This window comes from Crinia signifera, chromosome 4 (assembly GCF_055691185.1).
Source record: "Crinia signifera chromosome 4, ASM5569118v1, whole genome shotgun sequence".
Taxonomy (NCBI): domain Eukaryota; kingdom Metazoa; phylum Chordata; class Amphibia; order Anura; family Myobatrachidae; genus Crinia; species Crinia signifera.
This window is the reverse complement of record NC_139220.1, coordinates 41,499,314-41,772,658: the sequence shown is the minus strand read 5'-3', so window position 1 is coordinate 41,772,658 and position 273,345 is coordinate 41,499,314. Positions and strand designations below refer to the sequence as shown.

The 273,345-nt window shown below is 45.6% G+C and overlaps 1 protein-coding gene across 7 annotated transcripts; it reads left to right on the top strand.

The window, feature by feature from the left end:
* Positions 1 to 72,956: 72,956 nt before the first annotated feature.
* Positions 72,957 to 267,293, top strand: PRMT8 (protein arginine methyltransferase 8). 7 transcript variants are annotated; one of them, XM_083181634.1, is made up of 11 exons: positions 73,666 to 73,738; positions 93,146 to 93,196; positions 150,594 to 150,779; positions 171,377 to 171,532; positions 175,185 to 175,248; positions 202,280 to 202,422; positions 206,150 to 206,237; positions 206,669 to 206,784; positions 212,943 to 213,093; positions 258,199 to 258,320; positions 266,606 to 267,293. In XM_083181634.1, exons 1-11 carry the CDS (start codon positions 73,670 to 73,672, stop codon positions 266,687 to 266,689), a joined length of 1,230 nt encoding a protein of 409 aa, XP_083037760.1. In that variant the 5' UTR covers positions 73,666 to 73,669; the 3' UTR covers positions 266,690 to 267,293. The 7 variants fall into 7 exon arrangements, with proteins under 7 accessions (XP_083037761.1, XP_083037760.1, XP_083037762.1 ...); XM_083181640.1 differs by lacking the exon at positions 73,666 to 73,738 and adding an exon at positions 75,236 to 75,270; XM_083181635.1 differs by lacking the exon at positions 93,146 to 93,196 and having other exon boundaries at positions 72,957 to 73,738.
* Positions 267,294 to 273,345: the final 6,052 nt, after the last annotated feature.

Sequence of the window (273,345 nt, the reverse complement as noted above, 5' to 3'; positions counted from 1 at the left end):
GGTTTCTATAAAACCCAGCTTTCATTTGAGTGATCTTTTGTTACATTTATGGATGTACTAATTCATGTTGAATATGTATGGGTCTAATGTTGTACCTTTTGTCAATTGTGTATGATTTTGAAACTTAACCATAATTTAATTAGGGGGCGAAGTCCTTCCGTGGCTTCTTTGGTCCGACGTTGAGACGTCCATCTTCCACCCGTGCTCCAGCCGGCATTCCTCCTGATCCTGTGTTAGTGGTGCGGTGTCTCAGTCTGAGGTCTTCCGACTACAGCTGAGCGGTGGTGATTCCCCTGCATAGCAGTCCGGGCTGTGGCGGTGATTTGATCTGATTTGATCTATTGTTAACCGCTGTGTACGTGAGCTTTATTATATCAGTAAATATTCGTTATACATTGCTCATTTGGTGGGTCTTCTCTATTTTCTTTACAAATAAATATATATATATATATATATATACACACACACACACACACACACACACACACACACACACACACACACACACACACATATGGATAGTGGTAGATGCCTCATTTAGTTCAGTAATACCACTCAGGTACATGCAAGGGAGGGATTAATACTGAGTAAGTAAAAAAAAGACATAGTTTCCCCCAGCTCACTGAATGGTATAAGTAACAATCTTGAACACTACATGATATTAGAATTCAGAGATATTGGTTACATATACCTGCGCAGGTGTATGATATGCCCCCAAGCCACATCAAGGCTTAGGAATACAAATAGAAAGAAATAGAAGAAATAGTGTTAGTGAGAAAAATAAAAAAAGTGTTAATAGAATGTATAGGTGTGCCGCACTAGAGCCACCCAGCCCAACCAGTCCAGGGGCACCGCACCCCACACCACCATCACCCTAAATTAGGTTTACGATTAACCAGCAAGAAGCCACATGACAATGGCTCCTTACTTGATATATCCAAACTAAGAGCTACCTACCTTGGAGCAACCCCGGACTACTCCATGTTGCATATCAGGACCTGCATCTCCGCCTAATGCAGGCACCTTTCTGCCTATAACAACATGCATATGTATAGTGGTAGATTCTTATTTATTTTAGTAATTTTACTTAGGTGCATGAGGGAGGGGTTAATACCGAGTAAGTAAAAAAAAAATACATCTAGGTGCAAGGTGCAACACCCCAAAAAACTAGCATAAACCCAAGGCGGCACACCAGTGAAAAACTATAGTGTTAATAAATATTAGTGATAAGAAGCCGAAGCCGCTCTGGGCTTTTTATCTTATGCTAGTTTTTTGGGGTGCTGCACCCTGCACCTAGATATAGCGCTAGGGACCCCCAATATACAAAGAGGCCTTGACGTGGCTTGGGGGCATAGCATACACCTGCGCAGGTATATGTTACCAATATCTCTGAATTCTATTATCATGTAGTGTTCAAGACTGATTATTAATACCATTCCGTGAGCTGGGGGAATCAATGTCATTTTTTATCATGTAAATGGTTCTGGTTCTGAAAATATGGGGGACCCCTAGTCATTTTGTCCCCTGTATTTTGGTGAACCAGGACCGTCCCCTTAAGCGTAGTGTTGGTTTTAGAAATCCAGGAAACCCCACCTTTTTCTAAAACCAGGACCGACTCTTTGAGCTGGTTCTAGCCATGAGGGGGGAACCCCATGCTGTTGTTTTTTTCAATTATTTATATTTTTATACTAAGAAGCCTGCAAGGATCTCACTGACCCATGAAGGCTTCCCTCAAATACGACCCAAAAACATGATCTACAGTATTTGAAATTCGTATTTACTATTGATTCATATTCGTATTCTACAGTACAAATTATTAATACATTTGTGGGTCCCATTGAAAAGAATAGGCTTTAATGGCCGTATTCTATCGATGGTGTATTCATTCCTATTTTTAAGAAATTCTTAAAAATATGAATGATAAAATTACAAATCGTATGCATTTGTAAGTTCATAAACTTGGCGATGTGTGATATATTTACTTATTTCACATCGAATGGGTATGAATATGACCATTCGTACCCATTCGATCTTGGTCAATTTCCCCCACAGTTTTTAGAAAAAAGTGCAGATGGGAAAATTAGACTTTATAATATACTGCACACTTAGTAAAACATTTCAGTTTATTTGAAAACACATAACAAAACAACCAACACAATAATCTGTCAGTCACATAAAATTAATTTACTTAGAAAATTCTTTTTTTAATTTGCTTCTTTTCACAAATGTATAAAAAGCCATTTGATTGCCAGAAAGTCACACAGATTCCTATTCATGCATACAGAATAGCTGCACCTCAAATTGTGACTGTAAAACATGATGGCTTTTTGTTAGACTGCAATAAGCACAGACCAGAAGATCATAGACAGGTAAGCTATGTAAGGGCCAATCAGTCTCCTTGTAACCAGTCAGCTGTGCAGAATAAGAGTTACATTTTTTTAGATGTTGTAGCAAACGGGGGTTCTATTGTAGCAAACGGGGTTTTGGGAGGTCAATCGCACAGGACAGCAGTGTGTATTTTTTATTTATATATTTGGAGATAAGGCCCCCGCGTTGGATATAGTAATGGGTATTTACATGGGGTCCATGGAGGTGTGCTACCACAGGACAAGATTCATGAGCAAGAGTAAGAAGATGAAAAAAGGTTTGTCCCTGTAGTGGTGCACCAAATAATAATTTCAAGACTTAAATATACCTTTTAATGGTTTAATTATTAAAAAAAAAACTGCGAGATATGACAGACTACATAAAACATGAAACAAGGACACGTGAAAAATAGTGCAAGTTAAAAACTTGGGCGCATGCGGCGTCCCTTAGCACTTTCTTCCTGATAGGCTTTATTAATAATTGTTCATGCATCTCTTTCCTAAGTATCGGCTATGTAGCCTGTATATCACTCGGGGGACGTGTTATATACAATTGTATAAATAAATCTTGTCGATTGATACCCTCCTGTCTGTGTGCAGGGTCTCATTTTTGTCAGTTACTAGTCAAATTCTATGCGCAAATCCCAGTTCCCACTGATGTCTCAGGTCACTGTTAGGTATTAATCCAGAAAATGAAAGCATGAATAAACATTTATCCAATATGAGATTGTGTCAGTTTGTGTTTTTGTCACACTTGGCAAATGTATCTGCAGATAATGAAACATATGTTGCAAAGTACTGCAGTCTCTATTGCAATATTGGTTAAGTGGCAATGCTAATAATATTCACTGTGTAGCGTATTGGTCCTACTATTGGCCCAACACAGTGATTTGCGGGTGAATTGTACTCAGGGCAGCAGGCAGATATCGCCTGGTGTGTGCTGCTCAGCCTATTGGTGGCTTATAGTATCCGCTAAATTTACTGCAGTATATGTTGCAAAGCATAGATTGCTAATTAATGTATAGATTATCTGGTGGACACAATTTCACCCGGAGGGGGTAGGTACGGCAATACAATGGGGCACGTGGGTGTGACCCAGTCCGTGTCAGGTAGTCGGGTTAGCTATGCAGGTTACAATTCCCGTGTATCCGTACGTGGGGATATGCAGGGTGACCTTAATCAACTCCGGTCACCGTGCCTAATGCTAGAAATAGCGGTATTGACAAAGAGACATACGCACAATATTTAACAAAACATTAGTCCTTAAAAGGACTAGAAACCAGACAATCAGACAAGGGTATAGGAAGGCTGAGGGAGCGACCGCATGGCTGTGGAGGCCGATCCCGGGATCGGGTTCGGCGGGATCCCAGGATTTGGCCCCCAAAATGCCGGGATTTCAATCCCAAGATTGGAGTTGCCAATCCCGAGATTTCGAGATTTCAGAACTCAGTCACAGAGGCAAAATCTTTGGCTTTTGAATAACTGATTTAAACTTGCAGGGGGAGGACAGGTGCCCCCTTGGGAGCAGGAGCCCGGCGGCAGATGACTCCATTGCCTCCCAGAGTTCTGCCTCTGGGTGCAGCTGCTATGGGGCCCAACTTACTGTATAAGTACTATGTTTTACATACATTTGGTCATGATCAACTGCTAAATTGGGGGCCCTTAAAAACGTTTGCTATGGGGCCTACGAATATCTAGTTACGTCCCTGCTGATAGGCCTTAGTAAAAACGTGCCTGTTCTCCTCCCCACCTGCTGTAGGTGAGATTAAAGTATGTGTGTATGTGTTACATATACAGTACGTGTGCGTATGTTTGTATGTATATATGTATGTATGTATGTATGTATGTTTAAAGTATATGTTTAAATGTATGTATTGTCAGATATACTTGTGTGTATATATATATATACTGTGTCTATTAGATAGTAGATTGTGTTTATCAATTAAAATGCAAAGAGACGGAACAGAAGAGAAATCTAAATCAAATCAATATTTGGCCTTCAACACAGCATACTGTACATTTCCTTATGTACATTTGAGTCAGGGATTTTTTAGGATTTTAATCAGGTGTACTATTGACCAGTGATACCAAACAGGTGATCATCATTTTAATATGTAGGTTGAAACACAGTAATTAAGTGAAAAAGAAACAGATGTGTAGCAGGCTTAAAACTGGGCAAGGAATAGACAGACTTTATTTCAAAATGTAGGTTGTGGAAGCAGAGACGCCGAGAGGGGGGGGGAGCGGGTACTAATTGCCCGGGCTTGCTGGAGGGGCCCGGCGGGGGCCCTGGTGCGACCCTTCCCCTTAACTATGTATGAAAACATAGGAACTAGGGTGCAGGAAATATTTGGCTGTAACAGAAGGCAGTTTGTTTGCCGAAGTGCTGGAGAGTGGTACAATAATGAGTTTTTAACTCATTATTGTACCACTCTCCATTTCAGAAAAATGAGTTTTATTGTGTTTCCGATGCTTAGAAATATAGAGGAAGTACTTACATCATGCAATACCATCAGGGAGGCATCTGATTGGCTGCAGATTTTATCTGCAGTGGGAAAATGACCCTAAACATGCAGCCAACGTCATTAAGGACTATCTTCAGCACAAAGAAGAACAAGGAGTCCTGGAAGTGATGATATGGTCTCCTCAGAGCTCTGATCTCCACAATATTGAGTCTGTCTGGGATTACATGAAGGGACAGAAGGATTTAAGTAGGCCTGCATCCACAAAAGAACTGTGGTTAGTTCTCCAAGATGTCTGGGACAACCTACCTGCCGAGTTCCTTCACAAACTGTTTGCAAGTCTATCTAGAAGCAGTCATTTGGTGCCCCCCCCCCCCCCCCGCGCGCTGGGACAACACAGCAAATGACTGCCTTGCCCCTGGCACCAGAGGCTGATCGACCTTATTGGCGCGACCCCCCACACCAATATACGTATGTACAGCGGGGTCCGGGGACGGGCAGCGACGGCTTTCACTTGTAGCGCTATTTGGGAGGCTGAGCGACCTTATTGGCGCGACCCCCCACGCCCACATACCTATGTGCAGCGGGGTCCGGGGACTGGCAGTGACGGCTTTCACTTGTAGCGCTATTTGCCTGGCATTGGGAAGTGAGACTTGCCGGACGCTGATTGGCTGAGAGAATTCAGTCGTTTCAAAATCTGCTTCCCGCCGCCCCGGCAAATGGCATAAGTTACAAGCAGTTCCAGCTGCCGCTGCCCATCTCCGGACCCGCTGCCCAGCTCTTGCCCCTGCTCTGACAGTGCCCCCCCCATCCAGCGCCCCCTAGCCCCCCCTAGTTACGGCCCTGCTAGAAGAAATGATGCTGCTTTTAAGGCAAAGGGCGGTCACACCAAATATTGATTTGATTTACATTTCTTGTCTGTTCATTCACTTTGATAAAAAATATACTATTAGCACTTCTAATTTTGAAATCATTCTTTCTTTGCAGCATTTTTTCAATACCTGCTAAAAGTTTTGCACAGTACTGTATGTATATATGCAGTGGCGGATCCAACAAAATATGACAGGGGGAACACATGATAGGAGAAGGGGGAAGGTCAGTGGTAGCAGCAGGCATGCACAAAAGGGGTGTGGTCTCGCAGGACACCCCATGAACAGGACATTCTCCCTCCCTACTCCTTGAATGTCCACAGCCACACCGCACACTCAGGCACGGCAACAGGGGGTCAAAGGGGACATCCGCCTAGGCCCCTGCTCAGGCGTCGGCCCCCATCAATTGGTCGCCCCCTCCCTCCGCCACTCAGATGCCTGGCCCAGTTGGTGCTCAGAGGTCTGACCGACAGTAAAGTAGCCCCAGAATGCCGCTGTTCGGCCGATCGTTGGGGGTACAATGAAGGGGTACTCTGCACTTTCACTTAGGGGCATAGGCGAATCTAGGGGGAGCCCCGTGTCTCTAGCCCCCTGGGAACCGGAGATACGGACAGGCAAAGCTGGAACGTTTTCCCTATAGGATAACATGGGACCCGCTAATTCCGACCCCCACCCAGTTCAACGGGTGCCAGTTCCCCCTTCGGCATCATTGAAGCTCGAGGTTGATCTCAGTCGAACCCAAATCGCTGGACCTTCAATCTGATACCAGGCTGGATCCATATGGGTTAATTGGTTCCTGGGATATTGAGGTTAAACCGTCTTTTTTTTTTATTTCTTAAATGTAATTTCATGACTGTTTATGCTCTTTGAGGGCAGATTTCTCTGTAACCAAACAGCCTATTTTCACGGACCAAAATCATTCGAAGCCAACTCAAAAGTTCTTCAATATGATACTGGTCTCGTGTAAATGGGTCGATTTCTTCCGAAGATATAGCTGGTTGGTTAAAGGGGGGTAGGGAGAAGGGAGTGGCTGTCTCTCCCCCTCACACCAGAAAATGCAGGGACTAGGCTGGTGTATAAGGGGTCAGCCTGGGAATGTCCCTGCATGATCCTGGGACCATATTCCTGGGTAAATCCCTGCATTTTCTGTTGTGAAAGGGGTATTATTTCAAACAGCCATGACCTGCAGTGCTCTGAATACAGCCGGTCAGACCCCTGCTCTCTGCCCAGCTGTCAATGACTATCACCCCTGCAGCTTCCGCTCCAATTCTTCTCCCCGCTTTCACCTCAGCCGCCCCCCCCCCCTTTTAATCATGTGGTGCCGGTGCCCAGCGTGCTCTCCCGACGTCACGCACAACAACAGAGTGCACAATATTTTAAATGTCCACTCGGCTAGAGTGGACACCAGGAGGGAAGTGGGAGCGTGCTCTGCGCTGCATCATGTGTAAGGGACATTATGTGTGCAGAATCATGTGTAATGGATACTATGGTCCGCGGCATCATGTGTAATGGGTACTATGGTGTGTGGCATAATGTGTAATGGGTACTATGGTGTGCGGCATCATGTGTAATGGGTACTATGGTGCCATCAAGCAAGCACCCCCTAGCAATGAGCACGTAGGTAATCGGCACTTATGTGGCAAATATGTAATGGGCATTACGGTTTGTTATATAGTATGTAATGGGCATCATGATGTGTGGCACAATGTGTAATGGGCATTATGGTGTGTGGCCTTATGTGTAATTGGCATTACGGCATGTGGCTTTATGTGTAATGGGTATTACGGAGTTTGCTAAAATGTGTAATGGGCATTACTGTGTATGGTCTAAAGTGTAATACCACACCCCTTTTTGTGATGCCACGCCTCCTTCCCATAAGGCCACGCCCCATTTTGCCACGTGGCTACACCGTGCAAAGGTCTCCCTGCTATTGTGTCTAGATCTGGGACCACCCATTACCATACTTCTAGATTCGCCTATGCTTAGGGGTTGAGGCCACCTTCACTGGGGCAGGCATTACAGGGAACATCTTGCTGCCACAACTCCCTCCCTACTCCACACCACCACTACCACCCTCCCTCGCCACTCTGTACCATTACTAACACCCCCCCCCCCCCCTCTGCTCCACACCAACTGTAATATATAAAACGTGCAGGGCAGCCTGTGAATATGTATTCTCTCTTTATAAACAGATGGGCACCCTAGCCAATCCCAGGTGGTCTCTGATAGCAGCTCACACGCTGGCCACAAGAGGGGAATATAAGCATTCGTTTTAAAACAAATTTTCAACAATCTGCTATTTTTTTTGTTAGTGCAATGATTTAATGTACACTGGACAATCCACTTAACAAATATAAGGGAGTTACAGTGCCAATAACTCATTTCTCTTATGGCCTCACTCTCAGATCTCCCCCTGCCAACACTTAGTACTCTGTGATAAATCAATAGATGGAAAAGCAAATGCTGACAGGAAGAACCTAAAGATGTTGTGAAACTATCTGCAAGCTGTTTTATAATTCTCCACTAGAGGCTTCACCAGCACCATTTACAGCAAATGCTTCTCTCTGGTTCCGAGGTGTGTGTACAGCTGCGCTCTTGCTTGCAGTGTACATAAGACACTGGTTTAGCCACTACCGGCATCTCACATCCACTTCTCATGTACATAAGCAGCAACATCAACACACACATTGCCCAACCCTATGCTGTCTCAACTGAGCGGCACTATGAAGAATCTAGCAGGGCCATCAAGAGTGGCCATGGGTACGGAGTGGGGCACGGCCAAATCTGGTTTCACAGTAGAACTACAAGTCTCAGCAGGCCAATTAGTGCCAGGCATGCTAGGACTTGTGGTTCTCCAAGTCCCAACATGCGGGGGAGGCTTGCTCGGCCTTGTAGTTTTACTGTTAAACCCAATTTAATTGTTTGATTTTTTTGCCCAGGGGCATCAGAGACAGCCTCGGGCTTCAGCCTAGGATGAGGGTGCCCTGTAGGGACGAATCCCTTTATTGTGGGGTCCTCAATACCCCAGGGACCCGGGCATGCCATTTTTTGAAATTATTTAAATTCGCAACCAAATTCGCCAGTACAAATGTTAGTAAATGAGCAGACCACCATAAAACTCATTGCCATATACCGCCAAGTTCTATTGATGGTGTACCCCTTCGTACACCCAAACTCGTCTAAAGTTGTCATTCGTAAAAACGGCAAATCAGCCTAGTTCGGCGGATAGCAAATCAGTCGATCGACTTTTCCCGGCCATATTTAAGTTAGAATAGGACCGATATGATCTTAGTACATTTTCCCCATAGTGTTTGTTTACATCTTGAAATAGGCCAATGTCCATATTAACTGATAGATGTTTAATATGGCACCTCTGGGCCCCATAGCAACCTTCGAGCAAGGGCCTGGCTATCTGTGTAATTAGTGCCTGACAAGGCCAGGGAATAGCCTGCAATGGTGGAAAGGTCAGAGGTAAACTGACTGGGGATAACAAAACTGATTAGGTTATCAGAAGCAGAAAAATAATGTAGATTTCTGAGTAAAAATACATTTTTCTGGGAACGAGCAAAGGGTTAAGGACTCATTGCTGTTCTGCTGTTTAAGCCCAAAATTGAAAAGAGCAGTGATTTTAATTGCAAAATACCCCAAGGCTAAATCTGAATTGAACACAATGGCCTTTATTCATATGTGTTTGGAGGTGGTATCGCTGTGCTTACACAGAAGCAGACGCAATAGCACTAATATGATAATGCAGCAGGGGGCGCCACACCTCCTACTGCATTACTGATCCAAGCTGCGCTCTAGTATGCAGCATTGGAACACCTCCACCACTATCGGTACCCATGGGGTCTCGCACTCCGGCCACCGCATTTCCTACGCAGAGGCCAGGAAATTTCCATCGCCTGACGGAGATCTTGGCCATTTCCCTCCCGAACAACTTTTTAGAATCTTAATTCTGTAACTACCCCCTCCCTGCCCCAAAAGGCCCTAGCACGTACACAAAGGGTTGAGCCCTGCTCACAGGGCTGCGAATTCACAGCACTGCCTATTATCGAAGGACCGCGCATGCATTCGTAGGCGGCACCCCACCGTTTCCTCGGAGGTGGCTAACTGATCACAGAATTGATACCAAATGGTAAGATGTGGAATTGGGTGCAGATATTGTATGAAGTAAGGTGTATCAAAAGCAGCTGCTTGGGAGAGGGGTTATAGTCAAACCCCTACAAAGAGGTGCAAATATAAGAACAGAAATAAAGCAGCACTACAATGGATATGAACAATCAAATATTAAATAAACTTATAGTGGGATTGTCCGTATGATTAGAATAACATTTTATTTAAAAATATATAATTAAAGTAGTTATAACAATTGTAGCAATAAATCCCTGTGTGGGCATTATGAAATCCAGTTACTTTAGGAGCAAGCACCTTAATAGGGCATATTAGTTTCTCAGTCAGAATTGTGTTGGATCCTCATATGTAGTATCATATACAATTGATAGCAGGTACTTGCGTTGTTGGAAAGGTCTCACCACTGTGGGGAATATTTGGGTCTCTTCTGGGCTTGGGTCCAATTGTCCTCACTAGGTTGTAGTTCAATGCTGAATTTGTAGTGCCGCTGGAGGAAGTTCGATGGACGTTGTGGAATTTCCCAAGAAAATGTCCTCCTATTATTGTGGTGGAAGCAGAGCGCTGGGTGCCAATCAGGATGAAGTGAGGATTCCGAGAGAAAGTGATGGCTTGGTGGTGGCTCCTAGAAACTCTGACTTGTTTCGCTGATTAACTTCAGGTTTTTCAAGGTGATAGAGCTGGTCTATTGGTGCGGGTTTAAATACCCTTTCATAATTGTAATAAAAAACACGTGTGTCAGGCAATCCCACTAGTAAATATTATTATTATTTAGAAAAAATATTTACTAGTGGGATTGCCTGACACAAGTGTTTTTAAATACCAATCTCCTCTGCTTCCAGGTAGCTTCCACTCCAGCTGTCTCCATTCAACATCTACTCCTGTCTATACTACAGTGATTACCTGGTCCTCCACTGGCTCACCATCGGTTCACCATCAGCTGATCATCAGTTCACTATTGTTGTGTGCAACCTCTACAATTCATCTACGGCTTTTGCTCATCTACCCGGTACCACTAAGCTTCTACCAGACACCTCTCAGAAAGTCATCTTCAATACAACCACCATCGGTGACCCGACATTGACTGACTGTCATCATTGGTGTACTTTCCTCCTGTGCCTGTCTTACTGTATTCCGGTGAGCTACTACTACTACTACTTTTCTTCCGTCATTGCTGTCTCCGGCACACTACAGTATCTATGGTTTACATCATATCATACCATTGAACATTCATTCGTCCATCACTGTTGTCTTCAATATTCTATTGATGGTTCACATCTTATCATCCAAGTGAACATTCTTTCTTCAGCACCACATTTCTTCAGCATCTATTCTTCAGTTCCACAGGTTCAGCATCGATAGTTCTTCCAACATCGATACCACTGTTCTTCAGCATCGTTCTCAATTCTCAGTTACAAAGTCTTCACAGTATTCTTCAGCTTCTTTTTCTAAGTCTCAGTTTACAGGTCTTCCAGTGTTCCTCGTCATCATAGTCCTACCTTAGTCTGCAAGTCCTCAGTCTACCCTGTGCTGTCTTTCATTCATAGTTGTCATCCTTCACTATCTGGTCAGTCCGGTCACTGTCCTTGTTCATAATCCTCTGCTATTGCACTAGAGAGTTCAATCGTATACTTTTCATGTTATATTTGCAATCATTATTATTGAACTGTATTGTGAGAATCTTTCATTAAATCTTCAAAACCTATTCAGCTCTCCTCAGTCTTCATCCAGAATTCTCCAATTACTCTAACGTGAAAAGGCATTACATACGCCCAACAATCTACCACCACAATCCCATCAACATCTCAGCTCCTCCTCTCCTGCAAGTTCCACAAAACCCACCAAGCATGACAGGTGGCTATTCCACCATCGGAGCATTGTCCTCCTACCCTAGAAGCACGTATCAGAAAGCCGCAGGTGCAGCTAATCAGCCCAACCCTGATCACATCAGTTAGAAAACCTGGACTGGATTTAATTTTCCTGCTGCTGCTGTTCTAAAACCTGGTCTGGATATTCCACATTATACTCATGTAGAAACATGCTGTATCTGCCACACTACATTGAACTATTTTAGGAATAAGATTAGGTGTTCTCATTGCTAATTTATATATTCTCCTTTATATGTATATACATACATACATACATACATACATACATACATACATACAGACATATTATACTAGCATATGCCAGATCCCCTTAATCTCCGCCTCCCTACCACTCTGGCCAGCCATGCCCTCACTATGTTGTTATCTGCCCCTCCTCCAGCAATTTAATGCTATATATATATATATATATATATATATATATATATATATATATATAGCAGGGGCTGGAGAAGAACCATCACTCAGGACTGACTTTGGCTGCTGATGTCTGTTACGTGCTTCGCTGCCATATGTCAGGAGGCTGCATCGGACACACAGCCAACAATGTAGGCAGAAGAATACAAAGGCACTCAGAGACTTAGTACTGTAGGTGAAGAAAACTTGGACCAATTTAATCCATAAGGTGCAAAAGGCCTGTCTACGTTTCGGGGGTCAAGCCCCCATCGTCAGGACAATAAGGCTGGTAATGTTACAAAGCATAAGGTGCAAGTGCAGACATATATAGAGAGTGAGACAATACAGTGCAGACTTACCCCCTCTCCGGCAACACCCCGCACGTGAACCTCCAGGCTGGTCTTCCGGTGTCAGGCGCCCTGTGATGATGTCACCACGTCAGGCTACGTCCCTCCTCAGGCGCAGCAGCACAGCCTCCGGCCGGCCGGTCACGTGGGAGTGCTGAAAAAGGGCATACAGAGTGTTGGCAAACACATACAGAAATCAAAACATAGTGCTTCCTTCCATCCCTCTTCTACAGATAAAACTTGGTTCTGTTTGGATCCCAGGACCCTATCCAGGTTGGAAGCAGCGGTCAACTAAATCAGTGATCTAGTGCTATTTGAAAAAGAGGGACAACTCTGTCCGGTGAACTGCTTTTATATGAGTACCTATTATTGGACTTTTTAAAGAACCCAGGCAGTTAAGCTAGCGCACCTCCAAAATCTCTTTGCAAATATATATATATATATATATATATATATATATATATATCTGTTAGAAATTGAAGAATATATATATATACTGAATATAATCTTTCTTTTTATGTTTTTTATTTTTCCGTAAAATTGTATTAATAAAAAAATTCCGGGATACCTGACTCATGATGCTGACATGTATTTAATTAATATTTATTTCTGTCTTGGCGCATCTGTCATATTGCATGCGTTCCTCATCCAGTCTTTGGCTTTGGCAACAGATAGTATTATTTTAGGCATTCCTCAATAAATTCAGTTAATTCCATTTCATTTGAGAAACGTAAATCCACATTTCATAAGCAATTGGCTTTTTTGTGCAACAGGCTTCTCTTGCAAATGAAATATTTGATAATTAATTGGAGACTCAAGTAAACTGTGACAGGTTTTAAGAATCACTCATAGCTAAAAACAGTTTATCTGTAAAATTACTCTTAATTCCCCAAAGTATTTATTAGTTAGTTATTTTATGCAAAGAAAAAATATATATCATAACGTGATCAATTGACACCCCCCCCCCCCCCCAAAAAAAAAAAAGAGAATGGCACCTAAGATACAGCAGCAGGCAGTTAGTGGCCATAAGGAAAGTTCTAGAGCGGGGGTCCTCAGACTATTTTGCTCTGGGACCCCATCAGACAATAAAAATAATGACAGCGCCCCAGCAAGTTACTGCAGAAGGTCATCACATCACATGTGTAGTCAGCAGACAGCACATACATGGCAGCATTGTGGAGGCACAGAGTGATGGGAGGAGTCTGATATACCATAACCCATCACATCACAGGTGTAGTCAGCAGATGGCACGTACATGGCAGCATTGTGGAGGCACAGAATGATGGGAGGAGTCTGATATACCATAACCCATCACATCACGTGTGTAGTCAGCAGACAGCACATACATGGCAGCATTGTGGAGGCACAGAGTGATGGGAGGAGTCTGATATACCATAACCCATCACATCACAGGTGTAGTCAGCAGATGGCACGTACATGGCAGCATTGTGGAGGCACAGAGTGATGGGAGGAGTCTGATATACCATAACCCATCACATCACAGGTGTAGTCAGCAGATGGCACATACATGGCAGCATTGTGGAGGCACAAAGTGATTGGAGGAGTCTAAAATAACAGACAGTTCAACAGATTTTTCAGACTCCTTAAATCATTGACTGAGATTAGAAAAGTCATCAGCCTGATGGTCAGCAACATGGAGTCACGACCCCATGCTGAGATTTTCGGGACCCACTTTGGGGTCAGGACCCACAGTTTGAGAACCGCTGTACTAGAGGATTTTAAAGGTGTCAAATGGAGGATTTGTGCACTTTTTATTGACTGTTTGAGGGCAGTATTCAATCCCGGCCGCTATTTCCAACAGGGGAAATAGCGTCCCTCGTCTATTCAATGCTGCCGTGTCCGACAGCATTGGAGGCAGATTTTGACAAAACAGATCCAACTTCAAAACATGTTGGATCTGTTTTATCGGAAACGGACCTGGATTGTATACCATTGTATATGGCATACAATGAGATGAGATGAGATGAGATGAGATACGATTTTAAATTGTATAAGCACACTAATGGTTGCTTTTAATGTTAATTGGCCCCATATAAGATTTTTAATTGTATAAGCACCCTAATGGGTGCTTACAATGTTAAATGCACCCCCACGCCACCCCCACTATCAACGCCAACCAGAAGCGTGGCGAGCGCAGCGGTACGTGTCCTCTGACCTTTTCATACCCCCACTATCCATGTCAGGGTGGAGCTGATCTTATATAGTGTGGCGAGCGCAGCGAGCCACCAAGCCCGAAGCGTGGCGAGCGCAGCCGTAATACATGTAAAGTAAAATGCGGCTGCTCGCTTCGGGCTCGGTGGCTCGCTGCGCTCACCACACTATATAAAATCAACTCCATGCCGACATGGATAGTGGGGGTATGAAAAGGTCGTAGGATGCGTACCGCCGCCCCTCGCGGGCTCGCTGCGCTCGCCACGCTTCGGGTTGGCGTTGATAGTGGGGGTGGCGTGGGGGGTGCATTTAACATTGTTAGCTCCCATTAGGGTGCTTATACAATTAAAAATCTTATAGGGGGGCCAATTAACATTGAAAGCATCTCATCTCATCTCATCGTATGCCATTGTATGCCATATACAATGGTATACAATTTTACATTGTATAAGATGCCATAAGATGGAAATCGTGGGCGCCGTGCTAATACACAAGTACCCAAACAGGTGTGTAGAACATTCACCTGAACACCTGAAAACTGTATTTTGCCGATTTTTAACCGTTTTAAAACTGTGCGGTCTGAAAGGTGCAGGACCACTTAACCGTTTTACAAAAGCCGATTTTGTAAAACGGTTAAAATGGAGGGTCCTACCTGTTTCAGACCCGGTATTTTTGCATCAAAATCGGGTCTGAAATGGTATTTAGGACCCAGCCAATGAGCTGGGTCCTAAATTCAGCGCAGTGAATATTTAATGAGCGCTCATTAAATATTCATAGCACTGGACACCCCCGCCGCCCCCCCTCTGCCTGTGCACGCGCGCAGGTTAATTTCCCCGACCCCCCCCCCCGCAATGTGTTTAAGAAACACACACTGAAGACTGCACTGGCTTTGACCCTGTATTTGGAAAGTTTCCAAAAACGGGTCTGCCAGTGTAAAAAAAAACGGCACTTAAACGGTAATATACCGTTTAAGAGATGCGGTGTGAAAGGGGTTTTACATACCTGTAATGGAAAATGATGCAATTTAAACCGCTCCAAGGGCATAAATATTCATTGGGAAGGTGGCATCAGAGAGTCTGCACTGTGGGGGTTATTCAGACCTGAGCATATCTACAGCCTGGTCATTTATCAAATGACAGCACCTGCAAATGGATCTTAGCGCACATGCACAAGGCCTTCACTTAAATAAAATCCAGTGCCTTTTCTAATCACTGGCCGTACGCAATTTGATTAACAGGAAGTCAGCATTTGTGTTTTTAGAGAACCCAGAAAAATGCAGGTGTCCCCAAGAGTATGTGGGAGTTGATTCAGTGTTCATAGGTGAATCTAAGGGGTGGTCCGAGGGTGCACCGAACCACCCACTAGATATACTGCCGACAGAGTTGTGAGAGTGGCTCTGGCACTCTGACGCTGGAAGAGTCGATGTGTGCACTGTGCGGCATGCGCCACAGACAGACTCCTGTCACCCGCCCGCTACGCGACATCCACCCTGACCGCCCACCCTCCGTCGTCTGCCACCCACCACCCGCCTCCTGTTGTCCTCCGCTGTCCCGTTGTCCACTGCCCGTGGCTCACAGTTATAAGCTTGAGCCGTGCTACCTATCTCCCTCCCCCGCAATCCAACCTGTCACTGGCTAGAGGAGCCGGGATGCAGTGCTACAGTAGATGCACTCCAAAAGGTAAAAGGGTGCGTTCAGCCACCCTGATGAACTATAATGCATATAATGATTGCTGTCTAGATAACTGATTGGGGGTGGGTGCGGGGGTGCCTAATATAAGAGTGGAGAAATGTTTACTTGTAATCTAAGGGCATGGCAACGAGCATCCCCCCCCCCGTGGCAGCGAATATGTAATACCTCTTTGGCAATGAGCATGAATCCCCCTTGGCATGAGCATGAATCTCCCTTGGCCCCGATCATGAAGCCCCTGGCATTGAGCATGTCGGTGTGTGGCACAATGTGTAATGGGCATCACGATGTGAGGTACAATGTGTAATGGACATCATGGTGTGTGGCACAATGTGTAATGGCATCATGGTATGTGCACAATGTGTAATGGGCATCACGGTGTGAGGTACAATGTGTAATGGGCATCATGGTGTGTGGCACAATGTGTAATGGGCATCACGGTGTGAGGTACAATGTGTAATGGACATCACGGTGTGAGGTACAATGTGTAATGGCATCATGGTATGTGCACAATGTGTAATGGGCACCACGGTGTGAGGTACAATGTGTAATGGGCATGGATCCGATACGATTTCCCGGCGGTCGGGATCCCGGCGGTCGGAATCCCGACACTGGAATCCCGACCGCCGAAATCCCGACAAGGGGGGGACATGGATCGCCCCCCCTTGCGGGCTCGCTGCGCTCGCCACGCAGCGGGCCCGGTGCCTCGCTACGCTCGGCACGCTATTTTATTCTCCCTCTATGGGTGTCGTGGACACCCACGGAGGGAGAAAGTTTCGGGATTTCGGCGGTCGGGATTCCAGTGTCGGGATTCCGACCGCCGGGATCCCGACCGCCGGCAAATTAACCGCATCCCATGGGCATCACGGTGTGAGGTACAATCTGTAATGGCATCATGGTATGTGCACAATGTGTAATGGGCACCACGGTGTGAGGTACAATGTGTAATGGGCATCACGGTGTGAGGTACAATCTGTAATGGACATTACGGTGTGAGGTACAATGTGTAATGGACATCACGGTGTGTCGCCTTATTTGCAATGGGCTTTATGGTGCGTGACATATCAGCATTACAGCTTGCAGAATAATGTGTAATGGACATTATGGAGTGCAATATAATGTGCAACGGCCATTACGGCATTTGCTATACATCACCCTGAAAAAGGGAAGGTAGACCTGTAGATGTGTCAAATATTTGTGCAGTGCTATAAATGTAGACGTATCTGTCCCAATTCCAGTCTCTGCTGCTAAGTGAAATCTTGTAGTGTCAGCTTTGCAGGTGACACTAATTAAACTTCTGCCATTCACCATCTGTCCACATGGAACGTCCAGGAATCTGTTTAAGATGTCCAGGTGTGGAAGATAAATACAGTTTTAAAGTCAACAAATATAATTGCTGGCAGTAATGAATGAATGACTGCAGATCCAATTAAAAACCTGCATAATTACACTAATTAGCCATTTGTTATATGTATTACTCATTAAACTCCCACTAGTTACTTTGAATAAATACAGTCATGTTGATAAAGTTCAAGCCCAAATCTATATTTTCAGATGCTAGTACATGTGCACAATATCGCTTTTTTTTTTAATCCATTTTGAATGGTTTTAAGCAATGATTGTCAAGTTTATAACTTTTTTTTTAAACAGAAATCTGAATCTGAACCAAAACACTTGGGGGTGGTTTTGCAAAATACAAGGATCCAAAACCAAAACATGGGAGCAGCGAAGATCTCTACTTCTCCTGTGTGCTGTCAGTTCGGCAGCACATAGCACGTTCTGTATACATCCTACCACAATTTACCATTACTCCTATTTGCAGTCAACTCCACACACAGGGCAGTAGAGAGCCTGGCTGGGCCCAGGTATTTATCTGGGGGCGTGGTCTAAACAGGGAGGCGTGACCACACACTCTTACGACCCCCATCCACTAGCCAGATTTGACCTGTTTTCTTTAGATTCAGATGGATCTGACAGACTGTCAATGCCTAATTTTCCCCAGCATATAATTTCCATAATTAGGATTTTAACCATGCCCATAACATTAATATAGTCTGAGATTATATTACTTTATCTCATAAGCCAGGAAAATATTGCATATCAAGTTACACATTTTAGCCCATATGCCATGTTTAGTCTTAAAATGATTGGAATCATTTTAGCTATCAGATGACAGTTATTAGAATTCCATATCTTGTTGCACTCACATCTTTTACAAGTTATAAGTTTACACTATAGTTTTCAAAGATACAGTAACAAGGGGCGTGTCTGCAGGCTATTGATAGAATGTGATGAATGGTCCCTGGAAAGACAAAAGGACCCACCTGAGCCATTCACAGGATACCGTAAACAAAGGGGTGTGCCAGTGATGAATGGAGCCCACCAAAGTGAGTTTTCTTGGGAAGTAAATGATACAGCTATTTTTACTTGCTTTTGGAACCTGGCCCAGATAAGATGCAGTGCAACAGTCCTGGAGAAGATGGATAAGATTGGACACATGGCTTTGAGTAATGTATACTTGTAGGACTGATCGAATTGTGTACTAGGACCCACGGTGATGAAACATGGATTATGTTAGAAAGTTTAGGAGCAGTTAACTTCCAATCTTTGTTATCTTCGGTTATTAACATGTGCTTAGGCCCAGAGTATATTTACATACAGTTACACAAAGAAAGCTTGTGTCGGTGTTTGAGATTGACCTGTGTGAATAACGTTTAGCTAGGATCATTGAGATAAGGCATTTTAATAATATATCATACATAGATATATGTGGTTCAGCAGGATCTTGGTGTGATGTATTGACCCTGGACATATGGAGGTTTATTGTGTTGGAAGTGTGGTGTTTTGATCTGTTAGGAGAGGATAGGTTTGGCTTGTTAGATTGAGATACTATCCTGTATCATACCAGAGGGTTAGGCAGAATGAGGCCTGGAATCAATTGTAAACATGTGCTCAGGCTCTGGCCTACAGTATAACCTTTGTGTAGGTAGACGGTTAACATTGATATTTAAACTAGCCCATGTGTGTCCTAGTGTGGTTGTAGAAGAGTTTTATAGTATATTGTATGGACTCTTTGTATTCAAGTGTGTGTGTTTGCTACAAAGGGACGCATGTATTTGAAAGCCTGTGTTAGGCTGTGCGTGAGTACGAATGGATTCCAGCATTTGTGGTTAATTCAAGTGTGTGTCTATGTCCCAGAATGGATTTGCTCTGAACTGTTTCTACCTAAGTGTGTGAATGCTTTGTGTAATATCCAGTGAGAATATCTAGATAAACTGGCGGATAAAACCTATATGAATGTAATAAGTGTCGTTTGCATGTGCTCGGATGGCGAGTGTAATGCCATGTGATGTGATTATGGTATAGCTAGGCCTTGGATTGTATAGTGCCATTTGGGTCCACTATTTAGCGAGTATATGGTTGCTAAATAATAGTTAATTATGTATGCTGCAGGTTTAGTGTGTTTGCTGAATGTGCAAGTTATATTCCGGATTGTGAGTGTTGTTTGATGCAGGGTGGTGTTCATCATTGTCTACCATAAAATGGTGGAATGCCATGCGGCATCTTGAGGCCCAGTGTTTTGTGTTACCTTTGTGGTACATAAGGCTTAGGATAAGATGGCCGACGCCATGCTGGATACCAGAACATGTGATCCGGCCAAGATGGCCGACAATCAGGTTCTATCATGCTACTGTAAAGCCACTCCTCCCGCACTGTATTCACATACACATATATAATACTGAGGTTAACAGTATTTAAGGATGCTGGTGTAATAATCGTATTAATTATAATATCTGTATTATTATATTGTACAATCAGTACTACAGTTTCATCTGCTTACATTCATAAATAATATTCATTGATTATAATTCTGGACATTCGCTTATTGATTGCGTGCGACATGAATAAATTAGATAGACTTTGCATATATAAATAAATGGATTTCCATAAGACCAATACGGATAAAAAAAAGGCTAATTCTGAGCTTCCTCAGATCAGATGTGAGGCTGAGTCTCAGATCCATCTGACAAAAAAAATCTTTGATGCTGTACCAAAGACCCATCTGATCTGAAGCCTTCAGGGGTCCAACGCAGGTTTGGTCAGATGTATTTGAAGTGAATAGAGTGAAAAATGAGCCCAGGATCAGATATCTGGGAGAGTTCAAGGGAAATCTGAAGAGATTTGTAGCTCCAGAGATTTCTGCGTAGTGGATGTGGGGCTTTAATAATTACAGAAAGAATCACACTTTAAGTGCCTCCCTGGCCACACTGCAGCCTAGCACATGGCAGCATGTCCTGGGTTGAGGAGGAAAGCTGCTGCAGCTCCTGCTTCCAGGTAATGGGGGAGGACCAGGACCCCTCTTGGCCCCTCCATCAGACCTGGGCCTGGGGAAATTAGTACCCCCCTTGGCACCCCTGCCCACAATCCATGGATGCCTAGCTACTCCGTAATGATGTTCATGTAGAGCTGGAACGTTCACATGTTAAATAAGTCCAACATTTGTCATTAGTACATCTAGACAGTGTTATTTATAATTGTGTATGCATTTACAATGTAAAATACCATCAAATACAGGCACACACACAAAAAAACAGAATACAAGTTAATTTAGAAATACAAAAATCTGTTGTCTTCTCTTTATAAATCAATTTCAACTGCTAGATAGTTTAGCAATAACTGTAAACCCTCCTACTTGGCGCCTAACCCTAACGTCCCCCGCTCACAACCTATCTCTAAGTCTCCCCACTACTGCCTAAACCTCCCACCCCCCCCCCCCCTTTCCCGGGTGCACGCTACAGAAGAAGAGCTCGTATGAGCTTAAAACTCGTTAAGTGTGGCTAATGACTGACTCCCAGTTCTGGCTTATCTGTGTGTGTGTGGACCCATTAGAGTGACATCAACCTCCATCTGGACAACTGTTACATCCAGATGTTTGAGGGATACCATCACGATTGCTGCTTGCCACTGGCTATCAGTTTATGCTTTTTATCATCATTATTGTAAGCGCATTATTGATTAAACCTTTTATTATATCAGAGATGCTGCACTATTATTGTTTTGTTATTCTTATGGTCTATACCCGTTCCCTCTGTAGGGAGAAGTAGACCATTTATTTTTCAGATCCAGTGTCTGATCCCCAGCAACAAAGAGAACTGTTATTTAAACAGGTCATGTTATATGTACTATGTCTGCACTGCAAGGTGTCTTATGGTGTTTAAAGAGACTTAAAGGGAAAGCGCCTATTTTTTGCTGCACAATTCTATTTTTATTCCAATGTTCTTATTGTAGTGGTGACATTAACACTACCTGTGTACATTTGGCTGTATGTCCTGGTAGCGCTATTTTCGGGAATAATTATTTTTCTATGGTACTGTACATACAGTTCTCTGCCAACTCTTGAAATGTTTAAGAAAAAACTCTTCTTATTCCCTATGGATTGGCTAGAGGCATCTCTCCAGAATGTGTCCCGTACCATAAAGTTCTTTGCCACATAGGAGAGGTTCATAGAGTTTCTACCTACATCCACTAACGAGGCTGTTGGGGTTATTCAATCTATGCCGATATTTCCTGACAGGGGGAAATATTGGCACTCGCTTATTCCAGGGCCGGATTAACAATGGGCCTGATGGAGCTACAGCTCCAGGCCCACTCTCCAAATAGGCCCATTTTGTAGCTGAGGGCCAGGGCTTTCCAACGAGCCTGGCCCTGCGTTGCTAGCCCCCCGGGAACAAGAGATACCACCAGGCAAAGCTGGAACGTTTTCCCCATAGGACAACATGGGCCCCGCTAATTCCGACCGCCACCCGATTCCAACGGCTGCCAGTTCCTCCACCGGCATCACAGAAGCTCGAGGTTGATCTCAGTCTAACCCATATAGCTGCGCCTTTAATCTAATACCAGGCTGGTCCATATGGGTTCATTGGTTCTAGAGATATTGCGGGTAAACCAATTTTTTTTTTGCATTTCTGAAATGTAATTTCATGGCAGTTCATGTTGTTTGAGGAGAGATTTCTCTGGAACCAAACGGCCCAGTTTCACGGGACCAAAATCATTCGAAGCCTACACGTAAATGGGTCAGTTGGTTCTGAAGATATAGCTGGTTGTTTAAAGGGGGGCAGTTTTCTCTCCCCTTCACACTAGAAAATGCAGGGATTAGGCTGGTGTAAAAGGGGCCATACCGGGAATGTACCTGCATGATCCTCGGACCATATTCCCAGGTAAGTCCCTGCATTTTCTGGTGTGAAAGGGGTATTATTTCAAATAGCCAGGACATGCAGTGCTCTGAATACAGTCAGGTAGCCCCCTGCTCTCTGCCCGGCTGTCAATGGCTGTCATTTCTGCCCGGCAGCGGCTGTCCCCCAGTTACCGCGAGCATCTATTCCCCTTGGCAATGAGCTTGTAATCCCACATAGCAACAAGCATGGAACCCCTGGCAATGTGCATGAAACCCCTGGCAATGAACATGGAGGTAAGCAATACTTAGGGCGGGATGTATTAATATACATCGCCGCCCTTCGCCGGCTGTCCGCCGCGATGCCAGCGCATATGTACTAACATATGCGGCTGGCATCGCGGTGCAGTAACGGAGACCCCCCGCGATACCTGTACTGTGGTCTGCGGGGGGTCTCCGTCACCTCCCAGCCGGCTCCTGATACCTACACGCCAGGGACAGCTAAGCAGGTTCCCCCCTGCAGCCGGAAGGACGTCCGTCTGCGTTGATAGGGGGAGGAAGGGCTTACCTTCCGGGGTCCAGGAGGACCTGCAAGTAGGTAAGCCCAAGGGAGGGGGAGAGGGGGGGTCGGCGAGGTGGCGCGGTTGCGGCGACGCAGCGAAAAGAAGCCCATAGGCTTCTATAGGGTATCGCCACCCAAGGGTGGCGATACCCTGCCCTGCGATAACGATGTGGCCGGGTAATAGTACATAGAAAAATGCGGTAAAACGGGGGTTTTACCGCATTTTCCCTTTAGTACATCCCGCCCTTACTGTAGCATAATTTTTGATAGGCATTATGGTGTTTGGCATAATATGTATTGGAGATTATGGTGTGAGGCTTGTCATGTAATGGGCATTATGGTGTACATTTTTAATGCGCGCCTTTGGCGCGCAATGCCCCTATTTATGAAGCATATTGTGCATTACTGCTCAATCTGTTTAGTATAGTGCAGGCATGTCCAAACGATGTCCCTCAAGCTCTTGTGAAACTACAAGTCTCATCATGCATTGCCACAGTTTTGCTATTAAGGATTGCTAAAACTATGTCAAGGCATGCTGGGACACGTAGTTTCACAACAGCTGGAGGGCCACTGTTTGAACATGCCTCGTATAGTGTGTATTTTGGCTTGATCCATGTGGCAAAATGTGAATTTTGCCTTAATCTGTGTGGCATAATGTGAATTTTGGCTCAATCGGTGTGAATTTTGGCTCATTCCATGTGGCATAATGTGTAAGAGGCAAGTTCAGTATAAGGGGGTTACGATTGTGTTGCATGATTTTTATAAGGTGTGGTAAACTTAGGTGACCATATAAAAGGTGCTGAAATGTTGTCTACCAAGTTTTGGCTTTCAGTATTTTTTTTATGACTGGAATGCCGCCTCACCCCTCAAGTATCTTAGGACATCGGCATCCTGCGGGTGCACCTTTAGAGGGCACCCGCCAATATATCTCCCTGCATTTTTCTTATGCCAGCCCCCTGCCTTTACCAGGCATATATAATTAGTTGAAAGTATTTACACAAATACAGACACACCCGTGAGCAGACCACCCAACCAGAACATGTGTCACGCCCCCCACATTATTAGGTGCTGGCCACCACCCCTATTATTGCGCATAATAGGCCCTTGATCATTTTCAGCTCCAGGCCCATTTAGACCTTAATCTGGCTCTGGCTTATTCAATGCTTAATGACAGCATTGAAGGGTTTCAGATTCGACTTTTTTAAAGACGGATCTGTTTTGTCGGAAATGGCTGTGGATTGACGAATTCATGGCTGTTTTTCGTCAATCCGTGACTGTTTTCGCCGATCCACTGACTTTACTACACTTGGCACACAGTTTGGACATGCCTGGTCTAGGGAAGTACACTCCCACAAGGCACTGGCCACACCCACAAAGCCCCCCTCCTCTTCTTACAAAAAAAATACAGTTAATATGGCTTAAGAGGTGTTCCCCCAATAGCCAAGTGACTCTGCCCTGGCACCAGCACTCATGGGCAACAAGAAGGTGTACAAATCATTGAAGAGTGACATGGAGAGAGATAAAGGGAAATAAGTTCTATGCCTTTGTGAGTGATAAAAAAGAAAAATATAAACTAGGAACCAATCAGCCCATGACTGTCATATAAAAACACAGCCTGTGACATGACCATTAGGAGCTGATTGGCTGTTAGTTTATGCCTCTCTACTTTATCTCTCTCCAACTACATTTCTTCCTTAAACTTTGTTGGGTTGCACATCACGTCTTATGATGTTTATGTTGTTTTTCAACTTTGATCGATAGCAAAATAGGATTTTTAAAATTGTATCAACTTACAGTAGTTCAACACTTTATGTCAGTTTGAAACATTCTCAAAATGCATTTGATAGATTTCCATTAGAACTTTGTGTATACTTTTTGCTTTTGGGAGTCAATGAAACAGCAGAGCATTCAGAAATACCAATATTGTCAGGGAACTCTACAGTATTAATTACAGTTATGCAAAACAATAAGAGGTTTTAACGGTAAAAGGCTTTGAGCAGTCAGTAATCTCTGCTGGCACGGCCGTATCGTCCTCAGATGAACCCAACACAATTCAGCTCCATTCAAGTGTTCCATCGCTTTCAGTTACGGTATGATAACAAATTGCTCCCTTTCTCACCTTTTTATTCAAAAAATGAAAGTGGCAATCACTCTGAATCTAGAAAGAGCTAGATAAATAAAAACTACAGTCTGCATCGGCTGCAGCCAATAGAAGCTGCATTGGGCTGCACAAAGGCAAACTGTGTGTCATGGCACCCTGGGGTACCTTGGGACACTTGCAAGGGGGCCTTGTATTGGCGGTCCGAGACCAGCTAAAATTATGTTTTGTCAATGGGCCTAATTCAGACTTGAACGCAGGACAAATGTGTTCTCAAAATGGGCAAAACCATGTGCACTGCAGGTGGGGCAGATGTAACATGTGCAGAGTTAGATTTGGGTGGAGTGTGTTCAAACCGAAATCTAAATTGCAGTGTAAAATTTAAAAAAAAGCCAGTATTCACCCTGCACAGACACAAAAAAAAACTCCTTGAAAACTAACTCTCTCTGCACATGATACATCTGCCCCACCTGCAGTGCAGCATAGTTTTGCCCATTTTGAGAAAAAATTGTCCTGTGATCAGGTCTGAATTAGGCCCAAAGTAATAGTAAATGAAAACAGTGCTGGTGGCTGCTAGTCATAAAATATGTGGACAGCCATAAGCAAATCTTGCCCCTAACCATGTAATAGTTAGTTAGGGTTAATTTTGTTGGGAGCCAATTAGCCTACCAGTATATTTTTGGATTGTGTGAGGAAACCGGAATACCCGGAGGAAACCCACGCAAGCACGGGGAGAATATACAAACTCCGCACAGTTAAAGCCATGGTGGGAATCTAACCCATAACCTCAGCACTGTGAGACAGTAATGCTAACCATTACACCATCCATACTGCCCAAATATATATTGTTTTAGTTAATATTTAAATATACAGTATATAATAGATACAGTTTATAATAAAAAAAAATTGTTTCTAACAAAATGCATGCTAGTCATTGCTCACATATAACTAGAGACAGAAGCTTTCTTTTAAATGGAATCTACTGATGTTCCCAATGTCCTGCTTTGTATATCGCATTCCAGCAGACCTTAGACATCACCAAGAGGAGCACTAAGCAGAACAGAAATCCTTTATGTGTGTGTCAAGTGATATTCTTAACTCTGCCATTAAAATAGATGGACTAAAACAGGTCTTCCTCTGCCTCCAGGCTCCGTTCTTTATAAGGGAAGAGAGAAAAAAGATTGTTTGACCACGTTTCATTATCTCTACAGCCAAATGCAACAATGTTTGAAAGCGGTTTATTCCTTTATTTATTCAAGATTTCTGTAAGAAAAAGATTACTTGCGTTATAGTAAACGGATGGAGAGTTCAGATAATAAATTCCAAATTGGATTGGAATATGAGTGATGCTAATAGAAAAAAAATGCAAATGTCAATTTTACAGACAACACAGCTTTCCCCTTCAATAAAAGATGATTTATTTATTACCAGTTACTTATATAGTGCACACAATGGCCTTTATTCTGGTTCACTCGCAGAGGCAAATTCCTTCTCAAATGTACAAAACCATGGGGGTTATTTTAGTTCATTCTTTCTGACAAATTCCTTCTTAGATGGACAAAGCCATGTCGACTGCAGGGGGCAGATGTAAAATGTGCAGAGAGAATTAGATTTGGGTGAGTTATTTTGTTTCTGTGCAGGGTAAATAATGGCTGCTTTATTTTTACACTGCAATTTAGATCTCATTTTGAAGTAACACCCCGCCCAACTCTAATGGGCCCTACACACATGCCGATGTGTGCAGGGCTACCTAGCTATGCTAGGTTGGGCTGTGCTGCGCCGCTATCGCCTAGCACACAGAGCTGACAGCCCACACACAGACCGAGCTGTCAGCTCTGTGTGCTAAGCGAGCAGACAGCACCAGTGTTCTCCGGTGGGAGAACACTGCCGATGCCGAGATTGATGGACACTGTCCATCAATCTCGGCCAGCGATAAAGACGCGCGGGGACGCGCACGGCTGCCGATACAGCCCCCACACATACACCGATGTGAGGGCATTTGCTAAGCGACTTTGCCAAACTAAGCAAAATCGCTTAGAAAATGGCTTAATATCGGCATGTGTGTAGGCCGTATTACTCTCTCTGCACATGTTACACCTGCCCCACCTGCGGTGCACATGGTTTTGAATTTACTTTCTTTTCAGACTGCAGGCTGCAGAAATCATTTAATGGTCGGCGAACCATCAAAGGATTTCTCCCCCACCCAACCGCATGCGAGGGGATGTGTTCTCACGCACATGCCTTTGCATGCTAGCGAGGGAATGTGAGAGACGCGGAGCGCTGAGCTACTCCCTAGGCAGCAAACAGTTATGAATCAGGCCTTTCATTTTTGTAAAATGAGTACAATGTCATCTGGTTTTTATACCATGGTTGCGGCACATTAACTTTATTACCATAAATGGGTGTGGTTTAGATGCATTTGAAGAACAAGATGTGGCTCTCCCTATCATCATCATCATCATCATCTTCTCACAACGTGAATGAGGGTTTGAGTACTGGCAAGTCATGTTACCCCAAACTGGTGCATATGTGACTTTTCACTGGTGACAGTTAACATAACCGTGCCCACAAGATGCCCTTACAGTACTTTGGTCACATCAGCCGGCTCCCTCCAATTCCCACCCTAGCCCTCTTGGCATAGGGAGTGCAAATTGCCCAGGAAACACGTGCATGGTACAAAGAAGGGTGTATGCACCTATTAAAAAGACATAACTTGCATTTACGTCTAACTTTCATCTCATTAACCTTATATCTTTGCAGAATGCACTTTTTTGGGCAGATCACCTCCACAGCAACTTGTTCAGGTCTCAACTTTTACAAATCTACTGTTATGTTCAAACCTATGTTACAATTTTCCCAGATCAGTATGGAGGAGGTACTGTACTCCCTCTACAGAAAAGAAAGGGAGAAAAGCAACCAGATCCTGTAATTTTATAGAATGTATTAGATAGCTGGTTTACTATGGGAAACTTCCTCACTTGTCCTCCGAAGATGGGTTGATACATCATCTTTAAATATTATATATTATTTCACCAGATTCATTACAAAATAGGCTCAACAGAAGAAGAGGGAATGTCGATCGGACATTTTCTTGTAGTATTTAAAACTCTGAAAAGTCTTTGACTTTTATCCACCCAACAAACATGAGGTCACTAAGGTATTTTGGGTACTTGTGAGTTATCTGGGCGCCCGATTTCTAAATCGGGTCGGATCGGGCACATCGCATCGCATCGCATGCGACCATCGGATGCGATGCGATGCGATGCGATGACCCGATTTTTCCATTGGAATCAATGTTAAAATGGACTGAGTCCATTTTAACATGGAATTCAATGGGAAAAAGGGGTCCTTTTCCTTTCCCCACTATCCAAGTGGGCATGGAGTTGGATATAAACCTGTGGCGAGCGTAGCGAGCCACCGAGCCCGAAGCGTGGCGAGCGTAGCGAGCCCCGCGAGGGCACACAGAATACCGTCCCCTCGCGGGGCTCGCTTCGCTCGCCACGCTTCGGGCTCGGTGGCTCGCTACGCTCGCCACAGGTTTATATCCAACTCCATGCCCACTTGGATAGTAGGGGTATTAAAAGGACCCCTTTTTCCCATTGAATTCCATGTTAAAATGGACTCAGTCCATTTTAACATTGATTCCTATGGAAAAATCGGGTCATCGCATCCGATGGTCGCATGCGATGCGATGCGATATCGCATCGCATCTGATTGTATGCCTTAACTTAAGGCATACAATCAAAAAATCGGGCGCCCAGATAACTCATAAGTACCGTATTTTGTTGTCGAAACATCTATAATGAATGGTTTAGGTTGTATGTTCTTTTAGGTCTCCACTACAAAAGGCCAAGGTCCATATGTCCGGAGCCACTTAGTAGCAACCTCACTTCAGCATCAAGACCCTGATCACGAGATTCCGATCAGCTGTCATTGGAGGGTTCAGTGACAAGGCAGGAACACCAGGTTACTTCCAGGCCTACACATGTATATATTGTAGAATCAATGTAGAAGGCTGAAGCTGTTAGACACATACAGAACCAAAGCATTAGAAAAAAAGAAAGGCTTACAATATTTAATATCAGAGCGCTGTTGCACAATGACCAACAGGTTCTTCGGTAGATGTCGGTTAGACACCAGTCATAAAGTAGACATAAAGAATGTTGATTTCAGTCTTCACCACGGGTGCCGGACGCGGTCCCGACAGTCGAGATCCCGACAGTCATTTACCCGATGTCGGGGTTCCGACTGTCAAAACGCAGACAGACAGGTGCCCGATGGCCACCTGCTATTTTCCCTTGTCGGGGTCCACGACCCCCATAGAGGGAGAATAGAATAGGTGACAAGCGTAGCGAGCTACCGTGCCCGCAGCGTGGCGAGCGCAACGTGTCCACAAGGGGCTTTGTTGCGCTCACCATGCTGTCTGAATCCGGGCAGTCGGGATCCCGACGTCGGGCTAATGACTGTCGGAATCCCTACTGTCGGAACCCTTTACCACACCCTTCACCACCTACCATGTCTTCAGAATGCTATCATACCTCTTTCCTATTTTATTTCTATCTGGACACAAGATTGATTACAAACTGTTTTCTGAAAATCAAATATTTAATTTGGAACCTCAGCTGGTTGTCATTCATTCATTATCAGAAGTGCTTTCCGACAAGGATTTTGTATAGTGTAAGTGACAGACCTAATGGAATTTGAATATTTTTATATTTTTTGAATCATTTTTAGCATGGTAAAAATAAAGTACCATGCAATGTAATCAGGCAATGTTATAGTTCACGTCATGAAATAATTAAAGGTTTCTTTATTCTGATTCTGTATCCAATGACAAGCATTTCACCTAAAGTAAATTGAGCAAAATAACTAGGTTGTATGGTTTGAAAAAAATGCATCGAAAATCAGAAATTGCCAATGGCTATGTTCTAAAATGTATTTTATATCTTGAAAAAAAAAATGGCAATACTCAAATCCCAAACTAACGTCTTTTACTGAGTATATTACACCATATTGGCGACACGCAACAGCAATGTACAATGGTGTTGGGTTCAGTGCTTAAATTACTGTTTTTTCATGGGCACTAACATGTACGTAGACTTTTGTTCCTTCCATTTACAGATGGGGCAGGACTCATCCTTGCAGGGGATGGCGATGGCGACGCAAGCCGCCATCCCCCACCAGCTGCCATCTGTATAGCGAGAAGCCTATTGTGCATGCGTCCCGCTTCCAGCGCTTCCCCAGGGTCACCGCCGGCTTGTCAGGAATGTCACCCGGGGTCCCCGCCGCCTGCCCGCACCACCCCCTAACCCTGTCCGTCTCCCTGAAGCATAGACGGACAGGGTTCCCGTCGCCCCGCCGACGGAGATTGAGAAGCGCGTGCGCGTGAGACGCGCGCGCGTCTAAGTCAGATGGCGAGCCGGGCTGCTAGCGGTTTGCCAGCGGTGACGTTCTGGCGATTCGCCAGCAAATAAGAGCCCGGCCCCATCTGTATACTTAAAAAGTTCCATTGTAATATTCTACAATTATATGACTATATAGTGTACAGTTTTTGTCATTTATAATTACTATAAGCTTTACATACATAGGCTCCATAAGTCGTGGACCAATGGCCTCAGATTGCACCAAAGAGGTGTCTTAGATGTGTGAGCGCTTGAAAAATCATTTGATGGTAGCAACCATCAAATGATATGCAAATCATCCATTCGCATGCCTGCGGGTAATAGCGATATGCGAAGCGGGGCCGGAGGCTGTGTGGGTGGCTGTGCGGGTGACGGGTGGCGGCTGGTGGATTTGCAAGGCTGTGAAATTTGCAGCCTTGCGAGTCAATCAGAATAAGGACCAGTGTCTCTCATTTACCAAATCAAACTTATTATCTTCCATCAACCCAGAAACATACTCGTCCAACAACCCAGAAGCATACTCATAGGTTCATTGGCTTCTAACAAAAACCCACAGGGGCCCAGAGGAAGTCCTGGTGGGTCCCACTGCTTGATGCCCCCACCCCTCCCTCTAATGTCAGGTTCCAAACAGTACACTCAAATGAAACATTGTTACTCTATTAGATGGTCAGTTACATGGTCTTTAATGGGCTGCCCAAGACTCTATGGGATCTGGTTTTATTTTGAGGTAACTGACTGCGCATTTTAATCACCACTGCATCCCCCAGTGGATCCTTTAAGCCCCAGTCTGACACTGGTGATAGAGAATATAGAGAATAGATTGTAAGCTTCGCTGGAGCAGGCATGTAACTAATCAAATAATATAGAAATTTGGTCAGACCCCTGTAGTTCATCATTGTGTTTTGGTTTTGGCAAAACCCCCCTGAAGTGTTTTGGTTTGGACTTGGTTTCTTTCAAATCGATAAGTGTGATTTAAAAGAAGTTGATAAAAACTGCATGTAATCCAAAAACCATTTAAAATTGAGTTACGAACTGACAACAGACCTGAACCGGGACTCGGTTTCACTATGGAACCCAAAGTAATTCCAAACCAGTACTCAATTAGACTCAGAACCCCTGCGTTCGGGTCTGTTCATATTTCAGGAAAACAGAATTGCACATTTCAAAACTAATATGGTATCCGGTCAGATGGTGACGTTAAACATGATGACATCCTCAAAGTGCTGACAACATCTGAAATTTCACCATGTGAAATGTCCACAGTCTGGGGAGGGCAAACGTTAGGCTTAGGCAGATTTGGGATTTGGGGCAATGGAGAGATTTTAGGGTAGAGGTTATGCTAAGGGATAGAGGATAGAATACTTTCCAGGACAGCGCTGCTGTGATGTCATAGCGGTAACTGCTCCGCACAAGACACAGTTCCACTGTGTTGACATCAAGTCAAGCTGATGACCATCGGCATTATAATTGTCGACCAATCAGACTACAAACCAATATTGGGGTCGATTTTGTTTAATTCGTAATTAACCGAAATCGGCCCCTGCCCCGGTGGTCTGAGTTTGCGCATGCACATGCGAAATTGTGCAATCCCAACTGCGGATGTACTCTGCGAGAGAGGGAGGGGGTAGGGGCGGTGACGACAATGGGACATGGAAATGCCCAGCATTTCATGGGCACCCCCATGATAATGCTGCGCGTCCCCATGCAAATGTGGGCGGGATGAACTGTGCTGGGGGGTGGGCAGCTGACGTTGCATGACGTCAGCCGCTCACCCTGTCTTCATCCCGGCTCCCGCAACTATAAGTCAGTCTCCACTGACTTATATTTGCTAGCCCAGGAGAAATCCTTCAATGGTCGTCGATCATCGAATGATATCTCCTGCTGCGGGCACATGCGAGGGGGTGTGTATTCATAGCACATCTCCTCACATGATTGTAAGGGGATACGACGGTGGGGGAGCGATTTTTCACCGGGAAGGGTACTCTGGGTCAACCAGAATCAGGCCTATGATATGTAAGCACTGCTGTATAGACATAATTGTTGATAAACGAACTCAACTAAAATCAGGCGCAACCCAAATGAATAAGTCATGAATCAGAAGTCTAGTTAAATATTTTTTTTTTATTAATATATCTAAAGCGTATTGTTTTTTTTTTAATTTTAATGTGAATTGTAATGTGATTTATATTGATTTAAACTAGAATCAATGTTTCACTTCAGTGCGCTCTCTTAATTTATTGTTTTTTTGAATGTTAATCAATGAACCTAAGATGGGGGCACCAGGAGCCTTCTCATAGAAACATAGAATTTGACGGCAGATAAGAACCGCTTGGCCCATCTAGTCTGCCCCTTTTTTTAAACATGTTACCTCAAACCATATTTGATCCTTATTTTTTTGTAAGGATATCAATATGCTTATCCCAAGCATGTTTAAATTGTACTACTGTATTTGCCTCTACCACCTCTGTTGGGAGGCTATTCCACTTATCTACTACTCTTTCTGTGAAAAAATTCTTCCTCGCATTTCCCCTGAATCTTCCTCCCTCTAGTTTCAGTGCATGTCCTCGTGTTCTGTTGCTCTTCTTCCTGTGAAGAATGTCTCCCACCTGTACCTTGTTAAAGCCCTTGATATATTTGAAAGTTTCTATCATGTCCCCCCTTTCCCTTCTCTGCTCTAAAGTATACATATTAAGATCTTTTAGTCTTTCCTGGTACGTTTTGTGATGTAGGCCATGCACCATTTTAGTTGCTCTTCTTTGTACAGTCTCTAATGTATTTATATCCTTCTGGAGATATGGCCTCCAGAACTGAACACAATACTCTAGGTGAGGTCGTACCAATGACCTATACAGTGGCATTCTCTGGTCATATGTTTGGCATATGGCGCATAACAGGCTTGCCTACCCTCCCGGGAAAATCGGGTCCACCTCCCGGCCCCCCAGGAAGGTAGGCAAGTCTCCTGCTTGCTGGCCAGAGCCCCCGCAACCCCCCCCCCCCCACCCCCACCACCACCATCACCGCTGGTTCAATTACCGCAAATCGCGGGTCCACTGAGAGGGGGTGGAGCAAAAATTATGCAGTAGTGTCATTTCGCGTCATTTAACTGGGGCCAAGTGATGTCAACTTTGTCCCCGTCCCCCCTGACGTGTTGCCTATCCGGGCTTCTCAAAGTAGGCAAGTATGGTGCATAGATAACAGATTGGGTGCAGGAATTATACAGGCCTGCCTCACTTGTGTCTCCCGCGTCCGCAGCATTTCCGGTAGCAATGTAACGTTATATAGGTTACACTGGCTGATTCAGGGGGGGGCACCCGGGCACGTGCAACCCCTGTCATTTCAGATGGGGTTTTTTTCTGCTGCCCGCTCCCCCACTGTGCCTGCACCCCCGCTGTGCCCGCTATCCCGCTCCCCCGCTGTGCCCGCTCCCCCGCTGTGCCCAGCCGGGAGAGAGATGTGCTACTGTATAAAATTCACTTCTCCTGCTGGACCGCTAGCCAATGGGCGCTTGCGGTCCAGCAGCCAATCAACTGGCGGCTGCTGGACCGCGAGCGCCTATTGGCTAGCGGACCAGTGGGAGATATGAATTTTACATAGGATAGGAGCACATTTCTCTCCCGGCCGGGCACACTGTGGAACGGGGGAGCGGGCACAGCGGGGGAGCGGGCGAGCGGGGAGACGCGGGCGAGCGGAGCGGGGCGAGGGGGGATGGCTGGCTGGCTGTCGGCACAGGCGGGGGGGTGCACACACAACCCTCCCACCCTACTGCACCCACCCTGCTGCAAGCACCCTCCCACCCTGCTGCACCCAAGCAGATTCAGTCAAGCATGAAGCCCCTTGGCATCGAGCATGAAGCCCCTTGGCATCGAGCATGAAGGTAAGTGGCACTTATGTGTCAAATGTGTAATGGGCAATATGGTGTGATATATAGTATGTAATGGGCATTATGGTGTGATATATAGTATGTAATGGGCATTACGGTGTGTTATATAGTATGTCATGTGCATTACGGTGTGTTGTATAGTATGTAATGGGCATTACGGTGTGTTATATAGTATGTGACGGGCATTACGGTGTGTTATATAGTATGTAATGGGCATTACGGTGTGTTATATAGTATGTCATGGGCATTGTGGAGTGTTATATAGTATGTAATGGGCATTACGGTGTGTTATATAGTATGTCATGTGCATTACGGTGTGTTGTATAGTATGTGACGGGCATTACGGTGTGTTATATAGTATGTAATGGGCATTACGGTATGTTATATAGTATGTCATGGGCATTATGGTGTGTTATATAGTATGTAATGGGCATTACGGTGTGTTATATAGTATGTAATGGGCATTACGGTGTGTTATATAGTATGCCATGGGCATTGTGGAGTGTTATATAGTATGTAATGGGCATTGCGGTGTGTTATATAGTATGTAATGGGCATTACGGTGTGTTATATAGTATGTCATGGGCATTACGGTGTGTTATATAGTATGTTATGGGGATTACGGTGTTATATAGTATGTCATGGGCATTGCGGTGTGTTATATAGTATGTAACGGACATCATGTGTGGGCTTATGTGTAATTGGAATTACAAAGTTCACTAAAATGTGCAATGGGCATTACGGTGTGTGGTATAATGTTGGTCCATGCCCACTTTTAACTGAGCAGGAGCCTCACCTACTACAAATTGAGAGGGAGGGGGGGCGTGAAACTTGCCCTTGCTCCGGGCACCGTGGCATCTAGCTACACCACTGCCGCCGCCTCATAGGAGACAGACACTAGAGGGAAGGGGGGCGTCAAATTGAGAGGGAGGGGGGCGTGAAACTTGCCCTTGCTCCGGGCACCGTGGCATCTAGCTACACCACTGCCGCCGCCTCATAGGAGACAGACACTAGACGTACTGCTATACCTCTAGTGTTTGTCAGAACAGAAGAGTGCGGCCAGCGCTACCCGGAAGTGTGGATTTGGGTAGCGCTGGCGCGCTATTTAAATGGAACCCTTCACAAGCATGCACCCTGGCTCCCCCCTGTCAAAAAAAATATATCAATCCCATGGCATGGCAACAAGAATAAAACCCCTGGCAAGAAGCATGTAACCCCTGGCAACAAGTGATATTCCTCTGACAATTAGTATGTAGGTAAGCAGCAATTAAATGGTATAATATGTAATAGGCATTATTATGTTTAATGGGCATTTTGGTATTGGCATTATGTTTAATGGGCATCACAACGTATGGCATTGTGTTTTATGGGCATTACTTTGTTGGCATTATGTGTAATGGCCATTACAGTGTGTGACATTATATTTAATTGATATTACGGTGTGTGACATTATGTGTAATGGGCATTACTGTGTACATTTTTGGCTCGCCGACGGCGCGCAATGTCCCTATTTATACATCATTATCTATACTATGGCTTAATCCATGTGGCGTTATCTGAATTTTGGCTTAATCCATGTGGCATTTTGGAAATTTTGTCTCATTCTTTTTGGCCTCATGTGTAAGCGGCAAGTATAATAGGGTCCACTATTTTGTTGCATAATGTGTAAAAGTGGTATATGGTGTGGTACACTACACTCAAGGACACGCCCCCTTTGGAATGACCACGCCCCTTTAAAAGAAAAAAAACCACTGCATCCTTCTCTTTTCACTCCACAGTGGGCCTATGGACTTAAAATGTCAGGGCCTATTTCTAATCCCATTCCTTCCCTCTCTCTCTGCTCTCCTCCTCTCTATCTCGCTTCACTCTCTGAGAATGCACACTGGCACTACTAACACCGCTCACTCCCATCCCCCCTGTCATGGTGCCCCCCCTGTCATTTTCTCCTGGATCCGCCCCTGATAGGTTATACAATATATAACCTATGTTGTAGTAACAGGCAGTGCCAGAATTGAGGGCACGGTGCTCCTGAAATAGCTGTGTGATTTGTAGATATGTGAGCTGCTGGCAGTCCTTACATCCCAGATTTCCTATTTTCCCTTTAATCTATGTATGTGCGTGCGAACAGTCTCCATGTTTCAGGTTAACGTTGCAGATCTGTATTTTGCCGTTTGAGAGATCTGGGCTTTCTGTAACACATGCTGGAGATGAGAAATGAAGCCTCTATATTAAGCTGTATCATGTTGTACTGCCAAGCATATGTGCCAAGATTAAGTCAAACAAATCTGTCCATTAGCTAGAATCAGCCAGCGCTGAAAACCTTCTGCAAGAATATCTTTCTTTTATTTACCTACCCCAGACGTGTTGTGACATTTCCAGGTTATGTTAATGCGCAGCTGTAGGATTTCTTGCCCGGTGCAGCTAGTTGCGCAGATGTGCGCAGATCTTTTTCCAGCTTTTCAATGATCTCATGCAAAATAAAGTACAGTATGTGAAAGGGCGACAGCGGATCAGGATTTTTGCCAACATTTAAGCTGTTTTTAGAACTAAACCCTCAGCTTTATATATTACCATTTTTTTGTATCAGTTTGGCATTAGGAGAATCTGCGTGGATCTCTCAGTAAAAAGCACCCAAGGTGCGTACACATGGGGGCGATTTTGTACAATATTGCGGGAAATATGGTCGCTAAGCGACCATATTGTCCACGATGGGAGTGTGCACCGGCGATATATCGCCGGGTGCGCGCTCCCGTTTTTACCCCTGTAGTGATCGCTGGTCGCAGGAACATGCTCCTGCGACCAGCTGATTACCACTGCCAGGCTCCCCCGGCAGTTTCTTTTTCATCAGCGACCATCTCTGGTCGCTGATGAAAAGGAGAAACTGAGCAATATATCTCCCCCGTGTGTACGGGGCTTAAGGGGGGTTATTTGCAGTACTTGGAAATATCAGCCAGCAATTCAATCCCAGCTGGGACTCATGGTGAAGATTCGACTATTTGAAAAGAGGAATCTGCATTGGCAGAAACAGACGATAAATACGTGAATTAGCGCCATTTACGTGTTTCTGGGAAAAAAGAAGAACATTAAATAGATCAAATGCGAATTCAATCTATTCTACGTGAAAACGGCAGATCGGAAATATCTGCCAGGATTGAATAGGCCACTATGATGCTATACGGTACTGTATAAAAATGGTCTTAGGTGTAAAAAAATATATCATAAAGGGGGAGATTCTCTAAGAATCTCCGCCCCCCTTCGCCGCCCATCGCATATTTAATTATCGCATATGCTGTAACATATGCGATAATTAAGGCAAAGGACAGCTCTTGCGTTAAGAGCTGTCCTTTGCGGTGAGAGTCGCCGGGTCCCAGCAGGTCCCGGCGGCTCCCCCCTCCCTCCTACACCCGGCGCTGCTGCTGCTGCGCTGGGCTCTCCTCCTCCCTGCACCCGAAAGAGGATCAGTGCAGGTAGGAGGTCACAGGTCCGGGCAGCACTGCGCTGTGCTGCCCGGACACAGGTGAGGGGGCGATGCGGGGCGGCGCAGGGGCGGCACGGGGCGGAGGAGGGTTGCGATAGAAGCCCATTGGCTTCTATGGGGCATCGCCAGATTTTTCTGGCGATGCCCCCCGCCGCGGTAACCCGGCGGGGGATGCTTACAGCATCCGAAAATGCGGTAAAAACCCTGATAACGGGGTTTTTACCGCATTTTTAGCTTAGAGAATCTCCCCCTAAGTCCATTCAATTTAGTTTATCATTATTCTTCTACATTACAGTATATTAACAGGCACAATTAAAGACCCGATTAAGGTGGTGGGAACTGAAATATATTGCAAAAATGTATCATCACTTGCCACCTCATAAGGGGAAGATGTACTTTATGGTACAGGTGTTAGTTATTTAGCTTGCCGTCCTGGTCTCCCAAGTACAGGGGGGGGGGAGAATTGTTGGCGTTCCCCTGTATTCAAGAAACCAGCACCGGGCACTTGGACCACCGGGCTCAGTCACTGGGACTAAGCAGGGTTGAGCTTTGCTGTGATTGGATGTATAAGTTTGCAAGTAGAGAAAGAAAGCTCTTTTTTGGGGCACTCTTATTGGTTTGTGGTGGATGTGGTCATGGACGTATGTATGATAGTTTCAATTTATATTAAGACATAGCTTTTATTAATATTGCATATAAAACAAATTACACAAGTATGGTATACGCGGAATTGTTTTTCACACAAACACAAAAAACAGAGATGGGCAGGAGATGGGTAACCGGCCCCCACGGTGTAGTTGGCTCTACAGGTTCCCCTCTATTGTCATCTACTGCCCTGTTCTCCAATTGACTGGATTGTGCTGAGACCCAAAAAAGACAATTGTTAAAGAGAGATATTTAGGTATAAGGTGCTATATATATTCAAGTTAATTTTTTTTTTTTTTAACACAATCAGTCCGGCACCCACAGCTCAGGGACCCTGTCCAGGGCTTTATCCCTAGACAGAGAAAGCCTGGAGTGGGACCCCTTTATTGAGAGGCCCTTTGTTGGGGGGGTTCCCACTTCCCCAGGGACCCTGTCCAGGGCTTACCAGTGACAGTGTTTTCCCCCTCTATTTGGGAAACCAAAGAGCCCGGAGCTGGCTATGCTCGCGGGTGGGGGGGGGGACCCCACACCATTTTTCTTTTCTACAATTTTTTTGACAGAACCATGCACAGATCTCACTGAGCTGTGCGTGGTTCTGTCAATCACGCCTGCCAGAAGCATGCGCATGCGTTCCTTCTTCATGTTATGTATCGCATGCGACCCTGTTCTCCGCCACCGGAAAGGGGTCCGAATTGGAAGTTGGAGGTGCAGCACGTCCAACCTCTGACTAACCCAATGCATACAAGACCGGGAATCGGGTCAGAGCGGCTGTGAAAACACATCCCGTTTTCACCCAATTTCTTGGCCTGATCCATTGTAAACAGCCCAAATCGGACAAGTTTATGGGGGGCTTTAAGTCCGTAGTATCTGACTTCAAGTCTGAGTCATAGATATTTAAACCAAAGGTGCAAATCATGGATATTGCTTTGTACCACTGTGTTATCGTACTACCTACAGAAGTCTCTTCTTGGGAAAGATCTTTATCTATCAAACGTACAGTATTGCTGTCCTTTAGCTTCACAACCTGAATAATAATTCCTAAACTATGAGCTTTTACCAAAAAATCTGGGAATGACTTTAATTGGTGTAGACAAATCCAGATGACAAGGCAGAAAACAAATACTTATGCGAGCAGCAGATTTTAGTCTTTTTCTTAAGACAATTTTTTTTTGATCGACCGAAAATGATGTCAAGTTCCCCAAAAAAGTATTTTAAAATTCAGTAGTGAAATGTTTCTGCAAGAAACTATACATAGAAGGACTTGGTTGTGATGTTCCTGCTCTGGTAGAAAAAAAATTATATATATACCGTATATATATATTTTAGTCTGCCCTGAAGACAGTAATATGTTAGAAGAAAATGGTCATTGACAGTATTCCAAAATGATAATGAAGCATTGAAGTCCTACCTCAGTGGCGTAACTACTGTAAGGCAGCCCCAGCAGTCGCTTGGGGGAGCAAGCCACAGTTGGGTCTGTGTGGGCGCATACACGCTGTTACTGTCAAAATGAACAATAAAGTTAATACCAAATATCACTCTGATCAACCAATGACAGGACATGATTGCTTGAATTGTGCCATTGCTAAGATGGCGGCCTATGGGAGAGCAGCCCCATTCTCGCCAGCGGAGCTGAGGACACTGGTCTCCGTTATGGAGACCAGGCTGGGGCGGGCGGGCCCATTTATCACAAACCGCCAGAAGAGGAATGCCTATGCGGTGGCCCGCCGGCGCATATACGCCCGCACACAGGTGCGGCGGACCATCGCTCAGCTGGAGCGGCGGTGGTCAGACCTGAGGCATCGGCAGCCAGATTTGCTCCAGCAAATCAGGGGCAGTATTGCTAGATGTGAGTGTTTATACATTAAATGTCCATTTGTACCTGATTGCTTACATGACATTATTTAAGCCAATAAGGTCACCAGCCTGATCATGAGTTAAACATGGCATACAGTATATGTGTGCTACTTCCTGTTTGACACCCTGTAATGGTCATAAAATATGTTATTGTGGAGGATTAATGTTTGTGATGCTTGCAATGGGCCAAATGTCACAGCATACCTGCCATGTTACAGGCTGTGTTTTGTAAAGGGCACTAAGGAGCTGTTTGCCTGTACAATTATCTGTACTTATAACCTTTGCATTTATAGCTTGATAAGGCTTAATACAAATGACCCCTAATTGGCACTTTTTTGTTTTTTTCCCAAACACAGCACGGGATCGAGCAAGACAGGCCCGGGAGGAGGCAGAGGTGGCCCAGGAGGAGCTTTCAGAATGAAGGGCCGAGGAGGAGCTTCCTGAGGAAGGGATGGCGGAGGAGGTGGCAGAGGAAGTTGAGGAGGAGGGGTGGGCTGTGGAGGCGCTGCCAACAGAGGAGGAGGTGCCACAAGAGGAGGCCCCTGAGGAAGAGGAGGAGTTTGAGGCCTGTGAGGTCGTCCAGGCCGCCGAAATTGGTATGTATACATAAGGATTCATTTTTCCTTTTGTCATCTACTATTTGCTATGTAGCACTGGTGATTCAATTGTGTTTTTCAATACTATAAAGTGATAAAACAAACTGGGTAGCAACAGACACACTTAGGGGTTAGATAGGGTGGGCAAACCATCCCTTTCATCCAGGACACATATTAATAATACAGGTTGTGGGGATGGCTTTCAGGTCGATTTTAAGTGTCAATGAACCCGTGTAGTTAATCTGTATCCTGGAAGAAAGGGATGAAGTGCTCATGTAAGGGTTACATGTCCCTGCTGCAAGCGTACAATCTGTAGCCTCATATAGGTGAGTAGAGTTTACAGGTGATTAATTTGACAAAACTAGATTCAGTATGGCATAAATGGAGTATGGACAGGCGTGGCTTAGACTGGAGTAACAAGTGGTCAGTGCCCCTGGGGCCTCCTCTAGCTAACCACCCCCTGCGGTCTGCATGTATGTTTGGCACCATAATTGTGTGTTGGTTTTGTCTTAGTAATGATTTTGTGCATGGGAGTGGGTTAGTGCTGCAGCTTCACCTAACTGGCATTATGACAATGATTTATGGAGCAGACCATCAGCAGGCAAGCCATGCTTGATTGCACAAATGTACTGAGCATTCCTGAGAGTTGACTAACTCCCCTGCCACGCTCCATCATATAACAGACACTGAACTTTGTTTGCAGAATTGGGATTGGGTCAGCGCGTGACATGCTTCTCAGAGCTTAGTCATGGGTGGGTTTGGATTCAGAAGGAGCACTATGACTGTGAGGTGTTCTACAGAGTAAAGGGTAGAGGGGAAAAAACAGGCTTTCCATGTAGTATGTATGCATGTATGTATAGATGTATGTGTCATATATATCTCCTATATATTTGGCTACATCTGTCACTCAAAGTGGGTGTCTGTGTCTATAACGCTCTGTTCCTGGACTTTCCTCTTAATGTGTGATTGCCTTCATCTGTGCTGAACACCTTTCTGAGAAATTAACCTGTTTAAAACAGGTGATGGCAATCATACATTAAGGGGAAGTCTAGAAACAGAGCACTGTGTCCCTCCTGGAGAGGGTCATGTTGGGAGGTATGTGACAGAGAACCAGCCCAGTGAGCCCACAGAAAGTGCCAGACACCCACTGCCTTCCCATGTTGCCCAGCACTGCTACTCCACAGCCACCAGGTGAGCGCCCCCCTCCCGCGATTTGCGGCAAAACCTCCCCCCCCCCGCGCCCCCCCCCCCTCCCGCGATTCGCGGCAAAAACACCCGCGACCCCTTCTACCGCGATTCGCAGCAAAAACACCCCCGCGACCCCCCCTCCCGCGATTCGCTGCAAAAAGAACCCCCCCACGACCCCTCCCGCAATTCGCGGCATAACCACCACCCCGCGACCCCCCCCTCCCGCGAATCGCGGCAAACCCTCCCCCGCGACCTCCCTCCCGCGATTCGCGGCAAAAAGAACCCCCCCGCGACCCCCCCTTGCACGATTGGCGGCACCCCCCCTGCGACCCCCCTCCCGCGATTCGCGGCACACCCCCCCCCCCCGCAATTCGCAGCAGCCCCAGGATTAAATGGCACATGCAAAACACTGACATGGCTATGGTCGACAATGAAAAAGGTTGACATGAGTTTTTGAAGATTTATTTTTAATTTTTTTAATTTTTTCATATTCATTGTCATATGTCGACATGGACACCAATGAAGTGGCACACTTATGTCAACATTTACATGTGTTGACCTTTCTGTGTTGATTTTTTCTTGTGGCGATTCGCGTCACCCCCCCCGCAACCCCCCCTCCCGCGATTCGCGGCACCCCCCGTGACCCCTCACCTCCCGCAATTCGCGGCAACCCCCCACCGGAACCCCTGTGAACCCAGCCCTCCCGCGATTCGCGGCACCCACCCCCGCGACCCCCCCTCCCGCAATTCGTGGCACCCCCCCGTGATTCGCAGCAGCTCCAGAATTAAATTGCACATGGAAAACACTGACATGGCTATGGTCGACAATGAAAAAGGTTGACATGAGTTTTTGAAGTTTTTTTGTCATTTTTTGAATATTTTCATATTCATTCTCATGTGTCGACATGGACACCAATGAAGTGCCACACTTATGTCAACATTTACATGTGTTGACCTTTCTGTGTTGATTTTTTTCTTGTGGCGATTCGCGTCACACCCCCCGCAACCCCCCCTCCGGCGACCCCCCCCCTCCCGCAATTCGCGGCAACCCCCCACCGGAACCCCCATGAACCCCGCTCTCCTGCGATTCGCGGCACCCACCCCCCGCAACCCCCCCCTCCCGCAAATCGCGGCACCCCCCGCGATTCGCGGCAGCCCCAGGATTAAATGGCACATGCAAAACACTGGCACGGCTATGGTCGACAATGAAAAAGGTTGACATGAGTTTTTGAAGATTTATTTCATTTTTTGAATGTTTTCATATTCATTCTCATGTGTCAACATGGACACCAATGAAGTGCCACACTTATGTCAACATTTACATGTGTTGACCTTTCTGTGTTGATTTTTTTCTTGTGGCGATTCGCGTCACACCCCCCGCAACCCCCCCTCCGGCGATTCGCGGCACCCCCCCGCGACCCCCCCCTCCCGCAATTCGCGGCAACCCCCCACCGGAACCCCCATGAACCCCGCTCTCCCGCGATTCGCGGCACCCACCCCCCGCAACCCCCCCCCTCCCGCAAATCGCGGCACCCCCCGCGATTCGCGGCAGCCCCAGGATTAAATGGCACATGCAAAACACTGGCACGGCTATGGTCGACAATGAAAAAGGTTGACATGAGTTTTTGAAGATTTATTTCATTTTTTTAATGTTTTCATATTCATTGTCATGTGTCAACATGGACACCAATGAAGTGGCACACTTATGTCAACATTTACATGTGTTGACATTTCTGTGTTGATTTTTTCTTGTGGCGATTCGCGTCACACCCCCCCGCAACCCCCCCTCCCGCGATTCGCGGCACCCCCCGTGACCCCCCACCTCCCGCAATTCGCGGCAACCCCCCACCGGAACCCCTGTGAACCCCGCCCTCCCGCGATTCGCGGCACCCAACCCCGCGACCCCCCCCTTCCGCAATTCGCGGCACCCCCCGTGATTCGCGGCAGCTCCAGAATTAAATTGCACATGGAAAACACTGACATGGCTATGGTCGACAATGAAAAAGGTTGACATGAGTTTTTTCATTTTTTTTCATTTTTTGAATATTTTCATATTCATTCTCATGTGTCGACATGGACACCAATGAAGTGCCACACTTATGTCAACATTTTTATGTGTTGACCTTTCTGTGTTGATTTTTTCTTGTGGCGATTTGCGTCACCCCCCCCCACCCCCCCCCCCCACAACCCCCACTCCCGTGATTCACGGCACACACACACCTCCCCCGCGATTCTCGGCACCCCGCCCCGTGACCCCCCCTCCCGTGATTCCCGGCACACCCCCGCGACCCCCCCTCCCATGATTCGCCGCAACCCCCGCCCCGTAACCCCCCCTCCCGCGATTCGCGGCACCCACCCACGCGACCCCCCCTCCCGCAATTCGCGGCACCCCCCCCGCGATTCGCGGCAGCTCCAGAATTAAATTGCACATGGAAAACACTGACATGGCTATGGTCGACAATGAAAAAGATTGACATGAGTTTTTGAATTTTTTTTTTCCATTTTTTGAATGTTTTCATATTCATTCTCATGTGTTGACATGGACACCAATGAAGTGCCACACTTATGTCAACATTTACATGTGTTGACCTTTCTGTGTTGATTTTTTCTTGTGGCGATTCGCGTCACATCCCCCCACCCCCCCGCAACCCCCACTCCCGCGATTCACGGCACACACACACCCCCCCGCGATTCTCGGCACCCCACCCCGTGACCCCCCCTCCCGTGATTCATGGCACACCCCCCGCGACCCCCCCTACCATAATTTGCCGTAACCCCCCTCCCGCAATTTGCGGCAACCCACCCCGCGACCCCCCTCCCGCGATTCTCTGCAATCCCTCCCCTCCTGCGATTCGCAGCATCCACCCCCCCACAACCCCCCCTCCTGCAATTCGCGGCACCCCCCGCGACCCCCCCTCCTGCAATTCGCGGCACCCTCCGCGACCCCCCCTCCCGCGATTCGCGGACACCTAAGTTGCAATACAGGGCATCTTTCATACAATTCTATCCATATTTCTCATATACAAACGTTCACAAATTAAGGGGGCGCAGCCTCTTACGACGGTGTGAAGAGCGCCCGTAGGGCGCGATGAATCACCTAGTAGTTATATATGTGTCTATATACAGATATATATATATATATATATATATATATACACACACCTGTCACGGTGCATGTTTAAAATTTAGGTATGACTATGTTAAATGTATGCATGAATATCATTATTCTCCGTGGGGCCCTCTTACGTATAAGAGGCCACTTGCGGCAGGTGCTGGTGGAATTAGACCAGCTCGTGGAGGGGGATCTTTAATTTTTTGGGTTGTTTCCGTTCACAACAATTGTTGCATTGTAAATAAATTGTTTATTACAGTTCGAAATTGTCTGTGTGTTTATTTAAAATGGGAAAGTATATGTGTAACTTGTTTAAAATCTTTTAAATAAGCAAAATGTACATACTGTAGATAGATGTATGTTAGGTTCACATGCTGTAAGGGTTAATGTGTGTAATGAATGTAGTAGGAATGTGGTTCAGTATAGATTAGGATTTAATTGATTCAAATAGATAACAATCCCTTTTTAATGAAGTTGCCTAATTGCCTAAGTGGGTCATGTGATCGCTGTGTGTACTCAGTAAAAAAGTGTTGTATTTTGCGAAAATACTCCGCATCGGTGCGTACGGCCAGCTTCCCGTCCGTTCTTACGCGGTAAGACCGTGCTTACGCTGCAAGACCGTGCAGAATCTGTACGTGTCCACTGCACACGCAAGGTTTGTATGTCGTCCGTACACACGCCCTGTTCTAAAAGAGTGTGTCCGTCCGAATGCGGAGGACCCGTGGGAGTTTGTACGGACGATGTCCGCACGCCACCGCACAGCGTGGCGTGCGGACCGCACCGTAGGAAATCGGGAAAGTACGCACCGATCAGAATAAGGGCCTATGTATTTTTTTTTCTCACTATCACTATTTCTTTCATATTTTAATTACATTTCCTTGCTTGTCCCACACATTGATCTGCTGCGCGGATTCCAGCACAGAGTAGCGACCTGGTACTGCATGGCACAGGGCCTTATTCTGATTCACTCTTAGAGGCAAAGTCCTTCTCAAATGGACAAACTCATGTGCACTGCAGGTGGGGCAGATGTAACATGTGCTTAGAGAATTAGATTTGGTTGAGTTATTTTGTTTCTGTGCAGGGTAAATACTGGCTGCTTTGTTTCTACACTACAATATAGATCTCACTTTAAAGACAAACCCCACCCAAATCTAATACTCTCTGCACATGTTATATCTGCCCCACCTGCAGTGCACATGGTTTTTTCCATTTGGGAAGGAATTTTCCTCTAAGAGTGAACTAGAATAAGGCCCACAGTGCTGCCGGCTGCCTCTACTGTACTGTGCACTAACTTCTTGTGGTATATTATATACACACACAATAGTTCCAGTAGGCATGGAGTGTCATGCTTGGTCTTGTAGTGTCCCCAATGCAGTTATAGGAGAACTCTGGCTGCTCACATACTGTATGAATGGGGGATAGATGTCGCCCTGGTTTCTATGAGTTCTTAAAATAAAATCATATGAGATTTATATACCCTTCCTAGTATACATGACGAGTATTAGGGGGTTACCAGAACACATGAACTTGGGGGTAAGTTAGTACAGTTCTGTGTGGCTGACGTGGTTTATTTACTACCACTGCTAATCCTATATCCAAATAACCTATATAGATTCTGTCATTTTGGGACCATCCATTGACTCTTTATGGCTGTGTGTATATGAGTGACAGGGAGTACTCCAATTGCTTGGTGTGATGCTGTCTTTTTCAGGGTTACGGTGACCTATAGATGTGTCCACCTTTTGCTACAACTGCACTAGGGAACCCCATGTGGCTGCCGCAGATATTACACATCTTTACATATGACGTAAATGCGTCTTAGTTGCAGCGCTGATGCAATAACAGTACATTGCTATGGGGCGAGGACGACTGGGGCTGGCATTACATGTAGTTCTTATACCCGCAGCTGTGTCATGATGTCGTGAACGTATGATTATGTTCCGTCTGCAGCTTTGTATGCCTTTATACCAATTCCTCTGTGATGTAAGTAGTAATCTAGTGTCCGTGCTCACCCAGTGAGTCTTTGTATTCAGCTATGATGCGAAAAGGAAGCAGAACTTTGGGAAAAGTATATACATCGGCGGATCATCTGCTGTGCCAGCTTCTACCGAACGAGAACACATCGGTATATAACAAGTTGTGTATATCGCAGAGATGCGAAACTTGTGTCCTTCAAGCTTAGTGGAACGAGACTGTTTAGCATGAAAATCAGGGCCCGTAGCTCAACCTCAACTAAACACCACCATTGCGGTGCAGTTTTTAAGGATGTCCATGTTTAAGCACAGGTGACTTAATTGTATTTAATTCGATTTGGCGAACCATCTGGACTCAAGCATGGATATCCTTAAAACCTGTTCTGCAATGACAGCATTTGGGGGCCTCAGAACTAGAGGATCACACACTTTACAAAGCCCTAAGGCTTCAAAGAATAACAACTACATCTCATTGGATAAATACTCATCTTCGAGACTGAGGAGATTCATCAAAGCTTGTAGAGCGGGATAAAGTACCAACCAATCCGCTCCTTTCATTTTTCAAACCCAGTCTGTAAACAGAAACTGATTGGTTGGTACTTTATCTCTACAGACAATATATAAAGGAACTATTATAAAATTTGTGTTAATTTCAGGCGGTGCAGCCAGATATACTAGGAAGATAGGTAAGAATATAAGAATCTGTTTATGGCGCATGTCTCTTAGCAAGGTAGTTAAAATATAAGTTTTAATAGTCACTTATAAAATAATGTCTTGTTACAGTAGCTAAATATATTTAAAATAGAAAGAGTGTTTAAGGAAATAAATGTGTTTTATAATAAAGGCTGTGTGTCACTGCCCCCGTGTGTGTTGTTTGTATTTCCTTTAATATCACGGATAATTGGGTGTGATGATTAGCACAAAATCATTTTGAACCTTAGAATCCACGGATATCCCTTTTACACTGCGGCAAAACTTATGTTTTTCCCTCCTGGATCTGCCCTCTGGGAGAGGGCAGTGTAAATGGGTAGGTCAGGTCATTAGACCCGGCTCCCGTTTACAGCAATGGGGGATGCCCAACCTCCGGACTGCAGCGTCGTGCGGTCAGGATGGAGGTTGGGCAGTCTCCGCTGCTGTCTGCAGAGTAAAGCAGACCGCAGCAGAGGAGGTGAATGGACGCCTGTGTGCAGCATCCAATCACCTCACAGATGGGGAATTGGGGGATGCACAGGGGTTGGGGGCAGCCCAGCAGCTTACCTTGGTGCTGGTGTTGCCCCCAGCACGGTGGTCCTGGTGCTTGGAGATTATGTAATCTTCAAGCGCCGCCGCCGCCCCCGCACCACAGTGTAAAAGGTGCAAATCCCGGATCCGACCTGGTTTGAATACGTGTTCCAAATGCTGGGTCGGATCCGGGATTTGGGTGTAAAAGGGGGTATCATTTGTTAACATGAAAATGTAATGTGACCTGGGAAATGACCCTCCAATTACTTACTAATAGAATTAAAGGAATAATTCCAAATCCCACATAGCACACTGGAATTATTCATTTATTAATATTAGTATTTATTTGTTCCAGGGCACAAATTACAAGTATGGGTACACCACAGCAAGGAAGGGGGGGGGGGGGATGCCATCCATACTGGGGGGGGGGGATGCCATCCATACAGGTCTGTATATTGTTTGGACACACATTCTAAATTGCAGGACCAATGAGCAGAGAAATCTTATCAAAGATCTGCCTGGAGGTCTGATTACTGTAACCACAGGAGCCGATTGGGCTGTGAGGGTGTTTAATCTGTTCCCTGTGCTAGCTGCGAAGCTGTCTTCGTATAATTGATACACTTGACTCCAAGCTTCACAGAGGATGAACTGGGTAATAAAACCGCCCATGGACAGGTCAATAGGAAACCCTGTTACATTACTACACAACTAAGCCCAGCAATGGAAGAGGGGAGATGAGTTGACTTGAGATGTAAGTTGGTGGTTTCACAGAAAGCTAGGAGAGTTGAGTGACAGTCTGTGTTGGGAGTTGTGGACTTAAACTACCGTTCAAAAGTTTGGGGGTCATTTAGAAATTTCTGTTTTTTTTTTTAATGAAGATAACATTAATTTAATCAGAAATACACTCTATACATTGTTAATGTGGTAAATGACTATACTAGTTGCAAACGTCTGGTTTTTAAAGAAATATCTACATAGGTGTATAAAGGCCCATTTCCAGCAACCATCACTCCAGTGTTCTAATGGTACATTGGGGAAATTTACTAAAGGAAATCTGTAAAAAAATAGCTGTATTTGTATCCAGAAATACACTTATTTTTTACATTTACTATCCCGAAAATACGGCAATTCGTAGTCGTATTGATGTGCTAGCAATACGAATAAGAATTGCCGTATTTTCGGGATAGTAAATGTCAAAAATAAGTGTATACAAATACACCTATTTTTTACAAATTTCCTTTAGTAAATTTCCCCCATTGTGTTTGCTAATCGCATTACAAGATTAATGGATGATTAGAAACCCCTTGTGTTAATTATGTTGGCACAGCTGAAAATGGGCTTGCTTATTAGAGAGCTATAAAACTGGCCTTCCTTTGAGCTAGTTGAGTTTCTGGATCATCACATTTGTGGGTTCGATGGCCAGAAAATAAGAGAAATTCCATGTGAAACTCTACAGTCTATTCTTGTTCTTCGTAATGATGGATATTCCGTTCGAGAAATTGCCAAGAAACTGAACATTTCCTAAAATGGTCTGTACTGCTTCCTACAGAGAACAGCACAAACCGCTTCTAACCAGAAAGAGAAGTGGGAGGCCCTGATGCACAACTGAGCAAGAGTACAAGTACATTAGAGTCTTTTGTTTGAGAAATAGATGCCTCGCAAAACGCCAGTGTCAACGTCTACAGCAAACTACTCTGCACAGCAGCTGTGATCTCCAGCTCCCCATGGGACACTGCGACCTGCAGGAGGGACAGTCTCCAAATAGCACGACTGTCCCGCTATATTCAGGACAGTTAGGTGGTCTGTTATGGGGTAGATTTATTAAGCCTAGTGAAGTGATAAAGTGGCTGGTACTATATCACCAACCAATCATCTCCTAACTGTCCAATCTGCAAACAATTTTCTTTGCTGCAGGAGGAGATAGCTAAACTGCATGATGAGCTACGTAGAATGTCTGTCCTTGGGACCACCACTGGCTCAGAGAGCCCCCAGAAGACATTCTGCATGGACTGCTGTGGGCTCTGAAAGACAGAGACTTACAGAGGGCCTCAGACACATCCCCCAAGTGGTCACACTGCAAAACTCATATGCTGCTCTTGCAGGGCTGGAATGTATGACCAATATAGGCAATAAAGAACAGGAAGATATGGGAACTTCTACTAACTGTAGGACCAGGAAAATTTCACCTCCAAAAACGGACTGCACTTCTTTTGGGAGATTTCATTATTAGAGGAGTAAATCTGGAAAATTCTACTAGAGTAGAGAAACAAGTATGGTGCTTACCTGGAGCCACAGTTCCAAGAGATAAAGAACACATGCTAAGAATTGTAAAGGCAGCAAGAAAAGATGGGGAGGGGGATGTCATCGCCAACCTAGGCACAAATGACCTGGTTAATGCTGAGGTCATGGCCGTAAAAGATGAATTTAGGAAGTTAGGAACTGCTCTAAAACAGGTGGCAACCACTGTAACTTTTTCAGAAGTATTGCCAGTACACCCAGGGGAAGATAGAACTCTGAGAATCAGAAACTTCAATGTTTGGCTAAGGAATTGGTGCAATGATGAGAGATTTGGATATTTAGGTCAAAGTCAAGCTACCTGGCAAGACAGAGCCTTATATAAAAATGATGGCTGCATCCATCTTCAAGGGAAGTGTATAGGCAGCGCTACTAGTGTCGGAAACCGGTGTGGGCATATGTACAGGTAGCACTACTAGTGTAGGGAACTGGTGTGGGCATATGTACAGGTAGCACTACTAGTGTCGGGAACTGGTGTGGGCATATGTACAGGTAGCACTACTAGTGTCGGGAACTGGTGCGGGCATATATATACGCAGTGCTACTACTGTTGGTAACTGGTGAGGGTTTATGTATAGGCTGTATGGGTGGGCATATGTACAGATGTAGCCTGGCTCATCTTTGCAGGGGCTGGCGATTCTATCGCCCCCCCCCCCCGTGGCAACGGAGCTTGCATCCCCCATCCCCGCCCCGCCCCCCCCCCCCCCCGAATTGGGCAGTGTCTCCCTGAAGCGGAGCCTGGCAGTGAGACGCTGCCCAGCCGCCGTAATACTGGGATGCGTGTGCGATGTACATGCGTCCCTATCGCTAGCGCTCACCAGTGAAAGGGATCTGGCGGGTGCCGGCAATAGATGAGCAGCGCTACATCTGTATAGGCAGCGCTACTAGCGTCGGCAACTGGTGTGGGCATATATATATAGGCATCGCTACTGTCAGCATCTGGTGTGGTCATATTTATAGGCAGCGCTTTCTTGCTTGATGCCATGGGTTTACATGCTCATTGCCAGGAGTTTCATGCTCCTTGCCCTGTGCTGAGGGTGGGGTACATGTTCGTTACTCATGGCTGCAGGCCCACAGCGTGTCAGTACTCCCAGAATCTGCCTTTCTGGGTAGTGGTGGGCATCCTGACAGACGCTAGAGGTGCAGGAGGACCTTTAGTGTCAGTTTCCTTTAAGGTAGTGGCCATTTTTTGAGTGGTGCAAGATCTCTGAGCCTCCACTCCCCCACCCGCTTATCCTGGCTCCTGTATTTATTTTTATTTGAACAGCAGGTGCGGGATGCAGTGGGAGATACTGTAGGTAGCAGAGTTGAATGCCTCTTTGGATTGCTCCTCCCGCCGTGCTTATACAGCTTACTGAGTTCCACCAGCTCTGCACACAGGCAGCTACTGATGCAGACACTGACACAGACTATCGCTGACACACAGACAGCCGCTGATACACAGTCAATGACACAAGGACAGACAGATGCTAAAAAGCTGATACACGCTAACACACAGACAGATGTTGACACACAGATATTGACACAAGGACAGAAGGACGTTTATAGTATAAGCATCTCAAGTACTCAGTACTTCCCAATCTCACCTCCCATGCACCTCAAAGCTGAGCTCATTATCACAACTCCCCTTTTGCCCCGCACCTGACTGCCTTGAATTAAGGTTTAATCTCCCCCAACTCCAATGCACACCTCACAGCCCTGCATCCACGTTAGCCCCCCCCCCCCCCACACCCCGCTTATCTGGGTAGATGTGCCCCTGTGCAGAGCCCCCTATACACGGCAGCCGAGAGAGTACAGGAGCAGGTGACACTGAACACAGAGGAGGAGAGCACCAGCCGCACTCCCAGCCCTCTGCTTTCCACAGCCAGAGGCAGATCAGGTTCCGGCGGGCATACACTGCTCCCGTGACATTTGCTGGCACGAGGAATAGCCAGCAGAGGAAAGCTCTGCAAAGCTTTCCGGGTTCTGCTAGCGCTGTTCTCTGATCTGTCGAGATGCTAGGCTCTGGCGCTCTTCTCTGTGGTATGGTCTGGTTGCCCTACACCTTACCATGTGCTGCTCCAAACAACGGCATCTCTCTCAGGATTTGCTGAGGGGGGGGGGGAAGGGTGTTGCAATCGTGCAGGGGGTGCTGGTCATTAGGAGGTGCCTGTGCACCCCCAGTGCACACACCTCTGCTTGTTCTGTGCACAGCATATTACAATGTAAACCAAATAAGAAGGCTTTAATTAACGGTAACGCATTATGGGAAATAAGATATTACATTCTATAGCTTTCATATTGTATTAAGGCTTCTTATACTGTATATGATCTAACATTTATGAAAATTGCTGAAATTTTACCACTCAAAATCAAGAAAAGTCTGATGAGTTTATTAAACATTTTACTGATATAAAAAGCAATGTGTGGCCTTGTGGAGGTTAGCGAGCCGCCTATCCATCCAGTCACTGAATTGCATCAGGATGCCTATCACTGCAATAAAGGATTCCTATTATAGGTGCGTTTTCTTATATGTGATGCAAACCTGAACGGTGTTCTGTTATGTTTATGGTCAATCACAAACTGCGTTCTAACCAGTGCTGGTAAAATAGATGCTCCAATCAGCACGTTCCACTAACATCACATAGTATTAAGGTGCCCATACACTAGTAAGATTTATCTTCAGATCTGACTGGTTGGAACAAAATCATGGTTATGGATGAGTGACAGTTTGTCAGTTTTACAGCATTTCCAAGCACATGGTCAACTGTCATTTGCTCTCAGCCATAACCATGTTTTTGTTCCAACCAGCCAGATCTGAAGATAAATCTTCATGTGTATGGCCACCTTAAGGCATACTGTAAGGGGGGCAGGGGCCCCAGCCCAGCCCAGTGCCACTCAGCAGGCTATTATTGTGATGTCACAATCAGGAGGCTATTGTGATGTCACAATGGCACACTGCCCTATATACAGGCTGGCTAGTCAGTGGCTAGTCATTTGTGGTGATATTCTGAACCACAGCGCTACTCTCTGAGTATTTCGTGACTATATAGTTGCATTACAACTGGTAAGTCTATCTTACCCTTATATTAAACACACAAAGAACTTACCCATCGGGTCACCCTCCGGGGAATTTACCCAAAAGATGGAGAATGATCTTCAGCTGCTTAAGATCTTCTATTCCCCAATGCTAAGGGAAAGTTTGCCTGAGATCATTGACAAGATGGCATCTGAGAAACTGATCTCCACCATCGATCAGCTAAGTGACGCCCTGTGTTACAAGGACCTGTCCAGTTATGAGACACACATAATCTTGGACTTTTTCTGCCAGATTTTGGAAACAAGGAAGGACACAGCCCAGCTGTTTACAGAACATACAGTGCCCATCGTCCTAAGCACCATGCTGGAGGCTGACCAGACAGGCAGAGATGACACTTGGATTACAGCAAGTAAGGTCCTCTACCGTTTAGCCAATAATTACACGCTGATTACCATCTGGGAAGTGCAGACCTGTATACAGAAGTCCTCATGCTTCCCTCCAATTTCAGCACTTACCACACTGGCCGCTATACTATCATATACAAGCGTGCCGCTCGGATTCCTGGGTTATATGTTGCCGAAGATATCTACGTTCATGGAATCTGCAACTGATCTCCGCACCCAGAGAATTTTGGCTATAATAATTCACAATGCTGCACTGACCATGGAGTGTATTGCTGTGTTAGAACCAGGAGTAAAGGAACAATTCACCAGAGCCTGTGTCCTACTGAACACCTGGGAAACACAAAGCAGGAATATTCCTGATTATCAGGATATAATACTGGCCGCCATAGTCCAATTAGAGTCTATGCTGAAGGACCCATGCAGTACATCTATGGGTACAGAGAAAGGAGGACCACCACTTCTTCCTTATGGACCAGGCAAAATCCGTCCACCAGCTCTTACTGATGCACAATGCCAGTCTGCTGATGACTATGTTAAAAGGCTTGTGCAGACCGGGCACTGGAAGGACATGTTAGATCATCTTATGCCTTTGTGGAAATCTAACAGCATCCACAATAAAATGACCATCGCCATTATTTGTGCAGCCCTCCTGGCCTGTCCAGATTGTGTCACTGGACATGTTTATGATGTGGTCATTAAGAAGATGCTAAACAAGTTGGATGATATCGACACCAACATTTGCTTGAAAGTACTGGAAGGCATCACAAATTCCACCAGAGGATCGCCAGACCAAGCGCGCAGATACAGAGATATATTCATAACAGCTATTCTGCAAAAAATCAAATTGGGGAACATGAAACTGCTCCCCATGCTGCTAAACACATTACTGGCAGTAGTACGGCTGAGTCATCATAAGACACGGAAGACATATGACGAAGTCCTCCCCCACATCATAAGACTTATGGACTTTCGCCACCGTGACATCAAGCTGTATTCAACTATACTGTTTGGGGAGATAGTTGACAGATACAGTGTGTTCCCATGGAGTCCCATCAAGAGGCTGATTACAGAACAGCTCCCCTCACTAATGATCCAACTTCAGAGCCAGGACACGGACGTTGTGTCTGCTGCAGTGGTTTGTATCAATCAATGCCTTCCTCACCTGGGCTGCAAGACCATGAGGCTGGAAGAGGGCAGCAACTGGCAGGACTCCAGATACATACAGGCGATTTATCGTAAGCTGGCGAAGAAACATCTTCTTAAGCCAATGCTGCTACATGCAGTAAAACATCTGGTCAGATCTTTGGATGTTTGGCCCACAGTCAGGCATATTATTGCTATGAAGGATTATATATCCTATGAGGAGCTTACCCCAACAAACTGCAGAGACTTGTGGCGCGGACTACAGAGAGCACATCTCACAAATGACCATGATAGACCAGAGGCCGTCAGAAGGATATCACAGGATCTTGGACAGAAGTGGAAGTTTCTATCAACAGTGACAGGAAGAACAGGTCATTATGTGGGTCACTGGTAGCCAGATGACCCAGAAACACCACCTGATAGCCCCAACAACCAAGCCCCACCCTTCATATATATATATATACATATATATATATATATTAGAGACTGCAGGTTCTGATTTACTCTGATCTACTCTGATTTCAAAGCAGGATCTTATTGGCTATCTCAAATCACATGACAGTTGTTGATAGTTGATAGCCATTAAGATCCTGCTTTGAGATCAGAGTAAATCAGAGTAAATCAGAACCTGCACATCTCTAATATATATATATATATATATATATATATATAATGTATGATCTCCTTGGAAGGGCACCTTGCATAATGTAATCTGAGGGCACTATTAATAAATATCCTGTGTTATTTGCAATCATCAGTTTTCCAGACCTTTTTATTCACTGCATTCGCGACTTTGTTATTCATCTGCATTTACCTAGATACAGTACATGTATAAATGTCCATATTAGGGAGGTTAGGGAAACACCTGAAGTGGTAGGTGGGCTCGTATATTTGCCCCCAAAAAATTTTAAAACCCTGTTCACACTAGACAACAGGCTTTACCGCCAATATCAAATTATATTGTGCCTAAACAATATCATCAGTGACGTCACCCGGCACCTGCTGCTAGCATGGCTCGTTTATGATATAGTCAACATCGACCATGCAGCACAAACAGAGGGAAAGGGAAGAAGGGGTTCTTAACGATGTGCGGGACCCTGCATCGTTAACGATATAGAGCATACACACTAAGCGGTTTTTTAAAAGATTTTGCTACAAAAGGCCAAAATTGTGCGACGACTCGGAGGTAACAGGGTCCCCGTCTGCAAGCGGCAGCAGAGGGACGCTCAGACTGTGTTCACTACCAGAAAAAAAAGAAGGTACACTGCGCTAGTTATTGATAGGTGTCGCTTGTGGGAAAGAGTGGGAAGGAGTTTGCTGGCTATTAAGCACAAAGTTCAAAACACTGGAGGCTGGTCTCTATCCTTGTGCATGTAGCGGTAGGTAGGTAGGTATGGCTGGGTGGCAAGTTCCCTCCTGTTCACCAACGCGTTTCGCCGGTATCGCAGCTTTATCAAGGTGCAAACAACATTGGAACTGAAGGGTTTATATACCTATATATATATGTTAATTGGCATCCTAAGTGGCACCTGTGTTAGTACACAATTAAGTCAAATTGTTTAAAAAATGACATATAAGTTATATTAATCGCATGAGCAGGAGAAAGAGACACAATAAATCATAATTGTCAATAAAAACGAGTATTGGAAACCGCATAAAAATCAAGTTTTGTTTAATTAAGGGACCGGAAGTGACGTTCTGGGATTCAGAAAGGTGTCTAATTCCTATATATGGTCTATTTTTGTGACCTCCTGTACCTACTGTAAGTGTTCCCCCAACTGGAAAGAGACTCTGACATTAACTACAGGCAGCACCTTAACTAACATCAAAGGTATACTGCCTGTCTGCAGAACATTGCTCCAGAGTGTGAGAACTATAACCACTGTCTACTCTATGCAGTATAAATTGGGATCATTAGTGGATAAAGCTTACTGACATTAAACATATATCTCTACTGCCCCATTTAACTCTGCTGCAGAACAGTACTTTGTCTGCAGAACATTGCTCCTGAGCATGATAACTGTAACCACTATCTATGCAGTATACATTGGGATCATCAGTGGAAAATACATACTGGCAATAACCTCTATCTTTACTGCCCCATTTAACTCTGCTGCAGACTAGCACTGTATAAAATAGCACACAGGCAGCTACACTACTCAACAGCGCTGCAGAACATTGCACCTACCAAATTGCACATAGGCGGCAATCTATACTGATAAAAATAGTTCTCACTCAGATTGTCTGCAGAGCGCAGCATCTACAGCAGTGTTTTTCAACCACTGTGTCGTGGCACACTAGTGTGCCTTGAGCTGTTCTCAAGTGTGCCTCCAGATCTAGAGATGCCCAAACCAGTTTACAGCCACCACCAGTTCAAGTGTTATTTACTAGTCTCTTCTTTTCATTTAAAGGCCCAATGTATTTTATTTGTGTTACCTGTGGGGACCAGTGTGATTGCTTTTTTATATGGGGGACAATAGCAGGGGCGTAACTATAGCACCGCAGCCCCCGCCACCGCGGGGGGGCGCTGTGCATGTGGGGGCGCCAGGGGCTGCGGTGCTATAGTTACCCCCCAATCCCCCACAGACTTACGTATCTCGCTGGTCCCGGCGGCTCCGTTCTTCTGATGAGGACCACCAAAAAATGGCCGCCCCCATATAGCACACTGTTCTCTGAAACTGTCTGCTGTATGGGGGCGGCCATTTTGTGGTGGTCCTCAGCAGAAGAACGGAGCCGCCGGGACCAGCGCAGCGTGATAGGTAAGACGGAGGGGGTTAGCATAGGCGACGGGGAGGCCGGGGGGGGGGGGTGCTTGACGGGGCGGCGGCGGGGAGTGGGTATGGGCGCCCCCCCCCCCTAAACGGCGGGGGGGGCGCCCAAAACGTAGCTACGCCACTGGACAATAGGTTTGGTTTTTTCCTGTGGGAGCCAATGTGTTTTGCCCTGTGGGGATCTCATGGTGTGCCTTGGCAATTTTAAAATCTTATTTAGTGTGCCGCAAGGTAAAAAGGTTGAAAATCACTGATCTACAGGTTACAGCTGTAACAACTGTACTTGCAAAAATTGAGTTAGATTGTCAAGGTATAGAGGACATGTATTCAGTCTATTTAGACTAAGATAATTAATTGGTAAATTGTTAAATCGATGGTATACTACTTCATAATATAGGGCTCTCCATTACGGATAGACCCCTAAACAGTGTATCATATAACTTATAAGTGCCCAATATGCGTATTATCACCCGCTGATAGCCGCTATATTTGCCTATAAGTGAGTATACAGTCAAAATTAATCAGTCAGGGGTACATGGCCCCATCGGCAGTGTAACGTGCATTCTGTTTTGGAGCACAATCCATATATAACATCATACCTCACTGGGCTGCCCAATACCTTCAGAACTTGGAAGCCAAGCAGTGAAGGGCCAGGATAGTATCCAGCAGTGGTGTGTGGTGGGGTGAGACAGGTGAGGCACAGCCTTTCCTGTCATACTAACGTATATGCTGGAGTTTTAAGTATATAAGTATGGCAAAAATACAAAGAATATATATATAAAAAATCTTATTTTTCTTATTCTAATAATTTTTATAGTCAAAACTCTGGAGTAAAAATTCTATGGCAGGTGAGGCAGTGCCTCACCTAGCTGCCTGTTCTGCACATCTCTTATTAAACCTCAGTGAATCTCCGGCAGTATATACTTCTGCACTTGTGTATAATGCCAGCATGTACCCCAGGGCTCATAAATTGGGTGCAAATATGGCTCTGATACTTGCCAGAGACAGGGAGCGCTTAGGCACCTGAATCATAGAAACATAGAATTTGACGGCAGATAAGAACCACCTGGCCCATCTAATCTGCCCCTTTTTTAAACATGCTACCCCAAACCATATTTGATCCTTATTTTTTTGTAAGGATATCAATATGCCTATCCCAAGCATGTTTACAGTGATCTACTGTATGTGCCTCTACCACCTCTGATGGGAGGCTATTCCACTTATCCACTACCCTTTATGTGAAGTAATTCTTCCTCACATTTCCCCTGAATCGTCCTCCCTCTAGTGTCAGTGTATGTCCTCGTGTTCTGTTGCTCCTCTTCCTGTGAAGAATGTCTCCCACCTGTACCTTGTTAAAACCCTTGATATATTTGAAAGTTTCTATCATGTCCCCCCTTTTCCTTCTCTGCTCCAAAGTATACATATTAAGATATTTTAGTCTTTCCTGGTACGTTTTGTGATGTAGGCCATGCACCATTTTAGTTGCCCTTCTTTGTACAGTCTCTAATGTATTTATATCCTTCTGGAGATATGGCCTCCAGAACTGAATACAGTAGTCTAGGTGAGGTCGTACAAATGACCTATACAGTGGCATTATTACTTCTTTCTTTCTACTGCTGATACCTCTCCCTATGCAACCAAGCATCTGACTTGCCTTCTTCATTGCTTTGTTACATTGCCTACCTGCCTTTAAGTCACAATTCAATTGCCCATACCTCATAGAATAATCTATAGACAGGGATTAAAGTGAGGGGGAACAGGGTGGAACTGAGTTCCACCACCTCTAATGGTGAGGTGGAACATTTTAGCCTCCACATTGGCCCTGCTCAATAATTCTCACAGAAAAGCATTCTAGTTTGCAGGGGGATGCCAAAAACTCTACCACTGGCCCTGTATCTGCCTAATGGGGAATAAGTTCCCCCACCTCTGCATGACCACGTTATGCCCTGTCTATAGATATTCTTGTTTTGGTAGGTCAGTGATCTGAGTCCTGCCCTTTGTAACACATTGGAGGTGTAGACAAGTCCTGTAGGCGACGAAGCTTTTACACTGTCACCTGAGAGCCGAAGTTGCACTTTCTGTAACCTCTTGATATAGAAAATCTGTCATGTTGGTGTATTTACACTACTGTGGTTACTGTTTTTCTTTTTCTTTTTGCTTGTTTTTTATGCTAAAATGTAAAAGGAACAAATGACCTTTAGATAAATTCAAATCAAATGTCATATAAGAGGCTTACAGCAGTTTATGATCCAGCTGTTGAGTACGGATCTTCCCAGTTATCTCATATTAGTTAATATTTATAGTGATAAACTATGAGTATTTCTGTGGACATTGAGCACATTAGCCCTCTTATTACCTCCAGGTGAGAGAAAAACCCTTTACCCCACTGGTTCCCAATCTGGCTGTGGTACCCTGGTACAATGGACCAAATCAACATTTGTCTGATCAAAGTGAATGGCAAATCAGTGCTGATGGATACTCATCATAAACGACAAACAGAAGCACAACCTTGTCCACCATATATATAACTGAAGCTAAAAATTACAAACTATCTCAATTTATAGTAATTAAAGAATTTCTCAGTAAATAACTTTTGGCCCTAGAGGGGCCATCAAAAATTGCTGATACTTTAGGACAGTGGTGTCAAACTCATGGGCCTCCAGCTGTTGTGGAACTACACGTCCCAGCATGCCCTTCCACAGTTTTCGCAATCCATTAAATAAAATCTGTGACAGGGCATGCTGGGACGTGTAGTTCCACAACAGCTGGAGGGCCATGAGTTTGACACCACTGCTTTAGGGTGCCATGATTCACAAAAATTGGGGAACCACTGCTTTACCCTAAACCCCCACATATGATCTGGACCTTGTCTCAATCAAGCTTCTAATATGGGTCCCGATTCAGACCCGATAACTCAGCTGCGAATGCGCAGCGGCCAGCATGCGCAGTTCATCGATAATCAGCTACTGTGTGAATTTGCCATCAGGTTTGAATCGGCCCCATGGAGTATGGACATAATTGGCCCAGTTTTTTGACCAATAGGTCAATGTTCTTTGCAGACAGGCATTTTTCCCAAATCACTGAAGGAAGAAATAATGGTTAGACCACTTCTTAAAAAACCTAATTAGACCCCATTTGCATGAACAACTACAGACCTGAGAAAGAAAGGGGGGTTTCAGAGGGCTCTAGAATAACACAACAATTTACATAAAAGAATTGTATTTAATACAAAAGGATTAAGAATGAAATTTCACATGAATCACCCTATACCGGGTGTAACAAATAAACACAAACACAAGTGTTACAACAATATGCCACTTCTGGTGGGTAGATGAATTACTCAAAAGATGTTCACAAATGTATGCACAACTCTGGTGGGTTGATGGTGGAAAGCCCAACGCGTTTCGTCATTCTTCATCAGGAGCAACAGAGCAACCGATTCAGCTATGTCATTCCAAATCAAAAATATATATCCAAATAGAGTTTCTCATAGATAACCAGATAGGCAAACTCTAACAGAAGCAAAAGAGCTTGATTTTCTCCAGAAACAAAAGGTGATAGGCTCAGTGGTATGAGACCCACACAATAATGAAGTCCAGAGGGAGTGTGCACAGCTAGAGTCCACCTCTGAACTACAGACCTGTATAAAACTTTTTTTTTTTTAGAAAAGATTATTGAAAAAGTATTGCAGCTCAACTAAAAACCTAAAAACCCATGATATTTATGATCCATTCAGGAGAAGACTCACCATGCTGAATCATCTTCTAATAGTGAAAGACAGAGGTGACTGTTCAATCTTAATCCTTCTGGATTTCTCTGCAGCAGTTGACACCATGGACTAGTAAATTTGTTTAGCACGGCACCCGCCCATTTTTTAAACTACTACAGATGCAGCCCTTCTCCCCCTTGCTGCCAGCACACTAGATTTCAGTATCTGGCGGCTGCTGGTGGAGGACACGTGCCCCGTCCTCCGGCTGGCAATGAAGCGGTGTGGCGGATGATGGGATGGGAGCCACTCAGATGAGAGTGGCTTCATCTGTAAATGCAAACTGCCCCTCAACAGAACTGAGCAGCCCGGGAATCAATTGCTGTAGGTAGGTGCCCCCCCCCCCTGAGTAATGACTTTTGCAGTATTCCAAGGTGGACAGGAGAGGAATAGAGGTCCCCAGCTGAAGCAGCAGGAGCTGGGTGCTGTCTGGGAATGAGACAGGCAGCTCCTGTCCGCTGATTGCACAGACAGAGGGACTGTGGGGCGAAGGTGAGGGAGCTACGGGCACTGGCACAGGCAGCAGCGCTGTGCACCTACACTTGGGCAACGAGCACTTAACACCTTGTGCACAAGCACGTAAACTCCCCCTGGGCAACAAGCATGCAATACCCCTAGGCAACGAGCATGTAATCCCCCTAGGCAGCGAGCATGTAATCCCCCTAGGCAGCGAGCATTTATCCCCTTGGACAACAAGCATTTTACCCCCTGGGCAAAGAGCATTTAAACCCCCTCTCCCAGGCAACGAACATGTAAACCCCTGGCAATAAAAGCAACAGAACTTTGTTTCAAAAGAGTTAGGAAAATCACAAGGAAAATTAAGCCAGTGAGGTTTGCAAAAGAAGTAGCAAGTATAGAGAAAGCAAAAAAGTGGGCTTTTAGGAAATAAATGCAGACGCAGGATAATGAAGGTATGCAACAGGGTAGATAGACCAGGAGGGGTAAAACAAATGATTGATGGTCTAGGTAGATTAGAGGAATGGTCAAGAGCATGGTAACTACAGTTTAATGTCAAAAAATGAAAATCATGCACTTGGGTCTCAAAAATCCAAAGACTAAATATAGTATAAATGGCACTATAATGGAAATTACTGTACTGATGGATCTAAGTGTCACTATTTCAGGTGACTTAAAGGCAGGTAGGCAATGTAGCAAAGCAATGAAGAAGGCAAGTCACAGGCTGATTTCACTCGCCTCGCTTCAGGCAGGGTGGTTCCCCGCACTCACCACATGTTACTATTCCCAATCATAGACAATGTGGATTGTAAATCAGGCAAATGTTGGGAAATCAAGTAAAAAAAATATTTTAGGCCAATGTCATGGCGATCTTTTGTACCTGTCAACATTTTTGTGCTTGTCTACTGAATGCTGACTGGAGGGTCCATGGCAGGGCTGCAGATGGCTATTCTGTGCTTAGGAAAAGCCACCTACTGGGTGTGTCGGCGGGCTCAGGGCCACCTGTGGCGGGCTCAGGACTACTGCTCCTCTGCGGCAGCAGTAGGAGACAGGAGAGAATCGGTCAACATCAGCATTATGACTGGCGCGGTATCTCCTGCCACTACGCCAGTTAAAGTGAGAGGGTAAGGGCCATGAGGGGGGGGGGGGGGGGGTGGTTGGTGCAGCCGGCATGTGAACTAGAGGGGGTGGATGTGTGGAAGAGGAAGGGCTGAGCTGTACTAATAGTATATGGCAAAGGGACTATTCCTTTGCAGTGTGCTGTGCCGCCCTCCAGTGGCAAATGTCTAAAGCTGCCTAATGGTAGCTCTGGCCCTGCTCGCCGAAGGCCTTCGCTCCCAGGTACTACCTGCAGGGGGAGCAAATTCAGACCTAAGTGATCAAGTCCGAATCGCCCCCTAACTTAATTAACATAATAACGGGATCATAAAATGGTAAATAAATAATAATGTAGTTTTGCCATTTCCACCTCTGACATCTAATATCTCCACTTGTTTCAAAATAAGTATTTTCTTCTTTTAGTTCTACAGTATAAATGCCATTGCTCGTCAACTCTGGAAAATTAACATCTAGGGGTAAATTTACTAAGATGGGAGTTCTGTTAAAGATGTGTTATGTGCTGCAATCGTGACACTTATAAGAGATAAAGGGTGACAGTTACGGCCATGTTTTTGAAAAGTGACAGTTACGGTAAAGAGCTGACTGGCTAGATCACCATAACATACATAACGGCTGATACCAAGAATATCGCTCATTGTGCAATCTGCCCCAAAGTTCTAACACCAATCAAAGTGGATAATGAACCAGTGAAGAAGCTGCTAATTTCTCAAATACATACTATGAAATGGTAAATGTTACCGCAAAGCTTCAGCATACTGTAGGTCCAAGGGCAGTATTCAATGAAAAAGTTCTCCGTGCATGGAGAGCGTTTTATTTCGCTCTCCATGCACTCTCCGTGTTCCGGAGGGCTCGCTGCCACTCCTGCTCCCTCTATTCAATGTGGATAAGACTCGCCGCCACTCGCGGCGAGTCTTAACCCCTGCAGGGAGCAGGGAGCTTTCAGGGAGCCGGAAGCAGCCAGAGAGATTAAAGTCTCCCTGGCTGCTCCAGAGGACTGTGGAGGGGAGGGGGGCTCTCCAGGACCCAGGCTGCACCCCCCTATAGCCAGCGGGGGACCCAGTATTCACTGCACCGTTCGTGCATAGTTACGTTCGGGTGTAGTGAATATATGAATATCTAATGAGCGGCTCGAGCGCTCGGGCCCCCTGCTGGCTGCACTGTGTAAAAAAAAAAAAAATGTAAAAAAATATTTTTTTTTAAAATTAAATATATATTCATGTGCTATAAGCACATGAATAAACATAACATGCCCCTTCACAGGAAAAAAAACCTGATTTTTTGACACCAAAATTTTTTAAAAAAACCTTTACGTTCAAAAGTTCACATTCCAGCTCTCCATCAAAAGATGGAGAATTGCTACACGGAGAGAGACGGAGAAAATCACTTAAAAAGACGGAGAATATTTCACATTGAATAGGGTTGCTCGCTTTTGGAGAGCAAAATGCTCCGTCCAAGGCGAACAAAGCACAAATTCTCCACAAAACACGGAGAACTTTTCTCATTGAATACTGCCCCAAGTCTCCTCTTTTTCTGCTTGATATGTAAACTCCCTATTCTCTCTCCGAGTCTTTATACATCTCTTACAAAGTGATTTTGAGCTGAGGGGTTAGGGTATGGGGGGGCTTCATGTGACAGCTGTGACCAGGGAGAGGAGGACGGGGAGAATAAAGCCTCCCTGTATGGTCCGGGCATGTAGCAAAAACCGGACCACACGGGGATGCTGTAATCTCCCCCCCCATTTACCTGGTGACAGTTATTACAGGCATCCCCCCCGGACAAGACAACCCCCAGATGGAACACCCCCCCGGATCCGACACTACAAGCTCCGGAATGCAGAGTTTGATGTCCAGTCTGGCGGTCCTGGGTCTTGCCGGCTCCAGTTTTTACAGGGTATGGGTTAAAACCGGACCCAGACAAGACTCTGGACCACCAGACCGGACATCACAATCTGCAGTCAGGAGCTTATAGTGTCCGGCTCTGGGTGTGTCCTGTCCAGGGGGCTTCACGGGACAGCTGTCACCAGGGAGAGGAGGAGGGGGAGACTAAAGCCTCCCTGTATTGGCCGTGCTGGTAGCAAAAACCGGAATGGTCCGGACCATACGGGGAGGTTGTAATGTCCCCTCCTCCTCTCCCTGGTGACAGCTGTCACAGGCATCCCCCCGGACAAGTCACCCCGGACATACCCCCCGGACAACACACTACAAGCTCCGGACTGCAGATTTTGATATCCGGTCCGGCGGTCCTGGGTCTAGCCGGCTCCGGTTTTTACATACTCCCATGGGGTTATTATGCATTTCAGAGAACTTAATTGAGATACAGCAGTTCCCCTTTCACCTAGCATTCTCTCTTATGTCAGGAGGGGTTTTGGGTACCCAGAACCCTTTACCCCCAAAATTTAATTTACATTTTTTAAGATGTTTAAAATGTTATATAGAAATACTTTGAGCATGTTTTGTCAAATAATGAACAAGGATAAACTTCATATGAGAGTCGGTACAGAAGTAGAAGCAGCATGTGATTAAATCGTCCATAAAGAACTGTAATCTAGGACACCGATGTAAATGAGCTTCCTGCATGAGGGACAGCGATAACGTTGGGATCTCTTCTGATTTCTGCTGCTGCCATGACTCTGACCTTGTCTTTTTACAAAGTAGCTTATTCCATCCAAACCGTATGAGCACATTCCAATCAGCTGCCAGTAATCACTGCCTCCTGCAGCCTTACCCTAAATGTACCCAAGTCAGGGGAACTATTTATGTGGCAGCTGCTACCAAGTGAAGCACTGACAGGTAACAAGGCAACATGTCAAATAAAGTACAGCTAAAGTTATGATAAAGAACTTCCCTAACACATCCCCTCGCATGTAACCAAACGGGAGATAAATCATTGGATGCTTGCACACCATCGAATGAATTCTCTTCCTTTCAGCAATAAAAGTCAGTCTAAACCAGGCATGTCCAACGTTGGCCCTCAAGAAGTTTTGAAACTACACATCCCAGCATGCTTTGCAATAGTTTTAGCATTCTGACCTTCTTGTCTGCTGTACAGCTATGGTATAAGCACACCGTGTCTGCTGTATATAGCTATGGTATAAGCACACCTTGTCTGCTGTATATAGCTATGGTATAAGCACACCTTGTCTGCTGTGGAGCTGATATAAGCACACCTTGTCTGCTGTACGGCTATGGTATAAGCACACCTTGTCTGCTGTACAGCTATGGTATAAGCACACCGTGTCTGCTGTATATAGCTATGGTATAAGCACACCTTGTCTGCTGTATATAGCTATGGTATAAGCACACCTTGTCTGCTGTGGAGCTGATATAAGCACACCTTGTCTGCTGTATAGCTATGGTATAAGCACACCGTGTCTGCTGTACGGCTATGGTATAAGCACACCTTGTCTGCTGTACAGCTATGGTATAAGCACACCGTGTCTGCTGTATATAGCTATGGTATAAGCACACCTTGTCTGCTGTATATAGCTATGGTATAAGCACACCTTGTCTGCTGTGGAGCTGATATAAGCACACCTTGTCTGCTGTATAGCTATGGTATAAGCACACCGTGTCTGCTGTACGGCTATGGTATAAGCACACTTTGTCTGCTGTACGGCTATGGTATAAGCACACCTTGTCTGCTGTATATAGCTATGGTATAAGCACACCGTGTCTGCTGTACAGCTATGGTATAAGCACACCGTGTCTGCTGTACAGCTATGGTATAAGCACACCGTGTCTGCTGTATATAGCTATGGTATAAGCACACCTTGTCTGCTGTACGGCTATGGTATAAGCACACCTTGTCTGCTGTACAGCTATGGTATAAGCACACCTTGTCTGCTGTATATAGCTATGGTATAAGCACACCTTGTCTGCTGTACGGCTATGGTATAAGCACACCGTGTCTGCTGTACGGCTATGGTATAAGCACACCTTGTCTGCTGTACAGCTATGGTATAAGCACACCGTGTCTGCTGTATATAGCTATGGTATAAGCACACCTTGTCTGCTGTATATAGCTATGGTATAAGCACACCTTGTCTGCTGTGGAGCTGATATAAGCACACCTTGTCTGCTGTATAGCTATGGTATAAGCACACCGTGTCTGCTGTACGGCTATGGTATAAGCACACTTTGTCTGCTGTACGGCTATGGTATAAGCACACCTTGTCTGCTGTATATAGCTATGGTATAAGCACACCGTGTCTGCTGTACAGCTATGGTATAAGCACACCGTGTCTGCTGTACGGCTATGGTATAAGCACACCTTGTCTGCTGTATATAGCTATGGTATAAGCACACCGTGTCTGCTGTATAGCTATGGCATAAGCACACCTTGTCTGCTGTACGGCTATGGTATAAGCTCACCTTGTCTGCTGTATATCTATGGTATAAGCACACCTTGTCTGCTGTACGGCCAGGGGCGGATCCAGGATAAAATGACAGGGGGGGGCACCATGATAAAAGAGGGTTTAGGTGGGCGGTGTTAGTGGTGCCAGTGTACATGCTAAGAGAGCGGCAGAGAGAGGGTGGGATTAAAAATAGGCCCTGGCATTTAAAGTACGTAGGCCCACCATGGTGACAAAAGTGAAGGATGTAGTTGTATGCGCGCCGAAGGCGCGCTCCGGAAAATGGGGTGTGGCCATTCAACAGGGGGCATGTCCTTGAGTGTAGTGTGCAACACCATATACAACTTCTATACATTATGCAACAAAATACTTGCCCCTTACACATGATGCCAAATGGAATGAGCCAAAATTTACATAATGCCACATGGATTGTGTCAAAATTCACATAATGCCACACGGATTGAGACAAAATTTACATAATAACACACGGATTGAGCCAAAATTGACATAATAACACACGGATTGAGACAAAATTCACATAATAACACACGGATTGAGACAAAATTCACATAATGCCACACGGATTGAGCCAAAATTTACATAATAACACACGGATTGAGCCAAAATTTACATAATAACACACGGATTGAGCCAAAATTCACATAATGCCACACGGATTGAGCCAGAATTCACATAATGCCACACAGATTAAGCCAAAATTTACAATACGTTTCATAAACAGGGACATTGTCCACCAAAGGCGCGCATTAAACATTTACACCATAATGTCCATTACACGTTAAGTTACACGCCATTATGTCCATTATGTATTATGCCAAACACCATAATGCCTATTAAAAATTATGCTACATAAGTGCTGCTTCACTACATGCTCATTGCCAAGGGTTCCATGCTCATTGCCAGAGGTTCCATGCTCGTTGCCATGTGGGATTTCATGCTCATTGCCAAGGGGAATACATGCTCACGGTAAATGGGGGACAGCCGCCAGGCAGAAGAGATAGCCACTGACAGTGGCAGAGCCTGGCTGTATTCAGAGCGCTGCAGGTCCCGGCTATTTGAAATAATACCCCTTTCACACCAGAAAATGCATTCCCAGGTTGGCCCCTTTTACACCAGCCTAGTCCCTGCTTTTACTGGTGTGAGGGGTAGAGAAAACCACCCCTCCCCCCCCCCCCCCTTTAACCAGTTATTTTATTTAACCGGCTATATCTTCGGAACCAACTGATCCATTTACATGAGACAAGTATCATATTGAAGAACTTTTGAGTGGGCTTTGAATGATTTTGGTCCAGTGAAACTGGAACGTTTGGTTCCAGAGTAATCTGCCCTCAAAGAACATGAACAGCCATGAAATTACATTTCAAAAATAAAAAAATTAGTTTACACGGAATATCTCTGGAACCGATTGACCGATATGGACCAGCCTGGTATCATATTGAAGGCCCAGCGATTTGGAATTGAATGAGATCAACCACAAGCTTCTGTGATGCCAGGGGGGAACTTGCAGCCGTCGGAACCGGGTGGGGGTCGGAATTGACGGGTCCCATATTATCCTATGGGGAAAAAAGTTACAGCTTTGCCAGGCAATATCTCTGGTTCCCGGGGGGCTAGAGACACAGGGCTGGGCTCGTTGGAAAGCCCTGGTCCTCAGCTACAAAATGAAATGACAGGGGGGCACGTGCCCGGGTGCCCCCCCCCCCCCAGAAGCCGCCACTGTGTACGGCTATGGTATAAGCACACCTTGTCTGCTGTATAGCTATGGTATAAGCACACCTTGTCTGCTGTACGGCTATGGTATAAGCACACCTTGTCTGCTGTACGGCTATGGTATAAGCACACATTGTCTGCTGTACAGCTATGGTATAAGCACACCTTGTCTGCTGTACAGCTATGGCATAAGCACACCTTGTCTGCTGTGGAGCTGATATAAGCACACCTTGTCTGCTGTGGAGCTGATATAAGCACACCTTGTCTGCTGTACAGCTATGGTATAAGCACACCTTGTCTGCTGTACGGCTATGGTATAAGCACACCTTGTCTGCTGTACGGCTATGGTATAAGCACACATTGTCTGCTGTACAGCTATGGCATAAGCTCACCTTGTCTGCTGTACGGCTATGGCATAAGCACACCTTGTCTGCTGTACGGCTATGGTATAAGCACACCTTGTCTGCTGTACGGCTATGGTATAAGCACACCTTGTCTGCTGTACGGCTATGGTATAAGCACACCTTGTCTGCTGTACGGCTATGGTATAAGCACACCTTGTCTGCTGTATATAGTTATGGTATAAGCACACTTTGTCTGCTGTACAGCTATGGTATAAGCACACCTTGTCTGCTGTACAGTTATGGTATAAGCACACCTTGTCTGCTGTACAGCTATGGTATAAGCACACCTTATCTGCTGTATAGCTATGGTATAAGCACACTTTGTCTTCTGTATAGCTATGGTATAAGCACACCTTGTCTTCTGTATAGCTATGGTATAAGCACACCTTGTCTGCTGTGGAGCTGATATATGACAGGGGGGCACGTGCCCGGGTACGGCTATGGTATAAGCACACCTTGTCTGCTGTACAGCTATGGCATAAGCTCACCTTGTCTGCTGTACGGCTATGGCATAAGCACACCTTGTCTGCTCTACGGCTATGGTATAAGCACACCTTGTCTGCTGTACGGCTATGGTATAAGCACACCTTGTCTGCTGTACGGCTATGGTATAAGCACACCTTGTCTGCTGTACGGCTATGGTATAAGCACACCTTGTCTGCTGTATATAGTTATGGTATAAGCACACTTTGTCTGCTGTACAGCTATGGTATAAGCACACCTTGTCTGCTGTACAGTTATGGTATAAGCACACCTTGTCTGCTGTACAGCTATGGTATAAGCACACCTTATCTGCTGTATAGCTATGGTATAAGCACACTTTGTCTTCTGTATAGCTATGGTATAAGCACACCTTGTCTTCTGTATAGCTATGGTATAAGCACACCTTGTCTGCTGTGGAGCTGATATAAGCACACCTTGTCTGCTGTGAAGCTATGGTATAAGCACACCTTGTCTGCTATACAGCTATGGCATAAGCTCACCTTGTCTGCTGTACGGCTATGGCATAAGCACACCTTGGCTGCTGTACGGCTATGGTATAAGCACACCTTGTCTGCTGTACGGCTAAGGTATAAGCACACCTTGTCTGCTGTACGGCTATGGTATAAGCACACCTTGTCTGCTGTACGGCTATGGTATAAGCACACCTTGTCTGCTGTATGGCTATGGTATAAGCACACCTTGTCTGCTGTGGAGCTGATATAAGCACACCTTGTCTGCTGTGGAGCTATGATATAAGCACACCTTGTCTGCTGTACAGCTATGGTATAAGCACACCTTATCTGCTGTATAGCTATGGTATAAGCACACCTTGTCTTCTGTATAGCTATGGTATAAGCACACCTTGTCTTCTGTATAGCTATGGTATAAGCACACCTTGTCTGCTGTGGAGCTGATATAAGCACACCTTGTCTGCTGTGAAGCTATGGTATAAGCAAACCTTGTCTGCTATACAGCTATGGTATAAGCACACCTTGTCTGCTGTACAGCTTTGGCATAAGCACACCTTGTCTGCTGTACAGCTATGGCATAAGCTCACCTTGTCTGCTGTACGGCTATGGCATAAGCACACCTTGGCTGCTGTACGGCTATGGTATAAGCACACCTTGTCTGCTGTACGGCTAAGGTATAAGCACACCTTGTCTGCTGTACGGCTATGGTATAAGCACACCTTGTCTGCTGTACGGCTATTGTATAAGCACACCTTGTCTGCTGTATGGCTATGGTATAAGCACACCTTGTCTGCTGTGGAACTGATATAAGCACACCTTGTCTGCTTGAAGCTATGGTATAAGCACACCTTGTCTACTGTGGAGCTGATATAAGCACACCTTGTCTGCTGTGGAGCTATGATATAAGCACATCTTGTCTGCTGTGGAGCTGATACAAGCACACCTTGTCTGCTGTATAGCTATGGTATAAGCACACCTTGTCTGCTGTATAGCTATGGTATAAGCACACCTTGTCTGCTGTGGAGCTGATATAAGCACATCTGGTCTGCTGTGGAGCTGATACAAGCACACCTTGTTTGCTGTATAGCTATGATATAAGCACACCTTGTCTGCTGTATAGCTATGGTATAAGCACACCTTGTCTGCTGTGGAGCTGATATAAGCACACCTTGTCTGCTGTATAGCTATGGTATAAGCACACCTTGTCTGCTTGAAGCTATGGTATAAGCACACCTTTTCTGCTATTGAGCGGATATAAGCACACATTGTCTGCTGTGGAGCTGATATAAGCACACCTTGTCTGCTTGAAGCTATAGTATAAGCACATCTTGTCTGCTGTGGAGCTGATACAAGCACACCTTGTCTGCTGTATAGCTATGGTATAAGCACACCTTGTCTGCTGCGGAGCTGATATAAGCACACCTTGTGTGCTGTATAGCTATGGTATAAGCACACCTTTTCTGCTATTGAGCGGATATAAGCACACATTGTCTGCTGTGGAGCTGATATAAGCACACCTTGTCTGCTGTGGAGCTGATATATGCACACCTTGTCTGCTTGAAGCTATAGTATAAGCACATCTTGTCTGCTGTGGAGCTGATACAAGCACACCTTGTCTGCTGTATAGCTACAGTATGGTATAAGCACACGTTTTCTGCTGTGGAGCTGATATAAGCACACCTTGTCTACTGTGGAGCTGATATAAGCACACCTTGTCTGCCTTGAAGCTATGGTATAAGCACACCTTGTCTGCTGTGGAGCTGATACAAGCACACCTTGTCTGCTGTATAGCTATGGTATAAGTACAACTTGTCTGCTGTGGAGCTGATATAAGCACACCTTGTCTGCTGTGGAGCTATGATATAAGCACACCTTGTCTGCTGTATAGCTATGATATAAGCACACCGTGTCTGCTGTGGAGCTGTGATATAAGCACACCTTGTCTGCTGTGGTAAGGAATCCCATACAGCCTGAAAACATTAAGTGCTACAGGGATCCTTTCTCCAATCAGAATGAGGCAAACTGAAAGAGTTAATGGGCTGACCCAGTGGAAAAAAAAAACCTCTCTGTAATCTGCACAGCTTCATCTAGCTCACAAAATGAAAGTAGAGATTATTAATAAAAGTTCAGAGGGACCCATCCTTCAGAGACAACAGAAATAACCAGCAGCCCAGGAGGGTGAGAGAGAAGAGTATAAAAACCTTTGCTGCTAGAGGATTTCATTTGATTTCCCCTGCTCTGCACACAGGACGGTGGAGGTAATATCCAGCATGATACAATAAGCTGCATTTGGTTTCATACCAAGTTTTCCCAGAAGAAATAAAAAAAAAAAAAGGAGTTGAGACTGTTGCAAGTCCTTCATTGCTACAGTTCTGCCTTTCCCAAGTCACAAGTGGGCAACTTACACTGTGCCATCAAGTGCCAGGAGACCATGCCACTGTGTGGGGAAGCTCTGTAGGCATCTATGGAACCGGGGTCATGAGATCTGGAGTATTTTTCCTGCCTTTTATCTGCCAGCTGGGTCTCTGAATAGTTAAAACAAAAGTGTCTATTAACTTTAATGTGGCTGGAGCTGGCCGTGGTCCTGAACAGGAAGGGACGAGACTTCGGAGCAAGCAAGAAGATACCTTGTATTTATTTATTTATTTATTTATTTATTCATTTATTTATTTACATATTTTTGTTTATTTATTTGAATATAATTTTTTTTTTTTTTTTGTCTGCTAAATTTGGAAATATACTGAAAGTACATTCTCACTGGCTCTTATGGGAATTAAGCACTCCTCCCGCTGCCTGCTTCTGAGGCGGAAGATGGCTGAGTCTGACACTGTAGAGGTACCAGAATCTGTTTTAATTTTTTTTGGGAGGGGGTAAGAAGGGGGGAGTGATGGGTGACACGCAGCAGAGGGGTTCCAGGAGATGGGAACTTTGTGTGTGTGAGATCACAGCGTGTTGTGGAATGCTGCAAATATACATGCTCAGGAGATACCAGTTCTAATGGCTGAGTCACTGCAGCATGCTTGCATCACATCCCTGCAAGATATATAAGGGGTATTTACTGCTGCTGACCCCCAGTGTATGGTGCGGGCTGGCAGGCTGGCTGCAGGGACACATACGATGGGGATTTGTATTGCACAGGAATTGGCATGTTGCATAGACGTGATGTGGTTGCAATGATGGGATCCTGGCTGCCTGACCTATATTTCATGTTCATAGGATTTGCTATAGAATAATCAGATGTATGGGTAATGTCAGAGACAGTATAAACTGACAGCAGAACAAAGCATGATATGCCTAAATAGAATCGTCTTTACATATGCACAGCGTGGTCCACATCAATGTCTGATCCCATTCCCTGTCTGATCTGCGCAGCATGGGGATGGATGTAAACTTGGCATTCCATAGGCAGCTACTGTGACACCGGAACATTGTGCCCTTGAAAGAGGGGAGCATGCAGAACACTGTGTGAGAGAGATGGATGTGTCCAGATAAGAGGGGGCTGAAGTATAAGTGAGAGGCTGCTAATTGAGGTTTAATGTTCTCAATACCGGCTGGGGCTGTTTTCTGAGATGGTGTGATGCATTCAGTTACTGGGGCTGTGCATTCAGGTGCGATGGGTTCAGTTACTGTGGCTGCACATTCAGGTGCGATGGGTTCAGTTAATGGGGCTGCACAGTCAGGTGTGATGGGTTCAGTTACTGAGGCTGTACATTCAGGTCAGTGGCGTAACTAACGCTAGGCAGCCCAAGCGGTCGCGGGGGGGAGCCGGCACCATTGGGGCGCAGGGTCACAGCTGATAAAGGTTGGAGTCCTGTGTGCGAGTGAGCTGCTGCTGCTGCAGCAGCCAATAAGATTCAGAGGCGGACTGGGCCGGGGGGCAGGGTGCCATGTGCTCCCCGGGCCGCTGCAGTTATGCAGCACTGGGGCCACCTTAGTATACTGTGCGAGACGGAGTGTGTGCGTGCGGGATTAGATTCACTTACAACCACCAGGGCAGGCTCAGCCTGCAGTGCACGGAGGAAGTTGGAGGCTGGCCAGAGCAGGAAAAACAGCGGCACATGGGATTTGTAGTTTAACTGTTACTGCTCAGTCTGTGAGCAGTCAAAGATTAACTACAAATCCCATGATGCCAATGTTCCTGTTAAAGATGGCCACCGCGGAGCTGTAGATAGCACATGGGCTGCCCTGCCTGTCACAAGAGCTGGATGGAGGTTAGCTGCCCCGCCCCCTCCCCACTCCCAGTGCTCTATCAGCTGTAGGGGAGGGAGATCGAGCAGGTGGGCGGAGCTACACGGCAGCGTGCACAAATTGTGAGGACTGAGGAGGCAGCTGCAATAAACACACTGGGCCCACCCAGTAATAGTGTGGTGACTGATTTACAATATATAATATATACATGTGTACTGTGTGTGTCTGCCTGTACATAGATAAGTGTGTGACTATATGTGTATTTGTGTAACTGTACATATGTATGTTTGTACTATATGTGTATGTGTGTAACTGTACATATGTATGTTTATATGTGGTGTACTATATGTGTATGTGTGTAACTGTACATATGTATGTTTATATGTGTTGTACTATATGTGTATGTGTGTAACTGTACATATGTATGTTTATATGTGGTGTATGTGTGTAACTGTACATATGTATGTTTATATGTGTTGTACTATATTTGTATGTGTGTAACTGTACATATGTATGTTTATATGTGGTGTATGTGTGTAACTGTACATATGTATGTTTATATGTGTTGTACTATATTTGTATGTGTGTAACTGTACATATGTATGTTTATATATGTGTAATGGAATAACTATAGTAGGTTCTATGGGGCCCTCCCATGCACTCATTTATAGGTAGAATTTTTTGTGTGTGTGTGTGTGTGTGTGTAAATATTATTATTTTACTTATATATGTATATATGTGTATATATGATAATTTCTGTATTCTGTGTATTGTACATCTGAATGTAAGATTGGTAGATTGTCTTTATTTGTAGGTCTAGGTTGGACATAGTGGCTATATTGGTTGCAGTGGTGGCATGTTCTGCGCATGTGTCCCTAAGATTTCTATGTGGAGTCGTAGTGCAGACTCAGGCGTGATGATTTGTTGGGGCTATCTGGGCAGTTGCAGGGATTTGGCTTGTCAGACACAGGTAAAATTTTGCTATGGGCCCCAATAGGTCTAGTTACACCCCTGTTTCAGGGTCAGGCTAGTACACGGGGCTGACAACTGCATCCAGCATCAGGAGAAAGGGCTCTCTGAGAGGGCAGGGCTTATCGGGATGCACGGTGGGGGGTTGCGCTTCCCAGCTGTGTTGATCAGTGTTTCTCTGACTGTTAGGTGCAGACAGCAGCCTTCCTGCAGACTTTGGGCCAGATTCTTGAAGCTTCAAAAGTGATAAAATAGAGAGTGAAACAGCCAGCCAATCAGCTCCTGCCTGACATTTGTGTGTGGCATGGCAGGTAGGAGCTGATTGGCTGGCTGTTTATCACTCTCCATTTTATCACTTTTGAAGCTTAGAGAATCTGGCCCCCAGTCATGAATTTTGCCGACATGCTGGGCAGGACGGTTCAATTGTGTGGCACAACAGGTTGACAAAAATTAGTTATATTTCACCTAAAGAGATTTGCCTTTATCACCAGTAATTTTGTCAAAATGCACACAATTTGTAGTTACACCGTCACATGCACTGACATGCATGTGAATATTAAGCCCCCTACACACTAACAAACTCCCCACCAACACTGATGCCTTTTTTTACTAAAAATGGAGGGGGGGGGGGGGCGCCACAATTTTTTTGGCAGGGGGGAGCAAAATTTCTAGTTACGCCACTGATTCAGGTGTGATGCCTGTAGTTACTGGGGCTGTACGTGCAGGAGTGATGCTTTCAGTTACTGTGGCTGCACATTCAGGTGCGATGGGTTCAGTTAATGGGGCTGCACAGTCAGGTGTGATGGGTTCAGTTACTGAGGCTGTACATTCAGGTGTGATGCCTGTAGTTACTGGGGCTGTACGTGCAGGAGTGATGCTTTCAGTTACTGAGGCTGTACATTCAGGTGTGAATAGTTCAGTTACTGGGGCTGTACATTCAGGTGCGATGGGTTCAGTTACTGGGGCTGCACAGTCAGGTGTGATGGGTTCAGTTACTGGGGCTGCACAGTCAGGTGTGATGGGTTCAGTTACTGAGGCTGTTTTTTCAGGTGTGATGCATTCAGTTACTGGGGCTGTACATTCAGGTGTGATGCATTCAGTTACTGGGGCTGTACATTCAGGTGTGATGCATTCAGTTACTGGGGATGGACATTCAGATGTGATGCCTTTAGTTACTGGGGCTGTATGTGCAGGAGTGATGCATTCAGTTACTGGGGCTGTACATTCAGGTGTGATGGGTTCAGTTACTGGGGCTGTACATTCAGTTGTAATGCATTCAGTTACCGGGGCTGTACATTCAGGGGTGATGCCTTTAGTTACTGGGGATGTACGTGCAGGAGTGATGCATTCAGTTACTGGGGTTGTACATTCAGGTGTGATGCATTCAGTTACCGGGGCTGTACATTCAGGTGTGATGCCTTTAGTTACTCGGGCTGTACATGCAGGAGTGATGCATTCAGTTACTGGGGTTGTACATTCAGGTGTGATCAGGGCCGGCTCTACCATTAGGCAGCTTTAGGCAGCTGCCTAGGGCGCCAGGATATGGGGGGGCACCACTAAGTTTGCCTATCAAAAAATTAAGAATGTCTATGAGGATCCTTGTTGTACTTAATGCAGGTGGCCGCTGTGGAACTTCTAAGACCTCACCCCCATACTGTACCTTGCCTTGAGGCATACTTTCCTACTTGCTGCCATCTCCTCATTGTACTCTGTTGTGAGTGGCAAAGGGGAGGGTGAGTGTGGGGGGCCTCCAGGGAAAACAGGGGACTTGCACACCTCACCAGGGGGCTGGGAGGACCTCACAATTTTTTAGCCTCCCTGCCATTCTGGGATGTTAGGCAGGTATGCATTAAGGCAGGCATGTCCAAACTGTGGCCCTCCAGATGTTGTGGAACTACACATCCCAGCATGCCTTGCCATAGTTTTAGCATTCCCTGATAGCAAAACTGTGGCAAGGCATGATGGAACTTGCAGTTTCACAACAGCTGGAGGGCCATAGTTTGGACATGCCTGCATTAAGGGGTTGGAAAGTGGGTATTGGTGGCAATATGGGGGGGGGGGTTGTTTGAAGTTTTGCCTAGGGTGCCGAGAAGCGTTACACCGGCACTGGGTGTGATGAATTTAGTTACTGGGGCTGTACATTCATCAGGTGTGATGCCTTTAGTTACTGGGGCTGTACATTCATGGGTGATAAATTCAGTTACTGGGGCTGTACATTCAGGTGTGATGCATTCAATTACTGAGGCTGTACATTCAGAAGTGATGCATTTAGTTACTGGGGCTGCGCAGTCAGATGTGATGGGTTCCAGTTACAGGGGTTGTACATTCAGGTGTGATAAATTCAGTTACTGGGGCTGTACATTCAGGTGTGATGCCTTTAGTTACTGGGGCTACACATTCAGGTGTGATGGGATCAGTTACTGGGGTTGTACATTCAGGTGTGATAAATTCAGTTACTGGGGCTGTACATTCAGGTGTGATGCCTTTAGTTACTGGGGCTACACATTCAGGTGTGATGGGTTCAGTTACTGGGGTTGTACATTCAGGTGTGATAAATTCAGTTACTGGGGTTGAACATTCAGGTGTGATAAATTCAATTACTGGGGCTGTACATGTGTGATGCATTAAGTTACTGGGACTGTACATTCAGATGTAATGCATTTAGTTACTGAGGCTGTACATTCAGGTGTAATGCATTGTTACTGGGGATGTGCATTCAGGTGTGATGCATTCAGTTACTGAGGCTGTACATTCAGGTGTGATGCATTCAGTTACTGGGGCTGCACAGTCAGGTGTGATGTATTCAGTTACTGAGGCTGTACATTCAGGTGCGATGCATTCAGTTACTGGGGCTTTACATTCAGATGCGATGCGTTTAGTTACTGTGGCTGCACATTCAGGTGTGATGGTTCAGTTACTGGGGTTGTACATTCAGGTGAGATGCGTTCAGTTACTGGGGCTGTACATTCAGGTGTGATGGGTTTCGTTTACTGGGGCTGTACGTTCAGGTGTAATGCATTTAGTTACTGGGGTTAGTGTAGTTACTGGGGTCACATTCAGGTGTGATGTATTCAGTTACTGAGGCTGTAAATTTAGGTGTGATGGGTTTCGTTTACTGGGGTTGTACATTCAGGCATGATGAATTCAGTTACTGGGGCTGTATGTTCAGGTGTGATGCATTCAGTTACTGGTGATGTACATAGGTGTGATGCATTCAGTTACTGAGGATATACATTCAGATGTGAACCCTTCAGTTAGTGGGGCTTCACATTCAGGTGTGATGCATTTAGCGCTGGGGCTGTACATTCAGGTGTGAAGCATTTAGCGATGGGTCGGTACATTCTGGTGTGATGCATTTAGTGATGAGGCTGTACATTCATGTGTGATGTATTCAGTTACTGAGGCTGTAAATTCAGGTGGGATGGGTTTCGTTTACTGGGGTTGTACATTCAGGCATGATGAATTCAGTTACTGGGGCTGTATGTTCAGGTGTGATGCATTCAGTTACTGATAAAGTACATAGGTGTGATGCATTCAGTTACTGAGGATATACATTCAGGTATAATGAATTCAGTTACTGGGGCTTCACATTCAGGTGTGATGCATTTAGCGATGGGACTGTACATTCAGGTGTGATGTATTCAGTTACTGGGGCTGTACAGTCAGGTGTGATGCATTTAGTGATGGGTGTGTACATTCAGGTGTGATGCATTTAGTTATGGGCATATGCATTCATTTACTGGGGCGGTACATTCAGGTTTGATGCATTCAGTTACTGGGGCTGTACATTCAGGTGTGATGCATTTAGTGATGGGTGTGTACATTCAGGTGTGATGCATTTAGTTATGAGCATATGCATTCATTTTACGGGCACTTTACTTTCTAATGCTACTATATGTCCTGGCTGCAGTTATTTGATGTGGTGCATGTTCACGTGGAGTGCATGCAGATACTGGATGTGGTGCATGTTCAGGAGGAGTGCATGAAGTTACTGGATGTGGTGCATGTTCAGGTGGAGTGCATGAATTTACCAGAGGGGGTGCATGTTCAGGTTGAGTGCATGCAGATACTGGATGTGGTACATGTTCGGGAGGAGTGCATGCCGGTACTGGAGGTGGTGCATGCAGATACTGGATGTGGTGCATGTTCAGGTGGAGTGCATGAAGTTACGGAATGTGGTGCATGTTCAGGTGGAGTGCATGAATTTACCAGAGGGGGTGCATGTTCAGGTTAAGTGCATGCAGTTACTGGAAGTGGTGCATGTTCACGTGGAGTGCATGCATATACTGGATGTATTACATGTTCAGGAGGAGTGCATGCAGATACTGGAGGTGCATGTTCAGGTGGAGGGCAGGCAATTACCAGAGGGGGTGCATGTTCAGGTGGAGTGCATGCAGTTACCAGGGGGGTTGCATGTCCCGGTGGATTGCATGCAGTTACCAAAAGGGTTGCATGTTCAGGTGGAGTGCATGAAGTTACCAGATAGGGTTGCATGTTCAGGTGGAGTGCATGCAGTTACCAGAGGTGGTGAATGTTCAGGAGGAGTGCATGCCATTAGTGGATGTGGTGCATGTTCAGGAGGAGTACATGCAGATACTAGATGTGGTACATGTTCAGGTGGAGTGCATGCATTTACTGGGTATCGTGCAAGTTCATAGAAACATAGAAACATAGAATTTGACGGCAGATAAGAACCACTTGGCCCATCTAGTCTGCCCCTTTTTTTAAACATGTTACCTCAAACCATATTTGATCTTTATTTTTTTGTAAGGATATCAATATGCCTATCCCAAGCATGTTTAAATTGTACTACTGTATTTGCGTCTACCACCTCTGATGGGAGGCTATTCCACTTATCTACTACTCTTTCTGTGAAGTAATTCTTCCTCACATTTCCCCTGAATCTTCCTCCCTCTAGTTTCAGTGCATGTCCTCGTGTTCTGTTGCTCCTCTTCCTGTGAAGAATGTCTCCCACCTGTACCTTGTTAAAACCCTTGATATATTTGAACGTTTCTATCATGTCCCCCCTTTCCCTTCTCTGCTCTAAAGTATACATATTAAGATATTTTAGTCTTTCCTGGTTTGTTTTGTGATGTAGGGCCATGCACCATTTTAGTTGCCCTTCTTTGTACAGTCTCTAATGTATTTATATCCTTCTGGAGATATGGCCTCCAGAACTGAACACAATACTCTAGATGAGGTCGTACCAATGACCTATACAGTGGCATTATTACTTCTTTCTTTCTTTCTACTGCTGATACCTCTCCCTATGCAACCAAGCATCTGACTTGCCTTCTTCATTGCTTTGTTACATTGCCTACCTGCTTTTAAGTCCCCTGAAATAGTGACACCTAGATCCCTCTCCTCCTCAGTAGTTTCCATTATAGTGCCATTTATACTATATTGAGTCTTTGGATTTCTGAGACCCAAGTGCATGATTTTGCATTTTTGGGCATTAAACTGTAGTTGCCATTCTCTTGACCACTTCTCTAATCTACCTAGATCCTCAATCATTTGTTTTACCCCTCCTGGTGTGTCTACCAGGTGGAGTGCATGCAGTTACCAGAGGGTTTGCATGTTCGGGTAGAGTGCATGCAGTTACCAGAGGGGGAGGTCCCGGAGCGCAGGCTTCTTCAACTCAGGATGCCGACGGCCAATTAAAATGCAGTACCAGCTGGTGAGCCAATCAGAGCTCGCGTACTGGCAGCCACTCTGATTGGCTGCCGGTACACGAGCTCTGAGTGGCTCAAAAGCCAGTGCAGCATTTTAATTGGCTGCCGGCATCCTGAGTTGAATAAGCCTGCACTCTGGAACCTCCGGCCTGCAGCTCAGCACAGCAGAGGCAATCGGGGGAATGAGGTGGGCAAAATGAGCTGCCAGGGCCCTTTCAGAGGCCAGGGCCCAGGACAGCTGTACTCACAGCACCCCCCCTAGTGGCGGCCCTGGAGGTGGGGTATGTACAGTGTGAGTCTCTGCAGAGTCAGGTGGAGTGCGGTCAATTTTTGGAGTGAGTGCATCCACACCAGTATCCGAACGTGGAGAGCATTTGGATTTTTGTGGGGATGCGTATTCAGGTGCAGGGAAGTAAGATGCATTCAGATCATGAAGCCAGCAGAGTGGCTCATGTGATTATTATATGTAGCATTGCTGTGGTGTGCGGAACCACCTCTGCAGCGCGAGGAGAGCCAAGCTAATGTAATAGCATGCTGCAGCACAGTGCTGTATAATAGATGAGAGGAGACGAGCCTCTGCTGTTGCCAGTGCAAGTCCGCATTGTGGAGCCATGAGCTCTCCGTGGTGCTGAAGAGCACAGAGCTGCAGGACAGCAGCCAGGTCTAGCTCCCTCCTGTACAATGCAGGTTGTGTCACTGTAAATCATGACTGTGGCTGTGCTATTGCCTACTCTCCACATTGATTACCACTCTCCAGCAAACTTTCATTCAGTCTTCTTTTTTCCCCTTTAAAATACAGCAATAATGCATGTGCGAAACGAATTGTTTAGTTTGCATGAGATAAGCCATTTACAGTATTTGTTATTTATATAGCGCATACATATTCCGCAGCGCTTTATAGAGTATAGTTGAACATTCACATCAGTCCCTGCCCCAGTGGAGCTTACACTCTATATTCCCTACCACATGTACATGCACACACATACAGACATTCTCGGTTAATATTTTGGGGAGCCAATTAACCTGTTAGTATAGTTTTGGATTGTGGGAGGAAACCGGAGTATCCGGAGGAAACCCACGCAAGTACAGGGAGAACATACAAACTCCGCACAGTTAGGGCCATGGTGGGAATCGAACCCATGACCTCAGCGCTGTGAGGCAGTAATGCTAACCATTACACCAGCCGTACTGCCCTAGATAAATATATACATATATATATAGATATATTATTAATCTTTTATTTATGTAGCATACGCATATCTGCTAGCACTTTTGAGAACATACAAACTCCACAATCATCAAGCAGACGTTGAACTTATGACCCTTTTATGGAGAGACAGCAATGCTAACCACTTTGCCAGCTGGGCTGCACAGGGTTACCCTGAAATTGTAATTTCTCTTACTTTAATGGCAGACTTTCAAATTGTATTTTTCATGGGCCAACTCCAAAGTTGTCTTATAGCGACATAACATGCCTAAGGTTTGTACGCAATTAAATGTCACAAACTAATTTATAGACATTTAGCTGTAAAGAGCTACATTGCATAAATCACTTGTCTGTGCACAAATTCCATGTCTGAAGGGAAAGAAGGGTGACAGAAGATTGAATTATTAATGCTCATGTGTTTTATCCCCACTGCAAATACACTTCCATTACTTCAGCACGAAGAAGCCCTGGATATAGCTAGAATTTGATTGGTTGCTTCAGGACAATGCATTAGCTATTAGCACTGTCCATAATGGATTTCATGGTTTAAGACACAAAAAGGGATATTATGTGGTGCATTAAAATAAAAGAGGTTGCACTTTTTTCCCCAATATACTTACGGCCTGGTTCAGACTTGTTCGCTAGGCTGCGTATGTTCGTAGGTAAACGTCGCACTACGCCCAGCCGGACAGCCACGCCCTGAACTATTCCCGGACGAATTCGGGGCAGTCGTTGAGGTCATGTGATGTCAGCCGCCTGCGTTCACAGGGGAGCGTCCAGCGTTTTCATGGGCTCGCCCATAAAACTCTGGGCGTTCCCCTTCTCGAGCCCCCTGACTTCCATCACCATGGGAACGCCTCGGCCAGTGTGATACTCATCGAAGGCGTTCCCATGGGGGGTTAGCACATGCGCATATTCGCACATGCGCAGACCCCCACCATCAAAATGGGCACCCTAACGAACAGTCTGAATCAGACTCTTAGTTCTACACTATGGGCCCGATTCAGACCTGATCGATGGGCTGCGAATCTTCGGACCAGAGTCACAACTGCGAATACATTCACAGCCGTGCGCACAGTGTAGACTTACTGACGATGGGTAGATTGAGGCGGCTGATGAATTCCCCACGGCAGGGCCCGCCTGGTTTTTTAGGTGCCACATTCAGGAAGGCTGAAGTGCCGCCTACAAATGCCCCCAGGCTGTCAATCAACTTGCAAACATTGCTGGCTTCATTCCCAATGGGACCCCGTGCATCTGCACAGCGTACCATGCACAGGCTTGGTCATTGGATAATAAGCAGGGCTGCAAATGTGAAGTAAAGGAGGGAGTTCAGGGGAAATCAGATGCTTTTTAGCACCCGCGATGTACAACTGATGGTCCGAATCCAATTGATCTTATGTGCTGCACAGAAGATCTTTAGGATTTGATCTGATGCACACGAGAACATACATTGAATCCGATCTGATGTCAAACACGTTTTGGGCCAATTTTAACTGATATATCGACCTGATCTGTTGGAATTGGGTGAAATCGGCCCAAATCACCTTAACTTTTTTGCACAACATTTGGTGGTTTATCCTGAAATCTGATCCAATCATTTTTATGCCCGAAATTTAAAAACGCAATGCTTCTACTAGACATATTTTGTCTAGTAAAATTATTGCCCTTTTATTTTATTTTTTTAAATATTTTTTTTATTATTAATTTGCAGAATTAAATACATTCTTGCAGATGTCTCATATATAATGTGGTAACTAAAAGTATTTCCCATCATAAGGGAAGGCTGGCTGCATTTATGAAATGGTCAAGAACCACACATCCATTAATTTCCTTTATAACAGGAGTAAGGCAAATAGGGTGATGATGACAAAGCACAAATTGCTAAAATATGAGATTTGATGGATAACTTTAAGGAAGAGACACTAAAGACTAGTGCACAGGTTCTCAAAGTCAGTCCCCAGGACCCCACACGGTGCATGTTTTGCAGGTATCTTCAAAGAATCAAGTGAAATAATTAGCTCCACCTGGGAATCTTTTAAAATGTGTCAATGCCGGGTGACCTGGAAAATTAGAATGGCATGGGGTCCTGAGGACCACTGGACTAGAGTCTAACAGAGCATGGCAAAAAGGGGGTTATTCTAATTCACTCTTTCTGACAAAATCCTTCTTAGATGGACAAAACCATGTGCACTGCAGGGGGGGCAGATGTAACTTGTGCAGAGAGAGTTAGATTTGGGTGGGGTTTTACTTCAAAGTGAGATCTATATTGCAGTTTAAAAATAAAGCAGCCATTATTTTCCCTGCACAGAAACAAAATAACTCACCCAAATCTAATTCTCTCTGCACATTTTACATCTGCCCCCCTGCAGTGCACATGGTTTTGTCCATCTAAGAAGAATTTTGTCAGAAAGTGTGAACTAGAATAAGGCCCTAAGTACCAGAGACATGAGTTACATCTGGAGAACTCTTTCAGGCATACTGTATATGGGAAGAGGTAATGAAGAGAGAATCTGATGGAATGGAGAAGGTGGAGTCTGATATTTCATACCCTAGCTTTCCCAAGTAGTGCTCCGCTCTCCGATAGTTGCGAGTGTCAAAAGCCAGGGATATTTGATGTGAATGTGTTTGCCGATGACAGCGGAGAGTGTTTGCTGCGCCTGTGTTAGCGAAATATAAGTTACCAATTTTAGAGGGCTTTGGAGCGCATTCTTTAGTTTAGATTGCGATTAAATATTAACAACCTCCTCCTGGGAGGACCAGGAGCCTGGGGACATAACAAAGGGCAGCGCTGGAACGGCAAAGGGCATTATTGCTAGCAGCAGACACAGAGTCAAACGGTCAACGCAAGCAAAAGTTTGACGTAAAAAAGTCAACATGTGGAACAGTCGACATGCGGTCTTCATGTTTGTTGGTGTCTAGGTCGACATTGACACTCTTTAAGTGCACGGCGTCCCCTTGAATAGCTCGCTGTGCTCGCCATGCTTTGGGTGAAGATCCTCCCTTTGTATGAACAAGTCAGTTTAAAAAAAAAATAGAAACTCATGTTCAACATCGACCACTATTGGTCGACGGTGACCGCATACCAATTAAAATGAATAAACAGTGTATACGCCTGTTGAATATTTACTTTAGTAAATTGCGCCACCTTACTGTGAATTTTTTAAATAGAAAATTTGATTTAACAAATCGCTGTGGCATCATTTGAATAATCTGTGGTTACAATGTTGTTGCATTTGGAGCTGTAGAACACGTACCAGAACCCTCTGAAGTGGGCAGCTTATTTTTCGCTAAGACTGTACATATTATTTATCTAGCACCTTTTAGAAGATAATAAGTAGAATCTGGTTGGTTGCCCATAGCAACAACCCATATTTAACAGAATTCCCATCTTAGTAAATAAACCCCTTGTCACCGTGATTGGCCCAGGTGAAGAAATATAATTTGGGCCCACCCTCCGGCTCTCCAGCCCAAGTTTGCAATATGTCACACAGCTGTTGGTGGCAGCTGTGGGCCCCTTAGTCTTTAGGGGCCTCAGTGCAATGCAACTGCTGAGCCAATGGTAGATCTGCCTCTGCGTTGACGTCTGAAGGAAAAACGGCAATTATTGTTTATATACAGTATTAGTGAGCACGCTTGAAGCAAATCCTTCGAAAGCCAGTCTGCTACCTAGTGATTGCCTCTGTGTTTGTGCATGTGTGAGAAAGAATGAGATGTAGATTCCTTGCTGCCAACAGATGGCAGTGTTTCAGAGATGCACAGATACTAGACATATATATAGATGATATATATAGTATGTGTGTGTACAGTACGTCTGTGTGTGTTTGATGCTTCTTTAGATAAATATGTTGGTAGTATATGTATATATGTGTGTGTGTGTGTGTGTGTGCGTGTGTGTGTGTTTGATGCTTTCTTTAGATAAATATGGTGGTAGTATATGTATATATGTGTGTGTGTGTGTATATATACAGTATGTGTGTGTTTGATGCTTTCTTTAGATAAATATGTTGGTAGTATATGTATATGTGTGTGCGTCTGTGTGTGTGTGTTTGATGCTTTGTTTAGATTAATATGTTGGTAGTATATGTATATGTGTGTGCGTCTGTGTGTATGTGTTTGATGCTTTCTTTAGATAAATATGTTGGTAGTATATGTATATGTGTGTGCTTCTGTGTGTGTGTGTGTGTTTGATGCTTTCTTTAGATTAATATGTTGGTAGTATATGTATATGTGTGTGCATCTGTGTGTGTGTGTTTGATGCTTTCTTTAGATAAATATGTTGGTAGTTTATGTATAGCATACCTCCCAACAGTCGCGATTACCGCGGGAATGTCCCGCGGCGAGGGGGGGGGGGGGCTGTTGGGAGTCCCCCCTGTCGTCTGCTGAGCAGCAGTGAATAAACGCTGTGCGCACGCACAGCTTCTATTCCCACAGCCAGGGGGCTGGGGGCATGGCTAGAGGCTCATAGAGCCTCTGGGTCATGCCCCCATAGCGTCAAAAGGGGGGCGTGGCCTCAAGGATGAGACGTGAGTATAGGCCACGCCCTCTTTAATTAGGCCACGCTTCCAAAATCGGCACGCAACCCTCTGTCCCTCCTCCCTCTCCCTAGAAATTGGGAGGTATGATACAGTATGTGTGTCTGTGTGCCTGTGTGTTTGATGCTTTCTTTATATAAATATGTTGTAGTATATGTATGTGTGTGTGTGTGTGTGTGTGTGTGTTTGATGCTTTCTTTAGATAAATATGTTGGTAGTATATGTATATGTGTGTGTGTCTGTGCCTGTGTGTGTGTGTGTGTGTGTGTGTGTGTGTGTGTTTGATGCTTTCTTTAGATAAATATGTTGGTAGTATATGTATATGTGTGTGCATCTTTAGATAAATATGTTGGTAGTAGTATATGTATATGTGTGTGTGTGTCTGTGCCTGTGTGTGTGTGTGTGTGTGTGTATGTGTGTGTGTGTGTTTGATGCTTTCTTTAGATAAATATCTTGGTAGTATATGTATATGTGTGTGCGTCTGTGTTTGATGCTTTCTTTAGATAAATATCTTGGTAGTATATGTATATGTGTGTGTGTCTGTGCCTGTGTGTGTGTGTGTGTGTTTGATGCTTTCTTTAGATAAATATGTTGGTAGTATATGTATATGTGTGTGCGTCTGTGTTTGATGCTTTCTTTAGATAAATATCTTGGTAGTATATGTATATGTGTGTGCATCTGTGCGTGTATGTTTGACGCTTTCTTTAGATAAATATGTTGTATAGATACACATATAAAAGCAATATACTGGAAACCATTAGTGCTGCTAATGTTATTTAGTCGGTGATGATTCTGCTGGTTATGGGAAGTACTGACGTGTAAGTACATTACAACACCCTACAGACATTACATTTTGCCTCCAGTACCCCTTGGGTATTACAGAATTGTAGGGAAAATTTCTAACTGTTTCTTAATATCCCAGTGGACAGGGTAATAAATGTAACACGGGAGGAGAAGAGTCTGTTTTGGATGTATGTAGCATCAATATGGATTTTTTTCCCAATCTTTGCTAAGTGTCCTTTAGTAATATGGTGATGTCACTAGATATATAATATTTAGGTTGTGTGGTTATATGACATTTCAGGGATCATTAAATTTTTTCATAAAATGAAGCCAAGAGCAGCCATGACGCATTCTATTGCAAATATTCAGTCATTTGATTCATTACCATAGAGAATGGTCATTTTGCGGCGTTGTCAATTGTTTGGATCATTACATTTTAATGTGTGAATTAATTAATACAGTTTCACTTTGCATTGCTCATCGTGCATTATTGTTTTGGACTTCTGAACCATGGTCAAGCCAGAAACACCAGCGTATACTGAAGTTTGGTATGGTGATCATAGGAACAGGCATTCTCTGCACCATCCCCAATGTAGTATAATGAGAAATGATGAATGATATGGTTGGCTGGAATGCTTGCTGGAATTGCTGTCAGATATATATATATACACTATTCTTGCCTACATTCTGGGATACATACAGATGACATGTGGTCAGGATGCTGGCAGTCAGAATAACGATGCCAGCTCCCGATGGAGGGAATCCCGAAAGTGGTCAGGTGAGTATACTTACCCTACCTTCTAGCAGCCTTACCCTAACCCTTACCTCCTTGCAGCTTGATCCTCCCCACTAACCCTACACCCCACTGCCTAAACCTACCCCCTCCCCCTCCCCCTCCCTGCACCCTAAGCCCTTATTTCAATGTGCCTTATAGACCAACCCCCCTACCTCCTGCCTAACCTTAACATACCTCTCCCCACAGCCTAACCCTAAGTCCTCCCAGCTTGGGGACCATTTCATGCATTCAGCACCGGTCTTCTGAAGTGAATTGTGATGTCGGTATACTAAATGCTGGCATTCTAACCACCGGGATACTAACCTCATCCCGTCTGAGTGACTCCTGACCTATTAATGCCTTACCCACCGTTTCTGATTCTACAAACATTTCCAGTAATGTGGGTGATATGGGAACATAAAGATGCAATTTGTAAATAGCCCCCCCCCCCCCCCATGGCCGGCGCCACCACTAGGCAGCCTTAGGCATTTGCCTAGGGCACCGGCCACTGGAGGGCGGAAGTTGGAGCAGCTGTCCCCCCTCCACCCCTGTCGCCACCGCATCGCCCATCGCCGCCCCCTGTGGAGTGACTCACCAGGCTGGGGTGAGTCTGCAAGCAGAGCATCCCCCCATGTAGCAGCCGCCCGACACCCCCCCTCCCCCGGCTACTGTGTAGCACACAGTAGCCGGGTCTGATGCATGCCCGGCAACCCCCCCCCCTCCATGTAGCAGCCGCCCAGCACCCCCCCCCCTCCTCTGTGGACCGGGGGCCTTGCACCGGCCCTGCCCCCCCCCTACAGCATGATGTCACCTATCGCCATGGCGCCCTCTACAACCCCCCCTTCAAAATTTCTTGGAGGAGAGACCAAAAAAAAGCATGTGGCATACTAAATTAGTATGTACACAAAGGTTTAGCAGCGCTCTTGTTAATGATGAGTGAATACCACTTAAAATTAATATATTTTAATGATTTTGAAATATTTAGAATGCATCTGAGTGCAAAATGACTAAAATATACATATAAAAATTGTACAATGACATAAAAACATACAACAATAAAAGGAGTTGTACCAATAAATTGGCTTTGTAGCCAGATCTCACGTGGGGAGAAGAGTCCAAATGGGGGTGCCAATGTGTCCTGCACTGTCCACACTGTAATAGTCCCAAAGATAAATGGAGTCCAAATTGTGCGGCAATGAATATTCCTGTGTGCCAATCGAGGGAGTGGCTGTTTGTTATGAGCCTGACCGGCAACCTCATGGTCAATTGTATCCAATAAACAGGGAAATTAGCCGATGACTTCCAAATGATGGGGACCTGGTGGTCAGAGTAGTAAGCAGGTGTGGATTCGGATATCTCCCCAGATCTGTAACAGCACAGTACCACCGACGCGTTTCGCTGGTCTACGCCAGCTTTATCAACTTTGTTCTTTTTGGCATACTAAATTATACTGAGAAATATACAATAGCTTATGGAGAATATTCTTTACAATCATGAAATTGGAATTACTACTACAGTATGTACGAAATCTGTTCCACAAGTAATTGTGTGGTGTTGCCTAACAAACCAATCAGGATCAAGCTTTCATTGTTCTGCTCAGGTTCAGTCCTTTTTCATAACTGGCCCCACATTACTGTATTTTTTCTTAGGATATACAATATGTAATAATAATCATCAATAGCAAATGCATTGAAATAATGACAGCAGAATATCCTCACTTACCTTGTTAGTGTGATGATTTGGGGTAATTAGCTCAGTAGACGGTTCTATTGGTCCAGTGACTTGGTGCCAAATCAAGATCCAAATACTGTTTTTATGGGGAATTTGTGAAATAATGAAGCTTTACTGGCAGCTCGCAATACAAATGAACAAAACCTACAGTAGCGCCCATTCACGGCACTGACTCACTTCATTGCCCCTCACTGACCTTACGAAGCTAGCGGCTACGAATGTCTGTATTCTTAGCCATTCAATGAGCCAGAGGCACTAAGCTTCAAAAGTGATCAAATGGAGAGTGATAAACAGCCAGCCAATCAGCACCTTCCTGCCATGTCACAGACTTTGTTTGAAAAATGTCAACCAGGAGCTGATTGGTTGGTTGCTTAACACTCTTCATTTTATCATTTTTGAAGCCTAGTGCATCTAGCACAATGTCAGTTACCGGCCGTAACAAATTTACTATGCCAAAAATACGTACCTTGGATGTGTTTTACAAGTTGTATATTCTTTCGTATTTTGTTTTACGTACTTACAGTATTTCACAGTTCACTTGAATGGTGAATACAAATTTACTATCAGGCCATATACTTAATACGGCCGGTAATTCAGCAGAAAATACACCTGGAAAATACAGTACTCCTCATTTTCCAGACATATTGGGCTGCAGCCGGCACGGATTAGTTAGATACATGCAGGGTTTTCTGTGTAAAAATAGAAGAAAGAAAGAATGTAAAAAACAGCATACAGTCCGTCCGTCCGTCCGACAGTTACCGGCCCCGGGCTCATTGAGCGGTCCTGGTTGCAGCAATACAGGTGGAAAAAAACAGCTGTGATCCCCCTGTATTTCTATAACCAGCACCAGGCTCATGGCCCAGTCCTGGTTCCCAAAATACAGGGGACAAAACGAGTAGGGTCCCCTCGTATATTGGCAACCAGCGCCAGGCTCAAGCAGCCAGCGGGCTAATGCCACAGCAGGGGGACACTTTTTATACAAGGTCCCCCAGTCAAAGCATCAACTTGTGGCTGATCAGCCCTGGCCAGGACCCTGGGGGAGTGTGGTCGAAGGGAGTGTGGCCAAAGGGTAGATACGGGCCTGTCCCGGATCACTCACTAAAACTATCTACCACTTCCACTAATAGTAGGGTTGTAGCTAGTTCCCCTGTACTGAATGTAGTTTGGACCATTTGACCAATGGAATAACATGTGGCCATAGTACAGTAGCAGTAAGGATGGTGGAACAACAATTTCTTTATCAACGCCACCATCTATTCCTTCTAGTAATGGGACCGAAGCATGTTGAGCGACGCAAGCCCGCCAGGGTACACTGTGTTTCCTGTAGCCTAATTTCAGTCTCCGCCTACCCTGCCGGGTAACATGGTATGTCCCATTTACTGAAGAGGAGATAGATCCAACCCTAATAGTAGCTGCAGACATTTACACTGCCAGGTTCAATTCCAGCAATTTTACAGCACATGTAAAATCAGTGATCTAATGCTATCTGAAGATGGCGTTCATTCCCACAGTGTCATTCCTACGTCCCGATACATGTGTATGTGGACGACGTGGCACATTGATTGTTTAATGGGAGGCAACAATGATTAGTTAAATATACTGTACAAGAAACTATTGATGAATGGCCTATGGACCTGAGGTAGATAAATGCCTTTATTCACATGTATGCAGTGGTATAAGATGCCACTGTCACTATTTCTATACCTGGGGGTAAATGTTCACGGGTCCAAGATGCTGGACATGCATCACATATTTTTAAAGTGGCAATCATTTACAAAATCAGCTTGTGGCTTATATAATAAGAGCTTTCTCACCCAAAGTCCCACACGTCTGGCAACTTGGACCCTATTACATATACTTCTTGGTGTGCTACTAGTAATCATCAGGCCACACTTGCCCAAACTCTCTACTACAGTAAATGCAACAAACCAGTACTCATATAGGTGTATTTTCTGATTGGCAAAGCCCTCAGTTGTGATGACACACCCCCAAGGAACTTTGCGTAGGTAAGAGCATCCCATAATAGCCCAGTTTCTCTTCTTTGGTTACACAATGACCCAATCTACGTCATCGGGTCCCACGGAACCCCTTGTCAATGGGCAGTTGTGGGAGGATGATACCATTGCAGGGGATTTGTCCACCTCTCTGTGGGCCGGGAGGCAGACCAGATCTTCGGGACCCTTCCGGCCATTCTGGGAGCGTAAGCAAGTATGATCAAGCATCATTCCCGGAGGATCTATAGTGGAGGCTCCACAATAGCGCTCACCACTTCTAACATTTATTCCATAATCCATAATAGATAGACAAATGCACAATAAATATATTATTTTGCTACGATAGCCCTATTATTAGTTGTTCAGTTTCACAATGACCTTTCATTTCCAGATTTCCTGCGGCAAAATACAGACAGTAATGGAAAACCTGATTCATTTGCTAGTGAGTATAATGAACCACACTAAGTTTACTGCATGCAAACAATATTTTTGAGGGGATTTTTCAAATTCTTCCGTTTAAATCTGCATTCCATATTGGCAATTTTCCTAGTTGGCTTGTTTGTTGCTGCCATTGCTTATGCAAAGCGATACAGAATATCAAGCATGAAAGCAATGGCACTTGAGTTGAAAATTGGTTTTAATAATGACATTTTCTTTAGCTGTAACCAGCATCATACTGTAAAAAGGCAATTACCTCACGGTCTGGGATGATTGGTTTTTAATTTTCTATCGTAATGATTTAAAACTGAGCATTGATAATTGATTGTTAGTGTACTGCGTATAGGATTTATGTAATAGTGTAAAGTGCTTGTCGTATCAACGAAAGCTAACATCAGTCTGTGGTAACAGTAGTTGTTTTGAATAAATACCTCACAATATATATTATGATTTAGTCATGCATTTGATTGGCTCAGTAGGGGGAGTCCGTTTCATTCATTAAAAAGCTACTGTACAGCAGACCTGGACGACCTGCTGCTCTCCAGCTGTTGTGAAACTAGACATCCCAGCATGCCTTGCCACAGTCATAGCATTCCCTAATAGAAAAAATGTGGCAAGGCATGCTGGGACTTGTAGTTTGACAAAAATTATAGGTTGGCCAGGCCTGAGTTACAGTAACCAATTATAATGTACTTATCATTTTATTAATAACAGCTTTGTGGCCTGGCTAAGAATTGTTTTTCACTAATATGTTAAGGCCCCCATACATTATGCGTTTTGGGCACAATTTCACCCGACTCCTGGCTGAAAAATCATGAGAAATCGGGCCGCGCCACAATTTATAAAGTTAACTCCACGCCCATGTGGATACTGGGGGTATAACATGGATAGTGGGGATATGAATTTGTTAAAAAAAGAGAGCCAGTGGGCGCCTTCTGTACACTAAAATTATTTTAATCAGCAATACACATACATATAACACAATTCACAAAGAACACGTAACAAACAGGGCCGGCGCCACCACTAGGCAGCTCTAGGCACCTGGAGGGCGGCAGTTCGCCCCTCACCCCCAGCGAACTGTGTAAAAAAATTGCTGCCCCGGCATCCCTGCAGTGCTGGGGCGGTCAGGGGTGTCCGTGCCGTAGGAGTACCTGCGGCGCCATCATGTGTATAAAGCTGGCTGCGGCCGGTGGAGTCCCTGTAGTGAATAGCAAATAACTAGCGCTATGCGCGCGGCGGCGTGGAAAGCGCTAGTTATTTGCTATTCACTACAGGGACCCCGCCGGCCGCAGCCAGCTTTATACACATGACGGCGCCGCAGGTAACCCTACGGCACGGACACCCCTGACCGCCCCAGCACTGCAGGGACACCGGGGCAGCAATTTTTTTACACAGGTACCACCCCCCCCTCCCTCCCCCCGGCACCGGGGTGCCCCCACCCCGACTCGCCTGGGGCGCTCCGGTGCCTTGCACCGGCCCTGATAACAAATAACTTTGCATGCATGCAAAAGAGTAAAAAATATATATGGATGTACTTCAATGCAATTGCAGAAAAGATTTAAAAAATAATAAAAATAAAAAGTCTGCAGCAGATATTTATCAGGTCCTGATTGGATGGTGTGGTTGCCAATTTTATAGAAATGAGACATACACCTGTACTCAATTAGCTAACCGGTATAAGACCAGCCCCCAGCATGGAACTCCTCATTCCTGAATTGAAGAAGCCGTCTGAGCGCGGCGAAACGCGTTTTCGTGAGGAGTAACTTTTGGACACTGCAGCCAAGGACCTGAGGGACACAATAGTGTCATCTGACGATAAATAATCACCGGTCCCCGGTCACGCTACCCCGCGAGGATCTGATCCCTGAGACAGGCACCTTCAGCTACTGCGGCGCACTCCATTACAGCCGGCCGCACACACGGAAGACGGTGCGGTAACGCCAACACATAACAGCTGGGGGTAAGCCCACCACAGTGGGAAGGTGAAACCATAAGGGGGACAGTCCACTCGCATCTACGAGTGTCGGGTCTGCCGGAGCTACAACTGCCCAGTATTGAACACCGCAGAGCAATGACGTGTTCACCCTGCGGGAGACACTGCCATAATTTACAGCACAGACGCCACCAATTATTATCGGGCGTCCAACAGAGAGTGACAAGCAAGTGATCTACTTGCCCCGGCTTGGAATTTGCTCACTTCTACAAATCTCTTTCTAATATTCCCTTGGAAAGATTTGGACCTTTGGTGGGACTATAAATATTGGCAACCACACCATCCAATCAGGACCTGGTAAATATCTGCTGCAGACTTTTTATTTTTATTTTTATTATTTTTTAAATCTTTTCTGCAATTGCATTGAAGTAAAACTTTTATAGTACATCCATATATATTTTTTACTCTTTTGCATGCATGCAAAGTTATTTGCTATGTGTTCTTTGTGAATTGTGTTATATGTATGTGTATTGCTGATTAAAATATTTTTAGTGTACAGAAGGCGCCCACTGGCTCTCTTTTTTGTAAAGTTTCTCTGTTGAGGGCGGCATCCCTATACCAGAGGGCAGCATTCTGTACAACACACAGCACACGTGCCCCTAGCGCTCAAAATAACCCCATTCGATATGAATTTGTTAGACTGTGTGTGTAATTGAGTTTATACTTACCCTCCTCCGGGCCGGTCACCGCGTCCATCATCCACGATCCCCGCTGATGTTCACTCCCCGGTGCCATCGTTCATACCCCCTCCTCCGGCAGTCACTCCCGGCGTCCCCCTCCTCCGGCACTCAGTCCCCGGCGCCAGCAATGTATGCAATTAGCGTAGTGCCGCTGGGGAGCAGGGAAAGCATATAATGCTCCACCAGCGGCAGTACGCTGAATTACGTACATTGCTGGCGCCTTAGCACAGGAAGTATCTCCCCCCGCCGTGTGCTGGTGTCCGCCGGGTGCTGCCGGTATCTCCCCCCTCCGCCCACACTCCACTCAAGCCCCGTCGCCCGCCCTTCAGTGCCCCGCGCTGCCGGTATCTCCCCCCTCCGCCCACACACTGCTCAAGCCCCCCCGCCCTCCCTTCAGTGCCCTGCTGCCCGCCCTTCAGCGCGCAGAGTAAGTATAAAGCCACATATTAGCAGGGCGTTCGGCTAGGCTACACGGTACAACGCCTAAGGTACGTTGTCAGCGTAGTGTAGCCGGGTGCCCTGCTAATACACAAGTGCCCAGTCCAACTCTGCGCCCACTTGGATCGTTAATTAACAGCAAGTCAGTTTCAAAGAAATAATCATAAAAAACGCATGTCAACATTTTCATCATGTCGGCATAATGAATGTCCGCATTTTTTAATGTGTCGCTATTTTGACTGTCTGCCAATCAACGGTTGACTTTTGATTGTCGGTATTTTGACTTTTCGGGGAACTGACTGCATCCCGTACACATATATTCCGACAGGATTGTCAATGAGTTGGCCTGGAGGAGAATCCGTTCTAGCTTCCGATTTATGCCGATACAAACGAAGGATATTTAATAAATACCTTCACAATTTAGGAATCTGATCAGTGTGGGGCCATGAAATTACTGTACATTCAGCAGACAAGCAGTTTTTAGATCTCCAAATAATGGGCATGATTCAGACCTGTTTTCTAGACCGCGTGTAATCGCAGCCTTGCGAACAGGTAAACGCCTCTGGATGAAAGGACGTACACCCTGGCACGTAAATCCCCTCTCTATAGGATGTGTACAGGAACACATCCCCTCACATGCGGCGGAATTGACCATCCAATGATTTCTGCAGCCTGTGCTCTGAAAAATAAAGTCCATACCTACTTCTCAGATGGCCGCTATCCACCGAATTGGGGACGGGCGCTGATGTCATGTGACGTCAACTGCCCGCCTGGAGCAGGCATTGCCACGCCTGCATTCTCATGGGAACACCCAGCGTTTTTATGGGGATGCCCATAAATGTTGCCCGATTCCTTGCTCCCCCCCCCCCCTGCCCGCCCCTGGAGTGAACGGTCCGGCGAGTATGAAACTCACCAAAGTCATTCACTCCCGGGGTTTGCGCATGCACAAACCCCGAACATCGGGGATGGGGACGAATTCGGCCCATAACTAAACGGTCTGAATCGGCCCCAATGTTGGTTTCGTATAACGGTTATTGGGAAAATACCAGTGTATGAAAGACAAAAATTTTGACATAGTGTTTGCGTTCATCTGGGAGGAGCTTTGTGGTCACCAAGTTATAGTGGTGTATAATCAGGGTAATCCTATACAGGAACTGAAAAGACCATTGCTGTCAGAGGGGCAAAAGATGGTTGTGCGTAAATGAATCAGTTCAGTAATATATCATTATGAGAGGGGGCAGTAATAGAAAAGATAAGACCTTGATCATTTCCTTGCAGCCAAACCCACAAAGTGGTGCACAGTATGACCTTTAAGTCAGTTAGGAAATGACCAGTCTCTGATTGTAGTTACTTTCCCTGGACTCATTTGTAGGCCCTCAGGGGAGATGCTATGATAAAGGAATGGAATGGTGGTAACCTTGAATGCACACTTCCCATTTTATTGTACAGATGATGTTCCTGGAGGTGACCAAGTACCATCTGTGTGTGTTGACAATGTACTGATTAGCTCTGGAAATAGATCAATATATTATCTAGGTAAACAACAACACAATGGTGCTGAAGGTCAAGAAAAATGTATTGGACAAAGTACAGTAAAGTTGCTGGAGATCAGAAACCATCGCGGGATTCTCAGGAGACCTGTCTGAGGTCTCCGGTCTCACCTTTAGCTCTGTTTAGGTGGCACTGTGTGGGAAATTTACTAAGATTGGAGTTTTATTTCACCAATAAGAATCTACTTTTTATTTATATAGAACCTTCTAGAAGATAGTATCTGATTGGTTCCCCACAGCAACATCCCATATGAGAACTTCCATCTTAGTAAATAACCCCCCTGTTGATTATTGTAATAACTGATTTTATGTTGTGGGTTAAGGACAGAAGAGGTGTTGGGAAGATATAGTACTACATGTTGAGTATCTGATATCCAAAATGCTTGGGATTTTGAAATACCGGGAAGGAAAGGAACATGGGTCACTGAAGATGCTGTGGGAGGTCCAACAGGTGCTGGGGGTGCGTCAGTCAATGGATGTCTTTGAAGGTCCTATCGGTGTCATGGGATGTCTGACAGGTACGATGGGTGGGGTTCTGCAGGTGCTGTGGATGGGTGGGGTGTCTGACAGGTGGGTCGAGCAGGGTGAAGGATATGAAGACAGAGTTCCAAGATGGGTCTGCAAATCAGAATGGCTGCGACACCGCAGCCATCGATACTAAATGACATCATGATGTCAGGTAACATCATGACATCACAGCTACCCATAATATTCAGTTTTTCTAAATATTACAGTTTTACAGTAAGTGATGTGTTGGTTGGTTGGTGGCTTTTCATAGGGGACGGGAAGGGGTCATGATGCAGGGAAAGAGTCTGTGGGTGTCGACGTGGCCGCACATTGACCCCTTATGCACTGTACCAAGCCAAGCTTACCATTGTATGACAAGGGGCATGGTTATGATAACACAATTCAGCACAAATCACATCAGCCAGACGGACCGCCCACTTTACTCAGTAAGTAAATGGCTGTGTCATCTCTGGGAGATTTGCCCCTTTCCCGGGGGTCTGGGAGCACCACCCAATTTTCACCCTTCTCAGCCATTCTGGGAGAGTAGGCAAGTAGGACATGGACATTTTTAAGTATTATTTTATCAGCAGTCATACAGCACAGATAAGCATCAGAGCAGCAGAACCAATGGGATAGATGTCATTGCAGGTAGTGGGCAGGAGATGATGGTATAAGTTAGGGAAGAAGAAGCACATGAGGGCAGAGAGCCCTGCTCGTGAGGCGTTGTGGTCTAAAGGGGAGGAAAGAAGGGGTAAAGAAAGTAAGCCAGTGGGTTAGCCTGGGAGCTGCAACTGCAACTGCTAGTAGAGGGCTCCAAATTCATATTACGTTGTATTCATTACAGTTTAAATACATTTCCGTTTCAATTCTAAGTGAATGTGTGATGTCTGTGTAAGATCGGTATGAATTATTTATATGAATATATTGTGCTACCTGGCAGAATTAGTCAGATATTCATCACTTCTCTTTTCTGGATGTTGGCGCTAATAAAACTGTAAGGCTAAGCATATAGAATATAACATTCTGGTGTCCAATGAGGAGCATTGTACCCATGGAGCAACTGAGCATCTGTGCTTAATGCAGTTACTGTAAGCACAAATCGCTCAGCACGCTGCACCAGTGAGTGTTACAGTATCTGGAGAAAGAGCTACAGTAGACATACTGAATGCAGTATATATCTAGTCAGGCAGGGCCGAAACTAGGTTTTTCGGCGCCCGGGTCGGAAGTCATTTCGACGCCCCCCCCCCACAAAAACAAAAAAAAAATCACTGCCTTGGGGTCAGGCAGCGGGGGTCCGGGGACTGGAGAAGGTTAACTCCGGCTTAGGGAAGCCAATCCCGGGGCATTTTTTCAATCCCTGGATTCGGGATTGAAAAATGCTCAATCCCGGGATTCCCGGGATCCCGGGATTGGCTTTCCTAATAAAAATACACCCTGGCTGCCCCACATTTACTTACGTTTCAGGGGTTTGTGGGTGGGACGACGGGTCGTCCATGCTGCTGGCTGGGTGCGGGCTGGCGTGCTGGCTGGGTGGGCGAGCTGACGCGCTGGCTTCGCAGTTGGCGTGGTGGGCTTGCTGGATGTGCGGGCTTGCTGGCTGGGCGGGCAGGTGGGCTTGCTGGCTTCTTGCTGGCTGGGTGGGCGGGCTTGCTGGCTGGCTGGGCTGGCTGGGCGGGCGGCACGGCATCACACTGCCGGGCGCAACCTCTGCCTACGCAGCGTGACCCCTGATCTCCGTCACGCTGCGCAGTGCTGCCGGGAGAAGTTGGGCCGCGTCATTAGACTGCGCGCATACGCGGTCTAATCCCGAAATCCCGGGATTGGAAACACCAATCCTGGGATTGAAATCCCGGCGTTTTGGAGGCCAAATCCCGGGATCCCGCCGATCCAGGGATTGGCCACCCTACTCCGGCTCCTAGCGCTGCCGGACGGTGGGCGGGAGGCAGATTTTGAAAAGACTTGCCGGACGCTGATTGGCTGAATTCAACCAATCAGCGTCCGGCAAGTCTTTTCAAAACCTGCCTCCCGCCCACCGTCCGGCAGCGCTAGGAGCCGGAGTTAACCCACCAGTCCCAGGGACCCCGCTAGAACCTGGCGTTAACCCACCAGTCCCCGGACCCCCGCTGCTCATCCCAGCGACCACGCTGCCGGGACACCAAACTAGCGCCCCCACCCTCCAGCGCCCGGTGCGCGTGACCCCCTAGCCCCCCCTAGTTACGGCCCTGAGTCAGGTGATAGTGATGTGCAGGACCGTGCATCACCGTCGCCGGACGGCATACACACGGAGCGAGCCATGCTTAATTTGTAAACATTCACTTAGCAATGGGTCTTTAATCGCCTGTGTGTTTGCCCCATTAGTTTGTGCATTTCAGCCTCCATGTTTTCTAGGCATTTATATTAGGTCAAATTAGATCAAATTCGACAGTGTGATTTTAAGAACCTTTAAATAGAGTGTTTCCAGTGTCACTGGGGCCATAATAAACATGTTTGTCAGCATTGTCTGAAACAATGTAGAGCAAAGTGACAGGGAATGTAGGGGGCTGGATGAGGGAGTAGGTACTAATTGCCCTCCCACCATGTAGGCTCTGTGTTTGTTTCAGGGTTGCCTACCTGACCCTCTCCATGAGGGAGAAAATTCTCTGTTGCTGGCCTTCCCTGGTTATGTATGATTGCCATCACCTGTGGGGAGCTGGGTAATTGATAAGAAAGGTGTTTCACCACAGGTGATGGCAATCGTACAGTACCAGGGAAGTCCAGGAACAGAGCATTTTCTCTCTCATGGAGAGGGTCAGGTAGGCTACCATGAAACAAACACAGAGGGCGCAGTAGGCTACCATGAAACACCCGGGATGCTCCGTCTACCCCTTCCCCCTCATGCATGTAAGACTATCACATTCAGCACCAAGGGAATGCGACCCCCCTAAGCCCCACCCCCACCCTTTTAGTTGTGGGATAGATAGATAGATAGATAGATAGATAGATAGATAGATAGATAGATAGATAGATAGATAGATAGATAGATTCCTTACACATCTTTATTTTACTGTGGACAAATTCCTGTAAGTTACAGGTGCTTCAAATATGTCTCATGCAGTTTAATTATTTGTCATGCAATGTAGTTTGGGCAATTGGATTTAAAGAGAGATGTAATGATTTGTGTCAGCCCGTTTTCTGGAAGAGGCAGGTCTATTAAGCACAACAGACAAGGTATCTACTTCCTATTTTCTCCTCTGAAGGTCTTTGATGAATTTCCTTCTTGAGAGACAAAGTAAATTCTTTGAGATTGCCAGTGAGTTATAGCCTGGAACCTCACGCAGTAGTCACTGTAAAGAAAACAAATCATCCCCACTTCCACTAGTAATTAAAAATACATCAACAGCAAACCTGGCAAAGAATGTAACATGTACTGTACTGTATACGTATGCATTATATGGAACTCCGTATCGCTACATACCTCCCAACATGACCCATGCCAGGAGGGACAAGCTACTCTGCTGCTGGATTTTCCTCTTAATGTATGATTGCCATCACCTGTTTTTGAACAGTTTACCTAATGAGAAAGGTGCTTCTCCACTGGTGATGGGTAATCAAAACTAAGAGGGAAGTGCAGGAGCAGAGCAATGTGTCTCTCCTGGAGAGGGTCATGTTGGAAGGTATGTCGCTAGATGTCCATTACACCTATGAATAAATACGGATGAACGGTGGATGAGACGCTTGTGGTCATAATACAGATGCTGGGATCCCATTAGAGGGACAAAACAGGGGTGCAGTAAATATACTTACTTACCCTGCCACCTTTCCCCACCTTTCCCTTTCTGCTATGGAGATGGACCAACACAAAATGTCCGCCCCCATACAGCAGACAGTTTCAGAGAACTGTCTGCTATATGGGGCGGACATTTTATTGTGGTCCGTCTCACTAGCAGAAGAATGACCACCACTGAAGACAGGTACAGGTAAGGCTGCGGGCGGCGGATTGGCGGGCGATGGGCGGGCGGAGGATGGACGGACGGGAAGGGGCTAACTATAGCACCACAGCCCCCCCGGCGCCCCCACATGCACAGCGCCCCCCCCCCCGCGCAACCGCGGGGGCTGCGGTGCTATAGTTACGCCTCTGCCCCAACCCTAACCCTCTCTTCTCACAACCTAAAGCCTCATACAGATGGAGCCCTCCCCAGCCAGCCTTCTCTGGATAGCCATGGTGTAACTGGGTTGATTTTCCCATGTAATTGATTGCCGCTTTAACAAAATATTTAACTTTCTGATTATCACACCCTATTACATTTGGCCTCACATCTTCAACAGATCTTCCATCCTAGTAAATTTAGAAACATAGAATGTGACGGCAGATAAGAACCACTTGGCCCATCTAGTCTGCCCCTATTTTTAAACATGTTACCTCAAACCATATGTGATCCTTATTTTTTTGTAAGGATATCAATATGCCTATCCCAAGCATGTTTAAATTGCTCTACTCTCTTAGCCTCTACCACCTCTGATGGGAGGCTATTCCACTTATCCTCTACTCTTTCTGTGAAGTAATTCTTCCTCACATTTCCCCTGAATATTCCTCACTCTAGTCTAGAGATGTGCGGGCTCGGATTTCCCAGATCCGAGCCCGCATGAACGTCAGTAATCCGACCCCGGATCCGAGCAGCGTTCGGAGCTTCCCGTCTGACTCGGATCTGGGCGCGCGGGCAAAACGTCATTGCCCGGCACAGGATTCTCGCGAGATCCGGACCGCTAGATAAAGAGCGAGCATCCGGCGCCATTTTTCACTTGTGATTTGAGCTGGTTAGAAAGAGTTGGATGGTCTGTGTGCGGAGCTTAGTTAGTTAGGTTAGGTTAGGAGCTGTGTTTTTTTTTTGCTGCTGGCACGACTGCCAGTGCCTACTAGTGCCACTGTCTGCTCTCTGGTGGCGTGTGTCTGCAGTGCCAGGGGCTGGCTGCCAGCCCATCAGCAGTAGTACCTCTACCTGGCCACTTCAATCATACATGTATATGTATGACTGCAGTGTGCACTCTGTTGTAAAACTTATTTAACCACTTGTATACCAGTCTGCTTGTGCATCTGCTGTATAATTAATAATACCCCTGCTTGTGTATTTTGCAGCCTTATCAGACATGTGTATATGGCTGCAGTGTGCAGCACTGTTGTTAAAATTATTAGCCACTTGTGTATACCAGTCTGCTTGGGCTTCTGCTGCATAATAAATAATACCCCCCTGCTGGTGTATTTTTTACAGCCTTAAGTTATATCAGACATGTGTATATGACTGCAGTGTGCAGCACTGTTAAACTTATATTAACCACTTGTATACTAGTCTGCTTGTGCATCTGCTGTAATAATTAATAATACCCCCCTGCTGGTTTATTTTTTACAGCCTTACATAACTAGTACATATTTTCTGCTGGTGCATCTACTGTACTACTGAGTCTGACATAATAAATAAATAGTGTACTCAACTGGTGCATCTACTAAATAAAATAATATCTCTGCTGGTGCATATTAATTATACTGCCATATATATAATATCTCTTTGGTGGTGCATAATTAGTATATTATTTTTCTGGTGGTGCCTAATTATTTGACCACTGTATATCTTTCTCAGGGTTGCCGACCCTCCCGGAATTCCCGGGAGTCTCCCGAAAATCTGGTCCTCCTCCCGGCCCCCCGGAAGGGTGGACAATCCTCCCGGAATCTGGGGGACCCCCCTGAGCCCCCTGAATCGCGGCATTTAAATGCCGCAATCCGCGGGTCTCAGAGGAGGGGGCGGGGCTAAAATGGCACAATCGCGTCATTTTAGCCCCGCCCCCTCCATAGAGATCAGTCATTTTTCCTGTTTCCCGTAATGGGGGCGGGGCTTAATGACGTCACAGTCAAGCCCCGCCCCCCCGATCGGGTAAGGAAAGTCTCCTCTCCGGGCTTCTCCCGGAGAGGAGCATTTATAAGTCAGCAACCCTGATCTTTCTGGTGGTGCATAATTAATTGACTACCGTATATAATTTTTCTGGTGGTGCCTAATTAATTGATTACCGTATATTATTTTTCTGGTGGGGCCTAATTAATTGATTACCGTATATTATTTTTCTGGTGGGGCCTAATTAATTATCTACCGTATATCTTTCTGGTGGTGCATAATTAATTGACTACGGTATATTATTTTTCTGGTGGTGCCTAATTAATTTACTGTCATATATACTTGCACTCCAGTAGTGCTGTCCTGTGGTGTAATATATTGCATAACTCCACAAAAATAATGTAGATCCAAAATATGGAGAATCAATTAGGGAAAGAAGAAGGGTCGCTTCCTCCTACTTCTGAATCTGCTGCAACTGCAAGTATTAATGATGACATAGATGATGATATGCCATCAACATCATCTGCCAATACAGATACCAGTGTCAAAGTACGGGGCACATAAAATCCAAAAAGCAAAGTTGATTAAAACAAGAAGGACCCAAAAAAATCAATTCAAATCATTGGAGGAGAAACGTAAAATCGGCAATGTGCCATTTACGACACAGAGTGGCAAGGAGTGGTTTAGGCCCTGGCCTGTATTCATGACTGGTGGTTCAACTACATATGACCATGCAAGCCCTCCTACTCCCCCCCTTTAGAGATTTCAGCTATCATCAAAAACACAGCAAACATCTCTGCCTACCAGTGGCGTTAAGAAAAATTTTGCTCCCCCCCCGTCGGGACTATTCCGCCGCCCCCCCCGACAATTTAGCCGCTGCCCCCCGTTAAAAGACCCCCCTGGGGAGCTGGCAGGGGGGTCCGTGCGGCGCGGAGGTACCTGTATTCAGGGAGAGCCTGAAGGTCCCTGCGCCTCCGGCGCTGAGTATGATGTTGCCGGGGTCCCTGCAGTGAAGTGGAAATAACGCGCTATCTCCGGCGGAGATAGCGCGTTATTTTCACTTCACTGCAGGGACCCCGGCAGCGGCAACATCATACTCAGCGGCACAGGGACCTCCAGGCTCCCTGAATACAGGTACCTCTGCGCCGCACGGACCCCCCTGCCAGCTCCCCGCTGCACCCACAAGCAGTGGGGAGCTGGCAGAGAAAAAATAGCGCCCGCAGACCCCCGGCGCCTCCCCGCCACCGCGGGGGCTGCGGCCTTATAGTTACGCCAGTGCTGCCTACTAAAGAAGACATGTTATCACAAACCGCTAAGGAGAGTCCAAGGGTGTTGGTGGTTCGCTGTACGAAAAGAGGTGGCTCCTTCCACCATTTACAGCACTCCCTCTGTAAATGCTGGAAGAATCACCCACAGTGCAGTTCCTGATTTAGATCATGAAGGTGTCAATGTTGTAGACCGAGAGGGGGATATTGATGTAGCTGGGGCTGAGGAGGAAGTTGACGAGGAGGATGCTGAGGTGGTTTGCTTAAATGAGGCACCAGGGGGGGAAACAGTTGTTGTCCATGGGATGAAAAAGCAATCGTCATGCCTGGGCAGAGGACCAATAAATCCACCTCTACGGTCTGGAATTTTTTTATCCGAATCCGGACAACAAATGTATTGCCATATGTAAATGTAAAGCTCCAATAAGCAGGGGTAAGGATCTTGCCCACCTATAGACATCCTCCCTTATAAGTCACCTGAAGACCCTTCCTAAATCAGTGTTACGTTCAGGAACTGCGGCTAGCAGTCCAGGGACACCAAGCGCCTAAAAAGCACAACACCAACGCCCTCCTCGTCAAATTCCTCCTTGATCCGGATCGGGGGGAGTCCTGCAGGCCATGTCACCAGCATGACTGAGTCCCCTTCTATCCGAGATTCCTCCGGAGGATCCTGCAGCGCTACGCCTACTACTGCCGCTGCTGCTGGGAGTCGGTCATCATCCCAGAGGGGAAGTCGTAAGACCGCTACGTCTTTCACTAAGCAATTGACCGTGAGGTGTGAGGTGTTCAGAATAGACTGAAAATGAGTGGAAATGAATGTTATTGATGTTAATAATAACGTAGGAGCAAAAATACACAATAATTCTGCGATTTTATCAGTTTCAGGGGGAGATTCTCTATCACAGAAATGCGGTAAAAACCCCGTTATCAGGGTTTTTAACGCATTTCTGTATGCTGTACTGTCCCTCTGCAGAGACAGCGCTGCGGAGGGAATCGCCAGCAAAAGCTGGCGATTCCCTGCAGAAGCCTATGGGCTTCTTACCGCAGCGCTGTTTGAGGGATCCGTCACGGATCCCTCCCAGCGTGCCCTGCGGCCGGCGCCGGGGTCTGCGCATGCGCAGATGGACTCCCGGGTCACAGACCCGGAAGTCCAGTGCTGGCGCCGCATCGCAAGGGACAGCTCTTATCGCAAGAGCTGTCCCTTGCGTTAATAACAGCATATGTTACAGCATATGCCGTTATTAACCCCTTCCCGCCGCAGCCTGTTTTTGCCTTCCTGACAGAGCCCTTTTTTTCAAATCTGACAGGTATCACTTAAGTGGGGAAAACTTTTTTTTGCTTTTACTTATCCCAGTGATTTTGAGATTGTTTTCTCGTGACACATTGTACTTCAAGTTAGTGGTAAATTTTGGTCGATACAGTCTGTGTTTTTTTGTGAAAAATACCAAAATGTCGTAAAAAAATGGAAAATTTAGCAATTTTCAAAATGTTAAATTTTCTGCTTGTGAGACAAATAATCATACCACTCAAAATAGTTAATAACTAACATAGACCATATGTCTACTTTATGTTTCCATCATTATTTCAGCCTCCTTTTAATTTTTTTGGACACTAGGAGGCTTAAAATATGAATAGCAAATTCTCAAATTTTCAAGAAAATTTCAAACACTGATTTTTTTAGGGACCAGTTCAGTTCTGATGTGACTTTGAGGGACTTGTATGTGAGACACCCCCATAAATGATGCCATTTCAAAAACTGCACCCCTCACAGTATTCAAAACAGCATTTTGGAAGTTTGTTAACCCTTTAGGTGTTTCACAGGAATTAAAACAAAGTGTAGGTGAAATTTCAAAATTTCATTTTTTTTGCAGATTTGCAATTTTAATAAATTTTTCTAAGGAACACAGTAGATTTTACTAGAGAAATGTGACTAAAAATTGATTCCCCCAATTCTTTTGTTTTCATAAATATCCTATATGTGGCCCTAGTGTGCACGTTGACCAAACCATAGGCTTCATAATAGAAGGAGCACCTACTTGATTTTGGAGCCTCCTTTTTATGAGATTATTTTTTAGGCACCATGTAGGTTTCTAGGCACCATAAGATGCTAAAAGTTAGGAACCCCCCCACAAGTGACCCCATTTTGCAAACTACACCCATCAGGGAATTCATCTAGGGGTATAATGTACATTTCAAACCCCCAGGGGTTTCACCAATTGTGGTACAACTGGGCAGTGAAAATGAAAAATTAATTTTTTTACACAAAAATGCAGTTCTGGCTCCAAATTTTTCATTTTCACAAGGAATGAAGGAGACAAAGCACCCCAAAATCTGTGCCCCAATTTCTCCCGAGTACGGCAATGCCTCACATGTGACCAAAAAATACCATTTGGGTGCATGGCAGGACTCAGAAGGGAAGGAGTGATTTTTGGATTTTGCAGCTCAGATTCTGGTGGAATGTTGGTGGGTGCTATGTCGCATTAGCAAGACCCCCGAAGCACCAATACAGTGGAACCCCCCCACAAGTGACCCCATTTTGCAAACTACACCCCTCAGGGAATTCAACTAGGGGTATAGTGTACATTTCAAACCCCCAGGGGTTTCACCAATTTTGATACAACTGGGCTGTGCAAATGAAAAATTACATTTTTTACACAAAAATGCAGTTCTGGCTCAAAATTTTTCATTTTCACAAGGTATGAAGGAGAAAAAGCACCCCAAAATCTGTGCCCCAATTTCTCCCGAGTACGGCAATGCCTCATGTGTGACCAAAAAATGGCAGGACTCAGAAGGGAAGGAGTGATATTTGGGGTTTGCAGCACAGATTCTGGTGGAATGTTGGTGGGTGCTATGTCGCATTAGCAAGACCCCCGAAGCACCAATACAGTGGAACCCCCCCACAAGTGACCCCATTTTGCAAACTACACCCCTCAGGGAATTCAACTAGGGGTATAGTGTACATTTCAAACCCCCAGGGGTTTCACCAATTTTGATACAACTGGGCTGTGCAAATGAAAAATGCACAGCCCAAAATCTGTGCCCCAATTTCTCCCGAGTACGGCAATGCCTCATGTGTGACCAAAAAATGGCAGGACTCAGAAGGGAAGGAGTGATATTTGAGGTTTGCAGCACAGATTCTGGTGGAATGTTGGTGGGTGCTATGTCGCATTAGCAAGACCCCCGAAGCACCAATACAGTGGAACCCCCCCACAAGTGACCCCATTTTGCAAACTACACCCCTCAGGGAATTCAACTAGGGGTATAGTGTACATTTCAAACCCCCAGGGGTTTCACCAATTTTGATACAACTGGGCTGTGCAAATGAAAAATTACATTTTTTACACAAAAATGCAGTTCTGGCTCAAAATTTTTCATTTTCACAAGGTATGAAGGAGAAAAAGCACCCCAAAATCTGTGCCCCAATTTCTCCCGAGTACGGCAATGCCTCATGTGTGACCAAAAAATGGCAGGACTCAGAAGGGAAGGAGTGATATTTGGGGTTTGCAGCACAGATTCTGGTGGAATGTTGGTGGGTGCTATGTCGCATTAGCAAGACCCCCGAAGCACCAATACAGTGGAACCCCCCCACAAGTGACCCCATTTTGCAAACTACACCCCTCAGGGAATTCAACTAGGGGTATAGTGTACATTTCAAACCCCCAGGGGTTTCACCAATTTTGATACAACTGGGCTGTGCAAATGAAAAATTACATTTTTTACACAAATGCAGTTCTGGCTCAAAATTTTTCATTTTCACAAGGTATGAAGGAGAAAAAGCACCCCAAAATATGTGACCAAAAAATACCAGTTGGGTGCATGGCAGGACTCAGAAGGGAAGGAGTGATTTTTGGATTTTGCAGCTCAGATTCTGGTGGAATGAATGGTGGGTGCACCCCCAAAAAGTTGCTGATCAGTTAATTTATACTGATCAGCACAAAAGGGGGGGCAGCAGGGGGGGCAGCAGTCAGTTGCACAGGCAGCACAACCTTTGGTGCAACTGACAGGTATATATATATAAAAAAAAAACCAACCCTGCACCCCCAAAAAGTTGCTGATCAGCACAGATATACTGATCAGCACAAAAGGGGGGGCAGCAGACACAAAATATAGCACTCTCTGTCACTATCTCTCACTATCTCTCACTATCTCTCACTATCTCTCACTATCTCTCACTATCTCTCACTATCTGTCACTCTATGACACTGCAGCAGCAGCACACAGGAAGTGACAAGATCCAGGAAGCATCCAGCTGCTGGCAGCACGCTACCAGCGGTGATCAGGTAAGTATCAGGCAAGGATCAGGTATGTATATCATGACAGATTGGTCGGTGACCGCTCTGCACGCAATTCCAGACCGGAATTGCGTCTGCAGCGCAGTCACCGTTAGTTTAAATCACGCGCCATGGCTGTGATTGGTCCGTCGGTCCGACGGACCAATCACAGCCTTGGGGGCAGGTGGGGTGAGGTGTGGTCATCACCGGTGACCCCCTCACGCCCCCTCACACCCGGCGGTGATTGATCCCTGTGTTACCGAGCGTCAGATTCGCGTCTGATTCGCCGGTAACACAGGAAAACGCTGCGATTGGTTGTTCACATTGAACAGCCAATCGCAGCGATCGCCGACGGGGGGGAGGCATCGCCGCCCCCCCTGGGCATGCTGGGACATGTCTGCTGTCAGGGACAGCAGACATCGTCCCTCTGTCACCGCGTCCCTAGACGCGGTGACAGTTTAAAGTCATGACGTATATATACGTCATGTGTCGGGAAGTACATCCCGGCCATGACGTATATATACGTCAAATGTCGGGAAGGGGTTAATAATGCGATGTCCGGCGAAGGGGGGTGGCGAATTTTACAACATCCCGCCCTTTAAGCTTTAAAAAAAAAAAAATCAGAACCCAAAACCCAAAACGTTTAGGGGTTGTTTTGCAAAACCCATTAGAACCCAAAACCTGACGGTAATCAGAACCCAAAACGTGAAAAGTGTCCATTGCACAGTCCTACTCTAGTCACAGTGCATGTCCTTGTGTTCTGTCCCTCCTCTTCCTGTGAAGAATGTCTCCCACCTGTACCTTGTTAAAACCCTTGATATATTGTAAAGTTTCTATCATGTCCCCCCTTTCCTTTCCCTTCTCTGCTCTAAACTATACATACTGTATTAAGATCTTTTAGTCTTTCCTGGTACGTTTTGTGATGTAGGCCATGCACCATTTTAGTTGCCCTTCTTTGTACAGTCTCTAATGTATTTATTTCCTTCTTTTACCCCAATGGGGGGAATTTACTAAGATGTGTATTTTACTTCACATGTGATGTTGCTATGGGCAACCAATCTGAATCTACTTCTTATTTATTTAGCACCCTCTAGAGCATGGGTCTTCAAACTGTGGCCCTCCAGATGTTGTGGAACTACATGTCCCAGCATGCCCTGACAATTTGGGCATGCTCTTATAGGAAAAAATGTGGCAATGCATGTTGAAACATGTAGTTTCACAACATCTGGAGGGCCACAGTTTGAAGACCCATGCTCTAGAGCAGGCATGTCTAAACTATGGCCCTCCAGATGTTGTAAAACTACAAGTCCCATCATGCCTTGCCACAGTTTGTTATTAGGGAATGCTAAAATGATTGCAAGGCATGCTGGGATGTGTAGTTTCACAACAGCTGGAGGGCCGCAGTTTGGACATGCCTGCTCTAGAGGATAGTAGACAGGATCTGATTGGTTGCCCATAGCAAAATAAAATTAAAATAATGGGTACTTGTGTAGTTTCACGGCGCCAGTATGGCGCCGTGCGTCTGAGTCCCCTTGCGGGGCTCGCTTTGCTCGCCCACGCTGCGGGCTCGGTGGCTCGCCACGCTCGCCACGCTATTTAAAATCAACTCCATGCCAACATGGATAGTGGGGGTTATGAACTATCCATGTTGGCATGGAGTTAAATTACTTTTTTTAACATAGTTTGTGGCGAGCGTAGAACCCGGAAGTAGCACGGCGCCATGCCTGCGCCGTGAAACTACACAAGTACCAAATAATGCAGCCCCCTCTGTAGCAGTCCCAGTCCCTTCTATGCATAAATCACCCCCCTCGGCCCCCCCCCCCCCCCCCCCACACTGGATTCCCTCCCCTCCTAAGCAGACAGCACGGACACATCCGTGCTGTCTGAAATCACAAGCCTGGGTACTTGTGTATTATCTGGCGCCTAGCCGCCTAGCGGCCAATCAGGAGAGGTCTCTCCTGATTGGCCGCTAGGCGGCTAGGCACCTCCTGATTGGCCAGAATTCATTCTGAGCCCAGATGGCGAAGAGAGAGGATCTCTCCGGCTCTGAAAGCCGGGGAGCGTCGCGGAAGATGCCGGCAGCTGCTGACGACTTCCAGGATGTCGACAGATGAAGAAAGAAGACCATCCATGGTGGACCTGGTGAGTAGGATTTCCTTCCACAGGTCCAACATGGATTATCCTCGGACAGGACGCCGACCCCGGAGCCGCCGACACAGGAGCCGCCGACACGGAGCCGCCGACCCCCGAGCCGCCGACACCAGAGCCAGCGACCTACCTACGGGAACAAGATAGGTAAGTATGGGAATGGGGTATGGGGGAGTTTGGAGGACCTCTGCACAAGTTACACCCGTATGTTACAGAATCTGTTAACTATAACGTTTGTAATGTAGTATACAATTATGTAAATTCCACAATAAACAAGAAAGTGTTATTATATAGTAAAGTGAATCACTCTTGTGGAGGTGCACCCCTGAGAGCAAAAAAGTACAGTATAGGGGAAAAGAGAAAAAGTACTCTCCTTTGTTTTGGGGGCACGCTTATCAGAAAGAAATCTTTATCAGAAAGAAATCTTTATGTATTGGTTATTAGCTTTAAAATATAACTTTTAATCAACAATTTTAAAAGGCTTATTGGACAGACACACAAGTACAAACTACATAAAACATAAATAAGTGGAAAAAAACACTATTTGGACTCAGTTGAGTCCCTCCAGCGTTGTGTCGCTGGTAGTGTTCCACCACTGTGGGTAGATAATTTACCACTAGTGTGGATCAAAGTAATACACTGAATTTTAAGAAAAAACGCTGGTAGCGAAATGGGTTAGTTTCAATGAGTGGGTTTCATCCAACAAATTGTATGGTATGTATCCGTTATGTTATCAAATTGCAACAATAAACCATAACAATTAGCTCAGTCGGCAATAATTTGTGATAACAGACACAGAGCTCTAATTCTTAGCGGTAAAAACAGGTAACGCAGTGATAGCCACAGCAAGAGAGTAATTTTTGCTTCAGGTCTAGCAGGGATATAGAACTCCACGGTGGTACACACAGAACAACACGAATCCAACAATAATGCTGTGTCAACCGACTAGTAGTTAGCCCTAAGTCAACACCGTAGGCATAATGTGTACTCAAACCGTTTGTATGGAGTTATGCTAGAGAGGTATAGAGAAATAGCATCTGCTGTCTCTTCCCCACTAAACAGGTGCCCTGTTGACACTGTCAGTGCAGGGTCCTGCCGTTATTTAGATGGGTGGAGATGACAGTGCTAATTGAAAGATGAAAGGGAGTGCTATGTCAGCGTGACAGCAAGTCGACTTATGCCTGATGGGCTAGTAGGCTGCTGCTTCCCAGTGTCAAACCATTGGTGGGAAGTGAGCGGTACTCACCATAGGCTGCGTAGGAAATATATAGTGGAGTATCTCTTTCCACTTATATGAGGGTATAAGGTGCCCTGTTGACTTATAGTCAGAGCAGGGTCCTGCCGAATCCCCCTTTCGTGTCAAAATAACTCCTAGCAGAAATGTGTGCAAGAGATAGGAGATAAAGGGAGAGAAGCAAAGAAAAAACGTCTGGGTCTGTTTTAATAGCTATCAGATCCCATTGCTAGCAAGCATTGGTGGGAGTGATTTAAATACTATGTCTCAGACGTTTTTGAATAAGTATCATAAAATAGCAGATATCCCCATTATGGCTACACAGGAGGCCAAGAGTGCTAGGTCACCTGCTGGCATCAATCACTATTCTGTGCTCAACATAGGTGATGGGACGTTGCTGCGAGTAAGAGGTGAGCTAGTAATCCCACACGATAAGAGAGGGCGCAGTGTGGCTAACACTGCTTACCTGCCGCCGGGTAGCTTCTGTGTTGTCCGTGTGGATGTCTCCCGACCGGCGCTGAGTAGCGGCGTCAGGTCTTGCCGGCGCCGGATGTAATCTGTCAGAAAAAAGAGCAGACAGCTGTTTCGCTCCGTGAGCGAGCTTCGTCAGTGCTGTAGGTAAGTATCAGTATGTTTGTGATGTGTGTATTAAACTTTTATTTTAAAAGTGTGTCAGTGTGTTTTATTTCACTATTTTTTTTACTGTGGCACTACAAGTGCCAGCGGGCCCTTTAATGCCCAGCAGGCTGGGACTTGTGGTTCTCCAAGTCCCAGCTTGCTGGGGAGGCTTGCTGGCACTTGTAGTGCCACAGTCAAAAACAATAGTTTGTTCTTTTTTTTACACCTCTATCAGCTCGATGCCCACCGCCCAGGGGCATCGAGGACAGCACCAGGCTTCAGCCTGGTCAGGTAAGTCCTGGAGGGGGGGGACCCCTTTATTGGGGGGGTCCCCACTCCCCCAGGGCCCCTGGCCAGGCTGACTGGTCGGTAGGGTTAATGCTTTGGCCGGGGGGACTTGCATAAAAAGTCTCCCCCCGGCTGTGGCATTACCCTGCTGGCTGGTTTTGCCTGGGGCTGGTTCTTAAAATACGGGGGACCCCTACTCATTTTGTCCCCCGTATTTTGGGAACCAGCCCCAGAGCAGGAGCCTGGGGCTGGTTGTTAAAAATCAGGGAACCCCTATTTGTCGGGTTCCCTGATTTTTAATTACCGGCTCCAGGCTCTGTCAGCCTGGTGCTGGTTTCGGCTGTGGGGGGGACCCCACGCCGTTTTTTTTTTTTATTTATTTATTTATTTAATTTTTTTTTACACCATGCAGCCTGCACGGATCTGACTGATCCGTGCAGACTGCTACAAATAATTCGTATTAGCGGCCGTATATACGGCTGCTAATACGAATTGTTACACCATCGGAGGGTTACAAAGCAGTCGTATATGACTGCTTTGTAAATCCCCCTCCGGAACACGACTTTGCATACGACTCAAACAGTCGTATGCAGTCGTAGGGAAAATACTAATACGAAAAACTAGGTTTTTCATATTAGTAAATTTCCCCCAGTGTGTCTAAGGAGCTCTAGCTGGTGCAATGTGTATAAGTGTGATGTAATGTGAATCATGTGAATTGGTACTATTATGTAGCCATGCCCCTTCCACACGAAGCCATGCCCTAAATTTTTGACACGCGTCTGTATCGTGCACTGTCCTTATTTTTAGTGTGTATGTGGGGGAGCCGGCACCAATTCCATTTCTGGCACAGGGCACTTTATGTATAATAGATTTCTTTTTTAAAAACTTGCGCTGTTTCTTTGTAAAGTATAGTATGCAACCTTACCTTAGAAGGAATTTGCCTCTGAGAGTGAACTAGATTAAGGCCCCTTGGTCCTTATTCTGGTTGGTGCGGTAATATCCGCGTGCGTTCGTGCCGCCGATGTTTTGTGTCTGCGCATGTGCAGAGGCGTCTCTGCGCATGTGCGAGCGGGGCGTACGACCAAATCCCGCATGAAATGTGAACACTCCGAACAGGGGGTGGAGAGGGGCGTGAAGGGCTATTTGGGCTCATTACCATATGCATACGCCCCGCGTTACATGGGCGTTCCCATGCAAACGCTGGGCGTACGTATGGTAATGCGGCCGTGACGCACATGTAGGGGGCGGACATATGACATCGCCGGATGTCAGCTGCCCGCCCAGATCCCTGCTTTTGCACGGAAAAATGTCCGTGTGGTCTGAAGTTGCGGGAGCTGGTGGACCACTCGGTCCTGCATTCGATGGTCTGTGACCATCGAATGATGGGGGAGGTTCCCTGAGATGGAGGAGGCGTATTCCATGAAAAATAAACGTGCGGTCCGTTCGGCCAGCTTCTTAACGCGTACGGACGGAGTTGGCGATCCGTATGGAAGGCGGGGTTTCGCACGCACGGTCCTGGCCGCATATTCGGATCCGGCCGCACCGATCAGAATAAGGGCCCTAGTCACACCTGCAACTCAGTATGCCGGCCAATTTGTTACTAATGGACTGCGGGTGCAACTAAAATTAATGAGTGTGCCAGCTGGCACGCGCCTCATGGTATTCCTGGCAACAGAAACCTGCTTCTGTAACTTGAATTCCCTTTTTATAATGATCTTCACTATTTAAGGTGACTGGATGTCTCAAAGTAATTACTTGTATGTTAATATACTTCTTGAGATAAAAGTAACTTTACAGTGAGCAACCATCTTAAAAATCATCATATCTACATAATCTTAAAAATCATCATAATATCTACATAACAGATAGAGATAATTAAGAGCAATTAATAACCAAAGCAATAACCTATAATATAGTACAGTCATAACATCCTATGTTGGAGTATAAATATGAGCAGTAAGTACTTACATAAAACGCTTTGTTACTGTAATTCACGTAATCCTTTTAATTGTAGCATACAATCTAATTCCCCATAGGGGTGTATTTATGCCCTTTTAATGCTTACATCATTTCTTCCCTTTCTATTATTACCAAAATTCAGAATTTTTCTAAATAATGGTCCATTGTATATAATACATTATCATAACATGTGCTGCTCCCCAACTACTATCAACAACCTTCATTAATAAACTATAAATTCCGATTTGGCGCCACTTATAAAGCTAAACGGTATGCGGAAAATGAACTCACTTCCGCCTTACTTTCCATTCACTTTAGCATGCCTTCAATATTCCGGATGTCTCTTGGCAATGGATGCTATTCCTGTGTTCCATTCGATATACACAGTGGCGTAACAGAAAATTTTGCTCCACCCCGCCGGGACAATATCGGCGCCCCCCCCCCCCCCCCCATTAAAAGACAAGACCCCCCGGGGGGCTGGCAGGGGTCTCGAGGAGTGCCTGGAGGTCCCTGCGGCGCTGATTATGAGTTGCCGGGGTCCCTGCAGCGAAGTGGAAATACTGCGCTACCGCCGTGCGGCGGCGCGGGAAGCACTTCTGACTCTGAAAACACTGGGCGCATGCTGATTGGCTGAATCTCAGCCAATCACTGTGCGGCCGCGGCCAGTATTTTCTGGGCGCATGCTGATTGGCTGAATCTCAGCCAATCAGTGTGCGGCCGTGGCCAGTGTTTTCAAAGTTAGAAGCGCTTCCCGCGCCGCCGCACGGCGGTAGCGCAGTATTTCCACTTCACTGCAGGGACCCCGGCAACTCATAATCAGCGCCGCAGGGACCTCCAGGCTCTCCCGAGTCCCTGACCACAGGTACCCCCGCGCCGCACGGACCCCCCTGCCAGCTCCCCACTGCACCCACATGCAGTGGGGAGCTGGCGAAGAAACAACAGCGCCCGCAGACCCCCGGCGCCTCCCCGCCACCGCGGGGGCTGCGGCCCTTTAGTTACGCCACTGGATATACAGTAATGTACGTTCCATCTGCTGGATATTGCTCTGCAATAAACACAGATCTAGAAACCAACTTCCGGTCTGCGTTCCATTTACTACAATATGCATTTCATCTACTGGATACTATTCGGCAATGGATTAGATGTGAACTAACCTTCTGCGTCGCATTCCATACGTTAGTCTTATGTATGCCAACAGGCTTCATTTTGTATAGAGGCAATAGTCAAATATTCTGCCAATAAACATACTGGGGGGAATTTACTAAGATGGGAGTTCTACTTCACATGGGATGTTGCTATGGGCAACCAACCAGAATCTACTTCTTATTTATTTGCTACCTTCTAGAACAGGGCTGGGGAACACAGACCCTCCAGATGTTGATGAACTACACATCCCAGCATGCCTTGCATCAGTTTCAGCATGGCCACATAGCAAAACTAATGCAAAGCATCCTGGGATGTTTAGTTCATTAACATCTGGAGGGCCGGTGTTGCCCAGCTCTGTTCTAGAAGATGATAGATAGTATCTTATAGGTTGCCTATAGCAACATCCCATGTGAAATAGAACTCGGATCTTAGTCAATTTTCCCCCCTGTCCTGTAACTATCTAGAATTCTGTACTTAATTGTTTGTATGACCTCCAGCATTAACAATAAATGAATATAACCAAATGTAATTCATTATGAAAAGATACAATGTCAGTTCATCCCATTCAGATACAAGGTTTTTAAATGAAAAATGAATCATATTTGGTTACGTAAATTTCTCTATTATTTAGAACATTATTTGGTACTTGTTTCCTAGCACGGCCACACCGATTTACATCGGGGTGGTCGTGTCGGAAAAATCGGGTCGATCGCATCGCATGCGATTTTGTCGCATGCGATGTGATCGACGCGACCGACCCGATTTTTTGATTGAATGAAATGTAAATCGGGTCCCTGGGACCCGATTTTACATTGGATTCAATGTAAAATATTCCCAACCCCCCCAAATTTAACGGCGTAAACCCCACCCCACGATAGACGCCAACCCGAAGCGTGGCGAGCGCAGCGAGCCCGCGAGGGGCGGCGGTGCGCGTCCTCCGACCTTTTCATTCAAGTTATACGCGTCCCCTCGCGGGGCTCGCTGCGCTCGCCACGCTTCGGGCTCGGTGGCTCGCTGCGCTCGCCACACTATTCTATTCTCAACTCCATGCCGACGTGGATAGCAGGGGAATGAAAAGGTCGGAGGACGCGCACCGCCGCCCCTCGCGGGCTCGCTGCGCTCGCCACGCTTCGGGTTGCCGTCTATCGTGGGGTGACGACGGGGACATCTATAATGTGAAATGGGTCATATTGGCCCATTTCACATTTTTCACATTTTCTCACGATTTCAATGTTAAAAAATATTTTAACATTGAAGCCTATGGAAAAATCGGGGGCATCGCGTCGGGACCAATGTTAATGGTCCCGACCGACGCGATGCCCCCGATATTTTACCTTTCCCGACACGATTTCAATGTTAAAATATTTTTTAACATTGAAGCCTATGGAAAAATCGGGGGCATCGCGTCGGTCGCGTCGGGACCAATGTTAATGGTCCCGACCGAGTCGATGCCCAAGATATTGTGTCTTAGCCGGCCAAATGGACCTGATTTCAAAGGAAATCGGGTCCATCGTGTGGATCGTGTACCTTAACTTAAAGGTACACGATCCATAAGATTGTGGCCGTGCTAGGAAACAAGTACCCATTATTTTTTAGAGCAACTCACATGTAATATTCTCCAAATTGTTGCTTAGATATTCAAAGAGAATTTCATTCACAATTGCAATAGATTAAATTACTAAAATAGAAAACAGTTAGAACAGGCCATCATACAACCCCCAGGTAACACCGTTGATATTTTTATACAATTATCATATATAGGAAAAACAGTGCAATAATCCAGTTCCTACAGAACTCAGGAATAGGGTTAATATAAACAAATACGGTAGTTAGACTTTCAGCCTTCAATGTCACAGCGAAGTAGTGTTTTCTACATTGCTTCAGTGCCTTGAGGATACAATAGTTTTCAGGAGGTGACAGTTTAGGTGAGATCTGAGCCTAAATTTAGCCAGACTTCAGCCAGTGATAAGGAATAGACTAAAGAGTTCCTCAGTGACATCGTTCCCTACTGACGAGTACCCTGTGACTTTCAGTCTAATACCGCTGTCTGTTGTATTGATTTTGGGAACTGTGAGTAGTATTAAAATAAGGAAAACAAATCTTTTTTAGCCAGAAATATAAAGATTTGTATATTTGTGTTTACTGTTTAAATGCATATTGTGTCAGATTTTGACAGTATTTTTTTAATAAGTCCCCAGTTTTGTAGTGTTACAAGGTTAAAATGTACTGTAATGCTCTATGTATGCAGCCGTCCTCATTTCTGAGGATTTGTGCTGCAGTATTTTTGTAAAATAATTTATATTATCAATTTCTCTTTCTGACCTGATGATTTGGGGCCTTATTCAGACGTGCTTGGGCTGCTTGAGTTCGGAACCCAACGAGCAGGTTAACACCGCCCCTCCGGCCATCCGTGCCCCTGTGCAGGCTGTGAATGGATGTGTACGGGTGCACATCTGTTCACTAGCACCCACACAGAGGAAAAATAATTTGATGGTTATTTCCCATTGAATGATCTTTCCTCCTCTCCCTGGTGCTCACAGCCGCCGCGTGATCCAGGAGCCACGCAGCAGTTGCACAGATTTAAGCGCGTTCGGGGAGGGTGCTGATGGTGTCATGTCCTCAGCTGCAGGCAAAGGAACGCCTGCATTCGGCCAGGCACTCTATTCTCTGGGCACCCCCATCGGTCTCACATGAAGCTTCGAGGGGTCCACACAGCATTTCCCCCCCGCCTGTCAGTCAGGCTACAAGTCAAGGGAGGTATTTGCCTAAGGCGATCACAGCCGAGGCCTGCACTTACAGACAATGCGCATGTGCAGTAGCACCACCATCAGATAGGGGCCAAATTTGGACCTATGCATGCAAGTCTGAATTGCCAGTGTTAATCTGCAGGGGGCTGCCCAGCACAGGTCAATGCCACCACACTCGCCAGGCAAAAATTAGCATGCACGTTGCTGAAGTACCAGCGCTTTGCTAGAGAGTAAAGTGCTCACACATGACCATCAGCTAAGCTAGGCACAGAAATTATACACAAAGTATATCGGGCGCATGAAAATGTCTTTGTATATCCAAATAAACGATTAATTAATAATAATTATTTATAATTAATAGTAAAAAAAATATAATTAATAACCACAGCTCCAATAAACTTTTGTGCTGCTCCCACGGGAATTTAAAAAATTCAACATGAAACAAAAAAGTAATTTAAGAGAGTGCACTGAGTTGATCCAACAGATACTTAATAAAATAAATTTGACATAAAAAAACATTCACATAAATACCAATTAATAATGATAAAAAAACAACAATTGATGTGTCCAACATCCAGAATCCTTTACCCTATCCAATTCGTAGACTTTTTGTTAAGCTCTGACCCACCGTATTTATTATCACAGTCTCCTTTATGGTGGGGAGCCTTTTAAATATAAATGAGTGTCCAAAATTCTACATATGTATAGAGCAATACCCAAAAAAGAAGAAAAAAAATTGAGACATGCTCCTTAGCAGCAATATATGTGATAGTGAACTCTTGCACTTTTAAGCATCCCAATTGACAGGGACCCTCTCCTTTGAGTATAGATTCCGCTTTAAGGGTAAGATGACATTGGTGAGGTGTGATGTAATGCGGGGACAGTAGCTAGGCACAGGCCAGCCACGCTGCATGTGATGTCAGGCAGCCACTGCGGCAATCCCCCTGGAGCGGCACGGACACGCCTGCATTTTCCATGCCACTTCCAGAAAATGCAGCATCCCGCTTCTGCAATGCCGTAACCTTACCCCCCATCGGAAATTAAACTTGATCACCAATTGCTGTGGAGAGATGTCTCTCTAGAAGTATTGGGACAGGGTTCCCTTCAATCTCCTGCCCTGTGATCCAGAAAGGTCTGGCTGCGCCCCTTATTACTCAGTATCCTGTTCAATTCATTATAATCATTTACTAACTCTCCTAAGTTACAGTATTCCTATCTTCAATGCAGAGGCTCTTTAAAAGAGGAGGAGGCCCGTGTGTAGCCTCCTCCGCTTGGGCCCCCTCCTCTCTCCTGGCCCCCACAACACCGATCTAGTGCACAGCGCAGTAGAGTCTGAGCTCTAGAGGGCTCAGACTCTACTGCGCATTTGCAGAACTCCGTAAAAATGGCGCCGCAGCCATTTATTCATCAATTACGGCAGCAATGCTTCCATTATCATGGGACTCCAGAGGGGGCAAGTATTAAACAATGGGCACTTATGCACTGTGCAAATTACACCCATTATAAGTACAGTATGCCACTGCTTCGATGAAAGTTAAGTGACTTGGGTCATAATTGCCTACTTTCCAGAATGTTCGGGACCCTCAAATTGCAGGCATATCCCTTTGCCTCCTAAGAGAGTAGACCAGACACCCGGATTTGTCCACTTCCATGGCACTATTTATTGCTTGACACTGACCACCCAGGATTTCCAGGAGTACTAGAGGTGTGTCCACAAGTAGGTAATCCAGATAGCAATAGCATAGAGTATTATAGTGTTATGATACTGCTGTCCAGCTGGGGCAAGAAGGGTTGTGGTAAAGTTTACGGTTTCAATGTTTAACACTGAGTGTCAACACTGATATCATTTTAATCATGTTGATGTGTTGAATATCGACTGAAGATGTCAACATTCCTACTGTTAACATTCTCAAACACTTGATATTCAGAAAGTGTCGATAATGTGACTGCATCCTGCAGGAAGACTGCACTGGCAGTAAGGTTGGTTTATCTATATTGCAAGCACAAATGTCAGTAAAACTACTGCAAGCCTGTCACTTATATCTGTAATTCGGTTGACATTGTGCTACTGTAGGTCACTCTGACATCAGTTCAATCATGTCAGCAAAAGACATTTTCTAACTGTATATTTTTTATCATATGTTAAAACACAAATTGCACACTTGTAATGTAATGCTCTTGACATTTTCAGGATTTTACTCTATTTGCAATTGATAGGTAATCATTTTTCAGGGGATGTAGTAAGCATGTACTTTCATTTTCCAATTATTCTTTTTTTAGGTTTCCTTATAGCAGATTGGTTCAGGACATCAGTCTTTTCTGTGTGAATGTCATTTACAATATGCACACTTCTTCTTTGCATCATCTGAAAAATAAAAGCGTGCCTTCAAATATACTGTAGAGACAGAATGAAATAATGTGGTGCATTAGTCAGACGTTAGACCAACCCTATGTGGGGGCCCTCCAGTCACTCCCTAGATTGTGGTACCCAGGGTGATCCACACCCACCTTTACCTTTTGCCACTGCTTTACCTTTTTAATTTCACAAATGCTTTTTTTTATTTAGGACCCCATTTTCTCTCTGTGAAGTCCCACAAGAAAAAAGAACGTACTTAAATTTACATCTGCCATTTTGTGCGATTACAAATTTCTTAACTAAGATGAGCTGTTCCTGTTTATTAGGGGGTAAAAATTACCCTATGGCTTGTAAAATACAAATAATACATTTTTGCCTAACACAAGATAATGGGATTGTGGGAGGCAACAGGAATTTAATTTATATTCAAATATATTCAATTAAATTCATATATTGCTGTTTCAGGGCACAGCAATGGGCACCAGACTCTTCCCAAGTTACGTGGCATTTCACAGCTATAGACTTAATGTCTTTCTTTTTAATTTGGAAGTGAGAACTAGTATAGAGTAACTTACTTACTTACTAAAGTTTTTACATCCATTAAAAAGTTTTACTATTAGTTTATCAGTTGCGTAGCTAGAAACCTTGCACCAAAACATACTAAAACTAAAACATTACATACTAACATTAAGTCAGTAAAAGTGAAATTTTACACATTTCACCAAACCGGACTGTATACTACTGTATATGGTAATTTGAAAAGAATAAAAGGTAATTGTTCAGATCATGTCAGTTTTATAAAGCAAGCTTAAATACCAGTATGTAAAGAGCCTTCCAAGAAAGAGGTTAACCTTCAAATCTAATTAGCAATAGAAAATATATTTTTGTAATTTATTTTGACATTTATTAAAAGATTGGGTACAAAAACATTATCACAAAGTTCACGAAAAACATGAACACAAATATATTTTATTCATTGTGCATGAAACTCGGTTTTAAAACATAAAACAAAGTTTCAGTCACTAAATTTGAATGCCGAGCAATCATTTTCTTGCACACATTTAGTGCCAGTTACATATCATTTCCACAGTAGTCCCAATTACAGATGTCTCCAGTAGGTTTTTTAGCAAAAAAAAACAAACTACATTTTGGAAACTATGGTTTTCAGAATAGTTTTCAGAACGGATATTTGGATAAGGGATAGTCAACCTGTATTTTACGTGTACTTTTATTTTAGCAATATGAATTCAAACCTTTTACATTAGATAATAGCTTTTAAGTAACGAATACTGTATCTTCATCTTTAACAGCAATTATGTGATCTAGTTACCTGGTATGTCTGTGGTCTACAGTATGTAGGACACACTACAAATCAATCATGCTGAATTTTTAAAAGACCTTGGTGGAAATTTACTAAGATGGGAGATCTTTTTCAGATGGGATATTGCTATAGGCAACCAACCAGATCCTATCTGTTATCTTCTAGATCAGGGGTGTCAAACACAAGGCCTGCGGGCCAAATCCGGCCCGCCAGACCTCTTCATGTGGCCAACGCAGCCGCCACCAGCCTTCTACTTTTATTCTCGATTTTTTTTTTTAAACAAGAAAGCCGCCTCTTCAGCGCATGCGCGGCAGCCTACAAGCCAGAGAACATCTGCCCTCTAGCGCAGTGCCGCCGGTCGTCAACCCCTCCTCCGCTCCCACCTGCTGTATAGGAGCCAGAGAGAGGAAAGAGCCGGTCCGTCGTGGTCAATGGTGCTGCTGCTGCTGCGCGCTCCAGGTCACTTACTGCTGAGTGTGCACTGCACAGTGACCGGGAGCACGCTGCCCCCCACTCCTGGATAGATAGTGCTAGGAGCGCTACTCACAGGAGGGAGGGGGAAATGCGCCTGTGTGAGAGCGCAGCTGTGTCCTTGGTGGTGGAGCAGCTCAGACTGGAGTGGACGCATCAGAGCGGGTAAGTGTCAAACTCTCTGCCTATGTGTGTGTGTGCACTGGCACATTGCAGCCCATCATTAATTGCTGTTTCCCATGATAATAAGCAGGACATATGCCCTAAGACTGAGTGTTGCCCCCCTGTGCAGGCAGCGTGTGCCCTAATGCACTGCAGTTCACAGCAATAGCAGGAGGGAAATGCTACTGCTGAGTATACAATAATTGAATGCAGTGACAATAATTTATGATAATAAAGAGTGGACACATAGTCCTACAGATACAACCGGCCCTTTGAGGGTGACCAAACTGCTGATGCGGCCCCCGATGAATTTGAGTTTGACACCCCTGTTCTATATGGTGCCACATAAATAAGAAGTAGATTATGATTGGTCGCCCATAGCAACATCCCATCTGAAATAGAACCCCCATTTTAGTAAATTTACCCCCTTGAGGTGACAACATAAATCGGAAGTTAAACCATAATAATTAAAACATTTGATCACTTATTATTTCAATGTTTCTGCACGAGACTCATCTTTGAAATTCAGAACGTTTTACTTCATCAAACTTAATAAGAGCATTGATTAACTTTTAACCAGTTTTGATTAGTGGCTTATTGTACTTAAAAACTGGAAATGTGTGTCCGCATACCGCCCACAAATTACCATGTCTCCTGTACAAAACCGTTCTTTGAGAAAATGTTTCATTAACTGCTTTTCCTACTTTGCCCGGTAGTGGAAATTGAGTTTTTACTAATCTGATTACAGTTTTTAGGTTTAATGAGCTGGTTAACAGTCTTTACTACTCGAGTGGAGCTATTGCTGTTGGCTACAGATTAGAGCATCATTACTAGGATGGATTAGCATTAAACTTGGATTAAATTAATTCAATGATCAGTTCTCAGCCAAAACAAATCCATATTAATTTAAGAAAACTTGTACAGTATCTTCAGTTTAGTTGATTTGCATAGTAAATTAAAAATGTGTTTTGGGCTCTCCTTCAACATTATAATCACCAAAGTAATTAACCCTGATTATTATTGAAATCACAAAGCAGCCATAACATTATAAAAAAACAACCCAGAAATTACATTTAAAAATAAATCTACATCTGGACTTTAATATATGGGAACATGTTTGTACAGTATTACTGATCTAAAGGAATGACCTAATATAAAATAATCACTCAGCACATTATCTATCAATCCCTGTGTTCAGTAGCACAGAGTGAGTGGGAGGGTATTCTTTACCCAGGCCTGTTGGCTATGCCCCTAGTCCATCCTGAGTTCTGCCCCCTGTCTTATTGCATACCTTGGTTGTTCCCAATATTTCTTGAATCACAGCGCCCTAGGGTATCAGCATTTGTTTCACAGCACCCATAAAATAAAACCTATATGTCACCCTTCCGGTCAGTTATGTGGTGATGTACAGAGTTGTGCTTCTCATTGTCCTGGACCACCAACCTGAAGCACCCATGCAAGTGCCTCGTGGAATCCCAGGGTCAGGGCCAGCGCCAACACTAGGCAGCCTTAGGCATTTGCCTAGGGCGCCGGCCGCTGGAGGGCGGCAGTTTGGAGCTTGGCTGCGCCGCATCACCCAGCAAGCTGCCCCATCCATGGGGAGCGTTGCGTCGCTGCGACCCGCACCACCCACCAAGCTCCCCCCCCTGGAAAGTCACAGCGCCGGACACCCCCCCTCTCCTCCCATCCCTGGGCAGAGTTGCGGCGGGCAGCGCCGCATTGCATGGCAAGCCTCCCCTGGAACGTCACAGCGCCTCTCCCCTCCCTGGAGAGAGTCGTGGCGGTGCACAGCAAGCCCCCCACGAAGGTCACGGCGCCATGCGCCGCATCACTGAACCCGGCAGCGTGGCCCCCCTGGAGCGGGTAAGTGTTTGAGCACCGGGACGCAAACCCCCCTCCCCGCCTGGGGCGCTCCGGTGCCTAGCACCGGCCCTGCCCAGGGTGCCTAAGCACACATTTTGGTAAAACCCTTAGTTTCCTCACCCTGCTTTTTTACTCCGCCCACTATCATTGGGGGTGTCGCTAATGCGAGGTCTACTGGTAACTGGTCCAGCTCTTCATCTGCTGTGATGTGCTTATTGGACTGCCCTGATGTAATGCTGAGGACCTCCTCAGCAGTGCATGAGCACAGACCCCCCCCCCCCCCCCAATACAGTTCACTTCCTTGACACTAGCATCTCAACTACTGTCAAAAGACTGGTACCAGATTTCCAACAATAATGAGGATGACCGAACAGGAATCTGGAAGCTAGAAGACTTTGTGCCAGGCCAGAGGGGAGGGGGGGGGGGCGTAGGTTTAGGCAGTAGTGTGGGGCTTAGGCAGCCTCCTGTTGGGATTCCCCCCATCTTGGTGCCAGCATTGGTATTCTGACCACAGACATACCTGTGTACAGTATGTATGTATGTATGTTATGCATGTGTATGCTACTGTATGTGTCTAGGTATGTATACTACTCCCTGAAGAGAAGATAGGCAGAGAATCCTTTCCCCGCCGCAGTGCTGATGGGGACGGGAGAGCCCGTAAGACCCTGTTGGATGGAGCACCTGACCGCCAGCTCAGGGGATCTGACAATTCCTCAGGCTGGCCGGGAGGTGCTCCATGTGTATGTGTATTATTTGTATTATCTATTAAATGTGGCACCACGTATTGCTAGTATAATCAAAGTGTCACCAATTATTGATATATTTTTAAGGGGGCACAGATTAATTATATTTCAATAAAAGTATGCATGGATTAATGGTAATCTAATAAAAGGGCACAGATAATTGATATTATAATGTAGGATGACCACACCCCTCCAATTGATCACCACACCTACCCAAGGCTGGGCCCCTGCCATTGCATTTCCCTGTGGGCCCCTGATGCCCTAGTCCAACACCTGTCTCATTGGGTGACCCCGGAGCAGCTCTGGGCAACCCAGTCATCTAAAAATATAGACGTCTTCTCGTGAAAGGAATTCCTGAGCTCTTGCAAAGACCAGCTACTGTTGGCAGAGTGGGTATTCAAAATACTACACACAGCTGGGCGCAGGCAGCCTTTGGTACTTATCAGGGGAACTATGGGAGCTTTATATTGTCCCTTCAGTTAGATGCCATCTTCCCCAGTGCCGTATATTGTCCCTTCAGTTAGATGCCATCTTCCCCAGTGCCGTAACAAAGTGGTACAGAGCTGGGCTCGGTGACACCACTGCCATCTAGGGGGTGGGTCCAGAAAGTAGAGCACTACATGCAACATCCGTGATCCAGTTACCCCCATCCCTACACCCTGTGCCTGCATCAAGGTACCATCATCCCTACACTCTGTCATTTGATCCAGAGACCTGCATAGATCCATTGCAGCCAGTCTAGTAATCTCCTAGACTGCCTATGCCACATGCATCCTTTACTATCCTAACATAACTGTGTGACCGCACACTACCCTGTGTTACACACCCTGACTTTATTGCCCTCTGTATTTTATGGTGGTCATTGGAGTTCTCTATATATTATGACATTTATTGCAAAGTTCTTTCTATTGTTTGGAGGTCACTTGGATGCATAGTGACTTATATTCACTTGGATGCATGGTGATTTTTATGGTGATGCTGAATATTCTAATTTGGTCTCTGTAACTATGTATTTTATGTGTCAATAACTACAATGCTCTCTGTTATTCATAGTGGTCACTGTGATGTTCTCTGTATCATATGGTGGTCCATGATGGCTCTGTGTTATATGTTGGTCACAAACTTTTTCTTGTTATAGCTCCACTATTAAGTGGCTGACAGTAGGCACTAACTATGACCTTCATGGCACACCCATGGCACAGGCTGGAACCCTCTGTAGACCCCACCCACACCAGACTAGTCACACCCCCATATCACTTGTCTCCCTACCACAAAGCTTGTAATACCTTCTGCTGAGGACAACATAGTTCCTTCATAGTTCCAGGCCCATGTGGATTTATCAAAAAAGTTTTTGTAGTTCGGCACTGAACTCCTTTCTTTATGACAATCTTATAGGTTATAGGTTTAGGGAACGTGTTGCTCATATATCATGATATAACTGTTGAATAAAATAGAAGAAGGGAATGCAAACTTCTGGTGCACTCAGGAAACCTATTGAAAGCTTGGCTCTGCTAATTCTTATTTTGGTACTTGTTTCCTAGAATGGCGCCCAGATTTTCTACGTACTCTAATGTAGGCAAATCACATCTCATCTATAGCGGCATGCGATGCGATGCGATTTTTTAATGTAGTTTTTTCAAAGCTCTGTGTACCCCACTGTATCTCATCTCATGCGATCGCATGCGATTTTATAGGGTGTGCGGTACCATTACATTAGGTATACAATAATATGATTGTATAGATCCTAAAAAGAGTTTTTCTGCACCCCTCCACTATCCACGCCACCCCGAAGCATGGCGAGCACAGCGAGCCCCACGTGGGGTGGTGGAACGCGTCCTTTGACGTTTTCATTCCCCCACTATCCACAAGTTGATTGTACATAGTGTGGCAAGTGCAGCAAGCCACCGAGCCCAAAGCGTGGATTACTTTACATGTATTCCACGTCCGCTCGCCACGCTATACAAAATCAACTCCACGGCGACGTGTATAGTGGGGGTATGAAAAAGTCGGAGGACGCATTCCACCGCTGCTCACCACGCTTCTGGGTGGCGTGGATAGTGGGGGGGGGGGGGTGCGTAAAAACTATTTTTAGGACCTATACAATCATATTATTGTATACCTAATGTAATGGCATCACATACCCTATAAAATCACATGCGATTGCATGCGATTTTGCGGGAGGTGCGATGGGATGCCCTGGGGCACACAGAACAATGAATAAATTACATGCGATTTCCCTACACAGAATAGCCCACTAAGCAAATAGCTTAGTGGGTGCCGTTCTAGGAAATAAGTACCCTTATTTTTTGTGACTTCAAATATAACTTTTATTTGAATTCCCATAATATCTTTATTTTTATTTTTTTATCTATATATTTTGTAGACTTTCATCTGGTGTTGTCTACAGCATGATTTTCCCCAGTAAATCTATGCTGTTTGGGATCCTGTTGTTTGATTTAAGATATTCCTCAACTCTTTTCTTTTTCTAGTATTTATTTATTTATTTACAGTTTCTTATATAGCGCAGCAGATTCCGTTGCGCTTTACAATAGTAGACAGTGATAAGACAAACTGGGTAACAACAGACAGACTTGGAGGTAGGAGGGCCCTGCTGCAAGCTTACAATCTATAGGGATATAGGGGGGAAACATAAGGACAGGCACCAGTAATAGCATAGCAGTTACAAGTCCAGAAGGGAAGCTATATAATACATAAGTGCCTCGGAGGGTTATGCATGTAGAACTTAAATATGATAGGCTTGCCTGAAGAGGTGAGTTTTCAGGGAACGCTTGAAAGTTTGGAGACTGGTGGAGAGTCTTAATGTGCGTGGAAGGGCATTCCATAGGATGGGAGCAGCCCGATAAAAGTCCTGTAATAATGAATGGGAGCTAATGATCCGTGCAGAAGAGAGACGCAGATCTTGTGTAGAGCGTAGTGGTCGAGATGGGAGATATTTTGTGATAAGTGCAGAGATATATGCTGGTGCAGTATGGTTAATAGCTTTATAAGCAAGTAGAAGTGTTTTATATTGAATACGGTAATATACAGGCAACCAATGGAGGGACTGGCAGAGCGGATCAGCAGACGATGAGCATCTTGCAAGGAAGATCAGCCTAGCAGCAGCATTTAAAATTGATTGCAGTGGTGAGAGTCTGTTCTTGGGAAGACCAGTTAGGAGACTATTGCAATAATCAATGCAGGATATAATGAGTGCATGGATAAGAGATTTGGTAGTGTCTTGTGTGAGATAGGGTCGTATTTTGGATATGTTTTTTAGATGCATGTAACATGATTTGGAGACAGATTGAATGTGGGGAAGAAAGGACAGTTCAGAGTCGAGGATGACCCCTAAGCAACGAGCTTGTGGGGTAGGGTAGATTATCGAGTTGTCAACAGCGATGGAGATGTCAGGATGGTAACTGTTCTTAGTTGGCGGGAATATAAGTAATTCCGTTTTGGAAATATTGAGTTTGAGTTGGCGACAAGACATTCAAGATGAGATGGCAGAGAGACAATCAGAAACTCGACCCAAAACCACTGGTGACAACTCTGGGGTTGATAGATAGATTTGAGTATCATCAGCATACAAGTGATACTGAAATTCCAAAGAGCTGATTAGTTTGCCAAGAGAGAAGGTATAGATTGAGAAGAGCAGAGGACCTAAGACTGAACCTTGCGGAACTCCGACTGACAGAGGTAATGAAGAGGAAGTAGAGTTAGAGAAGCGAACACTGAAAGAGCGATCAGATAGGTAAGATGTGAACCAGGAAAGGGCTGTATCATTAAGACCTAGGGAGTGTAGTGTTTGTAAGAGAAGAGAGTGATCGATGGTGTCAAATGCAGCAGAAAGATCAAGAAGAATAAGTAGTGAGTAATGGCCTTTAGACTTAGCCGTTACCAGATCATTCACCACTTTAGTCAGTGCTGTCTCAGTGGAGTGTTGAGAGCGAAAACCAGACTGAAGTGGGTCTAATAGGGTGTTAGAGTTAAGAAAGTTTGTGAGGCGAGAGTAGACAAGTCTCTCCAGTAGCTTGGAGAGGCATGGGAGCTGAGATATAGGACGATAGTTAGAGAGAGAGTTAGGGTCAGAATTCTGTTTTTTTTAGAATAGGAGTTATCACTGCATGTTTGAGCAGAGAAGGAAAAGTACCAGTAGTAAGAGAGAGATTGCAGATTTTAGTTAAGGTTGGAATAATCACAGGAGATAGATTTTTAATGACTTGCGCAGGTATAGGATCGAGAGGAGAGGTAGTAGAGTAAGAGGATAAGAAGAGTGCGGATACTTCCTTTTCATTTGTGGGCTCAAATGAAGAGAAAGTGCCAGAGGGTTCAGGTGGGAAAGAAAGAGGGTTAGAGGTTGTGGAAGAGCATACCATTTCATCTCGGATGTTATCAATCTTGTCCTTAAAGTAGGAGGCAAGTTCTTGTGCACTGATGGTAGCCGGTGGGGGAGGAGGGGGAGGGTACAGAAGAGACTTAAAGGTGTTAAAAAGTCGCTTAGGGTTGGTGGCATGAGTAGAGATGAGAGATTGGTAGTATGTTTGTTTGGCAGTGTCCAAAGCATACCTGTAGGAGTAGTAGCTAGTTTTATATGCGAGGAAATCAGTCGTACTACGAGATTTGCGCCATTGGCGTTCTACTTTACGTGACTGATTTTGTAGTTGTCTTGTTGTTTTGGTGTGCCACGGTTGGCATCTAAGCCTACGTGGGGTGTAATGGGTAGCTGGAGCCACGTCATCAAGGGCTGTTTCAAGAGTCTGGTAGAGGTGGGAAACAGCAGAGTCAGGAGAGGTAAATGTAGAAATTAGTGAGAGCTGTTATTTCTGCGGGTTAGAGTAGGCTTGCATGATTTCAGTGTCAGTGAGCTTGGGGTAATGGAAGAGAGTGAGAGGGTAATGAGATTGTGATCAGAGAGAGGGAAGGGAGTGTTAGTAAAATCAGAGACTGAGCACAGCCTGGTGAAAACAAGGTCAAGGCAGTGGCCTTCCTCATGAGTAGAGGAGTCAGACCACTGGGAGAGGCCGAGAGAGGAGGTTAGAGAGAGGAGTTTGGAAGCATGCAAAGATGGTGGACTGTCAATAGCAATATTGAAGTCACCCAGGATGACAGTGGAGATTTTAGAGGATAAGAAATGGGGGAGCCAGGCAGTGAAATCTTCTAGAAATTGAGTTTTGGGAAGCCCAGGTGGGCGATAGATAGCAGCAACACGCAGAGAGAAAGGGGAAAACACCCTAATAGAGTGAACTTCAAATGATGTAAATGTGAGTGAAGGAGCAGATGGTAGAACTGAGTATGTGAAGTCTTGTGACAGTAATATACCAACCCCACCTCCTTTACAGTTACCAGGCCTGGGGGTGTGAGTGAAGTGGAAACCACCATGTGACAGTGCTGCAGGCGAGGCCGTGTCTGATTGTGTGAGCCAGGTTTCTGTATCTGCCAGCAGGTTGAATTTGTGAGAGATAAAGAGGTCATGGATGGATGTTAATTTATTGCAAACAGAGCGTGCATTCAATAGGGCACATTTAAGTTGTTTGGAGTGTGGTGGGAGGCATGTGATATTTATGAGGTTAGCCAAATTTCTAGGCATACAACCAGTAAACTGGGTTTGGTGATATGTCACCAGCTAATAAGATTAGAAAGGAGAGATAGATAAAGGTGGATGTTTGTGTTTTTTTTATATTGGTGGTGGGATGTGGATGTGAAAGTACAAGTAGAGAAGTAAGTAAAGAGCTCATGAGTGTTTAGAAGAGGGGAGAGAATAATAGAAGAGGCAATGTGCACAGAGTGGTGAGTGTCAGGGAGATTATAGGATGAGTGAAGTTTGGTGAAAATTCCATGTAATGAAATGAGAAGTAGCAGTTTGGTGAGCATGATGTAATAATGTATATTGTATTTACCTTGCTTGATGTTGTTCAATGTTTTTCAACTGTTTTTTTTAACTGTTCTTTAAAAGTAATATCACTTTGTAATTTCTCACTTAGTAGATTTCTAACTTAGAGAACTGCCCAGGCAAAGGACTGCCTTATAAGTGAAGATATATACCAAGTCTGATTAGAAGAGGCTACAGCTGAGGGCACATGACCAGCTAATCAAAGGACATCAATTAGCTTGTTTTAAATAAACACTAGCCAAAAATATATACCCCAATAAATTAGGCCTCACTGACAACAGCTTCAAACAGGTTATGCAAAGGCTAGAAACATCCTTAACAATACAACACTGGTTCTGCAATTGCCATAATTCAGATTAGCAGTTAAAAGTGATTTCAGGAGACAAATGAAAAGTCACATACATGGAATAATTACTGCAAGACCTCAATAGGAGTATATGCAGAGCGCTGGTACTTGTAGTGCGGACAATTCCATTACTTTCCATACTACTTTTGTAAGGCTTACTGGTCTGAAGTTACTTGCTTCTTGATTGCTTCCACTTTTGTGCAGTGGTACTAAAGTCACGGTTTTCCATTCCTCTAGAATTGAATTTGTAGCTAGTTACTGGTTGAATAATTCTGTTGGTATTGCTAACAGCACATCTTTGCGCTCTTACAGTATCCTTGGATGTTTTCCATCTGGTTCCATGGATTTATCCACTTTCAGTTTTGAGAGTTCTATTTGGACCTTATGCTCTGTAAATTTACTTTCCTCTATCTTATTTTTATGAATGTTCTTCCAACTTAACTGTTGCACCTTCTATAGAGAATATGAAGAAAGATAATTGTTTAGATCAGGGGTTGGGAACCTTTTTTCTACCAAGGGCCATTTGGATATTTATAAAATCCTTCGGGGGCCATATAAAAATTATCAACTTAAAAACTACATTATACACACGTGCAGCAGCATATATATGCGGGCATTATACACAAAGGTAGCGGCATATACATGTGGGCATTATACACACAGGCAGTGGCATATACATACGGGCATTATACACACAGGCACGTTCTATACATGTGGGCATTAAACACGTGGGCAGTGGCATATATATGCGGGCATTATACACACTGGCAGCAGCATATACATGCGGGCATTATACACACAGGCAGCGTTCTATACATGTGGGCATAAAAAGTGACAGTGTGGAGGAAGGGGGGGGTGTCACCCCCAAACAGGTTTATGTGATTATGTCTGATTATGCAGTGCTGGGGAAGGGAGGTCGTCATGTGTGAGGCTGCCGGTCACTGGGTGGTTGGGTGAGAGGAGCGGCGCAAGAGGCAGCCAGGGACAGCAGGGAAAGGAGGTGGCCCTTAACGCCGTCCACCATTTACCTTCTTAACAGACATTAGCTCTAGCGGTGATGGCGGCTGCTGGACTCCTCTCGCAATGCTCCTGCCCATGCAGAGCATGTCGGGTGCATCACAACACTTGCGAGAGCTTCCTAGTTCCTACCGCCCACAGTAATTGGCGGGCGCCTCACGCGTCACCTCCACAGCCCGCAGTGATTGGCGGGCACTGGGCGCGTCACCTCCACAGCCCGCAGTGATTGGCGGGCACCCGGCGCGTCACCTCCACAGATCTTCCCCTTATCTCGCTGGGCGGGTGGGCCAGCGCATCACCTCACATGTAATGCAGGCAGGTAGGCGGACGGGCAGGCGGGCCGGGCAAACTGGCTGTGGGGGCAGTATCCGTCCCGTGGGCCGGAGGTTCCCCGCCCCTGGTTTAGATGGTCTGTTATTACCTTGTTTCCCTCAACCAAACTTTCAAGGGTTTATTTACTAAGTTGGGAGTTCTATTGAAGATGGGATGTTGCTATGGGCAACCAATCAGAATCTACTTATTTATTTAGCACCTTCTTGAAGATAATAGAATCTGATCGGTTGCCCATCTGATCCTATGTTCAATAGAAGTCCCATCTTAGTAAATAAACCCCTCACTCTCTGTCTTAAGTCATACCATTCCCATACTATTCCTCCAATTGTGAGTTTTTTGTTTTTTTTTGCTTACACTTAAAAAAGTTTTTCCCTTTTTATATATTGATTGGGCCATTTTCGCCTACATTTCATTGCTTGCCTAATAACCTTCTTATCTTCTTTCCATCTGGCAAGATACTCCTCTTTTTCTTTATTATTTTGAGTTTTCTTATCTATCCTAAAGGCCATCTTTTTTCCTTTTTCCACTAGTCGATACCTCTTTTGTAAACCACACTGGCTTCCTTTTGCTGGTGATTTTCCAAACCCTTTAGATACAAAAGGACTGTTGCTTTTAGTATTGGAAGTTTTGTTTTTTTCCCACTTCTTCTTCAATTCTCTCAAGGTCCTCCAATCAGCCAATAAACCGTTTAGACATTTAAATCAGCATTTCTAAAATCCTACAGCTTTAGGGGTGTATTCAATGATTTTTGCGTTCTGTGACGGCTCGCAGTGCTGCCTGCTCGCTGTCATAGCTCGCAGGGTCAGTATTCAAATTGACTCCCTCCACATGCCGTTTCCCCCTCACTAGGTTTTTGTGGTAACGGGGAAACGGCCTGTGCGACCGTTAAAACAGTGAGGCTTGCGCCTAAATGCAGCGGGCTCCTGGCGTTAGCCACAAGCCTCACTGTTTGGTGGAATCCTCACCGTCCTCTGACAGCGAGGATTTCCCTGGAACGTAGAATAGGGTTAGACGGCAAGGATCACTTGTTTTGGGCGATCCCTGATGTTTAACCCACTTGCCGGCCGCATGTGTGGCATGAATTAGGCCTGGCCTGGTCTTATGTTTGATAAATCAGCCTCAATTTAATTTTTTCTTTGGAGATATTTATTTTAAAGTTTCTTTAAAAAAAAAGAAGGAGGGGTGAATGCAGTGGTAGAGGCCAGCAGAGCCGCCGATAGGGGGGTGCCAGGGGTACAGCTGTCCCAGGCCCCGGCCTCTGGAGGGGCCCGGGCAGCTGCCCACAGTGGCACGGCACACACCTCCCCCCCCCCCCCCCCGCACCCACACAATGCATCCCCCACCCGGCGCCAGCGGTCAGGCACGCACAATACACAGTGCAGCCTGCAGAGCACCGAGCCTAGGATACAGAGGGGCTCGGCGCTCTGCAGGCTGCACTGTGTCCCGAGTCCCGATAAGGAGGAGGGAGAAGATGCTGCGCTGCCGCTGCTTGAGCCTGGGTCGCCGCCACCGCTGGTAGTAATAGTAATTGGGGGGGTAGGGGGAGGCGGGGTGCCGGCGCATGCGAGGGGGGGGGTTGCTGCCCAGGCCCCAACATTACTTGTGGTGGCCCTGGAGGCCAGTCTCAGAGGGTTGGCTACCTGATTTAGAGTGGTCTGTGCCCCTTGATATATATATATATATGTTGTATGTAGTGCATGAATGGTAATGTACAAGATTAATAATGACAATGCACTGTAGATAATAGACACTGGTTGTGGGCTCCAAGCAGTGGGGCTCACCGGGAGTTACCCCTGTAGGTCAATCCAGTCCTGACTCCTGGGGCAAGATGTACTCAGCTTCAAAAAGATAAAATGAAGAGTGATAAACAAACAGCCAATCGGCTTTTTTCTCCCATTTTTCCAGTCACAGCCTGTAGCATGGCAGCTGATTGGCTGGTAGTTTATCACTCTTCATATACACATACACACACACACGCAATACCAATTACATCTTAAACTTTAAAAACATACATGAGTTTGCATGAGAGAGAAGTACAGGTTGCAATTTGTGTTATACAAATTCTAGAACTATGTTAAAATACTGCTGCAGCATAAATATAAATGTTAGCTAGGAATTAGAGTAGGTGCAGATTTTGAATACAGCTAAAGAGCTTTTATTGCTTGTACAGTATCACATTCCAGCATATAGAGGCTCAAACTAGCCGAGCATACACGGTAAAACACACACTATTAAATACAGCTAATCCCTTGAGCTGCTGACTGTAACATCCAGATGTATGCGAATTAATCCATAACAACCATCAAGGGCCATCATTAATCTCATTGCTAACCTGTGTGATGTGTTCTATTACAGACCATTAGTTTTGGTAAACATTTACTTGTGACAATATTATCTAGAGGTCCAAGAAACTCATTTTAGATTCGGTCTTCCTGACCTACATGAGTATTTTAAACAGTATCCCATTTCCAGCTGAAAAACGTAAGCATTCGTCGTACTTAATCCACCCCCATAGTGACAGGGGGATGCGGTCATTTGGTCTACAGCATGATGGTCAGCAGTCATTAGGTCGACATGGGAAAAAGTCGACATGGTTCTAGGTCGAAAGGTCATTAGTTCGACAGTGTCTAGGTCGACAGTCAAAAGGTCGACATGTGGTATTTCATGCCCTACCAACCACTAGGGCGTGGTGGGAGAATGAAATAATGTGCTGAGCGTAGCGAGGCACCGCGCCCGAAGCATCGCGAGTGCAGCGAAAACCCCCATGTTGACTTTTTGACTGTCGACCTAGGCACTGTCGAACTAATGACCTGTCGAACTAATGACCTTTCAACCTAGAACCATGTTGACCATTTCCTATGTTGACCTAGACCCATGTCGACCTTTTCCCATGTCGACCTAATGACTGTCGACCATCCTGCTGTAGACCAAATGATCCCAACCCGTGACAAGTGGGATTGGAGGAGAAATTTTCCAGGAGGGATAAAACTCAGGGAACTCCTTAATTTCAGCCAGTCAACACAAGAGCAACTGATGGTATTTTTATAAGAAAGAAATTATGAAGCTGCTGAATAATCTATGTTATACCCAGGGTCAGCATGACATTATTATGGGCCCCCAGGCAAAGCAGTGCAGTGGGGCATGCCCCCCCCCAGCCGAAGGTATTCGCTCCCGGCAGTGGCTTAACTATAGAGGGTGCAGGGGATACAGCTGCTATGGGGCCCGGGGGCTTGGGTTGGGGGCAAGGCCCAGCAGACCTACCCCTGCACCCTCTTAAAGTTTTTTTATAAAGTATGCCCCCTGGCAGAGGTTGTGGTACTCTCCTCCCTTTTCCTACAGTATTTCAGCGAGAGACTCCCGCCCGTCCCCCCATCACCAGTGTGCCAGGTTCGGTGCTGCTGATCATGAAACCCAGCTTGAGGAACTGGCCTTGGTGGCACCCCCCCTCCGGTGGTCATCGTGAAGCCCCGGACGGTGCTCAGGAAATGGTTATGGTGGCTCCTGTTTGTCACGCTGGTTCCACCAGGGGAAGGGACTTGGCGGCTCCCCCAGCAGTGGGCACTGATCGTAAGACCCTGGTGCGGAGCTTTGCAGCCCCCCATACCCTGGCACTGATTGTAAAATACTAGCACGGAGCTTGGGCGGCTCCCCTGGCACAGGCCAAAGTCACAGCAGGCTCCAGCAGTCTGATCCATGTCCCTGGACCCCACCCCAGTGCATCTGACCAACCATCCCCAGCCCAGCGCCTCCATCTAACCAACCATCCCCGATCCCCAATTCAGTGCCCCTCATCAAACCAACCATCCCCTGTCCCCATCCCAGTGTTCCCACCATCCCAGTGCCTGTCACCCTGCCCCCTTCCCTCCCCAATCTTAGGTCTCTGCATATTCTACAGTCCCCACTTGCCCCTTCAAAAATTCCAGGGTTATGGTAGTACTGTATGTATCATTAGCAGGATGAGGCACATTAAAGGCTTTTAAAAACGATTTACCTGTTCAGTAACTGATTTGGATCACCCTTAGGAAATTGTGGCGGATAAGTCCACTGTAAACTACAAAAAAAGTAGCGGACATTTTTGTGTCCACCATTGTCATGTTGACTGGCTAACCCTATCAAGCTTTTGTGCCCATCAACCTTAACCACTGTGGACATTTTCATCATATTTCATATTTATAATGTGTGTCAAACGTATAGTGTCCATCTATTGATTGTCTAGGTAGACAGTGTAGATCTTCTCTACATCATTTAAAACCCCTCTGCACACTGCACAACACCCCTCTGAGTCTGCACAAACCCCTCTAGTCTGCACTGCACAACACCCCTCTGAGTCTGCACTGCACAACACCACTCTGCACTGCACCCCTCTGCACAACACCCCTCTGCACACCAATGACTGATGTGACAAGTGATTGATGATTCAAGTTCAAGCTCACCCCAGGCTCCTGCATGCAGCACAACTACTAGACCCGCCGGCCACGGGGAGAGCTGTGCGCAGCTGGAAGCGTGAGTGTGAAATGGTGCCGCATTCTCAGGACACCGAGCTTTTAAAGAGTCAGCATCTCGCGAGAATCCGACACCAGATTCCCACGTTCGGCCGCACTTGGGTTTCCGAACAAAGCCGGAAACTCGCAAGCGCCGCTCGCGGGCCGGCGATGATCGGAGCGGTTCGGATTCCATGGAATCCGAGCCGCTTATCTCTAATAATGATGAAACTATTACCCATATCCTGTACACTTTGCTATGACATACCCCCTTTCCACAGAGTCAACCTTGCTACACCCTACCGAGAGGGCAGCCAGTTATACCCCTTTCACACTTCCTCTTTGGCACTGGGTATTGTCAGGTTATCCCGGGTCACACTTCGGTGTGAAAGGGTCATCCAAAAATAACCTGGTTTCAGTTACTCAGGGCCTGCTCCATGAACGGGTAACCCAGGCTTCATGTAGTTGAGTCTGCTGGGCTGCCCCCCAGCATGTGGCGCCACTAGGTACATGCCTCACATGCATAGGGCTCTGTTTCATATACACACATCGATGATAATGCGCACAGACATACATTTACTCTGCTTTCAAAAGTCTCCTAGGCATAGTTAATCAAGTACCAGTCGATGGATCTCCACATACAATGTGCACTAATTAATAAGAGCACCCAGACAGGCTAACCCATTTTCCAATGATGAATTGCAAGTGCTGGCTACTCAAAATAGAGGGTAAATAAGGGTTCTATAATTGGAAAGAAGAAAGAGAAACAGTCTACATCAGGGGTTCCCAATCTTTTTTGAATCACGGCACCCTAGAGTATCAGATTTTTTTCACAGCACCCCTATGCCAAAACAAAATTAATTTAATTGGGTTTATATACGATTCCTAGGGTCAGTTATGTGGTAAAGGGCAGGATTTGCTTCTGTTTGTACACATTCTATGATTGGCAGCCACCAGCACTGGTTTTGCTCATAAATAATTAACCATTAATAATTTGAGTTGGTCCTGGACCACCAACCCAGGGCACCCCTGCATGTGTCCCGAGGCAGGGAGCCACGGCACACAGTTTGGGAAACACTGGTCTACATATTCATTTCAATCCCCCCCCCCCTTCAAAAAAAATGATTTTTTTTAAAATCACCCACAATGCCCATTCTCCCACCTGTCAGCCCTACAGAGTTCAGTTACTGATTCGCTTGCAGGGCCTGCGAGTGGATGTTACACAGTAACATCCATTCGCAGCCTTGGGGATCCTCCCACATCATTCGATAATTGGCGACACATATAAAAGTGACTCTCAATTGACTCTCACATATATGCGTAGATACTGTATATATAAGTGACCTGAGAGTCACTGTTATATGCATGCGCCTTCGCCATCATTCGAAGGTCGCCAACCATCGAACGATGTTGGAGGATCCCCCAAGGCTGCAAATGGATGTTATGTGTGAGGAAGTGGGCGGGCAGCTGACATCAGGTCCCAGATCGCTCCCCCCCCCCCCCCCAGCACCCGCGTCATCGGCACTTTAGCATGAGAACGCCCAGTTCTCATGAATATGCAAATGGACCACCCCATGCCCCTCTCCGCACATGCGCAGAAATTACCCTGCGCATACGCAACAATCGATGCCCTTGCGAAGATTCTGGTCCATGCGAACGGACCAGAATGAGGGCCTATGTGTAAATGGCACTACTGGGAGCATTGTGTAAGGGACACTACTAGAGTCGTTGTGTAATGTCAGACACACAGAAAGAAAAGCCGGGGCATGCACAGAGGAAAAACATGGAGGTCTCCTTTATTACAGGATTTTTTTATTTAGTATAACGGCATATAACATCTGCCTACTACAATAATGGCTGGGGTGAGGCAAGTATGATTCCATGATGCTGTTACAATCTATATACTGTATACTATCTGTGCATCTCCCGACTTCCGCTGAACTTGCATAAACACAACATTCCTATTTGATTATTTCCTTTTGTGTCTGAATAGTTAATGTCCCAAGAGGAAGGAACGTGCCATTAAATTAAAATTCCTTCTATCTATTCAATACATAGCGGTGGATGTGAAAAATTAAATCAAATGCAAAGCAAATGAGGGATGTCATGTTTTTAATGATGTTCATACTATGAAAAGCAATAAAGAAAGTGTTTGAGGGAACCTGTTTATCGATGTTAATTATATTTTCTTTGATATCTGCTGAGATACTGAAATGGAAGAAATGCGGGAAAAATCTAATAAAGATTTCTAGATGTATAACCGCTCCGGGCATAACAAGAGCAATAGACAATTGCTGGTCACACCCCTGCTTCTTAAAGGTTGTGGGGAGGGGGGTGCTGGTCCTACCATGGGTGTTATTAACAGTTTGTTATATAGTGCAGCAAATTCTGTAGCGCTTTGCAAATTGGAAACAGCGATAAAATAAAACTGGTTAATTACAGACAGTCATAGAGGCAGGAAGCCCGTGCTCCCAAGCTTACAATCTATAAGGCTATTTATTTGCATGTACTGAATGGGGTAGAACTTACTTCCACCAACGCACAGGGTACTGTGGTAGCAGATGTACTGTATGAAGCAGTGATGAGGGAGGATAAGTGAGCCAGAGAAGTGGCACATGGCAACCAATCAGCACTAAAGTAGTATCTATAATTTGCATAATATAAAATTATACAGAGCAGGTGATTGGTTGCCATGGGCCACTTCTCCTCTGGCTCACTTCTCCTCCCTTATCACTGCTTCATACATCTACCCCTCTGTCCTTATACAAAGTGAAACTGCATCGGCATCGCACAGACATGCATGGGAAAACTTTACATGTACTTCCTCTATAACAGCATGGTAGAGACTAGTTCCCATGCAGTATAGCTTACAGGAAGTGACGTTCAGTGAGGGCGGAAGTTGTTAGATGCCCTCACAACGTTTTTAAATTTATGTGTAATTCATGTAGGTGTCGTTTATTTTGTTTTATTTTTGCAGCATTGGACCCTCGCGGGCTCGCTACGCTCGCACGCTTCGGGCACGGTGGCTCGCTTCGCTCGCCACAGATTTATATTCCCCCTCCAGGTATACGTGGACCCAGGGCATGATGGGAAAATTACCTAAACTGCATGGGATCTAGACACTACCATAACAGCATTCCTCCCAACTTTGAAATAGGGGTGTGTGGCCTAATGCTAATGGTCGTGGCCTATGAGTGCAGCACTTCCCATGAGGCCACGCCCTTTTTTGCCACTGTTGGGACATACGAGCTGCTGGCCATTTCCCCTGTCCCTTTCTCCAAGTGAATAGACACTGTAAGGGACACCCAACTGCCCCCCCCCCCCCCACACACACACACACACACAAACACACTGCTGCCTGATTTTGTACTTGCAGTTGCCCTTGTAAGGCTTTGAGGTCGGACGCAGGCGACTCCATTGCTTCTGAGAAATTCCTCTAAATATAAACCGGAGTAAACTTTTGCCTCTGGTCTTGAGTTCATTGAAGGCTGTGTGGATCATTAGATTGAAAGTACAATGTCGACAGTCAACAGGTAAAAAGTTGACACAACAAAAACGTCAACATGGTCAAAAGGTCAACACAAGAAAAGGGTAAACAGGAAAAAGGTTGACACAGGGAAAGGACAAAATGCGTTTATCATGTTTTTTCGGTGTCTATGTCAGCAGACGTGGACATGCACACCGTATGTCGCTGCGCTCGCCATGTTTTAGGCAAGGGGCCTCACTGCACTCTGCACACTTTTATATTCATCTCCACCTATGTCCACTGGGATGGTAAAAAAAAGAATAAAGTGGGTTTAACAAAAAAATCATGAAAAAATTATGTCGACATTCTCCCATGTCGACCTTTTCCTTTTCTTTGGCCAGTGAGACCTAATGCATGTTAACCCTTTTCACGTGTCAACCTATTATTGTCGACTAATAGGGGTCAACCTTGTGATGCATACCCATTGAAGGTCACTGTAAAGCCCCGTACACACGGGGGGAGATATATTGCTCAGTTTCTTCTTTTCATTTAGCTGATGAAAAAAAAACTGCCGGTGGGAGCCCGGCAGTGGTAATCAGCTGGTCGCAGGAGCATGTTCCTGCGACCAGCGATCACTACAGGGGTAAAAACGGGAGCGCGCACCCGGCGATATATCGCCGGTGCACACTCCCATCGTGGGCAATATGGTCGCTTAGCGACCATATTGCCCGCGATATTACACATAATCGCCCCCGTGTGTACGCACCTTTAGTTTCTCCAAATGCTTGTGAAATACATGAGAGTGGCTACTGTGTAATGTAATGAGGAGGAGGAGGGCAGGATTGTGGTGCTTTCTGCAGTATGGGATTTTTAGAATTTGGTTTCCTAAATTGGGACAGATAACATTGTTTTCATTAACGACTTTACCAGTAAATTGCATTCCCTTGTAGATTGTAACCCGTGGGCTGCAATTAGATTTATCACTTCATTTGCAAACTACAGGGAAAGGGAGCAATATTGCTGATGTCTAATGTTGCTGAAGTCTAATAATTTGACTTGGGATAGGTCATGTGTCTACTTTGTATTATATATTAAATAAATCCCCCTTATGCCCTCCAATGCCCCTCATTAAGACTCTCCAGTAAACAAATCTCTGTGTGACCTATCCCATTATCAGTGCGCAAAGGCTGCAGCAGTAATAAACTCTTCTGTCTAACCAAAAATGCCTCTTCATAAAAAAAGTATTACTATAGCTAATCAAACATAACTAGAAATACATTAGGGTACGGGAATCTCATGTAGGCTGTGACATTAAGTGAACACGGCTGGAACATTCTAATCTGGGCCTGGGTATATTTATTTACTAAAGTGGGAGTTTTTACAAGTGGAGTTGTTGCCGATAGCAACCAATCAGATTTCACCAGGGGCGGATTGGGATGTAAAACCAGCCCGGGAAATTTATTGAAGCAGCCCTGGGGGCGTGGTCTGCTGAGGGGGTGGAGTCTGTCAAGAGGGGGCGGATCCCTACTAATAGAATCTGATTCAGAGTTGCATGCAATTGTGGTCTTTCTTGTATTTTTTGATGCAGTTGCGTATGCGACTTTATGCTAATGCTGCTACGCTGCCACCATTGGCTGCATTATTGAAACTTTCACCAGCCCTATCCTTGGTGCAGATGAGCCATCTCAGTATAGCCTCCAATGCGAGCAAATCAGCTTCTCTGTATGCCACCACTATCAGCAACTTGCCCATATCACTCCGATAACACGCCCATGCTGTGAATAGCTGACCCCCTATAACCCCAAGGAAAGCATAACACAGTTATAATAGACTTGTTGGTGTCACAACGGCTCACACATATATATAATCTACGGACTGCGGCACTGCGGTCTGATTGAAGTGTTCAAATGAAGACTCAAATCATGGTGCATCAAAACCATGATTTGGTTCTTTCAGACTGGAGACAAGACCAATTGGAGACTTCAATCAGACTGGAATGCCGCAGTTCGTGGAATATATATATATATATATATATATATATATATATATATATATATATATACAGAAGTACCAACACACTCGCCATTCCTAGGAATGGGGTGCAAATCCCAGAGTGGGGTGCGGTGGCCTGTGACCACACACTCTAGTAAATACAAACACAGGGGGACCAGCACTCACTACAACAAACTAACTCACCTTAACATTCAAATAATCAATAAATAAATAATGGGGTTTTAGTTCATGAATATATATATATATATATATATATATATATATATATTCTGTGTATATCAGTACACAGAAAGTCAATGGTAGACTGCGTGCCCTGCCAAGGGACAAATAGCCAACGTGGTAACCAAACGATCCAGAGACCCCAGGATACAGACCGGCACTGCAGCAATTTTCAAATAATCATTTATTCAGCTCAACGTTTCGGGGGTTGAGCCCCGTTTTCAAGAGCAACACATACGCAACACAGAGCGTATGTGTTGCTCTTGAAAACGGGGCTCAACACCCGAAACGTTGAGCTGAATAAATGATTATTTGAAAATTGCTGCAGTGCCGGTCTGTATCCTGGGGTCTCTGGATCGTTTGGTTACCACGTTGGATATATATATATATATATATATATATATATATATATATATACATGCTCATTACGTAACCTCCCCATACATTTATATTAGAGCAAAGCTTTAACCTGGTCATATGTTTGGCTCTAAAAAAAAATAGTATAGATAGATAGATAGATAGATAGATAGATAGATATGTGTGTGTGTGTAAGATAAGAACAGTTGCCGACAGTAGTGGCGCTGCGTAATGCCCGCACCAATTGCCGACAGTAATAGCACTGTGTAACGCCTGCACCATTTGCCAACAGTAGTAGCGCTGCATAAGGCCCACACCAGTTGCTGACAGTAGTAGCGCTGCTTAATACCCTCATCGGTTGCTGGCAGTACTAGCCCTGGGTAACACCCGCACCAGTTGCCGACAGTAGTGGCGCTGTGTAATGCCCGCACCAGTTGCTGACAGTAGTGACACAGCATAATGCCCTCACCAGTTGCTGACAGTTGTGACACAGCATAATGCCCTCACCAGTTGCTGACAGTTGTGACACAGCATAATGCCCTCACCAGTTGCCGACAGTAGTGACGCCGCATAATTCCCACACCAGTTGCCGACAGTAGTGACGCCGCATAATTCCCACACCAGTTGCCGACAATAGCTACGCCGCATAATGCCCACACCAGTTGCCGACAGTAGTGACGCCGCATAATGCCCTCACCAGTTGCTGACAGTAGTGACGCCACATAATGCCCTCACCAGTTGCCGACAGTAGTGACGCCGCATAATTCCCACAGCAGTTGCCGACAGTAGTGACGCCGCATAATGCCCACACCAGTTGCCGACAGTAGTGACACCGCATAATACCCACAGCAGTTGCCGACAGTAGTGACACCGCATAATTCCCACACCAGTTGTCGACAGTAGTGGCACCGCATAATTCCCACACCAGTTGTCGACAGTAGTGGCACCGCATAATTCCCACACCAGTTGCTGACAGTAGTGACACCGCATAATGCCTACACGAGTTGCCGACAGTAGTGACAACGCATAATGCCCTCACCAGTTGCCGACAGTAGTGACGCTGCATAATTCCCACACCAATTGCCGACAGTAGTGACGCCACATAATTCCCACACCAGTTGGATAGATAGATAGATAGATAGATAGATAGATAGATAGATAGATAGATAGATAGATAGATAGATAGATAGATAGATATGTGTGTGTGTAAGACAAGAACAGTTGCCGACAGTAGTGGCGCTGCGTAATGCCCGCACCAATTGCCGACAGTAATAGCACTGTGTAACGCCTGCACCATTTGCCAACAGTAGTAGCGCTGCATAAGGCCCACACCAGTTGCTGACAGTAGTAGCGCTGCTTAATACCCTCATCGGTTGCTGGCAGTACTAGCCCTGGGTAACACTCGCACCAGTTGCCGACAGTAGTGGCGCTGTGTAATGCCCGCACCAGTTGCTGACAGTAGTGACACAGCATAATGCCCTCACCAGTTGCTGACAGTTGTGACACAGCATAATGCCCTCACCAGTTGCCGACAGTAGTGACGCCGCATAATTCCCACAGCAGTTGCCGACAGTAGCTACGCCGCATAATGCCCACACCAGTTGCCGACAGTAGTGACGCCGCATAATACCCACAGCAGTTGCCGACAGTAGTGACACCGCATAATGCCCACACCAGTTGCCGACAGTAGTGACATCGCATAATGCCCACACGAGTTGCCGACAGTAGTGACACCGCATAATTCCCACACCAGTTGCCGACAGTAGTGACACCGCATAATGCCCACACCAGTTGCCGACAGTAGTGACATCGCATAATGCCCACACGAGTTGCCGACAGTAGTGACACCGCATAATTCCCACACCAGTTGCCGACAGTAGTGACGCCGCATAATGCCCACACGAGTTGCCGACAGTAGTGACATCGCATAATGCCCACGCGAGTTGTCGACAGTAGTGACACTGCATAATGCCCACACGAGTTGCCGACAGTAGTGACACCGCATAATGCCCACACGAGTTGCCGACAGTAGTGACACTGCATAACGCCCACACGAGTTGCCGACAGTAGTGACACTGCATAATGCCCGACATGACTAGTGCTGCATAATGCCAGCACCAACATTTTATTTACCTTAAAAACTGTCTGGCAGTGGATCAATTCTTTCAAATGCTTTCATTGCCTGTGCTCCCCGTGTAGCTCCGCCCCCTTCAACTCGTGTAGCTCCGCCCCCTTCAACTCGTGTAACTCCGCCCCTTTAGATCGGCTGACATCAAAGGGGGTTGGGACGGAGCCAGGAGGGAGCTCAGCTCTGCCTGAGTACAGCAGCGGGGATGGACAGCAGGGAGGGCGCATCTCATGGCAGGCGCCTCCCTGCACGCAGGTACACAGTGGTGCACATGCACAGTGACAGAACCGCGGGAGGGCTGGTGCGCATGTGCGGCCGCACGCAGCTGCTCCCGCGGCCATCTGCACTCTGCAGTAAGAGAGCTGTTGCTGGCTGCGGCCATATTTGTTTTGGGAAAACTGCTGCGGCCGCGGCCGCTAGCTGCAAAGATGACGGCCGTGCGGTCCGCGGCCCAGCCAGGGTAGTGAGCAGCCTCTTTATGTCTATTTTGGGCCGGCCCACCGGGAAAATGCCCGGTTTCCCGGCAGGCCAATCCGCCCCTGGATTTCACACCTTCTAGAAGATAATAACTGGAATCGAATTGGTTGATATGGGCAACATCTTCACTTCTAAATAAAAATGCACTTTAAAAAAAATACCCACAGATGTCAATAAATGAGGAAACAACAGATACTGTATATGGGAAATTCAATTGGCAGTTAAAAGTTTAAATGGGTTGAAGAGCATAGTTGAATACATTTCTGACCTGATTCAGACCTATTCGATAGGCTGCATATGTTTGCAGCCTAGCGCACAGGTAAACGCCGCCTGGCCGAACGCTTCCCACCACCGCCACGCAAATCACCTCTAACATGCGTCGAGTGGTTCTCTTAGTCTACTGATACTTTCGATTCATGTTCCATTGAACTCTTTCAGTTCAGTCTACCGTTTCCTCCTTTATACAAAGACCTCAGATATCCTTTGCCTCCACCCTTCACTCTCTGCCTCTCCCACACTGCTTCTCCCTTTCATCCACTGTAGTCACTCTGCCTCTCCCTGTCACCCTCTCTCCATCACCTTCTACCTATACCTTTCACCCAGCCCCCATCACTCTCTGCCTCTCCCTGTTGCCCTCTTCTGATTACCCACTGCCTCTCCATCACCCCCTACTTGTGACCATTTATCTCTCCCCTTCACCCACTGCTCATCCTTGTCATCCTCTACCTCCCTTATTTCACACACTATCCTGTGAGTCCACTCCCTTTGTAGTGAGGCTATACCACTTTAGCACACGCAAATGTACTTGAATCAACTAACCCCCCCCCTTCAACTATCATTGTATCTCCCCCCACCCCTATAATTTTCTTCAGGATCTGCACATACACTGACCAATGTGGTCAACATAGAACATATGGTATCATATGGGTATGTACAACTGGTATATATTTTCCGGTGAGTAGCCAAATACATGTATGCCCTGAATAAACTTCCAATTTAATTTGTTATTACAGTTAAATGCACTAAATAAAATAATTGATGTTAAATAGACAAGCCTTGCCTTTAATCAATTCAGCATAATGGGTTGGGTTGCGGATCCCCAAGCTGATATTGGCAGTGATCAGAACAACCCCAACATCCTGACTTCCATGATCCCAACAGTTCTAGGTAAGTATGCTAACCTTCTCCCCTCCGCGGTATTCCCTCTGCCGGTATGCTGAGAACCAGGATGCCAACTACATCCCTAGGTAATGACAGTTGTCAATTCAGTGGGGGGAAGTTTGCAAACAGAGCATTTTGTAGCAGACTGCTCTTATGTTTGATGATCTGAAATGACAGATCTTTAAGGGGTGTTGTGAGTCTTTTTGCCTTAAGCCATCAGCCGGCAACTGGTTATTTCAGCGCTGGACGTGTATTGCTTTTCTGCAAAACATCTGAAAGCAGCTGAGAAACCACATCAGGACTGACACAGGCTATTTTTAGAATGCTTGGAGTGTGACTCGCATTTATATGCACTGCAGAGCAAACACCTGCTATATTCTTTATAACACTTTCAGGAATTACCCTATTTTATCCAGTGCTGACACATGTTTTTTTTTTATATCCCAGCATTTGGAAAAGATTTATTTACTTTTTTGGGATTTGGTTGTTGCTAGATTTTAAACCAGATTTTTTTTTCCCAGCAATTTTTATAGCGAGCTCTACTAAACTCGATGATACAATTCCCCTTGCAATTTCTATTTTTAGCACAAGCTTTCTGTCTTTCTTCTCTTTCATCTTCTCTCTTTTCCATGTCAGCTTGTCATTGTAATTATTTTCCTGTTGAATTAAGGAGCTCACTGAACATACTGGAAAATTTCACGATTTAAAGGGAAAATGTCATCAAATCAACTGCAATAGAAAGTGATAAGTGGATAAATATCAGGGGAGGGTAAACGTGGGAGGACACCTATTCAAACATCAAACATTCCTCATCGTATATTACCGTACCTCAAATGAATCCGTTTTTATGCCCAATATAGATAATGATCTACAATATTATATGTTGTAATAGAGTGCACTATTCATTACTTCTAAATGTAAAAATATTTGTACGTTATCTGTATACAGGGGCCGATTCTGGTTCACTGGCACAGAGTGGTGCTGTCCGAGGCAGTGTGGCGGCGGAATCGGGTAGCGCCCATGGGAATGGTCAGCGGTTTCTGGAATATTTTGGTTTTTGGAATACACAGATAAGGGAGACCCAACCTGGACTTTACTCTAGAATTTCCCAAACTCCATCATTCCAGTACAGGTTTTAAGGCTATCCATGCTGGAGCATACTGTAGGTATCTTAATGAGTACCTTTAATTTAACAATCCGGACTCAAGCAAGGATAGCCTTGAAACCTGGACGGTATTTAGCAGCATTTGGGAAACTCTTCTTTACTCTTTTACAAACTTGCAGTAGAGACTCAGATTAACCCCTTGAGTGGTAGGTTTTGCTGGGGCAGGATAAACCTACCATGGCAGGTTTGTCCTGCCCCAGCAAAACCCACCACAATTGGAAGCCCCCCTCACTCACCTCTGCTCTGGCGTTAGTACACCGGAGCTTCCCTGCCGCTGCTGTCCCCGCTGCCTTAGCCGCCGGCCTGTCACATTCAGCAGTGACGTCGGTGGCAGGCTGGGGATGTTCGCGGTGGCTCAGGAGGCCTCGGGTGCCTGAGCGCTCCCAAGTTCCCCCGAGCCACCCCAAACATCTCCGAGCCTGCCGCCTACATCATTGCTACTAAAAGTATGGTGGCAGGCGGCTGGGGAGCGAGGTTAGAAGAGCTCCGGTGTGCGATTGCTGGAGCACAGGTGATGGGAGGGTTGGGGGAGTGACTGGGGGGGTGGCTCTAGAGGTGCTGCGCCAGTGGTGCACACCTGGACACCACTGATGCGCACCTATTTCTGGGACAGCCTGCTCAAGGGGTTAACATTGATACATGTATTGTACCTTCCCATTGTGCATTATCTTTTTTAACGTTCAAATAGTTTGAATGAGTCTTATGATTACCTATATTTACATTGTAGGTTTGCGGTGGTCCCTCTCAGCCGGTTCAGCCAGTGGTAATTCCGAAACCCATTCAACATGTCATACATACCCCTATTCAACCAAGTTGCCCAGGAAGGGGTAAAATGGCAAAACTCCTAAACCCAGAGGAGATGACGTCAAGAGACTATTACTTTGATTCCTATGCTCATTTTGGAATCCATGAGGTAAGAAGAATAATATGTTTAAATTGACTATGCTATGGGCCAGTTGTATGCTCAGATGTGCCAATGCAATTCTTAATGTCTGGTAACCTGCTATACTGTAGCCAGGCCATAAGTATATACATAAACAAATAAAAATATATGTGTGTGTGTGTGTAAAATGCGCACTGCAGACACCTTGACTTCTCAGTAATGTGTCACGATGGTCCACAAGCGACTTCTTTGCTGATATGTTGTCATTCTGTTCCTTGGGCCAATATCAAATCTTACTCGCCTTTATACAGCGATATTGGATCTTTTTGTAAACTCTTTTTGTAAACGCTGATGAGTGCTCCCACATAAGCTACAGGTTGTTAGTGAAACCATCACTCCCCCCATTTATCCAATGCACCAATTACCTCAGGTGGACATTTTTCATTGGTACCACCGCGAAGACTAGAAAGTATTATATAATTCGGGACCTACTGGTACGTTGTTCCAGGTACCTTCCTTCGGCGGCCCCAATCCATCAGCCGTATTCATTAGAGAGGATTCACTGGATTGATTGGGTACAGCTCCAGACTTCTCCAGCGGTGGTACCTTTTGATAAAGAACACTTACCAGTATGAACCCATTTTCAAACCCATTCCCCATTGCTGAGAGTCATATTCCATCCCTGAAAGTGTGGAAGCTAGATACTTTATTTTAACTCTGTGTCTGTTTATTTATTTTTTATATAATTTCTTGATGTCAGTAATACAGATGGAGAACCTGTTAGCCAGCCTTCAGAATCGCCAGATTCCCTGTGCTGGCAAGAGCTGGTGGACAGAAGCTCCACAAGCTCGTTCATCCCCATCAGCGTGGCGGTGGGGAGCACATTCCCTGCCCGTCTACACTTCAGGGAGACGGGCAGGGCGAGTGGGTGGTGCAGGGGAGGATGGGGAGCAGCGGGGAGCCAGCGGCGGGAGGTTCCGACAGAACGGGGTGCACAAGCATCTTGTGTGCACGCGCCCCCTTCTGGCGGCTGGCGGCAGGTAGCGGCGGCTGCCAAATGGTGATTGAATCGCCAGGAACAGCTCCAATGTGAGCTGCTCCATCTGTATATTGCCTTTAACATAACATTTACTTGATTTTTTTGTTGTTTTTATTATTATCAAGCGCTGCTACTGTTTTTCTTCTCTAGCAATTGTTGTGTCCGCTAACTACCCTCTCGTTTCTAGCAGCTGCTTTTACTTGATAATCAGCTCTGTTCCAGGCGCCTGAGTTCAACCTAGGTATTTGTATTTCAAAGAGTAGCTACTTTCCTTTCTGTTTTACTGAATCTGGCCTAGAGTCTGTTATTTAACAAATTAGCTGAAGCCTGAGCAGGATATGTGCCAAAGCATTTCCTCATGAGACATCATTAGTATTAGCGGTGCGAGCTGTACGGTTGATAAGCAATCTTAGAGGGAAAATAATGTAATCTAGTAACTGGTTTTCATAAAGACAAAGTTTTTTACTTCTAAGCCTTCAAAAAAAAAGTAGCCCTGTTCTTTCCAGAGCTACATTATCTATAGTCATGATCAAGATCCTTGGGAAAAGTTACAGGTGAGGAGTAATAGTCCAGATCATGGGCAAAAGAAACCTTCAGTGAAGCAGAAGGGCAGGAGAACTGCATGTCTGACGATATCAACTGACGCCTTTTAGTGACAGGTCTATAATCTCTTACACCTGAGGAATAGATGGAGAGCAGATCACTGCTATTAAGAGTGCAGTCTGTTTACACTGCAACACTCGAACCGGCAATATTGCTGGTTTGATGGCGTCATCAGGGGGTGTGGCGAAGCATCGGCGCATCATTGGGGGTGGGGGAGGAGGCAGCGCTTAGAGCTGGCGCTGCTCCAAGTGCTGCCTCCTCCATAGTGTGAATGGGAAATGGGTTGCATCGTCCCGTTTAATCCGATCACACCCCACAGCAACACGGCGACAAACAGGTAAGAACCCTTCTTTTTTACCAATTCATATTGCTGTGCTACTACCTGTTTGCGGGACCCGGTAACCCCTTTCGCATCGCACTAATTACTAGGTCGAACCGGCAAGAAAGGCTTGTACCCGGTAATTAGGTGCGACGTGAAAGGGGTATAAGCAATATGTTGTTGTTATATCCATATTTCTGTGTCAAGACACCAAATACATGGTTGTTTATCTCACTTTATCACTTTTTGAAGCTTGATACATCTGGCCATTGGAGTCTGTTGGGTGTTGTAGCATGAAGACGTAAACTGTGTGTGCTATCTACTGAGAGACAGAAAATAAAGGGGTGGGTGTATCAATCAGTGGAGAACTTGCCTATAGCGTCTATCTATCATTTTATAGAATGCACTTAAAAAATACTACCTCAAATCCGAATGGTTGCTATGAGTAACTTCTCCACTGGTCGGCTTTTCCAATCTTTTCGCTGTTGGAAACATCAACCCCAAAGCTTTAAAAGGAAGATGGACAAAGTCTGTCTCCTACCTGTATGTATCGTATTCATCAGGATAGTGCCTGGGGGGGTCTAGGGGGCCGCGAAAACCGGGCTCTGGATAAGGATCCAATTTAATGAACCTGGAAAATACAAAGTATTCTGTAATAACAAAACATATACAACAAAGTTTATCTGCATGAGAAAAGTTTACAGCTTTACTATCAGAGGTAATTACTAACCTCTACTAGACAATAGCTGCCCCTTGCCACTACCATATAATTTTAATAACTGTTCTTGGCACATTTAAAAAATAAAATCTTAGGGAAAAGTCTATTTTGCTTTTTGGGGGGAGGGCACCAAATTACTGCCTTGACACGGGCCCCAGAAATCCTAGTTTCGGCCCTGTATTCATGCAACAAGAATCTGCCCATATATCTCCCAGCTAGCAACAGATCTGGTTAAACTGCTGAACTATGGTGGTTTAGGAGTGTAGAACTTCTGATTTAAAAGCTTGGTACACATATATGATAATATATGCACCTAGTGATATCGCCTGCTGGAGGATCTGGCAAGGGTGGGTACAGAAATATTTTGCTAATGACCCATTAGATCGTACATCATTGACAATATCGTGCATGTCGTCTACTATATTGTCTAGTGTGTACGCACCTTAAGTTTGAACTGAGGTCCCAACCGTGAGTCCTAAAAGATATTTGCCAAACAAAGATTGTGGTAGTAATCTCAGGTGGGTATTCAACCTGAGCTTCTGACTGTCGGAACAGTCGGAATGCCGGCCATTTTCACTGGCTTTCGAATGTAATTTGACTGTTGGTATTCAAAGTACTGACAGTCGAGTGTTGGAAAGTCCTGAAATTGGTGAAAAAAGACAGCCGAGAATTGTCAGAAAACGACCGTGAATTTGACAATTCACAGCCATTTCCGACAAAACAGGTCCAATGCTGTCGGTAACTGGAGCATTAAGGTCGTTAACGGCAGCATTGAATAAATATTGCACAGATTGAATAACCCCCTCACTGTTTACACATTTCTTTGTACCCTTCCTGCAATTACATCACAGCAAAATGGATCACTTCACATTAGGGTTGCCGACTTTTTAAATCTCCTCTCCGGGAGAAGCCCTGAGAGGAGACTTTCAGCAGGAGTTCGGGGGGCTTGAACGTGATGTCATTAAGCCCCACCCCCATGCTGGATTTGCCGATCTCCGCAGAGGGGGCGGGGCTAAAATGATGCAATTATGACCATTTAGCCCCCTCATCGGAGATCAACAGATCAGGTTATTGAAACGTGTGTCGGGGGGGGGGGGAGCGGGGTTTGCCCACTTTTCCGGGGAGCGATTTTCGGAACCCTCCCAGCCATTCCGGGAGGGTAGGCAAGTCCGCTTCACATATTCAGAGAATGAACTGATCAAAGGTTACTTTAGAAAATGGAAAGCAAGCTAGAGCAATCTTACACAGAGACACTACTGCCACTATCATATATTCTGAAATACAAGGATTGAAAACTATTAACATAAATATATATTATCATGTGTAAAACATTTTTAACCTGTAGCCTACATTGTAAAGCGCTGTACAATACATGATAAAGATAACAGCAATCTCTTATATATTTAGCCAGATCTGTCACTCATCCCCTGTGTGTATAATGCTGGGCGGGGTTACAAGAGTGAGTGACAGCGTTATGCACACAAAGTTTCTGCCTAGGGATAGACCAGCGTTATACACACCCCCGCCCCCCCCCCCCCCATGCCGGGTGGTCCCACACAACACGAACAACACACCACACACACACACCCCCCCCCTGCGAGGGTCTGCCCGCACCCCCCCAACCCCCACCACACGAGTGGGTCTGCCCGCAACCCCCCCGCGGTGGGTCTACCCCCCCCATGAGTAGCAAGGCTGCATGCACCCCCCCCCCCCAGCAGCGGGTCTGCCTGCTTCCCCCACAAACAAGCTGGTCTGCCCGCCCCTGCTGAATCAGCGGGTCGGAGCGTACCACCACCCCCCATCCTCTGGAGCAACGGGACCGCCCGCCACCGGAGCGGTGGTACTGCCCGTACCCCCCCCCCCCCCCAGATCAGCGGGTATGCCTGCACAACCCCCCCCTGGATAAGCGGGTCTGCATGCACCCCCCACCAGAACAGCAGGTCTGCCAACACCTGCCAACGCTGCCCTGGAGGAGGGAATGGGGGCGGGCAGCGGGTCTGTACGCACCCCCACCCCCCCCTCACTGGAGCCGCATGTATGCCCGCCCCCACCCGGAGCGGCGGGACTGCCCCCCCTGTCCCCCTCAAGCAGCGGGTCTGCACCCACACTCCACCCTCGCTGGAGCGGAGGGTCTGCCGACACCGCTGATCCAGCAGGTGGGGGTGCGGGCATACCCGCTGCTCCGGGGAGTTGCAGGCAGACCCGCTACTCCAGTAAGGGGGGTGCGTGCGTAGCCCCTTACGACGGTGTGAAGGGCGCGATTAATCACCTAGTGTAGTAGTTTTGGGCTATAGTCAATGCGGGAAATTGACTAAGATGGGATTTTTATTGCAATGTGATGTTGCTATGGGCAACCAATCAAATACTATCTATCATCTTCTAGAAGGTGCTAAATAAATAAGTGGATTCTGATTGGTTGCCCATGTGAAATAGAACTCCAGTCTTAGTAAGTTTCCCCAATTTCTTCTATATAACTGACACTTTGCAGCTGTCCATCGCTGCCCCCTCCCCAACCCCAAATAGCAGAAGACTCAACATCACTGACAGACTGCTGCCAATCTACGGTACATATAGGGTGAGATTTAATAGGATGAGAGATTTAGAAAGTGAGAGATTTGGTAAGAAATCTCCAGTTTTTTTAAAGCGGCAATCATTTACACTGCAAAACCAGTTTGATTTTGAAGTGTACAGTAAGTGATTGCCGTTTTAAAAAAACTGGAGATTTCTCACCAAATCTCTCACTTTCTGAAACTCTCATCCTATTAAATCTCACCCCTGATGTCCAAGATGTGCAGTTCAGGCAAAGTACCAAACATCAGAAGCTTGAGGAATGCACTGCAGATCCGAATTAGGCCTACAGTGTCCTAAGTACTGTACTTAGAATTAGTATTTGTATTGCAAGAAAATTGGTATAAAGTCACAGACTAAGAGTAATGATGAGTGCTGAAGGTCACTTGTATCGGACCTTGGTCTTTAGACTTTTTTCCAGATTAGCAAATGGATTTATGAACATGCATGAAATGCTCCCCATAGCCTGGGTGGTATGCGGTAAACATCCTAATGGTCAGGATGCTGGCCTTCAATATACCAAAGCTGGCATCCCAAAAAAGACAAAAGATAGTGTAGAGCGCCAAAGGGATTGAGTTTCCCTAAAATTAATTGGATCTGAATAAAAATTGGATCAATTGGGTATCACAAAATAAAAATACATTTATTCAAGTAGAACATATTCAATGTAAATACACATAATTAAAAATTAAGTATTGCACTTGTAAGAAATATGATTTACTGAAGAAAAAAGCGCTCGTGTATATTGGTTATAATAATGAACGTAATAAAAATGGAAATAGGGGATTGTATAGAATAATAATGTGCTTAACCGCTGAAAAGGAAAAGGTTAGTAAAATGTTTACAGCCCTGATAGGGCTTTTTTGTGGGGAACGAAGGTTGCGGGTCCCGGCTGAGGCTGAAGGTTGAGCACTATAAGTGAAGATCCCCGGCAGGCTACTAACTGTCCCTAGCTTACCTAGATCTTCTGGCTTCAGGCTTCACGCTTTTCTTCCTCGCCGTGTGTCTTCCGGACCTCCGCGATTACCGGAAGTTCGGGTGCACTGACTTCCGGAATCGGCGGTGTGCGGACTTCAGTGTTCCCCGGCTCCAACGCGTTTCGAGAGACTAGCTCTCTTTGTCAAGAATGCCTGGTGCTGGTGGGCACTTGGTTTTTATTCGTTCTTCTGCACTTTTTTATTTTCACAACTTTATTTAAAAACGGAAATGGACAGACTTTTCAGCGGCAAGCACATGTTCATGATATTATATAGAAAAAAGATGAGGAAATGTGAATATATTCTCTAATAAAAGGGGGGAAGTTTTTAGAGAAAAGCAGCCAATTCAAAATCGATATTCAACCCTTTAGGTTGTAGGGTGTTCAATTCATATATCCATTTTGTTTCTTTTTGTTTAAGGATTTTGACATGGTCCCCTCCTCTCCAATTGATGTTGATTTGTTCTATTGCGTTGATTTTAAGTTCTTCCGGATTTTTTCCATGTTTCTCAGAAAAATGTTTAGATACGCTGTGTGTTTGAAGTCCTTTCTTTATTTTGTAAATATGCTCGGCAGTTCTTTTTTTGAGTTCTCTTTTTGTTTGGCCCACATATTGTAATCCACAGGAGCATTCCAGGAGATATATAATGTTTTTTGAATTGCAGCTTATATGTTGTTTTTGTTTGTATTGTTTTGATGTTTGGTTTGAGGTGAATGAAGTTGTTAGTTTTGTCGATGTTTGTTTAGTGGTTCTGCAGCTTATGCAATTCAAGCACGGAAAGAAGCCCTTTGATTCTTCCTGTCTTGGTTCTTTGATAGGAATAAAACTTGCTGTTAATTCTTGTTTTAGATTTCTGGCCCTTCTGTAAATAATTCTTGGTCTTTCGGGGATGAGTGGTTTTATTTCATTATCCAGTTGAATGATGTGCCAATGTTTATTGATTATTTGTTCAATTGCTTTATGGTTGGAGTTGTATTGGGTAATGAAAGATACTGGTGCCTCAGAGTTTAAGTTGTAAGAAATATGGCATATAGTAAACCACTTGTCAGAGAATAAAGTTGTTGGATACTTAAGTGAGTCCCGCTTGTTCCAGGTTCTGCTACCTTCTCAATGGAATTGGATAGTCCCCAAGGTGGAGGGGGACAGGAGGGGCAAGGTGGAGGGAATCCAAAATGGCTTGTACTGGTGGTGGTCAGTTAATCCTGCTGGAGGCCTTGATCTCTGTTTCCACTGGTGGGCAAGATGTATAATACCTCACTGCTCGGAAGAGAGGCTCCAGATATTAAGCAGGTGTTGAGTCCCAAATTTGTACATCCAAGTTGAGAATATTTAGCACAATGCTGGATCCATGGGAAGAGAAGTTGGTAGCTGGTTCAAGGGGTGATGGTGGGTATCCAAAGTGATAATTCACAAAGTGCAGACTAGGGCTACCTGAGGTAGCCCTTGTCTGCACTTTGTGAATTATCACCCCTTGAACCAGCTACCAACTTCTCTTTGGGACTCAACACCTGCTTAATATCTAGAGCCTCTCTTCCGAGCAGTGAGGTATTATACATCTTGCCCACCAGTGGAAACAGAGAACTGACCACCACCAGTACAAGCCATTTTGGATTCCCTCCACCTTGCCCCTCCTGTCCCCCTCCACCTTGGGGACTATCCAATTCCATTGAGAAGGTAGCAGAACCTGGAACAAGCGGGACTCACTTAAGTATCCAACAACTTTATTCTCTGACAAGTGGTTTACTATATGCCATATTTCTTACAAGTGCAATACTTAATTTTTAATTATGTGTATTTACATTGAATATGTTCTACTTGAATAAATGTATTTTTATTTTGTGATACCCAATTGATCCAATTTTTATTCAGATCCAATTAATTTTAGGTAAACTCAATCCCTTTGGCGCTCTACACTATCTTTTGTCTTTTTTGTGTATCCACCTTCAGGGGACTGAACCCCCCCTACGTGTGAGCCGCCATACAACACACCCCATCTCTTTAGCGCCTTTTATCACCTGGTGGTGATTCAATTTTTTCAAAGCTGGCATCCCAACTGCCCTAAGAACACAGACGCCGGTACCTCGACAAGACCAGGATGACAATGACAATGACGGAATACAACAGCTAGCATCCCAATGTGGGTCTAGTTAGCATGCGGCTGGGGATGGGGGGTGGTTAAGTGTAGGCGGTAGCGGGGAAACTTAGGGTTAGGCTGCAGGGAGAGAAAGTTAGTTTTCAGTTTAGGCACCGAGAAGAGGGGGTTAAGGTTAGGCTACAGGATGGGGGAGGGGTTTAAGCGGTGGGGAGGAGGGGTTAGGGGGTTAGTTGGGTTAGGCAATAGCAGGTAGGGTTAGGGTAAGGCTGTGGGGGGAGGGTTAGTGCTGAGCTGCTAGAAGGGAGGGTCTATCCATCCAGATGCCGGCATCGTTCGTCTGACCACCGACATGTTGATCGCCGGTCAACCATTTTCAACCGTATTTATCCCAACTGGCTACTTGTGCATTGTACTTTTGTGAATTAGTGATGTGAATAAAAAGCATAATTTGTGAAAAAATATCTGGTGGGAACCCATGGTGTGATATAAGTCACAACGTTAGTGATAACCTAGCTGGGGCTATTTGTAGAAATGTATGTGGACCCATCTGTACCATTGCCAAACTTGTATATAACTATTTCTTAAACACACAGGCGCGTGTGCCCACACACACACACACTACTATTGTAGTATTAGAATATAATCATTTGTTCATTGTAACCCTCATACAGGGCAGGTGAGAAATAATAAATCATTGTCAAGTTTTGATTATCACATACCTTGAAATCTCATTCGACCCCCAGTATGATCTGCAAAATCCATACAGTTCCTGGAGTCAGGAGGGAAATAATAACTTGTGCTAAACTACGCTTCAGGCACAGTATATGGGAACAGCTGCTGTGGCGGAGTAGGATCTCTGCAATAATCAATGATGATGCTAAAACCAACGTTGCAATACAAGAACTACAGAGGCAGGAGGAATCAATGAAAGCTACAGTATCACAGTGATATTGATTTATTAGGCAGATAAAGGATGCTTTCTACTTTAAGGGTCTCAAACAGTGATTGTGTCATTTCTACCATAATGGAGTTTTTTTCCTTAGAGTTTGACCAATGTGGCCCATACCTCTGGTTATTAGGCCACACCCTCTGAAAAGTACCTCGGCCCATTCAGGCTCTCTATTGCACTGCCTACTGTATAAAGGCTCCCTGCGGTTGTAAAAAGTCTAGAAACATAGATGGATCTAGACACCCTGTTGGACGTTGCAGTGAAATCCTGCTCAACAATTATAAAACAGAAGAACAATCAGATCATTTGATGGAACAGTAAAAAAAAAAAATGTGCACGTTAGATACTTGTGAGCCATATGTAATATGTAATAGGGTGTGAGAATCAGAAAGTGGCAGCTTTTGGGAGAGTTTTCCCACTTTTTTAACCCTTAGGGCCAGATGTATTAAGCTTCAAAAAGTGATAAACTTCCGGCGCCGCTCACAGCAACTGATCTGGGTGCAATATTTACCTTAACTTCAATTAATTGACTTGGCTGTATTTGTATTTATTTATACTAAAAGAACAGTTGCTGTGAGCGACGCTGGCATTTTTAGCGGATATTTTGAAGACCGCTCATAGCAATGATGGCACTCAACGGGTTAAAGCGGCAATCATTTACACTGAAAAACTAGGTTAATCTTGCCACGAAATTGATTGCCACTTTAAATGAATGGGAAAACTCTCCCAAAATCTCTTACTTTCTGATTCTCACACCCTATTATCTTGATGGCTAACCTTGACACTCCAGCTGTTGCTGGACTACAAATCCCAGATTTAGCATGACCAAATAGAAAAACTAAAGCAGAGCATGCTGGGATGTTAGTTCAACAACAGCTGGAGTGTCAAGGTTAGTTATCAAGGCCGTATTACATTTGGCTCTGTGGGCCTTAAGCCGTGTACACGCGGCAGCGATGTTTGCTGAAATCGCTGGCAATATGGTCGCTGGCGACCATATTGCCAGTGATGGGAGTGTGCCCCGGCGATAAATCGTCAGGTGCGCGCTCCCGTTTTCAGCCCCGCTCTTATCGCTGGTCACCGGAGCTTGCTCCGACGACCCGCTGATTACCTCTGCGGCACCGCCGGCAGAGGTTCCCTTTCATCAGCGACCATCTCTGGTCGCTGATGAAAAGGAGACACTGAGCAATATATTGCTCAGCAATATATTGCTAGCAATATATTGCTGAGCAATATATCTCCCCCATGTGTACGCACTTATATTCAGATCTGAGCTCAGTACAAATTTGTTTGGAAAATGGGCAAAACCATGTGCACTGCAGGTGGGGCAGATGTAACATGTGCAGAGAGAGTTAGATTTGTGTGAGTTATTTTGTTTCTGTGCAGGGTAAATACTGGCTGCATTATTTTTACACTGCAATTTAGATTTCATTTTCCGCACACCCCACCCAAATAACTCTGTAAACAACTACTGTCCTTTCAGGATTCATTTCTGAACCAAAAATAAATATATAAAAAGTAATAGTAAAATAAATACAAATAAGTGCCAGTAGATAAGGAATGCAGGAAAGATAAAGTGCACAGATGAATTTGGAAGAAAAAAAAATCCTTTTGATCCTTGACAGACTCTTAATATACAAACTTTCTCCATTTACCCAATGCATCTGGAAAGATGGATTCCTATTTTTCTTAACTGAAACTATAAAATAGGTAAAATGTGTATACCTGTGTCAACGTTGCCAACTTTCTGGCTTCCGGGAGAGAGCAGCCAGCTCAGTAAGGCAGGGGGGCGGGGCCATTGCTGGGAGCAAAAAGGGACGGTGGAGCCACGGCCGGGCTGATCTGTTTGGGGGTGTGGCTAGAGTGATCGCGTCATTTTAGCCCCCCGCTGTGCAATGCTGGTATTGTATGCATTGCACAGCAGGGGCGGGGCTATATTTCACCCACAGACCCCCCTTCCCCCCACTGAGGGGCGGTTTGCTGGAGACGGAGGGATATGCAGGAGGGTTGGCCCTCTTTCTGGGGGGCTGGGAGGGGGACCCAATTTGTGGGACCCTCCCAACCATTCAGGGAGGGTAGGCAACCCTGATGTATATAAAAACATTGGAGCATAGTATAATTAAAACATGATTCTACAGTATAACATGATTGTTGTGCCTTTAATATTATGTTGCTTACATATTGGCTTCCAATCAACAAAACATACATACCCCCTGCTTTGTCATTTAAAACAATACACAAATTGTGAAACAAAGGGGTTTATTTACTAAGATGGGAGTACTATTTCAGATAGGATGTTGCTATGGGCAACCAAACAGTATCTACGTCTTATTTAGCAACTTTAGAAAGATAATAGATAGAATCTGATTGGTTGCAACCTCCCATCTGAAATAGAACTCCCATCCTAGTAAATTTACCCCAAAGATTCTAAATACTGTAAGTAAAGGAAATGGAAACACTCAATTAAGGAATTCTTGAAACTGGGTGCGTAGTAAACAGGTGCTGTAGCCTGTAACCATAGCAACCTGCCACCTGCACTTAGGGGTGCTGCAGGGACTGCAGTCCAAGGGCCCAGGCACTACTAGGGATGGCCATCAGTGTGGTCACCATCAATGGTTAACATTGTTGTCGATAGCAGATGGGATGGCTTCATCCATCAATGGTCATTTCGGTACTTGTGTAGTTTCAAGGCGCCAGTATGGCACCGTGCGTCTGAGTCCCCTTGCGGGCTCGGTGGCTCGCTACGCTCGCCACGCTATTTAAAATCAACTCCATGCCAACATGGATAGTGGAGGTATGAACTATCCATGTTGGCATGGAGTTAAGTTACTTTTTTTAACATAGTTTGTGGCGAGCGTAGAACCCGGAAGTAGCACGGCGCCATGCAGGCGCCGTGAAACTACACAAGTACCGTCATTTCATTTCTTTGACTATCTGGCCCATGGGCTAATCAGAACCTGGGGGCGGGACTTCATGGGTGTTTGGGGCAGAGCTATGCTCCATGTACAGGCACCTTGGTAAAAAGAAAAGAAAACTATTTCATTATGCTGTGCTATCGATGTACTGTAGGTAAACTATCTGGTTCTCCAGCATCAAAAGTATTCTATATCGACTATAAACCATGAATGATTATGAAACACTACTATCTCTGTGTGTGAGGGCACCCGCTCACCTGATTGCTACTACACCCATGTAACAACACTCATGTAATAAAATTAGCGGGGATCCCGCACCAACTACTCAATCTACACCAGTTTCACCGCTTGATGTTCCATTCCCATATCTCTCAACCTTTGAAATCTGCCAATCATGCGTGCTGAAGGTGCGCGCCTGAAATTTGGGGGGTCTGGGGGCGTGGCTTACAACTCACGTGAACACCGCTGTTTTTGCCACTGTGGGGGCATAGCCAGCGCACATGTGACTTCGAGCTGCGTCGCAGAAAATTTGAACAAAAAAGGTTAATGTACCAATTTATGCCCCACCCCTACCGTAGCACCATCCACACCCAAATATCCACCCCCAGGAAGCCCTGTCTATTTTATCAGTCCCGGGCCCCACAATTTTTCCACTCAGTGACAGCCAGTAGTCAGCAGCAGTAGTGGCGGAGGCCGGCCCAGGGCAGAGAGTCCTAATGCATTATGCGTAAGTGGCAACTAGTGTGGGCTTTATGTGTGTATGCAGCACTACAGGGGGCATTATGTGTGTATGCAGCACTACAGGGGGCATTATGTGTGTATGCCGCACTACAGGAGGCATTATGTGTGTAAGCGGCACTACAGGGGGCATTATGTGTGTATCCAGCACAACAGGGGGCATTATGTGTGTATGCAGCACTACAGGGGGCATTTGTGTGTAAGCGGCACTACAGGGGCATTTTATGTAAGCGGCACTAGTGTGGGCATTATGTGCCTAAGTGGCACTAAAAGGTGCATTTTGTGTGTTGGCATTACTACAGGGGCATGATGTGTATTAGTGGCACTAGTGGGTGTGTTGTGTGTCCCGGGCAGCCCAAGGGCGATTTGCGGGTAACTTCTGCGAGGGGAGAAAGCCCAGTGTATGCCCAGCTTTAGAACTGCAGGCAATGTGTTTCTGATTAATAGGCACAATATTAAAAAAATATTTTAGTTGCTCCTTTTCCTGTACTATAATTTCAGCAATGTAAATTAAATCACTTATGCCTCAAATAAATTATGTAATACCTTTGTTGAATTAAACTACTCTTAAAATGATATCTAGACTACCATATTATATGCAAATAACTGTATTGTAGCCTATCATGAGAACAATTTCTTACTTAATGTTGCTGAAATTGTGTATGAACTATTAAATGGAATACATTAGGATATTGTGATCAAAGTTATTAAAATGGATTTTACTCATTCAAGTCAACGAGTGAATAATTTGAAAGGACTCATGAGGGATACTTTCTCGGTTCTAATGCTAGTGAATTGAATTTCAGACTCATCTCAGTTATCAAAATCTATATACAACTGATTGTGTTGGACCCATAGGCATAACTACTGTATAGTGGGTGCAAGGGCTGCCATTGCATGGGGCCCAGCGGCGTAGGGGGCCCTGACCCAGGTTATAAAGTTGCATACCAATTTCCCAGATTTACCTACTAAGCAATTGGGTCGGATCCATTGCCCAGTCTGAATTCTACGACATTACATTTTCACTAAGAGGTTTGTTTAGCGGATGCTATGGTGGCAAATGTGCATTGTAATGTGGCATAATATGAACTGGGGGCGCGGTTTGGCAATGCAAGTGGACACTTAGGTCCTGACGAGTCTCAAGGGGTCGGCCCATGGGGATCTAGGGAGGATATTTGTACCTGCCAATGGCTTGTTAGACATAATCATCATCATCAGTGTATAACTGCTGCAATTTGTCCAGCTTTGCATAGGCACATCATCTGTAAACGTTGAGATGTGAATGAATTTGTGGAGATGTGAATGAAGTACAGAGGCATCGTCTATACTTGCTTATGCTTGGTTCTGGAACATGTGGAGTGTGAAAACATGTAAGATACACCCCGCAAACAGGATTACTATTGCTACTGTGCTATTTATGACCTCTCAATATTTTCATTTTTTAGTCTAATAAAAACCAATATAACCCCAATCTGGATTCATGAAGGGGCAACTGAACTGGGGAACAGAGGGTCCGATGAATATATCTGCAGTGGCCAGCATTCAGGTAGACGCCTGCCGTGCTAGTTAATGTGTACGGCTACGGAGGACTTTGCACCCGTTGCAGTAGTTCATTGCAGCTGGGCGTTGCGCACACGCATTGTGGCCCATATACATGCACAGTTCATCGATGATCGCCTTTGTGAAAATTTGCAGCTGTTCGATCAGGTACGAATTGGGCCCCAAGTCTGGCATGTCCTCAGGATACTGTAGGGCCCAAACCAAATATTGGTGCCCGATGGTGACACCCTCTTGACCTTGCACCCCTGGAGCAATATCCCTCTGACACCCTTTACTTGCAGCACTTTCTGGACTCTTTAAGGCTCCTTGGACCTCTCTATGCATTCCAACCCTTCTGTAGGGCACAATAGTGCCATAGATGGGATGCAGTTAATATCCCGGCGGTCGGGATCCCGGCGTTCAGAATCCCGACGCCGGAATCCCGACCGCCGAAATACCGACATATTCTCCCTCCGTGGGTGTCCACGACACCCCTGGAGGGAGAATAAATTAGTGTGCCGAGCGTAGCGAGGCACCGGGCCCGCTGCGTGGCGAGCGCAGCGAGCCCGCAAGGGGGGGGCGATCCACGTCCCCCCCTTGTCGGCATTTCGGCTGTCGGGATTCCGGCGTCGGGATTCTGAACGCCGGGATCCCGACCGCCGGGATTCAGTACTGAATCCGCCATAGATTACCCATCTGCATTCAGCAAAGTTCTGTCTCTTTAAGTTGAGACCCATTTGCATCACTGCATAGCCAGTGCCGTCTTTCCCATTGGGCTTAATGGGCAAGTTGCCCAGGGGCCCAAGGATTCTAGGGGCCCACCCCAATGGTGAAAATGGCACTGTCCCAGGGAGCGGAGGCGGATGGGAGCTTGCGGCACTATTTGCCAGGCGGCAAGGTAAGAAGCGCTGGTAAATTTTAAAACATATTGAAAATTCTCTGCCAATCAGCTTCTGGCCCGTCTTTTCAATATGTTTTCAAATTCAGCAGTGCTTCCCGTCTCGACGCCCGGGAAAATATAGTAGCTCTACATGCTCCCAGCCACCGCTGCCCGGATCCCTGCTGCTGCACACAGGTGTGTGGGGGGCTCAGTGAATTTTTTGCCCATGGGCTCGTGCTGATGTTAAGACGCCCCTGCATATAGCTGGTACTGGCGCCTAGGCTGTACTGCAGTACACCAATAAAGCAATTTGCTCTATCTGTACTAATAAACAAAAAAAGCCATTGTTGGTGTGTGATTAACATGACCATGCCCTATTTGAATGTATCTGCTCAATTAAAGCGATAAAGCTGCTAGCTGCAAATGGGTTTACGTGCCAATGTACAGAATGTTTCTGCAAGCCCGACTAATATAGATAATGTCCATCTAATTACTTACGCCAAAAGACCTGTGCGGCTATATTCATTACCCACTGCAGCGGCGTTTCCTTTATGAAGCTTTTTAATCAGAAGAATTGCATTTCCCTCACTTGAATATATTTTCCAGATACTGCTTAAATACCCATTTGATTAAGTCTTTTATTTATATGGAAAAATCAATTTGCTTCCTTCTCAGAAGAAGTGTGCCCAGAAATGATGGGCCCACACTGCAGGCCTGACGCTCCACTTGGCAACCTCTCAGCTTGCAATCATATTTAGTCCAACAGGACCGCAGATATACCGTAGTACTTTGCTGATTAGCCTCAGAATTTGTCATTTTAATAGCAGTTTATGATGGGAGTTTCTTTGCAATGCAGCACTGAGAGTAATGAAAAATATTTAGAACCTTTCTGACCATTACGATGTAAAAGGCCACACATTTTTTAACTTAAATCTTTAAAGTGCTCATCAATCAGGGCGTAGACAGACCAATGGGAGCCCTGTAGCATTATTTGTCAATTCCCCTGCAAAGTACTACTCTGCAGGGTGGGTGCTGACCCTCTGAGCCTTGTAGGCAGGGCCAGCCAATTGGGGGGGTGCTGTGGGTACAGCTGTCCTGGGCTGCGTGGAAGGGCTCGGGCAGCTCATTTTGCCCACCGCAACCCCCCTGACTGCCTCCGCTGCGCTCAATGCGCTGAACAAAGCAGGTCCCGGAGCGCAGGCTTATTCAACCCAGGATGCCAGTGGCCAATTAAAATGCTACACCGGCTTTTGAGCCAACAAGAGCTCGCGGACCGGCAGCCAATCAGAGCGGCTGCCGGTACGCAAACTCTGATTGGCTCACCAGCCGTTGCTGCATTTTAATTGCCCACCGGCATCCTGAGTTGAACAAGCCTGCGTACCGGGCTGCAGCTCAGCGGAAAAGGAGATGGGGGAGCAGGAGCCAGGTTACGGTAAGTCAAGTGAGGAGGGGGTGGAGCCCGGACTGGAAATGAGTCCTGGTGCCCCAAAATTCCTGATGGCAGCCCTGCTTGTAGGTGGCTTTTAATTTCGTAGAAGGCACATCTGCTGTCCTAGCTGGTTCTTTCTTTCCTAATTCTTTCTGACTAATACTGGAAGGAGACATGACTATGATCCGGAGATGCCCCAGCAGCCTAATCATGGACAGCATCAGTGGGGGCAGACAGAGAGCTGCCCAGGATAGCACATATTCTGCTCTACAGTAGCACAATGCTAACAAATGAAAAGCCAATCACAGGGCTCAGGAGATAAACGCCCACCTGCTGGCTGCATAACTGGGTGCAGGTTGATGGCCAGGCGGCCCTGTAGAAGCCGCAACCCCTTGTGCTACTATAGCTCAGCCCCAGGAGGCACTCTCAAAATTTCACAATCAGTCTATGGCTGCAAGGGTCCACTTTCCTCCATACAGATAGAGCCGCTCTCGTTAGTGCAGCTCCTGGCGCGATTACCGCCTTGCCTCCCCAGGTCCACCGTCCGCCAAGAATGGGGTGTGCACACACGAGACGCTCACGTGCCCCATTCTCAACAATGGGCCACGCGAGCATGTGAGACAAAGGGTCCTTGTCTGGTTTTGGTATTAACTATCAATACTTCCGCCATAGAGGGAGGGAGAGAGCCATACTCAGCGAACTAAATAGTAACAACAGTTTTGGAGCAAAAAATTCTATATGAGTCTTCTACAGTTCAACTGGGAGGAAGTCCACACCGGGGGCTTTAGCCTTAGGAAAAGCCTTCATAGCAAATTCAAACTCTTCTATCGTAAAAAGGACGTGTAAGAATTGTCTCGATTGGGCGTTTAAACTAGGAAAATGTTATTCAGATAAGTGGTCAGCTCTACAGTGGAGTTATTAACTCGGGATCTATAAACAGATTTCCATTACAGACATGTCAGTGAAGATTGACCTTGTTCTCCAATATTAATTAATTTTCTGGGTTTTGTTTTATTACTATAAGCAGTGGTATCCTATTAGCCCAGATAAAACATCGGGAGGGGAAAACTTATTTTGTTTTGCTGTTTTTGCTGATATGCTTTTATCAGATTATCCTATTAGCCCGATAAAAAACACAAGTTCTGCCGAAAACTCACACTCAGTGAAACGTGTGTTTTCGGCAGCCGCAGCCTAATTTTTGCTGGAAAACTGGGCAGGTTCGCGGCTAATTAGATAGTCCAGGCTAAATAAATAGTCCTCTGCAAGCCTATTACCCTTGATCAGTGTGTCAGGTATCAGCAGAGGGCGCTTACCTCTGTAGATGCTCCGGAGGTCACATCAGGCTTGTGCTTGCAACCAGCAGGGTAGGTGATGGTGCTGTCCATCAGTATTCTCTGTCCGTTCCTGCTTGCAGGGGTCCTCCCTCAGCAGGTGCTACTACTGGGCGCCACCATGTTTATTGGGGTCATCTGAGTGCCTGCAGGCCAATAGTATGAACTTCCTTCTTCCATGCTGCAGGAACAAAATCAGCAAGAAGCCCTACAGTAGGTGTTTAGGGGAAAGCTCAAAATTACCAATTTGCGAGGGCAACCTTATTCACAGTTAATCTGTTTGAGTGTTCTCTGAGCTCCTCATAGTGGTTCAGCAGTCTTTGTTCAGTGGTTCACTTTGGGTTTCTTCCTCTACGTTATCACCACAGCAATTCTAGTCCATTCTGCCTGGTCCTTCTCTGGTCCTGTCTCCACCATCAGCACAATCCAGTGCAGACCATCTGGTCATTCTGCAGTCCTGTCTTCACTATCAGCTATGTTACTTCATGGAGTCCAGGCCAGCCTGCCTGGTTAATCCTGGGTTCTGTCTTCATCTTTCTAAGCCAGTTTGGCTGCCACTGGTTTGGTATCCAATGTCTCAGCCAGTCTAGCGTCTCTAGATCAGTATCCAGTGTCTCAGCTCATCTGTCAGTCACTGAATTAGTACCCAGTTCTTCTATCCAATCCAGTACTCTCCTGTTCCAGTTGATTAAGGTTCCTAATTACAAGGGGGTATTCAGTGACCCAAGCGGAGAACTGCAACCTGCTCACCAGTCACAGTGTAGTCCAAATTCCCTTGCGGGGATTCCTAGCGAAGACCGCTGGTGAGTTTAGACTCCCTTTCTTCATCTTGGGTCTTCATCAACTACCGGATACTCCTTCCCATTGCACCCTCAGTAGATAAGGAGGCAGTGCATTAAGCCAGACACCTTCTAAACTTAAGACACGGTCCAGGTCCGGGTTCACGTAACTCACTGGTCGTGACACAGTGATTGCAGGTAATAGGATGCCGCCCTAAGGCTCAAAAATATATTTCAAAATGTATTTATTAAAGCGGAAGTTTGGAAATCCAGAAATAATGGCATGTGTAGAAGATGTTAATTCTCTGGTCTATGGCTGGTGAACCGTAAGTAAAGTAAAGCAAAGGAAGAAGGTCTGGATTTTTTGCTAACATTAAGTTACAGATGTAGCGCCTCTCAGCCAATGCTGAGAATTGCCAGATTCCTAGCGCTGGCTTATGCTGGTGGAGAGGCGCTGCATCTGACAGGGACGTGCGAGCGTCTCACACGCACGCGCGTCCGCTTCACTCAGCGATGAGGAGCGGAAACCCTGCCCATCCCCCCTTTAGGAGGATGGCCTGGGTTTCTGCAGGGTGTGGGCAGTTACGGGAGGGCGGCGGAGGGCTCCGTCAGAACAGGGCGCGCAAGCGTCTTGTGCACGCACGCCCCCTTCTGGCGGATGGCAAGCGGAGGCAGATGGAGATGGGATCGCCAGCAGCAGCTCTGATGAGAGCTGCTCCATCTGTAGTTTGTGAGGTTAAATGGCTTTTGCTAGATAACCAGAAGCAATCTTTACATTTTACACCAAGGAGTGTTCTTTTCATTTAAAAAGTTAAAGAATATGCAATATAGAAAAATATATATCATACACTCAAATGGACAATTGTGAAAAAAGTGTTAATACAAGGAAATTAATTATTTTATTTAAAATAAAATTTATATTTATTAAGACAGACTCCCAAATTGCCCTATAGACAGGGCTATTTTTCAGTAGGCTCCAGCAGGAACTGAGGCCCTTATTCTAGTTCACTCTTTCTGACAAAATATTTCTTAGATGGACAAAACCGTGTGCACTGCAGGTGAGGCAGGTGTAAAACCCCACCCAAATCTAATTATCTCTGCACAAGTAACACCTGCCTCACCTGCAGTGCACATGGTTTTGTCCATCTAAGAAATATTTTGTCAGAAAGAGTGAACTAGAATAAGGGCCTCAGTTCCTGCTGGAGCCTACTGAAAAATAGCCCTGCCTATAGAGCATGTCCGAGCTGCCTCTTTATTTACATATCTACGCTCATTTTTTGGAAAATGCCTTATACATCCCGCCCCTCCTTTGTGATGCTGTTAAACCAATCTACAGAAAATGCAATCTATTCACCAAAACAAAGAGGACACTGTGGGGTTTATTTACTAAGATAGTAGTTCTGTTGAAGAGGGAATGTTGCCTATCAGTACCGAGACATTGGGTAAAAAGTGGCCAAATCACATGATATATTATCCGATGGGCGTTCCCATACGAATCGGTTCATGGGACAGATATGCTGCATCATGGGTGCTTTTTTGATTTCCAATGAATTCTCCCAATTTAATTTGAATTCCACCAACAGTATTCATGTAACATGCTCAATGGCAGATGGGAGCACCGATAATTGTATGTTAGTTTGTTCCAATATGGTATTGTTTCCCCATTTTACATCATGCATGGATATTACTATTATTAATGTTTTTCTATCCAACGTTGTGATCTTATATTTCTTTGTTCTTTGTGTTTGTAGGAGATGTTAAAAGATGAAGTTCGCACACTTACCTACAGAAACTCCATGTATCACAATAAACACGTGTTTAAGGACAAAGTAGTCTTGGATATTGGCAGTGGTACCGGAATACTCTCTATGTTTGCAGCAAAGGCCGGTGCTAAAAAAGTATATGGGGTAAGTAATGGCATCATTTCCCATGCAATGCACTGTCCAAGAGAACATGAACTGCAAGCACAACTGCACAACAAAGGCAATGTAACACAGGGTGTAGGCAGTAGGGATGGCCATTGACCATCGATAATTTAAAATCATCAATGGTCAATGTGGAAAACTTTTGCAATCGATAGGGGAAAACCAGGTTTGCCTCCATCAATGTTTTGCATTTGCTTTTTTACAAAGTGTCGGGACACAGAGCATAGCTCCACCCCCCAACACCCGCGAAGCCCCGTCCCCTTGTTTTGATTGTCCCACAGGCCAATCAGTAAAATACAATGGATGACCATTGATAGGTAAAAAGATTTACAGTCATCCATTGGATAGTTTAACACCATCAATGGCCAGTTGCACTATTGCCTGTGGCTATGGGCAACATCCCATCTTCAATAGCACTCCCATCTTTGGCCTATACACACTTGACAATTTTCAGCTGAAAATATCCCAGTGTGTTTGGCCCAGCGGTGGCTGAGTAGCGATGATGCGCGCTCCTGCATCATTGCTAGTGAGATGGGCCGTCGGCTGGTTTTACCAGCACATCTAGCGATGATGGACATCATCGCTAGGTGTGTATGGCCGTCGGGCTGAAAGATTTTCAGCAAAGTCCTTCACCTCCTGAAAATCTCTTGCGCTTTGGGGAAAATAGCTCAGTGTGTACGCACTACTTTGGTGAAAGATTTATCTACAAGAGATTATGGCAAAGTCTGAAAATCTACTAGTGTGTATGGGCCTAACAGATACCAAGCTGCCAATATGATGCAAACGGTTCAAATGGGCAAGCACAGTATGTCAGTTATGTTTTCATTCTTAAAAATGGTCATGTGCCTGTGGGCAAATTTAATATTCTTCACAGAGCGCTGGAAGGTCCCCACCAAAATGTAACATACAGTAAATATATAATTTGCCCTTAAAAAAAAAAAAGTAATTTACAGTCTGTAATACGTACGAATAGCAATTTTCAGTAACAAATTTACTCCAGTCCTCAAAGGGTGAACAGGAGAAACCATGAGCTACATTGTTGCAATTCACTATACCTGTGGGACTAGAAAATCTATTCCAGCATTGAATTGCTCCTGTGTTCTCTCTGCAAGCTGTTTATTTCCTTTCCTATTATGAGAAAGACGTTTCTGCCAATTTCATTGCTTGTTACACTTTAAATCGCACTGTACCTTTCTGTGCTGACAGGACAGGAATTAATAGTCTTATTACTAGAATACAATTACTAATATTATTCTGGAAGATTTCAGGATAATTACGTATTATATGTACCACGGCTCCTACACTGTAACTGTGCTTTTTTCCTTTGGATTATAAAAGCATTTGTTAAGAGAAACAACTAATGTACGATGCATTATGCACAAGAAGTACTGTGACCATTGAACCCCTGCAGTTCCATATTTTCATCATCCACGTACGTGACCTCGTAATTCATATCTTCCGTCACTGATTGTGCATTTTATATAGCTACCACCTGCTGATCAGGGACTGTGTTATTTAAACATCTTCCAACCATTGTGTAGAATGTTATGGATGGGTGCTTAGGTGCCGATTTATGTTTTTGTTGGTGGGTGCTCAAGCCAAAAATATAGGGGAGTGGCTTCATGGGGAAGGGGCGTGGCCACAAATTAATGCCACTTTATACTACGCAGCATACTGTAGTTGTCTCCAATGTTCAAATTACGGCAGTAGAGTTCCCCTTTTTACACATTACAGCAGCAGAGTCCCCCTTTTTACAGCACGATGTAACGATACACACCATGAAATGCATTGAAAGTAATCAAGGCCACCTAAATAATTTAGTGTTAATGCTCACATGACTATACTGTACATCACAGACCAATTGCACAATCCTACACCAGCACGGCTGTGAGACACTGCTGATATAGTGAATGCATATATATAGATATATCTCCCGCCGCACTCTGCCCTGTGCGAGGTCAGCTGTTTCTCCCCGTCTCTCACTGACACACTCTCTCCCTCCCCCATGTCTCTCACTGACACTTTCTCTGCCCCCATGTCTGTTGCTTACACACTCTCCCCCATGTCCCTCACTGACACTCTCTCTCTCTTCATCCATGGCTCTCACTGACACTCTCTCTCTTCCCCCATGGCTCTTGCTTATACTCTCCCCCCCCCCTCCCCCATGTCTCTCGCTGATACTCTCTCTCTCCCCCAATGGCTTTTGCTGACACTCTCTCTCCCCCCACGGCTGTCGCTGACACCATCTACCCCATGTCTCTCACTGACATTCTCTCCCCCCATGTCTCTCACTGACACTCTCTCCCATGTCTCTCGTTGATACTCTCTCTTTCTCCCCCCATGTCTCTTGCTGACACTCACTCCTATTTGCCCCCTCCCTTTCTCTCTTGCTCTTCTCTGTCTCTTTCTCTCTCATTCTCTCTCCCGCTTTTGCCATAAAGCACTCTCCCCCTTTCTCTTTCGCCAACACCCTTTGTCTCTTACTTTATCACTCAATGACACCGCACCCTTTTTCGTGGTCACACCCCTATTTGAGTGGCAACACCCCCTTTTCTGGAGTACAGCCCTCGATATTGGGCCTGATTGAGACCTTTTTGCTAGGCTGCATATACTCACTGCCTAGCAAACAGGTAAGCGCTGCCTGCCCCCCCCCCCCCCCCCCCCCAAGTGTGAAACTCACGCCGTTCCCTCCTGGGGTTTGCACATGTGCATAAACGGGACATATGCAAACCCTAAACATCAGGGAAGGAGCCAAATTCTGTCTACTACGAGCTGGTCTGAATCAAACTTTCAATACATTTTGCAAAATCGGGCGTCCAAGTTCATGAAAAGATGGATGTTTTTTGCTCAAAATAAAAAAAGCGGCCAGTGAAAAGTTGGATCCAGATGTTTTGTCCATATAGGGTCAACCCAGTGACCAATACCCAGCTTAGTACACCTGCCCCTGTATTTGTAAATTCTAATTTTGCAGAATTGAGCATCTATAAATAAAATTGAGACAGTGACAGACGTTGTGTCATACTGCTTGTTGTTATGGTAGAACTGGGAACACCTTATGGCCAAATTCCACCTGTAGAGTTTAACGGTGAAATGCAGAATGTGGCGACCAACCAAACATCAGCGTTTATACAACAAACAAAAGCGGATACGTGATTAGTTCTTATGGGTTATATTGGGGGTTATTTTGGTTCACTCTTTCTGAAATTTTCCTTCTTAGATGGACAAAACCATGTGCACTGCAGGTGGGGCAGATGTTACTTGTGCCGAGAGAATTAGATTTGGGTGGGGTTTTACTTCAAAGTAAGATCTATAGTGCAGTGTAAAAATAAAGCAGCCAGTAATTACCCTGCACAGAAATAAAATAACTCACCCAAATCGAATTCCCTATATACATGTTACATCTGCCCCCCTGCAGTGCACATGGTTTTGTCCATCTAAGAAGGATTTTGTCAGAAAGAGTGAACTAGAATAAGGCCCATATTGTATGTGTTCTTTTTGCAGTATTTCTTTAATGAATCCGTTTTCTGTCTATGTGACATTTCTAGAGCATTACATATAATTTCTGCCTATCAATTTGTTTTGTATCTTTCAAAAACCTATAGCATGACTTTTTTGTTTGTCTACTTTTGATTAGATTGAATGTTCCAGTGTTTCCGATTATTCTGAAAAAATTATCAAGGCCAACCACTTGGATAACAGTAAGTTATATGTGGGAGATTTTTTTTTTTTTGTTACTGATTTTGCGACAGTTAAACCTTAAAAATTAATTATTATTAGTATGATATTTTCTTCCCTTCAATACAGTTTGTCCTGGAATTGTTTTCTATACTCATTAACAGTGAAATTCATATTATTCTGAACATAAGACACAGTTTTCACTATCTGACAAAAGGGGGCATTCAATCTGGAATTGCGACTTGCAGGACATCCCGACATTCAGAATCCTGGGCTGTTTTCGTTTGACCCAACAGTACAGTAATTCCACAGTCAGACTTCAATGTTCTGACTGACGAGTGTCGTAAAGTCCGTGGATCGGCGGAAACGAACATGGATTGACGAAGAACTTCTATGAATTTGACAATCCGTGGCCGTTTCCGCCATGGATTGTCAAACTTTAAAAAAGTCAGATCTGACAGCTTTCATTGCTGTTGTTAATGGCAGTATTGAAGAGGGGAGAGTCGATATTTATCCTGTCGGGATCGGCATAGATTGAATACACCCCATAGTCAAAGGCCCCTATACAACAGTCCGAGGTATTGCATGCAGTCTTGCATGCGATACCTCTGCAATTCCTGCCAGGCTCCACGACAGCTAGATCGCCACCGATACATCATATTCGGTAGTTTTGTGGTAGTGTATGGCATTGGTCACCTTGAGATTTGTGACTCAGTATTTATTAATTGTTGTTATATACAAAGATCAAGATTAGAACTATGTTCAATGAACATATAATCATAGAAGTGTATTGTGTCATGGTCATCCAAAACTCTACTGCTTGTGCTCATAAAATGCTTACATCCTTGGCCGGGGCTCGCCAGACCCTCCCCGCTGGCTAGCGCCGGCGGCAGGGGCTACACTGAACTGGGACACGCGTGCATCTCACACGCACGCGCCTCCCAGTCTCTCGGCGGGGATGCTGCGTGTCCCTGCCCGTCTCCGCTTCAGGGAGACAGGCAGGGTTAGGGGGGGCGGCGAGGGCGACTGGCAGCGATGGCGGGGGAGGCAACAGGGACCGGAGGCAGGCTCCGTTGCCCAGGGGGCGCGCGAGCGTCTCGTGCGCGCCCCCTGGCGGGGGCTGGCGTGATGGCGGGGCTGGCGTTAGAAACGCCAGCCCTGCAAAGATGACACAAGCCCCATCTGTATATGCAGGCTGGCACATATGGGCTACGGAGCCCTTGCTGTAAGACCATTGCACGTAAGCATGTTATGAGCACAAGCAGTAGAGTCTTGGCTGTTTCATTCTAACCTGACCCAACGCACTGTAGTCAGGATCCCGGCGATCACCATCCCAATGGTCACAATCCTGACATTGGAATCTCAACGGTCAAAATCCTGACAGTGCGTATTAGATTAAGTTGTGAGGTTAGGCAGCGGGAGGGGATGGTTATGGTTAGGGTTTTGGTTAGGCTGCAGGAGGGGGGTGTTAGGGTTAGAGCCAAGGGCAGAAGAAAATGAGTGGAGCGGTTAGCGGCGAATTACATTTTTGCATGCCCTCAGAAAAGGGGTGTGACCTCACTAAAAGGGCGTGGCGTCACCAGATAGTCCATTCTTGTGAGCTACACCTCTAGTAGGTGCCCCTTTCACGTTATGTCAGACAATAGTACACCACACAGTAGTAGTGCCCTTTCCATATTATGCCCACACAGTTGTTGTGCACTTTACACATTATGCCACATAGCAGTATTAATGCTCTTGCTTACTACTAGTTTACACTTTCAAAATCTATAAATGCAATTGACAAAAAAGACGAGTACACTGGTGTGTTAGGAATGTTATACTATACTGCAAAGCTCCAATGGGGGAGGGACTAATATAAGTAACATATATTCTTTGAACAGCATTGTATACATTGGTGTCAAATTGGGTTTTTCTGAATCTGCCATGTGTTGCTGGCGGGTACCGATTTTAATTGGTCAAGAAGACACTGACTTCTGGTGCCGATTGGCTGTGGTGAGTGGGCACACAGCCAGATAGCATGTCCAATGGATACTTTTTCAAAATGGAGTCCCTCATCTGTAGCACGGAAAATGTGCTATAGAACGTATTTTGTGGTCGCTGAGTTCTTTCAACTCTTACTCCTAACTAAGATGCTCACTCGCAAAGGCAAATTCCTTCTCAAATGGACAAAACCATGTGCACTGCAGGAGCAGTGGTGTAGCTAGGTGCCACGGTGACCGGAGCAAGGGCATGTTTCGCGCCCCCCTGATTTGTAGTAGGCTCTTGGGGGGGGGGTGCGGACTAACATTATACCACGCACCACGCACCATAATGCCCATTGCACAATTTTGCCAACTTTGTAGTACCCATTACACATAAAGCCACATGCCGTAATGCCAATTACACATAAGGCCACACATGATGCCCAATACATACTACAGTATATAACAAACTGTGATGCCCATTACACATTTGACACATAAATGCCACTTACCTACATGCTCATTGCTAGGAACTTGCTCGATGCCAAGGGGGATGGAAATAGCTTGTTGCCAAGGGGGACTGAAATAGCTCGTTGCCAAAGGGGACTGAAATTTGCTTGTTGCCAAAAGGGACTGAAATTTGCTCATTGCCAAGGCAGCAGCAGTCAGCCTCCTCCTCCGACAAGCTACAGGCAGCCAGCGCTGGGGACGGAGACTAGTGATGACGCTGCTGCAGGGAGGAGGGAGTGTTGCAGGGGAGTGTCCTCCTGATTTCTGCTGCCCGGCCGACTCGTCATCACGACTGACCTGAGCAGCAGCTTCAGTCAGGGAGGACATGGGGGAGACCGTGACATCATTGGTTTGCGGGCGGCAGCAGCCGGGCGGTTGGGTGAGCAGCAGGCGCCGGGCAGGGCAGGTGCAGCACACAGACGCAGGCTGAGGGCGGCTGGGCTGACTAAGCGAGTCCCGACTCCCGGCCCAGGGTTCATTGTAATTCTCTCTGCTCAAGTTACGTTTGCCCCACATGCAGTTCCCTGCATTAGAGAAGGAATTTGCCTTTGTGAGTGAACCAGAATAAGGGCCAAAGAGTGTAGGGGACCCCTGTGCGGCAGGCTTGCCTACACTCCCGGAATTGCCGGGAGGCTCCCGAGAATCAGGTCCCCCTCCCGGCTCCCCAGGAGGGTGGGCAATCCTCCCGCATTGGCCAGGCAGCCCACCCACCCCCCTTCCATGCTACACAAAAGGCTGTTTTTCGCGGATCCGCAGCGAGAGGCGAGTCTAAACATCATTTTAGCCCTTCCCAATTTGCAGACCCGCAAATTGCGTTGTTTGACGGCCATGGGGATGTCGACCTTGTCATGTGTCTACCTTCTTCAGGTCAACCTTTTGACAATGTTGACCTTTTTTTCATGACACCATTATGACACTGTCGACCTTTTGACCCTATTGCATGTCAACGTTTTGGGATAGACCTATTGACTGTCCATCTAGGCACTGTAAGTCTATTAACCGGAACCAATTTGCACCTACTCTAATTAATTTACTAACCACCAAATACGCAGCTGCGCTGCTTCCTTTTTTGCAGACTGGGAACTAATAGCCCACTTACAGTAAGTCACATCACTGCAGATTCCAGACCTTGTATCCACATCTGAGAAATCTACAGATCCACCTGAAATCAGTGCAGTTGAAAAATCATTTCCATGTCCAAACTTCTACAGCCCTTTTATTTAAACCTATTTTCTATTTCATAGATCTTCATTGTGCCTATGTTGTCGCTGCTTGATTTATCTATGTTAGGTAGTATGTTACTTTCTGTAATAGGTGGTAAGGTCCCTTGTGTGATAGGTGATGAAGGCATCTCTTCCATAAAATTGCCAATGAGCTTTCAGAGTCTCCATAAATTCACAAAAAGCTGTCTACTGTTAGAGTATATACAGGGTACATGAACAATACAAGGGATGTATACAAGAGTATAATCAGAACTTTAAGGGCCTCATAAGAACATATTGAAGGAACCCCTGTGCCAATGCTTTTGAGTGGCACCTCTCTGTAGCAGTAAGAAATGTTATGCCACATACTGTAATAGTGTCCTAGCTCATTTCTGAACCAAAGTTCCCAAATATAGAAACATAGAATTTGATGGCAGATAAGAACCACTTGGCCCATCTAGTCTGCCCCTTTTTTAAACATGTTACCTTAAACCATATTTGATCCTTATTTATTTGTAAGGATATCAAGCATGTTTAAATTGCTTTACTGTATTTGCCTCTACCACCTCTGATGGGAGGCTACTCCACTTATCCACTACCCTTTCTGGGAAGTTATTTCCCCTGAATCATCCTCCCTCTAGTTTCTGTGCATGTCCTCATGTTCTGTTGCTCCTCTTCCTGTAAGAATGTCTCCCACCTGTACCTTGTTAAAACCCTTGATATATTTGAACGTTTCTATCATGTCCCCCCTTTCCCTCCTCTGCTCTAAAGTATACATATACAGTATAAGATCTTTTAGTCTTTTCTGGTACGTTTTGTGATGTAGGCCATGCACCATTTTAGTTGCCCTTCCTTCTGGAGATATGGCCTCCAGAACTGAACACAGTACTCTAGATGAGGTTGTACCAACGACCTATACAGTGGCATTATTACTTTCTTTCTACTGCTGATACCTCTCCCTATGCAACCATGCATCTGACTTGCCTTGCATAGGGAGAGGTATCAGTAATTAGCTAATATTATGCCCTGTAATAGTGCCGTAGCTAATATTTTGCCACTTAGTAGTGCCCTAGCTAACATTATTTCATGTAGTAGTGTCCTAGCTAACATTATCCCCAATAGTAGTAGCCTAGCTGATAATTTCACATAGTAGTGCCCTAGCTAACATTATCCCCCTTAGTAGTAGTCTAGCTAACATTATCCCCCATAGTAGTATCCAAGCTGACATTATCCCCCGTAGTAGCCTAGCTAACATTATCCCCCATAGTAGTATCCAAGCTGACATTATCCCCCGTAGTAGCCTAGCTAACATTATCCCCCATAGTAGTATCCAAGCTGACATTATCCCCCATAGTAGCCTAGCTAACATTATTCCCCATAGTAGTAGCCTAGCTGATAATATGTAGCAGTGCCCTAGCTAATATTACACCACATAGTAGTGCCCTAGCTAATATTATTCCCAATAGTAGTGCCATATATGCTGCAAAGTAGTGTCCTAGCTAATATTATGCCACATAGTAGTACAGGTTGAGTATCCCTTATCCAAAATGCTCGGAAACATGAGATTATTCCGTATTTTGGAATATTTTTATATATATTTTTTTATATTTCAATGATGTATTTTGAAGTATCTTGCAATTATGATGTATAAACACATCAGGCACATGAAATACACACACATATTTTATTTGTTCAAAAAACAAGGTTTCAAAACATGAAACAAAGTTTGTGTCCTATCTCAGGTACTGAATGTGAATGCGAAGCCATCATTTTCTTGCACATATATAGTGCCAGTTACAGATCATGGCCCCTGTAGTGCTGTTACAGATGTCCCCAGTAAAAAAAAAATTTGCACTTTCTGGAATGTATGGTTTTCGGAATAACTCGGATAACGGATATTCGGATAAGGGATACTCAACCTGTATCCTAGCTTATTTTATGAACCATCATACTGTAGTTCCCTAGTTTACATGATGTCACCTTGGACCTAATTCTTGTTGGGTCGGTAATCAGCAAAAATCGCTGCTTACCAAGTGCTGAGACGCTGCCCACCACCTTGCTGAATTCAGCCCCATCCTGTTGGTCCTGAATCACCCAATGGTACCACTAGTTCACATTATGACATGTAGTTTCCCTAAATTCATATTATAAAGTGCCCAGTATATATATTATGCCAGATTACATAGTGCCCTCGTTCATATTATGTCATACTACAGTATAGTGCCTACATTCCATATGCCACTTTACAGTTCCCCAGTTCTTATTATGTAACATTATACTGCCCTCCACATTACACTGAGATCAGATGATACATTGTAATGTCCTCCAGTTCGAGATGTGGTCAACATCTGAGCCGTCATGATGGCAGAAGTCAGAATGCTGGTGTCCTGATAGCCAGAACACCGGCGATGGAAGCCGGACATGAATGGTGATGCCGACGCTAAAATCCCAACTTCTGGCATCCTGATCGTAAGTATGCAGTTTAGGGTTAAGCTGGAAAGGGTGTGTATGTTAGGTTAGGCACTAGCGGGGCTTAGAATGCAGGGCAGAGGGAAAGTTAGGGTTAGGTGCTTAGAAGGGAGGGTTAAGCTTAGGCTGTGGGGTACAAAGGTTATGATTAGGCACTAACAGGAAGGGTGAGGGTTAGGCTGTGTGGAGGAGGGGTAGGTTGTAGGAAGGGAGAGTTGGAGGGGGCAGGTGGAAGGTAAACAATCACCGGAGGTAAAGGTTACCAGTGGAGTACCCCGGGATCTGTACTTTGGACCTGTTCTTTTTTAATATTTTTATCTGTGACATTGTAAATGACATTGAAGGGAAATTATGACTTTTTGCAGATGTCACAAAGGTATGCAACAGGGTAGACACACCAGGAGGGGTAAAACAAATGATTGATGGCCTAGATAGTCTAGAGGAATGGTCAGGAGCAGAGAAGGGAAAGGTTGGACATGATAGAAACTAGAAATAAAAGTCAGTCACAAACTCCTCCCATAATGATCATGTCTGAATCGGCGCCTATATGCCTTGCTTTTGTACATATGTACACAGTAAAAAAAAATATATCTAAAAAAAAAACAATATTGTCTACATTTCTTAGCATGTTAAATATGAATATTTTTACCTCTTGAAAAAACTCCTTTTGACATTTGGCAGGTAAATCTGTTTGTAAGCATTTATTTATATGATAGATTTAATTGTATCTGCTTAATCTGTGTGGTTCCCCCTTTCACTGTTTCATCAGTGCTTTACCTTATTTATCGTAGAATGAGTACTCTATAAAATACAGATCACATATATTAATGTCTCCGAGAGGTTAACAGCAAACCTCGCCCATAATTGCTGCAGAGAAATTAGTAGCTGCAAATTGAATCAAGGGATTTACCATAGCTGTACCTGCCTTCATTTAGCATTATACAAACACTGTACCTATCCATCAAAGTGACTGCTGGGTCTGTTTACACCGTCATAGTTCCAGCATCCACACCCTATTCTATCATATCTCATCCATCACAATTAACCAGTGACCTTGTGCTGTTATTGAATAAGGATCCCAAAAATAAGTGTAGTACAGATAAATCTTTTTGCTGCCTGGTCCGAGCTAACTGTACAATTATAACCTACGTCTTCCAACTATCGAGCATCTAATGCTGCAATCACTGTTGTGTGCTAGATACTGTACTGTACTTCTCTGTTTGATCACCTGTCAGCTCTACAGATGTGCTCTCTTATTTCCTTGGTAAGGACAGTGCAACATAGCCATAGACTTAAATGGGAAAAAGGAAAAGGGTTTAACCTCTCTTATAGCAGCCGCTTAGATAAGGGAGTGGTCAATCCCTTCATATGATATAGGAAAAAGAAGGTTTTTAAGCGGCGCTAACAGTGGAAGACAGCCAGATAGTTGAAAAAATGTATCAATTTAATACACAATAAAACAGTATGGGCAAGGTGTTGGGGATGGACCAAGGATTGGGGGCACCAATGTTATATGAACCTGTACTGATCCAGTGTGAAGAGTCCTGATGGAATGCAGTCCAGTAATTTTCTGGGGTGTTGCGGGAGGGATCGGTCCTGACAGATGTTTTGATAGAGGACCAATCTTAAACCTCAACCAGTGATGCGGTCAGTCGTCCCGATGATGGTCTGTGGCATCCAAACAGGGTGAAGATGAAGAGAACCAGCTGGTTTATTGAAGACCAGATGAATAAGCAGGTGAAGGTCCAATTCAGCAACCAAGGTCCAAGGGGGTAGGGGGGGGCACCAACGCGTTTCGCTGGGTCTAAATGCCAGCTTTATCAAGCTTGATATCGCATCACTGGTTGAGGTTTAAGATTGGATCAGTGCAGGTTCACGCATGCACCCACCTTGCTGTGATGTATTTGTATTATAATCCCGGTAGAGTATACTGGTTACGTTTTATGTAGTGAAGTTATAGTACAGGAAAAAATCTAGAATTAACTTGATAATACAGATACAGACTTTGGGCCTAATTCATGCTGACTCATGGCCAAGTGCTGGGCGTCCCCATGTGAATGCAGGCGGGTCAAAGCCTGGACGGGGCGGGTGGCTGATGTCAGCGCCAGTCCGACTACTCCCCTATCCAGTCCGACTCCCCCCTTGCCAGTCCTGACCCCTCCCCAGTCCTGACCCACAACTTCCATAACAGTTGCAATTAACTGGCGCCGTGGGGATACTTCTCCCCGGGGGCCTTTAATGGCTGCTGGTGATGGGAGGCTGGCAGCTGCGGGTTGTCGGGAGCTCATGTGCTGCCTGCCTGACACCCGACCACTGACACTCGCCACGCGGGGCTGGCCACTCCGTGCCACAGGGAACTCGTGTGCTGCGCAGGGCCATGACAGGACACTACCACACACACACAGACCACAGCAGACTGCTCCTCCAGGCTCCGGCTGTACCTGCACACCTCGTCCAGCCCCTGCTCCAGAAACATCAATGCCGCACACTCCCCCCTGCGTCACGGTCCTGGTGCGACCACAGCAACGTTCTCTCTCTGCTGCTGCTGATGGGCCCGCCTCCCCCCACCCATGTCCGGGCACAGTGCTGCTGCTGCTCTCCTCCTACCGCTGCCGCCCGCTGTCTAGGTCACAGGTATCACCCCATGGGGCGATTGCCCCATTCGGCCCCTCTCTATCTGCGGCTGGTTTAAACTGACTTTTATTTGCGATGGCCAAAAAAAAAAATTTGATGGTCACCAACCATCGAATGATTTTTTGCCTGTACGCTCGCATCCATGAGAATGGATGTGTGTTCTCGGACGGCGGCCGTTCGTTCACCTGGCAGGTGCCATCAACCCGTTCACACAGCAAATGAACGCAGCTTAGCGAGCCAATTCAAATTAGGCCCTTTGTACCAACTGAAAAAATGTCTGCCAAAAACTAGACTTAACCTGTCTGGGAGTGGGAAGATACCGTAGGGATTTATACACTCAATCTAATCATAAGTTTGCACACAAGTTACACTTTTAGTCGAAGCACACCCATGTCTTGCATATCACCAGGGCTTAAAGTGGACCAGGAGAGGTGGTGGAACTCATTTACCCTTGAGTACCAGGAGGCGCGGACCACAGGTGGAGGAAAAACATCAAGCCATCAGATCCTTAGGAGGGGCAGGTAGCTCCAGCTCAGTAGTGCCACTAGTGCCACGTGCATCATCTATTGATGTGGGTGGTGGAGCATTTTTATCTTTTGTAATTTCAGTGCAGAGCTGTGGGGCAGGTGGAACTAGTTCCACCTACAATTACAGGTGGTGGAACTCAGTTCCACCCCGTTCCCCCTCAATTTAACCACTGCATATCACTCACATACATATAACTTAATTGAATTTAGGACATTCAGAGTAATAGGATGGGTGTGGTATAGGGTTCAGACAGTCGGGATCCCGACAGTCATTAGCCCGACGTCGGGATCCCGACTGCCCGGACTCAGACAGCATGGTGAGCGCAACAAAGCCCCTTGAGGGCTCGCTATACTCGCCACCTATCCTATTCTCCCTCTATGCGGGTCGTGGACCCCCACGAGGGAAAATAGCGGGTGGCTGTCGGGCACCTGTCTGTCTGCGTTTTGACTGTCGGGATCCCGACGTCGGGTAAATGACTGTCGGGATCCCGACTGTCGGGACCGCGTCCGGCACCCAATAGGATACCAAAACCCAAAGGTTGACAAATATACACATTCATGTTAGATAAGTACTTGAACACCAGAATCCAAAGGGTTAACCCAGCTTTCACCAGCAAGCAGATGACTAATAAGGACAAGTATTCACAGGGTTAGCGCAGTCAAGCGACATTCTCTTTCTACAAGGCTTTTGTCGTTAAAGTTCCGAGGACAAAATGTGTTACATTTTCGATTAAATAAAACAATTTATAGGGCACTGAGCTTAATAATATGAAACATAGTAATATAATGCTATACACAAGTGATGTAAATATAATCAGGAAATAAAAGCGATGAAGATTACGGAAATGTTGTTCATATCAAGTCTAGGATACTGCAAAATATCGGCTGTTCTTCAAGTGGAGCTGTGTTCCCAAAGCTGACAATTTTTTCTTAGCACGCAAGGGTTATTTTGAACATCTCTTGGGGGGACATGAAAATGTTTAATCTAATATACGGAGAAAAATTGTGAGACGTGAGTCACAACTTTCATACCTTTCCTCCAATTCCTCACAGACACATGGATCCTCATTCAATGAACAGGTTACTCCTAATCAGAATCAGAAAGTGAGAGATTTAGGGGGTATTCAATCTGTGCTGAAATATTGGCACTCACCTATTCAATACTGCTGTTAATGACAGCATTGGAGGGTGTCGGATCCAACCTTTTTTTTTTAAGAAACGGCCACGGATTGTCAAATTCACGTCCATTTTTTGAGTCCGTGGCCGTTTTCGCCGATCCATGGGCTTTCTGACACTCGACAGGCAGAACATTTAATTCCGGCTATCAAGTTACTGTTGGACGAACCAAAACAGTCTGGATGTTGCGACAGTTGGAATTTACATACTCCCCCTTTGGGAGAGTTCTCCCAATTTTTTGAAAGCAGCAATCATTTACACTGAAAAACCAGGTTGATTTTGCCGTGTAATTTATTGCCGCTTTAAAAAATAAATCGCTACCTCTCTGATTCTCACACCCTATTGCATTACAGCTTACCAATTACTTGTAACAACGCCCTGGCTAATGGACGCCCCCCCCCCCCCCCCCCCCCCCCCTTCTGTCCTGGAGACACATCCCCTTGCATCATCCGATGGTCACTGATCATCGAACGATTTTCCCTACCTTTGCAAATATATGTCAGTGGAGACTGACTTATATTTGCGGGCAGCGGGACAAAGACAGGGCGGGCGGCTGATCAATTGCCGGCACACCTCATCCCGCCTGCAATACCATGGGACCCCCATGAAATGCTGGGCAGTCCCATTGCATATCGCCGTGGCTGTTTGCAATCGCTATTTGTGCCTGTGCAGACAACCAGGCACAAACCCGACCATCGGGACAGGGGCCAATTTTGGTTCACTGCGAATGATCAGAATCGACCCCAAAATCTGGCATTTTTATGACATAATAAGCCCCATTCCAGAACATTTGTAATGAATGTATCTTCAATACATAGCAGTTATACTGTATATGTAATTTAGCATACGTTATGCAATTTCCGTCCATTAATGAGAATTGGCATACGTACTGTATATCACAACACATGCATTATGGAGAAATGCGTGTAGCAGTTTATAGTTTTCTTGTTGAGTGTCAAGGGCGTAACTACCATAGGTGCAAGGGGTGCAGCTGCTATGGGGCCCAGAGCTGAAGGGGGCCCATCTTCACTGTTCAAGTAATGTTTTACATACATTTATCACCATCAGTTGCTAAATAGGGGGCCCTTAAAAACTTTTGCTATGGGGCCTACGAATGTCTAGGTACGCCTCTGTTGAGTGTCCAATTGTCTCTTCGCACCATGTGATTTCTACTAATCCACACCTCCTTGTTAATTGGCAGGATTGACACATGTTGATTTCCATTCTCTTGTCTGCATAAATATTACATTTATCTATTTATCCCAGTGATAAAATTGATTTGAAATTCAGTTTTTTTGTCTGGTCTTTGACACACATTAATTAAACTAATTATTTGACCGATTGTCCCATGTGAAATTAGTAATTCATTTCCTCCACCCAGGGATTTCTGGTCACATTCCAAATCAACTGATATGAGGAATCTCTTCTTTTTTGTTTTTTTATAGACCTATTTAAGTATTAATTCTATAATTGGGCATTTTTATTATGACAGTAACAATGTATTAAGCCTGGTAAAGAGATAAAGTAGAAGGTGATAACGCACCAGCCAATCAACTTCCAGCTGTCAAATTTCAAACATAGCTGATTGGCTGGTGCGTTATCACCTTCTACTCTATCTCCACTTTATCTCTTCACCAGGCTTAATACATCTGCCCCACTGCTTCTTAACAATTAATGGTATTATACATGCTCTTTGTTTACTTCCCAAATTTTAAAACATCTGTAGTTAGACTATAAAGATGGTGCCCGGCCTACTACAAATTTATCTGGCTTGCAGTCAGTTCAACCCTTGGCATCCATTTATATACAGTAGTTCTCTGCACTGCATACTGCCACAAATATGCCCTGTACCGCTATCGGAACCACATTCGGAACAGTACAATACATAGGTCAGACTGGTTGCCCATTCTTTAACGGTGCATCTTTTCTGTCTTGTGGATTTATATAGTATAATGTCTATACTATTACTCTCATATAGACTGTAGTAGGCATTAAAACATACAGAGCCTGATGCAGAGATGTTGTAGCTACAGTAGTTTATTCCAGCTGATTTTCTGGCTACTCCCCCAGGAGGCAGCCAGGTCAGCTCAATGGCTGCTACCTTCGGGAGCAAACAGCCTTGTTCCTCAGGGGAGGGCTTGGAGGACCCGGTCTGGGGGCATGGCAACATCACATCATCGTAACCTCATCCCCTCAATTTGCAATTCTCAAATTACCGACATTGTTAAGCAGGGGACGGGGCAACAATCAGTCCCCGCTATTCAGTTACTATACTACCTGCATTGTAAAGAAAGGGCAGGGCTTTAATATTGGGATTCAAGGCGAATCTCATCATCGGCCTCAACAGCCGCTCACTGTGATTCAGTGCGAATCACGTCATCAGCCCTTAACATCCGCCAACTTTCTCGGTCGGTTGTGGGAGGGGAGGGAGAGATGGCTCCAGGAAACTTGCTTTCCTTTTCAGGGGATGGTAGTCTCTCGGCCAATATGGGAAAGTACGAGCTAAATGAGTGAATTTATAGGAATGCTATTTGCTGGCATCTGAGACACCAACAGGTATTCAATGGGTATAATCATGGGCGGCAGCAAATCCTGTGTAGGATTCGCTGCACTTTTGTGCAATTCTCCCTTCGGGGAGATTCGCCCGGAATCCATCCCTCCGCCCTATTCAACACCTCAGGGGCTCTCTGCCCCTGGCAGCGAATTTTAATCCCCCCCGGCGAATGCCGCCGGGGAGCTGGGGGATGGCTGCAGGCAGGGAGATAGAAGCCTGCGCTGGACACTGTGGGGGTGAAGGAGGGCTGCCGGGAACACAGGGAGAGCCCCCCAGAGCTGGCAAGGGGCTGTGTTAGGGAGCCGCTACACTCACTGGTCCCGATCGTGCATATGTAATGATCGGGACTAGTGTGCAGTGAATAAATGAATATTAATGAGCGGCTCCCGCCCCCTGCTGGCGAATGTGTAAAAAAAAATTTGTTTAAAAAAATAAAATAATAATTAAAAATATATTCATGTGCTGCAAGCACATGAATAAAAATAGCATGCCCCTTCACAGAAAAAAAAAATCTGATTTTTTGACACCAAAAAAAAACAAAAACGCTTTATTTTAAAAGATCACATTCCAGTTCACATAAAAAAGATGACGAATGTAAAATGGAGAATCATGGCGAAAATCAATGGAGAAAGCAGTTCTCCATTTGAGCATTGAATACACTCTCGGCGAACCCCATTGAAAACCCCATTGAAATACACCAGTTAATTGCAGCGAGCATGAAACGGAGAACTGGCCGGCATTCACTATTCGCTTTCGGCGAACAGTGAACATTGAATAGGGTGAATCAGATTTTCAGTAAAAAAAATTCACAGCAAGGAGTGAAAACAGCCCGATTCGCCGAAAAAACTGTGAATAGGGAGCATTGAATACTGGCCACCATGTTGTTTGGAAATAAAATATGTTTTGTGCATCCGTGAACTTATTGCACACCCCTCGTACTTCTGTAGGAGCTTTTGGCTTCATTTTTGGTTCAACCCACGACATGGCTCCCCTAACTGTGTGGACTTTATGCAACATGCCTTTTCCAACCAATCAAATTTTAGTCCTAACAAAATGTTTTGTCTTGAAATGACAACATTTATTATACAATGAGAGTGATTTGCAGGGATTAAAGTGTTGATGTTTTATTTACAAAGGCTGAAACAAATTTCTTAAAATCCTCTTTGAATTGTTCATCCTGTCATCTTCCAGCAACACATCACTGATGAATGTAACTGCCGGAGCCGGGAACAATCACATCCCGTGGAGGCCGGGAAACAATACGCCATGCTGATAACTCCCGCCATCATTACGTTCAGGGAAATGAAACATGAATTGTCTATTTTTTTTTAAATAATACATGTTACTGTGAGAGATCTGGAACATAAACATTATTTTCAGGTTATGCAACTCCGGATACATGTTCCTATTTCATGCCTGCTGTTTATTTCATTTGGTTTTCACTTTTTTTTGTTCCACATGACACATTTACTTATTTCAAGACATCTGCTAAATTCCGTATGCAACACATAGGCCCTTATTCAGATCTGAGCACAGTATAAAGTTTGTTCTCGAAATGGGCAAAACCACGTGCACTGCAGGTGGGGCAGATGTAACATGTATAGAGAGAGTTAGATTTGTTTGAGTTATTTTGTTTCTGTGCAGGGTAAATACTGTTTTCATTATTTTTACACTGCCATTTAGATTTCAGTTTCAACACACCCCACCCAAATCTAACTCTCTCTGCACATGTTGCATCTGCCCCACCTGCAGTGCACATGGTTTTGCCCATTTTGAGAACAAATTTGTACTGCAATCAGATCTGAATAAGGGCCATTATCTCAGCAGTGTTACTGTATGTAAGATCAGCATGATAACCGGATGTCACTGCCTGATATTTGCTATAGATTTGATGATCTTGCTACAGTACAAGCCTCCATAGGCGAATCTAGAAATATGGTATTGGGTGGTCCCAGATCTAGACATAAAAGCAGGGGGACCTTTGCGCGGCGTAGCCGCGCGTCAAAAATGGGGCGTGGCCTCATGGGAAGGAGGCGTGGTATCACAAAAGGGATGTGGTATTACACTTTAGACCATACACCGTAATGCCCATTACATATTTGCCACATAAGTGCTGCTTACCTTCGTGCTCATTGCTAGGGGGTTCTTGCTTGATGGCACCATAGTACCCATTACACATAATGCCGCACACCATAGTACCCATTACACATGATGCCGCACACCATAGTACCCATTACACATGATGCCGCACACCATAGTACCCATTACACATGATGCCGCTCACCATTGTACCCATTACACATGATGCTGCACACATAATGCCCCTTACACATGATGCTGCACACATAATGTCCCTTACACATGATGCTGCACACATAATGCCCCTTACACATGATGCTGCACACCATAATGCCCCTTACACATTAAGCCACACCTTATGCGTAATGCCCCCACATACTGCCACTTGTAGCGTCCCTTAAGCAATGCCCCCAAAAGTGCCACTTACTGTAAATTTTTATATGAGCCTTCACTGCTGCTGCAGGGAGAGATGGAGAGCGGTGCAGCTGCTTCTATGGGGAGAGGTGCAGAGCGCAGCGCAGAGCACGCTCCCACTCCCCTCCTGGTGTCCCCTCTAGCCGAGTGGACATTTGAAATATTGTGCGCGCTGTTGTTGTGCGTGACGTCGGGGGAGCACGCCGGGCGCCGGCACCACATGATTAAAGGGGGGAAGGGCAGAGGTGAAAGCGGGGAGAAGAATTGAAACGGAAGCTGCAGGGGTGACAGTCATTGACAGCTGGGCAGAGAGCAGGGGGCTGACCGGCTGTATTCAGAGCACTGCAGGTCACGGCTGTTTGAAATAATACCCCTTTCACAACAGAAAATGCAGGGATTTACCCAGGAATATGGTCCCAGGATCATGCAGGGACATTTCCAGGCTGATCCCTTATACACCAGCCTAGTCCCTGCATTTTCTGGTGTGAGGGGGAGAGACAACCACTCCCCTCTCCCTACCCCCCTTTAACCAACCAGCTATATCTCCGGAACCAACTGACCCATTTACATGAGACCAGTATCATATTGAAGAACTTTTGAGTTGGCTTTGAATGATTTTGGTCCCGTGAAACTGGGCTGTTTGGTTCCAGAGAAATCTGCCCTCAAAGAACATAAAGAGTCATAAAATTACATTTAAGAAATGGAAAAAAAAACGGTTTAACCTCAATATCTCTGGAACCAATTAACCCACATGGATCCAGTCTGGTATCAGATTGAAGGCCCAGCGATTTGGGTTCGACTGAGATCAACCTCGAGATTCAGTGATGCCGAAGGTGGAACTGGGTGGGGGTCGGAATTAGTGGGTCCCATGTTATCCTATAGGGAAAACGTTCCAGCTTTGCCTGTCAGTATCTCCGGTTCCCAGGGGGATAGAGACACAGGGCTGGGTTCGTTGGAAAGCCCCATCCCTCAGCTACAAAATGGGCTAATGGGTGGTCCTGTGCACCCCCGGACCACCCCTTAGATTCGCCTATGCAAGCCTCATGGGGCCAAATTAAATAATCAGAATTTGCTTCTAAGTTGTCTGTCTCTTGGGTCTGGTGTGTGGATCTTTATAGCTTTACGGGGAGTTGCCTGCTAAACAGTCCACATAGACTCCACACAAGGCCGTAGTGGGAACCGAACCCAAGGTTTTAGTGATGTGAAGAACCAGTAACGCTTCCATTACACCATCAAAGTGAAATGTAAATTAATGAATGGTTCCCACTGTTATATATTCAAGACAGGTGTTTGTGCATCAGCAATAGCACTCAATCGCGTGACCATTACACCAACTGGCACTGCAATAACATTATGATTATATTCAAATATTTTACTATGGAATTGGTCCCCAATGTACAGCTATGACAGCTTCCAATCTTCGTGGAAGGCTTTCCACAAGATTTTGGAGTGTTTCTGTGGGAATTTGTGCCCATTTTTTTCTGTAGAGCATTTATGAGGTCAGGCACTGATGTTGGACAAGCAGAGCTGGCTCGCAATCTCCGAACCAGTTCATCCCAAAGATGCTCGATGAGGTTGAGGTCAGGGCTCTGTGTGGGCCAGTCATGTTCTTCCACACCAAACTCATCAAACTATGTCTTCATAGTCCTTGCTTTGTGCACTGGGGCACAGTCATGTTGGAGTAGAAAAGGTTCTTCCCCAAACCATTGCCATAAAGTTGGAGGCATAGCATTGTTCAATATGTGTTGGTATGCTGAAGCATTAAGATTGAACTTCACTGGAGATAAAGGCCAAGTCCAAACCCTGAAAAACAGCCCCATATTATTATCCCTTCGCTATCAAACTTCATAGTTGGCATAATGCAGTCATCCAGGTAATATTCTCCTGGACTCACCCATCTGACTGACAAACAGAACACTCCCTTTGTCACTCCACAACTCCACACTCTACACTCCACAATTCAAGTCATTGATCAAGCATTTCCCCAGGGGTGTGTATCAGCTCACATACAATGTCTAGGTCAACATGGCCAAGGTCAAAATTGACAAAAGATCGACACAAGCATAGGGGCCACATGTAGGGTTACCACCTCATCCCTTTAATTCCGGACACATATTAATTACACAGGTTCTGTGGCTGGCTGGCTGACTTCAAGACTCCATTTAATTTAGTTTTAAACTGCCACAGAACCTGTGTAATTAATATGTGTCCGGAATTAAAGGGATGAGGTGGTAACCTAGCCACATGAGGTTTTCACTTTTATTGGTGTCAATGTCGACACCTGGGAACGTGGACCCCCAATCAGTACACCATGCCCCCACGAATGGCTTACTTCGTTAGCCATGCTTGGGGCCAGCTGCCTCGCTCCACCTCCGCTGTGCCCGGCACACTTTACCATTCCCAGTCGGAGTCCACATGCAGAGCCGGCCTTAGGCATAGGCAAACTAGGCAATTGCCTATGGCATTTGGAATGCCTAGGGGCATTAGCAGCTTCTGCTGTTTAAAATGATATGCAGCATGCCTATATTCTGTGTGTGAGTGAGGCTGTATCTGCATATGAAATAGTGTATTCATGGAAATCACTGTAACATAGCATTCTGTATGCAGGTACAGCCACAGTCGCACACAGACTATATTCATGCCACATATCATTTTAATCATCGGAAGCTCCTTGTGTGTGCTGGTCATAACAATGCAAATAAGACGAATTTTCTGCAAAAAAGGCACCAAACGTTAGCAGAACTGGCCAGGAGCTGCATGGCCTATTGAGGCAAGATGTATGAGGAAACATCTGTATCCAAGCAGAGGCAGAGGTCACAGTGTTAGCGGCTGTGCGAGTGCTGTCTGCGGGTGGGTTGGTTGTGCAATAGTGTTCGGCATATGTGTAAGGGGCATTATGTGTGTCATGTGTATAAGGGCATTAATTATGTGCAACATATGTGTAATGGGCATTATGTGTGTCATGTGTATAAGGGCATTAATAATTTGCAACGTATGTGTAAGGGGCATTATGTGTGTCATTATGTGTATTAAGGGCATTAATAAAGGTTGGCATAATGTGTAAGGGAGTTGGGTGGGAGGAGCCTGCACGAAAAATTGGAAATGATGAGTTTAGAAAGATAGGAAGATTGGGAAAAGGACTGACTATAATTAAAGATGAATTATTTTATCTAACATCACCTACCAGCCTATGCACAGGGCTGTGGCTTTAAGAAATGTGATGGTCAGTGGTGCACCCCCGAGTAGGAATACGTTTAATTATAAACAAAAAGAAAACAGAAACTCGGGTGGGGTGCACTCTTATCCCCAATCTAAATTGCTCAGCTGCTCGAAAAAAGTTTTTTTACATATTTTTCTATGCCAAGTGAAAAAAGTTTTTAATTTTATATGTTTATATTATGTGCTTTGAAGTCATATAATGCAAAAAAATCAAATCAAAAGGACTCCAAAAGGAGTTGTTAATATTATAAATCTGTATCAGATCAATGAATATATCAATACTATTTTATGCTGCACAACAATTTAATAAAGTGATTTTTTTGATGTTTTTTGTTTTGTATATACAATACTGGTAGTATGGCCTCTTATTTGCGAATTGTCTGTAGACAATTGTAAGGGGGCTGGTATCAAGAATTGGTGCAATAAAATCCCATGTGTGTATCTCTACATGTAATGCACATATACACCAACACTATGTAAAGCTGACCTTCATAAATCCTTAACGCCTTTACCACTTGGCATTATAGTTTTTCTCTCAATTGAATGAGATAAGGATTATAATCATAAATCAGCAAAATAAAAGATTTTTTTCAAATAAAGTATGTACACATTATTTACATTTATGCACGTGCATTAGTTCCCTTCATGGTTGGCTGATTGCTGTAGGGCTATGAGTTAATCAATTTGCCTAACAATATTCACAAACACAATTGTATCAGAAATTAGAACCAAATACCGCTTGTTAGACAGGAAAGCTTGGATTATAATAACACAGTTTTGTAGCAAAAAGTTCATTCAATCAAACAACCCACTCAAATTGTGTCTCAGCTTGCGTGCTCATACATATCCATATATATAACAATTATTGCTGGGCCAGAATCATGGCAAAGAAACACACTATAGCGCTGAAAAGGATATAAATATATCCCTCTATAAGTTACTGAAGCACTAAAATGAACAAAATGTCGTTACCAGCAGTTGTAATTAATTAATTAATATGTATGCATATGCCAGCTGCATCTGCCTCAGCGCAGAGCAGCATATATCTATAAATGCTCAAACAATTGCTATAGACTGCAAGGACGCAATTATATATAGGAAATGGATAAACTTGCACGGTTTTATGTTATACAAAGTCACACATTGCCAGTCTCAAAACGGCTAATAAGGTAAATAGATACTAAAGCAGGATAATGCCACAAATTAGATACAATTGTGTCGGAAAATGAATAACCAACAAATTACACCTTGTGAGGGAATAATCAAATGCACGGCTTTCAACTCTAAATGAATGAAAGGGAGAAAAGGGGGAGAGACCAAATTGCCTGTAACCAAAGCTGAGCCGGCACCAACGGCGCACGGCTCCTTTGCAGGGAGAGGTCTACGTTACCAGCCCTGGATCTCTGGGGTGCAGGGACCCTGGGAGCGCTTGTCTCTTCTTGAAGCTCCGACTTGGAAGCCGCTCCTGCGGTCACGTGTGCACACGTGATCGCGTCTCTGTCTGTCTGGGGGACGTACGTTTCGCAAAGCTTGATCACCCGGCAGCGTTGTTTGATTGAGTGAACTTTTTGCTACAAAACTGTGTTATTATAATCCAAGCTTTCCTGTCTAACAAGCGGTATTTGGTTCTAATTTCTGATACAATTGTGTTTGTGAATATTGTTAGGCAAATTGATTAACTCATAGCCCTACAGCAATCAGCCAACCATGAAGGGAACTAATGCACGTGCATAAATGTAAATAATGTGTACATACTTTATTTGAAAAAAATCTTTTATTTTGCTGATTTATGATTATAATCCTTATCTCATTCAATTGAGAGAAAAACTATAATGCCAAGTGGTAAAGGCGTTAAGGATTTATGAAGGTCAGCTTTACATAGTGTTGGTGTATATGTGCATTACATGTAGAGATAAACACATGGGATTTTATTGCACCAATTCTTGATACCAGCCCCCTTACAATTGTCTACAGACAATTCGCAAATAAGAGGCCATACTACCAGTATTGTATATACAAAACAAAAAACATAAAAAAAATCACTTTATTAAATTTTTGTGCAGCATAAAATAGTATTGATATATTCATTGATCTGATACAGATTTATAATATTAACAACTCCTTTTGGAGTCCTTTTGATTTGATTTTTTTGCATTATATGACTTCAAAGCACATAATATAAACATATAAAATTAAAAACTTTTTTCACTTGGCATAGAAAAATATGTAAAAAAAACTTTTTTCGAGCAGCTGAGCAATTTAGATTGGGGATAAGAGTGCACCCCACCCGAGTTTCTGTTTTCTTTTTGTTTATAATGTGTAAGGGGCATTATGGTTATAAGGACATTAATAATGTTTCATGTGTAAGGGGCATTACTGTGTGGTATTATCAGGGGTGCCAAGAGAAAGAGGTAGGGGGTACAAATTACCCAGGCCAAAGTCTGATGGAAGGGCCAAGTGGGGGCCCCGGGCCCCCTCCCCTTAAGTGACAGCAGCAGCTGCAGCTCTTCTCCTCTGCCCAGCACACACTGCTTTGTGCTTGGTTGCAGTGTGGCCATGGAGGTGCTTAAAATACAATATTTTTTCAGGATTTTTTTCTAACGGTATAATGTGAATAATGTGAGGAGTAATGTATATAAGGTAAAGTGGTACTACTGTGTGATGTAACGTGAATAAGGGACACCATTGCATGGGATGCAGTTAATTTGCCGGCGGTCGGGATCCCGGCGGTCGGAATCCCGACACTGGAATCCCGACCGCCGAAATCCCGAAACTTTCTCCCTCTGTGGGTGTCCACGACACCCATAGAGGGAGAATAAAATAGCGTGCCGAGCGTAGCGAGGCACCGGGCCCGCTGCGTGGCGAGCGCAGCGAGCCCGCAAGGGGGGGCGATCCATGTCCCCCCCTTGTCGGGATTTCGGCGGTCGGGATTCCAGTGTCGGGATTCCGACCGCCGGGATCCCGACCGCCGGCAAATCGTATCGGATCCCATTGCATGATATAATGTGAATAAAGTTGCACTACTGTGTGGCATTATTTGAATTGGGGCTACTATTGTGTGGCCATGCCCCTTCCCAGCAAGAACACACCCCTGTTTGGGCTGCGCACCGAATGTGTGCACTGTTTCTATTTAAAATATTGCGGGTAGGAGCAACAATATGATGACTGCTATGATGAGGGTTGATGGTGCTGGGAAAGGGGAGCAGGGTCAGAGGGGGAACTAGTGGCGGTGCTAGGGGGCACCGGCCAAAATCTTGCCTAGGGCGTCATTTAGACTAGGGCCGGCTCTGTCCACATGGATGGTAAAGTATGAAAAAGTTCCAAAAATGGAAAAGATAAATCTCATAAAATGTTGACCTTTTTCTTGTGTCAACCTTTTGTCAATGTTGACCCTGTTCATGCCGACTCTTTGGTGTTCATCTATTGACTGCTAACATAGACATTGTCTGTCAGCCATTCAGATATCCCCAGAAATGTTTGTACCCCCCCCCCCTGCCAATTTAGTTTCTGCCCCCCCCCCCCCCTCCTCCCTCCCCATACATTAATTCCAGGTTTTTATACCTATATGCTAGTTGCCAGGGGTTATAAGCTTGTTGCCAGGTCTTCATTCTCACTGCCAGGGGTTACATGCATAATTTTATTAGTTAAATGCTCATTGCCAGGGTTAACATGCTTGTTGCCAGGGGTTTCTTGCTCATTGTCTGGGGTTGCATGCTGGTTGCCAGGGGTTTATATGCTTGTTGGCAGGTATTAGGTGCTGACCAGCACTCCAGTGCTCCCCGCACTTCCTGGTAGTGCTAAATGCACTGCGCTCCCCTGACAGACACTCGAAGTGCCATAGTTACGCCAATGGATACAGCTTCATCTTTAATTAAGTAACCCCATGGATTTAGTTGATGGCTGATGTGTCAGATGATCTATTAGATAAAGAAATCCGGAGATTTCATATAAAATATAAATATTCAGTATTCATTTGGCTGGTGAATTAAGTGCCATTCACTTGGGATATGATAACCCCCAGTCTTTATTTTCTTTACACACATGCATATGCCTGCAGCGTACAAAATGAATGGTTCTTATTACTTCCCCAGTTGTCATATAAGCTGATCCCGTGATCACGCAGCCCGCAGTTATCAGGAAAGCTGCTGCAGGCTCTGATTCCTCCTTGTGTTTTGATCAAATAATATTATTAGAAATAGCAAGGTGAGACTGAAGCTGGCAGACAGCAGAGAACATATATGACTGGGAAAAGAAAGATTTCCACAGGCGAGGAACGCAAAGGGCTAAATTTAACCAGCATTTTTTTTTTTTAGTTCATACATTTTACACACATTCACAGTGATGCTGTGTACACACGGTCCGATTTCCTTTCCGATGTTGACGATATAGTCAACATCGGATCGGCATCGGATCAGCATCGGATGCAGATCGCAAGGGTTTTAACCCTTGCGATCCCGATGCGCGTTCATGTATCGGAAGCCAGAAAGTCTTGGCTGCCTTGTCTATATAGTGCAGATCTGCACTATATAGTCAAGATAGGATGCAAATCGGATGTGCCTTAAGATCCTATCCACGATCCTATCTGATCAGATCGTGGATAGGATCTTAAGGCACATCTAACGTGTGTACACACCATTACACTTCAGTAATATTACTGAATTGAGACGATAACTGTGCAGCTCTGCGGCCATTTGTAAAACTACAAGTAAAGGCTGATAGTGCAGCATACGTAGGGTTGCCTGCTTTTAAAGCCTCCTCTCCTGGAGAACCCCGGGGAGGAGACTGTCAGCAGCCTTTCTGGGGGCAGGGCCTGATGTAGACGTCATCGAGCCCTGCCCCCAGTATTGAAAATCACACAATTTGAAGGTCTACGAGGAGGGGATGGGGCTAAAACTGGCATGATTTGCATAATTAGCCCCACCCCTTTCCTGAAAAGCCGCAAATCGCGGTAATTTTAACGCTGCCGCAGGGGAGATAGGGGGGTCTGCCGGAATCCAGAAGGGATGCCTAACTTTCTGGGGTGCCGGGAAGGGGACCCGATTTTCGGGAGCCTCGCGGGCATTCAGGGAGTAAAAGCAACCCTGAGCATACATATTAAAAAAATTATCACTGCAACCTTTGGCCATGTCTCTTAAGGCCCATACTCACTTTTACCCCTTTGAGCTACTTTGAGCTCAAAATCACCTAGTGTGTGTGGGTGGGCGATGAGTGCTGATGCACACTCCCACATGTTTTACAGGCTGAGTGAACCACTTTCCATAGTCTCCTACTATGGAAAGTGGTTCACCACCTGTGACAATCACTGGGCCGGGTGAAAAGCACTCAGTGTGAATGCACTGAGCGATTTATCGGGCAGCGATCTTTCATTACATCATTCAGCATACACACTGGGCAAAAACATCCTGGGCACTGCTCTGGGAGATAAATGGTGCAGTGATTTGGGATGTAACTAATATATTCTCCAGAAGTGTGGCCAGCTGCATCAGAAGTTTGGTTAACCATTAGGAGTGCATGGCCTGGGCCCCATTCTAAATATATATAGAAAATACTGCTTGTGCATGCTTGATCATTTTAACAGATTAATAATGGCAATGCACTGTAGAAAATATGCCATAGTCCCAAGAGCAGAAGGGCTCCAGGTAGCGGGGCCAAACGGGGGTGTCCCCTGTATCCCTGTGGCCCAGTCCAACCTTGGGTCCCACTCTCCTTGCACAGTACACACTAGCTGTGGTGGTCTGGGCAGAAGGGCAGGGTGCTATTTGAACCCTGAGCCATTACAATTTAAGAATTTTAGGGCCACCTGGATGAAGGAGTCAAACAGAGAATGATTCTCCTTCTTTCTTCACTCTATTCAAGATGGCATATATACAGTGTAAATATTTTGCAGTTACAGGTACATTTCAAGGTACCTGTACCAACACAAGCATCCATGTGCTGCCCCTAGGCATGTGCCTCACATGCCTAATGGGAAATTCACCAATGGGGAAGAGTACACCATCTATTGTTCCGCTTGTCTGTGGGCAAAATGTACTCTCCCTTGGAAGACCTAGGACTTTTTCCTACAGATAGCGCAGGGCTTGTCTTTGCTGGGGATGGCGGAGGACTCGCCACCCGCCATCCCCCGCCCCGCGCCATCTGTATGTCGGAAGGGGACGCGCGTGCACGAGGTGCACGCGCGTCCCGTTCCGACGGAGCTTTTGCCCGGGTCCCCGCCGGCTTCCCCGGGTCCCCGCCGGTCCACACCGCCCCCCCGCAGCCCCCCGCAGCCCTGCCCGTCTCCCTGAAGCTGGAGACGGGCAGGACTGCACCCGCCGCGCCGCCTCGCCGCCCGGCTATTGAGACGCTCGTGCGTGGGAGACGCACGAGCGTCTCATTCAGCCAGAGCGCCAGATTGCTGGCGGATCGCCAGGGACACGGTCCTGGCGCTCCGCCAGCAATAACAAGCCCTGCTCCATCTGTATTTTAAGGTTTTTCATTTGTTACCCCCCCCCCCCCCCCAGGAATTTATGAATGAGTTTATCTATTTCCTTAAATGCTTTTTTCTGGTTCATACAGACTTTCCAAATTCTATCGAATTGAGAGTATGGAAGTCCCCTTTTGAGTGCTGGGGGATGGTGAAGGGCCATTCTTGTAGTACAGGGAATTCACGATATGATTTTGTTGTAGTGAAACCTGTACATTCTTAATAATAGACACTGTAGTCACTGTATGTATGCATATTTGAGGTTTTGATCTCTTTGATTAATTGGATGTAATGCTTGTTCCAGATGTTTAAACAGGAGGACATGCACTGAAACTGGAGGGAGGTAGGTTCAGGGGAAATGTTAGAAAGAATTACTTCACAGAAAGGGTAGTGGATAAGTGGAATAGCCTCCCATCAGAGGTGGTAGAGGCTAAGACAGTAGAACAATTTAAACATGCTTGGGATAGGCATATGAATATCCTTACAAAGAAATAAGGATTAAAAAGGGTTGAGTTACCTGAAGGGTAAAAAAAGGGGCAGACTAGATGGGCCAAATGGTTCTTATCTGCCGTCAAATTCTATGTTTCTATGTTTCTATGTTCATGTGTACCCGACCATAATAGCTAAATATCGTCTATGTACCGACTGTAAAATGCAATATACTGTTAGATGTTGGGGCCTGCAAAAAAAAAAAATTCCACTTGAAACAACAATAGAGAGGACCTGTGTTACTTCACTATTTGAAAACATATACGAACAGTGATCCCCTATCCAATCCCTTGGTAATGTGCACTTACTGTACCTCAAATTCAATTGAGCCAGTGATATTTTATATTTTATACTTATTCTCTTCCGGGAGTGAGCAAGTTAATCAGTTTTTAAACTATAGGTTGATGTGTAAATGTATTACTACGTTTTCTTTTTACATAAATAATTTTTATTTTAAATAGTACTTGTGCTATTCATTGTAGTAAAAAGCGTTGCTCAAATTGTGCTTTTTTTTCTTTGTTGTATTCCATTAGGGATTGACTACCCCTATAATTGAGCAGCTGCCTTTCTCTGAAAACCAGCTCTTATCCTAGGCGCCATTGTCTTTGCCTCTAGTAGAATAAGACCTCTTTTCGTTACACTTGAAAAATAAATTCACTTGCATAACTTGGGGCTATGCTAGAACCCATTGGGCAGCCTCATATTTTTATGTATAGTGCTCCATCAAACAATTAGTAATCTGGGGTTTGTGTTATTTCTAACAAAGTCATAAAGTCATTTATTTTACTCGAGCCTCAGCACATGCCCGCATGTCCTAAGTATAGGCCTGTTTGTGAACAAATAATCTCCAAGTTCCATATGATTCCCAATCCTGTATTTGAAAAACATACTAATCATATCAGCTCTCAACCTCCGTTTCAGCAGTGAAAACATATTCTGCCTGGTTAATGTAATTATTTTTGTTTTTAGTGTGAGTGTTAGAAATTCAGTAGTTTTGTGAAATTCCAAATCATGTTTGAAAAGCCTTAATGGGATATGTGGAACCGTGAGATTACTTGTCTATGGAATATACCCGTAGGTGGAGCTAAACACGCCCTTTGGGTGGAATATGCCACACCCTCTCAACGGCCAAGCTGAGCACATTCTGCTGACACACACAATCTCCCTAATACAGTACTTGTTTTCAAAAGTCGGCAGTTAAGGTTTGATCTCAGGTGCTAAGAACCATTAAATGCCATGTAAACATCAGTAAAATAGAAATAGTGTAGCCAGCAAAATAATCTCTAGATGTATTATTTCTGAAGACAGTATTTAATTATTGTTACAATATTTTTACTTTCTGTGCTTTTTCCAGTAATTACAATATTTAGGGGTAAAGTGGAAGAAGTGGAGTTGCCAGTAGAAAAGGTGGATATTATCATCACTGAATGGATGGGATATTGTCTCTTCTATGAATCTATGCTGAACACCGTCATCTTTGCACGAGATAAATGGCTGGTAAGTAACATAGAAACATAGAATTTGATGGCAGATAAGAACCATTTGGCCTATCTAGTCTGCCCCTTTTTTACCCTTCGGGTAATCTCAACCCTTTTTAATCCTTATTTCTTTGTAAGGATGTTCATATGCCTATCCCAAGCATGTTTAAATTGTTCTACTGTCTTAGCCTCTACCACATCTGATGGGAGGCTATTCCACTTATCCACTACCCTTTCTGTGAAGTAATTCTTTCTAACATTTCCCCTGAACCTACCTCCCTCCAGTTTCAGTGCATGTACTAACTTCAAACATAAAGACTGCATTGTTCCACCTTAGTTTTTCCATATACTATTACATACCAGTTTTTAAAAACGTCATTGAAGGGCACCTGGGATGTTGGTGCTGGATATGTCTGCATGTAGTGCTGTGCTGCTGGATTATATACTGAGGTATACTACACAATGGAACACTTTGGGGATATTTCTGAGTCTCTCGCATTAATGCGAGTTTGGCCTCGTCTCAGTGATTTGGGGACTGCGCATGGTCTATTATGCTCATGTGCAGCTCCCCTTTGTTAATTGCTTCAGGGACTTGCATAGTAGCCAAGCCGTTCTCAGACATCAGGGTGGGATGGGCGCAGATGGCGGTGGGAATGGGGCTCGACCATGGGAACACCCAACAGTTTATGGGTGTTCCCATCGGTACACACGCCGGCCGATGTCTGCTGGAGGTGGGCGGTTGACCTCACAGGATATCAACTGCCTGCCCCATCTTCATCCCGGCACTCACAAATAAAACTCGGTATTTACTGACTTTTATTTGCGAGGGCAGGAAAAATCATTCAATGGTCGGTGACCATCGAATGATTTCTCCTGTAGCGGAGGCATGTGAGGGGATGTGTTTTGATTACACATCACCTCGCATGGGACTGAGGGGAATCGGCGGCGGAGGGAGAGTGGGTATTCGGCGGGGCGGTTTCTCTGGTGCTCGGTAAGTTGTCACTTGGAAGGCACTAACGCATAAGCAACACCAGTACAGGGTGATTGTTTTCCTAATCCTCAGTGTTTTAGGAGGAGCTTCAGAGTTTTTATGTCCAAAAAGTGTGGTGTCCCTGAGGCCCATTGGCATATACTATAGACACATACAGTGGTTGCAAAAGTACTCAACCCACCAAAATGTCAACAGATTTGTCTATATTAACAGTTACACTCAGATTGTCCCATACAGCAATTTTATTGTGACCCAGTCAGCTCTTAAAAATTAATTTTCAAACTTCATAAAAACTGCTTTCCTGGATAAATGACTCCATAATTGACCATTCTTTGAATGCTGTGAAGCATTGGCGTAAGGTCGTCTCAGTTGCCCGGTGGCAAGATAAACATTGGCGATTTTGGAGGTTTTGGCCTAAAAATTCCACATTACTAAAAATCACACATTACGGGGGAAATTTACTAAAGGAAATTTGTAAAAAATAGGTGTATTTGTATCCAGAAATACACTTATTTTTGACATTTACTATCCCGAAAATACGGCTATTCGTATTGACAGAACATCAATACGAATTGCCGTATTTTCGGCAAATGTCAAAAATAAGTGTATTTCTGGATACAAATACACCTATTTTTACACCTATTTTTTTACAAATTTCCTTTAGTAAATTCCCCCCTACATGTCGCCCCAAAAGTAGAAAGTGAAAGATAAAGTTAAAGGTATGCTGAAAAACAATATATAAATATGATAATAAAAACATGAGTTTGAAAATTTACTGTAAGAGCTTGTAAGTTCATTAAAAATGTAGTTTGGAATTCACTGACATTTTTAGGTAGTTGGATAATTTTTCAAGACGCTGTAATAAACTTCCCAGATTCAGTTTAAACATGAGACAATTTTGAGTGCTACCTACTTTAAATATTTTGTTAGCGGTTCAAAAATAATCCCTAACAAAACAGAAAAAATAACAGTATACGTTACATTACAATTGTGCAGTGCCTGTGACCTCATGGCGTCATACACAGGGAGCAAGACTGCTCGCTGAGGTAAGTATATTTCTGCCCAGAACATCCTAAGGATGTTCCAGACAATTAGGAAAACTGTAGCGTGCCTGAAGTAGCGCTCGTGCTGAAGGGTAATGTTCCATGCACACTGCAAATCCAGTGCAGGTGCCTTAGGCGGCAACGATGCCACCCATAATGAACCTGCACTCTGTGTGTTGCTGAAGCTCGCACACCTCTAATTATTGGTCTCACATTCTATCTCTTTCTTTCCCATAGTCTCTTCCATTAATAGATGGTATCTAAGTGAGATTATTGAACAACACAGTCGCTGAGGGACGTGGCCTAATAAAAAGGGAAATAGGACATCTGGAAAGTGGTTGTGTGACATCTTTGTGGAGCCTGGCGAAGTCCACACAATGGGCGGGATGCATGATGCACATGCCATCACTCTTAACAAGCATAACGACATTGATTAACGCCGTATGCTTGACCGCATGTTGAGCACAGCAAGCTATGTGAGTGGACACTGTGCCCACATACAGTGTCCATGGGGTCCCCTGTGACATTTGGCACCCCAAAAAATGTGAAAAACTCATGTCGACCATGGGACCATCCACCACACTCTTTTCGCTCTAACGCTGGAATCTAACTTCCATTACTGTCAACATGGCCTATGTTTAGGCATCAAACTAGACGGGTTCGACTAGAGGCCCCATACACTAATGAGATGTGGTCCGATTTGACCCGATTCTGACGGATCAGGCCAATAATTGGACCAAATCGCTTGTATTTGACATCCCATCCAACGCGATGCGTGGTCCCATGCACATCGGATGGAGTCAGGAGGTTGGACGGGCTGCACGTGCCATGCAGGGGGACACATAGTGGCCGGGGGACTAATAAAGGTAGCAGACTTGGAATGCAGAGAGGCGGTGGCCTGGGGTCGCCAAGGGAACCAGACAAGTGGGCAGGGGAAGCCGGGCAGCAGGCGCAAAACCCATACAAATGAATAGGAAGCCACTGATTGGCTGAGAGCTCTCTCGGCCAATCGCTGATTGGCTGAGAGAGCTCTCAGCCAATCAGTGGCTTCCCATTAATTTTTATGGGTTATGCGCCTTAAGGGTGGTCGTCCATAACATGGTCGAAATAGACAGCATTGATCCGCTATACCATAACCGCATAGACCTACTTACTGTATATGTATGGGGGATTAATGATGTGGCACATACTGTATATATAATATACGATTTGTCCAAAATTCCAACATTCTTTTTTTTTTCTGGGGTAGATGTGAATAAATTCTATTCATAGTTGCTAGAAATTCTACCAACAATATTTGTCAGACTTCTAAGAATGGGCGGCCCAAGAGCGGAACATTCCCTGCAAAAGATAGGCAGCCTTTATGGATTGTTCAAACGCAAATTGAATCACCTTTAAGAATGCTATTCTTGCATTCCCAAAGATCCCTTCTTTCTATATGACCAAAGAGCGTAGTCAGCAGGTAGACCATTCATTCCAATAAGCTTGGCCCTGACTGACAATCACTTTGATGTGGACAGACGTTTTTATCTCTATGTTTTGCTGCAGGCCGAAATATCCACTCAGATATTTAACAGTGTGTGACAGTGTGATTGAGTATAATAAAAGCGAGCAGGGGGTGCTTGTCTGGATTTTATATGTGCAGTTCAAATTGTGATGTCTTTGTCAGGTGAATAGATTACGAGACCCATTTCCCCACAATTCATCAACAGAAACCTGGAGGGCTGATGTTTCCTGACCGAGCGGCTTTGTATGTCGTTGCAATTGAAGACAGGCAATATAAGGACTTCAAGATTCACTGTGAGTATGTCATCCGTGCCACCATTATCGAGCACTGCTGCTGACCCCATTAACGGTATATGATATAATCCGTGCGGCAGCCCTCTGGACACAAGCGAACATAATGAACAGATCACTATGGAATTCTAGAGATACCACGAGACAGCAATTAAAAAATATAAATCTTTTAGAATAAAAAAAAAATGAATAAAAGTAATGAAAACCTAGAGCTTCCTGGCCTTTCCCTTCCCCTTAAACGGCGGTGACACACCTCTGTCTTGGGAAACTCATCATGTTGCCACCCGGTGCCCCCCCCCCCCCCCAAATGGCGGCAGACTGCCAATCACTTAATAAAGTGCATACATTCAGGGAATGCAGTCTACTAAGCTATACCAGTTACAGTATAAATGCTAACACAAATACGTTGTATTTATCTGCATTTTTGTTCACAGGGTGGGAGAATGTGTATGGCTTTGACATGACGTGCATCAGGGATGTGGCCATAAGAGAACCGCTCGTGGACATTGTTGACCCAAAGCAAGTGGTGACCAATTCCTGTTTGATAAAGGTTCGGTAATTCCCAATGCAGAAAGTAATTACTTTGTTTACCGTTATTTTTGGTGCAAATCACTTTTTAATTAAAATGATAAGATTTAGGCTCTTATTCTGGTTGACACGCAGCGCTGCAAAGTTCGCATCACTGCAAAGTTCGCATCACTGCGTGTATTTTTAAGCCTGCTCGCTGCTCTGTGCGGGCAGCCCTCCTTCGCAGGGAGAATTTTCCCGAATGACTGCGAATGGATGTTTTTCATAAACATCCATTCACAGCCTGAGGGGCGAGACCCAGATCATTCAATGGTCACCGACCATCGAATGATGTGGTGAGTACTCTCAGGTGTCTTAGTATTGCATGTATCCTTTGCGAGAACAGGGCAGGCAGCTAGCCGACCCCGGCACCCGTGTCATCAGGGTATTAGCATAAGAAGGCTCATCATTGTCATGGGAACGCCCATGAAATGCTTAGCGTTCCCATGGGAGAATCCCCTGGAGAGCCCCTCCCCCCGCCCACACTGTTGTGTGCGAGTACCCGGCAAACACTCTTTTGTCGTGGCCGCTTGCACACAGCGCATAGACATGCGCAAATCAAAAACAATGAATTCGCATCGGAGCTCATCAATCAAAATCACCCTCTTATTGTGTTGTTACAGTTTATTCTGTTGTTATATTGAATTCCTGGCAAAACATTTTGTGGGAAGTGGTAACCGGTGACATCACTGAGGCACTGATGTTGGCAGCCATTTTGTGTCCTGAACCAATCATAATGTTTCTGGTTCCTAATGATTAATTAATAGCATCAGGGCTGGTGCAAGGCTTTTCAGCACCCTAGGCAAAACTTCAAGCAACCACCCCCCCCCCCCCCCCCATTTTTTTTAAGATCATGTGGTCATCCAATCCCCATGACCCCGCCCCCCCCCCCCCCTGGAAGGTGGCCAAGTCCCCTGCTTTTCCTCTGCACCCTCCCCTTTGCCACCCACAATAGAGTACAAGGAGTAGGGGGCAGCAATGTAGGAAGTATGGAGGTGAGGTCTTAGAAGTTCCGCAGCAGCCACCTACATTATGTACAACAAGGATACTCATAGACAGCCTTGATTTTTTTATTTGAAGACTTGGTGGCACCCCCCAGATCCTGGCGCCCTAGGCAGCTGCCTAAACTGCCTAGTGGTAGAGCCGGCCCTGAATAGCATTTTCATAAAATTTTGGCTTGGGCTATAAAATATGTGTCTCAGTTGTGTGTACGTAAGTGCAGTGTTGCCGAGAGCAACCACAGGCAGATAATAAGGGGGCATGGCCAAATCAGGGATGGGGTGGCCATGCCTACACACAAAAAAAATTGAAAAAATATTTTACCAGGTGTACATTTGGCCCCCCCTCCCTAACATTAATTAGTAAAGGCAACACCCCCACTACCACCACCCCAGCTCCGCTGTGTAAGCGGTATTTATAACGTGCTGAAATTACTTAACCCCTTCACGACATTTGACGTATATATACGTCATGGTCGGGAAGTACTTCCCGACACATGACGTATATATACGTCATGACTTCTAACTGTCACTGCGTCTAGAGACGCAGTGACAGTTAGGTGATGTCTGCTGTCCCTGACAGCAGACATCCCCCCTCGCCGCCCAGGGGGGGCAGGGGTGCCCCCCCCGGTCGGCGATCGCTGTGATTGGCTGTTCAAATCTGAACAGCCATTCACAGCGTTTCCTGTGTTACCGGCGGCTAAGCCGCTCGGTAACACAGGGATCGGTGGTGATCGGTGCTGTCAAGTACAGCACCGATCACCTCCGATGTGCAGCCCCCCCTCCAACCCGCCGGGCACTCACCCGGCAGCAGCAGCAGCTCCCCCGGCTCCCCCGGAGCGTCTGAAGCGCACGCAGCGCTGACCTCCTCCCCCCTCCCCCCCGCAGCAGCAGCAGCAGCATCAAGCTGCAGAAAAAGTTAAAAAAATAAAGATATGCACTGAAAAACTATATATATATATATATATATATATATACACACACATATATATATATATATGTGTGTGTGTGTGTGTGTGTATATACCGCACCGATCGCCAGCCCCCCCCCCCCCTCCCACCCGGCAGCCCCCCTCCCTCCCACCCACCCGGCTGCCGCAGCACCAGCACCCCTCCCACCCCCCCGCCAGCCGCAGCGCCAGCCCCCCTCCCAAAGCTGGTGACTAAAATGGGGTCACTTGTGGGGGGGTTCCACTGTATTGGTGCTTCGGGGGTCTTGCTAATGCGACATAGCACCCACCATTCATTCCACCACCAAAAATCACTCCTTCCCTTCTGAGTCCTGCTATGCACCCAACTGGTATTTTTTGGTCACACGTGAGGCATTGCCGTACTCGGGAGAAATTGGGGCACAGATTTTGGGGTGCTTTGTCTCCTTCATTCCTTGTGAAAATAAAAAATTTTGAGCCAGAACTGCATTTTTCTGTAAAAAATTACATTTTTTTACACAAAAATGCAGATCTGGCTCAAAATTTTTCATTTTCACAAGGTATGAAGGAGACAAAGCACCCCAAAATCTGTGCCCCAATTTCTCCCGAGTACGGCAATGCCTCATGTGTGACCAAAAAATACCAGTTGGGTGCATGGCAGGACTCAGAAGGGAAGGAGTGATTTTTGGATTTTGCAGCACAGATTCTGGTTGAATGACCCCCGAAACACCCATACAGTGGAACCCCCCCACAAGTGACCCCATTTTGCAAACTACACCCTTCAGGGAATTCATCAAGGGGTATAGTGTACATTTCAAACCCCCCGGGGTTTCACCAATTTTGATACAACTGAGCTGTGAAAATGAAAAATTAATTTTTTTTCATTTTCACTGCCCAGTTGTACCACAATTGGTGAAACCCCTGGGGGTTTGAAATGTACACTATACCCCTAGATGAATTCCCTGAAGGGTGTAGTTTGCAAAATGGGGTCACTTGTGGGGGGGTACCTAACTTTTAGCATCTTATGGTGCCTAGAAACCTACATTGTGCCTAAAAAATAATCTCATAAAAAGGAGGCTCCAAAATCAAGTAGGTGCTCCTTCTATTATGAAGCCTGTGGTTTGGTCACCGTGCACACTAGGGCCACATATAGGATATTTATGAAAACCAAAGAATTGGGGGAATCAATTTTTAGTCACATTTCTCTAGTAAAATCTACTGTGTTCCTTAGAAAAATGTATTAAAATTGCAAATCTGCAAAAAAAATGAAATTTTGAAATTTCACCTACACTTTCTTTTAATTCCTGTGAAACACCTAAAGGGTTAACAAACTTCCAAAATGCTGTTTTGAATACTGTGAGGGGTGCAGTTTTTGAAATGGCATCATTTATGGGGGTGTCTCACATACAAGTCACTCAAAGTCACATCATAACTGACCTGGTCCCTAAAAAAATCAGAGTTTGAAATTTTCTTGAAAATTTGAGAATTTGCTATTCATATTTTAAGCCTCCTAGTGTCCAAAAAAATGAAAATGAGGTTGAAATAATGATGGCAACATAAAGTAGACATATGGTCTATGTTAGTTATTCACTATTTTGAGTGGTAAGATTATTTGTCTCACAAGCAGAAAATTTAACATTTTGCAAATCGCAAAATTTTCCATTTTTTTACGACATTTTGGTATTTTTCACAAAAAAACACAGACTGTATCGACGAAAATTTACCACTAACTTGAAGTACAATGTGTCACGAGAAAACAATCTCAAAATCACTGGGATAAGTAAAAGCAAAAAAAAGTTATCCCCACTTAAGTGATACATGCCAGATTTGAAAAAAAGGGCTCTGTCAGGAAGGCAAAAACTGGCTCTGTCATGAAGGGGTTAAAAACACAGCATTGGATCACTATGGGCCTTATTCAGATCTGAGCTCAGTATAAATTTGTTTGGAAAATGGGCAAAACCAGGTGCAGTGCAGGTGGGGCAGATGTAACATGTATAGAGAGAGTTAGATTTGTGCGAGTTATCTTGTTTCTGTGCAGGGTAATTACTGGCTGCATTATTACTACACTGCAATTTAGATTTCAGTGCACCCCACCCAAATGTAACTATCTGCAATTTAGATTTCAGTGCACCCCACCCAAATGTAACTGTCTCTGCACATGTTACATCTGCCCCACCTGCACTGCACATGGTTTTGCCCATTTTCCAAACAAATTTGTACTGAGCTCAGATCTGAATAAGGGCCAGTGTGTCGGCCATCTGAGTAGCTGGTTCTGGGTAAAAGATCTGCAGTATCTAGATAGATTCCCAATAGATCAACACCAAAAGTTTGACATCCAATAGGTATACATGGTCAAATGGTCGACATTAAAAAAGTTTGACATGCAATAGGACGACCAGGTCAAAACGTCAAACGAAAACACATGAAAAGGTTGACATGGGTTCTTCACAATTTCTTTCATGTTTTGAGACTTTTTAAATACTTTACCATCCAATTAGACTACAATTGAGAACTAGCATGGTGTGCGAGGGTACACACTACACTAATTGCAGGTCCAAGTCGATAGGTGTCGACATTGACACCCAAAATTTTGGGAAAAACTTTTCATGTGTCTACATTTTTCAAGTAAAACTTTTGTCCATGTTGACATTTTCCATAAAATGATACTAAAGCCCCAACACACTAGGCCAAATTGTTCACAATATCACCTAGTGTGTGCACTCCGCGTCGTTAACGATGCGCACTCCCAGGCATCGTTAACGGCCCTCTCTCGCCCGAACATGTTAGGATGAGGGAGTCCTAGTTAGCGACGGTCATGCTGTAACCACAGCATGGCTGTCGCCTTACCTCGCCATCGGCCTCCTCGCGCCTGGCATCAGCAAGTGTGTATGCAGCTGCCTATGGTGCCCTCCCTGCTGGGTCTCAACCACTGCCAATATCAGCAGTGATCGGGTAATGGCTTTGCGGGTCAAACGCGGCCCACCACCCGCTCAAACGCCCATCCCCCCTCATGCCGATTTCCCTGCATGCATGTGAATGGATGTTTAGCATAAAACATCCATTCGCAGCCTTGCATGCTTGGCAAAATCATTCGATGGTCACTGACTACCCCTCTTCAGCCACCTCACCCCCCCTGGCCCGAATTGCTAGGTACGAACGGGCCAGCGAATAAGCAATTCCCCATGCCCGCTCGCACAAAGCGGCCGCGCATGCACATAACAGTTATGCGTATGGGGCTTAACAAGCACATCATTATGTTTGGCTAACTGGCTTGGTTGAGATATATCGTTGACAATTCTGTATTGTTTAGAAAAGGATTCTTAAAACGGTACTTGTGTATTTTTGGATGTTTTAATCGCATCGCTTCGCATGCCATGCACCCGATGGCATACGATGCGATGCGACGCAATTTTTGCCCCCTATACGATGAAAAATTGTATAAGCACCCTAAAGGGTGCTTTTAAGCACCGTAATGGGTGCTTACAATGTTAAATGCACCCCCACGCCACCCCCCCGCTATAAACGTGAACCCAAAGCGTGGCGAGCGCAGCGAGCCCGCGAGGGGCGGCGGTACGCGTCCTCCGACCTTTTCATACCCCCACTATCCACGTCGGCGTGGAGTTGAGAACAGAAAGTGTGGCGAGCACAGCGAGCCACCGAACCCGAAGCGTGGTATCGGAGTCCCCTCGCGGCCTTCACAGGTATCCGCGTCCCCTCGCGGGGCTCGCTGCGCTCGCCACGCTTCGGGCTCGGTGGCTCGCTGCGCTTGCCACACTTTCTATACTCAACTCCACGCCGACGTGGATAGTGGGGGTATGAAAAGGTCGGAGGATGCGTACCGCCGCCCCTCGCGGCCTCGCTGCGCTCGCCACGCTTCGGGTTCACGTTTATAGTGGGGGGGGTGGCGGGGGGGGGGGGGTGCATTTAACATTGTAAGCACCCATTAGGGTGCTTATACAATGTTTAATAGCATCGCATCGCATTGTATAGCATTGTATGCCATATACAATGTCATACAATTTAAAAATTGTATGGCATTGTACAATATCGCGCGATATTGCGTCGCATCGCATACCATCGTATGCCTTATGGTATGCGATGCAATGGGCGCCGCCAAACTACACAAGTACCCTTAAAACAATATCAACATTTTAAGACGCCGTATAAATCTCTCCCAAGACATGTCAGTGAATTCATTTCCTCTTTTTTATACAGGAAATTGATCTCTATACAGTGAAGACTGAAGAAATAGCGTTTACGTCAGCGTTCTGCCTGCAGGTGCAGCGGAATGATTACATCCACGCATTGGTCACCTATTTCAACATTGAGTTTACAAAATGTCATAAGAAAACAGGATTCTCTACAGGTACGCGCACAAACAGATTATTTTTTTTACCAGGGTACAGCCTGTTGGTGGGAGTATTTTGCTATCTATGGAATTTATTTGGACTGTGACTCTCATAATTTTCATTCCCATAAATGATGCACATACTGTAAAGTATACAGCCTGGTTCTTAGAGGTAAATTTACTAAAGCTTCTAAGGGGTATATTCAATTACTGCCGGATTCAACACTACCTATTCAAATCAGCGACTAAATCCGACTGTTGGATTTGGCCGCTGATTGCTGCTCATCCGGCCGATGCCGGGACAGGGTGAGCGACAGCAGGGACGCGGCGCAGGAGGCGCTGAGACAGCGCCGGGTGAGCTGCTCTCACCAGGCCCAGTGGCAGTACAGGTGAACGACACGGATGGCGGATGGGAGGACGGCTCCAGGTGAGCTGCTGCTGCTCTCCCTGACTCAATCTGACTTTTGTTAAAGTCAGATTGAGATGTTTGGAAACGGTGCCAAAACCTGTCAGATTTGGCCGTGTTTCCAGCAGGTGGATTGGCGGCTTTTCCACCAATCCACTTGGAAAAAGCAGCCAGAATTGAATAGGTTGGAACCCCTTCCGACCTAATTCAGTTGGAAACTGTCATCTGTCTGACAAGAAGCTAGTTTCAACTGTAACTGAATATACCCCCAAGAATGAAAAGAGGTGATATTACCCGTAGCAACCAATCAGATTATGGGGGATATTCAATCGCTTCAATGCTGTCTTCCCCCACAGCATTGAACAGGGTTTCCCGGCAGAACGAGCCCGACATCTCTAGCTGTCAGGCTGGTTCTGCCGAGAACAGCCGGGAAGTGACGAGCTGCCGGCTGCAGCTCGTCACTTCCCGGCCGCAACTCGCGGCCACGCCCCCTTCTCGTCCCGCTGCAGGCGGGACATTGAATCCCGCCTGCATGTTCTCGGTCGAGCTGACCGAGAACGGGACCCGGTCACGGCGGGCGAGCAAGCTTGCCTGCCGTGACCTGAAGATTGAATACCCCCCTATATCTATGATTTCTCTATTGCATCCTAGAAAATGATAGACAGATTCTGATTGGTTGATATGGACAACATTATCCTTTTTAGAAGCTTTATTAAATTTACCCGTAGTAGGACACAAAGTGTAGATGTTTACGGGTGCTAAATATTATGCTAATGAGGACATCTGTCCGTCAGTTCAAGCATCCACAGTTGGCGTGCAAAAACATCCAATTGATGGATAGCGGTATGCGGTCATGTATGTAGCAAACCTTCCTCCATCATGGTGCGTATTTATAGGGGTTTTTTTTATAGAAGCTTTGGTAAATTTACCCTTATTAGGACACAAAGGGCCTGATTCAACCTGTTCACTAGGCTGCGTATATTCACAGCCTGGTGAGCAGGTAAATGTTGCCCACCGCTCCACCAAACTATCGCCCCCCACCCCAACGCCCTACCGCCACTCGAATCTGTTCACTAGCATGCAAGCGGATGCGTTCGCATGCACATCCCCTCAAATGCGGCCACATGGGAAAAATCATTTGATGGTCAGTGACATCATGTGATAGGGAATGCGCATGAAATGCTGGGTGTTCCCATAGGCGCCTCCGCACACCCCCGTCCGGTGTGAATGGAACTGCGAACAAGTAGTTTGCCGCACCTGCTCGCAACAAGCGGCTGCACGCGCGCTTAACAGTTTATGCGCATGTGCAGTCACTCACCATCGCTCCCCTGCGCAAACACGCATGGGGAGCGTGGTGATCAGCATGAGGGCTGAGGGGCAGATTTATTAAGCTTGGAGAAGAGATAAACTGGAGATAAAGCGGAGAAAAAGTAAAAGGAGATAAAGCACAGCCAATCAGCTGTGTTTGAAAAAGACAGTTGGGAGTTGATTGGCTGGTGCTTTATCTCCTTTTAACTTTTCTCCACTTTATCTCCAGTTTATCTCTTCTCCAAGCTTAATAAATCTGCCCCTAAGTGTCTATGACGTATACTTGCTGTAACCGGATGCATAAGCTTCATATCTCTACACCTTGCACTTTCTGTTGTGAATTATTCGCATTTGGCTCCTAACGGCCCCCATACATTACTACGGCTTGTCGGAGGCACAATTCAGATCCGATTTCCCATTAACTCCTCCTGTAGCTCCGCGGGAGACCTTTCATCCAATTTGGCACTTGATGTGCCATTTATTGCATGTAAAAATAGCTCCGAAGGACTCCTGGGAGTTGCCTGGGAGGTCAAGGGAAATCGGATCCGACTTATCGCATCTACTAAAAAGCAGCCACGATGTGCGCTGACGGTGGTGACTGCGACTTATTTTATGTGCTGCAGGTTCAATCTCCGGATCCGATCCTCTGAGCACAAGGCCGCACCTCGGATTTCGTCACTTTTCGCCTGATTCATCGGAATTGGGAGAAAAGTAGCCGAATGGCACTAGTCTATGGGGTCTTTAAGTTTTCAGTTTGACAATACCCAGCATAATGAGCCTAATACAAAATGTTCCATTTCTAGAGATCCTGAAATACACAACGCTGCTTCCGTATCGCGCACAGGTATTTTTATTTGTTCTTTGGGAGCTGCATTCATGGTTTAAATGTCCTTAATAATTTGTAATATGCTGAAATGTGCTGACAATGCACAACATGCCCACTGCAATTTGCAGATACTGCGGCGCTTTGGGAATAAGTACAATTCCACCAACACAAATAACACCGCTGCTCATTACACAGATACGGCTACCAAGAACGGCTAAAGATTCATTATATATATGAAAAAATGGCTCCGAATTCAAAGGCTGCATTATTGCTGAGTGCACAGAAATCTATTCACCCAGGTGGATATTATGGATCTGTTCATTGTATTTATATAACTCTACAAGCAGATGAGGTTTTTTTTGCAGTTTATCACGATTGTAATATTATTATTTTGTTATAGTTTTATTGTTAGCAATTTACAGTATACAGTAGGAGCCTTATGGGTAAATTTAGTAAAGCTTCTAAAAATGAAAGAAGTGATGTTGCCCCTAGCAACCAATCATATTCTGTCTATGATTTCTCTGTTGCATTCTAGAAAATGATACAGTCTAATTAGTTGCCATGGGCAACATCACCTCTTCATTTTTAGAAGCTGCAGTATATTTACCCCATACTATTTCAAAGTATGTCCATTAAGTGCGTGCGTATTTGTGTGCATGTGTGCGCGCATATATATATATATATATATATATATATATATATACAGTCTATACACATATATACATACATACATACACACAATATACATACTGTATACATACATGCGCACACACACAGCAGAATATAGCCTCTATATGGAGGGGATATAAGTGGGTGGGTAGATTTCATGGAAAGGAATATGAGGGAGTGGGTAGGTTTAGTATGAGGGGATATGATGGGGTGGGTAGATTTAGTAGAAGGGAATATAAGGGGGTGGGTAGATTTAGTAGAAGGGAATATGAGGGGGTGGGTAGATTTAGTAGAAGGGAATATGAGGGGGTGGGTAGGTCTAGGGATATGAGGGGGTGCGTAGATTGAGTAGAAGGGAATATAAGGGGGTGAGTACATTTAGGGGTGTGAGTACATTTAGTAGAAGTACATTTAGTAGAAGAGATTATTAGGGGGTAAGTAGATTCAGTGGAAGGGAATATGAAGTGGTGGGTAGATTTACTAGAAGGGAATATAAGGGGGTGGATAGATTGAGTAGATAGGAATATGAGTGGTTAGATACATTTAGTAGAAAGGTATATGAAGAGGTGGGGTAGGTTTAGTAGAAGGGAATATTAGGGGCTGGGTAGATTTAGCGGTACTCTTTACCTAGCACGGCGCCCATCGCGGGCATTGAATGCACAAAAAAATCGGGTGCGACGCGACCGACGCAATGCCCGCGATTTCCCATAGGGAACAATGTTAAATGTCTGAATTGACCCGATTTTTCTGTTCAATGCCTCAATTGACCCGATTTTTCCATAGGAAACAATGTAAAATGGCCCACAGAGGCCAAATAGGCACCCCAAAGTGTGAAATGGCCCCCACAATTGTTACCGCCACCCCACGATCAACGTGAACCCGAAGCGTGGCGAGCGCAGCGAGCCCGCGAGGGGCGGCGGTACGCGTCCTACGACCTTTTCATACCCCCACTATCCACGTCGGCGTGGAGTTGAGAATAGAATAGTGTGGTGAGCGCAGCGAGCCACCGAGCCCGAAACGTGGCGAGCGCAGCGAGGGGACGCGGATACCTGTGAAGCCCGCGAAGGGACGCGTTTACCTGTGAAGGTATCCGCGTGCGCTCGCCACGCTTCGGGCTCGGTGGCTCGCTGCGCTCGCCACACTATTCTATTCTCAACTCCACGCCGACGTGGATAGTGGGGGTATGAAAAGGTCGTAGGACGCGTACCGCCGCCCCTCGCGGGCTCGCTGCGCTCGCCACGCTTCGGGTTGACGTTGATCGTGGGGTGGGGTTAACAATTGTGGGGGCCATTTAACACTTCAGGGTGGCTATTTGGCCTCTGTGGGCCATTTAACATTGTTTCCTATGGAAAAATCGGGTCAATTGAGGCATTGAACAGTAAAATCGGGTCAATTGAGAAATTTAACATTGATCCCTATGGGAAATCGCGGGCATCGCGTCGGTCGCGTCGCACCCGATTTTTAGTGCATTCAATGCCCGCGATGCCCGCGATTTTTTTACCTGCGATGCCCACGATCATAATCGTGGGCGCCGTGCTAGGTAAAGAGTACCGATTTAGCAGAAGTGGGTATGAAGGAGTGGGTAGATTTAGCAGAAGGGAATTTAGGGGGTGAGTAGGTTTAGTAGAAGGGGATATGAAGGGGTGGGTAGGTTTAGTAGAAGGGGATATGAGTTGTTGGGTTGATTTAGTAGAAGGGGATATGAGTGGTTGGGTAGATTTAGTAGAAGGGGATATGAGTGGTTGGGTACATTTAGTAGAAGGGGATATGAAGGGGTGGGTAGATTTAGTAGAAGGGGATATGAAGGGGTGGGTAGGTTTAGTAGAAGGGGATATGAGTGGTTGGGTAGATTTAGTAAAAGGGGATATGAAGGGGTGAGTAGGTTTAGTAGAAGGGGATATGAAGGGGTGGGTAGATTTAGTAGAAGGGGATATGAAGGGGTGGGTAGATTTAGTAGAAGGGGATATGAGTGGTTGGGTAGATTTAGTAGAAGGGAATATGAGTGGTTGGGTAGATTTAGTAGAAGGGGATATGAGTGGTTGGGTAGATTTAGTAGAAGGGGATATGAGTGGTTGGATAGATTTAGTGGTTGGGTAGATTTAGTAGAAGGCGATATGAAGGGGTGGGTAGATTTACCATGGATCACAAAAGCAAAATCTTTCTCTAATGGGCAAAACCATATTACACTGTAGGTAGGGCAAGTGTAACATGTGCATATAAAGTTAGATTTGTTGAGCTATTTTGTTTCTGTGTAGGGTATAAACTGGCTGCTTTATTTTTACACTGCAATATAGATTTCAGTTTGAACACACCTCACCCAAATCTAATGGTGCCCACACAAGGTACGATTTAAGCCATACAATTGGTGCTATACAAGTTGGACTGTACTGTGTACACTGTGTGAGATTTGAACTACTGTACATGCTCTCTGAACTGCATCTGAATTTTGAATACACTACAATAGTCATTTACTGGTTACATGTGATCTAGTTCAAAAACACCTGCCTGCACATACTTTATTGCCTTGCGATATGGAGTACACGGGAGTGCACATCGCATCGCAAGGAAAAATAAACAGGGTGCGATGTGAACTACTGTAGATATGATGCCAATCAGAGCTCGCATACCGGCAGCCAATCAGAGTGTCTGCCAGTCCGCAAGCTCTGATTGGCTCACCAGACAGTACTGCGTTTTAAGTGGCCGCCGGCTGCAGCTCAGCGGTGGAGGAGATGGGGAAGCAGGAGCCGGGTTACTGTAAGTCAAGTGAGATGGGGGGGGGGGCGGGGCCCAGACTGGAAATGAGTCCCAGGCCCCAAAATTCCTGATAACAGCCCTGTTTGTGTGGGCACCTTAACTCTCTCTGCACATGTTGCATTTGCCCCAACAGCAGTGCACATGGTTTTGCCCATTAGAGATTTTGCTTTTGTGATCCCGAATCAGGCCCATTCTCCTCAATTTGTATCTGAGGCAGCAGTGTCTCAGTATAACTCCAGTATAAATTTAAAGCAGTTTTGTTTTATGCTGCTTTTTAACAGTTAACTCCTCTTTTCCGATAAATAATTTCTAATAGTTTTCATTAATTTTTGACATTCTGGTTCAAGTATTATTTTTTTTACGATATAATGCACTGCACCTGGCCATGCATGCCATCTATACATGTCGCCCACTCTCTCTTACCTTTTAGTCTTTAAAGGTATGACTAATACGTTCAACAATGTATGAAGGCTTAATGACAAATAATTGCATTATTCAATGGATATCTGTCAAACAACTCCTGTAATGTATTTCTTTATCGTATTTCTTTTATTACGTAGGGGGCTTAATCTTTCAATACTTCTAAACTGCAAGTACTGTACTTTATCTTATATTTGCAAAGAAAAAGGTGCTAATCCAATTGCCCATTTTATATAACTAAATGTACAAAAGAAGCTTTGTTGTTATTATTGGGTTTTGTGATGTAATTACTATTATGCTCTTTAAAATAAACCATTTATTTTGAAATTCGATATATAATTACCCAAAAATGTTTCCCCCAACTATCCACTTTGCTGCGTTTTGTTAAACATTTGCTGAACATTTTCTTGAGAACCGGCTTGCCAGCACTTTCAGATTACTCACTCGGCCCGGCATAAAGCTGGGCGGGTGACGTCATTGGGAGGTTACATAATTACATAGTAGGTGAGGCTGAATAAAGACTTGCGTCCATCTAGTTCAACCTATGTTTAAAGTAGCTAATAGTTTGTTGTATAGTATATTCTGATATTTTAAAGACAGATTGTTACTTTTTTTTTTATCAATTCTTCATTTATTGAGTTTTCAAAAATACATTACAAACATCAGAATTTTTCATTATGCGACATGTTGGTATGTCAAATATTTCGTCAAACAGTATAATACAATACAGTATGCATGGATAAATACATTTCGATTAGACAGTACGTGGCAGTTAGATGTGTGAATTATCCGTCAGCTATTTTTACATTCTGTTAAACTCAAATGATCATAGTAAAAACTGAAGGAGAAAACACGAGGGGAAGAGAAAACTGTGGGAAGGCAAAGGAAATCACGGGGGTGGGGGGTGTCCACCAGAAGTTTAGTGTTTCCGTATGTCTAAGGGAACAGAATCCGGGAAGTTCTTGAATCTCATCAGGGTTATGGGTTGATGGTTAGGTGTCAGCCGTCGCCGTCCCAGAGCGTCACTGCGTTCTGTCACGTCCGGGATGGGCGGCGGAGATGGAGCGCCGGGGGAGCGTCGGGGGCGCTGCCTAGCAGCGCCCCGAACTTCCGGCTCTGTTGCTCCGGCTGCCAGGCATCGGGGCGTTGCTAGGCAACGTCCCCGAGTCTCCAGACAGCGTGCGGCGTCAGCGCAGCTGACGTCCGCACAGTCACAGGCGGCAAATTCAAATAAATAGCCGGCGTCTGCTGGGAACAGACACCGGTTATAGCTTTGGTGTGCCCTGCAGCCTTTGTGTTCCTGGTTCCAGCAGCTCCGTTACAGTACCCCGTGCCGTGATCCTTGCTGTGATTCGGATAAGTCCTTACCTTTTGTTCCTTGATTATATTTCATCCTGTCAGCATTGTTGCTTGTATCTCATATCATTATATTCCATCTTGTCAGCATTGTTGCTTGTATCCCATATTACTATATTCCATCTTGTCAGCATTGTTGCTTGTATCTCATATTATTATATTCCATCTTATAAGCATTGTTGCTAGTACCTTATATTATTCTATTCCACCCTCTGGGCATTGTTGCCTTTATTACCACTGTTATACAGTTATTCCACCTTTTCGTATTGTTACGTCTGATATACCCCTTGGATCTGCCTTGTCCCTTGCGTGGCTACCCCGTGGGTATCCGGGGCCTCCTTGCCTTCTGTGGGTTTAGATAGTTGTACCCTTGCACTCCACTAGCCTTGGCGGTCGTGTTGTCCCTACGTAAGACCAGGTGGCATCGAGGTGGGAGCCTGACTAACGGGCTCTCACGAACGCGGCTATTATTGGTGAAGCTTAGCCCTCTGCACACGTCCGCCAATTCCGGTTGGAGGCAACGGAGGTAGGGGTGGCAAGAGAGTTCCCGGACCATAACATTATAACCGGCCACAAAATAATAGTAACACAACCATATTCCCTCTACAGTGGTTGTGTGTTTCTTGGTTTAGCATGGATCCCAATGCGGGGGTTCCGGCCCAGGTTTTTGCTGATCAGTTACACCTCCTCACTCAGCAGTTGCAGGATCTTACTCTCAGGGTAGAGTCTCAGGAAGAGGTTCGCAGAGCAGCTCCTCCAATGGCTGTGTCGGTTAAGGAACCCAAGATGAGTCTTCCCGATCGGTTCTCTGGGAACCGAAATCAGTTCTTTAATTTCAGGGAGAGCTGCAAATTATATTTCCGGTTACGGCCCCTTTCCTCCGGGTCTGAACTACAGAGAGTGGGGTTGGTGATTTCCTTGCTCCAGGGGGATCCACAGACATGGGCTTTTGGGCTGAACGCAGACAGTCCGGCTCTTCGGTCTGTGGAGTCCTTTTTCCAGGCAATGGGGATTTTATATGATGACCCAGATAAGGCAGCCGCAGCAGAGGCTCATCTTAGATCTCTTAAACAGGGTCGCCAGGTGGCAGAAGCTTATTGCTCTGAATTCCGGCGATACGCCAATGATTCAGGGTGGAATGATCCAGCCTTACGCTCCCAATTTAGGGTAGGCCTGTCTGACCACATAAAGGATTCTCTGGTTCAGTATCCCACACCCACGTCACTGGACGATCTGATGCAGCTGGTTATCAGGGTGGATCGCCGGCTCCGTGAGAGACGTTCAGAACGGGGGGCAGGTTGGGCGCCATTGCCCAGTGTCTCCGAGGACTCCACCGTCGACCTCGGGGAACCCATGCAGCTGGGCGCAGCTCGCTTATCTCCACAGGAGAAGGCGAGACGGCGTTCCCAGGGCCTCTGTCTCTACTGCGGGGTCCGGGGACACTTGGTGAATTCCTGTCCTGAGCGTCCGGGAAATGCCAAGGCCTGAGGATGCAGGGAGACATCCTGTCAGGCCTATCTCTTATATCTCCCAGTAATTCTTTATTAATTCCCATATGTATTTTGTCTGAAATTCATAGGTGGGATGGCCAGGCATTTATTGATAGTGGGGCTGCGGGTAATTTTCTGGACTCACAGTTAGCTCAGGAACAGGGGATTGCTCTCATACCAGTATCTCCACAGATTTCGGTCTATGGCTTAGATGGCAATCGCTTGCCCAGTGGGGTTATTACACAGCGTACCGTCCCTCTACTGGTCCAGGTTGGGGTCACCCATTCTGAGCTCTTATCTTTTTTTATTTTTCATAGCCCTGTTACACCCGTAGTACTGGGATTGCCATGGCTCAAATTACACAACCCACGTTTTGATTGGCAATCAGGGGAACTTGTAAGTTGGGGTGAACAATGTTCTCATAATTGTCTGGCCCTTCCAGTCCGCATGGTGACTCCCTCAGTTTCGGAGGTACCTGAACCTTATTGGTCATTCTCTGACGTGTTTTCCAAAAAGGAAGCAGACGTCTTACCCCCTCATAGACCTTATGATTGCGCCATTAATCTTGTTCCTGAGGCCAAACTTCCCAAGGGGCGACTATACTCCTTGTCTCTCCCTGAAGAGAAGGCTGTGAGGGAACCACCCTTAGCTGGGAAGGTGGTTACCCTTGGTGGGATGCAAATCACTCGGGCAGACAAGACTTTATTAAAAATAAGTCTTTATTATGACAGCACAACAGAAAAGATGGTCACATGGTACAGGATAATTGGTAGCATAGATCCTCCTGCAGCCTCTCGCAGTCAGTGCCCTGATATAGCAATCTCAGTATCCTGCAGCCTTACCACTACCGTTAGCTAGACAATCCTGTGTCCTGGTAGGGTTTCCTCTGATGTCTTAGTTACAGGACCCACCAGGATAGAATCCCTCCATAGAGAAACTGTTCTCCTTATATACCTGGCTGGCAGATCCCACCTGGTGCCACAAAGTCTACTCAGGGGGTAGGCTCAGATATCCCAATGCTGGGTCAGCCAATATAGTGCAGCAGAGGCCCATTGTACATCCCCTGGGGGGGTCTGACCTATTATCTCCCAGGTTACCTAGATACATCTCTTTGTCTGGCAGCTATTTTATCAGTCACTCAGGCATTGTTCTGCTACATTACCAGCAACACCTATCACACCTACCACAAAGGACTAGGGACTGTGATACACATGGTAATTAGCTAGCCCAGCTACCTGGCTCTGCTTTCTGTCCCACACTATGGCAATGACCTGTATCTCTCCAATACTTACAATTCCGCAGTATAGACCTGATAACAGTACATAACAATACACATAACTTACAGGTGCTCTTGTGTATAAACTGGGCCAAGGATTAAAAAGTACATTACACTGTGAGAAACGAGAGGTGAATATGAAGGTTCTCAGTCCAGGTCCATCTCGTTTCGTCACACACCTCCGCCACTTTTTAAACTTGAGCCCAAGTCTTTTCTGCAGACCCTACCGCAGGGTATAGGTTGTCCTCTGTAAGTTGAGCGAACTCCTGCTTGGATGTGCACAGACTCCAGCATTCACATGTGTCCCCATGTTGTGTTCTTGTAGCCGCCAGCACTGACCAGTTCCCCGAACCTCTGCAGGGAGTCTTTGTCTCCTTCTCCAGTAGCTACTCTGAGCCTTACTGTCTGAATGACCTCCCCACTGCCTTTCTATGATTGCCTGGGAACTTACCTGGCTATGTCTACACCTCCGCCTGTTCCTATCTGTCCTGGGGTTGGTCATTTCCCCAGTCTGCATCTGCTTATGGACAAACTGCCTGCAGGATTCCTGATGTTCACTAACTCCTACAGGGACTACTGACAGCACACAGCCCTCAATATCCTGCTGTTTATGCAGCCTTCCAACCTCCTGCGTCTGCCTGCCACTGATGTAGCCCTGCTGTACCTTATTCTGGCAGTCTGCACAGTTGGCTATGTAGCGGTCTACATCCCTTGCTAACCCTAGCCACATGAAATGCTGCTTGAGCAGAGCTCGTGTTCTCCGTTTTCCCAAATGATCTGTACCACCGGCGACATGGGCCTGAGCTAGGAACTGACTCTGATATTCATGTGGGACTACCAGCCTGCACCTATTATTCAGACTAGACACCGTATACAGTAATCCATCCACCCAAATACATTCCTCTGGCATCCCTGTCTCATATACCATGTCTGCTATTGCCCGTATTCCTTCTAGTTCTGGATCTAGTAACTGGGCTTCTCTCATTCTAGACTTATCCTCCTCCCCCATTACTAACCCACCTTCAGGATGGTCTTGGCTACTCACCCTCAGAGGTCCGGAGATGGAGAAAATGGGCTGCTGGCGTCTGGTTGTCACTGGTGTGTAAGGGTAGAAATTCTTCTGCTGCCTTGTACTCTCCTTTCCACAAGCCACAATATGGCCATTGGCACCTGCCACCCTCACCTCTGGTGCATCAGGGTGGTAGTGTTTGTTGTTCTGGGGATTGCTCCTGCCCACAACACCCATGGGTGGTGATTGTTTCAATTGAAATCTCTTCCTGGGACACTCCCGATGGATATGTCCCCAGTGGTCACATCGATGACACCGCTTCCAGACTTGTCCCTGGTGTGATATCTCTGGTCCTCGGTTGCTAGGTCGCATTGGGCCTTCCTTCTGCCCCTTTTCTGACATGTCCTGGGACTGTGGCTTCCACTGGGCCACCCATTCCTGTAGGCCGAGTAAAATCTCAGGCAGCCCTGTTTTTACTGACCCGAGCCCTATTCTCCAGATCCACTGACCCAGGACTTCCTGCAGCTCTTGGAGAAGCTGACCATAGTCGCAGCTTTTAGTGCGCAATGCTGACTGACCTTTGGTGGGTTTGGTCTGTACAGTAGCTGTGATCTCAGGGAGACTTTCTGGCTGCTCCGGATAAAGTAGTGCCAGGTCTGAGGGTTCCAATCGTGTCTGCTCCTCGGGTAGTGAAGTTGTATAGTAACTCACCCCGGTCTCCTTGGCCGATTCCCTCTCCACCTGTAGGAAGTTCTCCTGCCCTTCCTTGATAAAATTCACTTCAGCCGGTTTTGCAAATAACTTGCCCCCATCACTTAGCACAAATATTCGGGGCTGCTCCTGTTCCTCAGCTGATTCCTTGGCCTTCACGATCCCTGAAGCATAACTCCTGACTTGTGCAAATTCCGCCATTGGGTCTTTTGCTATTTTCATCTAGACTGCCTCATCGAGTAGGGAAAGGTCCAGTCTGTGTTGTGCTGTCCCTGCAAGGCTCTTAGACCACAATCGCTTGTGTCCCTCACAGCCTTCCCGGTTCTTGTAAAACCGGACCGAGTGATCCCACTGCTGCCGCCAAATGTGAGGGAACCACCCTTAGCTGGGAAGGTGGTTACCCTTGGTGGGATGCAAATCACTCGGGCAGACAAGACTTTATTAAAAATAAGTCTTTATTATGACAGCACAACAGAAAAGATGGTCACATGGTACAGGATAATTGGTAGCATAGATCCTCCTGCAGCCTCTCGCAGTCAGTGCCCTGATATAGCAATCTCAGTATCCTGCAGCCTTACCACTACCGTTAGCTAGACAATCCTGTGTCCTGGTAGGGTTTCCTCTGATGTCTTAGTTACAGGACCCACCAGGATAGAATCCCTCCATAGAGAAACTGTTCTCCTTATATACCTGGCTGGCAGATCCCACCTGGTGCCACAAAGTCTACTCAGGGGGTAGGCTCAGATATCCCAATGCTGGGTCAGCCAATATAGTGCAGCAGAGGCCCATTGTACATCCCCTGGGGGGGTCTGACCTATAATCTCCCAGGTTACCTAGATACATCTCTTTGTCTGGCAGCTATTTTATCAGTCACTCAGGCATTGTTCTGCTACATTACCAGCAACACCTATCACACCTACCACAAAGGACTAGGGACTGTGATACACATGGTAATTAGCTAGCCCAGCTACCTGGCTCTGCTTTCTGTCCCACACTATGGCAATGACCTGTATCTCTCCAATACTTACAATTCCGCAGTATAGACCTGATAACAGTACATAACAATACACATAACTCACAGGTGCTCTTGTGTATAAACTGGGCCAAGGATTAAAAAGTACATTACACTGTGAGAAACGAGAGGTGAATATGAAGGTTCTCAGTCCAGGTCCATCTCGTTTCGTCACAAAGGCGATGGAGGAGTATATTGAGGAAAACCTCAAAAAAGGGTTCATTAGGCCCTCAAAGTCACCCGTCGGAGCCGGCTTCTTTTTCGTGGGGAAAAAAGACGGCTCCTTACGCCCGTGTATTGATTTTAGACAGCTTAATGCCATTACAGTAAAAAATTCGTATCCTCTTCCACTCATATCTGTCCTCTTCGATCAACTACGTAAGGCATCCATTTTTTCTAAAATTGATTTGAGGGGGGCGTACAATTTAATTCGCATCAAAGCAGGTGATGAGTGGAAAACGGCGTTCAATACGCATTCTGGACACTATGGGCCTTATTCTGGTTGGAGCGTCCGGGCCGTACGCGTACGTCCCGGGGTTTTTTACGATCTGCGCATGTGCAGATACGCTAATGCGCCGGCGCGAACACTCCACAACGCTTACGGCCGGTGTCTCAACGTGCGAAAAAACCTGTACGCGAGCGTACGGGTAATGGGGCGGCATAGGGGCGTGTTGATGGGAGCGGCCGAAATAATGAGGGAAAATGGGCGTAAATATGGGCGTACACGGGGGTGTGCACCAAAAATGAGCGGTGCTACTACCACACGATCGACTAAGGCACCGTTCGTTTCGGACACCAAACAGGCGGCCGCCAACCGCCAGCTAAAACCACCCCTACAGATACCGCATGCCAGCGTGCGCCTGAGTTGGCTAGTTCGCTGATTACTACTCAAACACATACACCTGAATGTAATAAGCAATGCTGCAGTCTATTAACTCCAAACCATGATTTCACTGCCTGCAAGCCACACATGCAGCACGCAAACACATTGGAAGCTTATGTTTCTATACTTCTCCACATTTAAAGGTTTGTTTAATTTAAGGTAAGAATCTTTTTATACGCTAAGGTAGGTATTTGCTAAACAGACACATTCACTACGTGCTTTCATAGACTTTACGCAGTAGCACACTCAATCTACACAAGTCGACATGTGTCAACGTGTTCACTCTAATACTAACATAGGTTTTGTATTTAGGATACAATAACATAAACCACATCTAACACCTACAAAGGATGTTTCAGCAATGTTTGAAGCCCATGACCACTATTTTCCACACAATCTTTGTATAGTACCCAAAATTCTGACCTGTACCACTATCTCATCTGCTATGATTTGGATTTCACTACACTCTGGATGTAAGATGCCACCAATCACATTATTGCACTCTCATCTCTCTAACAAAGGATTCCTACATCTGCTTATGACACTGTCAAATCATATATATTTTAAAAGTTATGCATGTTTGTTCACAAGCTAATTTATCATGTTTGGCCCATTCACACATCTTTTTTTAGGGAGGACACATATGCATTCCTACAGAAATGTACCTTTTCACCCTTGTTTGTCTGCCTCACCCACTCCATGAGGAAAGCATTGTTCTGGACCTGCTTTTACCTACTACTGTAGGAGCTACCTCACCTGCACACAAACTGCTTTCTCACCTATTAAGTTGCTCTGCACATGTGCTGACACAAACTAATTAGCAGGGAAAAGTTGGATAGGAACATGGGAATGGCTATGGAGAGGGTTACACATGGGAAACTTCCACCACACTTCAACAAATGTTCAAAAATACCCTGGTCAGTAAGTACACATAAATCTAGTATTTGTTTCACACAAGAAATGACACATACCACAATTTAGATTTAATTTGTAAAATAAATTTATTTGCTGTTCAGCATCACAGCTTGACACTTTAATGTGAGAAATCAAATAAACAAATAAAATAGACACACAAATAATAAAACAGCCAGAACAAGAGGTTGCATATCTCCAAACATGTGTTACCCTGCAAATGCAATGGTGAAAGAAATGGGGACACCAGAATACGTACTGCAACAACCAGGGTGAATACTAAGCAAGATACACACCACCAAAAAAAAATATCATGCATTTGTAGAGGTCAAAATACGAACTTTCATGCCCATGGCACGCAATTGGATTGATGGCCAACTCAGGAAGCGGATGTCCAGTGCAATTTAAACCTTTGGCCTCCAACCACAGAGGAAGTGAACCAGGTCTCATTTGGGCCCTTTTTTGCCCCTTTTAGATGGGGCCTTGGGGACAGGGGCCTTTGGGTCAGCTGGCTTTCGGCGTCTTCCCCTAGTTGACACAGGAGGGTCAGCCGAGGTGGAAGGTTGGGGAGCAGCTTGGGGTGGGGCAGCAGATGGGGGATTGTCCCTTAGGGACCTGGCGGTGGACAGCTGCTCCGCAAGAAGTTCATTCTGGCGGCTGAGGTGTTGGCCAATGCTTAGCATGCCAGCCGCCAGAGTTTCATTAATGCGGTTCAACGCCTCAACCTGAAGCTGGTTTGTGGCCTTCCACTCCGCCAGAAAATCCGCCACCTGCTGCTGACGGATCGCAGCATCCACCCCTTGCTGCTCGATCCTGTCCAGCGTCACCAACAGGCTCTCACTCCATGTCTCCTGTGGCTGGGGCTGGGGGCGACCTCTTGGTGGAGGCTGGACCACCTGCTCCACCTGTGGCTCTGCAGAGGAAGATGCTGCCGGGACATCCTGACTTTCTGCTTCTGCTAGGATAAGAATTGAAAACAATGTCACCATCACATACGCAATAAAAAATATCTTTCTAAATACAATGCATTACTGTGACTTACCATCAAAAGCAGCAGCAAAGACCTCCGCCGGGAGCTCACTGTCCATATTGGAGATCCCCCTGATCTCCCCCACATCGATGACGTCACAGGAGTCCAGCTCCAGGGGGGTATACTCCAAATGGTCAGGCATAGGACCGCTCCCGGTGGACATGCTGTGGTTGTACCGGTCAGTCATCTTCCTCTTCAGGGCACTTTTGAAGTCAGTCCACCTACAAGTTTAAAAATACAAATATCACCATGAGATATGTGCACCACTGTGCTACGTGTAGGGTTACCACCTAGTCCCTTTAATTCCGGACACATGTTACTTACACAGGTTCTGTGTCAGTTTAAAATTAGGTGAAGTGGAGTCTTGAAGTCAGCCAGCCACAGAACCTGTGTAATTAATATGTGTCCGGAATTAAAGGGACTATGTGGTACCCCTAGCTACGTGACATTTCCTAGTGTGGGTGATCTTATGTTTTTTTGCCATGTGTGGCCAAATATTTCTTTGATGGACAAAACCATGTGCACTGCAGGTGAGGCAGGTGTAAAACCCCACCCAAATCTGATTATCTCTGCACAAGTAACACCTGCCTCACCTGCAGTGCACATGGTTTTGTCCATCTAAGAAATATTTGGGCAGAAAGAGTGAACTAGAATAAGGGCCTCAGTTCCTGCTGGAGACTGCTGAAAAATTGCCCTGACAAACACACTAACCTTTTCTTCACCGCGTCCCAAGTTCTGACCACTGGTGACACCTGGTTCACTTCCTCTGTGATCTTGTCCCAAAGGTTTCTCCTTGCACTGGCACCCGGCTTCCTGGTTGCCAATTCAATCCATTCGCGTGCCCTGGGCACTAGAATTCGCATTTCGGCCTCTACAAAATGCAGGGTTTCTCCTTCTGGTGGTGGTATCCTGCTCAGTCATCACCCTAGATATTGCAGCACGTTTTTTGGTGGCCCCAGTTCTCTCACCATGCACCTGCTGGGTCACACCTGTTTGGAGAGATGCAACCTCTTGTTCTGGCTGGTTGCTTGGCCCTTGTGGAGCTGGTGGAGGTTCACCAGGGCCTGTTACTGAGGGGCCCGCTTGATCTTGCAGGCGACTCCTCTCTTGGGCCCTCCTTCTCCGCTCCTGTTCCCTCTTGTTGAGTGCATCAAGCATGGATTGTGCTGTAGCTCTCTGCAGAGCGTCCTCTGCTGCAGAATCGTCTGAGTCAGACATGTTTGCAGCAATTGTGGGCTGCATCTGACTGAATATTTATATGTTAATCTCCCGCCATGAACAAGGGGGCGTATATTTTTTCCCGCAATGTAGATGCAAATTTACGCCGATATTTCCCGCCGATATTTCCCGCTTAAATTACGCAGGTCTCAACGCACCTGATCAAACACCTGTATATGCACATACACAGGTTGTGGAGCATTGTGCTACATCGTGAAATGTGGGCACCTGTCATTCCAATGACGAGTGTTGTCAGCTGGTATCTGTTGGAGTTCGTGTATGCTTTGTGAGTCACATTTCAAAACATCACGATATAATGCTTTCCTTACATACAGTATGTAATGTGTATGAAATTGTCATACAGCAACATGTTGCATTGTGGCCCTTTAGGCAGCGTAGCTATAAGTAGAGGGTTGCGTGTATTATTTTCCGCCTACTGTATATACAGTACTCCTCTCCATGCATATCGGTGTATCATGCCCCCTTTAAGCAGCGTAGTTATAAGTAGACGGTTGCGTGTATTAATTTCCGCATACTATATATACAGTACATTTCTCTTCATGGCAATCGGTGTATTGAGCCCCCTTTAAGCAGCGTAGTTATGAGTAGACGGGGGTGCGTGTATTATTTTCCGCACACTGTATATATACAGTTCCTCTCTATACATTGAATGCATGCTGTTGGTTGTGGTGTGTATATCGGAACGGTCCGCGTAAGTTTCTATTCGCATCCAGTTTGTTAATGTAAGAGGGATTAATAAAGTTAATACCAAACAAACAATTTTTTCAACCAATCAGCAAGCACCAAAAGTGATATATGTACCTGCAATTAATAACTGCGCCATTGCCACCATGACAGCAAACAGAGCTAGGCCATTCTCGACCCCTGAGCTGTTGGCCCTGGTCCACGTCATGGACCGTCACCTGGGGCCCAGGGGCCCATATGTTTCGAATGCGGACAAGCGGCGGGCGTATAATGCTGCCCGCCGCCTGATATTTTCCACGACCGGCGTCCGCAGAAGCCTGGGGCAGGTTGAGCGGCGCTGGTCAGACCTGCGCCGGCGGCAGCCCGTTCTACTGTGCAGCCTTCGCCGCCATATTGCCCGATGTAAGTTTTGATTACTAGTATGTCTGCGTTTTTTAGCAATGTTGTGTGTACTTTTTAAAAATAGGTTGCTGAGTATGGGGGTGTATATGGGGTGTATATGGGGGTGTATATGGGTGTATATGGGGTGTATATGGGGGTGTATATGGGTGTATATGGGGTGTATATGGGTGTATATGGGGGGTATAGGGGGGTGTATATGGGGGTGTATATGGGTGTATATGGGTGTATATGGGGTGTATATGGGGGTGTATATGGGTGTATATGGGTGTATATGGGGGTATATGGGGGTATGGTATAGGGGGGTGTATATGGGGGTGTATATGGGTGTATATGGGGGGTATAGGGGGGTGTATATGGGTGTATATGGGGGTGTATATGGGTGTATATGGGGGGTATAGGGGGGGTTTAAGTAGTTGCTCAGTTTTTTGGTGTAGGATATCAAATAGTTAGCATGATAAATGTCTGAAATATCACAGCAATGATCATTTGGAAGGTTATGAGCATGTCTAATGTGAATTTTTCTTTCCCCCTTTTTTATGAATCCCAATCTTCGATTTCTATGCCATCAACATGAACATTGCAGCACGGGCAAGAGCCGCCAGAGAAGCCCGGGAGCAGGCACGCCGGGACCAGGCAGCCCCGGAGCAGCCAGAGGAGGAGGAAGAGGAAGAGGAGGAAGAGGAAGAGGAGGAAGAGGAGGAGGAGGAGGAAGAGGAGGAGGAGGAAGAGGAAGAGGAGGAGAAGAAAGAGGAGGAGGAAGAGGAAGAGGAGGAGAAGAAAGAGGAGGAGGAGGAAGAAGAGGAGGAGGAAGAAGAAGAGACACAGGGTGCTGTTTGGACCCACACAATTTCCCCATCCCCTTCCCCCTCCACAACCCCCACCCCCACCACCTCCCCAACCCCCACCCCCCCCCCCTCCCCACCCCATTTCCAACCCCCCTATACCTCTCCACCACCCACCCCCAAACCTCTCCACTCCCCAGTAACAGCCACTACCGTGGTCCAGACTCCGGGACCATCATTCTCGTTGCTCCAGACCCCCCCAACCACCGCACAGCCAACCAGCGGTGACCAGGATGGCTCAAGTAGCCGTAAGTAAATAATTTGTCTAATGTTTACCTACACATTTCTACACATCAACAATCACAACAACCACATATGTGTATCCAACATCAACATTAGTTGCAACATATCACTGCAGGGCGACCATGAGGTGTGTCCTGTCCTTCTCCAGGAACAAGGGTCCCCTTGGTGGTTTTTTTGAGTGTGGCCATGCCTCACCCCTTGAATAATTGACATAACAGTACATCCAATGAGATATCCGACATTAGTGGTGTGGTAGTTATGTGGCTCCAGGTGTTGGGTAACTCCAGTTCCCAGCATGATGTGCAACACAGGGCCGGATTATAATGGAGGCACAAGGGGTCAGTGCCCCTGGGCCCCCCTCTAGCTAGGGGCCCTCTGTGGTTGTCATGTATTTTTGACCAAAAAAATGTGTAAGTTGTTTTTTTTTCTTTTTTAGCTAAATGTTTTGTGCATGGGTGGGGTAGTGCTGCAGCTTCACCTATCTGCCAATGTGACAATGATTTATGGTGCTGAGCATCGGGAGCCAAGGCACACTGATTGCACAAGTGTGCAGTGCATTTCTGGGAGTTGACTAAGTCCCATGACACTTTGCACCAGAGGACAGAGGCTGAGAAGTTTGTGCTGAGCTCTGATTGGTGGAGCTCATTACATGCTTCTCAGGTCCATGGAGAACAGCAGCAGCAGCTTAGTCATGGGAGGGATTTTAATCAGAGGCAGCACTAGGACTGTGAGGTCTCCACCAGAGTAAGGGGCAGAGGGACAAACACAGGCTTTTCATGTGGTGTGTGTGTGTGTGTGTGTGTGTGTGTGTGTGTGTGTATATATATATATATATATATATATATATATCCCCTGCAGTTAATTAAGTATATTATTTTGTAGTACTGTGTTTACAGCAGACCCATCTTCAATGTAGTTTAAAAATGTATGTGGCCTTCACACATAACTCTCAACTTATTTTTAGGTACAAATACAACAAACATTTGTGTATGTTATATATTAATTTTTTATTTTTATCCCTTCCCTACAGACACTGGACAGCAGCAGGAGGAGGTGGCAGCCCTAATGTGGGAGATTGTCCTCACCCTCCTGTACCTCCAGATCCTGTTTGGCCTTCTGGAGGCCCGAATTTAATTTTTTTTTATCCCCCCCCCCTTATTATTTTTGTGCCAAATAAACGTTTATGTACAGTTCGAAATTGCCTTTGTTTTTAATCAGAAATATGTTAGAGGGCTTGTAAGGGTAGGTACATACAGATGTGTACTGTAAGTTATACTTGTAATTTGAGGTGAGGGGTAATGATTGATGTGTGAATGTGTGTGTTTTTGAATAAAATAACACATAGTAAAAATGCATGAATTTTTAATGTTGTTCGATTACAACATCACACATAACATCAGGGTAGGTATACATGTTACACATTGTGGACAAAGTAATTATGGACATAATTTAGTACATATACAGAAACACCAACATTACTTGATGTAAAAATAACAGCAATATGGGGACACATAGATAGTGATTAAAATGCCACATTAGAACATCACAAATATACATGTAATGAGGGTTCAAATGTAGTTTTATTAGGTCTTTATTGAGGTAGACAATTGAGTTAATAGAAAACAATAATTGAATAACAAATAGATTAATTAATCAATTGTGAGATTTGTAGTTGAAAGGGAAGATTTGCAGGTCCATATATGTGAAGGGTATGCCAGCGTGCACGGACGTACGCTCACTCTCACGAGCGGTGACATAAGCTGAGTTTTCCATTGAAAACAATAGGGACCCGTCCGTGCAAACTGGCGTACGCTCAGATCTCCGCAAGAAGTCGGTGGGGAGACGGAGGAATGACGTCCGTAAACGGCGCCGTACGCTCAGTTGTACGCCTGTTGTCGGAGTGCAAGGGCTGGCCCGTCCGCGTACGTTGCCGTACGCTCATTTGTACGCCACTCCCCTTCTACGTTATTTCTGCCCGTACGTAAGCGGCTGATTTGTGGGTGGACTTAACCCTAACGACCGCGTACGGCTAGCGTGCGGTAATGGCGAACGTACGCACGTTTGGCCGCTCCGAGCAGAATAATGCCCTATGAGTATCTGGTAATGCCGTTTGGTCTCGCTAATGCACCTGCTGTGTTCCAGGATTTTATTAATGACGTCTTAAGAGAGTTTTTGGGAGTTTTTGTCGTAGTGTATCTGGATGATATCTTGATTTACTCTCCATCACTGGAGCAACACTGCCTGCATGTATGCGCAGTTCTCAAAAAATTGAGAGAGAACAATTTATATGCTAAGTTGGAAAAATGCGAGTTTGAGGTGGGGAGCATTTCTTTTCTGGGATACATTATTTCCCCTCGGGGTTTTCAAATGGACCCAGGAAAGCTTCCGGCCATTAAGGATTGGGTACAACCATCAAACCTCAAGTCCACCCAGAGGTTTTTGGGGTTTGCCAACTATTATAGGAGATTCATTCCATTCTTCTCCGATATTGTGGCCCCCATAGTTGCATTAACCAAGAAGGACGCCAATCCTTCGGTCTGGTCCGACGCCGCTGTCAAAGCCTTTACTAAGTTGAAGGCAGCCTTTCTCTCCGCCGGGGTTTTGCGGCATCCCAATCCTGAACTGCCCTTTGTTGTTGAGGTGGATGCCTCAGAGGTAGGGATTGGGGCAGTCCTTTCACAGGTGGATGGGCAAGACGGTTTCTTACATCCATGTCCTTTTTTTTCTCGGAAGTTTTCCGCAGCGGAATGTAATTATGACGTCGGAAATCGGGAACTTCTCGCCATTAAAGCAGCCTTAGAGGAATGGCGACATTGGCTGGAGGGGGCTAGGTTCCAGGTTACCATCATAACAGATCATAAAAATCTGGCATACCTCCAATCAGCCAAAAGAGTCAACGCCAGGCAGGCGAGGTGGACTTTATTCTTTGCCCGATTTAATTTTATTATCACTTACAGGCCAGGGTCAAAAAATGTCGTTGCTGATGCTCTTTCGAGAAGTTTTTCTGCTGTCCAAGACCCCCATTTACAGCTGGAGCCTATTATTCCTGCCTCTTGTATTATTGCCGGGTTTACTCATAGCCTTCTGGACCAAGTCATTTTGGCACAAGCCTCGGCTCCTAAGGCCATTCCAGAGGGTAGACTTTTTGTGCCTTTAGAGCTCCGCAAAAAATTTTTTTTTGAGTTTCATCAATGTAGATCGGCGGGACATCCAGGCATTGATAAAACGTTATCCTTGTTATCTAGAGCTGTCTGGTGGTCTACCATGAGGAGAGATGTCAAGGAATGGGTGTCTGCCTGCGACGTCTGTGCCAGAAATAAAACTCGCCGTTGTTCTCCGATTGGTCAGTTGGTTCCCTTGTCGATATCCAGGAGGCCATGGTCACATATCTCCATGGATTTTATAACCGATCTACCACAATCTCAGGGTTGTGACTCTATCTGGGTGGTGGTAGACCGGTTTAGCAAAATGGCACATTTTGTCCCCTTGACTGGTTTACCTTCCGCGGAAAGGTTTGCTTCCTTGTTTGTATGCCACATTTTTCGATTGCATGGCCTTCCCACAGATATTGTGTCAGATAGGGGCGTTCAATTTGTGGCCAAGTTTTGGAGGTCTGTTTGCTCTGCGTTACAGATTAAGCTCAGTCCATCTTCGGCCTATCACCCACAATCCAATGGGCAGACGGAACGTGTGAACCAGACACTCGAGCAGTTCATGCGATGCTATGTATCTAAGTCCCAACAGGATTGGGTGGAGAACCTACCATTTGCAGAATTCGCCTATAACAACGGCTGGCATTCTGCCACCAAGATGTCTCCTTTTTTCTGTAACTATGGTTTCCACCCTCGGGCTAATTCTTTTGATCCTGTTCCCGCCAGAACAGGTAATCCCAGGTGGGTGACCAGTAGGAGGGGCACCTGGGCTATGGTCCGTAGGGCTCTCCTCTCTGCGACCAAGGCCGCAAGGCGCTTTTCCGACCGTCACAGGAGACCTTGTTCGTTTAAAGTCGGAGATTGGGTGTGGTTATCCACCAGAAATATCAACATCCATCAGGCATCCAAGAAGTTGGGTCCTCGCTTTATTGGTCCCTACAAAATCGTTAGGAGAATCAATCCTGTGGCCTTCCGTCTCCAGATTCCACGCTCTCTGAAGGTCAATCCCACGTTCCATGCCTCTTTACTTAAACCTGCCCATCGGCCTTGTGCTTACAGGCCAGCACCGGTCATTCGGCAAGGCATCAAGGAGTTTGTGATTGATAGTATCCTTGATTCGAAAATCACCCGCGGTCGTTTATTTTTTCTTGTCCATTGGAAGGGCTATGGACCTGAGGAAAGGTCCTGGGTTCTGGACAAGGACCTTCATGCCCCATCCTTAAAAGAGTTATTTCATAGGCAAAATCCGTTGAAGCCAGGATTTGGAGGTCGGTTGACCTCTCCTCAAGGGGGGGGTACTGTCAGCCGTCGCCGTCCCAGAGCGTCACTGCGTTCTGTCACGTCCGGGATGGGCGGCGGAGATGGAGCGCCGGGGGAGCGTCGGGGGCGTTGCCTAGCAGGGCCCCGAGCTTCCGGCTCTGTTGCTCCGGCTGCCAGGCATCGGGGCGTTGCTAGGCAACGTCCCCGAGTCTCCAGACAGCGTGCGGCGTCAGCGCAGATGACGTCCGCACAGTCACAGGCGGCAAATTCAAATAAATAGCCGGCGTCTGCTGGGAACAGACGCCGGTTATAGCTTTGGTGTGCCCTGCAGCCTTTGTGTTCCTGGTTCCAGCAGCTCCGTTACAGTACCCCGTGCCGTGATCCTTGCTGTGATTCGGATAAGTCCTTACCTTTTGTTCCTTGATTATATTTCATCCTGTCAGCATTGTTGCTTGTATCTCATATCATTATATTCCATCTTGTCAGCATTGTTGCTTGTATCCCATATTACTATATTCCATCTTGTCAGCATTGTTGCTTGTATCTCATATTATTATATTCCATCTTATAAGCATTGTTGCTAGTACCTTATATTATTCTATTCCACCCTCTGGGCATTGTTGCCTTTATTACCACTGTTATACAGTTATTCCACCTTTTCGTATTGTTACGTCTGATATACCCTTTGGGTCTGCCTTGTCCCTTGCGTGGCTACCCCGTGGGTATCCGGGGCCTCCTTGCCTTCTGTGGGTTTAGATAGTTGTACCCTTGCACTCCACTAGCCTTGGCGGTCGTGTTGTCCCTACGTAAGACCAGGTGGCATCGAGGTGGGAGCCTGACTAACGGGCTCTCACGAACGCGGCTATTATTGGTGAAGCTTAGCCCTCTGCACACGTCCGCCAATTCCGGTTGGAGGCAACGGAGGTAGGGGTGGCAAGAGAGTTCCCGGACCATAACATTAGGTCTCTGTATGTGGGACTAAGTTTAAATTCCAACCAGCTAAACCACCGGGCAGTGAAATCCGGTTGTTTTTCTGGAGAGGATAGAAAGATATAATCCATATTCATATAGAAGTCAAGTCTCTGGCACCAGTCTCGTATCGACGGTGAATATAATAATATGACATATAATAATATGAGATACAAGCAACAATGCTGACAAGATGGAATATAGTAATATGGGATACAAGCAACAATGCTGACAAGATGGAATATAATGATATGAGATACAAGCAACAATGCTGACAGGATGAAATATAATCAAGGAACAAAAGGTAAGGACTTATCCGAATCACAGCAAGGATCACGGCACGGGGTACTGTAGCGCCACCTGACCGGGATTACCGCTCTAGCTGCATTATTCATGTGACGAAGGAGAGATTTCTTATATTTGGACAATGGAATGTTTGAGTGTGAGAAGAGCCAAAAACTAGGGTCTTTTGGGACCTGAAAGCCTAAGATCTCAGAAGATCTCTCTATTACACCATCCCAGAAGGGTCTAAGTAATGGGCAGTCCCACCAGATATGGAGCAGTGTCCCCCTCTCCCCATTACATCTCCAGCATGTGGAGGAAACACTAGGAAAATATTTGTGTACAATGTCTGGGCAGCGGTACCACCTTGTCATTAGTTTATACTGTGTTTCTATGACCTCTAAGCTAGATGAACAAGCGTTTTTTATATAGAAAAACTTTTTTCCAATTCAGCTTGATTCCTTTACCCGCCATGTCTCTGTCCCAATCGTCTTGGAACTTTGACCTGGCTGGTAGGTGGCTAGACAAAAGGACCTGGTATAAGTTGGATATGGTGTGCTGTGGTGGGTAGTCAGTTGTACACATTGATTCCATAAGCGTTAGTGGTCTGTTTAGGTTTTTCGAGTCATTAAGGGAAGAGGCAAAGTGGCGAGTCTGCAAGTAAAACCAATGTTCTTTTTTGCCTAACCCGAAGTCATTCATCAGTGTGTTGAATGGTTTAATAATCCCATCTGAGTGCCATTTGCCCAGTCTATCAAGTCCCAGGGCTGTCCATTTGGATGACATTTTTTCGTTGTTACTGGGTTCAAAAAGTGGGTTCCTTATGGTTGGTGTTAGTGGTGATATTTTCGAGGATATATTAGGTTTGGACCTCAGTTTGTTCTACATCATGAGAGTGGGGCCAACTGTTGGGTGTGTGGGGAGTGGAAATTTTTGGCACCACGGAGGTGTGGTTAAATGTATTTTAGAGGAAATGGATTCAATTTGTTTCTCTGGGGAGTTCCTGTACCACTCAACAATTCTATTGAGAATCGCGGCTTGGTAGTAGGTCGAGACCATTGGAAGCTGCCTTCCTCCCTGTGCTTTCCGTCCAAATAGTATCTGGTGTTTAAATCTGGGTCTTTTACCATTCCAGACAAAATCTCGGATCACCTTATGGGCTGTCAGAAGATATTTGGAAGGTAATCGTATTGGGAGCGTTTGGAATAGGTAGAGTAATCTGGGTATTATATTCATTTTTATAACGTTTACCCTTCCCATCCAAGATAATTTTTTTAATGACCATAGGTTAAGGTCTGATTTAATTTTTCCCAGAAGAGGGCGGTAATTTAATGCATTTAGTTTAGTTAATTGATTTGGAATCTTTAAACCCAGGTACTTCAAATGGGAAGGGTGCCAACGTAAGGGGAGAGAGGTTTTAAGTGCCGCTATCGTGTGTTCGGGGGCGGTGATATTGAGCGCTATGGATTTAGTATAGTTAATTTTAAAGTTTGATAACCTGCTAAATCGGTCAAATTCCTCCATAAGGTTAGGGAGGGAGTTTACTTGGTCTGTGACGATGGCTAGTAGGTCGTCTGGGCGAGTTGTTTGGTTTCCGCTCTTGATGTGGGGAGCTGCTCCTATAAGTTTTGAATGATGGGGTTGTTTTAAAGAGCGCTGGGTGGATTGGTGTTATAATGCTTATTGTATCGAATACGTCAATATGGGAAAAGGAGAGGACTATAATTGATGTTATGGCTCTAATTAGACCCATAACATCAATTATAGTAGGTCGTCTGCAAATAGTGAGAGACGATGATTTTGGTCACCCACTGCTAGGCCCGAAATGTTAGGGTTAGCTCTAATTGCTCTTGCCAATGCTTCCATACAAAACACAAAAATCAGGGGGGACAGAGGGCACCCCTGGCGTGTGCCATTCGATATGTGAACAACCTCCGATAGAACCCCGTTGACCCGAACCTGAGCAGAAGGCGACCTGTATAATGCCAGAATCTTGTTTAGAAAGCATTCTTTCAGGCCTATTCTCTCAAGCACCGCAGACATGAAATCCCAGTCCACCCGGTCAAAAGCCTTTTCTGCATCTGTTGAGATGAGTACCAAGTGATCCTTAGTGGTGTATGCATGTGCAATTAAATCTAATACTTTGGTGGTATTGTCTCTGGCTTCTCTCCCTGGAACAAAACCGACCTGATCCGGGTGGACTAAGGATGGTAGTATCCGTTTAAGAAGGTTGGCCATTAGTTTTGCATATCATTTAATGTCTACGTTCAAGAGGGAAATCGGCCTGTAACTTTCGGGAAGGCTAGGGTCTTTGCCCTCTTTAGGTATTACTGTTATGTGTGCTTCCAACGACTGGGTAGAGAACTGTGTTTTCTCTGACACAGCATTGCATGCATTAAGCAACAGGGGGGTCAGTTTACCTATGAATGCGTTATAATACGTGATGGGGAACCCATCTGGGCCGGGGCTTTTGCTGTTGGGAGAGCTTTTAATAGCCTCATTGATTTCTTGTGCAATAAAGGGGATTCTAGTGTTTCAATAGCTTCTTCCTTTATTGAAGGGAATTTTATTTCATTGAGTTAAGAGCGGATATTAGTCTGTCTTCTAGTCCCTACTGAAGCTGCCCTGTTCTGTGCGAGGTTGTAAAGTTTTGAGTAATAGTCTTGGAATATACCCGTGATCTCTGTGTCATAGTGTTTGGTGGCACCTGAGTGATCTTTAAGTTTCTGTGCCCTCTGAGTTCTTAGAGCTTTCGCGAGCATCTTCACAGGCTTATTGCCCCATTGATAATATTTATGTCTGCAACGGCTAAACATCTTTTTGTCCCTTCTGATAGCATAGCTTTTAGGGATTCTCTTGCCTTTTGAAGCTCTAAGTATGTGTCTGGATTCAACGTGTCCTTATGGGAGCGTTCAAGAGTGCTAATCTTGGCTAGCAGGGAGTCCCTGCACTCAGCTCTCTGTCTCTTAAGGATTGTACCAAGTTGGATACACTTGCCTCTAATGACGCATTTGTGGGCTTCCCAAATAGAGACAGCTGATACCCCGTCTGTGTTATTCGTCTCTATATATTGGTCAATCGCTTCCTCTAGTTTAGTGCGGCTATTAGTGTCTTTTAACAATTGTTCATTAAGTGACCACCTCCAGCTGCGGTGATGGTTGGGATTCCTCTTGATTACCAAGGTTACGGGGGCATGATCTGAGGTAGTGATATGTCCCAAGGAGGCGTCTAGTAGGGACTCAAGGCTAGAATTTTTAATTAGGAAATAATCAATTCGGGAGTAGGACCTATGGGGGGTTGAGTAAAAAGTATAATCTTTTTCAGCTGGGTGGAGGATCCTCCAAGGGTTAACCAGCTGAAACTCCTGGAGAAGGGACCTGAAACCGTGAGCTTCCCTAAAAGATGAGCGTGTGGCACCTGAGGAGGAGTCCATGAGGGGATCTAGTGCCCAGTTCAAATCTCCTCCCACTATAAGTGTTCCCTCTGTGTATGAATCAACGATCTCAGATTGTTACTTATTTTAAAGACAGATTGTTACTTATTCGTACATGTGGATGTTTTTAACCAATAAATGTTTATCCAACCTTATTTTAAACGTATTTATAGTGTCTGCCGACACCACTTCTCCAGGAAGAGAGTTTCTGTTATATAACATGAATGCGCATCAACCCAGGATTTTGGCATATGCAAAAAAGGAAACAAGCCGAGACTAAGGGCCTGATTCAGACCTGCGCGCTAGGCTGCGTGTAACTGCAGCCTAGCAAACAGGTAAACGTCGCCTGGCCGAATGCCCCTCCACCTGTCACGCAAATCCTCTCGGTAGCATTCGAGGGGATCTGTACACTAACACATCCCCTCACATGGGGCCGCACGCCCGAAAAATAATTTGATGGTTGCTCACCATTGAATGATTTTCTGTTGTTTGCTAAAAAAAGTCTGTCTGGACTAACTGTTATTATGGCCGCAGATCCCGGAATTCAGTACCGGTGCTGACGTCATGTGACATCGGTCACTTGCCCCAAGCAAGCATTGCCATGCTTGCATCTGCAGGGGAACACCCACCAACACTGGGCGTTCTGCTGCCGCCCCCTGCCCGCCCCCCTCTGACCGAACGGCCCGCCGAGTGTGAAATTCGCCGAAGCCGTTCGCTCCCGGGGTTGGCGAATTTGCATATTCGTGTACGCGCAAACCCTGAACATCAGGGACCGGGAAGAATTCGGACCCAAACGAACTGGTCTGAATCGGCCTCTAAGCACCAGGTTCACAACCCTGCTTCTAACAGGATGATGGATCTGATACCCAGGAATTTGACAGCTTGCTAGACCTGGCAAATTCCCGGGTCACATTGCTGAATGCTGCAATAACAGCTAACTGGTTGTAGCACCATTTAATAGTAGTAACAAGTGAAAACAAGAAAATCACTTATTATTAAATATAACCCTTTATATCTTACTGCTCGCAGAAATGTCAACCATTAAATATAACATGTGGTTATTTTAACATAGAACTATGTTTAATATTAGCTATATCTATTTATTTATCTATATCAGGGTTGCTCCCGAAAATCGGTCCCCCTCCCGGCCTCCCAGAAAGGTAGGCAAACCTTGGCGGGAATACCGCGAGATTCCCGCATCTCCCTGGTGGCAGCATTTAAATTACCGCGAATCACGGCTTTTCTGGTGGCAAAGGTGGGACTAAACATGCAAATCATGCCATTTTAGTCCCGTCCCCTCCTTGAATTGCGGGATTTGCATTACTGAGGCGAGGCTTGATGACGTCTACATCAGGCCCCGCCCCCAGAAGTGCTGCTGTCAGTCTACTCTCCAGGCTTCTCCCGGAGAGGAGACCTTAAAAGTAGGCATCCCTGATCTATATATAATAGATCGGGATTTCCTACCTGACCCTCTCCATGAGGAAGACAATGTTCTGTTCCTGGACTCCCCCGGTAATGTATGATTGCCATCACCTGTGGGGAGCTAGGCAATTGATAAGAAAGGTGTTTCACCACAGGTGATGGCAATCATACATTACCAGGGAAGTCCAGGAACAGAGCATTTTCTCTCTGAAGGAGAGGGTCAGGTAGGCAACCCTGTAATATATTCATTTAATACTGGGTGCATAGGGACAGCATACCTCCCAACATTACCCTCTGCAGGAGGGACACAATGCTCTGCTCCTGGACTTTCCTCTCATGTATGATTGCCATCACCTGTGTTGAACAGGTTAATTGATGAGAAAGGTGTTTCAATACAGGTGATGGCAAGTCCAGGAGCATGTTAGGAGGTAAGGGACAGTATTTCTTCTTGCCCAAAACTTTAGAGTGGTAACCATCTTAGCTGCAAGGTTCATGTCTTTGACCACTGTGTCCTTTATAAAGCTTCAATTAAAATGTTTTAAATGTTTTAAATGTTCAGTAAAGTGCTCTGTGTCCCTTCATCCGGGCCCCCCCGCCCCTGTGTTCAGGATGAGCTCAACCCTTCACCTGCTTGCTGTTTGACGCTCCAGAGCTCATAGCCTGAAAATTGAATGCTAAATCCTAATTAGGAAACCTTGCCGTTGTGCTAGTTGGGGGGAGGAGTGTTTATTAGATACAAATACTGAAATCTTTTAAAAGCCACGCTGCGTTTTCATTGTTTACATAACATTAGCGCAAAGGCCAGGACAATTACACCACATGACTGCTTATCTGAATTCACACACTTGGCTGGACTGAATTGTAGCATTGAATTGCAGCAATGGTAATTAGCTACTACAAGCTTCAAATTAATCAGCAATCGGAATTTAATTAAATAGCAAGAATAAGTGCAGCATTCAAGAGTCCAACACTGGTCATTTCATGTTCAAAGATCAATTTGAAATGTTGTGGATATTAAGCTATTGAGCAGCAGTAATTAAATGGCATGGATCTGAAATGCTATTTGTCTTATGCCATCTCTTAAAAGATGCATGGTACTTGTGAGTTATCCGGGCGTCCGATTTTAAAATCGGGTCGGATCGGGACATCGCATCGCATCGCATGCGACCATCGGATGCGATGCGATGCGATGACCCAATTTTTCCATAGGAATCAATGTTAAAATGGACTGAGTCCATTTTAACATGGAATTCAATGGGAAAAAGGGGTCCTTTTCATACCCCTACTATCCAAGTGGGCATGGAGTTGGATATAAACCTGTGGCGAGCGTAGCGAGCCACCGAGCCCGAAGCGTGGCGAGCGTAGCGAGCCCCGCGAGGGGACACGGAATACCGTCCCCTCGCGGGGCTCGCTTCGCTCGCCACGCTTCGGGCTCGGTGGCTCGCTACGCTCGCCACAGGTTTATATCCAACTCCATGCCCACTTGGATAGTAGGGGTATGAAAAGGACCCCTTTTTTCCATTGAATTCCATGTTAAAATGGACTCAGTCCATTTTAACATTGATTCCTATGGAAAAATCGGGTCATCGCATCCGATGGTCGCATGCGATGCGATGCGATGCGATATCGTATCGCATCGCATCTGATTGTATGCCTTAACTTAAGGCATACAATTTTAAAATCGGACGCCCGGATAACTCACAAGTACCAGATGCATTTCTGCTGTTAGTGTGCGGATAAAAGCAAACACATCTAATCAGGGGAGTGCAGGCAACTTTTGGCCTGGAGGAGGCCAAACACTGTTAAATTGCCCAGGCTTGTGTTATATAGGGGCAGATTTATTAAGCCTGATGAACTGATAAAGTTGTCGGTAATAATGCAGCAGCCAATCAGCCCCTAACTGTCATTTTTCAAACACAGCTTACATTGGGAGGGTACAACTAGGTCGGTACAGGATTCTACAATGCCTAAATTACCAGCTACGGAGGTGGGGCTACGGTGACGCAATTCACCACATGACTTGCATGGTTGACTTGTGTCTTTGCAGATTTCGACCTCTATCTATAACAACCTTGACCTTGTCCAGTTATAGCCATTTCCTGGTCATGTATAAGAGGCCCTTATTAAAACATTTGCAGATATATTTTGAGATGCAATTTTATCTATACATTAGTGAATTTCATCATGTGACAATCTAGCAATACATGGTTTTTCCCTTATGCCTTATCAACGCCACCATCTCCAGGGGCAACATCATAAATGCATTTCTAGAGGAGGGTTACCAAATGCAAAACTATAGATGTATATAGTAAAGGCTGTATCAATCATTTTTAATATAAATAACATAAATGGTCAGGAAAAGGTTAAACATGCCATAATATATAACTACATGTTCATAATAGAGCCTATAGGAGTCACATTGTAAACACATTCTACCTCCTCATGATAAGGCACCTGTCTCCTCTTCTTGGCAGCTACTCTTTGGTCCAGTGCACTGACTAAGGCAGGGGTGGGGAACCTTATTTGTGCCAAGGGCCGTTTGTATGGGGAAAAAATCCTTCGGGGGCCATATGTAAAAATTTCTCTTACAAATTGTCCTGCTGCAGCCGTCCCACGATCCGCCGGTTGCTGATTAAGAGGAATCTTGCGAGAACTACCGACCTCTCGCCTGAATTCCCCTGTACTTGACTCCCGTCAAAGCCACCAGGCGGGTGGGCAGGCCACTCAGACCAGCTACGGGGGCCGCATACGGCCCCCGGACCTGAGGTTCCCCACCCCTGGACTAAGGGCTTAGATCCATATACAGAAAACTTAACAGAAGAAGTTGCTACCACTGGGCACGTGCAGCATTTCCACTCTGTCCCTTAAACTACATGTTGTGACACTATGTTGCGCTTAGAGCAGTGCCAGCTCTAAGCTCTGTCTCCTCCCCTGCCCCAGATGACGCGCTGACTCCCCGCTGCGCCCCCGGATGACATCAGCAAACCGGCAATGCCAGTTCGCTGTGGGGATGTGAACATCCCAAAATGCAGGTTCGAACCTTCATTTTGCGATGTGAAAGCATCATTAGCTGCCAAGTATAACATGCCTCCCAACATGACCCTCTTCAGGAGGGAAACAATGCTCTGCTCCTGGACTTCCCTCCTAATGTAATACCTGGAGAGGGTAATGTTGGGAGGTATGACGTATAATACAAAAATGGTTTGTTGTGGGAAACAGCACTCAGTACCCGATCACTGATGTGCTGTAGTGGTGCAGAGTGATCGTAATCAAGCGGTGTGTTGTTGATACAAAATAAACACAATTTAAATACAAACAATCTGTCACTTGTTTCTATAACTTTCAAAATGAAACAGTGTATTGTTACATTCCGTGAATGTTGCCCGTATGTGAATGGTCCTGGTTGTTGTGATTAGGAGGGAATGACAAATGTTAAACACTACTAGTTGGCTGCTGGTTGAAAGAATATCTACTGTAGTTGTTTAAAAGTATTGAGGCAAGATTCAAACTAAAACAATAATAGGATATATAAAAATGGAGTTGGGGATTTGTAAAAAATGCTAAGTTCAAACATGCAGGTGGTGGCTCGTTAGTATTAATAACGAGCAGCTATCCGTCTTACTATTTGGAAAAGTATAAAAGTTTATGTGTCCATCAAAGTATTTAAATACATAAATGCATATCTCCTAACGAGGAGGGACACATTGCTCTGCTCCTGCACTTCCCTCTTAATGTGTGATTGCCATCACCTGTGTTGAAGCACCTTTCTTATCAATTAACCTGTTTAACACAGGTGATGGCAATCATACATTAAGAGGGAAGTCCAGAAACAGAGCATTGTGTCCCTCCTGGAAAGGGTCATGATGGGAGGTATGTAAATGGCTGGTGTTGGTTTCTGCTGCAGACTGCGGTGTTCCGTCAGTTGCATCCAGATATTAATCATTAGTTGATTGCATCCAGATGATGTTAATTGGTCAGTCAGATTCGACCTGAGAAGTCGTATCCTAGCTACCGGGTAGGACTGCGGGGGAGGGGAAGGTAATGTGAAGCTGTGTCGGTCCGGACCTAGCCGTCACCTGGTCAGTGCAGCCGCTGCTCTCCCCGAGTTCATACAGTGCTGGGAAATCTCTGGGTTTAATGCTTGGAGCTACTCAGTTATTCTGCATTGTCCCCATACTGGTGTGTATCATTGGATCGACCACAGGAAGGTCAACATTTTGACTGTTGACCTTCCCCATGTCATAGTTGCCGACTTTTTGGCTGCCCTCTCCGGGAGAGGGCAGCCAGCTCAGTAAAGCGGGGGGCGGGGCCATCTCCGGGAGGGGAAAGGGGGCGGTTCAGGGGTGGAGCCACAGGGCTGGCTGTCCTACTAGGGGCGTGCCCGTAGTGATCTCATAATTTTAGCCCCGCCCCCTGCAATGCTACACTTGTATTTCAGGCATTGCACGTCAGGGGGCGGGGCTAAAAAGCCACGATCGCGTCATTTAACCCGGGGACCCCCGTCGGGTGGGGGTGTCCGCGTGAGGGTTGCCTCCCTTTCCGGGGGGCCGAGAGGGGGACACGATTTACGGGACCTTCCCGGCCATTCCGGGAGGGTAGGCAACCCTGCCCCATGTCCATCTAATGGCTCTGTCAACCTAAGCCCATGTTGACCTTTTGAGGGTGTCAACCTTCAGTGGTTGACCGAATGAATATTGACCTTCCTGTGGTCAACATACATCAGTAACAGATTGCTTAATGTAGCTGGTTTGTTATTAATTGCTTATAATATTGATACAGGCTTTTTATACAATTCAGGGTATCATTTATTATATCGCTTCATTACTGCGGATTGAAGATCTCATAGCGATCACCTTTCATTCTGTTGATTCAGGCGTGCGTGGTAGAGCTTTCTCACCAGAGCAAGCAATGTGTTTCCAGAGTCTACTGCGCCACATAGTAGAGTGCCCCCGGACTCCCGCCTCTCACCTTAAATAACGCTACACAGTGGGCGCCAATTCTGCTCTTCCAATTGCGGTATACACTGACGATGCAAAGGCTTCATTATCTTCAATTGGTTTTGATCTGAAAACTCCAATTATTTATGGGGTACATTGAAAGCAACTGTTTCAACATTCCAGGTGCTAATTGAAAAACATCTGTTATTAAAAATAAATAAATTAAAAAACATTAAAGCGTGTTTTCTATAAACGAATTAGATGTTCATTGCTCATCAGTAACTGCTGTGAAATGAATTAACATTTCAAATAATGTCACATGTTTCAGCCTGGATAAAAATAGTGCAGAAAATCTGCTGTAATCTAAATTTGTGATCCAAAGCTGTCGAAAACTGGTATGTGCCAAAACTGACTTAGTGTTAACATGATTTGCTATTAATAATTGTTATTTTGTCCTCCATTCCATGCATCTAGTCCTTCAATGCATGTGGTATATAGAAGGTGTGTATATATATATACACCGATTGTTTGCTTTGAAAACGGGAATTAAATCCCGAAACGTCAGCACTTCATCCCTGTGTCTGAGCTTTATTTATGGGAGTCCGTGGGAGTGCACGCAGTGTTCCTGGTCTGCTATATATATATATATATATATATATAAAGCTGAATAACCACCAAGGTCGGGTTAAGGTTTACAGAGCCCAGGACACTTAAGACTAAAATAATATGTGGCATGCATTTATTCTATATGTGGCATGCATTCACATTCTATATGTGGGTCAGACCCACAATCCCCTCAATGGACTAATTAGACCAATTTATAAAAAAGCAGAGAAGTGCTGCAGCATCTGAAATCTATTATGTTAGTCTGCAGGCATTTTGGAGAATTACCCTTTTATCCAGTGACGGATACCCTATTCGAAAGAGGGGAACTTTATCTGTGACTATTTTTCAACTTTGTTCAAGGTAGCTGATCTACCACATGAAATTGATTTGATTTTATGGATTTCGGCAAAACAAAGTGTATGAGGGAGACCCTTGCGCCTACCGCTGCCTATGAAATTGATTTAGTTGTATGAAACACCAATCAAACGAAGACAATATAGAAACAAGAAAGAATACTGACAATTCCTGGGCGCAGGCCAAATTCTCTTTTCCTGTTTTTTTCTCAATTGAACCCAAAAGAGAAAGAAAAGAGAACACAATAGTGTAGTACACTTTAACAAACTGATAAAACACTATTTCCAGAGTTTTAAATTTGACTGGACTCGTACCCTTCAAGGTGATCTACTTTTTTAAGGTAGACAATTAGCGCATCATCAAGGGGCGGTAACGTCACCATAAAGGCTTAGACTTGTCCAGTAGATATATATGAAAAAACACTGGTATAGTGTGATACCGTTTTTTTTAATTAAAATAACATCATAAAATTAAGGGTATAGCACAGTAGACTCACCGAGTGTGTTGGTCCACAACACAAGTGTAGACAAATAAGCAAGTTGACAAATACAGGCGTCCCTGAAAGTTTGCACCCGGTGTCAGGTCCGCTGTGATCAACCCTCTTTCCTCCTCGCCAACGCACTCGGTGAGAGTCTACTGTGCTATACTGTGCGTATCTGCATCCCGTGAGGGGATGCAGATACACGTCCCCACGCGAGGCTCGCCACGCTTCGGGCTCGGTGGTTCGATGCGCTCGCCACGCTTTCTAAAATTAACTCCACGCCCACGTGGACACTGGGGGTATGACGTGTATAGTGGGCATTTGATCCTGTTAGTGGGTGTTGTGTGTGTGTCTAGTGTGTGTCATTATACTTACCATCCAGCTGTCCCCACTGTCTCCGGTACTCGGATCCCTGCATCGCGACCGCCATGACAGTTGCTGCTTACTATGCTAGTATCACTGAGGGAGCAGGAAAACCAAGTGATGCTCCCCCAGCGGCTGCTGGGATCTCCCCCTCCGCCGCCATTATGCCCTTCCCCGCACCGCCGCCAGCCCCTGCCGTGCAGCCCTTCACCCCACACCACCGTTGACGACCGCCCTGCCGAGCGCCATGCCCGTAAGTAACAGCAGGGCGGCCGCCAAATACCCCCTCCGCCGCACCTACCCTCACCACGCCCGCACCTATTAGCCGGGCACCCGGTAATGGCTACGCTGACAACGTAGCCAAAGCTACATATAAGTACCATATATATATATATATATCTTATATATTTGGCTACATCTGTCACTCAAAGTGTGTGAGTGTGTGTATAATGCTGGGTGGAGCCTCTGACTCACATGACTGACTCACATGACAGAGAACCAGCCCAGTGAGCCCACAGACAGTGCCAGACACCCTCTGCCATCCCATGCTGCCCAGCACTGCTACTCCACAGCCACCAGGTGAGCACCCCCCGCCGCACCCCCCCCGCGGCCCCCTCCCGCGATTTGCGTCAAAAAACACACACACACACACCCCCCGCGCGATTCGCGGCAAAAAAAACCCCACGCGACCCCCCCTCCCGCGACTCGCAGCAAAACCCCTCCCTCCCCTGCGACCCCCCCCTCAACACCCCCAAACCCCCCCCCCATGCCAGACACCCTCTGCCTTCCCATGCTGCCCAGCACTGCTACTCCACAGCCACCAGATGAGCACCCCCGCGGCCCCCTCCCGCGATTTGCGTCAAAAACACACACCCCCGCGCGATTCGTGGCAACCCCCCCGCGCGCGACTCGCGGCTAAAACACCCCCCTCCCCCGTGCCCCCTCCAGCGATTCATGGCAAAAAGACCCCCCCCCCCCCGCGACCCCCCCTCCCCGTGATTTGCGGCAAAAAGAGCCCCCCCCCACGATCCCCCCTTGCGCGATTCGTGGCACCCCCCCCGCGATTCGCAGCAGCCCCAGGATTATATGGCACATGCAAAACACTGACATGGCTACTACAGGATCATTTCTTTATATAAACCTTTTAGCCTGTTGTGATTCTATTATTATTTGAATTTAAATAAATCAACTGTGATAATCCTAAATTTAGTGAATATATGTGTATTCATGTAAATAACTTGAACGCCCCATAATGCATTGCGTTGTATATATAGTCTATTCTACGGGTTTAACAGGTTCTCCGCATGTTTTACGATATCCCAATTTATCCACGATTGGGTATATGTCCCGAATTTGTTAGGTACATACTATTTGTATCTAAATTAAATGTTCTTATGGAGATAAACTCCAGAATAGCAGCGTGCGTTCCACTGGAGCCGCCGTGGAACGCACCACCATCTTGCCCGTAAGTGTACCGGACTCGTAACCCAGGTCACGGCATACGTCCCATTCACCTCTCAGTGGAATGCAGCGCCGAATGCCTGGACGTGTATCTGGATAATTAGACTTCAGTGCTATGGTATAACCTACATAGATCTATATTTTGATGACTTTATTGGGGCGCAACATTATAATAAACAAAAGATATGGATACTAGTTGTCCTGTTTAATTTAATTACCAAGGGCTCTACATATTTATTATTATTGGTGAATTCGTGTGACTACATATACGTGTAAGCTGTTTTGAAAAAAGACTGAAACGTCAACCAATGCAACTGGCTACGTGTTGACTTTGTTTACTGAAGTCCCGAGTGCCGCGTCCCCCCCCCCGCACCGTATACAAGGTTACTTTTTTACAAGTAAATCCAGTAGGCGAGGGCACCGGGCACAGAGACCACTTCAGGACCAGAGTGCCGGCACACAACTGCCATATATATATATATATATATATATATTTTTTTTTTTTTTTTGGTGGAGCTCCCATTTGTAATACAATCATAAGTAAAAGAAGAAAAAAATGGAAAAATACATTTAAATAAATACTGCATATCATTTTTTTTGGGCTCAGATCAAACACCAAAGAAAGCGGATGATTTCGTTGAAATACAAATGTTTGGATTTAGATCCAAGTCATAATAAGGCCACAGATCAAAGCCAACACTCCCAGTAGAATACATTTGTATCGTACATTTATATACTGCTATGGGATAATCCGCTATCTGAATTATTTAGTACGGTGCCTTTTCATGTTCAACGAGCAGGCAGTGAATATATTAAATGCAGATATGGCGGACACCCCTCTGAAGCTGAAGTAAACCATACTCTATCGCTAAAACTGCTTAAAATGAACTTTGGACCATATTCAGCAGGGATTGCGTATGATAAGCCGCTCGCAGCAGATTGTCCTGCTTTCATAGCTGGAAATTGGTTTCTTTATGCCCAGATTCACTATCAACCTGCCTATTCCTTAGCATATATCTGGACCATTATTTTTAGGGCAGCAGAGGAGCTTTTGCTTTGACACACAGTATTTTTTAAAATATAGCGCAACTTTCGCATAACCCTTTGGGGTTATTCAGACTTGATCGCTGTTGTGTGAATTAGCAAGCTGTCTGATTATCAAACAGTTGTGCATGCATACAGATTGTAGCACGCATGCGCAAGGACAAAGTCCAGCAAAGTTTCCGATTGCTGGCCTTATGCAAGTTGATTGACAGGAAGCTGGCGTTTGTGGCCATAACCCAGCCATTGCGAGTGTCCGGGAGGGTGTGTGACATCAGCTCCGGACTCGATCAGCCGGATTCTATCCCACAGGAAGAGTAGATCCAGGGATACTGCACAGACTGGGACAATCATGTAATGGTGGGTGAATTGCAACAGGGTTTTTACTCTGTTAGGGCAGTGACTAATTGATAACAGGTCTGAATAACCCCTCTAGAGCAGGATAACATATTTTGGAAATGTTCTGCCAGACAAACATCTGTGCAGTAGCCAAGAATCCAATTGTATATGGAAATAAGGTTATCTTTGCAAAATGGTAGAAGTCTGTAAACCCCCAAATGTTATTAATAAAGACTCATTGTGACCTGTTGACATTCTTTCAGCATAATTTATTCCTTAAAATATTATTCATAACATAATGCAGGGTTTTCTACCTTTGGGCAAGTTCTTTTGAGGCAGAGGGCCGAGGCAGCTGACGGGGTAGGAAAGGGGTGGGACGAGGCAACGCTAGAAAGGTATGATGCGTTTGGGAGCATGGCCAGCGCGATTGCATCCTTGTAGCCAGGCCCCCTGCTGTGCAATGCCAGTATTTCAGGCATTGCACATTGGACGCTCTATGCGTCATTTGGTCCCACAGAGGATGGGCACAATTCCGGGAGGATTGCCTACCTTTCTGGAGGGCCGGGAGGGGGACCCGATTCCGGGAGGGTAGGCAACCATGGCATAAAGTAACATAGCTTTGGTGATTTATAGGTCAACATTAACACTAAAGGCCCCCATACACTATGCGATTTTGGGACGATTTCATCCGATTTCGGCACTTTGTGCCGATAATCGGATGAAATCGGCCCAAAATCGTAGGTATGTGACATTTGATCCGATGCGCGGTCCCGTGCGCATCGGACCGGATCAGGGAGGTCGGACGGTCTATACATACGATCACGTCCGACCTCCCTGTATGCATATGCCTGCCACCTGACAGGCATATGCATGCAGACACCGGGGGAGCAGTGGGGGCGGCCAGCGGCGGTAGTGGGGGCGGCCAGCGGCAGCGGTGGTGGGGGCCAGCGGCAGCGGTGGTGGGGGCGGGCAGCGGCGGTGGGGACGGGCGGCGTGTGCGGTGAGCGCAGTGTACTTACACATAGCAGCAGCGGCGGGGACGGGACGCGCAGTGGCGGCTATTATATTTTTAAAATACTTGTCAAATGACCGGCCGCTCTCTGATTGGCCGGAGAGCTCTCAGCCAATCAGAGAGCGGCCGGTCATTTGACAAGTATTTTAAAAATATAATAGCCGCCGCTGCTGCTATGTGTAAGTACACTGCGCTCACCGCAAACGCCGCCCGCTGCCGCTGACCGCCCCCCCCCCCCCCCCGCCACTGCCCGCCCCCACTACCGCCGCTGGCCGCCCCCACCACCGCTGCCCGCCCCCACTACTGCCGCTGCCCGCCCCCACTACTCCTCACCGCCCTGCAGCTCCCCGGGGTTTTTTTTACATGGGATAAATCGCATGCGATTTATCCCATGTAAAAATGGCACATCAAGTGCCAAATTGTATGTGAGCCTCCCGGGGAGCTGCCGGGCGGCTCGCAGGTAAATTGGGTCCGACTTGTCCCTAGGACAAGTCGGCCTAATGTATGGGGGCCTTAACTGTTATTTAGCAAAACCAATTAGTCAGAAAACACCCCATTTAAAATCTTGACCATTGCATTCTCTGGGTTTATGAAGCAGTGATAAGGGAGGAGAAGTGATAAAGTGCCTGGTACTTTATCACCGGCCAATCAGCTCCTTTTTAAACCGAGCCTGTAACTTAACAGTCAGGAGCTGATTGGCCGGTGATAAAGTACCAGGCACTTTGGGGGAAATTTACTAAAGGAAATTTGAAAAAAAAAAAAGGTGTATTTGTATCCAGAAATACACTTATTTTTGACATTTACTATCCCGAAAATACGGCAATTCATATTCGTATTGATAGCACATCAATACGACTACGAATTGCCGTATTTTCGGGATAGTAAATGTCAAAAATAAGTGTATTTCTGGATACAAATACACCTATTTTTTTACAAATTTCCTTTAGTAAATTTTCCCCTTTATCAGTTCTCCTCCCTTATTACTGCTTCATACATCTACCTGAGTTCTTCAGTATTATTGTTGTTCCATCTACAATTCGAATCACAGAGCAGAATTTACACCTCCATCATCCCTGATCTGTTTATAGACTACAATATACATTTCTATTTGGTGGTCGGGGTTTGCGCATGCACTTTGCAAACCCCGGGAGCAAATAACATTGGAGAGGGGAAGGAAGCAGGGGAACTCCTATTGTCTTATGGGTGTTCCCATACCAAGTTGGGCGTCCCCCTAAAGAGGCAGGGGATTTGCGCAGCGGGGAGGACGGGCATTCGGACGCATGTGGCGTTAACCTGTTCACTAGGCTGCGAACATACTCAGCCTAGCGAACAGGTCTTCTGTACCTCTTCTGTTTTGTCATACGAGTTGGTGGTAATCTCTGCATTTCAGTAATGTGATACAAAATGCTTCTCTAAAGATATTCTGGTCACATAATGTTTTCAGATGTTCAATTTACCAACTGTCACAGTGTTTATAGAGGTGCAGACTGCTGTCATTATGGCTGCCAGGTGTTCCTACAATGTACACACACTTTGTCATCACCTGCATCTCCTTCTAGCTGAAACACTATGGGCGGTATTCAATGAGCCGGAATCGCCAAGTTTTATGGCGATTCTGTGTTTTTATCGTGTCTGACGGTGATTTTTGGAGCCCCAAATGCGAATCACCCTATTCAATGAGCTGAAATCGCCGATGACGACCGGTGAATGAAGCAGCAATCGCCAAATGTTATTCTCTACAAATCGCCGTTTTTTGTCTATAGGATTTTACATGGGGAATCGACGGTAGTTGAGGGGAATCGCCAAAAGTGTATTCAATGAGAAGTTGGCGATTCCTTTTTCTTCTTTCATATCGCCGTTCCTCACCGAGTGTCCCTCGTCATCTTTTTCTGGTGAACTTTTATAGGAACATGTGAAATAATTGGTTTTAAGTGTTCTATTTAACTATGCAAGTCTAATGTATTATTATTTGCTGCCCTTGTGTGATGTCATGGTCGTAGAAGTGCTATACAAATATATATTTAATTTCTTCAGGTATTTTTTTTTTCTCCCACAAAGCACTGTTCTTACCCATGGTGCACCTCACTTACCCATGATTCTCCTCCCCACCTCACTCCTTCGTTTGCCCTTTGAGCAGATTACCCAGCGTTTGCCGTATGCTGTATGGGAAGCGTTTGTCCAGGGTAATTTGCTTTTTTCTTGCATTTCTCAGCATTTTTTTAAACAACTGACTACATTAATGCGGCTGTATAGGGAAACGCCGGTATGGCTGAGAATCGCCGTTAGGGCCGGCGATTCTCAGCCACGTTGAATAGGGTGACTTGGCGACTCCCCACGAATCCCCATGCATGGCGATTCACAGCTAAAAACCGGCGATTGGCAGGCGAATGTTAAATCTGGATCACTGTGACCAACGATTCTGGCTCATTGAATACCGCCCATTGTCGTTATTCAATGCATAGAGAGGAAAGCACAGACTTTGTAACATTGCTAAAGTAACTTGCACTTATAAATGATGAGAGCAATATAATTGAGCAAATGAAATGACTCTTGAGTTAGGCATATCTCATCAGATGTGTCCTTCCTATGGAAACACCCATGGGAATGAGCGCAGATTGAATGCATTTGTAAACACATACCAAATGCAGACATAAACCATACCTTCCAACCACTGGACTTTAGCACACAGAGGGACAGATATACTAAGCTTGAAAAGTGATGAAATTGCGAGTGATAAGCCACCAGCCAATCAGCTCCTACCTGCCATGTCACAAGCTGTGTTTGAAAAATGACAGGCAGGAGCTGATTGGCTGGCGGTTTATCAGTCTATTTTTTCACTTTTCAAGGCTTATGCTGGCCACACATCCGACCAACTTTCATCCAACCATCCAACAAATTGGTTGAATGGAATAAAAATATGGTACTGGATGGGAGCAAATGACAAGAAGCAATTTTTCACAAATCCAGGAAAATGGCCAAAAACATTCAGTGAAATTAATTAAATCAAACAGATGCAACTACATTATTTTGTTTGAGTGGCAGGTTTTGTCCGTTTCCACATTTTCAGACCCAATTACTGAATTTCAAATGACATTTGCTCCCATCCAGTACCATATTTTTATTCCATCCAACCAACTAGTTGGATGACAGTTGGTCTGATGTGTGGCCAGCATTAGTACAGTACATGCGAACTCGCATCCGAGCGAGTGAACCAGAATAACCCCCTTGGTGTATTCCTCAGTTCAACACATTAGATACACCCATTTTTGACAGCCATGTCAAGGACTAAGGGGATAACTCAGATCCAATTGCACGGCCACAAATTTGCACGGTCAACGTTCAGTTAAGTCACCGCTAGATTAAAATCCCGCCTTGTAAATCAATGTGCTGCTGTGCGAATACACATCCCTTCACAGCCGAGCAAATACCAAAACCCATCATAGCAGGCTCACCATGGAATGAGTTTTACACTGGGCACCAATCACCTCGTCCGCCGCGTCGCCGCACTTCGGTCCGCTCGGGGGTGACGTCACCCGAGAGCAACCAGCGGCCGCAGCCTGGTCACAGCAAACAGTGCAGTATAGCCCAAAACAAAGATGGCCGCCGCATACGTGCATATAATATATGCATATATGCCGTGGCCATATTTGTTTTGGGCAATGCCGCTGTTTGTGACCAGGCTGCGGCAGCTTGCATCTAGGATGATGCCAGCCTTGGAGACACCGACGGCGGCCCTGCCAGTGGGGAATCTGGACCGGCCCACCGGGAAATGGCCCGGTTTCCCGGTGGGCCAATCCGCCTCTGGTCACACACCTTCTCCCAAACCGCTCAGGCATGCCTAACATTTTCCCTGACATTCGTTTCCCCTGACACGGTTACCACCCCAAGACATCTACTTCCTGTCATCACCTCGCGAACGGTGTGCGAATAGAAAAAGTAGAAGGATTCGTTCATGCGTACTATGGGTTGTACGAATGCGCAGTGTATTAATAATCTGATGCTGCGCGATTCCACAGCCGTAAAATCAGGTTTGAATCACCCTCCAAGCCCCCCAGTGCCCTAGACAGTGTTCCCCACGCTTTAGGGTTGATGCTATTGAATTGTTAGACTCTATTGGTTGAGTTCATAAAAGATCTGCAGGTTACGGCTACACCTATACTCAGGGCAGCCGAGAGGAATTCCGGGCCCCGGTAAAAATTTTGGGGCGTGGCCTAAGTGTGGGAGGTGTGGGCACCTCCCGCACTTAGGCCACGCCCCCAAATGTTTTAAGGAGGGTGAAAGAAAACTCTAAAAACTGTAATCTCAGCAGCAGCACACATGCACAGCACATGCTGTAGAAGTGTGTGCTGCTGTTGCTACCCGGGAGGGACGGAGGGGGAAGAGAGGGGTCGGACCAGGGCCCCTGCGGGGCCCCCCCAGCAAGCCTGGGCCCGGGTAATTTGTACCCGCTCCCCCCCTCTCTCGGCTGCCCTGCCTATACTAAAACCAGTATCTTTCTCTGTCACAGTAATCTATTGTATTGTGTGCTCTATTTTACAGCCCCAGACGCTCCTTATACGCATTGGAAGCAAACAGTCTTCTATCTTGAGGATTACCTAACTGTCCGGAGAGGGGAAGAACTGTACGGAACTATGTCTATGAAACCAAACGCTAACAACATTGTAAGAGATTTGTCTGTTTGTGATCATGCCGATGTTAGATACGTTCTCATTGTATTTAACAAGTAGCCGCCCTTTTTCTCCCATGTGAATTAAAGCATACTGTACTTTTTGGAAGATTGCAGAGGTCATGTCTGTTGTTGCAGTCATGCCTCAGCTGTATAGTGACACAATGTGTGGCATTATGCAGCAGGGGTGAAGCTGCAGTGATGCTATTCACTGGAAATTGTATCATGGAGCCGCCACCGGTCAGCCCACTTCACAGACAAATGCTTTAAGAGACTGGTTTACTCTCCCATGGGTCTAGGCTGTAACTATAGTTGTGATGTCATGATGTCACGGGCTCAGGGTGACCAACACAGAGCAGCATAGGGCTCAGCTTCACCATTAGAAGCATTGACGGATCCAGAGGTGGGGCTACAGTGCAGCGAACAATTCAAATAGGGGAATCACACCAAAAGCTGCCTGTCATTGCCGGATCCATGGAGGGGCAACAAGTGCCATCGTCCCAGGCCATCACACATTATGGGCTCCCATACTTTACCCCTGAATTGCGCACACTGCTGATACTGAAATCGGAGCATAGAATTTCCCCACCACAGTCGTTGCCAGCGTTGCCCGCTGAGGTGCTATAGAAGTCACTGCCAGCCTCTCGCAGGATTTCACAGTCACCACCACGGTCGCTGGGATTTCTGTGACAACCAGGAGCTGAGAGTGAGGCAGCACCATTCCACTTAGTCTTAAGTCTGGTAGTGTGTGACTTTGAGCTGTGTGGCATCTGACCGCCCTACTGCTACCCCCTGCTGTGCAGGAAGTAGCTGCAGCATTCAGGTGCCTAGAGTCCCAACCTAGTACCTATCTACTAATGTTTTTTTGTTTAAACAAACTTCAGTTATTATTAATATTAATTAATTAGGGTAGGACATTTTGTAAACTGATTTGCATTTTGGTTTTCCAAATAATACTATGGGGGAAATTTACAAAGACCGACTGGGTATGAATGCAAGTATTCATACCCATACGATGTAAAATGCGGCTGGTAAATTAGGGTTCCCCTCCAATAAAGAGGTCCTCCCCTCTAGGAGTCCCCTGGCCTGGACTGTCCCCACCACCTCTGGGCAGTACCATCATGCAGGGCATTAATGGGCCCGCTGGTTCTTGTAGTTCCACAACAGAACCAATACCCAAATAAAACACACATACCGTAATAAAGTATAACTTTTAATACATACCACACACATACATACACACATACATACTAACCTATAGGGTCCCCCGTAGACCTGTCCTATTCTCCATGTAGAATCCATAGGGTACCTGTGAAAATAACTCATACTCACAAATCCCTCCGGGGTAGATCGCATCCTCTTCGGTCCATGTAGCAAATCCATGGGTTAAAAAATAATAAACCGAACACCCGAATGCCGATCACCCGAATCCAAACAGACACTGAGGGGCTGCTTGTTTACACAAGCAACCCCTCCCTGAGACTGAGGGAATTCCCTGTGATGTCAGTCATAGGGTATTCCCTCAGCCAATCAGGAGTGGGCTCCCTGGAAGCTCCCCACCTGATTGGCGGCTACATGGCTCCATAGACACGCATGTTATGAATTTTTAAGATGGGCGTCTACGGGCGGTTCTATGTGTCAGTTCCTGTTTAGTTCTAGGCTGTAATATGTAGTTTAACAACAGCACGATAGCTATAATTTCTCAGTTACTTTATGTGGCTGGCAAAAACAAACAAAATCAATTATTGGACATATGTTAATTATAAGTTTTGTGATAAGAAGTGATCACTTTGGGGCATATTTATTATTTTATGTAGTGTGTCCCTTGTTAATAAACATGACTCATTGCGGGTCCAGCTAGCGTCGCGTCATGACATCACATGGACCCGCTTGTCCTCAGAGAACCGCCAGAGCTGCACCAGCCCCAGTAGCCCATTGGCGGCCAGTAGACCATCAGAGGGGCCGCTGGACGGCAGCAGAGAAAAGTAGGCGGCGGACAGTGGCGTAGCTATAATGCCGCAGCCCCCCCAGTGGCTTGGAGGAGACAGCTCCACGGGGTCAGAAGCGTCATTATTTGCTGCCCAAAAAGCTGATATTATTAGTCAGGGACGCGGAGGAAGCGCTCGGATCTCTCACTCCTCCCCCTGATTATACCCCTACAACTCTGGCCGCTGACTCTGAAGGAGGGAGGGTGCAGCAGTGCAGAACACACAGCCCGCCCGCTCGCCTCTCCAGCTTCCCATTATGGTACCCTCATTCTCCTTGGTGTGAGAACAAAGTAACCATGTCTCTGGATGCAGTATGAATGGCACATTGTGCCCATCACCATTAATTGAATCGCCCCTTGTATGTGAGAGAAACCTGGGCATTATGGTGTTTGGCATAATGTGTACTGGGCATTGCGCTGTGTTGTGTAATGTGTAAGTGGGATTACGGCATGTGGCATATAGTGTAAGTGGCATTATGGCGTGTGACATATAGTGTAAGAGGCATTATGGGGGGGGGAGGGGGCGCCCAAAACTATTTTGGCTTGGGGGAGAAAAATTTATAGTTACGCCACTGGCGGCGAAAACCCTCTTTTGCAGTAACAACCATCCTCGGGCTGGGGGCCCCGGCTGCATCTTCCCTACCCCCTCTGGTGCCATCTGACATTGCTGATTGCAGGGGGGGGGGGGGGCACGCAATGGAGGGGATGCCGGCATGATGGGACTGTGCAATACATAATTAGGGGGAGGGGGGATCTGATAATGCCAGTGCAATTAGGGGCTTTAGGGGGATCTATAAATGCCAGAAAATATAGTGCTATGGATTATTGAGGGAGGGGTCCCCAAACTGATATAATGCTCAGGACCCCATGACGTCTAAATTCGGCTCTGGTTGCCATAACTGCTGTTTGCTCAGACTGCTGCCCTCAGCAGCTCAGTCCTTCAGTGCAAATGATGACACTTGGGCTGTTATTCTGGTTCACTCGCAAAGGCAAATTCCTTCTCAAATGGACAAAACCATGTGCACTGCAGGTGGGGCAGATGTAAATTGTGCAGAGAGAGTAGTAGTAGTACGTTTATTTATAAGGCGCCGCAAAGTGTCCGCAGCGCCGTACATAGCAAACAAAAAACAAATGACAAGGTAACGTACAGGGTGTGTTGAAAAATACAGTATAAATAGGGGTATAGCTGGTAGAAATAAAATCAGCATCAGTTCAGAAGTAGGTGTCAAAATTTCGAGGAGACTGACAGGAGAACAGGACAGGAGGACAGGTGAGGTAAAGAGGTAGGGTGAGTAAGTGGGGAAGGAGGGCCCTATTCATAAAAGTTAACATACTAAAAATAGGTGGGTGGATGAACGAAAAACAACAGGATAAGTAGGAACGGAGGCAGGATAGGAGGATCAAAAGAGGTTATGAGGAGGGATAGGCTAGTCGAAAAAAGTGTGTTTTGAGGGAGCGCTTGAAGGAGGTAAGGGAATCAGAAACCCTGATGGGTGGCGGGAGGTTGTTCCAGTGCAGGGGGGCAGCGCGAGAGAAGTCTTGGACACGGGAGTGGGAGGAGGTGATTAGGGGAGAGGTCAGTCGGCGGTCAGCGATGGAGCGAAGAGGATGGGAGGATGTGTGGATAGAGATCAGTGAAGAGAGGTAAGGAGCGGCGGAGGAGGAGAGAGCCTTGTAGGTGGTGGTGAGGAGTTTAAAGAGAACTCGGAAAGGAATGGGGAGCCAGTGAAGAGATAGACAGAGGGGGGAGGCGGAGGTAGAGCGGCGGGAGAGGAAGATGAGCCTAGCAGCAGCGTTAAGAATGGATTGGAGAGGTGCGAGGCGGGTGAGAGGTAGCCCAGAGAGAAGGATGTTGCAGTAGTCAAGGCGGGAGATGACAAGAGAGTGAATGAGAATTTTGGTCGCGTCAGTGGAGAGGAATGGTCTGATGCGTGAGATGTTGCGTAGGTGAAAGCGGCAAGACTGTGAGAGAGCACGGATGTGGGGGGTGAAAGAGAGGGAGGAGTCAATGATGACACAGAGGCAGCGCGTTTGGTCGGTGGAGGTGATCTCGGTTTCACCAATGCTGATATAGATAGTGGGAGAAGAGGGGATGTTCGGGGATGGAAGATTAGAAGTTCAGTTTTAGCCATGTTTAGTTTCAGGAAGCGTTGGGTCATCCAGGCTGAGATGGGCGTGAGGCATTCGGAGACCTTGGACAGAGTTAAGGCCCCCTTACATTATGCGATTTGGGCACGATTTTGCCCGATTCGAATGAATCGGGCCGTGAAATCGTCCCAAATCGCATATGGAGACATCCCCTCCGACCTGATGCGCGGCCCCGTGCGCATCGGATCGGAGTCGGGAGGTCGGACGGGCTGCACATAAGATTTGCTAAATCTTATGTGCTGCCCGGAGCCGTGCTCCCCTGCAACGGGGGACCTACCAGAGCCGGGCAGAGGGATCAGGCGCAGTGAGCCGGGCAAGAAGCCGCTGCCATCAGCGGGAGCAGGGGGGGGGCGGCGCAGAGTACCAGGGAGCCGGGCAGGAGAAGACGCAGCAGCAGCAGCACGAGTGGCTAGAGAAGCAGCAGAGCACTTCCCCCCAAAAAAGCCCGTACAAACACATAGGAATCGCTGATTGGCTGAGAGAGGTCTCAGCCAATGAATGGCTTCCTATGCGTTTGTATGGGCTTTTTTTTTTTTTGGAAGTGCTCTGCTGCTCGCGCCACTCGCGCTGCTGCTGCATCATCTTCTCCTGCCCGGCTCCCTGATACTCTGCGCCGCGCCCCCCCCTGCTCCCTGCTCAGCGGCTTCTTGCCCAACTCCCCGCTCACCCCCCCCCCCCCGCTCTCTGGTCGCGGGCATTTCCCCGCTGCTGTCCCCTGCTCCCATTGTCCCTGCAGCTCCTCGGGAGTTGCATGTGATAAATCTTGAAGTGCCATCGCATGTGATCCCTCCCAGGGAGCTGCTGGGACAATCGGGTCCGTCTTGTCCTTATGACAATTCGGACAAATGTAAGGGGGCCTTTAGATTTGGGTGAGTTATTTTGTTTATGTGCAGAGAAAATACTGGCTGCTTTATTTTCAAACTGCAATATAGATCTCACTTTGAAGTAAAACCCTACCCAAATCTAATTATCTCTGCACAAGTTACATCTGCCCCACCTGCAGTGCACATGGTTTTGTCCATTTGAGAAGGAATTTGCCTTTGAGAGTGAACCAGAATAAGGGCCTTTACCTGTACAAATCTGCATTATCTCAGTGTATTGCACCTGATCCGCATGCAGGATACAAAGAGAGCGAATTCTGGCTTCTGGCACGACTGCTCGCCTATTGCGCTGCCTCTACAAATGCTAATACACCTCATTTGTCATGCTCATCTCCAACAAGAAGGGAAGATGTTATTTTTAAAACATCTGCCTTTCCTCACTCTCAGCTGAAAACGATTTTCCTGGAGCCAGGATTAAGTCGGTGTAATAATAGCAATTTATATCATGCAAAATGAAGACTTTGACAACGGAAGTACAGTTTACACTTTGATCTACATAAAGGCTTTAAAACATCCCTCGGAGCTCTATCTGTAATGTGACATCCTCCCCCATATTGTCCCACGTGGCATGCTGAGAGCTGTGTGTGTGTGTGCCTATCAGCATTACTGCATAAAAATATTGGTCATTTTAATTTGCACTATAACGATTTTATATAAATGCAATATGATATTGGTTTGGGTGTTGCAGCTCTGTGGAGTTGGTGGAAGTATGCCTTAGTTGTCTACCAGTTCACTGATGGGGCAGGGCGGATCATCAGGGGTGGGGCGTGAAGGCGTGATCAGGGCCACGCCCCCACAGTGCTATTTCGGTATTTCAGGCATTGCACGGTGGGAGGTGGGACCACAATGATGTCATTTGCGTAATTTGCTCCCATGTGGGCTCACAGGAGACTGTCCACATTCCGGGTGGCTTGCCCCCCCTTTCCCGGAGGGGTGGACCCGATTTCTGGGACCTTCCCAGCCATTCCGGGGGGTAGGCAGTCCTGCATTAGGTAGTAATAAAATGACTACGTAGCAGGCAGCGCCGCAGCGGCGGCATGCGGCACACAGCCTCCCTTTCTAGGCAAGAACACCCCCCCCCCCCCCGCTCATCGATGTTACACCCCTGCTGGAGGCGCTTGCCAGCAGGCTGGGCAGCGACAGCGCCATCCCACAGTGGGAGGCTGTGTGGAGGCTTTTTTAGACACCCGAATTCTGGGACAATCCTGGAATCCGGGAGAGTGGAAAAGCCTCCTTGAGGGTTGCACCAAATCTGGGAGAATCCTGGAAATCCGGGAAAGGTGGCAACCATTTCTGTAATAAGAACTGGGGCACTTTAATGTGGGACTATATAAAATGAAGGCAATAAAGTTTGCATAATTTGAACTGGGGACACTCTAATATAGCACAGTATGGAAAGGAGGCGCTGTTATGTGGTACTGTATAATAGGAACTGGGGACAATGTATGTCATAATGTGTACTGGCAGCCCTACAATGTGACACCAGGTACACTGGCCACTGGGCAACAATGATGGGTATAATTTTAAATAGGGCACTAACGGGGCATAAAATGAATATTAATAACTGCTGCAGAGAAGCACTGGGACGGGCAGGGTTGAACTGGCCAGCAGGGGAAACTCCCAGTTGGCCCATCTGCCTCGGGGCCCCACCTCCTCTTTTAGGGATCATTTTAAGAGATAATTTTTGCACTTGAAATATACATTACACATGTTACCTTATACTGCACAGGACTAGTGTGTATTTTAGTCCGTTGCATTGATGTAAGTAATCTGGTGCATTGGCAAACATGCAATAGAAGTATTTACTATGGTTTATTTACTCTTTAATGGCTGGCCACACCCCTAATCAGGGGCCCTTACAGCTGCATTCCCTGGTGGGCCCTTCATGCCCCAGTCCGACATTGGACAGGGGCCCCTTTGGTATGTTGCTATGGGGCCTGCAAAGTTCTGGTTAGACCCCTTTAATAAAAGAGGAGAGTTATCCAAACTTCTACAAAGGACAAGTGGAGGTGTATCCTATAATTTAACAACCAATCAGACTGTAGCTATCATTTTATAAAATGTTCCAGATGAATGTTAGAAATAATGTGATTTGTTGCTATGGGCAACACCTCCATATTTCATCTTTATTAAGTTTGATAAATCTCCCCTACAGTCCAGCGTTCTTTAGTTGACTGGTCTAATTTTAGTTCTGCCAGGGGCACTGAGAGATGGGGGAGGGGATACAAAATATCCAGGCCAACGCTCATTTGTGTTGCAACTGCTAACGGACACATTGTCCCCCCATCCCACAGCCCGGTGCTCAGAAGCCCCTTCCCTGAATGTGACCATGTCTCCCTTAGTAACAGGGCCTGGCGGTCTGGTAATAATGACTTCTAGCAATGAGTGTGCAGAAACACTAACCCACCTCCTACTTTCTAAACCCTAACTCTAACCCTACTGCCTAATCCTAACCCTTCCCTACTGCCTAACCCTACTGCCTAACCCTACTGCCTAATCATATCCCCCCTCACTGTCTAACCCTAACCCTACTGCCTAACCCTACTGCCTAATCATATCCCCCCTCACTGTCTAACCCTAACCCTACTGCCTAATCATATTCCCCCCTCACTGTATAACCCTACTGCCTGATCCTAACCCTCCCCCTACAGCCTAACCCTACTTCCTAATCATATCCCCCCCTCACTGTCTAACCCTACTGCCTAATCCTACCCCCCCCCCCCACTGTCTAACCCTACTGCCTAATCCAACCCCCCCTTACTGTCTAACCCTAACTCTACTGCCTAATCCTAACCATCCCCCTACTGCTTAACCCTAACCCTACTGCCTAATCCTACCCCCCCTCACTGTCTAACGCTAACCATAATGCCTAAACCTTCCCCTTAGTACCTAACTCTACCGACTATTCCTAACTCTCTCCCTACTGCCTAATCCTACCCACCCATTACTGCCTAACCCTACTGCCTAAACCTCACCCCTACTGCCTAACGCTAACCTCCTTTCCCCAAGTCTAACCATAACTATCCATTGACAGTCGATGAAGAATGTCAGCATTGGACATGTCAATTTGGCCCTTGACATTAGTCAAATGTAGTTGGTAATTAATTCTCTACAATTCATATGAAGTTTTTTGTTTTAGTATAAGCTTGCTGGCCGTCCCAATCTCAATACAAATGGTTTCCGAATGTATCATGAACAATATGGTACCAAACTGGTTAAATGATTGCCACTAGACTGTACTAATATGTTTGCTTTTCATTTCAGCGTGATCTGGATTTCACCGTAGAATTGGATTTCAAAGGCCAGCTTTGTGAAGCCTCAATATCTCATGATTACAAAATGCGCTAGGACTATACCAAGAGCCAATCTCATTAACCCTCAACCTGCTATACTTGAAGCCACCAGTATTTATGGGGCTATAAATCAATCACTGGAAAGCCAGTCCAGATTGATGATGATTTACTGCGCTGGTTACAGGAAGAGATGAGATGAATAAAAAAAAAAAAAAAAACCCCGAATACGATGAATTATTGATGTCTGTTGGAAGTAACTAATGACTGCAATGAGCAAAATTTCAGTGTTTACTGGTTAATTGTTAGCCTAGATGACAATGGTATTACAGTACTGTAGCTGTAGGTTATTAAAGTCAGTGATCTGGTAAAGGAATGTTTGATATGAACATTGATTCTTGCTATGGCAATAAAGTGGTATATACTACTGTATAAAACCTCTGAGCTCTCTGTTAAAGGTAAAATGAATGGATTTCTCAGTGTACGGTACATTGCAGCTTGTCTTGTGGTAGTTATTTATCTTGTAGTTGCATGATTAGTGTGCAGACAGCGCCCCCCAGCGCAGCTTGCAGAAACTGCTGACGTTTTTCATTTATCCTAACATGTCAAAATTCTTAAAAAAAAAAAAGATTGTAACAATAAAATTATTTTAAAAAACAATACCCAAATCAAGTCTTCCATAATAATATTTCATACAGTATGCTGTAAAAGTCGTGACTTCTGATCTCAGGGGTTTCAGATAAGGACACAGTTAACATTGTTAATGCCGCAGATCATCTTCTGTGATCTGCTGCTGGGTCTGAAGATGCATAACCAGGTTACTCCTGGTTAAATCATGCAGCCGGGGACAGCGATGCAATCAGTGGCATATTTATAATAGGTGCAATGTGCGCAGTGCTGAGTCCCGGGAGGGCCCCACACTGTGCTTATTTTTTTAATACTTACCCCCTTAAATCCTGTGGTGAAGGCAGCAACGCTGATGGAATCCCTGGAAAAATGGCCATGGCACCATTTTTTTCTGGATTCTGCATGCACAGTACATCTAAGCCTCTAGTGCTCACTACTGTTCTGTGCACTAGTGTGGCATTGCGGTGGTGGCGGGGAGAGACAGGAGGGGGCCTGAACGGAAGAGGCTGCACAATACAACACAATAAACAGACTCCCTGTTTAAGTGCACCTTTTACCCCTTGAGTGGTGGGTTTTTCTTGGGCGGAAAAAAACCTACCAGGGCAGGTTTGTCCTGCTCCAGAAAAACTCACCACAGAAGGGTCAGCCACTGGCTTCTGCAGCAGCCTCTGCTCCCCTGGGGCTGCTGCTGGCTTTGGCTGTTTACGGCCGCTTTGAGAAGTTTGGGAGCGCTTGGGTGTTAGGCGCTCAGTCATCTGTTCGGGCATTCCTCTCTTTGGACGCCCGAACACATGAACGGCTGAGCATGACCGAACCGCCCCGAGCTGCCCTGATCCTCCCCAAGCGGCCACGATCCTCCTGTCAGCAACTGGGAGGAATGGCAATGGGGGGGGGGGGGATCAGCAACAGGGGGTATGGTGGTGCGCCAGTGGTTCACCGCTGAAGACACCACTGGCGCATCCTTTCTTTACAGTGGCATGCCACTCGGGAGAGCCCACTCCTGCAGTGCAGCTCAGCCCGAGAAATTTCTGGGCATACCACCAAAGGGGTTAAAGACCAATAAGGTCCATTAAATTTAGAACATTTTCACTTTACAAAACTTTTGAGAATTGCATAAGCATAAACTTTCGACCGTCTGTCTGACAGGCCTTTAAACTAGTATACATTAATAATAATTGGACCTAATTCTTATTTGGCATAAAGAAAAACCATGTTGCACTGCAGTGCAAATGTAACGGGTGCAAAAAAATTTAGGGGGAAATTGACCAGGATGAAAGTTTTATTTCACATGTGATGTTGCTATGAGCAACCAATCAGAATCTACTATCTGAAATAGAACTGCCATCTTAGTAAATTCCCCCATAAATGGGGGAAAGGTGCGATTCCCGCACGCGATTTGAACTTTTAGTTTAAATCGCATCGTATCTTGTTCAAATCGCAGTGTTTATTTTGCTTTGCGATGTGGTGATATGTGGTGATATGCACTCCTGTGTAGTCCATATTGCAATGCAAAATAGTATGTGCAGACAGATATTTTTGTACTACATTGCAGGTACTTGTTTCCTAGCACGGCCACAATCGCGGGCATCGTGTATCTTTAAGTTAAGGTACACGATGCCCGTGATGGACCCGATTTCCTTTGAAATCCGGTCCATTTTGCCGGCAAAGGGAAAATTGCGGGCATCGCGTCGGTCGCGACCATTAACATTGGCCCCGACGCGACCAACGCGATGCCCGCGATTTTGCCATAGGCTTCAATGTTAAAATATTTTTTAACATTGAAATCGGGAGCATCGCGTCGGTCTTGTGCCATTATAATGGCACAAGATGAGATGGACTTGATTAAGTCCATCTTACATAGGAAACAATGTGAAATGGGCCAATATGACCCATTTCACATTATATATGTCCCCGTCGTCACCCCACAATTGACGTGAACCCGAAGCGTGGCGAGCGCAGCGAGCCCGCGAGGGGCGGCGGTGCGCGTCCTCTGACCTTTTCATTCCCCTACTATCCACGTCGGCGTGGAGTTGAGAATATAAAGTGTGGCGAGCGCAGCAACCACCGAGCCCGAAGCGTGGCGAGCGGACGCGTATACCTGTGAAGTTATACGCGTCCCCTCGCGGGGCTCGCTACGCTTCGGGCTTGGTGGCTCGCTGCGCTCGCCACACTTTATGTTCTCAACTCCACGCCGACGTGGATAGTAGGGGAATGAAAAGGTCTGAGGACGCGCACCACCGCCGCTCGCCACGCTTCGGGTTGGCGTCAATCGTGGGGTGGGGTTTACGGTGTAAAATTGGGGGTCTAGGGAATATTTTACATTGAATCCACAATCACATTTGATTCAATTAAAAAATCGGGTCGGTCGCATCGCATGCGACCAAATCGCATGCGATGCGACCGACGCGATTTTTCCGACACGACCACCCCGATGGAAACAATTACCACATTGCATCATGTAAAGTTCAAATTGTATAGCACAAATCATACCTAACACACCTCTCGCCGTGTGTGGGCAGCCACCATTAGTTGGATGTCTAAACTAAAAAAAACTAAAGTGTAAAAATAAAGCAGTCTGCCATTATTGTGCTACATACTAAAGCAGCATTTTAAACTTTACTTCCAAATAAGAATTAGGCCTATTGTGAACACAACTACAAACTGCGCATTTATATGAAAAACTCCCAACACTGTTCACCCTTATGAGATTTTGGCAGGAAATTTTGACTAGATAGTCGAAAATCTCCTAGAAGGTTAGCCATAATCTCCCAGTTTATATCTTGCTTAGATACTGATGCTAATCATGGGCAAAATTTTTGGCAGGCAAATTTTTTGGGGGGTCGAATCACCTGATTTTAAGCCAAAATTCAGCATTGTCGAAAACCGTGCAAATTCACATGGTTTTGGCAAATTAGTGGCTGTTTTCGCCCGTTTTTGTGGCCGTTTTCGGCCATGCCATTTAGCCCCACCAAAAAACGAAAAGGCATGGGTGAAAATGTAATTTAAAAAAAAAAGGGCGAAAATGCCCATGATTGAATCTTAAAAAGGCAAATCTCTGACATTTTTTTTCCTGGTAAAATTTCACCCGGGATGAAATACCCCCCTCAGTCTAGCATGGATTGACTGTGCAGGCAAGGCAATTGTGACTAGATCATAGACTATCATTAGACAAAAGTGCTTGTCAAAATTGGCCATTAGCCAATATCTCACCGTGTGTATGGGGCTTTATTGTGGTAATAACATTGGAAGGTCACTTTTACAGATTTCACAATACCCAAATATTAAAACTGAGCATCATTTATTTTAAAATTGAGCAGCAACTAATACAATTTAGTTATAACTAAAATTCAATAATTACATTTGTAGTGGCATAATTGTGTTTCATAACATGTTTACTTTTTAATAATACTCTCCTATTTATTGCAATTTCTTAGAAATACATTTTTGTCTATCAAAAATACAACACCTACAAAATTCTATTACATACATTCTCTAATGTAATGGTGAATATTCCATTTGGTACTTGTGAGTTATCTGGGCGTCCGATTTTGGATCCGATATCGTATGCGATATCGTATGCGATATCGCATGCAAATCGCATGCAAATCGTAAGTACAAAATCGGGAGCCTCACAAGTACCGATTTGCTATTCATTTCATTACCCCACTATCCCCAAAGTGTGTCTATCAACGTGAACCCGAAGCGTGGCGAGCGCAGCGAGCCCGCGAGGGGCGGCGGTACGCGTCCTCCGACCTTTTCATGCCCTACTATCCACTAGGGCGTGGAGTGAGAATAGAATAGTGTGGCGAGCGCAGCGAGCCACCGAGCCCGAAGCGTGGCGAGCGCAGCGAGCCCCGCGAGGGGACGCGGACACCTTCACAGGTATCCGCGTGCCCTTGCGGGCTTCACAGGTGTCCGCGTCCCCTCGCGGGGCTCGCTGCGCTCGCCACGCTTCGGGCTCGGTGGCTCGCTGCGCTCGCCACACTATTCTATTCTCACTCCACGCCCTAGTGGATAGTAGGGCATGAAAAGGTCGGAGGACGCGTACCGCCGCCCCTCGCGGGCTCGCTGCGCTCGCCACGCTTCGGGTTCACGTTGATAGACACACTTTGGGGATAGTGGGGTAATGAAATGAATAGCAAATCTGATGCAAATCGCATGCTCAATCGCATGTAAATCGCATGTAAATCGCAAATCGGATCCGATATCGTATGCAAATCGTAAGTACAAAATCGGACGCCCGGATAACTCACAAGTACCTTCCATTTCACAGAGGCATTTACATTTGTGTTTCCAAATGAAAATGAAAATCACAATACATTCTATATTATCCATATTTTATTGCAACGCTTTTTTGACAATTCAATAGCCAGAGCAGCTACTGTACTTTTAAATATAGTTCTGTGCTATACTGTACACACTTCTCCTACATGGCTTCCAGGAGATCTGGAGACAAGGCAGGAGGAAAGGACATGGCGTTTAAAAAATAGTTGTCAGTGAAAAGAGGGAGTGATGACTGCATTAACCAGACCTGCCAACTGATACAGGGGGATGCGGTCATTTGGTCTACTGCATTATGGTCGACAGTCATTAGGTCGAATCCATTAGGTCGACATGCTAAAAGGTCGACATGACTCTAGGTCGACATGGAAAAAGGTCGACATGATTCTAGTTCGAAAGGTCATTAGTTCGACAGGTCATTAGTTCGACAAGGTCATTAGTTCGACATTGTCTATGTCGACATTCACAAGGTCGACATGGAGTTTTTCACTGTTTTTTGAGCCAACATGTGCCGACAGGCGGTATTTCATGCCCTACCATCCACTAGGGCGTGGTGGGAGAATAAAATAGTGTGCCGAGCGTAGCGAGGCACCGTGCCCGACGCATAGCGAGCGCAGCGAGCGATGCGAGGGGATGCAGTGCACTTTAAACTGTGTCCATGTCGACATTCAGGTAAAAAAACAGTGAAAAACCCCATGTCGACCTTGTGAATGTCGACATAGACAATGTCGAACTAATGACCTTGTCGAACTAATGACCTGTCGAACTAATGACCTTTTGACCTAGAATCATGTCGACCTTTTCCCATGTCGACCTAGAGTCATGTCGACCTTTTAGCATGTCGACCTAATGGATTCGACCTTATGACTTTCAACCATAATGCAATAGACCAAATGATCCCAACCCGATACAGGATGTAAGGGACGTTTGGGCATGATCAGAATACAAATGTTTTTTTGTTGATTTTATTTACATTTTCCTTTCAATAAAATTTCATTTAAATGTACATTTTTATTTAGATTGTTAGGAACTCCCCACTATGCCACTATACCACTATAATTTAGGTGCAAATAAACAAAGGAGATATCCACTTTCAGCTTACTCTTAAGTTAATACAGTACATTTTGAGTATCTCTTATCCGGACATTTATTATCCAAATTATTTTAAAAACCATAGTTTTTAGTACTGGGGACATGATATGTAGCTGGCACTACTGAGGACATGATATGTAGCTGGCACTACTGGGGACATGATATGTAGCTGGCACTACTGGGGACATGATATATAGCTGGCACTACTGGGCGACATCTGTAACTAGCACTACTGGAGACATGATATGTAGTTGGCACTACTGGAGACATGATATGTAACTGGCACTACTGGGGACATGATATGTAACTGGCACTACTGGAGACATGATATGTAGTTGGCACTACTGGGGACATGATATGTAACTGGCACTACTGGAGACATGATATGTAGTTGCCACTACTGGGGACATGATATGTAGTTGGCACTACTGGAAACGTGATATGTAACTTGCACTGAATACTTAGCAAGAAAATGATTGGTTGGTATTCCAATGCAGTGCCTGAGATAGTACACAAAGGGGACAATTCAGCAAATATACGCAGCCGAGTGAGTGGGTCTGAATTGGGCCCAAACTTTGTTTCATGTTTTAAAACCTTGTTGCCTGCACAAATAAAATATATTTGTCTGTATTTCATGTGTTCAAAGTGTTTATACATGGGTTCCGTCCTCAAGATACCTCATTGAAATAAAAAAATATTCTGAAATACGGAATA

What these genes read in the sequence shown, in the direction of transcription:
- PRMT8 (XM_083181634.1), top strand. Translation starts at nt 73,670, where the DNA reads ATGGGAATTAAGCACTCCTCCCGCTGCCTGCTTCTGAGGCGGAAGATG. An exon ending in GGCCAACCACTTGGATAACA is followed by an intron (nt 175,249 to 202,279) that starts GTAAGTTATATG and finishes TGCTTTTTCCAG; the next exon opens with TAATTACAATATTTAGGGGT. An exon ending in AACCAAACGCTAACAACATT is followed by an intron (nt 258,321 to 266,605) that starts GTAAGAGATTTG and finishes TTTTCATTTCAG; the next exon opens with CGTGATCTGGATTTCACCGT.